The 287,034-nt window shown below is 51.5% G+C and overlaps 2 protein-coding genes, 1 long non-coding RNA gene and 1 pseudogene across 6 annotated transcripts; 2 read left to right on the top strand and 2 right to left on the bottom strand.

Moving 5' to 3' along the window:
• Nucleotides 1-103,989: 103,989 nt before the first annotated feature.
• LOC141994481 (uncharacterized) lies at nt 103,990-105,607 on the bottom strand (annotated as a pseudogene).
• Nucleotides 105,608-109,256: 3,649 nt separating this feature from the next.
• Nucleotides 109,257-138,051, top strand: OAZ2 (ornithine decarboxylase antizyme 2). The gene is given in 6 exon segments (XM_074964889.1): nt 109,257-109,600; nt 119,583-119,658; nt 119,660-119,731; nt 130,643-130,818; nt 133,063-133,148; nt 136,356-138,051. Coding segments are annotated over 6 exon segments (888 nt in total). The 3' UTR covers nt 136,490-138,051.
• Nucleotides 138,052-147,950: 9,899 nt separating this feature from the next.
• LOC141995101 (uncharacterized) lies at nt 147,951-153,019 on the top strand. Its single transcript, XR_012641260.1, has 3 exons — nt 147,951-148,086; nt 150,267-150,433; nt 152,884-153,019. It is a non-coding gene; the product is annotated as an uncharacterized LOC141995101 (long non-coding RNA).
• Nucleotides 153,020-155,687: 2,668 nt separating this feature from the next.
• Nucleotides 155,688-274,395, bottom strand: ZNF609 (zinc finger protein 609). 4 transcript variants are annotated; one of them, XM_074965947.1, is made up of 10 exons: nt 274,267-274,395; nt 253,389-254,270; nt 188,988-189,213; nt 168,015-168,102; nt 164,337-166,686; nt 159,862-160,228; nt 158,889-159,064; nt 157,507-157,723; nt 156,852-156,930; nt 155,688-156,390 (listed from the first exon to the last, which is right to left on the bottom strand). In XM_074965947.1, the coding sequence occupies exons 2-9, from the start codon at nt 254,133-254,135 to the stop codon at nt 156,857-156,859; spliced, it is 4,245 nt and encodes a 1,414-aa protein (XP_074822048.1). In that variant the 5' UTR covers nt 254,136-254,270; nt 274,267-274,395; the 3' UTR covers nt 155,688-156,390; nt 156,852-156,856. The 4 variants fall into 4 exon arrangements, with proteins under 4 accessions (XP_074822048.1, XP_074822049.1, XP_074822050.1 ...); XM_074965948.1 differs by lacking the exon at nt 274,267-274,395 and adding an exon at nt 259,763-259,921; XM_074965949.1 differs by lacking the exon at nt 274,267-274,395 and adding an exon at nt 256,526-256,542.
• Nucleotides 274,396-287,034: the final 12,639 nt, after the last annotated feature.

The raw sequence follows: 287,034 nt of genomic DNA, 5'->3' as shown, positions 1-287,034 counted from the left end.
AGTGCTGATCAAAGGGGAGAGCCTGGCTGAAGAGCAACCAGCCAGCCTGTGGTGAGAAGCATCTAAGTTTGTAAGGGCATTGAAAGTGTTAAGATCAGCTTAGAATGCGTTTTGCTTTTATTTCATTTGAGCAAATCTGACTTGTTATGCTTTGACTTATAATCACTTAAAATCTATCTTTATAGTTAATATATCTGTTTGTTTATTCTACCTGAAGCAGTGCGTTTGGTTTGAAGCGTGTCAGAGACTCTCCTTGGGATAATAAGCCTGGTACATATCAATTTCTTTGATAAATTGATGAACTCATATAAGCTTGCTGCATCCAGCGGGCATAACTGGACACTGCAAGATGGAGGTTCCTAGGGTTGTGTCTGGGGCCAGAGGTATTGGTTAGCATCATGTGGTTGCAAGTAGCTGACAGCAGCTTACATGCCAGAGGCTGTGCGTGAACAGCCCAAGAGTGAGGGTTTTCACAGCAGAGCAGGGTAAGGCTGGCTCCCAGAGTCAAGGATTGGAGTGACCTAGCAGATCATCAGGCCAGATAACACCAGAGGGGAACGTCACAGAGCTACAGCAGTAAAGCATTGTGAGGCACCCAAGGTTGCAGTGCAGGGATGACACAGCCCCTCACTGGTCTGGATTGTACCCCAGAATGTCATACTCCCACTGTTTTTCTCCATTCATCCCTCTGTAAATAAATGTCTGTCTTTCCTGTCTCCACTGTACTATTCTAGGGTGTGTTAACTCTGGGGGGAGGGGGTTGGAAATGTAAGATTTTGCTTGTTCATCTGATGGGGTATATGTGGCTTGTGCTTCTCCCCAGTGAAACAGAGCCACCCAGGCTGTCCAAGACAGTCCAGCCCAACCTGTTATAACAATACGCACACTGGTTCTGGTCACCCAATTCCACAGTTCAGAACTGAATTCTAACTGTCTGGGGTAATCCTGACATTCATTTTATTGCATTTTTTTAAATCACTAATTTCTTTAATGTTTTGCACTTGCAAAACCTGTGACAGTCACAGTTGAAGGTAAACAGCTATGACTGAAATGCCAATCTCTAAAGTGAGAACAGCTTGCATAATTTTCACCATAGCATTGTAAGTATGCTTGTAGTACACAGAACCATGGTTTAGTTTCAGTATAATAAGTTCCAGGCTGTTTGCATGCTTGAACATTTTAAAAAAAATAAAACAGTGTGTTCAATTAAAAATTTGATGCCCCTCATTTCTAGGTGTGTTGTCCCTTATTTCAGAATCTGGCTATTCAGAGGCATGGCCAGGCCACACTAACAGTCTACGCTGAGCTGATGGCAAAATGACTGCCTGCCTCTGGGGAGATGAGAACAGTGTTCTCAGCAATTTCAAGGACCAGTACACGGGAAACAGCTACAATACACCACACCTCCTGTCCAGAACACTTTCACTAAGGAGTTAAACCATATTCCCTCCCGCTCTCTTCCCTCCACCCCCTACTTCCACCTTGTCCCCCGGCTTACAAATAAAGATGCAACTGAGCAAAAATGCCAGGGGACAGATTATTTTCCAAACCTGTTTGCTCCCCCACGGGGGGCACCAGCCTCTGAAACGAGGGCAAGGCTCACAGACAGCCCTGTATCTCAAAAGCACCTCAAGTTGTGTGCATGTCAGTGACTGGGTGCCCAACGGGAGATTCAGGGAACCTTCAGCCTGAGCTTGGGCTGCTCAGTGCCCCTGATTCAGACACCAGGTGTCTGAAGTTGGACCCTCCCATAAGCGAGCACTTTGGGAACAGTGGGGTGGGGTAATTCTGGGGGGAGGCAGCATGTTTTCCATTCCCCACAGGAGGTATCTTACAGAATGCTGAGCCTGGCAGAACCTGTCCATCTCCATGATCATAGTGATTGATCCTAACGACCCAGCTTCCATACAAACAGCACCACCCCCACTGGAGACAGCACCACTCCTAGCATGGCTAAAAGATGCATCATTGCCACGGACACAGCACGGACAGACAAATGCACTGCAGGCAACACGCACAGCAACACCCCACAGATAACACTGTAGAACACAACCAGCCATTAGACACACGGCATGGCACAGGAAACCCCAGCCTTCCCCACGTGTTTAACTGCATTAAACCTAGTTGGATTGCACTAAACAAACAACTGGCCCATCAGAGCCCAGACTTTTCACTCTGCAGTACCGGCGACACTCTCCCCTGTGCAGAGGGCCTCGGCAGCTCTTTGTCAGGGTCCTAACAAGGGCAGTCAGGACCAAGGGTCAGAGCAGAGTCAAACCGGAGTAGCCAAGGAGTTCATAGTGAGGTTCCAGACCAGGGTTGATAGCCAGGGTCAGAGTCTGAGTTGCTTTTAGGGTCCAGGTCAGGAGGCAAAGTCCAAATCAAGGTGAGGTTGATGCCAGGAGTAAAAATGGTCACGGCAGCTACAAGCAAGCCACACTATTGCCTGGACATTTCCTGGAACACCCCTTGGGTTTATATAGGGCAGGAAGCCAATCAGGAGCCACGAGGCTGCTGCCTGTCAGACCCCCTGAGGCAGGACTTCCCATGGTCTGTGTCCACAATGGAGCACAACCTGGGTACAGCTGCTGCTGGGTGGGTTCTAGACCTGCAGGGCCTTATACTCTTCTACCCTCAAAACAGAGCTTCAGTTAGACCCTCCCTTGGCCTTGGGCTGGCTCTTTGCACAGAGGTGAATGCCACCTCTAATCCAGACTGGATCCCTAGATGGCTCTTCTGTGCTGCTAAATGGGCCGTGGTTCCAATCCAAACACTATGAAAGTTGCATCTGAAGAAGTGGGTTTTTTACCCACGAAAGGTTAATGCCCACATAAATCTGTCAGTCTTTAAGGTGCCACTGGACTCCTTGTTGGTTTTGTGCATACAGACTAATACGGCTACCCCCTGATATATGAAAGACTGGCTGTTAAGACAAGAATCTGAGTAACATTCAGAGATTGTCTTAGTCCTTCCTGGACTCCTCTAGCATGTGCAAAGTGATGTATCCGCAATATGCCCCTGGTAACTGAATGCTGACCCATGTACAGCTTTGTCAAATGGTATCTGCCCTCGGAACATGTTGCCCCCTGCAAGGGAACCAAGCCTCAGGGGAGAAGCGTCTAGGAGTCCAGGAAAGACCTAATGTCAGGATGTTTCCCACTTAGGAAGCACACTCCCGGGCTCTGCTCAGAGCAGCGTGGCCAGGGCCCTGGTGGGTCTCTTGAAAGGCTCTCAGTTTGCAACTGGGTTAAATAAATTAAAAATTAAAAAACAAAGAATCCAGCAAGCCAGGACTGGCACTCCTGCCCGTTCTCCCCCACACAAAGCCGTCCAGTCTGCTTCCCAGATGGGAGGAGGATGAGGAATGGAAGATGCTTGTGGCAGTGCCAAGGGGCCCCTTTGCACTAGGTGCTGTACACAGTACAGGAATGCTGATAAGCACGCACCGGATCCCATAGCAAGGGGCATGGGGCTCTAGGCCAGTGGTTCTCAAACTTTTCGGCTGGTGAACCCTTTCACATAGCAAGCCTCTGAGTGTGCCCCCCACCCTTATAAATTAAAAACATTTTTAATATATATTTAACAGCATTATAAATGCTGGAGGCAAAGCAGGGTTTGGGGTGGAGGCTGACAGATCACGACCCCCATTTAATAACCTCGCAACCCTCTGAGGGGTCCCAACCCCCAGTTTGAGAACCCCTGCTCTAGGCACTCACTGTGTCCAGGTAGCTGTGTGGGATTTGGGAGCCTCCTGGCCCTTTAAGGCCTGGTGACTGATTCAATGGCCGTTGCTAAACTTTTACCAACAGGTTTTTATTAATCCTGCCACAAGTGACTGAAGGTCAGAGCAGCTGCCTTGTCCTCCCCTCCCCCCAACAGAGCCCCTTGTCACGCCCCATTCCAGAGACACATGTGAAGCCCACCCAGCTATTAAGTCTTCTTGGCTCCTTTTCCTGCACTGACTCAGGTGGGAGCCGAAAGTCAGACGATCCCTGGCTGCGCAGGCCCGGCCTCAGTCAGACCGTACATGGCCCAGCCTTACACTCAGGCGTCCAGTTTTTGACTGGAACGCCCGGTTGAAAAGGGATCCTGGCAGCTCCGGTCAGCACCACTGACTGGGCCATTAAAAATCCAGTTGGCGCTGCAGGCAGGCTCCCACCTAGCTCCAAGCTCCTGGGAAGCAGCAACGTGTCCCTGCGGCTCCTAAGCATCGGGGTGGCCACAGTGGCGCCGCGCACTGCCCACACCCCAAACACCGACTCTGCAGCTCTCATTGGCTGGGAACCACGGCCAATGGGAGCTATGGGGGCGGCGCCTGCAGACGGGGGAAGTGTGCAGAGACCCCATGGTTCCCCTCCCCATAGAAGCCAGAGGGACATATCGCCGATTCCTGGAAGCCGCCCGAGGTAAGTGCCCACCCCCTAATCAAAGCCCTCACCATCCCCCACCCCCCAACCCCCTGCCCCAGCCCAGAGCCCCCTCCTGCACCCCAAAACCCTCATCCCCAGCCCCACCCCAGAGCCCACACGCTCAGCCAGAGCCCTCACCCTCCCACACTTCGAACCCCTCGGCCCTAGCCCGGAGCCCCCTCCTGCACCCAAACCCTTCATCCTGGCCCTACTCCAATGCCTGCACACCCAGCTGGAGCCCTCACCCCCTCCCGCACCCCGATTCCCTGCCCCAGCCCAGTGAAAATGAGTGAGAGAAGGAGGGTGGGGAGAGTGAGTGACGGGGGGCGGGGGGATGGAGTGAGCAGGGGCGGAGCCTTGGAGAAGGGGCGGAAATGGGGCGTGGCCTCCGGGAAGGGGCAGGGCGGGGGCGGGGCAAAGGTGTTCGGTTTTCTGCTATTAGAAAGTTGGCGACCCTTCTCACAGTCAGCCTGTCCATGTCTGTGCAGGCCCAGCCTCCCAGTAAGACCATCCTTGGCCACTCAGGCCCAGCCTCAGTCGGACCATCCATGGCTGTGCAGGCCCTGCCTCATGTGCTACACAGGAGCCATCCCCGGCATCACAGAGATGGCAGCAAAGGTTGCGAGATCGAGCCCCAGCCAAGGCCAACTATTTCCAGAGCCACGGACAGAAAGAAGGAGATGCAGGGCAAGGAGGAACACAGAACGGGGTGTGGGGCCAGGGGCTCAGAGTGACAGAGAACAGGGTATGGGGCCAGGGGACTCAGGGTGACAGAGAATGGCATGTGGGGCCAGGGGGCTCAGGGCACCAGAGAACAGGGTGTGGTGCCAGAGAGCTCAGGGTGACAGAGAATGTCATTGGGGCCAGGGGCTCAGGGTGTCAGAGAAGAGGGTGTGGGGCTGGAGGCTCAGGTAGACAGAGAACAGGGTGTGGGGCTGGGGGGCTCAGGGTGACAGATGGTTTGGGGCCTAGGCAGGGTCCCCGGGTATTCTGGGTAACACATCATACAGCACTGGGGCTGAGGAGGGGCCTGGAGAAATCTGGGCAATAGAGGATGTGACACTGTGGCTCGACAGGGCTGTGGAACGTCAGGGCTTGTCTAACATTCCCAGCATAGATATTCCGAGAACATCAGTGTATGTTTTCAATCTTTAATTGCCCGTCTGCACATCACTGCCCGTTTTCCCCGGCTCTGCCCTCCTCCCCTGGGAGGATGATCTGAAGCTAACAGAGAAAGACAAGAGCCTTGGAGGTGTATGGAAATGTTTGTTCCAGATGCATCAGATCACTGCAAATCTTCTTTTATGGGCATTTCAGAGCAGCTCTTGGCAGCACTGCTTGCAGCCCAGCGTCTGAGGACGTTCCTCGCCTGCCATTTATGAGGACATTTCAAATCCGATACTAAATTTGCTTCCAGCCAATAGCAGCAGCCAGGTTTTCCCAATCCCACGGGCTGTGAGGGGGCTAGATTTGCAAAAGTGAAATTCATAGTGTCCCAAACTTAAGTTTTGTGAAATGATTGTTTAGAGGTCAACAGCAACAGGAACAGCCAGCGTAAGTGCCCCTCTCTGATGGGTTGCAGTTGTGGTTTGTCTTGTGTTCCTCTGGCTCAGGGACACTCCTGATCAGGAGAGATGCTCTGCAGCTTGTTAGTCTGTGTGATGATGCAGTTGCTTTGGTCTCCACTTCAGCTCTTTGGCTTTTGCCTGGAGAGCTCCTTTAGGAGATGAGATAGGTAGGACGTTATTTAGAACAAATGGAAATACCCCTCATTTCTAATCCTCTGAAAATAGCGGGAAGAGTTGGGGAGGCGTGGGGCCTGGGGGTAAAGGTGAAGTGGGGGCAAGGGCGAGGGCGGAGCGAGGACAGGAAGAGGCAAGGCAGGGGTGGGGGCTTGGAGGAAGGGGTGGAGTGGGGGCGGGGCCTAAGTCGGAGAGGGAGTCAAGCAGAGGAAGTCGGCACCTATGTTAGTAACTCCACCTCCACCAGAGGCGTAGAGTCAATGTCAATGTAGTTAGGTTGATGCAGTACTCTCAGTGTAGACACTGTGTTGCTTGCAAAATAGACTGTTGCTGGCTTTCAGAAGCCGCCCCACAATGCCCCACACTGACAGTTCAATCGGTGCAAGCGCTCCTGGTGCTGACGTGCACCGCCGACACAAGGAGCACAGCATAGACGTGCACAAGCAATGTAATTACTTTGGTGGCTATATGCTGATGATGTAAGTTAGGTCGACTTCATTTTGTAGTGTAGATATGTCCTGAGATCATAGCAATGTCAGCTCCACATCTTTGTGCTCTGATACAGCTCGCTCCTTGGAGTTCTTCTTGGTCATTCCAAACAGGGCCCACCTAAGCAGCATCTTTCACAGGGGAGCACCTCATGCTGCCATCCTCCTCCCTAAACACGCAGTTGTGAATAGTGCAAACAAGAAGCATGGCCAGCAAGTGACCAGTTATGAACAACAGGTGCTGCAGTTGGTGGAGAGGAACAAATGACAGGTGTTACACCAAACCCCCAGGGCTGTTGCGTGATTATGGGTGGAAGGATTAGTGTTTCACAATCAGAAAAGAATGGGAATACCCAACCTTGCTCCTGTTGCCTTTGATTTAGCTCACCATGTGAAACACAGACCTAATGATCAATAGGGATGAGCTGCGATTCTTTAGAAAAAGCTGCATGTCAAGTGGAAGTTGCAGCTAGCAAAGGCTCTTGAGAAGCACAGCGAGTTCAATCCATAGGTGTTTTCATTGCATCTCCCTCCCCGACTACAGCGGGAGCCAGGTACTGGCACAGAACATGCTGATGCCATCGAAGCTCCCTTCCTCGGAGCAGGAATACCAGGCTGCCAATATGCATTTACACAGGCTTCCCAGCCCAGCACCCTCTGAAGAACACTCCCCTCTCCACCCAGAGATGTGCCGCTCACAGCATGCAGCAATAACCATGGAGACTTATTTCATACCATAGCTGGTGAGCCTCACTCAACACTCCACCTCCTCATCAGTCCCCCAGGAGGTCCCCTGCCCGCCACCACTCAGCACCTGCTGAGATGATAGCAGAAGCCACCTGGTTCCTATCTGGATATTACCAAGGAACCAGGGGCAGGTTGGATTCCCCCGAGACACGGCAGCAATAGTAACCCGTTCCTTTCTCTAGGGGGAGGCAGGGAAAGCTGCCCCCTCCCCAGGAATTCTGACCAATTCTCTGTGTTAGTATCAATGAACCAGCAGTGGGGACCTACTGGAGCCTGCACCACTCCAGAGGAAAAGCATTTGGGGTTCCAGCTTTATGAGATGTGGAGACACGTATGTGCCGTCCGTGGTATCCCCAGGTGTCAATAAAACGGCATTCACGCTCACTCCCCTCTATTACCTCAAGGACATTGTGAATGGCTGCCTCATGTGGCCGGAAACTGGGCATGCTTCCAACACAATAACATCCCCCCCACCAGCCATACCATTCTTTGTACCGCACAAATGTGCCAGGGACCACTGGCAGTCAATTTCCACAAAGCAACACCCATTTCCTTGCCCACCAGCTGCATCTTGTCCACAGGCCTCACTCATTGAGAAGTTGGCCAGCTGTTCCCAGTTGGTCCATTTTCCTACTGCCATTCTCTCCCAGCCACAGGGAGTGCGCAGCCTAGGTGTTCATCTCCTTATGGCACTGATCAGAAATGCAGATGTCCCGGGACAGAGTCCTGCAACAGAGTCCTGCTGCCTCCCTGATTTGCAGCAGTCTCTCTCCTGCCAAAGGTTTAGACCAACACACTTGCAAAGCCAGAGAATACAACACCCTGAATTGGCTTCCAGGTTGGAACCGCCCACCAACTCATCGCCAATGGATTCTGGGACTGGCATTGCTTGGTGACAATGCCTTGCTCCTAGCACCAGTTGCTTAAACATTGTGGGATAATTGCCTAAAGTTCCCACAATGCACACCCCTGTTCACGTGTCTGTATTTTCAAACTGCCATGCAGAGCGCTGTAGGTGGAGAGAGGCCTCCACGGCCGACACACACGTGTGCTCCAAGACCAGTGTTGGGGTCTGGATGCTAGTACACCCAATCTAGCTACAGCCATTCCAGACAATGGCTTCAAAGCACTGAGCCTGACTCCTGTGAAATTGCTGTGTAGATGGGGCCACAGATATTCACAGAGGATTTAACAAAGACCAGTCAGTGACTGAAGGCTAGTGAAGAGGGCTCCTTCCAGGGAAGAGACGTAAACATCTGGCCCATGCAGGACCAGGAAAAGTTCCATGTTTCATTTAGAGCCTGGGCACTTTAATTGTTCTGCTTTAAATGTTTCTGCAGATGTCTAGTGTTCGTGGAACTATGGGTGATGGCTAGAGCATGAGGCAGTGCTTTGCAATGCTTCCCTTCCACACATCTCTGCTGATGCCCCTCAGCTGACCTGCACCCCCTGCTATCGGGGACAGGGGCTCCCCACACACCGCTGTGCCAATGTGCCTCACAAGCCCCCTTCCAATGATCTAGCCCAGGAGCCCCCTAATAATCTCCCACTGGAAAGTCGTAGCCTTTGTGATCGCTTCTCTAATCACTCAGGAGAGATGTTCAGACCTGGTGCTGGGCTGGGAATTTGGATCTCCCCCACTCACTCCCTGCTAGCCTCCAGCCAGGTGAGCGGCTGTCTGGATGTTCCCGTGGGAGATTACTGGGGGGCTCCCGACCTAGATCATGGGGAGGGGACTCAGACCCTCCCATTCCCAAACACTCAATCCTTCCATCACACCAGTGAGAAGTAAACTGCCTCCCCCGCATTGCAGAACACACATCAGGCTCCATTCTCTCCTCAGTGGGAGTAGGGGCTATGGGTTAAAATAGGAGCTGCGGTGTCAGGACTCCTGGTTCAAGCCCCAGCAATGCCCTTAGCTCTCTATATGTCCTTGGTCAAGTCACTTGCCTTCTGTCCCCTTAACTCCCTCATCTGTGAAATGGGGATGATGGCACCAAGTCGCCCCTTGGGAACAATGGGCGTGTTCTCTGTGGGTGACAGCACCAGAGCTCTGCTCCAGCCACTGGAGTGGGTCCCACGTGTATTTCAAGGCCTGGCAGTTGTAAAGCATGTCTACATGCACGGGTCCCTCCCCCCAACGCAGCCTTTTTACCAGTCTTTCGAAGAGCACTGAAAAGAGCCCCAAGGGAGGGACCTGAGGACTGACCCTTTCTGCCTTTCTCCGGCAGCCAATGGGGAGCCCTAAGAGCCTGCAGGGGAGGATCTGGAGACCATCAGCCCCACTCTGTCACTGCAAAGTGCCATAAGCTGAAGTGGAGCTTGTGTTATCAGATGGAAGCTGCTAATAACCAGGCTGCCGGAGCAGGAATGCAGCAGAGGATGGCTGGGTGGTCTGAACCACAAGCACCATAGCTGTAGTAACACTTTTCAGCTCGGCTTCAAAGCAGCATTTAAAGGAACAGGCACCTTCAGTTACAACAAGTGACTTGCACCACTCAAGACCTGAAATGTGTCTGGGGCACAGGAGAAGAGTTTGGTGGTTTCAGTTTGCTACAATTGGCAGCCCCAGCTCAAGAGGATACACCTCTTCGGGGCTGAACTGATTTATTATTTTCCCTGCTTGCCCTTCGTACCCACCAAACATTTGTGATCCAATCCCTTTTTAGAGTTGGAAAAGTGAAATTAACAAAGGTGTTAGAAATTGAAAATTGTTAGAAATGACCCATCTGTAATCACAATGACGGGGAAAAAAAACTTGTAGGAATATTACTAAAAAAACAGCTACCAACAAAAATGATGCTGGGAAACTGTCATGCTAAAATCAGCCCCTAGCAGCACTGCCATCTCTTGTATTTTTAGCAGGAGCCTTGCAGTATTCTGGGTTTTCCTTCAAACTCCAGCTCCTGGAGGCACGTGATTTTATAAGAATCAGCTTTCCTTTTTTAAAGAAGTATCTTTTTAGCCCTCATGGTTGGAGAAAAGCCTGGAAATGTGATCTGAGCATGACCCAAAGGCTCAGTAGGGGGGAAAAAACCCTCCACAATTTTTAAACCAATCTCGTGATTTTGGGAATCTGACTCATGATTTCTGAACACTTGGTGCTGGCAATGCTGCACTAGACCAAGCAGCATCAGTTCCATGAGCAGAAAAGAAATGGTTTGGTTTACAAAGGTAGATTGACGTGTCAAAGCAGCTGCTAGTGAGAGACAGAGACGTGCAGCATGAAATTGGTCTGTCCTCATAGTCTGGCCACATTGGTATAAAAGCCTTCTGCTTTGCAGTCCCCACCACCCTGCAACAGCCTCCAGCACCTCGTCAGCTCCTTTCTTTTCTTATCTGCCTCCCTGTGACTCTTAACTGCTCCATCCTTCTGCTGTTGATAGTTTATAAAGGCAGGACCTGAGCCCCATTGGCTAGCTCCTTGTGCAACCTTTTACAGAGTGGAGAGTGGGGGGAGTTTTGCACCCAGGTGCACAGGTATCAAGGATGACCCAAGCAGTGGAGAAACAGGCCCCACTGACAGGTTCAAGATCATCCTTCAGATGCTCGGTCTCTGGGGATAGCAAAGGAGCCCTAAGTGACTTCTCAGTCCAAGGACCCGGCATCCTAATCCCTCCAAACAGCTGGATGCCTATTGGCACCGTGGGAGTTCTTTGCTGGTCACGCAGCGCGGCACCCTGCAGCTGTCATTCCACACCCGTTGGCTTCTTGCGCACTCTTGTGCCCCAGCTCCTGCTTTTCCCCACCCCCGTCTTTCCCACTGTCTCTGCTCTGAAGGTGTGAGCGATCTCCGAGCACACCACCCCCAGCTCTAGTGCTGGTGGAGCTAATGCTCCCCTTCCAAGGATGCAATATGATCTGTAACCGACACCACACTGTATCCTTTTGAACTTAGAATATGGCCCCTCAGTCATGTGGATAACAAGAGGGATTAGCAAATCGCGGGGGATGAGAGCTAAATGAAGCATCGTCCTGGAAGAGGCTGCTCGATCCATCACGTGTTTGCCTTTGAAAGGAAAAAGGAGGGAGGCAAAATGGACTGAGACATTCTGAGAGGAACAGAGAAGGGGGGGAGTAGAAGATGGGCCCAAGGTGAATGCATTACAGCAAAGGAAGTTAGCACTGGCGATGGCTGAGGCCAACACCCCCACCCCCAGCGTGGCACTAGCCAGCACAGCTCCCTGGGGGCAACGGTGATGTGAGAGCTAGTGAAGACAGGGATCAGGAGTTTGTACCAGTGTGTCAGCTGGGCCTGCTCTGAGCAAGGCTGGACACCAGGGTGAGGGGAGGGAGGAATGCCAGTGACTGACCCACACTGGCCCCTCCATCACTGCTACCAGCATTGGGACTGTGCTGCTGGGAGGGCATTCCCCACAGACGAGAGAGGAAGGGTGCTGAGAGAGAGGGAATGAGTCAGAGACAGGGCGAGCTGGATAAGTCAGGGGAACCAGCCTAGGACCCAGTGTGTCAGAGAAGGGGCCAGGAGACACCACAGCCTGAGGAGATGCCAAGAGAGGAGAAGGGGAGAGGTGAAGAGAAGAGTGAGGTCCAGGGAAGAGATGAGAGGGTGGAGGAGCAAGCCAGTGGGTGGCAGAGGTGTGAATGGTTCTGATCTACAGCAACCAGATGGGAAGGAGCTCACCTCCCCTGGGACGCCACCACTGCTCATGCAAGGCACAAAGACAGGGCAGAGGGTTCCCAGCCCCATCTGTGCACAGCCCCTGTGCTGTCCCTGCTGCACTGCCTCCTGGCAGCCTCGTCGGCTGATTGGACTGGCTGTGGTGTCCATTCCCTAATGGGGCAGGGGGCATTCTCCTCAGATCAGACCATCAGCACCACCATGGAGTCCAGCCCAGAATTACCGCAAAGAGGAGAATCAGTCTCTTCTCTCTGGAGTCAATGCTGAGTGCCTCTGATTCCACGGTCCTGTAGACTCCGGACACTAGCAATGCACTGCATTTTCAAAGGGCTGGAAGGGAGTGAGAGACCTGGCTCCTCTCGACTTCTCATTTCATCCCCTTTCCCAGTGCCACACACACCCCAGCCCTTTCCAGTCCAAACTCCCGCAGGGAAGCAGCAACGTCCCCATGCCCAGAAGGGCAGCAAGAGGCCCAGGGAAGAGGGGAGGGACTCACCCAAGGCCACACAGCAACTCAATAGCTGATCTCAGGAGCTCTGCTGGCTCCTGGCTGGGGCTTGATCCATAGGCCCTGCTGCCTCTGCTTGCCATGGCTCCCCCTCCTCCCCCCACACACATTTGGATCGTGCTCCTAGAGGCACCCTGTCAGGTTCATCACTGGGTCAGACCAATGGTCCATCTAGCCCAGTATCCTGTAGTTGGAGATTTGGGAACCATTTTGGCTAATAGCCATTGTTGAACTTATCTAATTCTTTTCTGAGCTCAGTTATACTTTTGGCCATCACAACACCCCATAGCAATGAATTCCACAGATTAACTGTGCATTGGGTGAAGAGGTATTTCCCTGTATTTCTTGTAAACTTGCTGCCTATTACCTTCCTCAGGTGACCCCTAGTTCTTGTCTTATGTGAAGGGGTAAATAACTTCCCTATTCACTTTCTCCACACCAGTCATGTCCTGTGCTGTATCCCCCCTTCCTCCCTCTCTTTTCTAAGCTGAACTGTCCCGGCCTTTTTCTCTCTCCTCACACGGAAGCTGTTCCAGCCCCCTCATCATTTTTGTTGCCCTTCTCTGCTCCTTTTCGAGTGCTAATAGATCTTTTTGTAAGATGCGGTGACCGGAACTGCACGCAGTATTCAAGATGTGGGCGTATCATGGATCTATATAGTAGCATTATGATATTTGCTGTTTTATTATCTATCCCCTTCCTAATGATCCCTAGCACTCTGTTAGCTTTTTTGACTGACGCCGTGCATTGAGTGGATGTTTTCAGAGAACTATCCATGACTCAAAGATCTTTCTTGAGTCGTAAAGGTTAATTTAGAAGCCATCATTTTGTATGTATAGTTGGAATTATTTTTTCCAATGTGCATTACTTTGCACTTATCAACACTGAATTTCATTTGCCATTTTGTTTCCCTGAAGAAGAGCTCTGTGTGACTTGGAAGCTTGTCTCTCTCACCAACAGAAGTTGGCCCAATAAAAAATATTACCTCACCCATGTTGTCTCTCTAAGTTTGTTTCCCAGGCACCCAGTTTGGTGAGAGCCCTTTGTAATTCTTTGCAGTCAGATTTGGTCTTAACTATCTTGAGTAATTTTGTATCATTGTACATTTTACCACCTCGTTCTTCACCCCCTTTTTCAGATCATTTATGAGTATGTTAAACAGCACAGGTCCCAGTACAGATCTTTGGGGGACCCAGTTATTTACGCCTCTCCATGGTAAAAACTGACCATTTGTTCCGACCCGTTGTTTCCTTTTAACCAGTTACTGATCCACAAGAGGATCTTCCCTCTTCACATGACTGCTTATTTGCTTAAGATAGTAAGGGACCTTGACAAAGGCTTTCTGAAAGTCCAAGTACACTATCAAACGGATCACCCTTGTGCACATGCTTGTTGACACACTCACAGAATTGTAATAGATTGGTGAGGCATGATTTCCCTTTACAGAAACTGAGCTGACTCTTCCCCAACAAATCATGTTCATCTATGTGTCTGATAATTCTGTTCTTTACTATAGTTTCAACCAATTTGCCAGGTACTGAATTTAGACTTAGCAGCCTGTAGTTACCAGGATCAACTTTCAAGCCTTTTTTAAAAATTGGTGTTGTATTAGCTATCCTCTAGTTATCTGGTACGGAGGCTAATTTAAGAGATTGGTTACATATCAAAGGTAGTTCTGCAATGTCATATTTGAGTTCCTTCAGAACTTTTGGGTGAATACCATCTGGTCCTTATTTATCAGCTTGTTCCAAAAACCTCCTCTATTGACACTTCAATCTGGGACAGATCCTCTCATTTGTCACCTAAATAATTCATTTATTTTCTCTACAACAGTCTTGTCTTCCTTTAGCACCTTGATCATCCAGTGGCCCCACTGATTGTTTGGCAGACTTCCTGCTTCTGATGGACTTAAAAAAAACTGATGATAGTTTTTGTGTCATTAGCTAGTTGATCTTCAAATTCTTTTTTGGCTTACCTAATTAGACTTTTACACTTGACTTGCCAGAGTTTATGTTCCTATCTATTTTCCTAGTAGGATTTGACTTCCAATTTTTAAAGGATGCCTTTTTGTCTCTAACCACCTCTTTTACTCTGCTGTTTAGACCATGTGGCATTTTTTGTCCTCTTACTGTTCGTTTTTTTTAATTTTGAGTATACATTTAGTTTAAGCCTTTATTATGGGGTTTTTTAATAGTCTCCATGCAGTTTGCAGGCATGTCATCCTTCTTATTATTCCTTTTAACTTCCATTTAACTAGCTTCCTCCTTTCTGTGTAGTTCCCTTTTTGAAGTTAAATGCTATTGTGGTGGCTTTCTTTGGCGTTTTTCCCCCTGCAAGATTCTGCTCACAGACTCCTGCTTCCCATCTCTTAACAGATGCTGTATATAATTGTATGTGTTCTTTGACTTACCCATTTGTAGAGAAAGAGATTATATAGCTAGAGAGGAATAGGAGTTGCAAATAAAAGATGCAGTGAGGCTGCACAGTTACCATAACTACACACAGGTCAAGGAATGATTGAAAGTATAACCTTAACTCTGCCCCCTTTTGTGTCTGCATTGCACAAGTCTTTAATTACATTGCACACTATTTCTCATCGCATCCAATATTACATTAAAAAAAACATGAAAAGAAGATTAAGGTTGCAAAGTCAAGCAACGGTATGAGATGCCACAATTCAGGTAGCCTGTGCAACATTAATTTGCCTCCCTTGCATGTATGCATTATGATAGTCTGTAATTACATGCTCACAATTTTTTTCCACAGAACCCCTGCCTCATTCAGTGCCCATTTTCCCCTGCCAACTCTGCCAGTCCCAGTCTCTCTCTGACCCAGACCCCAGTCTTCCCCCACAAGCTCCTTGTCTGACTCTACAGTCTCCCTCTCCCACCCCCATCCAAATCTTATCTCGTCAGCATTCCATGAGGGCTGCTTCCTCCTCCACATCAGCTGCGCACCAGTAGTGGAGGCACTGGGCAGTCTGCCGGCTCTCAGTTCTGGTGCCCTGCACTACAGTGGCCTGCAGCAGCCAGGAAGAGCAATTGCAGGGAAAGTCCTGCTTAGCCCTGGCAAGCTCAGTACTGATGGAATCTTTAGAGAATTTAGTTGTCCAGCTCAAAAAGTCTCTACTGAGCATGTGAGAAATGGGATTTTTCAAAGGATATTACTGAGCCAGATTTAGGTGTTTTTTCACAGAAACAGCAAAAGGCACATCCCTGGCACCAGGGTGACCCCTCCTGCCAAATTTCACATCCCCTCTTTAAGCCAAAACGTGTTTTTTTCCTAATCTCATTCTTGAAAATGCCTAAACTGTTTAAACGGAAACTTTCCAAAGATATTCAGCCTGAGTCAGACACCTGGCATGGAAACATTCATCCTAAATTGTTTAACAAAGTTATAAGTAGACCTGGGCAAAAATTTTGTCTGAAACTTTTTGGGCAAGAAATGCAGATTCGGTGGCACCAAAACATTTTGCAAATTGTTTCAATAAAAAAAAATCTTTAAAAAAAAATACCAAAAATTAAAACTTTTTTCCCGTATTTTCAAAAAAAATAATTTTTGGTTCAAAATGACTTTTTGCTTCAAAATTTCCTGTAATTATATGTTAAAAAACAATCAGAAACATATTTAAATAGTCAAAATTGAAACAAAACATTTCATTCAACCTGAAATCAATTTTTTTTTACTTTTGGATTCACTGAAATTTTTGAAAAAATTCATTTTCAGTTTGACCTGAATTTTGTTTTTTTTTAATTTTTCAGGATTGCTAAGCAAACTGACAAATTTGTTATTTGCACAGCTCTGGCTATAAGCAAATGAAAATAGGGTCTTACAATGGGAACTGTTGGGGAACTTTAACTGTAGATGGTGCTGCGAGTTCTGAATTAATATAAATATCATATCATATCATATAAAAGTTATTTATGACCACAGCGTATAAACACCACATTTAAAAATCGGTAAACTCCAGATTTTCAAATCCCTGTTCCCTGAATTTCAGATGATGTGCAATTCAGATATGTATCTCAAATCCAAAATATCATATAGAGGAATCTTCAATTCTCTCAATGTTTTAGATATTTTCAGGGTTGAGTATTTCTCTGTAAGAGTTTGCGCTAAGCCAACATGTAACTGTTACTATAAATCCTGTATTTTCACACAATTCAACGAAGCAACTGAGTGGAAGTTGAGTGAACATCTTTAATTCTAATGCCCACATTTTTGTGCAGCCTTGACATTGCATTGGTGTCAATTTTAGCCTTTCATTTCCTAGGGTTTCTTTTCAAAGGAAGCGAAGCGGAGAAGAGGCTCCACTCTCCAAGGTGTGGAAGCTGATGCAGCAAATCCCAAATCTCCCAGCTTCTGCTAGTGGAACCTGTATGTAAGGGGACTGTTGGCCCCTTACTAAAACTCAGTGGGGGGTTTTTGGTTGGCTAGTTCCCAGTACCAAAAGAAAGGGGAAGGGTTGATGGGAAATCAGGACCCTGAGACTGATAGACCCCAAGAACAACGGGGAGAGGCCAATGCTCCAGGTCAGCCTGATTGTTAGGGCAGGCAGGCTAATGAGGGACTCAGGAGGCCAGGGGGATCCTGTCTTCCATGTGAGCTGGAGCTGCTGCCTGACCAGAGCTGGGCCGAGCTAAGGAGAGAGTAGGGGCCCATAAGCGCCGACTCCGTGGGTGCTGGGGGGTTGCAGCACCCACGGGGAAAAATTAGCAGGTGCTCCGCACACACTTGGAGCCAAGCTCCCCCCGCCCCCACCCCATCCCCCTCGCCTCCTCCTCCCCTGAGCGCGCCATGTCCCCACTCCTCCCCCTCCCAGCACTTCCCACCCGCCACCTAACAGCTGTTTGGCAGCTCTTAGGGCTTTCCGGGAGGGAGGGGGACAAGTGGGGACACGGCGCATTCAGGGGAGGAGGCGGTAAAGAGGCGAGGCAGGGGCAGAGAACCAAAGAAGCAGCCCAGGGAGAAGGTCAGTGCTGGGAGCAGAGCCACAGAAGCAGCCCAGACAGCAGACCTGCGCTGGGAGGAGAGCTGCAGCAACCAGAGCCAGAGGGATCAGAGAAGCCGCCCAGGGATCCGGAGGCAGAGCAGCAGCAGTGCTGGGGCTGGAGCTGGAGCAGTCCGGAGCTGGGTGTAGTGAGCAGCTGGGGAGCACGAGGTGGGACCCTGGGCAGCGGGCCCAGCTCAAGGAGATCCCACCAGCCAAGAGGCCTTGGAGGGGGATTATTACCTGGAATGTGTGAGGCCTGGGATGTGTGAGGAACAGGCTGTGAACTGCCTGACATTCCAGCCAGGGCTGGTTGTGATGTCCCCGTGCCACAGAGTGGGGTGATGGGTTTTCCTTTCACCTTTCTTTATTTTTTTAATTAGCTGCTGTTTAAGAAATTGTATTTGCTCAAACTATAGGCAATGATCAGTGGGTCAGGGAAGCGTCCAGTGCGGAGAGAGCCCCCCGGACTGGGGACACCCTAGCCCCTGTCTTAAGTGACCACGACAAGGTTGAGGGTCAAGCCGCCCAGGAATCCTGGGCCCAGCCTTGTTGGGGTTACGAGGACTCTGCCATACAGGAGAGTGGAAGGGGAGACCTCGAGGTCAGGCAGGCCTCTGGGTAAAGGGAGTGGAAGCGAGGACTCAGATCCTTTTGCTAGCCCATTTCATCGGTGTAGTGTATAAGCCAGGAAAGTTCTGCACAGTAGGGGGACCATTCCCCATGCTTACGTGTAGGTTGGTAACGCTCCCAGCCCAGCTAGCTGTGTGTGCAAACCAACAGCCGTTTTTGCTGGGTATGTTCAGTGACATTGCTTTGCTGTATGAACCTCCTCCCCAGGGCACCCCTCCATGCTGACGGTACCATTTCATAGGGCAACCATCTTGGAATTATCCCTGTCAGGGAACAAAAGGCATCGCAATTATTTTTGAAGCAGGCCAGTGTTGACTTTCTCCAAATCCCAAACTGGCTGGAGAGCTTGTGCCCAGGGGAATAATTCATCATCAGGCAGGGACCGTGGCTAGAAACTTCCAGTCCCAGCAGGGAATGTCAAGAGAAAGCATGGACTGTAATGGAAACTGCTTTGCAGCCTAATTCTAGCAGTTACTTCTACCCCAATGCCTACCACACACCCAGCACCTCTGTCCCATTAAGCCGTCAGCAGCTCTACCTTCCATAGGAACTCATTCCCTTCCCCCCACCCCAGCAGGCCCTGTCATCCCTTCCGGAAAGTGCGCGAGAGCTGCTGAGTGTGCTGGAGCCCAGGAGGCCTGGGCTGCCCTCCTGCTCACACGCCCCGCTGGGCAGGTCCTGGGAATGCCTGATTTATAGGCTTGTGCCTTGTAATGTTTACTCCAGGCGAGTTATTTAAAACCAGGAGAGCAAGAGGAGCTGGGCTTTGTTTAAAATCAGGCAAGGAGGTTTGCCTTAAATAGTCAACAGCAGAGAGCCAAAGGGAGGCCACGTGGCAGCCGGGCCTCCAGAGTGGGAGCCAGAGTCTGGCACATGCAAGGGGAACTGGCTCTGTGTAGCACAGGGGGCAGGCATTCCTCAGGATTAACCCTTTGGGGGCCTCCTGCCCTCCAAGACATGGCTGCCAAGGGCAACCCCCAGCTGGTGCTATATGGCATATAGAGCCCCCAGAGCCAAACAAACCATCACGTAAATCTGAACCACAGACAGATTGTCACCAGCCAGTGAGATTCCATCAGTAGGGAAAGAGACCAGAGTGCTCAAACCGCCACACAGCAAACCCACAACTCAGCTGACAGTCACTGCTGGTGCTGTCTCACGGCAAGCGTCGTGCATGGCGAGCACACAGGGAGGCCAGTGGAACCACCCTGCCACCCCACAGACTGCTGAGCCTCATTCCCTGCCGACCATGTATCTGGTAAGTGAATCTCTGCTTAGTGCATATGATACATACAGAGCTGCAACTACATCCCGCACACAATCCTGCTGTGACTCCACATTTACCTCTGCACGATGCACACAACATCTCTGCTTACCTCAGACAATACTGCCTTAGCTGGCTTCGTCAGCCCTCCCCGTGCCCACTGGAGGACTCAGACATGTGGGAGCCATGCCACAATCCTCTTCCCCTCGGATGTCCGTGGGGAGCGCCAATAGTGCGGGATCAGGCCCCATGCTCCCAGCAGACAGAAGGAGGCCAGAATATTCCGCATGTCCTCCTGATCCTGCACTTTTAATGAGGATAATTGCTCACATGGAAAACATGGGCAAGAAATGTTCCTTTCACAAGGCGTTAGCAAGATGGGAAGCATGGCAAGGCCAGGCGGAGGGGGGCGGAGGAGAAACACCAGTGAACAGCTAGCTCAGAGGAAAGGGAACATGTGAGAGACAGGGAGAGGAGGTGGAAGCAAGGGAGGGCCGAGGGGGAGGGAGGCCAGGAGCATGTGAGAGAGACAATGACAGCTGTACAACTGGGCCTGGGTCTTTCGCGTCCCAGCGTCTGCTCTTTGAAGCCATCGAGTGAACCTAGAACTGTCCCACCCCTGCCCTGTGGCTGGGCCAGCCTGGCTGCCTCACCAGCCTGTGAGCAGCAGAGCAGGCAGCCTCACCATCCCCACTGCCTCACCCCAGTAGGCCCGCGTGGTGGGAGGCTGCTCCAGCCCACAGGATGAAATATTTAGAGGCATTTAGAGCGATTTCATGTCCCAAGCAGAGCGAGCCGATGAATATTTCACAGCACTGCATGACTGCAGGCGCTGCCAGCGCCCAAAGCATGCTGGGAAAAGACCGAGCGTATGGAAGAGGGAACTTTCCAGAGCCATCTCTCCTCATTCCATCTCTCCTCCCCCCGTCTCTGGGTCTCTCCCACCTCAGCACCGTACCCCGAGGAGATGAAGCCCTGCTGGTCTCCAGGGGGCTGTGGAGGCAGGATGTTCCCCTCATCCAACAGAAACAGCCCATCATTTCCAAACCAGGAGCTCCTGCATATCTATCTATCTATCTATCTACCTATCTATCGATCGATCTATCCCCATACACCCCCTCTATCTATCTATTCTCTTAGGGTTTTATACTGCTGTCCACTGCTGTAGTATCTGAGCATCTTTCACATAAAATCAACAGCAATAGCAAAGCCCTTAGTGGACTTCATGGAGTCTCTGGCACCTCCCTCTTTTTGGGTCAGAACTCTGCCGGGGGCAGGGTGTTTTTATTTGTGGGTGAGGCTGGTAGAGGACTGGGGACAAAAGGAGTTTTTGAATAGTGAGCGTTACTTACGGTTACAGCTACGAGTCTGTCGAGGAGGTGACAGATTCCGTGACTTTACGAGACCTCCGCAACTTCCTGAAAATTCCAATAATTCAGCCCCTGTGCAGCAGAGCTGGGGCTGTGGCTTCAGCCCCGTGTGGTGGGGCTGTGGCTTCAGCCCTGCATGGCGTGGCGGGGCTTCAGCTTCAGCTCCATGTGGCAGGGCTCCAGCTTCCGTGATTTATTGTTTATTGCCCGTGTCCTGTCCGTGACTTTTACTAAAAATACCTGTACCTTACGTATGGTGGAAAGGCTTTCTCAAAGGGGAAGGCCTTGCCATGTCTCCTAAAGACAGCCAGGCTCTGGACTTGCCTGATCTCCTCTAGAAGATTGTTCCAGAGCCAGATCCTCTGGACAGAGAATCTTTCGTCCCCAGCTCTCACATGCTTCATCCTGAGCTGTCATCTGCACTGTCCCAGAGGAGTGCAGCTATCATGGGGTTTCAAAGATGTTCAGTCTTTGATGTAGCTGGGGCTGGAGCCATTAATTGCTTTGAAAATTAGGACCAAAGGCCTGAAACTGGGATGAGAAGCTGACCAGGAGCCAATGGAGGGATGAGAATACAGGCCTGATATTCTCACAGCAGCCTTAATCATGGACAAGTGGACAGCTGCAGTCTGTACCAGCTGGAATCTGGGCATCATCAGAGCATTCAGCTTCAGACACAATGAGTTACAGTGGTCCAGCCCAGTGCCTGGATCGCAGGGGCCAGGGCCTCATCAGGGAGGAAGGGGAAAAGATTCCTAGTAAGCTGGAGGGGAAAGAAGCCATTTGGGGAAACTGATGCCACCTGGTCAGCCAGACTTATTGAGGAGTCAGGATCCCGAGGCTTCACCCCACTCTGAGAAATGGGGGCTGTGCAACTGGGATGGAAAATGAGACAGACAACGTCTTGGCCAGCTCTTCGAAGCATTCCCCTTTCCAACTAACGTCACTTGGTTTTGCCTGGGTTCAGCTGGAGCCAGCTGCTCTTTGTCCAAGAGCCGATTTCCTGTAGGCATTCTGACATTCAGCGGTGGTTGCTCCAGCTGCCAGTGAGATCTCTAGCTGAGTCCATGGCATCTCACTGTCGCTCCCAGCAGGCTCATGCACATGTTGAAGAGAAGTGGAAATAGTAAAGGATCCCACAAGTGAGAGCCTTCAGAGATGAGGAGCGGTTACCCATCACCCAGTGGCCACTGAGTCAAAAGCTGCAGAGGAGCCCAGCATTGTGACCTGGGAGATCTTCCCTGTGTCCATAACCACAACAGGCTGTCTTCTAGTGTCTCTCCCCCACCCTCCAGCCTTGCCATGCTCCCCGGTACATCCCTGACTGTCTTGGCTAATAGTCATTGATGGACCTATCCTCCAGGAACTGATCTAGCTCATTTTTGAAACCTGTTATACTTTTGGCCTTCACAACTTCCCCTGGCAATGAGTTCCACAGGTTGACTGTACGTTGTGTGAAGAAGTACTTCCTTCTGTTAGTTTTAAACCTGCTGCCTATTAATTTCATTGGGTGATTCCAGTGTAGAGGGCAGGCGTAGGTTCCCTACCGGCCACTGGGGGTATGGCATGGACAGGGCAGTGGACTTTGAAGACTGCCTGAGGCGGTTTGTTTACAGAGACTTTGATACCCCAAGAGGGGGGAAACTATCGTGAGCTGGCTGGGGGGGCCAAGCCACGGAGAGGAAGCACAGCAGCTCGTGGAGCATGAGAGATGCTGCCGAGTGAAAGATTGAGACAAGGGGCCTGAGAAAGCGCAAGAGGGGTCGTCAAACCAGTGGTGAGCTAATCCCCAAATAAGCCAGAAGGAGGCCACAGTGGTGAGTGGAGTGAATCTCATGACACCCCCTTAGTCATTTCTTTTCCAAGCTGAAGAGTCCCCGTCTTTTTTCTCTCGCCTAATATGGAAGCTGTAAGGGATGACGTTTTCCAATGGGCATTACTTTGCATTTATCAACACTGAATTTCATCTGCCAGTTTGTTGCCCAGTCACCCAGTTTTGTGAGATCCCTTTGTAACTCTTCGCAGTCTGCTTAACTATCTTGAGTAATTTTGTATCATCTGAAAACTTTGCCACCTCACTGTTTACCCTTTTCCCAGATCATTTATGAATATGTTGAACTGCACTAGTCTCAGAACTCACCCCTGGGGACACAACTATTTATATCTCCCCACTGTGAAAACTGACCATTTATTCCTACCCTTTGTTTCCTGTCTTTTAACCAGTTACTGATCCATGAGAGGACCTTTCCTCTTATCCCATGACAGCTTACTTTGCTTAAGAGCCTTTGGTGATAGACCTTGTCAAAGGCTTTCTGAAAGTCCAACTATACTGTATCCACTGGATCCCCCTTGTCCACATGCTTATTGACCGCCTCTAAGAATTCTAGTAGATTGGTGAGGCATGATTTCCCTTTACAAAAGCCGTGTTGACTCTTCACCAAATTCTGTTTATCTATGTGTCTGATAATTCTGTTCTTTACTATAGTTTCAACCAATTTGCCTGGTATGGAAGTTAGGCTTACCAGCCTGTAATTGCCAGGATCACCTCTGGAGACTTTTTTAAAAATCGGCATCACATTAGCTATCCGCCAGTCATTTGGTAGAGAGGTGATTTAAATGGTAGGTTATATACCACAGTTAGTAGTTTTGCAATTTCATATTTGAGTTCCTTCAGAACTCTTGGGTGAATACCAGCTGGTCCTGGTGACTTATTACTATTTCATTTATCTATTTGTTCCAAAATCTCCCCTATCGATTCCTCAGTCTGGGACAGTTCCTCAGATTTGTCACCTAAAAAGAATGGTGCAGGTGTGGGAATCTGCAGTGAAGACTGATACAAAGAATTCATTTAGCTTCTCTGCAATGGCTTTGTCTTCCTTAAGTGTTCCTTTAGCACCTGGCTTGTCCGGTGGCCCACTGACTGTCTGGACGGCTTCCTGCTTCTGATGTACTATTGCTGTTAGTTTTTGTCTTTTACTAGTTGCTCTTCAAATCCGTTTTGGGCCTGCCTAATTATACTTTTACACTTGACTTGCCAGAGTTTGTGTTCCTTTCTATTTTCCTCAGTAGGATTTGACTTCCAATTTTTAAAGGATGCCTTTTTGCCTCGAACTGCCTCTTTTACTCTGTTGTTTAGCCATGATTTCATTTTTTTGGGTCTTCTTACTGTTTTTTGTTTTTGTTTTTAATTTGAGGTATACACTTAATTTGAGACTCTATTATGGGTTGTTTTTTTAAAATTCCATGCAGTTTGCCGGCATAATGCTCGTGAAATTGCACAAGTAGTTGTTAAATGGGAACTACAGGCCCAGAAAGAAGGTTCGTATCATTTCCAAGACTATCTATCACTAGTGAAAGCCAGGAGCTGCATGAGGAGGAGTTTGAAGTAAAAATGACTCAAGTGTTACTCGTTTCCAAAACACAGTTTGAGAAGCTCAGCCAAGAAACACAAAATAATCCAACCTTACCACAGCTTGAGAGAGTGACTCTAGATGGACAGACAACAGAAAAAGCCCAGGCACCTCCAAGCATAAGAAAGTATTGGGACTGTGGAGACGGAATTACTGCAGTTCCGTACCAAGGACCTTGTGTCATGATACCACATGGCCCGAGGTCAGAAATGCTAAGTATAAAGCACCCTGCCCAGCTGAGTATTGAGAAATGTGAGACAAGAGCCTGAGATGCCATCGAAGGAAAGGATCCACAGGTGAAATCTGAGGCCAATAAAGGTATCAGAATGAAAAAGATCCACGGAAGTCACCAGAAATTGCTAATTGCCCTTGGTCCAAGCTTGGCATAGATTTATTTGAATTAAACAGGAAAGATCACCTCTTATGAAGGGACTGCTTCTCAATTGTTTTTTTAACACAGAGCTATTGCACAACACATCAAGTAGCACAGTCATAGCGTAGTGTAAAGCAGCGTTTGCTCCCCAAGCGAACACACGTGAGTTAATAATAGATAATGGCCCACAATTGCTGAGTGGTTCATTTCAGCAATACTCTTTGCAATCCCATTTCAAGAGCAATGTGTCAGGCCCTTACCGTGTGCAGGTGAGTGGGTAGGCAGAAAAGTCAGTGAAAAGGGCAAAGAACTAGATAAAATAATAGCCCTGGCGGATTCATGGGCTCCCTACTTAGAAATGTTAGAATACGGCAGCATGGCCCACGCGGCTTTATTAGACTCTCAGTTCAGAGAGTCATGGACAGCTGGACAAAAACCTTCATGTCAACTTCTTCTTGAGCCAAAGAAAGCTCCCTCCTAGCCCAGGCAGTTTACAAAAGCGTTAGTCACCAGGAAACTAGAACAGGAGAAATCCTGTGAGGAGAATGGTAAACAGGAGCCCCCCGGCTGGGGCAGAGAATGCTAGATCCAAATAGAAAGTGGGTGCAGCTGGCCAAGGGAATGGCAAGGCCCTCCATTCCAAGGCCAGGCATCCGGGAGGAACAGAGGCAGCTAAGCAAAGCCAAGGAGGACGATGGCTCTGTTTCTAGAGGACACCCAGAGCACTGCTGACAGGGCCCTGTGCTGGCACAGGCCCACCAACTCACCCAGCTCCTTCAGCTGAGCTCCTCTCACCTAACCCCAGCTGTACCTCAGCGCTAAACAAACCACTGCAGCCGGAGCAGGACTGAGCACAGGAACTGGCCAGATGGGCAGAGGGCCTTTGAGACTCGCAGAGAGCAGGTCTTGGTAGGTGTCCAATGAGAAGCAAGACGATCCTCTGATGTTTAAGGTGGGGTCGGGCACTGGCCTCCCTGTAGCCATCTCTGGCTGGGTTTGGTGTCTGGGGCTCTGTTCGTCTGGGGCTGTCATTCAGGGCTGACAAACTATTTTATTTGCATTTCATCTGCCAAAAACAAAAGTAGCCGCTGGAGCCACGGGAGACTGATGCTGGTCCTGTGACCCTGCCCCAGCTCAGGTGACTGAGGCCAGGAACTAAAGAACCCTAAGCATTCCTGTGCGCCCTGAAGAACTTACCAGTGGATATAGAACAACCAGACGCTGCAAAGGGGTAGCAGACGCGGGGAGGGGAGGGAGGCAGCGGTGATGAGAGCATGCGGTTACCATAGGAAGCGTGAAGTCATTGAAAATGTGAAATAAATAAACCTACCTGAGCTCCCTGCTGAGCCGCTATCCTCGGGCCTTGCTGGGGATTCGGAGCAGGGCAGTAGTGGCTTTATTGGCCGAGTGGGGGGAGAGAGTTCCATGCATAAGGCAGAAGATGTGAAGGCCCTGGTGGGATGAACAAGTGATGGCACTGCTGGCTCAGCGGAGGGGGTGCAGAGTTGAGAAGGGACTCACAGGGGAGGACAAGACGCGCTGGAGAAGGGGGAGCCAGTCGAGGGGCCCAAGGAGGAGGGTGAGCAACAGACCAGGAAGCTGATCTGCGCAGTGGTGTCCTGAGTGGGCCGGGGTAGGTGGCAGGGTGGCGGAGGAAGAAGAAGATGAGACCTGGAGGAGAGTGTTGGCAGATCTGGGAAATGTGAGGAAGAAGAAGGAGAAGTAGTGGACCTGGCCGGGGTAGGGGGGGCTAGTGAGGCCTGCGTTCAGAGCGAGGCCCCTCGTCCAAGCTGGGTAAGCGGTGGTTGTGGCTTGGCTGCATTACAATTCAGCAGCAAACCCTGTGCAAGCTGGAGGGCCCAGCCTGGAGCAATGAAGGGAGCCTGGAAAACATGGCTCTAGAGGCTGGACTGCACTATCAGCAGGGCAGCTGAGGCAGGAAGGAGGGAGAGCACATGGCGGGAGGGAGAGCACATGGTGTGGGCCTGGCCCTGTCTCCTAGCAGAACGCCCGCTGGCTTGCCCAGGAACAGGGGTTAGTGATGTTACAGAGTGTGGAAGAGGTGCCCAGAGGGAGGACAAGGGTTGGGAGTCTCCCTGGGATGAGCCTTTGAGAGGAAGAGGAGGGAGAGAGGATGGTCTGGGAGGGGGCGATTTGGGGATGAGTGATGTGAGGGGGGAGGGGAAGTGAGAATGAGGAACATGGTGGGCTCTGTCCTTTGTGCTCCTTGAGAGCCCGAGAGGACAGTGGTCTGGGTGGCTGCGGCACAGGCTGGCACAGGGGGTCTCCATCCTGCCACTCCCAGGGGCTCGCCCACTTTGGTCTCTGTGCACCATGCACCCTGCCCTGGCCCCTACTCTCAGGGAGACTCGCCATTCTGCTGGTGGTGTGTGGAGGAGCTGTCAGAAGGAATCACGTCAGCGCATGGTGCAAACCACCAGGGACAGCCTAGCTCCTTCAGCTGAGCTCATCTGCTCTAGCAGAAGTGCCCTCCCTGACCATGCACACACCCAGGCACACACAGCATGCGTGCATGCACGGAGTGCACACACACACGGTGCACTCACAGCGCACAGTATACACACACAGAGAGCATGGAGTTCCGCAGCACGGGCGAAATTCTGCGGTGAAGGGGAATTGGTGTCTGGGCTGGCTGGGTTCAACAGAGGACGGAATTCTGCACTGGGGCAAGAATCTTGCAGCAGGGGAATGTCACAGTGGGGCGGATTTGGTGGCAGGTGGGGAAGTTCCGCAGTCGGAGGGTTTGGGAGGGGATTCTGCAGCAGTGTTACACAATCATTCAGGAGCCTTTGGCTTATTGAAGAAATTCTTCAAATGTACCACGAGGTGAAATGCCCCAGCACGGTACAGGAGCTCTCTGCACTTTGACAGCGAGGTGACTCCTGCATACAGCAGGGAGAGCTTTGCACTGCAGCTGGCTGGGGGAGTGCAGCCATGCCAGGTCAGGAGGGCCAAAAAGGAGGGAAAGAGGACGTAATTGCCATACCTAGCTCCCCTCCTACATAGTATCAAGACTCCACATGACAGCTGCTTTTCCCTGTTGTGCAACTCCTACACTAAGGTGAAACACACAGGTGTGGGAAGGAAGGCAAAGTGGTGTGAGGGGGAGATGGTGGGAAATGACCATTTCTATGGCCTTACGTGGCACAGACCAAGAATCTAGTAAGTCTGTGGGACGGATCCTGGCCATACTGCAGCAGGTTTGCCTGGATGGTGATGTAACTTCTGGCAGAGGCCATCCCCAGGAACAGGCTGGCTTAAAGCCTGCCCTTCCCCACCTGCAGAGCCTGCAAAAGTGCACCTTACCCAGACTGAAGAATGGATCCAATATTTTCTCTAGGTCTCCCAGTTTGTAGTAAGTCTCTCTCTGTTCAGGGCCACCAACTCTGAGTCACTGCTCCTCATTCTGCACGGAGCAGCTAATGCTCCCCATTGTAGCTACAGCATCTCCTGGGTCACGTAGAGCCTGGGTTTCCGTGATTCAGAGAACTAAACAGAGCAGGTGTAAATAGAAGATTGGCAGATTAACTGTAGCATGTAGATCGTCGCAGAGCCCGTCAGTGACCAGATGCTCCGCAGCTCATGGACCAAGTCCAACATCTCCCAGCCCTTCACACCAGTCATGCCTCAAGGTCCATCCTACACTTTGCTGTCTGAATCTGGGGCAAAGGTTTAATGAGGATCTTTACCTTAGGGCCAGTCTAAGACCATTAACTAGCTGATACGTTAACCCTGAGGTCTTAGCCCCATAGCTCTCAGTGCGTCTCATCTGGTCTCCATGGAGAGGATAAGGAAGGTGCATAAATCTCTCAACAGAGGTGCTTGAAGTTTTTCCCATGAAATATTTCTCCCCAGGAGAATGTGAATTTTGATGAAATTTTCAATTTTCCAATCAGGAAATTGGAAACAAAAAATTCTGCCTCAAGCCACCATGTTGAAGTAAAATGGATCTACGCTATATAATAAGATAAAAGCCTGAATCTGCCTTTAGCCCACAACTGGTGTTTCCTGAGTCCATGCCTTGGTACAATTTGCTTTTGCCTGTTCCCTAGATTCCTAGCCCCTTGTCCTTTAGGCTGTCCCCCTCTTTAGCCCAAGAGAAGCTCCTTAGGAACGAGGCCTGGCTTTGTGCAATGTGTGCTCTGAAGCGATGTTCACTTGGGCCTCAGTGTCAAATTTTGATTTAATAGCACAAGAGCCAGGACCCAGTGAGATATCAGTGGCCAGTTGGCTTGCGCAGGGCAGATCTGTTGGTGCCGATTGCTCATGCCAGAAGCACTGTTTTCTCTCACTGTGCATGGCTTTGTTTGGCTCAGATCTGCATGCCGCTGCAAAGGGAGTTCATTTATCCCTGATATACAAGGATGATCTTTTAAAGGACACGTTTCTGCTCTGGGGTCCTTGAAGTGGTGAGCAGCCACACCCACACGTTGGTCTTCTCAACAAGTTGCAGTTGATGGGGAAACCTGAGAGAAGTCCTGCACCGGGGCAGAGATTTTCAACTGTGTACCATCTGTGCGCTCATTACAACCTGCCCCGTGTTTGCAAATATCATACCAAGAGGCCTTATACATGCACTGAGTCACAAGAGAGATGGTACAGAGCTTGGAGGGGTGGAGGGGCACTTCACTGCGAACCCCTTGGTGCTGACTCCTATCCTTTAGTTATGACTTGAACCAATGTAGGGTAACTCCAGACTCACCAGCAACCACTCTTAATCACCATGGACACAACCAACACCAGCAGATCCAACGCTGCTGAGGGATGCCCATGAACCTAATGGCCAACAGGCCCCAGTCTGAAACCAGCCAGAGATTGATCGCACATGGCCTGACAATGGGACCTGGCGGGAATGGCGGGACCTAAAAGGGACCTGGCGGGAATGTGACATGTGGCCTAGTGATCCCGGAACTGAGACACCCTCGCTGCCCCGAGGAGGGGATGGTTTGGGAGCCCGCAGGTGTATGCTCCAGCCAGCCCACAGGCCGTAGGCAACAGGATCAGAGCCACAAGTGGTGGCTCTCAGAGAACCCCGACGTGAGGTGAGGAGTCGTCCCTGACCTAGAGCTGAGTAAGCCGCATGCGGGGATGAGTCACTCCTGTGCGGGATTCCAGCCCATCCACAAGCCAGGAGCCGGTCTGGTGGCTCTCAGGGCAGGTATCTAAGCCTCAGAGGAAGAGCCTCTGATCAGTTTGCCCAACATCATGGCATTGCATGGAACTCGCCCTTCCCGATAGTGGTGATAGACTCCACAGGCCTCAGCCTGCTCCAGCCCTGCTTGGATTCCAACCCTCCTCCTGCTCCAGCCCAGCTCCCAGCCCTACTCTTGCTTTGTTCCCAACCTGCTCTTGACTCCTGACTCTGGCTCCAGTTCCTGGCCTGGCTGCCACTGCAGCCACTAGGTCTGACTCTCCATGTCTTGGTTTCTGCCATCGACGCCCTCACCAGACACTAACTCCAGGAGGCCAGGGGCACTCTTCCTTCAGGCACTCGTGTTTCCTGCTCTCCAAAGCCCCAGAAGCCTTAGCAGCTTATCTGTGAAGAATGTAAGAAACTCCTCACCATTCTAAACTAGTAATTACTGACCAGGCCTTTCCACTGGGGCTAGCCAGCTGGGACATGACTCCCTGGGGTAAGGAGGCCTACAGCTGGGAATCAGTGATGGCTGGTTGACATGTTGGCTAGAAGGGGAAGCCAGTTATGAACCGACATCTGTAACAAAGTCCAAAACTCCACAGAGCTCCTAGCTCCCCCAGCCAGGAGGAAACAGACCAGCCGTGGCACTGATATAGGGTAGGATAACAACACTGAAACTGAACTGAAACACACAAGGCACTGAGGAGATGAATATCCACCCTAGAGCAGGGGTGAGGCTGAGCCCAGGGAATGCTCTCCTCAGCCCTCTGGGCAGAGCCAAGAGAGCCCAGAGCCTGCCGGAAAACCCTGTTCTGAGCTGGGGTTGGTAACCTGAGAGATACCGTCTGCAGAGGTGTTCTTGGTCTGAGAGCCCCTAGTTCCCTTCCTGCGGGCCCAAGGAAGCCGGTGATGCCCTGTTCTTCAGATGTCTCCCTGCAGGAGACCGAATGCATCCACAGGTACAGATGTGCATTCCCAGTGCATCCCTGCATGCTCCTAGGTTCCCAGGGCCCGAGAAGAAATTCTCAGTGACAATGGAGCACCCACGTTTCCCAGGGTCCATTCTGGGCAGTAGTACCAGGCTCAAAGCACTGACTCACTCTGAGCTGCATGTGTCAACAGTGACACATGGGTCTGTGGGGGAGAGCCTGGGTCCTCAAACATCTATTGGTGGCCCGGCAGAGCCCGTGTGGCTGAGGGTCCAGGCTGTTGGCAAAGCCTGTGGTGCGAATAACCTTCCCATCTGGCAGACCAGGCCCTCCTCCAAGATCACGGGGAGGTGAAGTATGTATGCTGAAATCAGAGACACCAGCTCTGCCGGTCTCCCTCGAAGGCACCTGGGGTAGCCCAGCCCCTACAGGGGTTCCCAGAGTGGTGGGATGAGATGTGGGTTACAAGCAATGAAATGGTTAACAGGAGCCTGAGCCTGAGTTTAGGTCACTGGATGGCAACTGGAGGGGTGTTAGGCACAACTGGTGATCAAACCCAATTCATGGAGCTGGGTCTGCATAAAGGAAGGAGCAGAGGGCAATAGAGAAGTGGTCAGGGAGGATCACCAAGTAAGAGGTAGCTGGGAGTTTCCTCTCTTGGGCTGAAGGCTGAGAGACACCTGGGAGGCCAGGCAACCTGGGCCACAGGCAGGTTATCCTGAGCCAGGAGGAAGCTGGAGGCAGTGATGGAAAAGCCTCAGGGGTGTTTGAGACTGAAGAAGGGCGCTGAAGAGAGAGAAGAAGGAACTCTGCAGCGTCTCTCAGGGAACAGAGTATGGAGAGGCCTGCAGGGTCAAGAGAAACCTAGGGGACGTTTGGTCCTTGGATCCTCTCCTAAGTAGAGACATCTGGCAAGAGGCCAGGAGAGAGGCAGAGCAGCCCCCCAGGTGCTGAGCCATGAGACAGGGCAGGAGCTGGACTTCCAGGGAAGGAGCCCAGGGAAGTGTTTGGCTGCGGAACAGAGCAGGGGAAAAGATCCAGCATGATGTGGCAGAGTGAGCTGATGTTTTACTCTTTGTTTTGGATTTTGCTGGGGGATTCCCAGGGACAGCCCTGTGAGACATGGCCCTGAGGAAACGGTGAACCTAGAGAGCTTGTGGGGAGAAGGACTGAGCAAGAGACTACTGTAAATGCAAGGCGACAGCAGTCAGCAAGCAGTCTGACAAAGCAGACCTGGGTCCCCGGGCTGGAACCCAGTGTAGACGGTGGGCCTGGGTTCTCCGGTCGGCCATGGGGGAAGGAATGAGGCCCCTGAGAAGGGGACAAGGACAACAGAGAGCCCTGAGAGAAGGGTTTGGGGACCATGGGTCCCAAAGGTGGAGCCAAAGCCTTTTGTAAAGACATTGGACTATTGTGTGTTGGATGTTGTTAACCCAGAAGGGCTGGGTCCAAAATGTGACCTGGCTGGAAGGCCAAGTCAGGAGAGGAGGCAGACCGCAGCAGGGCCAAAGCAACCCTCAGCAGGGGGTGCTAGCAGGAGAGCCTGCTACCCCACACCCAGCCACAAGGGGGCACACTGCTGGTGAGTCAGATCTTCCACAGTGGGGCCAACAGCAAAGACTGCAGAGTGGGGTAGGGTTGCCACCCGTCTGGTATTCACCCGGGCAGTCTGGGTTTCGGCTTGTGTGCCCAGATGCCATTTAACAAGCCCTGATGTCCGTTGGTTTTTTTCATCTGTGGAAAAGGGGAACCCTGAGCAGAAGAGAGGAGCAGGAGCTGCTGCCTCTGGGGCCAGGCTGCGTGGCCCTGTGCAGCCCCCAGGTGGCAGAGAAGGTGGCCTTGGCCATGCTGCTGAAGACCGTGCAAGTGATGGGGGCAGGGCCTTGGGGGGAAGAGAGGAGCAGGGATGGGGCCTGGGGGAAAGGGCAGGGGTGGGGCCTTGAGGGCAAGGGCGGGACCTTGCGGGGAAGAGGCGGCGTTGAGAGTGGGGCCTTGGAGGTCTGATTGCCAGCTAAAGGCAGTAACCCTAGAGCTGGGCCATGTGTGGAAATGAAACGTTCACAGTGCTGCAGAGGAAATCTCCAGCGCTATGTGAGTTCAGTACAAGTAAGTGATGTGTGAACCTCACCAGGCTGGGGGTCAGTTTGGACAAGCACCTAAACATTATCCACATTTTGTAAGCCTGTGCGTTTGGCTTGAAATCACCCACCCAGCTATCTCATCTGGCTGGCTGTGTTTTTACACCATGCCCATCATCGTACTGTCTGGGTGCAAGCATGGCAGGAGCACACTGGAGAGCAGGAGGAAAGAGGCTTGCACTGTCCTCACCCAGCCTGTCCCTATTCTGGGGCTCACCTGGGCGTCAGGTTCCAGGGCCATCAATCCACCAACTTTCACTAGCAAGAAATTCACTTTAAACGCGAGCAGAGCCTTCCTCAGGCCTCTTGAACACAGAGATGAATCCCTTCCCTTCTGCTGCATCAGCAGCCCCCAGGCCTCCTCGCAGCTGCCCTGTCATGAGGGAGACCCCAGTTTCCCCGGGGTGGCACACAGTGCTGGGGGTAGGCACCGGAAGGGTGTGAAGAGAGTACGGAGGCCCCCTTCTGCAGTGACAACAGCTCTGCCTTTGGAGGAGAGCAGACTGCATTCCCGGTGTGACAGAGAAAAGCTCCTGCCTGGGTCCTCGCTTCCTTAAAAGGGGAAGCCCATCACTCCTGCCCCATCTGGCTTGTCTCAGCACTTGGGGCAGTGGGTGGAAGGAACTCGGAATCACTAAGCATTGGCAGCGGGGTGGGCATGCCATTCTCCCCTCCCCCGTCTCCACTTTCTCTGCTGGGGGCTTAGAGAAGCAGAGGTCACCTTATCTGCACCACCATATGGCCTTGGATAACTGAGTGCTAAGTGCCTCGCAGAGCAACACATACCAGGGCAAAGACTCGGAGTCGGGGCCGGCTCTTCCAGGGCATGGCGAGTGCCGCCAAGCATCCAGCCGCTGTTTGCTGGAGTGCCTGCAGAGTGCTAGACATGGACACTTGCCAGTTTGCTTAGGGCAGCCAAAGCTTAGAGGGGTGAACAAAGCACTCGCAGAGCCATGACCCTGGGCCTGTATTGCCCTTCACACCTGCACAGAGAGCGGTGCCCCGCTGTTTGTGCCAGGGAGGCAGTGAGCATGGAGAGGAGGATGCTCTCCCCTTCGCTCTTCTGGGGCTGTGCAGGGAGCAAGATGCCCACACTCAGCTGGGTGAGCAGCTGGGGAGCAGGCTCCGCTCCCCAGAAACCAGCCAACGGCATGTCTACCCTCCAGCTGGAAGGGGTCATGTCCAGCACAGCTGGCCATACCGGCACTCGCTGGGATCCAGCTAGTGTACTAATGCAACAGAGCCGCAGCAGCTGAGCAGCAGGATGGGCTAGCAACCCAAGTACCAGCCTAGGGCCTCGCACAGGATCAGACCTGGGTGGCTGGTCCCTCCTGTCGCTCACACCACTGCGGCTGCACTTCTGGTTTTCAGGCACTGGCAGGGGTACGTCTGCTCGTGGGGGGAATCACAGCTCCAGCTCCAGGGCTGACATCCTCAGAGCAGGGATAGTTTGTATCTCCACAAGCCCTAGTCCCTCTGCAGTGCCTTAGCCACAAGACCATTTTGACGTTCTGTACCTCGTTGGAACACTATAACACAAACTGCCTTCAAGATAGTCAGTGACTAACCCTCTTGCAGTAAACTAAGGGGGGAGGTGTGACATTCTGTACCTCATGGGAACACCCTACATCCCCATGTTCATCCTTATAATATGATTGTGTAGTATCTAATGCAATGTTTTCCATGCCGGGTGTCTTCAGAAGGCTCATGATGTACTGAACACTGTTGTTATGGTAATGTTATAGTAATCGTTGTTATAGGTTGTAATTTCATGTATATAGTTATGAGGCTGAAAATGTGTCATCATGGCTTAAAGCAAGCCCAGGCAAAAACTCTCCAGAAGCAGAAGGGCAGTTCATACCTCATCAGGGCATGTATGGGACAAACCCAGCCCAGCCTCACAGGACCAAAGGACACTGGCCAAGGCAACAACAAAGGGCCTGTTGGACTCTCGAGTCACTCTTCCTTTGGTCAGTTTGGGACTGCGATGAGGTAATGCTCACCTGACTCTGAAGGGGGGCCCAAAGCCAAGAGGGAAGAAAGGACATTGGTGAGGCCTCATCTGGAGTACTGTGTCCAGTTTTGGGACCCACACTACAAGAAGGATGTGGAAAAATTGGAAAGAGTCCAGCGGAGGGCAACAAAAATTCTTAGGGGACTGGAACACATGACTTATGAGGAGACACTGAGGGAACTGGGATTGTTTAGTCTGCGGAAGAGAAGAATGAGGGGGGATTTGATAGCTGCTTTCAACTACCTGAAAGGGAGTTCCAAAGAGGATAGATCTAGACTGTTCTCAGTGGTAGCAGATGACAGAACAAGGAGTAATGGTCTCAAGTTGCAGTGGGGGAGGTTTAGGTTGGATATTAGGAAAAACTTTTTCACTAGGAGGGTGGTGAAACACTGGAATGCGTTACCTAGGGAGGTGGTGGAATCTCCTTCCTTAGATTTTTTAAGGTCAGGCTTGACAAAGCCCTGGCTGAGATGATTTAGTTGGGGATTGGTCCTGCTTTGAGCAGGGGGTTGGACTAGATGACCTCCTGAGGTCCCTTCCAACCCTGATAGTCTATGATTCTATGATTCTATAACATGATACAAGGGAGAGACATTTGCCATGCTCTTCCTCTCTCTTCCACCTTCATCTACAGACATCACCACCAAGTGACTGAAGCGCTGATCAAAGGGGAGAGCCTGGCTGAAGGGCAACCAGCCAGCCTGTGGTAAGAGGCATCTAAGTTTGTAAGGGCATTCACAGTGTTAAGATCAGTTTAGAATGCATTTTGCTTTTATTTCATTTGACCAAATACAACTTGCTATGCTTTGACTTATAAACACTTAAAAGTTATAGTTAGTTATATATATATATATATATATATTTATAGTTAATAAATCTGTTTGTTTATTCTACCTGAAGCAGTGCATTTGGTTTGAAGCGTGTCAGAGATAACAAGCTTGGTACATATCAATTTCTTTGTTAAATTGTTGAACTCATATAAGCTTGCCGCGTCCAGCGGGCATAACTGGACACTGCAGGATGGAGGTTCCTAGGGCTGTGTCTGGGACCGGAGATATTGGCTAGTGTCATTCGTTTGCACAATCCAAGGAGCATCTCATATGCCAGAGGCTGTGTGTGAACAGCCCAGGAGTGTGGATTCTCACAGCAGAGTAGGATAAGGCTGGCTCCCAGAGGCAAGGATTGGAGTGACCTAGCAGATCAGGGGAACACCAGGGGAACGTCACAATCATCCTTTCTCTTCCTGCAGTCCCCTGCTTCACTCACTGCACATCTTCCAGACCAGGCAGGGCTCCTACACACAGCAGCCCTCTTCCCTATACACTCCTGGGCCTTTCCCAGAGCACCGATTCTTTTCCCCTGGGTTCTCCCATCCAAGCCCACCCGTCTTAGCCCCCAAGAACTGGTGGAATCCCAGCCACTGCGGCAACTCCTGCATATTTTGTTTTGTTGGTGTGGGGCAATAATTTTGGGAGTAACCCGAGCTGTACACAGCTATCAGTCTGGGCCCCAGCCTGTCCCCCAGGGAACCCTTCTGAACTCATAGGGGCTACTGCAGAACGACTGTAAGGCTGATGTTGATTAAAAAACAAACCAATAGGAAAGGTCCACGCCCCTGGGCCCAGCAGGGCAGTAATGGCTTTCGGGATGGGAGCGTGGCTAATGGAGGGAACGGGGTGTCTGCCAATTGCGATGGGGAGAGCACCAACTGAAGGGCCCTGCCCAGGAACAAGGCTGTGGGAAGTGCCCAGCGCCTGTTCCTGATGGTTTTCTCCGAGAGCTGAGCCCCCACCTTCCCTGTGGCTGTTCCTGGTGCATTAGCAGGGTCAAGTGCAGCAAACTGGGAGGGCAGCTCTTATTGGGAGGAGGCAGGGCTTTCTTCTGACACCACCCCTCATTTGGCCAGAGTCTCCTCTGATAGACGGAACCTCACCCTTGGCCATGGGCATGGACCGAGCCCTGCACCTCACCGCCCCAGTGGTGGGATGCTCAGCTCCTCCTGGGGAGGTCACAGTGGCACAGCCATTGGCTAGGTGCTGCCGAAGGGATGGGAAAGGCGCACGTGTGTGAACATGGATGGGAAGTAGGAGAGGGCCTGGCTATGGTTCTGGCTGTGCTCCTGTGCGTTACTGCAAAGACTCACCTCTCTCCTCCCCCTCCTCCACCCCAAAGACAGCATCAGAGTGCAATCTTCTTCCTGCACGCCTGGCTGCAGCCATCACATCCCATAACCGTTAGGCGGCTGTGAAGCACTTAGCCTCTACTCCCAGTGCCCTCACTTCACGAGGGAGAGCTGCGTTTCCAGCTCACATGAAACTTCCTTGGGCTGGTGCAATTAAAGGGACATGCATCTCTCTCTAGGAACCACGCTCCCCCACCCCCAGCCCTCCTCCCACCCTCTTTGCAAACCTGGACAGCCTTAGCACCAGAGCCAGATGCACCTGGCTCAGCTCCTCCTGCTAATGAGCAGGGGAAGTGCGGACACATGGCTCGGCCTGGCCCCTCCCTGCGCCACGCTCTGGGCGCAGTAATTGATGGACCTCCAGGTTTGTTGATATCCCCAAGTACCCCTGCTTGCCCGTGGTTTGTGCTCTTCACGGTAAGTGGCACAATGCGCTAATCGGGCATTAGTAACTCGGCTGGTCTCCAGGGCCTCCTTGCAGCGATGCTGCAGACTGGCATCACTTAAGAGGAGACGCCCACCAGCCTCCTCTTCCTGGGCTCTCAAGGATTCTCAGTCAGCACAAAGGACAGCAGGGGGTGATGCTGGCTGCTAACACCTGATGGGAGCCTTCCCAGGAGACACACCAGCTCTCTGAGCCCGTGGGATCATCCAGGAAAGGCACAGAGAGAGAGCGACATGGAGACACAGACACAGAGCGAAGAGCTGCTCCCTATAACAGGGAAGGACCTTACCTCAACTTGGAGAGGGAGTGAGCCCCCAGGAGAGGGGCACAAGCCAGTGAGTAAGCACTGAGTCAGCCAGGAATACAGGCTCCATGGACAGAGCTCTCCTGCCCCCCTGCATCCCAGTAAATAGGGGCCAGGGTTCCAGGGACAGCTCTGGGGACGGCCTGGTAGGCGACCGTCAAATCTGATCAATTCACGCCCTGTGCAAACATTGGCAAGATGAGTCCTTGGCAGGTGGCTGCTTCCTTCAGAATCAGTGTTGATCCTGCAGGACGCTCGGGGGTGCTGTGCTGATGTAGGTGCAAACCAATGTGTTAAGCCCAGGCCCCAAGCACTCTTGAAACATTGCCCAGCACAAGAGAAAGGAAGGATGGCTATTAGCCATGGAGTCCTGGCCAGATCCCAACATTGCGAACATAGTCCACTGATCCAAATTCCCCCCGCAATCTCAGGAGCTAAAGTACTCACATCCTTGCAACCTAAACAGCCACGCACCATTGCTGGGAGCTGTTAAGCAGCTGCTATGTTCTGCCCCAGAAGTGGCTGCATTTTGGTGGTTGGAGAAGTGATTCTGGTGTATAGTCTGTAAATTGCTTTGGGTTCATTAGCAGGAAGACGCTCCACACAGCAACTGTAAAATATTATTGATACTCAGCTAAGGAGAAATGCCGAGTGCTTTGACCTCTCAGCATTTCTGCTGGGTACAGATATGGAAAAACCTTCTCCCTCCACCAGCAGCCAGTTAGCTGGCTGAGGTCATAGGATCAAGGGGCTTCTGCAGTTCAAGGCACTAATGGCCCAGTTTCAAGGGCCCTGCCTCAGGCAACCACCTGAGGAACTAGAAGCCAGCCCCATTTGTGATGATCCACTTCGAGGAGCGGGAAGGGCTTTTGTTGCTGGCCTGGGAGGGATAAGAACTTAGCATGAGAACTTAGAGGGAGCTCAGTGCAAACTCTGTCTTCTGTATGACCACAGAAAGAGTGAGATCCTGATGCTTTGTGCAGCACAGCCAAGATTTTCTGGGTGTCTCATTTTTTGGGGGGTCCCAACTTGAGGCAAGGTCCAAGGGCCTGGCTCCCAGGGGGACGGGTGCTGGGTGCCGCCCGTGGGCCTGGCTCCCAGCGGGGACGGGTGCTGGGCACCGCCCATGGGCCTGGCTCCCAGGGGGATGGATGCTGGGTGCCACCTGGGCCTGGCTCCCAGGGGAGGTGAGTGCTCAGCACTTTCTGTAAGTGAAGCCCTTTTAAGGGATCTCAGGTTGGGCCCCCAAAATCTCTCCTCACTGTTGAGAGCCTTGGCCAGTTGCCTGACTGGAGAGCACAAGAACTGGAAATCACCCCTCACTCCCGACAGCTGGGGCCGGTACTGCACAGCACAGCAAGTCTAACAACTTGCCCTAAACCTCGGGGCTGCCCTGCCATCCTATCAACTAACGAGCCCGTCTGGTGGGTGGGTGTGGCACCCCAAGACACCCGCCATGGCAGTATGGGAGCCACAGTGGCAGGAAATGGCTGGGGTGCGGCATGCACTCCCACCCCCACTCAGCACTTGGGCCCTCAGCCAAAGGCCCTACCAGCATGGGTTGGGCCAGGGTTTACTTCTCCCATGCCCTGGCTGCTTACTCCTCCCTGGCTGCTTTCAGCAGGTGCTTCCATCCAGCCCGTGAGATACACTTGGCCTCCAAGGGACAGTTCTTTATGTGTTCTTGCCCTCAGGACGGTGGCTCTGCCTGCCCCATCATGCCTAGTGCAGCCAGACACCCTCCTGTCCTCAGAGCAGGTTACTCACCCACTGCCCCACGACACCCTCTTGCTCCTCACACCAACTAGGGGGGGAGCTTTTCTTGACCTCCTGCTCACAAACAGGGAAGAATTAGTGGGGGAAGCAAAAGCGGATGGGAATCTGGGAGGCAGTGACCATGAGATGGTCGAGTTCAGGATCCTGACACAGGGAAGAAAGGTAAACAGCAGGATACGGACCCTGGACTTCAGGAAAGCAGACTTTGACTCCCTCAGGGAGCGGATGGGTAAGATCCCCTGGGGGACTAACATGAAGGGGAAAGGAGTCCAGGAGAGCTGGCTGTATTTCAAGGAATCCCTGTTGAGGTTACAGGGACAAACCATCCCGATGAGTCGAAAGAATAGTAAATATGGCAGGCGACCAGCTTGGCTTAATGGTGAAATCCTAGCGGATCTTAAACATAAAAAAGAAGCTTACAAGAAGTGGAAGGTTGGACATATGACCAGGGAAGAGTATAAAAATATTGCTCGGGCATGTAGGAATGAAATCAGGAGGGCCAAATCGCACCTGGAGCTGCAGCTAGCAAGAGATGTCAAGAGTAACAAGAAGGGTTTCTTCAGGTATGTTGGCAACAAGAAGAAAGCCAAGGAAAGTGTGGGCCCCTTACTGAATGAGGGAGGCAACCTAGTGACAGAGGATGTGGAAAAAGCTAATGTGCTCAATGCTTTTTTTGCCTCTGTCTTCACTAACAAGGACAGCTCCCAGACTGCTGCGCTGGGCATCGCAACATGGGGAGTAGATGGCCAGCCCTCTGTGGAGAAAGAGGTGGTTAGGGACTATTTAGAAAAGCTGGACGTGCACAAGTCCATGGGGCCGGACGAGTTGCATCCGAGAGTGCTAAAGGAATTGGCGGATGTGATTGCAGAGCCATTGGCCATTATCTTTGAAAACTCGTGGCGAACGGGGGAAGTCCCAGATGACTGGAAAAAGGCTAATGTAGTGCCAATCTTTAAAAAAGGGAAGAAGGAGGATCCTGGGAACTACAGGCCGGTCAGCCTCACCTCAGTACCCAGAAAAATCATGGAGCAGGTCCTCAAGGAATCAATCCTGAAGCACTTACACGAGAGGAAAGTGATCAGGAACAGTCAGCATGGATTCACCAAGGGAAGGTCATGCCTGACTAATCTAATCGCCTTCTATGACGAGATTACTGATTCTGTGGATGAAGGGAAAGCAGTGGATGTATTGTTTCTTGACTTTAGCAAAGCTTTTGACACTGTCTCCCACAGTATTCTTGTCAGCAAGTTAAAGAAGTATGGGCTGGATGAATGTACTATAAGGTGGGTAGAAAGTTGGCTAGATTGTCGGGCTCAACGGGTAGTGATCAATGGCTCCATGTCTAGTTGGCGGCCGGTGTCAAGTGGAGTGCCCCAGGGGTCGGTCCTGGGGCCGGTTTTGTTCAATATCTTCATAAATGATCTGGAGGATGGTGTGGATTGCACTCTTAGCAAATTTGCGGATGATACTAAACTGGGAGGAGTGGTAGATACGTTGGAGGGCAGAGATAGGATACAGAGGGACCTGGACAAATTGGAGGATTGGGCCAAAAGAAACCTGATGAGGTTCAATAAGGATAAATGCAGGGTCCTGCACTTAGGACGGAAGAACCCAATGCACAGCTACAGACTAGGGACCGAATGGCTAGGCAGCAGTTCTGCGGAAAAGGACCTAGGGGTTACAGTGGACGAGAAGCTGGATATGAGCCAGCAGTGTGCCCTTGTTGCCAAGAAGGCCAATGGCATTTTGGGATGTATAAGTAGGGGCATAGCCAGCAGATCGAGGGACGTGATCGTTCCCCTCTATTCGACATTGGTGAGGCCTCATCTGGAGTACTGTGTCCAGTTTTGGGCCCCACACTACAAGAAGGATGTGGATAAATTGGAGAGAGTCCAGCGAAGGGCAACAAAAATGATTAGGGGTCTGGAACACATGAGTTATGAGGAGAGGCTGAGGGAACTGGGATTGTTTAGTCTGCGGAAGAGAAGAATGAGGGAGGATTTGATAGCTGCTTTCAACTACCTGAGAGGTGGTTCCAAAGAGGATGGTTCTAGACTATTCTCAGTGGTAGAAGATGACAGGACAAGGAGTAATGGTCTCAAGTTGCAGTGGGGGAGATTTCGGTTGGATATTAGGAAAAACTTTTTCACTAGGAGGGTGGTGAAACACTGGAATGCGTTACCTAGGGAGGTGGTAGAATCTCCTTCCTTAGAAGTTTTTAAGGTCAGGCTTGACAAAGCCCTGGCTGGGATGATTTAATTGGGGATTGGTCCTGCTTTGAGCAGGGGGTTGGACTAGATGACCTCCTGAGGTCCCTTCCAACCCTGATATTCTATGATTCTATGATTCTATGATTCCTCCTCCAGTCCCATCACTGGCTCCCTGCCTATGTTCTCCTCTCAGGCTGTCGGTTAGGCCCTGTCTCTCTGTAGCTATTTCATCCACTGCCTAATTTTGGCAGCAGAAGCCTCCCATGGCAGATGCCCCTGCTCAGTGGGTACTGGTTTCATAGAGCCGGCCTGGCTGCAGAGGCATGCCCACAGCACAGCGCGCTGGCACAGCTGGCCCACCAGCCAGTAGCAGCAGAGGACTCTCCTTCACCCCAGAGTGCTGGTGCATCAGGCCGGTGGCCACCATCAAACATTCATGGCTTGCGTGGGAAACAATCATTATGAATTCATGACTCGCAGAATGAACCAGGCCAGCTCCTCTGCCTGCCCGTGCAGGCCTGGGCTGGGGACTCCCGCCACGTGCTTGGCGAGGTGGAAGAGACTCTGCAGCACATCTGGGGACGCGCCAAGATGTGGGGCTGGTGGATCTGGCTCCTTTAGTCTGAATCCCTCCTGCCCTGACGCCCTGCTGGCTGTAACAGGGTCAGCTTAGGGATCTGGCCCATCGAGACACATGGCTGCACTTTCCAGCGATGCTGCTGCTGCAGATCTGCCCCAGGAGGGGGCAGAAAGGGCTGGGAGGAGGAATGGCTGGAGAGCAGAGCAGAATCAAAATGCTGGCAGGAGGCCAGCACGGCCGGGGTTCCTGCTGGCCCCAGTGGAACAGGCAGGGACAGGTGCAGCTCTGCCCAGCATGTACCCAGGGCAGCCTGGTGAGTAGCCCCAGCCCAGGGGGTCCTTCCAGGCTGCTGATGTGTGCTGTCCTGTCCAGCACGTGGCTGGGAAGGAACCCGGCCCAGAGGAGACTGAAAGCGGAGAGCCTGGGGGAGGCTCCTCCTACTCTCATCTGACTGGCCAGGACGGGACCCACGGCCCCCGTTAGCCGTTTTACTCCCCAGGGCACCCAAGGGAAGCCAGAGCATTGCCAGCACCAGCGCGAATAGCGGCCTGGACAAGAACTCGCCCCAGGAACGTCCCACCGGCTCCAGGGACTGACTCCTATGCTCACATGACGGGATCTCCACCGATCTTCCATAAAGCAGAAAGAGCAATTCCTCCTCCTGTCTGGGAAGTGTCAATATGCCAGTCAGCCCGGGCACCAGCTCACGCATCTGGCCGATTACATGGCACGACTGCTTGTGACATCCCATTCCCGCATGGCCCATTGACTAGAATGTGTTTGCATAAAGCGCTGGCTGAGCCTTTGTGATCAAGGACCAAGCTGGTAGGAAGCACAATCTGCTGGCAGATCATCTGCCAGACAGACCAACGACGGGACGGAGTCCACATTAAAGAACAAGCCAGCCCAAGTCCCGGGAACTAATCCGGCGACTCCAGCCACTGATCCGCCAGAGCTGGGGCCGCCTTTCCTCTGGGCTGAAAAGCCTTTGCTAATCTCAGCAATTAGAGCTCTCTCTCTTTTGCAGCTGGAATGGTGCTAACTCGCCTGTCATTCACACCCCTGCTAAGAGCATAACTTCTGCGCAGCGAGCAGAAATCAGTCAGGCCTGGGCCTCCATGAAGCCAAATAATATTTAGTCCAATGCTATGGTTACGTGACTGCCTGAGTTAATGAATAATATGGCAACTATTTGCCTGGCAGTGGAAATGAGTGACAGTAACTATTCAGCACAGAGACCATGATGGAGAGCTACATAACTAACCAGCACAAAGATGCACAATAGAGCAATCCCTTTCTTAAAGTGCCCCCCCCAGTGCAGAGGTTCAAGAGGCAGGAGGTGTTAGGAAAGGGTCTAGATCCGTCCTCTCAGCATCAGCTCAATGAGCAGGGAGCGGAGAGCACACATCAGCTGTGAGCACCTCAGTCCCGGAAGGATGTTGGCAAACTGGGAGCAGGCTCAGAGAAAAGCAGCAGAGCTGCCGGGGCGGGGGGCTGAGGGCAGGCCTATGCGAGCAGGTTACATCACTGGGCCAAGTGGGACATGCCAGTGGCCTGCAGATCATAAATGCCAAGCAGAGAGAACTGATCAAGCAGAGCAAGGGGTGTACTGCGCAGGAGAGGGATGGAATTAAGCAAAGGGAAATGTAGGCTGAATACTGAGAGATCTTCTCTGCTGGTGCAATCGCCCAGCCCACGGAACAGTGTCCCAAGGGATAGACAGGCTGGGAACTCCATTGCTCGAGTCATTGAAAACTAGGCCGTGGAGAATACAGCACAGAATAGATAACTACCCTGCCCCAGCCCCCAGGAAAGGATTATGAGCTAATGCAGCCAGTCTCTCCGATTCCCACCCCTGCTTTCTATTAAGCCTATGATGCAAAGGCAAAACACCAGCTCTCGTCACTGCCGGGTTCCCTTAATCGTGCTGTGGGGAGTATCATGTCTGTTTCCCCTGCATTTGTAACAGCTGATGCACTCCAACTCCAGGATGAGCAAAGTCAGCAAACAATATGCCCCCACAGCAGGCTCAGGGCTGCACCGCTCAGAGGGTGCAGATAGCCTGCAGGGGCCGAGACAGCTGCCTGAACTCATCTCCCCTGGCTGCACTGGGACAGTGGAAGGTGCCCTCTGTGGCTGCCATTAGTATCAGTGTTCGCCTCCCCACTTGGTCTCCTTCACTTTTCTGACTTGGGCTTTGCCTCACGCTCTAAGCACTGGGAATCTCCACTTTGAAATGAGCACTACTGAATGGGCAGCCCCCCAGGGGGGCTACTGGGTCCAACTGCTCATTCCTGGAGGTCCCAAAGCCATGCTCCGAGGACCCACAGCGCACAGTGGTGGGCTGATCCCAGAAGCTGATGCCCAGACACACCCCAAACCTTGCAAATGCAAAAGTCTGATCTGCTGCCCAAGCCTTGTGAGTCTGTGGCCCTGCCAGCCTGAGGAACCCCTGCTGCAGGGTCCCTGCCTGTTTGGCGCCTGCTATCCCAGCCATGGACCAATAGCTCTGCCTGTGCCCCTCAATCCCAACCCACAGCCCCCTGCTATCCCAGAGCTGGGCCTCTCCTAAGCCAACCCTGCCATTCCCTCTGGACGCTGGCGTGTGACTCCATTGCAGATTCACACCTAGCGCAGGTAAAGAGCCCAAATCACTCGCAACTGTGCTCAAAATGTGGAATCTGAGCCAGCTCCTCAGTGGGAGCAACTCCCTGGGGTGCCTGGCTCTGCTGCCATTGAGTCCTGCCCCCAGCCACCCTGACTTTGGGGTGGTCAAAGGCACCCCGGGTTGCTCTCCACACTGCCACCAGGGACACTGTGTTTGTTCAGCCGTCTTCTCCTGCTCTCCATTGTGGCGGCAGCCAGGCTCTTTAGCTGTTACTAAATTTAGGTCACCCCCCTCCCCCCAGCCCTGTTATTGATTCACATCATCGGTCCCTCACTCCCACCCCCTCGTTTCTCTCCCTTCCTGCCACCCCCTGCCTACGGGCCAGGAAGTTCCCAGAGTGTCTCCCTTTGCTCAGTCCGGCTGGGAGTGAACGATTTCACACGTGACGTCAGGACGACCAGAGCCCCTTGAGGAGCCTGTGGGGCTAGAGCCAAAATCCCAGCGTGCCCTAGGCCTTCCTCGAAACTGGAGCCTCGTCCTTCCCCGTCCGGCTGCCCCTCCTGATCCCATGCAGTCTAAAATCCAGCTGTGTGTGTAGGCAGGCATGTGAGCAAGCGATTACACCCCGATTCTCCCTGGTGCCCCGGGCTCCTGCCTGGCACGCCTCCCAGCAGACCCTCACACCCTGCCACATTTTCCTCCACAGCATCTCCCAAACCAGCCTCTCCTCTGCCACCACCTCAGGTAGGTGCTGCTTGGCCCGGCTTTAAGGGCCCTCACAAATTCGCCTGCCCACGTTGCTGACCTTTACCCTCCAGCCCACCTGGGCAGTGCCAGCCTTTGCCACCTGCCAGGCTTCTTCCGCCACAGGCCTCTCCGCGGCTTCCAAACACTCCTGCACAAGCTCTCCTGACGTGCTCCCGCCGGCTGCAGCACCAGCCCCTGCGTGTGGGAGCTGCTCCGTGGCCATGTTCCCCCACCACCACCGCTCCCCGCAGCCATCGCATCCACTCCCTAGGGGGCTTCGGGGCAGGGGCTGTTTCTGTGCGACAGGCTTGCACAGTGCACCATGAGCCAGGAGGAGCAGAGCCGGAACCTGTGATGGGGCACACCGGGCCCTTTGACGCCCCCCACTGAAGGCCTTGCAGTCCTACTGCACCCTGCCCCAGGAAGGGGGCAGTGCAGGTGGGTCCTCCAGGCCTGCCTAGAGAGGCTGCATGGAAGCAGCCAATCAGAGCTCAGCAGGCTCAGTTAAAAGGAGCTGCCGGGACACAGAGGGTCAGTGGCTGGCTGGGAGTAGAAGGGCAAGGAAGGGTGGGAAGGTTGTGAGGCTCCCCTGGCAGAGAGGCCAGGGCAAGACCCTGCGCAAACAGGGAACAGACAGAAAAACAAGAGGGTGATGGGGCCAGTGGGATGCGGACCAGGGAATGCAGGAGTGACTATTAAAGGGAAGCAGCACGTGGCTTCTATTTATAGGGACCCTGGGTGTGGACCGGAGTAATGCGTAGGTCCCCCAAAAGCTGCTGCAGAAGTGGCCTAAGTCCCAAGAAGGGGATAACACTCAGCACTAAAAGCCCAAGAGAGGGGGCTGAAGACGCCGGAGAAGACTGACCATGTGTTGGACTGTTATCCCGGAAGGATTCCTTCATGTGTGTGACTTGGCCAGAGACCTGCCTGAAAACAGGGTGCTGGGAGCAGAGAAAGGACAGAATGTAGGATCGCCCCCAGCCAAGAGGAGGTGCTCACAAGAAGCAAGTCCCCTCTGTCACAGAGCCCCACACCTTAGATGTTAGAGGCCTTCCCCCCCTACACACACACACACACATGCCCCCTGACCTACTCACATCCACCACACACACCCTACCCCTGGTGTGCATGAGAGCCAGGCCATGTGTCCCCAGCCTCACACCTGCTGCCCTGCCCCATGTGCATCCCACCCCCTAACATGCCACAAACGGCACACTTGCTCCACTCCGTCCCCTCACTCCCCTGAACAACCCCCTCCAATTATGGGAAGTTAGAGGGCCCCACACGCACTCCTGGGGGCACAGGAGCTCGGAGCATGGTACTCTTAGCTGGGAGGTTAGTGCAGGAGCCAGGGCAGAGGCTGCCGGCCCGGGGAACTTTCCCAGGCCATATAAGGCAGATCCAACAGGCCACTGTCTTCTTGGAAACTCAGCTCCCCAGGGGCCTCTAGCAGCATCCTTGCAGCAGGGAGCAGAGAGGCTGCGGGCCAGACCCCAGCTAGCTCTGGGTTGTGTGAGGACGGGCAGTGAGGGGTATTGAGGAGGGAGCGGGGAAGCTGGCGGGAGGCAGGAGTGTGGGATCACACCCTGGCCCAGCTGCTCAGTGGCCTGGGTCAGAGGAAGCCTCCCCCAATGCCCCTGGCCCAGAGCCACTGTGGCTGGGTGGCATGCCCATGGGGGATGGTGGGCCCTCGTGGCTGTGAGAGATGCCCCAAGAGAGCCAGGCTGACGGCCCCAAGTGGGATCAGCCCCAGGTCTCCTGCCAGGGCCCTCTCCAGGCCTATGGCTTTCCCTCCGCCCAGCCTGGGGGCCGGGCACTGACCGGGGGGAGGCGGGGGGTTGTCTGCTAGCTCAGCAACCTTACAGCAGCCTGCGCCATTTCAGACAGATCAGACCACCTGGAGGGATGTGACCTGACCCTGCGAGGCCAGATCATTTCAGTCCTGACCCACAGCCCTGCTCCCCCCACCCGGGCTTCCCCCCGGCTCTGCTGGGGCCCCTCAATCCTGACCCGCACCCCTTGCTCTGCCCACCCAGGCTCCCCCCAAGCTCTGCCAATGCCCCTCAATCCTGACCCACAGCCCCTGCTACTCCTGTCCTGGGCTCCCACCCCCATAGATCTATCAATGCCCCTCAAACCAACCCACAGTCCCCAATTATTCCAGCCCTGGTCTCCCCCTAGTTCTGCCGATGCTCCTCAATCCCAACCTGCAGCCCCCAGGCTATCCCAACCCTGGGTTCCTTGGGACCACACAGCTCAGCCAATGCACCTCGACAGGAATTCACAGGCCACTGCTACCCCAGTCCTGTAACTCACAGCAGCCTGGCTGCTCAGGGGCTGTCACTCGCGTGCTCTCTGTCTCACACCCACACTTCTGCAAGTCACAGCACACCACTCTTGCAATCTGGGGATCCCCCGGCTGTGCTGTGCCCATGGGGACATGCTGACAGACCCACCAAGCCGATTTGTGCTTTTGATTTAAAGCCCAGGTCTCCACAGGTGAAAGGTGGGTACATTAACACCTTGTGTGCCCTGCCCAGCGGAGGGGCCTGCAGTGTGCCTGGTGCAGCTTGTGGAAGGATGGGGCTCAGTTTCTCTAGCATCAGCACTTGGTTAAAGGGTCCCAAGGTCTGCGCTCGCCCTCAGTGCCCCAGCATCACACGCCCACTCACTCCACACCCGATGGTTCCCAGCCCTGCTGAGCACTGACTGTCGCACGTCCTGCCAGGGACTCGGCCCAGAGGGCAGCAGCCCCCCAGGTTAGATAAACACCTCACTCCTGTTTATCCATCTGGCGGTTTTTAATTAAAGAACAACATGGGCTCTAGCACAGTCCCACCCGCTGGCCCCAGCCAGCCGGGCTAGAGACAGGCCTGCGTGGCTGGACTGAGTTGTCAGCCCTCCCTGGCCTGCCCAGTTACAGGAAGCTCCCAGGAGGATTCAGAGACAAGGCACAAGAATGACGGAGGCCAGGAAAATTTGCCTTCTGATGGGAGAATGACAGCAGCCCAGCGTATGTGGAGAAGTTTATCCCAGACAGGGGTCTTGATCTGTACGTATGTGGGGACCTGAATCTTGCACGGCCCCTCCTGCTCCGGGATCAGGAGCTGAACTGGGGTTACTTTGCTCGCCATGTCCTGTTAAATGAACACCCAGCTCTGTGTGGCTGGGTGCCCTGCTCTGGCGCTCTCTGCTTCTCTCTCCTCCCCCATCTCCCAGCGCCTCAGCATTCCAGGCAGGGCACAGCCACGACCTTCATCTTGCTGGTTTCTAATTGTATTTTCCACCAGCCCTTTAGGGGGAAGTTACGAGCCTGGAAATAAAACCTGTTGAGAACAAGAAGAGTTGGGTGCCAGGACTCGCAGGCTCTGTGCTGTGTTGGCAGCCAGGCAAGCCACCTCCAGCACCCCTGTCCCTCCCTTTGGAATGTGGCAGCTCTGGAATGCCAGGGAAGGGGCAGTGGTGACCATGCCAAGCCCCCAGGCCATCACAGTGGGTGCAGATAGCACTCTCCCTTCCCCCCAGAAGATAACTGCCTGAAGTGGCCAGAAAATAAACCACAGCCAAGCTGTCATGAGCCCAAAGTGTTTGTCCCAGCCCAGCCCCCCTGCCAGCCCCCAACTCACTTCCCCCTTCTCCCACACCAGATCCCTCCCCTGCAAACTGTCCGGAGGAGGACATGGAGCAGGACAGAACAACACAGAACCTGTGGGGGCAGCCAGGCAACCTCAGGCAGAGGGGAACGCCCACAGAGTCCATGCGGGGTGAGCAGCCCTGCAGCCTGCAAGCTCCTGCAAGGGGGTCCATGCACCCACCCAGCCTGCAGAGACTACAGGGACCACTGGCAATGTGCCACCATGGCATTCAGGCAAAGGAGGATGCAGCTTGGATCCAGACCCAGATGGAGCATTGCATGCTGGGACCTGTCGCCTGTGCAGACCACAGCTCTGTGTTAGAGGTGATGAGCCCACACCCCAGCCCACACCCGCTCACATAGTGCCGAGTGGGTGCCATGCTGTGCAGTCCAAATGGGAGTGTTCTACAGCCACTTTTCACGGGAACCAATGACCACAGCAGGGCCATGGCAATGGTGAAGCAGCCCCCAAGCCTGAGTGTCAGCACTCCGCCAAGGGGGAGCAGATCTCAGGGCCTGGCAGGTTGGCTTCCCCTGGGAAGAATCCATGACGTGGAGTCTGGGCATGTTCTCAGCCTGACTGGTTTATTTACACTAGCTACACCAGTTCTGGTAGACAGGGGGTCACAGGCAGGGCAAGTGGCAGCCCCCTTGTCCAGGGCTCTGAGTCCAAACCCAATGCCCAGTTCCCAGCTGATAAATCTGCCTCAAAAATTGACTCTAGTTAGAGAGCTCAAGGCAGAGAGCAAACTCCCTGATTGTTTGCAATAGCTCCTCCCAAAAGAAATTGCACCAGAAAACTAATATCCCAAGGCTGAGGAGCGCGCATGTGATAAGAAAAAGACCTTGTCAACCTGCTCAGAGATCCTTTGTTTTTGGGGTGCTCTGCCCTCTGCTATGTCCCACCCTAGAGTCCTGGAGCAGGAATGGGATTGGAAAGGCTGGGGCCGGTTGTTGCAGGCCAGCCCTTATGGGACAGGCCGTGCACTCACACCGGTTACACCGAGTAAGGTGCTCTTGTGCCCTCTGCTGTTGCATGCTGGCTGTGATGGTGATGGGGTATGACATTGACAGGGTTTGGCCTGTAGCCACCAGCTGTGCCCATTGGTGCTCATAAGCTAAAACAGGGCCAGGCCTGGCCAGTGCTGGGATAGAGCCCTCCAAGGAAACCCACTGACTCCCAGAACGAATGCTGGGGAATCAGTAGGTTGTGCTCACCTCCCTGGGTCAGTATTAAGCCCAGGCTGTAGGCTGGTGCCAGCAAGAGGGCTGTGCTGGGGAGCAGGTAACTTTGGGATCAAAGATCAAAGAGAGACCTGAACTATTTGTGGTCCTGGAAGATCCCAATACACAGACTGCCAGGCTAGGAGCGTTAGCTCCCCAGCCCAGCCAAATCTGGACTCGTGGTTACACTCCACCCCCTAAAATCCTCCCTAGATTGATCTGGCACAGGTGTGTTGCTGGCTGTGGTACATAGCTACCACGCCCTCCCCCACCGCCACCCCACAGAGAGAGCTGAACTGGACATAGAAGCAGGCTCTGGCCTTCTAATCCTGGCTTGGCCACCTGTCCTCTGTGCTCTTGGGCAATCCACTTCTCTGCCTCAACTTCCCAGTCAGTGACATGGGGATAATGACATGTGCTTACCTGCCTCACAGGAGGATTGAGGGTTAATTCATTAATCTAAGCACATGGCTTTGAGCTGGCGTGTGTGTGTGTGTGTGTGTGTGTGTATCATGTGTGTGTTTTCACTGAAGAGTTAGCCCAGATTCTTCCCCAGGTGTTGCCCTGAGCCCCACTCCTGTCCTCTCACCCGAGTTTTGTGGTGTTATCAGCCTGGGCTAGCTGGCCTGGCTGGAGGGGCGCAGTGGTTAGAGCATGGGTGCAGCCTCAGTTGGGCTGGAATCCACCCACTTTGCAGCGAGGCCAGAGGTGAATCACCTAAGTGCTGACAGTCCTCCTCTGCCTTCCCACAATCCCCCCTTGTGCCCAGAAGGACAGACAAATTCTCCCACTATTCACTGGGAAGGAATCATAGCGCTGCTCAGCTCCCTGCATCACCAAGGACCATGGGATGTGCCCCCCAGATGTCCTAGCGACACACATGGGAGAGCACAGCACCTGTGAGGAGGCAATAAATGGGATAGGACTCTGTAGTGTGGCTGCTCACGCCCGGTGATGAGACCCAGTGCTGACCACCAGGGCAAACTGCTGTGAAGACACAGTGCACACGTGTGTGTGTGTGAGAGAGAGAGAGAGACAGAGAGAGAGAGAGAACACTGGGGTGGTTAACTGCTGTGAAGACGCTGTGTGTGTGTATGTTTGTGTGTGTGTGAGATCACCCAGATTATCAGCTGTGAAGACACCCATTGGGGTTATGGGGGGTCAGCCTGTCAGTCAGTGTGGCTGGGCACCACTGCTCTCTGCGGTATGAAAGCAGAACTGCGCACACATATTACGATTCGGAGTCTCTGGTAGCCTGCATGGCAGGGCCGGTCCCTTGGGGCACTGCATTGCAGGGTGTGCACAATGGTGAAGTTCCTCTGTGTGGCTCCCATACAGAGCGCCATGGCAGGGCTGAGTGCTATTGTCCTGAGGATGGGCAGGGTGCTTGCCGTTTGCAGAGAGGAGTTTGCCAGGGGCACTGTATAGCTCAATGGGGCAGCAATACTAAGGATAAGAACGAGTCATACGGCTGCGTCTCCACACATCCCGCTGTGGGACTGTGCGCTAGGGAGTGGCCATTGGCCATCAGTGTTTGGCTGGTGGGCATTCAGCAGAATGGGGGAGGTGGGGCATGTGCAGGGGTGCTGGGTGCTCGGCTGAGAGGCAGCAGCATAAGCCAGATAGCCGCAGGCCGGGCAGGAGTCAGGCCATGAAATATTGAGCAGGCTGAGAGGCCTCAGCGCGAGCGAGGCTGATTGGATGTGACCGGTGACTGTAATGTGCCGTGCCAGGGAAGGAGGGGGCACCTTCACTGCGCTTTTCCCTCCCAGCTCTGCCCCTGCCTCCCAACTGGGCTCCTCATGGCAGCCAGCCAACTGCCATGCCACGGGGCTGGCAAAGCCAGAGCCCTCCCACTGGCCTGGAGGCTGCTCAGCAGCACCCAGGCAGGAGCCAAATCAAGCTCTGAAACTGCCCTGCCGGATGGGGAACTCGTCCCCAGAGGCTCCAAGGGGTCAGGAACAGCCCAGGCCGCATAGCGGTGCCGGAGGCCAGGGCGTGACCAGGAGGAGCAGCCTTTGGCACAGAGCATCCCTTTGTGCATCAGCCATGGTCAGCCACAAACAGCAGGGTCTGCTTGGTATGCTGAGCTCCAGTGTTGAGCTGGGGGGTGGGGGTCCTGGGGTCTGCTTTACCCCATATTGCCCAGCATGGCACTAGGGGGCTCTGGGTTCTCCTTAGCCCCATAGAGCCCAGCGTGACACAGGGGGGCGATGGGTTTTCCTTAATCCCATAAAGCCCAGCATGGGGGGGCAGGGAGCTGGAGTTTCCTTAGTCCCAAAGAGCCCAGTGCGGGGCAGAGGGGAGCTGGGTTTCCTGAGCCCCATAGAGCCCGGCTCTAGGCTGGAGGCAGTGGTGAGCTGGAGCCGGTTCGCACCGGTTTGCGCGAACCGGTTGTTAAATTTTTCAGCTGCTTTAGAACCGGTTGTTAAATTTTGCAGCCAGTTGAGAACCGGTTGTTAAAGGGATGGGCAAACTCCTGTCCTGCCCATCCTGCCCGAGCTCTCGGCTCCCCTGACTCCTGTCCTCCTGTCCCCCCAAGCTCTCGGCTCCCCCTGTGAATTTGTACTCACCCGGCGGCACTGCACACCTTCGGCAGCATTTCGGAGACGGGCCCTTCACTCGTGCCAGGTCTTCGGCGGCACTTTGGCGGCAGGTCCTTCGGTGCCGTCGAAGACCTGGAGCGAGTGAAGAACCTGCCGCCGAAGTGCCGCCGCAGACCCGGAGCGACTGAAGGAACCGGATCTTCAGTTTCTGGCAGCTCATCACTGGCTGGAGGGGGCAGCTTTTTTCCAATTCTCTCATCAGCAACGTCACTGGTGACTAGCTGTCACTTGTGGCGAGTTGTTCTGATGTGGGCAGCTTCATCACTGCCCTCTGGGTGCCCTGTCTCCCCCACTGGGGTGGGGGTTCTGGGGGTAGGACCCCAGCCTGGCTGTCAGGCCCCAGAGGGAACCAAACAGCTGGAGCCAAACAGCTTCTGCTGGGCATAGGAGATGTCGAGTCCTCACACGACACCAGCTGTATCCTGCCAGGAGGGTCCTGCCCCACTCAGGGCCCCTTTAACACGCAGGCAGCGCACCCAGAAGATCTGGGTTCTGTTCCCACTTCTGGTGCTGCGGTCCTGGGCAGGGATCCTTGCCTCAGGGCATCTACACTGGCACTGGAGGTGCAGTGTCCAGCTCAGGGAGGGGCTGTCGAGCCCCCAGACTGAACGTGGCACGGTAGCTGTGGTGGTGAGCAGGGGACAGCCTGACCACCCAGCTACCGCCCTACGATTTGGGCCAGGATTGTCCTTGGGGTGGCCGGCCCCTCCTGCCGCCACAGCTCCAGTGTATGACTAGCTGCGTAGTGGGGCCTTTTTGGAAATCCTAAAGGGCCCTCCCTCAGCTGCAGTCTGCGGGCAGATCGACGAACCCAGGGACGTCCCAAGGTAGAGAGCGGCAGCCTGGGGCAAAGGGGAAAGAGGAGGAGGGGGCGGCATGACCAAGCCCCTGCCCAGATTGAAGCCCGCTGGCAAAGGTCGTCCTCCCCCTGGGTGATTGGGGTCAGACCCAGGGCCTCGATCTCCTCGAAGATGGAGGTGAAGTCACCCCCAAACCGCCCCAGTGTCCTCCCCGCCAGCAACCAAGGCAGCAATTCCCTCGGCGCCGACAGGGGGCACAGGTGACAAAGGGGCCGTGGGGTCCCCATCCAAGGCCTCCTGGGGGAGAAACTCCGAGAGAGAGGCAGTTCTGCCCCTCTCTGCTGCCATGGCGTCCGTGGCCAGCTCCACCCGCTGGGCTCCATCGAGGGACACAGCAGAAGGCTCGGCAGCAGCAGCCCCCCTCATTGTCTTGCGGGGGGCTTCCCCCCTGCGTTGAGGGGGAGGTTCTGAACCCGAGCCTTCCTTTTGCCGCGCTTCCCCTGCATGAGTACCCAGCCCTCCAAGGTGGAGGTAGAGGGCTGGCCAGCAGGGGCGGGGCTAGGGGGCAAGGGCGATGGGGCCATGGGTCAGGGTGGCAAGGGGGGGATACAGTGGGGGGAAGGGAAACCTCCCCCTGTGGTGGGCCCCCTCCCTCGCCCGGCAATGGCCCCGCCGGACTACACATGACAGAGGCGGGGCCCACCCACTCATCTGGGCATGACGGGGGGCTGCTGCCTGAGCAGGGGTGATGGCCAAAGGAGGAGGGGCAGCTACGGGAGCTGGGCCACCAGGGTCACCGGCGATTGCAGGGCCGACGCCCTCCCAGGTCTCGGGAGTCCCAGGCGCTCCTCTGTGCAGGGTCAGGAGGCAGTCCCTCCAGACGTGCCCCATTGCCCAGCAGAGGTAACAACTGGCTTCCCCTGAGGAGTAGTGCCCCCGGTAGTGGGCCCCCGGTAGGGCACCAAAAAGGACCCCTCAAGCCCCGTCCCGCGCCGCTGGCGGAAGTTGAAGCTGGACATGCTGGCGGAAGGACAGGATGTGACGGAGGGTGGGATCCTTACAACCCAGTGGGAGAGGGCTGATAACGGAAATGGGCTTCCCCAGGATGGAGAGGAAGGGTAAAAGGGCAGTGTTGGGCAGGAAGGGTGGGATGGAGGTGAAAACCACCCATAGACCCAGGTCCAGGGGATCAATGGGAACATTAATGCCTCCCACCACCAGGCCCTTCTCCACCACCTCCTGGGCAGCAGTCTCCGATGCCAGGAAGAAGACAATCTTCCCGTACATCTTGGAGGCCCCCGCCATGGCCATGGGCCCCACCATCCGTGCCAACGTCTCCACGTAGGTCTCCACATGGGGCGAGGTGGGCACCAGGAGGCAACGGATGCGATGCTTCCTGGTCAGGGTGGGGAAGGGACCCCGGCCGCCAGGGATGGGGCTGGAGGCAGCGGTCAGGGCAGATGACGTGCTGGCACGTGGAGGGGCTGTGGCCACCTGGGTGTACATCCTGGGGACCAAGGGTGAAACGCCCCCAGAGCTGGTGAAGGGAACAGCAGGGGAAGGGGGGAGCCGCGGCAGATTAAGGTGGCCGCAATGGGGCGCCAGGCCCCAACCACAGGGATCTGCACCTTCTGGGCAGGGCCCTTGCCCTTTTTAGTCCCGTGGCCCTTTTTCCCTGACGAGGGGGCTCTCCCCAAAGTGGAAGGGGTAGTGGCCATGGCAGCGGCAGAGTCCAGACGCGGACGAGAGGTGCGCCGCTGGGAGAGATGGGGGAGTTGGCGGTGGGGGGGCCACAGAGTCATCAGGAGGGGTTCGACCCACAGTTACCCCTGCCATACTATCAAGGGGCAAGGGACAACACCGGAGGGAGGTGGGAAGGGAAACAGAGGAGAAAGGCCTAGCACTCCTCCCCACTAGACTGTGAGAAGGGGAAGAGGGTGCCAATGGAAGAGGTGAAGGGGAAGGGAAAAGGTCAACCACTCCTCCCTGCTAGGCTGCAGGCAGGGGAGGAGGGCGTCAGTGGGGTGGAGGGACGGGGGGGCCGAGTGAGGAAGGGAAAGGGGGCCCAAATATTGGCGCAGTGTAGGGATACCTGCTCCTCCGACTGCACTGGGAAGAGAAGGGACTACAATATCATCAGGAAGGTTGTGAACAGTTGGGGGCACAACTGAAAGGGGGCACAAGCACTTAGGAAGGGGGCATGGGTGCACAGGTGAGATGGGCTGAGCTGGGGGGAGCAAGGGAAGGTAGGGGAAAAAGGGGTGCAGGCTGAGAATGGGGCAGGGGCAGGGCAGGAAAATCACGGGAGGGAAATGCAACAGTGAGGTCAAGGCAGGCAACTAAATTGACACCCAGAGTTTGGGGCGGGGCAGGCGAGGTAGCAAACACTGAAGGGCTGGGGCAGGTAAATTTACAAAGGCTGGAGCAGGGCAGGCAAATTTAACAAAGGCTGAGTTTGGGCAGGCAAACCAACAGAAAGGAAGGCTCCCTGAGGGTCAAAGGCGGGCAGGCTGCAAGGGGGAAGGGGCAAACTACCACAGGGAGGCTGGGGGGTACAACGCGGGGGGGGGCCCACCAGCCGAATGCAGCTGGGGAAGGGAGGGTAAGTCCAAGGGGGAGAGGGGCACATGTGCCCTTGTGGGCCTGTGGAACTCAGACCTTTTTTGCTCGCTGCTGTAAACAGTCCCAGATGGATACAGGGGTGAAGCAGACAGCCATGTTGAGGGGCAAAAAGCAGATCCGGATGGTAAGTGGAGTGGTGGAGGGGGCAGCGATGGTGGTAGGGGGGGAGCAGATTGGGGAGGGCTCCATGCCCCTCCCGCTTGCTCCCCACAACAGCAGCAGGAGTGACCACCACCCCAGGAGCAAAGATGTTAAAAAGTCACTCAGTCCATGAACAAACCCCCTCCACAATGTTCCACAGCAGGAGTCCTCCTCTTCCTTCTCCTGGACGGTAGCAGCAGGCTCCGACACAGCAGCAGCAAGCAGCGGTCAGCCAGGGGAGAGCCAGGGATGGAGGTAGTGGGGTCAGGTGCTCCTCGCTGGAGGGTGGGCAGGCCAGCAGGGTCCCCTGCACAGCAGCAGCAGCAGCCCAGGGGGAGAGGATGGGAGAGGCAATGCTCCTCCTCTCTAGGCCAATGACCCAGCAAGAGTCCAAAAGGACTGAACGTCTTGGAAAATATAGAAGATACACTGGGACTGAAGTTCAAATTAGTCCAATCTGGGAAAACCCACTGGCTTTCTCCTGAGCGATCCTTGGCTGTTGTCTTAAAATTACTGCACCCATTATTATTGGCTTTGAAAACTATCGACCGTGATGGGATGGATTTAAGTAATGAGGCCAGTGGACTACTTTTGCTGCTAAATTCAGGGAAGACAATCGCCATTCTCTCTCTCTCTCTTTTTTTTTTTTACCCATGAAAGCTTATGCCCAAATAAATCTGTTAGTCTTTAAGGTGCCACCAGACTCCTTGTTATTTTTGTGGCTACAGAGTAACACGGCTACCCCTCTGATACTTGACATTCTCTCTCATAAGTCTATCGTTGAAACCACTTGGGTCATTAAACGATGCCATCCAGGCATCTGCTACAACAGTAGTAGATCTCTGTCCAGCAATAGAAGCTACATTTGGATCAATCAGAGATATCCATTGAAAATGTACTTCAGTTCAGAAGTTGACTAATGAGGGTGCTTATATTGACTCCTTAATGAAGAGGACAAAAAGTGTTTCTTAAGCCAGCTGAAAAAGTTAAGTACACAGACTTGATTCTTACATCTCTACAACACCAATTTCTGGATTCTATCAACCTTTGCAGATGCCTGTCTTATAAAACACCGACAGCTGAGCGGAGTGAGGCACTACCTGCAATGGGGCTACCATGGGATCAAGACAGAATAGAGAATTTGAACACAGAGTGGAATATCATATGATGAGCACATGAAGATTTGACTTCAACTTCTTCTTTGTCATCACTAGTGGTTCGACCCAATTTTTGTGCTATGTTTCCTGAGATGAAAGAAGTAGGAATTCATCTCTTTCTAGCCCCAGTCACAACAGCTACAGATGAGCGTTCTTTTTCCTCATTCAATAGGATTTTTTGTTCTGAAAGAAGGCGCCTTCTGCGTGATCATGAGCAGATCATGAAGGACTGGAAGTACCAGACTCATCAGAAACAACCAAAAATGAATGCAGTACATTTAAGAAGTTCATTAACAGAATTGTGCAAAATTACAAGAAACCAAGAAGGCTGTAGATATAGTGCTTTATAGTAGGCTTGTGTAGCCAACTTTAATTTGTGTGATGATTTTAAAACATGAGTTAAATCTAATACAATGGTTGTGAATCATTTTTCAGTTTTTACTGTGGTGTTATACAGTCCACCTTCACCCTACCAGTCTCACCCCTTATCGGTCCTTGCCCACCCTCTCCCCCGTACTTTTGAACACACACCCCCATTTAAATTCCTGGGGGAAACACTGGCATAGATGTACTCGTGGGGTCCTGGCCCAGGGCTGGGGCTCCCAGGCAAAACTGCAATGCAAACAATAAATAATAATCACTCCTTGCTGCAGAGCTGTTCAGAGCCAGCGTTGCCTCCTCAGCTCTCCCATTGCCTACCTGTCCTGTTCTTCCTGCTCCTTCCCCCAGTTTCTGCTCCTGTGGCACTGGGGGTGATGCCACCCTACACAGAGAAGGGAAGAGAGGCCGCATAGGCCCTATGATGATTGCTGGACTGGGGTTGAAGTGCTAGGGGCCAATCCCCCCCTGGTATTAGGGCAGGAGTGGGTTTATTACCGGAGCTGAGGGATGCATGAAGCAGGGCCATTGGTGCTACGTGACCTGGGAGGAGCAGGGAATGGGAATCCCAGGTTCTTCTTTCCATAACACCCAGAATCAGACAGCCTCTCCTCTGCATACACAGAGACTTCTGTAATACGGCCCCTGTGCCTTGTCTGCATAAGGGGCCGGCGGCTCTACAGGGAAGGGAGGACTGTGTGTTTCTACAGGGGCCTGCCAGGAACATTTCTTGGCCCTACGCTATTTAGCATTTTTATCACTGACCTGGATGAAAACCTGAAATCAGCACTGATAAAGTTGGCAGAAGACCCAAAAATTGAGGGAGTGGTAAATACTGAAGAGGACAGGTCAGTGATACAGAGTGATCTAAATCACTTGGTAAGGTGGATGCAGGCAAACCATATGCGTTTTAATATGGTTAAACACAAAGGTATACATGTAGGAACAAAGTATGTAGGCCATACTTACATGATGGGGGACTCTATCCTAGGAAGCAAGCAGTGACTCTGAAAAGGACTAGGGGGTCATGGTGAGTAATCAGCAGGACATGAGCTCCCAGTGCGATGCTGTGGCCAAAAGAGGTAATGCGATCCTGGGATGCATAAACAGAGGAAGCTCGAGTAGGAGTAAAGTTATTTTTCTCCTGTATTTGGCACTGGTGCACCCACTGCTGGAATCCTGTGTCCAGCTGTGATGCACGCAATTCAAGAACGATGTTGATAAATTGGAGAGGATTCAGAGAAGAGGCATGAGAGTGACTAAGGGAATAGAAACCCTGCCTTACAGTGCTAGACTCAAGGAGCTCAGTCTGTGTAGTTTAACACAGAGAAGGTGAAGGGGTGACTTGGTCACAGTCTATATGTACCTCAATGGGGAACGAATATGTGATCAGGGCTCTTCAATCTAGCACAGAAAGGTCTAACACCATCCAATGGCTGGAAGTTGAAGCTAGACAAATTTAGACTGGAAACAGTGTACATTTTTAACAGTGAGAACAACTTACTAAGGGTCATGGTGGATTCTCCATCACTGGCAATTTTTAAGTCAAGACTAGCTGTTTTTCTAAAAGATCTGCTTGGGGTTATTTTGAGGAATTTCTCTGGCCTGAGCTGTGCAGGAGGTTAGACTAGATGATCACAGTAGACCCTTCTGGCCTTGGAATCTATAGAATCATAGAAATGTAGGGCTGGAAGGGACATCAAGAGATCATCAAGTCCAGCCCCTGCACTGAGGCAGGACCAAGTAAACCTAGACGAGTCTTGACAGGTGTTTGTCCAACCTGTTCCTAAAAACTTCCAATGTTAAGGATTCCACAATCTCCCTGGGAAGCCTGTTCCAGAGCTTTATTACCTTAGAGTTAGAAAGTTTTTCCTAATATCTCACCCAAAATTTCCTTGCTGCAGATTGAGCCTTTTGCTTCTTGTCCTATCTTCAGGGGACGTGGAGAACAATCTATCATTATCCTCTTTATAGCGGCCCTTTGAAAACTGTTGTCAGGTCCCCCCTCACTCTTCTTTTCACAAGACTAAACATGCCCAGTTTTTATAACTTTTTCTCATACGTTAGGTTTTCTAAACCTTTTATCATTTTTGTTGCTCTCCTCTGAACTCTCTCCAGTTTGTCCACATCTTTCCTAAAGTGTGGCACCCAGAATTGGACACAGGAATCCATCTGAGGCCCCACCAGCGCCGAGTAGAGTGGAAAAATTCCCTCCTGTGTCTTACATCCAACACTCCTGTTAATATTCCCCAGAATATTAGCCTTTTTTGCAACTTCATCATGTTACTGGCTCATATTCAACTTGTGATCCACTATAACCCCCAGATCCTTTTCAGCAGTACTACCACTACCACTATCAGCAGTAGCCCAGGGGTTCTCCAACTTCATTGCACCGCGACCCCCTTCTGACAACAAAAATTACTACATGATCCCAGGAGGGGGGACCGAAACCTAAGCCTGCTTGAGCCCCGCTGCCCCTGGTGGGTGGGTGGGGGTGGGGGAAGGAAGCCGAAGTCCAAGGGCTTCAACCCCAGGCTGGGGGGTCTGTAACCTGAGCCCCATCACCCAGGACTGAAGCCCTTGTTCTCGGGCTTCGGCCCCAGGCCCGAGCATGTCTAACTCCGGCCTTGGTGACCCCATTAAAATGGGGTCATGACCCACTGTTTGAGAACTGCTGACCTAGCCAATTATCCCCTATTTTGTAGTGGTGCATTTGATTTTTCCTTCCTAAGTGAAGTACTTTGCACTTGCCTTTATTGAAGTTCATCTTGTTGATTTCAGACCAATTCCCCAATTTGTTACAGTCATTTTGAATTCTAATCCTACCTTCCAAAGTGCTAGCAACCCCTCCCAGCCTGTTGTCATCTGCAAATTTTATAAGCTCACACTCCATTCCATTATCCAGCTCATTAATGAAAATATTGACTAGTACTGTACCCAGGACTAACCTCTGTGGGACCCCAGTAGTTTGACAGTGAACCATTGATAATTACTCTTTGAATGTGGTCTTCCAACTATTTATGTAACCACCTTATAGTAATTTCATATCGACCACATTTCTCTAGTTTGCTGATGAGACTGTCATGTGGGCCTATCAGAAACCTCACTCAAATCAAGATATATTATGTCTACTGGTTCCTCCTTATCCACAAGGCCAATAACCCCGTCAAAGAAGGAAATTAAGTTGCTTTGACATGAATTGTTTTTGACAAATATGTTCTGACTGTTCCTTACAAACCTATTATCCGCCAGGTGCTTACAAATTCATTTGTTCCAATATTTGACCAGGTATTGAAGTTAGACTGAATGGTCTATAATTCCCCAGGTCCTGTTGGTTCCCCTTTTTTAAAGATTGGTAGTATGTTTGCCCTTCTCCGCTCCTCTGGGACCTTGCCTGTTCTGCATGCGAGTGCTCTGGCCCCCAGTGCCAGGATCTGGAACCTGAGCTAAGACTCTGTTTTCATAGACACGGCATCTAGGCAGATCTTTCCCTTTGTGTCACTCCTCAGTTCAATTCTCTTCCCTGCTTTTTGGTGGAGCAGGTTTCTCAGGGTGAGGCGGGTCTTTTGGGGGTGGGGTGGGGAATGACCCTCAGGGGCGGGGCAGGTTTCTCAGGGGCAGGGCAGGTTTCTTGGGGGCAGGTCTCTCAGGGGTGGAGCAGGTCTCTTGGGGATGGGGCAGGTCTCTCAGGTGTGGGGTGGGCGGAGAAGGTCACACAGGTCTCTTTCTCCAGTGAAATATCCAGCCCCTCCCTAAACTCTCCCTGAGTTGGGAGCTGGGGGCTGACAAGGTCCCAAGAAGGAGAGCAGGCTCCCCCCAGGCAGCCCATCCCTGACACACTCCCAGATGCCTTATGGCTTGAGGCAAATCACTGGCTGTGGCCTCCAAGGGACGGGCAGGTCCAGCTGGGGGTGGGGGGAGGGAGCCCCCAGCTTCCCCTAAGGCAGAAATCCTCCCTGGCTGGGCCATGTGGCCAGATTCACCCTAGGGCTGGGCTCTCCAAGGGGCTGAGATCCACTGCCTGAGCCTCAGCTATGGGGACAGACCAGGGGGCAAGGCCCAGAACCTCCTTTCCCCACATGTGCAAGAGAACAAGGTGCCTGTAGCCAGCTTCAGCAGCTGGGCTGCTGGCTCCCTGGGTCTTGGCTGCTGTGCTGTCCCCCGGCAGGCCTCCGCTCCTGGGCTGCCAGCTGGGCTTTGCTCTGGCCCCCTGGCGCAGCACAGGGAGTATGCACTGGAATACAGCTAGCGCCCCCATGTGGGGAAAGGTGCACAGCAAGAGGCAGCTGCAGGTAGATCCCAGCAGGGCAGGGAGACACAAAACCCAAACGCCAGGTGCAGCCAACAGGCAAATTCCACAGAAAAAATGCTGAATTCTGGGGCATCTTGAGAAAGTGTCAAATTTGATGGCCACAGAATTGCCATGTCCGCAGCCCCTGACTGAGACAGGCCGGGAAGGTCAAGCATCTCAGAACTACTGATTCAGGCTCTCTGCAGACTCAGGCAAACCTCACTGCATGAGTTCTGCCCAGATACTTCCAGCCACCCTCCCCTGAAGGGGCTGGATCCCATCTCGCTCTGGGTTGCTGTCACTCAACCCTCCTCAAGGAGGCCACTGATTCTCTGATGGCCATTCACACCTTGTTGGAAAGTTACAGAGTGACTGTCACCCTGACCTTTGTCCACCACCCCTTTGCTCCCTGCTGCCTGAGTCCGGCCCTTCATGTTGTCCCTTGGTGGATGCCTACACCAGCCACACGCAAAGGAAAGAGGCAAAGTTACTGACATGTTTGTTCTGGAGTCTAGGACCCAGCACTGCTCCCTTTGAGCTCAGTGGATGCACAGAGCGCCCCCTGCCATTAATGGCAGGGGAGCCCTCTGGCACTGTGGGAGCAGGAGTCTGCACTACATGTGTGTCACCACGGTGCCCACTAGTGGCAGATTGGAGCTAAAACCAGAAAGTCCCTTCGGCCGCACACAGGGGATCTGGGGACAAAAAACCAAATTGGATATTTGCAAAACATTTTGGCAGCGGGAATTTAAATATAGTTTCATTCAAAATCTTTCATTAAAATTGTTGATTTTTTTGGTGACAATTTTGTAAGAAAATGTAAGCAAAATTTCTCCTATTGTTTTGAATTCAAAATGTTTGTTCAACAAGGTCCTTTGGCTCTAGAACCCAGATTTACAGTGCTGCCAGGGAACAGACATTGCCAGGGTGCCACCCAGCACCAGCTGTACTTTGGGCGCACTCCTCTGCCCATGACTCACTGTGGACACAGACCATGGGAAGTCCCACCTCAGAGGGTTTGACATGCAGCAGCCTCCTGGCTCCTGCTTGGCTCCCCACCTTATATAAACCCAAGGGGCAGCCCAGGAAATGTCCTGTAGCTACCATGACTATCCCTGTTCCTGGCTTTGATCTTGGTTTGATTTGGACTTCACCTCCCAAAGTGGAACCTGAAATCTCATTCGGACTCTGACCCTGGCCTGAAACCTAACTACCAATTCATCTGCAACTCCCAGCATCTGGTTTGATCCTGCTCTGACCCTTGGGCATGACTGCTCTTGTTGGGATCCTGACAGTTTGTGAAAATGTTAAGGGTTTGAGGGGGGTTTCCTTGCCTTTGGTCACTTGGTTTCCTTTTTCTCCCCATTTTCTGGTGGGAGGTGGGGAGAGAAAATCCCTGAAATCAAAACCTGATGCTTGGCTTTTTGAAAAATGAAGGGAAACCTTTAGTTTCAAAACAAAGAGGAACATGGGCATTTTGTTTTGAAGTCTTTTATAAAAAATTGAAAAATATCAATCAATTTCTTTGTAGAAAAATTTTTGATTAGGCCAAAAAGGCATTTTTTGTTTTAAAAAAAATTGATCAAAACTTTTCAACCAGCATTACTCAGCGATTTCAAGACGGAACGGGACTGTTCTGATCCTCTTTTCTAATGACTTGCATAACAAAGACCAGAAAACCTCACCCAGTGATTCCTGCCTTGAACTCACAGCTTCAGGCTGAGCTAAAGGAGATCTCTTAGAAAGATGTAGCCGGGATTTAAAGACTGCACCCCAGGGCAGAGAATTAACCACGACCCTTGGGAAATTGTTCCAATTGTTAATTCCCTTTAAAAATCTGCACTTTATTTCCAGTCTGAATTTGTCAAGTTTCAGCTTCCTGCCACTGGATGGTGTTAGTCCTGGGCTAGATTGAAGATTAAATATTTGTTCCCCATGCACATAGCCCTGGAGCACCCATAGAAAAAAAGAGTAGGTGCTCAGCACCCACCAGCCACCCACTGAGCAGCTGCTCAGCGGGTCTTGCGAATCAGCTGTTCAGCAGAAGGCTGGAGGTGCTGTGGGGAGAGGCCAGAATGGGGGCAGGAAGAGGTGGAGCAGGGACCCCGGGGTGCGCTGGGGGGGTGGAGCAGGGGCCAGAAGAGGTGGGGTGAAGGTGGGACCTTGGGAGAAGGGACGGAGTGGGGGTGGGGCCTCGGGGCCGGAGTGACGCACCCAGCCGGCCAGAAGAAAGTCGGCGCCTGTGCCCATGTAGGTACCTATAGACTGTTCTCAAGTTACCCCTTAACCTTCTCTTTAAAGCTAAGCATTTCCCAGGGCCCCTGCCTGCTCCCCACAGATCCAGCTTCTCTGGGGCTCACTGGACCGCTTGTCTGTTGCTGTGGTGTTCTCATTTCCAGGCAGGGCAAGGCTGACACACACGCACACACACATGCATATACACACACCCTCCACACTCTGGGAATCACCTGGCCACACGCTTCGGCCCTGGCAAATCTTGCCAAACTTCTCATTGGTCACTAGGCGGCAGAGGTGAACTGGCTCTCCCCTCCCCGCCAGAGATGGGGCGCTCGGGAAAGGCAGTGACAAGATGAGCTGTCAGGGCAGCTCCTCAAATGAGGATCTCCGCTGCAGCCTGATCCTCCGCCACCTCGGCCATGAGCTGCAGAGTCCCCATTGAGGCCTGGCCCATGGTTTGCCCACATGACAAGGCTGCCATCAGCACAGCTGTGTCTGGAGGGAGCTAAGAGTTGAAATAATGGGGCTGCAGGCTGGGATTGAGGGGCACTGGCAGAGCTCCTGGGCCATGCGTATGGGCCCTGTGCTGGGTGTGTAGCACAGAGCAGGTGACATGGAGCTCCCTGAAATGCAGCTGGCTCCAAATTGGAATCCTGTGTCTTTTCCTTCAGTGCCAGGCGCTGCTCTAAAAACAGCCAGGCATCGCACAGCTGGGAGCCCCATGCTCTGAAACCCTCCCTGCTTGGCTGTCTGTCTCTGCCATGCATCTGTGCCCCCCCCCATGCCTCCGAGCAGAGACAGTCCAGCTGGTCGGCCTGCAGGGCCCTGCACCAGCCTGGCCAGCTGCCCATGTGCAGCTGTGTGCTCTTGGCTGGCAAGTGCGCAGAGCTGGCAAAGCTGGGGAAATATGATTGACAACAATGCCACCTGCTGCTGAGAGAGGGAAGCTGCAGTGTCCTGCCCACGTTCCGTTCCACTGCCAGGTTCCTGATTCCAGCCTTTGGTGCCTTCACCTCCCGGGCACAGATTGGGGGGAACCGGCCGAGGGGGCAAGCTGGGTCCCTAGGGCCTAATGACTCAGGGCTGCTGAGCTCTTCCCCAGGGGATGCCAGTCAATATGACACGCTGCCAGGGGCGGTTACTGTGTGCAGCTGGCACACGGAGGCCTGGGGAGGAATTACGTGCCCACATGGACATGCCCAGGCCTCGCTGCAGTTCCCACAGCTCAGACTTTGGCAGCACCCACAGAGCCCTGGCCAGGAACCACCCCAGGGAAAGATCAATGGGGGTGCCCCCACCCGCTTGTTAAATATTCAAACATGCCCCTTGGTGCCACCTCCCTGGCTGCCCCCAACGCTTGAGACTATAAACCTCCATAAAGCCACCTCATTATTTTCCTCCAAACCCCTCCTGAAAACTCTCCTTTCACATGATCCCTGCTAAACAATGGATGAGGGCTGGTGTGCAGAGACCACAGCCTGTCGGGCTGCCCAGTAGCGGGTCCTAGGGCTCCCATCTGTCCGCAGCTGTTGTCTCTAGTTGTACGGGATACTTTGCTTGCAAGTGCCTTGGGGCAGGGACTGTCTTTTTGGTCTGTGTTTGTACAGCACCTGGCACACTTGGGCCTTGGTCCGTGACTGGGGTTTCCAGGCACTTTGACTATATAAATAATCATCAGCAGCTGGGAAGAGGATATATGTCAGAATGCTACATGGTCTCCTGTAGAACGAAGGGGCGCGGGCCAGCTCTGCTCAGGAGAATCCAGGACTGGAATGGTAGTAATAGAAGGGCTATGGGTCAAGACTGATGGGCATCAGCAGATGGTGAGGGGAAGCCCAGGGCTGGGATAGTGTGGGGGTGAAGCCTCAGGTCATGAATAAGAGACTTCGGCAGAGCTGTACAGAGGGAACCCAAGGCTGGGATACCACGGCTGCAGATAGGTTTCAGCTGGCAATGGCTGGATACTGGAACATCAGCCTGGGCCTCGGTGTGAGGGTTGGGGCGTCAGTGCCCTGAGCAGCAGACTCGCGCAATAATGCTGAGCTCTGAGATTTCCCCATGTCGGATTGGGATCAGGGGATCTCTGGCTAGAGCTGGGCACACGGCCCAGTGTCAGGTAGTCAATACCACTCTGTTTCAGTAGCACCTGTCCCATAGCCCAGACCCGCGCTGCAGAGGGAATGTGAATGACCATGAGGAGGATGGAGCCTGGGGGAGGGAGCGGATGGGAAGGGGGCGGGGACAGAGCCTTTCACCTCTTCCTCTCCAGCACGAGTAGCTCTGACCATTCCATGCAATGGGCTTGGGATTCACAGCCGGGCTCTGTGTGTGTGAATTGCTACGGCAGGCGTCACCAGGTGGCACTGTTACACATACACTTCAAGTGCTTTTTATTAGCATGCGAACAAGTTTTGACTGTTGGGGAGATGTGGGGTTGCTGTTAGTTTTGAATCATGCCAGGCTTTGCTATAGAGGCAGCTTTGGGAGCAGGGTGATTAGCAGGGGAGCTTGCTCGCTGCCTGGGGCTCTGATTGGAGACAATGCTTGGCAGCTGTTCCCTGGAAACAGGCACTGGGGCTGGGCTGAGATTCCCAGGAAATGGGTTGCCCCACAGGCTGCGTGAGACCATCTCACTGCAGGACTAGAGCATGTGTCTAAATAAAACACTTTACACACAGACTAGAGCCAGACTCCACATCACTGATTCATGCTTGGCTGAGACGCTGCCCTGCAAGGCCTGGACATCTGCTCCTGCTCGGTGGGAGGGTGACACCAGGGTCAGAACAGGGCAGTAGCGTCAGCAGTGCCAACGCTGTAAACTCGAGGCCAAGGCAGTCGAATGGGCCTGAGAGCTGAAACATACACACGCTCTGTAGGGCTCAGAAAAGTCTGGTGCAGTATCTGTGTCAGCATGTCGGGAGTCCCAGAGACAAGGACCCTTCTCTGGCTCTGAGCTAGGGAGTGAGTCCCCTGCTCACAAGCACATACTCGCGGTAGTTCTCATCAAGCTAGTGGCAAGTGTAACTAGCAGTGTGGCAGCGCCAGCATGGGTAGCAGCAGTGGAGATATGGCTACCCTGCTACTGATGCTCTCCCTGCCTCCTGCCCCCTTGTGCTTCAACCACAGAGGCTGCTGGCCCCAGCGCTGCAGCCTGTGGATCACATGAGGAGAGGAAGCCCAGAATCCAAACCATTTAGGGCTTCCTAGGTTAACAATGGAATTGCCCCGGGTTGTGGCCTGGGAGCCGGTGCTGTGTGACACGCTGGAGTCTCCATGTGGTGCAGCCCCAGCTAGTGACCCGGCTGGAAGGCCCGAGGTGGGATCTCTCTGCAGAGCTCCCACAGCCAGTGGGATAAAAGCCCGGTGCCCCCTGGCCGTTGCAATGCCCTGCCCTGCCCAAGCAGTGGGGGATCCCACAGGACTCGAGGAGCAATAGTGAAGGGCAGGTGCCTGCCTCAGCTGCGAACCACTGACCTTGCCCCCAGCCCAGCTCCCCCGTGGCTCGCTTCCGTCCATGCCCCTCTGCTGCACCACGTGGCCTCAGGGAGGTGGGGAGACAGCTGGGTGTCACGTGCATGTGGTAGCACCAGCGCCCACAGCATCTCCCACCCCCCTCACAGACATCCAGGCAGGGAGCACCGTGAGCCCTGGGATGCCCACATGCGGGCATGTGCCTTCTAGGTCCTCTCGGCAAGAGCACAGCAGAGATCCATGAGCTGCTGGACTCATCAGTCCCCGCATCCCCAGAGATGGGCCAATGACCCTGCAGAGTAAAAGCATGGGACAGTGCAAGAATTAGCGTGGGCGCCTGCCCCCAGCCCATGGCTGGCAGGGGACAGCATAGCCTCTGTGCCAGGTCTGGAGCAATGTGGGCAAAAGGATCTCAGGAGTCTGGGTAGCGGCAGAACTGCAGCCCTGGAAAAGGGAGACTGGAGCCAGGATCAATTCCCTTCCCCCCCCCCCCAGTCATCCCACACACACACACACACACTTGGTCTAAGGAAGAGGCTGGCATAGAGTCAGCCCCAATTCCACAGCTGCTTCCCCACCTAGGGCAGCTCTGCTGGCTGCAGCCTTGTCAATGCCAAGGGACAGGCTCAGAAACCGCCCCAGCACAAAGGTTCAGAGTCCTCAGATTTCCTTGACACCTGTGCCACAGGGGGAGCAGACAGACACACACACAGTAATGCAGAAAAGGCTGAAGTGTTCAATCAATATTTCTGTCCTGAATCTGGGAAAAACTTGATGGTGCCATCTCATCATATGGAGATGAGAACATGCTTTCCATTCCACTAGTATCTCTGGAGGATATTAAACAGCAGCTGCTAAATTAGACATTTTTATATCAGAGGAGCCAAATCAGAATTTTATATATATGTTTAATTCAAGAGTTTTAAAAGAGCTGGCTGACAAGCTCTCCGGACTTGATTTTCAATAAGTCTTGGAACACTGTGGGAGTTCTAGAAGTTATAGGTCTGTCAGCCTGACCTCAATCCCAGGCGAGATAATGGAGTGGCTGATATGGGACTCGATTAATCAAGAATTAAAAGAGGGTAATGTAATTAATGCAAATCAACATGAGTTTATGGAAAATAGATCCTGTCAAACTAACTTGATATCTTTTTTTGATGAGATTACAATATTGGTTGATATAGGTAATAGTGTTGATGTAATATACTGAGACTTCTGCAAGGAGTTTCACTTTGTACTACATGACATTTTGATTAAAAAACTATAACAATACAAAATTAACATGGCACACATTAACCGGATTAAAAGCTGACTGATTGATAGGTCTCAAAATATCATTCCAAACAGGGAATCATCATTGAGTGAGGCTGTTTCTAGTGGGTTCCCACAGGGATCAGTTCTTGGCCCTATGCTATTTAATATTTTTATCAATGACCTGGAAAAAAACCTAAAATCATCACTGATAAAGTTTACAGATGACCCAAAGGTTGGGGGTGTGGTAAATACTGAAGAGGACAGGTCAGTGACAGAATGATATGGATCTCTTGGTAATTTAGGCACAAGCAAACAGTAAGTATTTTAATATGGCTAATGGTAAATGCATACAGCTGGAAACAAAGAATGTAGGCCACACTTACATGATGGGGGAAGCAGGGACTGAAAAAGATGTGAGGGTCATGGCAATTGTAGGCATTTGCTCGTGAGCTTTTTTGAGTGCTTTGTTTAACTAGCTTGGGTCTCTGCAAATGCACACCTTGCCTGGTTTCTCAATGGCTGCCCTCCATCTTAGCCAACTTGTGGACTCAGTGACTTTAGCGATTATGTCTTCTTTTTCGTTTGCTTATTGCTCCCATTGTTTTTTCTCTTACTGCAATGCGAGGAAGAGGCTATCCTGACTCAATGTTTTCTAAGGTATGTTTGTAACATACCTGGAAAACATCCCAGTCCTTCAAAGACATCCTGGTAATCTTTGCTGCAAGGAAGTCATAGTGCATTGTCTGCTCTGGGTATGTTTGCTGCTTTGCTTGTATGGCTATTGCAAGAATTGTTTGTCCCAGGTTTAGTGTTACAGGGCTCATGACTACACTTGTTTTAGCTGAAGGGAGTGGCTTCTGGGTTGTTTGAACTACCTGACTTTTCAGCCTGTATCCTTTTCCTTGATATTCTGCTTGTAATTTACATGGTATGGTCATATACCACTTTGACAATCATATAATTTTCATGTGGCTTTGCTTGGTTGCAATTTCATGATCTTCTCTTGCATAATGCAGAGGAATTCTTTGTAGCCTCGCACATTCACTGATGCCCCACTGCCTATCTGGTATTCAGTTTCCTGCTTGTTTGTGTGCTGCTGCCTTGTCTTTGCATCTGGTGCTAGTCAGAGCTTTACAAATCATTTATTTGTGCTGTTTTACACTGTATTGATCACAGGCGCTCCCTTTTGTTTTTGCCAGTGGGTGCTCCTCTCCGCCCCTTCTCCCGTGTGCGACCAGTGAGCCAGGCCTCGCAGGGCTGTCCCTAGCTATTTTGGTGCCCTACACAGCCCCCCTGGGGTGGCTGTGTGGGGCCCCAGGCCTCCGCGGGTGGGAGCGGGGCAGGCCTCCGCAGGCGGGAGGCTGGCCCCAGGCCTCGGGGGGGGGAGGGGTGCTCTGTGGGGCCCCAGGCCCCTGTGGGGGATGAGGGCTGGCCACTTCCTGCGGGAAGCTTGCTCCGCTCCCCTGGCTCCCAGCCATGCCCCCTATTTCTTTTTCGGTAGGTGCTTGAGCCCCAGAGCACCACAGAGTCGGTGCCTATGGTATTAATATCCTACACATGTAAAATTTCATCCTCTTGACTCATTGCTTGCTTCCTCGATATGGTGCATTTTTCCTTTGCTTTTCTTCTCTGCAAGCTTTGTTATTATTTCTCTTGCCCCGGTTTATAGATTCACAAATTCCAAGGCCAGAAGGGACCGTTGTGATCGTCTAGTCTGACCTCCTCCACAGCACAGGCCAGAGACCTGCCCCAAAATAATCCCTAGAGCAGAGCTTTTAGTGAAACATCCAATCATGATTTTAAAATGGTCAGTGATGGAGAATCCACCATGACCCTTGGTAAGTTGTTCCAGTGGTTAATTTATGCTAAAAATTTGCACCTTATTTCTAGTCTGAATTTGTCTTGCTTCAACTTCCAGCCACTGGATCATGTTATAACTTTCTCTGGTAGGCTGAAGATCCCATTATCAAATATTTGTTCCCCAGGTAGGTACAAAGGCAAAATATTCTCAAGACTTGATGCCAAAGACAGAGATTGCAAGAAGAGCAGCTAGCTAACCACATCCAGGACACCAGCAGGTAGACACAGATGCTGCAAATGCCACCGGGGATCAAACCTGCAGCAGAAGAATATCAAAGCTACCAGCCAGACATAGTAACAGAACTCACAGGGACTGGCGTCACAGCTGATGACATTCTGGTGGACAGCCGCAGAAACCGCATGGCAGAAGCTGGGGCAGATCACAACCAAAGCCTCCTCTGTCGGCAAGAAAGAGCCAAGGGAGATAAATCTAAAACTGCATCAAAACAAGATTAAATTACGATTGACTTCAGACCTTCACTGACCCTCCACGGGCTACGACCTGACCCCCGCAAAGATAAAAGCCATACAGCAGATGCCCAAACCTAAAGCTAATGAATCAGTTCAGTCTAAACTCTCTGACACAATCTTTTCCAAGCCTCTCAGATGTGCGCCAACCCCTGAGGCGTCTTCTGGACCAAGATGCATTTTGGTCGTGGTCACGTGACCAAGAAGCAGCCATCACACACCTTGAGGAACTGGTGACCAACCATCTCATCCTGAAATACAACAGCGTGAATAAAGAGGAAGCTAGACAAGGTGATGCCAGTGGGATGGGGTGTGGACATTACTTCTCCAAAAGGGACAGCTGGTAGCTTTGGCAGCAAGTCACTCTCACCAATGGAACAAAGATACGCCCAAAGTGAAAGATGTCTGGCACTAGTCTTTGCATGTGAAAAGTTTGACCAGTATTGACTGTTCAAGGACAGGAAACCGTTTGAGTAGAAAATGACCATAAACCACGAGAGAGCATTTGGAAAAAGCTACTGCTAGCAGCCCCAAAACCTCTTCAGCACATGCTATTGAAACTGCAGTGTTTCAGCCCAGATGTACACGTCAAGAAAGGGAGTGAGGTGTACCCAGCTGACTGCTTCTCCGGAGCAACCTTGCAGTATGAAAATACGGCAACTGGACAAGAACAGGGGCTCTTCAACCTGATAGAAAGCATCAACCAAGCCAGTCATGTGCCAGCTTCAAGGCAGTGGCTGGAAAGACTCCAAGAACAAACCTACAAGACAAAGACTTATCAGTGCTCGCCTCCGTCATTCTGTCAGGATGGCCAGACCCTGGGAGAGAGGCCCCCTCTACCTCCCAAGAATACCGGCACTGTGGAGGGGAGCTGAGGGTCCAAGATAGCCGTGTCTATAAAGGCAGTCAGATCACAATACCCTGGTCACTGAGAACGGACATCAGAGCCATTCTGGAATAGAAGTCTATATCTGTGTAACCCTTCTGCCTGTCAGAGTTGGCAGCAACAATGGCCAGGTTCAGTATCTAGGGATTCCATTCCAATAACACAATGCAAAACCGGCTCGAGCCCCCACCCAGTGACCTGGGACAAATATATACCACCCCCGCTGAGCGCCTCCAAGAGGCAATACTTCCCCACTCGCAAGCACTTAGTCTGAGTGTAGCAAAACGCCTTTTAATAACAGAGCGAAACAATGTGGCATTATGTTGGGGAAACACTACCAACAGGACTCATAACACAACCCATGAGCAAAAAACCCACTCCAAGCAAATTGGGGCATGTCCTTTTCCTTTGGTTCTTGAGTCCAGCAACTCAAAATCACCCAAAGTCCCAAAAGTCCAATGACCCAAAAGTCTCTGTCCCTGGTCAGGGCAATCCCAGAGTTTGAAAGTTTATCTGCAGAGTTTTACCTCCCAACTTGGGTGGAGATGGGGGGGTATTACGGGGCACCTTACGTGGTCCAAAGCTGATGGCCCCACCTCTCCATGGGGCTCCGCTCTGCCAGCCACCCCATGAGCTGCTCTAGGCATCCGACAAACTGCTCTGCTCCACCAGCTGCTCTGCTCGCCGTCCCGCAAACTGCAATGCTCTGCTCTGCTAACCGTCCCGCAAACTGCTCCACCATATATCTTCAGGCTCCCCCTGAACTTGTACTTGAACTTGTGTTGTACTTAACACAACACTCAGTGATTTCAGCTCTTAGTAAGTTTAGCTCTTTTGTGATTTCAGCTTGTAGTAAGGGAGCCTCAGTGCTGGTGCACCATTAGCCCAAAGTGAATTCAGCTCAGCATCTGTAATTAGATTCCTAATGGAATCAAAATTAGCTCTGATATTCCACAGTGGAGAGAGGAAGAAGTACAATTAGCTCATAAGGCCCTCACCAGGGGGCCCATGCCACCAAGTATTAATACCTGTCCCCAACCTCTCTCCATTCACAGAGTTTTGGAACCCATGTCCCTTGCCTAGCGAGTGCTACTTAGTTGATGGAGAGTCCCTCCATCATAACAAAAGGCCAAGTACAGTTCCACTGTCCTTGATTCCCATAATCAGAGTAACAACAATTTATTCTTCCTGCCCCAATAACAGAGACACTGGGGATCCCACAGCAGCCAAAGTGACCATTTGGGCAGCTATGGCCTCATTCTAGGTGGGGTGGGTGTGCCTTTGCAAATGAGATCAGCCCCTGAAGTTCTTTTCCACAACTTGCCACACCTCACCACCAGATGTCAGGGTGGAGCTCATCCTGACTCTGCTTACATCTGGAAAGCCAGAGATGCCGTATACTGGCCCAACATGACTGAGGACAGCCAAGACCTGAGGAGCAGATGTGGTACCTGTGGGGCAACACAGGCCAGGCAGCAAAAAGAGACCATGAAATACAGACCACTCCCAACAAACCTTGGAGCAAAATAGGAATGAACCTTTTTCACTGCAAATCACACAGACTCCCCCATGTTGTAGATGACTATTCAGACTTCTGGGAACTAGACAAACAGTCAGATGCTACTGCAGCGGCTACTGAAGACAAAGCAATGCAGCATTTCAGCCGGCGTGGTAACCCAAACAGTGCCATTTCAGACAATGGACCCCAGTTTACTTACAGTGACTTTGTGCAATTTACCTGCCAATGAGAATTCGGTCATGTCATATCACCACCATATCACATCAAATGATCATGCCAAATGGATAGTTAAAATCATTAAGGGTATATCTGCACAGCATCTTGGGGGAGGGAGGGGTAGTTTCCAGCTTGGGTAGACATACCCACACTAGCTCTGCGCGAGCTAGCACCTAAAAATAGCAGTGTGGTCGCGGCAGCATGGGTGGTGGCTCAATCTAGCTGTTGAGTACAATCCCACTCAACCCCCTGGGTACATACTTGGGTGGCTAATCTATCCCGCTGCGACCACACTGCTATTTTTAGATCCTAGCTTAAGCAGACTGAGCATGTGTATGTCTTCCTGAGCAGGGAATTACACCTCCAGCTGCTGCATAGACGTACCCTAAGCCTCAAAGCTGCAAAAAGCAAAGAAAATATATGGCAAGCCACGCTGGAATGGACAAAGCCTCCCACAGAAGGCCTTAATAGCAGCCTTGATGTCGAGGCACACGCATGGTGTGGTGCCTACAGCCCCAGTGTTGCTACAGCCAGCTGTGATGGAAGTTGTAGCAGACAAAAAGGAAGAAAGATGTGCAAAGTCCAAGGCTTACTATGGCCAACAAGCTAAAGACCTCCCAGCCCTACAACCTGGAGACGCTGTCAGCGTCTAACTGTTTCCTCAGGACAAATCACGCACTTGGAAGCAAACTACATGAACAGATAAGCCCTCATTCTTCTAATGTAGCAATGGGTGGGGTTATGTTTCATTGAAACTGCAAATGCACTTGCTCACTATGAACACAAGACAAAAAGACCTTTGGAAAGTACATGGGCCAAACAGATACTGATATAGATGGGAACAGACTCTCAAAACACCACCCCATCACCAGAACCAAGGGCCAGGTGGTCTTCTGTGGTCACGAGAGTCTCTCTCGCTACTACGTCAAACTGCCTGCCAGGGATACACGATATTAGCTAAAACATGAAAGTGGGGAAAAAACAAAACCCAGAGGAAAAGATCTCAGTTGCCAAGCAAGTTAAGAAAAAAGTCAATTTAAAAAAAGAGTTGGTGTTAAGTTACATCTATGATGAGATGGACCCTAAGGGAGTGTAACAGAATGTTAATGATGGCAGCCGTTGAGGGGATTCATGTTTAATTTTGCTTTCTCAAATAAATGTGTGAAAAGGGATTGGCAGATGACAGAACAAGGAGCAATGGTCTCAAGTCGCAGTGGGGAAGGTCTAGGTTGGATATTAGGAAACACTGTTTCACTAGGAGGATGGTGAAGCACTGGAATGGGTTACCTAGGGAGGTGGTGGAATCTCCATCTGTAGAGGTTTTTAAGGACAGGCTTGACAAAGCCCTGGCTGGGATGATTTAGTTGGGATTGCTCCTGCTTTGAGCAGGGGGTTGGACTAGATGACCGCCTGAGGTCTCTTCCAACTCTAATCTTCTATGATTCTATATGATTCTATGTTACAATAGATCAGTGGTTCTCAAAGTGTGGGGAGCGGGGAGGGAACACCACACTTCCAGCCCTGCTCTGCCCCCAGCCCAGCTCTGCCTTTATTCCCTCTCCACTTCCAAAACCAGCTCCGCCTCTAGCCCTAGCTCCTCCCCCCATCCCCAGTTCCGCCCCCGGCTCTGCCTTCAGCCCAAGCTCGGGTGCTGAGGAAGCCTTGGCTGTGCAGTAATGGGGGAGGTGGAGTTGGACAGATTCTGTTACTGGTAAGCCGGGGGCACGACTGGAAAAGTGTGAGCACCACTGCAATAGGTAACAACTTCCAGGGGGTGCTGTAGTATGATGGTTTGCTTATGTCTAGGGCATTTCAAACTGTTCAGACTGCATCCCCCTTTTCAAATAACATAGACTACAGCATACCCCCATCTGAGATAGGGTCACAACATACCTATGAAAAGAGGGAGAAAAGGTCTGTAAGGGATAATGCAATGCGTTATCCACCATTGCAAGCTGTCATAAATATAAAGGGAAGGGTAAACACCTTTAAAATCCCTCCTGGCCAGAGGAAAAACCCTTTCACCTGTAAAGGGTTAAGAAGCTAGGATAAGCTCGCTGGCACCTGACCAAAATGACCAATGAAGAGACAAGATACTTTCAAAGCTGGAGGGGGGGAAGAAACAAAGGCTCTGTGGGTATGTGTGTGATGCTTTTACTGGGAACAGAAAAGGAATGGAGTCTTAGAACTTAGTAAGTAATCTAGCTAGATATGCGTTAGACTCTGTTTTCTTTAAATGGCTGAGAAAATAAGCTGTGCTGAATGGAATGTAGATTCCTGTTTTTGTGTTTTTTTGTAACTTAAGGTTTTGCCTAGAGGGATTGTCTATGTTTTGAATCTAATTACCCTGTAAGGTATTTACCATCCTGATTTTACAGAGGTGATTCTTTTACTTTTTCTTCTATTAAAATTCTTCTTTTAAGAACCTGATTGCTTTTTCATTGTTCTTAAGATCCAAGGGTTTGGGTCTGTGTTCACCTATGCAAATTGGTGAGGATTTTTATCAAGCCTTCCCCAGGAAAGGGGGTATAAGGTTTGGGGAGGATTTTAGAGGGAAAGACGTTTCCACGCGGGCTCTTTCCTGGTTATATATCTGTTAGATGTTTGGTGGTGGCAGCGATAAAGTCCAAGGGCAAAAAGGTAAAATAGTTTCTACCTTGGGGAAGTTTTAACCTAAGCTGGTAAAACCTTAGGGGGTTTTCATGCAGGTCCCCACCTCTGTACCCTAGAGTTCAGAGTGGGGAAGGAACCTTGACACAAGCGTTTTCCCCCATACCCCTGACGAGAGCTCAGTCTGAAAACCATTGGCCTAGGGTAACAGCTAGGAACTGAGGCCCAGCTAGTCACAGGTATTTGGGCACCAACTTCCGCCGATTTCACTGGCACTCACTCCATTTCAACTGGAGTTGGTGCCTAAACACCTCTGAGACCCCTCGAGAACTCTGCCTTTGGGAAGTGTCTGAGTGCAGTCGGCACACGTGGGGGAAGGACTCATGCCTGAATGTCGCGCTGCCTTGGCTTTCTCTCTGGCTGGGCTCGAGCGCTGAAGCCCAGAGGCTAAGCAGTTCTCACTGTGCTGTCTGCTGTGCACTGAGCCTCTAGCACACAGCCCTGCCACTCCGAAGGCGGCACACACTGTAGGTTAGGAAGCAAAGGTCTCTCACATCTGTGCCACTCTGCCCAGTGTAGTCCCGGTCTGTGTCTCCCCCTGGGGACCTCTGATCCAGCCTGTACTACATTTCACCTCTGCTCACTCGCTCCAGAGGGTTGTCTCTCCAGCTGGAGATGGTGTTGTGATCAGAGGGTTTAAGCTTGAGGAGGGAAGGGGGGGTATTTATTTATTTGAGCCGTTTGGCCCTGGTGTCCATCGTGGCAAATAATCATACGGTTCTGACCCCTGGACAGGCTTCCAAACAGGGTGTGAACTGGGGAACTGACCTCAGAGCGATGGCATCCTAGTGGGGGGGGGGAATGCTCCTCTTGCCATTCTTTAAATGAAATGTGCGCATGTGGCTATGTGAGCTCTGTGTGTGTGGCGGTGTGTGTGTGTGTGCGTGGTGTGTGTGTGCCATGTGTGGCACTGTGTGTGTGCATTCACGCAGTAGCTCTCTGTGTGTGTGCACGCGCGGCAGCTCTGTGTGTGTGTATGGTGGGGGGGTGTATGCACATTGGGGGGGTTTGTATGTATGTGGTGGTTCTGTGTGTGTGCACGCGGTGGGGGTGCGCATGTGTCTACGCAGTGGGTGGGGGTGTGTGTGTGTACGTGTGGTGGCTATGTGTGCATGGTGGTTCTGTGTGTGTGTGTGCAGTAGCTGTATGTGCGGCGGGGGGTGTGCATGCATGCGGGGGGGTGCACATGTGTGTCTCTGCGTATGTGCATGGTGGCTGTGTGTGTGTGTGTGTGTGTGTGTGTGCACGCATGCGGTGGCTTTGTGTGTGTGTGTGTTCATCCTGGGCTCCCAGCATTGTTTCTCACTTCCTTGCCCTCCCAGTGCTGGGGTGGGCGGAAGGCAAATGTGATGGGGAGGGAGCGGGAAGGGACAGCTCTGTGCTGACTTTGCTCATGCTGCTGCAGAGAGCTCCTTGTTCAGCGTTGGTTCCCACGACCTGCTGCACTTCCTGTCGCTCACTGGCCTTGCCAGGCCTTTGGCGAAGGCTTCCGGAAGTGCTGGGGGTGTGGAGGGGGCAGCGTTTCAATCCTTTTGGAACAAGCAACAACCCCGTTCAAGAGCCGGCTCTGCAGTGGGAAAAGCCTGTGTACGGAGTTCTCTCCGGCGAGCTGCCCGCGCCACTTGCCGAGCCGTGGCAGCTGGGATGAGCGCCAAGACATCTGGAGGCAGGTTCCGCTTCAGCCACTCTGATTGTTCTGCTCCACCCCTTCTGCTAACTTAGAGCAAGAGCAGCCCAGGCAGCGCGTGGCCAGAGCTGCAGGCCCTGCAGAGGATCTCAGAGCCCTGTGCCCCTTGGCAGTCTCTGTATTACAGGAGCCAAGGGGAGTCTTCGAAGGAGTCTCAGAGAGAATCTCGCTGCAGGTCTTCTGCCCCTGCCGGCTAATGCACAGGCAGGGCGTACGCACAGGAATATGCCCTGGTGACAGCAGGTGCTGCAGCATCTTCCCCAGCCTTGCGCTGTTAGCAGCACTCATCCGAAGGAGGAGAGCAGGGCCCCATCAAATTGCTTGTGGGGAAAACAGGAGGGAGGTGTTGCATCTCCAAGCATCCTGGGGATGGGTGAGTTTGTTGCCGGCTAGTGGCTGGCTGCAGCCTACCCTGAAGATAGAAGTGGAGATCACCCTGCAGCAGACAGAGGAGAGGCCTGTGTTTCCATGGGCACGTGAGTGTGTTCTTGGTGTCTATAGCACGACACCAGCATCAGCAGCAGACAGTGCCTCTGCTGAGCAGCCGAGGAGGCTTAGGGCTGGTCAGAGCACAGGCAATACATGCAACCCCTGGGCCCCACACTGACTCCGCAACACACACCCTCCTGCAGCAATGCCTGGCCTGATTACCTGCTCCATTCACTCCAGTCTCCTCCTGCATCCCTCCACACTACCACCCCATTCCTCCTCATGCATCACATACCTCAGGCCTCCCTCTCCCACAGCTGATCGCTCTTGTTGCTGCGCTGCCCGTGGTACCTGAGGGCTGCGCGCACACACCGGGCTCTGGTTCCCTGGACAGACGAGCGGTGTGTTTAGTACTGTGGGAATGCTCTGGCAAGGCCATGGGGCCTGATCTTCTGTTCCATTGTGCTCTGTAGGCCTGGGGAGAGCACAGTGCCCTGCTCCAACCCATCCCTTTCTTGAGGCGGCTCCCTGTTCCCCACCAGGAGCACAGTTCTGGCAGATGGAGAGCATTCTCAAGACAGCCCAGGTCCAGCACACTGAGCACAAGGATTCTGGTAGCCATGGGGGCCAGGGCCATGGCTGGAACACTGGGCAGATGTGCTCACAATGGCTCTTGTTGCTCAGCAGGTGCCTGGGAGACCACGTTCTGAGCTAGCCGGGGTATTCGCCAGGCCTGTGTTTGCACCCAGGTACAGTGTGTCCATTCAGCCTGGAAGGCAGGAATACATGTGTGACATTGCACTCCATATGCTTTATGGAAATATGCTTATGAATATGACATAACTGGAATATGCTTTATGCTAAATACCCCTTGTATGGTATCATTACAAAGCTTGTAATCTACTGAGTGTGGTCATCCTATTTGTTTGCATGTATTATTTCTATATCTGGAGTTAGGAGAATAAGATATAAACTTGTATCACTGGTATAAACATATTAAGTGGAAGCCATTAAGGTGCTCCAGAAACAATCAGTTGTAAATGGCCTTAGTTACTTGAAAGCCTTCCTGTATACCTGTGGGCCAGCCCATGGGGCATGGAAACTAGGGGTCTGACAGTGACATGTGGCCATGTCACCTGATAATGAAATCCATCTTAAATCTGGTACTTTTCCATTTAGATGGAGGGGTGGGGACCCAGAGAGACAAAAGATTCCCACCTTGTGCCAAAGCTATGAAAGCAGGTGGAACAGGACAAAAGGGGCTGCCAGTCATGAGAAAAGCCCGGCTTACCACCTGAGATGTCTGCTGGAACTAACAAGGACTGTACCAGGGGAAAGGACTGGGCCCAGACTAGGAAGGCGTCTAGTCTGTGAAAGAAGCTCATTGGAACATCTTTGAGGGTGAGATATTAACTGTAATCAGTTTCTTAATGTGTTAGGCTTAGACTTGAGTGTTTTTGCTGTATGTTGGTTAGTGACTTACTTTGTTCTGTCTGTTATTACTTGAAACCACTTAAATCCTACTTTTTATACTTAATAAACCCAGAGAAAGGATTAATACCTGGGGGAACAAACAGCTGTACATATCTCTCTATCAGTGTTATAGAGGGTGGACAATTTATGAATTTACCCTGTATAAACTTTATACAGAGTAAAATGGATTTCTTTGGGGTTTGGATTCCATTGGCAGATGGGTGTCTGGGTGCTGCAGACAGGTAACCTGCTGAGCTGTTTTTGGTTAAGTCTTCAGCTTGGGGGTGTGGCCCAGACCTGGGTCTGTGTTGCAGCAGACTAGCGTGTCTTGCTCAACATGGCAGGGTTCTGGAGTCCTAAGCTGGCAGGGAAAATGGGCTCAGAGGTAATTTCAGCACATCAGGTGACAGTCCCAAGAGGGTCTCTGTGACCGAACCTATCACAACATGCATCACTGAGGCCAAACCCAGACCAAATTCTCTTTGGGCCGCCTGAGTGGTGCAAAGAAGCCAAACTCCATTTTAGACTCCAGCACTATATGTATATTTCCAATAGCAAGGCACTCATGCTAAATAACAGCCCCTGAGCACTGGCTCTAGGCTTAGTCCAAGAATAACACCTCTGTTCAGCTCAGAAATTTGCCCCTGCAGTCTGTCTGCTCATTCTGCAGGACCGGAAAGGTTACTGGAAGGAGAGGGAGGTTACTAGTGGGACCATGGTGAGTACATTAGAAATAGAGCATGCCATGACAGCTAAGGATCTCACCAAGCCCTACAGACCTTGTTGAATTAAGCTTCCTCGCAACCCTGTGAGTTAGAGGAGAGGTCTGTAGGAAGTGAGGTTGAAAAGTCAGGAACTGTTTCATTTAGAGAGGAGGCAAATAAGAGGAAGCATGCTAGAGGAAATAAGGACGGGGCAGAGAAGGTAGATTGGGGACATCTCCGCACCCTGTCTCATAACACAACAGTGAAACTGAAAGGCAGTGCACCTAACACTACTAACAGAAAATCCTTTTTACACAAGGCATGATTAGCCGGTGGAACTCACTGCCACAAGACAGCACTGAGGCCAAGAGCTAAGTCCAGTTCCAAAAAGGATTGGACATTGATATGGGTAATGAGAATAAGACTAAGAAGGGAGGAGGGATGTAAACCATCCCCCATTAGAGCCTCAGCTTAGTGAGAAAGTGTCCCCGTGGGCAGGTTATGCTATGATTATCCAGTGCAGGGTCCTCCCACCTTCCTTGGGGGCATCTAGTGCTGGACCCTATCAGAGACAGAAGACTGGCCCAGAGGGACCCTGCTCTGATCCAGTCCAGCAGTGGTATGGTTCTGTCTCCCAGCTGTTTGGAACAACTTACCCAGGGTCATGATGGATTCTCCATCACTGACAATTTTTTAAATCAGGATTCGATGTTTTTCTAAAAGATAGTCCTTCCGAATTACTGTGGGGCAGGTCTCTGGCCTGTGCTGTACAGGACATCAGACTAGGTAAGCGCAATGGTCCCTTCTGCCCTTAGGATCTACGGATCTATCACCCCATCTTACAGATGGAGAAATCAAGCCAGTGGTTAAGTGACTCAGCGGAGGGGCCCAGGACTGAGTGAACCCAGGGATTTGAATTCACCTCTCCTGTGCCCTCTTGTGGCCCCAGCCGGCAGGGCCATCCCTAGGGGGTGCAGGGCCCAGGACATAGGCACCAAGTTTCTAAGCTACTGGGGAGTGCTCCCCCCCGGCTCTGCCCAGGCCCTGCCCCCATTCCACCCATTCCCCCAAGGATCCCCGCTTCTTCCCACTCCCCCCCCACCCAGTTCCACCCCCTTTCCTGAGTGCGCTGCACCCTCGCTCCTTTTTCTCCTGCCAGCACCTCCTGACACCGCAAAACATCTGATCCGTGGTAGGCAGTAGACGCTGAGAGGGAGGGGGAGGCGCTGATCAGCGGGGCCTGCCAGCAGGCAGGAGACACTGGGAGGCAGGGGGAGGTTCTGATAGGTGGGCTCCTTGCCCCCACCTCCCCACCTGCTGCTTGCCTCCCCATTTGCCTCCTTGCCCTGTTTGCCTCCTCACCCTGCTCACCTCCCCATGATTTTATCGCAGGGCCCCCAAAGCATGGGGGCCCCCCAAAGAGCAGGGCCTGGAGTGGTTGCCCCGATTCGCCTTACCCAAGGGACGGCTCTTCCGGCCAGTATCCAGCAGGCAGGGTACACTGACACTGCAGCAAGGCTGCAGGGAGGCTCCCCAGAGATGGCCATTCAGCATCTTTGGCCAGTGTAGAATCCGCTGGGAATGGGGAAAGCAAGCTCTTCCGGATGCAGGCCCAGCCGCAGCCCCAACCAATGGGTTAGGTCAGTGTCCCTGACACAGCCTTCTGCTCCTTGCACTGGTGTGTGCCTGTCCTTGCCCCTCACTCCATGCTCGCTCCTGCTTGAGCAGCACCCAGAGTTCATGGCTGTCACACACGATACACAAGCTGCAGTGACAGCTACATGCTGACAAAAGCTTGTCGGGCAAAACACCTCCCCGAGGCGGCACTTCCAGAGCTGGCAAGCCTGCTGACGCAGGGACCATGTAACACCCTCTGCTTGCCTTGCAGCCTCCGCTGCGATTGGCTGTGGGGGTGTCAGTTGCTAGGAGACAGGCTTGGTTGTATCTCTCCAGAACTGGTGGACAGTGTCAGTGACATGTTCAGCTATTATAAATAAGCTGTGGGAAGGCTGGGGAGAGATGCTCTCAGGTTGATTCTCTTTGGAGTTGCTCTGTCCAAAGCTGGGCTGACCACTCACTGGCTCTAAACCGCTGTTATAACAATTTCTTTGCAAAGCACCTCCCAGGCCAGGATCCCAAAGTATTTTTTACAGATCCTAACTTAGCTTCATAGCATGCTGGGATGGGGTAAGTATCACAACAAAAGCCCTTGGCCACCAAGGAGCTTCACCACAACATGCTTGTGATGGGGTGTTTACCCCACATGTGCCCGGAAAGGGTTAAAGCAGAGTGAGGGGGGCTAATGAACCCAACAAGCCACAGCTGAGGGGAATCAGGTGGCCAAGCAATCCCCTGAGGGGAGCCAAGCTGAGGAGGAACCATCTGGGCTGAGACTAAAAAGACAGGAAATTAGCAGCAGAAGGGGCTGCTGGGAAAGGCTGCAATCACTGCTTGGGAGAAGGGAGGTGCATTTGGGCTGGCAAACCCCGAGGAGGATTGGGAGCCAAGAAGGTAGGACAGGGCTCAGGGGAAGGCAATGAAGTCTAGGAGGGAACAGACCTTGACTGCTGGCTGGAGGGTCCCTGAGCAAGAACCTGGAACAGAGGGTGGGCCTGGGTTCCCCTGCCAGCCACTGAGGGAGTGGCACCAGAAGGGTAGTGAAAAGGAAGACTGCCTAGGACTGCTGGCGAGGAAAGACTTTGATACCCCAAAAGGGGAACACACAAGCGCTGCCCCCACAGCTCCCATTGGCCAGCAAACAGGGCCAATGAGAGGTGAAGGGGTGGTGCCTGCAGAAGGGGCGGTGTGCAGAGCCACCTGGCTGCACCTCTGTGTAGAAGCCAGAGGGGGGACATGCCACTGCTTCTGGGAGCTGCTTGAGGTAAGTGCCGCCCAGAGCCTGAACCCCGACCCCATCCCACGCCACAACCCCCTACCCCAGCCCTGATCCCTCTCCCACCCTCTGAACCCCTCAGTCCCACCCTCCTGCACCCCAGAGCCCTCACCCCTCCACCCACACCCCAACCCCCTGCCCCAGCCCGGAGCCCCCTCCTGCACCCTGAATTCCTAATTTCTGGCCCCATCCCAGAGCCAGTACCCCCAGCCAGAGCCCTCACTCCCTTCCGCACCCCAACCCCCAATTTTTTGCGCATTCATGGCCCACCATACAATTTCCATACCCATATGTGGCCCTTGGGCCAAAAAGTTTGCCCACCCCTGCAATAGATAGCCTTTTTTGTTTTGTTAAGTGACCACTACAGCTGAAATCACTGATAATCAGGTCTAAGTGTTTCTGTGGAAGAGACAGCCCAGTCCGCACTAGCAGCGAGGTTCCCTCACTGAGAGCTCAGCTGAAATCACTGAAAGCTGGGTGGAACCTCAAGAGACCAACTCGCAGAGGTCACAGTGGCAGGTGGCAGCAGAAGGTGATGGCCCAGGGCCATTGGCAACAGAGCGATAGAGTGAAGGGTGGCACAACGAACAACAGTGGCCAGAGCAAACAGTGAACAGCTGGAGGAACGAGCAAGGTGCCTTCTTGCCCCCTACCTGGGGGATGAACTCATGTGAAAGCACCTCTGAACTCTGAGTCTCCACTGACCCAGGACAAAACCGGTGAGTGTTAATGAGGCTGTTAATGCTGGAGACACAACACAGTTCATGCGAACAAACATGGCTGTGGCATGATACTTTCTATTTAAGCAAGAGATACCACACACGACAAACTGGAGACCAATGTTAAGTGCATTGTCACTTGTTCATCCTGAAGTTGAACACTGGTTCCGAACAAGACCAGCAAATGCTCACTATCTTTCTGCAAGAAACTCAACTGACTGGCTAGACGCATGTGGTGCAACAGTGAAAGACTTAGTTGAAAAAGTGAAGAACTCTCCCACCACATTCAAAAAATTTGCATTCATGCTTGATGAATGCACCGATGCCCATTTGCATTGGTGCATTCATCAACCAAGTATTAAGTCATTGAGTATGTTATCTTGATGTCAGTGGTAGGCCAGTAGATGCATTTCTATGTTCAAGTTACAGAAGACACATTGGCTGAATCTGTGACAACCCACATCTTAAGAGTTAAATGCTTGTCAGTTGGCTGCTTGTGCATTTGATGGGGCGGCAAGCTTCTCTGGAAGACATGGTGGAGCACAAGCTTTGCTCAGAGAAAAGTGTAACCCTAATCTCTCCTATACACACTGCAGAGGCCATCTACTCCAACTAGCGCTAGTACGAGCCGCAGACTCTTCAAAAATATTTTAAAAGCTATAAATTTAATGTCTTCATTATATTTTTTCAGCAAGAGTCCAAAAAGACTGAATATCTTGGAAAATATAGAAGATACACTGGGACTGAAGTTCAAATTAGACCAACCTGGGAAAACCCTCTGGCTTTATCATGAGCTATCCTTGGCTGTTGTCTTAAAATTACTCCAGCCATTATTACTGGCTTTGGAAAATATCTACCAAGATGGGATGGATCTAAGTAGTGAGGCTGGTGGATTACTTTTGCTACTACGTTCAGAGAAGGCTATTGCCATTCTCTCTCTTGTAAGTCTACTGTTGAAACCACTTGGGTCATTAAACGATGCCATCCAGGCATCTGCTACAACAGTAGTAGATCTTTGTCCAGCAATAGAAGCTACATTTGGATCAGAGAGCTATCCATTGAAAAAGTACTGGAAGAAGCAAAGACTTCAGTCCAGAAGTTGACTAATGAAGGCATTTATATTGAATCCTTAAGTGAAGAAGACAAGAAGTGTGTGTTAAGACAACTGAAAAAGTACAGACTTGATTCTTAAAAATCTACAACAGCAATTTCTAGATTCTACTCAACCTCTATGTAGCTTTTACAGATCCCTGTCCTATAAAACACCGACGGCTGAGCGGAGTGAGGCACTACCAGCAATGGGGCTGCCATGTACTCAGGACAGAACAGAGAATTTGAACACAGAGTAGAATATCCTACGACGAATGAAGATTTGACTTCAACTTCTTTTTTTACCGTCACTAGTGGCTTGAACGGATCTTTGTGTTTGTTTCCTGGGATAAAAGATGTAGGAATTCATCTCTTGCTACTCGCAGTCACAACAGCTACAGCTGAGCGTTCTTTTTCATCATTGAATAGAATTGTGTGTTCTGAAAGAAGTCGCCTTCTGCCTGATCATGTGAATGAACTAATGAGCATATCAATTGAAGGAATGGAAGTACCGGACACACGAGAAGCCACCGAAGATGAATGCATTGCATTCAAGAAGTTCATTAACAGAGTTGTGCAAAATTTTAACAAGAAACCAAGAAGGATGTAGATGCAGTGCTTCATAGAAGGCTTGAGTAGCCAACTTTAATTGGTGTGATGATTTTAAAACCTGAGTTAATCTCATAAAATAGTCAAACATTTTTCAGTTTTTACTATTGTGCCATACAGCCAACCATCACCCTCACGGTCTCACCCCTCATCGGACCTAACCCCCCCCCCATTTCAATTCCTGGTGAGAACACTGGTTCCCCTACAATCCACTGGGGAAGTGGCACAGTCAGGGCAGTGGATTTGGAAGCCACCTGGGATGGTTCATTCTGTGGGACTTTGTGGAAAGCACACAGTGACCTGGCCTGAGGGCCAAGCCATGAAGAGAGAGCGCCCTGAGTCGTGCAGGGGGAGGGGCGGAAGGGTGCACAAACAAGTGACAGAAGTGGGTGTCCGACATGGAAGGAGCTAATCTGTAGAGAAGACAGGAGGAAGTGCTGTGGCAGTGAGAGTACCCCATGACAAACGACCATACTGGGTCAGACCAATTGTCCATCTAGCCCAGTGGACAGTGCCAGAGGCTTCAGAGGGAATGAACAGAACAGAGCAATTTCAAGTGATCCATCCCCTGTTGTCCAATCCCAGCTTCTGACAGTCAGAGACCTAGCCCTGGTCTACACTAGGACTTTAGGTTGAATTCAGCAGCGTTAAATCGATGTAAACCTGCACCTGTCCATACGATGAAACCCTTTATTTCGACTTAAAGGGCTCTTAATCGATTTCCTTACTCCACCCGTGACGAGTGGATTAGCACTTAAATCGGCCTTGCCGGGTCGAATTTGGGGTACTGTGGACACAATTCGACGGTATTGGCCTCCGGGAGCTATCCCAGAGTGTTCCATTGTGACTGCTCTGGACAGCACTCTCAACTCAGATGCACGATTGTTTGCCGTTGCTCTGACGCAGGGAGGAGCGACTGATAACACGGCTTATAGGGTTGGCTTACAGGGAGCTAAAATCAACAAAGGGGGTGGCTTTACATCAAGGAGTATTTCAGGCAGGACTTCACGGAGGGTTCCAATAAGAAATGGTACACCTAAGTTATTGTTCTTATTGGAACAAGGAGGTTAGTCTGGCCTCTGATTGATACATGGCTAGATTTACCTCGCTGCACCTTCTCTGTGAGTGACTGCAGTGTGACCTAGAGGAATGAGTCCCCTAGATGGAGGGGGTGGGGGTTTGCAAAAAGTACAAAACAAATCTGGTCTATTTCTTGTTTTGATACACTCCATCTATCTTTTAGATCTTTGGCTGGCAGCAAACGGTGCAGAAGGACTGCATGCCATCCACATCTCATGGCTGCTCGGCAGAAGATGGTACAATAGGACTGCTAGCCATCCTCATCTCTTGCCTGCCTGGCAGAAGATGATGCAATAGGACTGCTAGCAATCCATATCACCTGCCTGCTCACCATAAGATGGTTCAATAGGACTGACTGCAGAACTAAAGAGAATGACTTGATCAAGTCACTCCAAATTTAGTCCCTGTGCCCATGTCTGCCCAGGCGCTCCTGATCGACCTCACACAGGCTCCCAGGAGCACCTCGGACATGACGATGACGGCTACCAGTCCTATTGCACCGTCTGCTGCCATAAGGCAATGGGTTGCTGCTGCTGTGTAGCAATGCAGTACCGCGTCTGCCAGCACCCAGGAGACATACGGTGACGGTTACCTGAGCGGGCTCCATGCTTGCGGTGGTATGGCGTCTGCACAGGTAACTCAGGAAAAAAGGCGCGGAACGATTGTCTGCCCTTCCTTTCACGGAGGGAGGGAGGGAGGGAGGGAACGGGGGCCTGACGATATGTACCCAGAACCACTCGCAACAATGTTTTAGCCCCATCAGGCATTGGGATCTCAACCCAGAATTCCAATGGGCAGCGGAGACTGTGGGATAGCTACTCACAGTGCAACACTCTGGAAGTCGACTCTAGCCTCGGTACTGTGGAAGCACTCCGCCGAGTTAATGCACTTAGAGCATTTTCTGTGGGAACACACACTCGAATATAGAAAACCGATTTCTAAAAACCGACTTCTATAAACTCGACCTAATTTCATAGTGTAGACATACCCTTAGAGACGCCCAGAGCCTGGGGTTACATCCCTGACTGTCTTGGCTAATAGCTGTTAATGGACCTATCCTCCAGGAACTTATCTACCTCTTCTTTGAAACCCAGTTATACTTTTGACCTTCACAACCACCCCTGGCAACTAGTTCCACAGGTTGACTGTGTGTTGTGAGAGGTACATCCTTAAACCTGCTGCCTATTAATTTCATGGGTGATTCCTAGTTGTTGTGTTACGTGAAGGGGTAAAGAACACATCCTTAGTCACTTTCTCCGCACCAGTCAGGATTGTATAGACCTCTGTCATATCCCCTCTTCCTCCTCCCTTTTCTAAGCTGAACAGTCCCAGTCTTTTTAATTGCTCCTTCTATGGAAGCTGTTCCATCCCCCTCATCATTTTTGTTGCCCTTCTCTGCACCTTTTCCAGTGCTGTCATAAATATAAAGGGAAGGGTAAACCCCTTTAAAATCCCTCCTGGCCAGAGGAAAAATCCTCTCACCTGTAAAGGGTTAAGAAGCTAGCATAACCTCGCTGGCACCTGACCAAAATGACCAATGAGGGGACAAGATACTTTCAAAAGCTGGGAGGAAGGAGAAAAACAAAGGGTCTGCGTCTGTCTGTGTGATGCTTTTGCGGGGACAGAACAGGAATGGAGTCTTAGAACTTAGTAAGTAATCTAGCTAGGTATGTGTTAGATTATGATTTCTTTAAATGGCTGAGAAAATAGCTGTGCTGAATAGAATGAATATTCCTGTCTGTGTGTCTTTTTTGTAACTTAAGGTTTTGCCTAGAGGGATTCTCTATGTTTTGAATCTAATTACTCTAAGGTATTTACCATCCTGATTTTACAGAGGTGATTCTTTTTACTGTTTCTTCTATTAAAATGTTTCTTTTCAAGAACTGAATGCTTTTTCATTGTTCTAAGATCCAAGGGTTTGGGTCTGTGGTCACCTATGCAAATTGGTGAGGATTTTTACCAAACCTTCCCCAGGAAGTGGGGTGCAAGGGTTGGGAGGATTTTGGGGGGAAAGACGTTTCCAAACAACGTTTTCCCAATACACCCAGATAAATGTTTGGTGGTGGCAATGGAAGTCCAAGGGTAAAATAGTTTGTACCTTGGGGAAGTTTTAACCTAAGCTGGTAAAAGTAAGTTTAGGAGGTTTTCATGCAGGTCCCTACATCTGTACCCTAGAGTTCAGAGTGGGGAAGGAACCTTGACAAGTGCTATTATCTTTTTCAAGATGTGGTGACTAGAACTGCACTCAGTATTCAATGTGTGAGCGTACCACGGATTTATATAGTAGCGTTATAAAATTTTCTGTTTTATTATCTATCACTTTCCTAATGGTTCCTAACATTGTTAGTTTTTTTTTAACTGCTGCTGCACATTGAGCAGATGTTTTCAGAGAACTATCCACAATGACTGAGAGTTTTCATGAATGGTAACAGATAATTTAGAGCCCATCATTTTGTATGTATAGCTGGGATTAATTTTTTCCAATGTGAATTACTTTGCACTTAATGAATTTCATCTGCCATTTTGTTGTCCAGTCACCTAGTTTTGTGAGATCCCTTTGTAACTCTTTGCAGTCAGCTTTGGACTTAATTATCTTGAGTAATTTTGTACTGTCTCCAAATTTGCCACCTCACCTTTTCCAGATCATGAATGATTATGTTGAAGAGCATTCGTCCTAGTACTGACCCTTGTGGGACACCACTATTTATCTCTGTCCACTGTGATAACTGACTACTTATTCCTACCCTTAAAAAGAAAAGGAGTACTTGTGGCACCTTAGAGACTAACCAATTTATTTGAGCATGAGCTTTCGTGAGCTACAGCTCACTTCATCGGATGCATACTGTGGAAACTGCAGAAGACATTATATACACAGAGACCATGAAACAATACCTCCTCCCACCCCACTCTCCTGCTGGTAATAGCTTATCTAAAGTGATCATCAAGTTGGGCCATTTCCAGCACAAATCCAGGTTCTCACCCCCCCACACACAAACTCACTCTCCTGCTGGTAATAGCCCATCCAAAGTGACCACTCTCCTTGGTCACTTTGGATAGGCTATTACCAGCAGGAGAGTGAGTTTGTGTGTGTATGGGGGCGGGGGGGTGAGAGAACCTGGATTTGTGCTGGAAATGGCCCAACTTGATGATCACTTTAGATAAGCTATTACCAGCAGGAGAGTGGGGTGGGAGGAGGTATTGTTTCATGGTCTCTGTGTATATAATGTCTTCTGCAGTTTCCACAGTATGCATCCGATGAAGTGAGCTGTAGCTCACGCTCAAATAAATTGGTTAGTCTCTAAGGTGCCACAAGTCCTCCTTTTCTTTTTGCGAATACAGACTAACACGGCTGTTACTCAGGAAACCAAGGGTAGGAATAGGTTTCAATCTTTGAACCAGTTAGTGATCCATGAGAGGACCTTCCCTCTTATCCCATGACTCCTTACTTTGCTTAAGAGCCTTTGGTGAAGAACTTTCTGAAAGTCCAAGTACACTATAGCCACTGGAGCACTCTTGTCCACACACACTCAAAGAATTCTAATAGATTGAGACATGATTTCCCTTTAGAAAAGCCAAGTTGACTCTTCTCCTACAAATCGTGTTATTCTCTGTGTCAGACAATTCTGTTCTTTACTATAGTTTCACCCAATTTGCCTAGTACTGAAGTTAGGCTTGAATCACTAAGGGCCAAATCCAAGCTCCTCTTGCTCACATTCAGTCATATCTTACTCCCCAGGCGGTCCTACTGACTCCAGTGAAGTAAAGTGCTACTCAAGGGTGTCGGCATCCAGCTCATGGTGTCTTCAAGGAAATTTCATTGGGGATACATGGAATCCTGAAGCAAAATGAATTGGCTTATCGAATCAATTTGCCATGGAATCAAGTCCTGTGCTTCCATGTACGTCCACCGTATAACAGTGGATGAAACATTCTGACTCCCTGCTCTCCCTCCCAGCGTACCCCTGGGCTTGAATGACACTGCAGATCTCTGCCTTTTTTTTTTTTTAACTAAGATTAAGTACCACTCATACAGAAGAGTGAAATAATGTCCCTTCTCTACACTGCAGAACGAAGAAGCTATTCCATATCTCTTGCCATCCTTCCTGTATTCCTTCTCTACATGCCTCCTGATTCTAGGCTTCTAAAGCATTTTTTTTTAACAACTCTTAGCTCAGAGCTCGATATATATTGAAACAAAACTTTTGTTACTCAGTTTTCCTCTGACTATTCATTCAAATACAGCAGGCTTTTGACTTAGTGCATTCATTAGATATGTGCTTGCAGGGCTTAATGTCTGATTCACAAATCCTGAAAAATCTCTAATTTTCTTTAAATATGGGTGAATTAAAGCTCATGAAAGTTCGATATTTGATTCCTAGCTTCATGTAGTTCTGCCAGTGAACCTTCAGAGCCATACATATAACCAACATGAGTGATGATACACAGCTCTACTGAAATCCTCAGAGCTAATTGAGGTTGTTAATCTAATGCTGATTAATTGGAAATACTGAATTTGTGCACCATCCGCAGTGTAGTAATACTTTGCAGTTCCTTAGCACTTTTCATTTTCAAGGGCCTGTATGGACAGTAACTAATTACCCTCATGAGACAGATAAGCATCATTATCCTGTTTTTTCCATATGGGGAAACTGAGGCACACAGGTTACGTGACCTGTTGAGCACCACACAGTGATGCAGGAACAAAGCTGGTATACGATCTCTGGAGCTCCCAGTGATGAGTGCTATAGATCAGACCATGCCTTCCTCTGTGTACAGTTAGTCCACCCTCAATTAGGTGCCTCTTGTCTTGTATATCTGTGACAAAGACATACCCAGGCAGGTATATTATCCTTATGTCTGACCAACTTCTCAATAGCTCACTGAAATGGATCATCTGTGGTCTCTGCCCAAAGCTAAGAACTAGATGACTGTTGTGATTATTGCAAGATGTTTGTAGGTATAAGGGCACTGTTGGCCCCTTACTGAAATTTAGTGGAGTTTTTTGGTTGGCTAGCTCCCAGTACCAAAAGAAAGGGGAAGGGTCAATGGGAAATCAGGACCCTGAGACTGACAGTCCCCAGTAGCAATGGGGAGAGGCCAATGCTCCAGGTCAGCCGGATTGACAGGGCAGGTAGGCTAATGAGGGAGTCGGGAGGCCAGGATGGGTCCCGTCCTCCTTGTGAGCTGGAATTGCCTGGAACAGAGTGCCAAGCACAGGAGAGAGCAGGGGTCTGCGCTAAGCTGGGGAGCCGGGCCATGCTGGCCAGAGAGAACCACAGAAGCAGCCCAGGGAGAAGGTCAGTGCTGGGAGCAGTCCAGGGAGCAGACCTGTGCTGGGAGCAGAGCTGCAGCAACCAGAGCCAGAGGAGCAGCCCGGGGGCTGGAGGCAGAGCAGCAGCAGTGCCGAGGCAGAGTGGAGCTGGGGCAGGAGCAGTTTGGAGCTAGGTGTGGTGAGCAGCTGGGGAGAGCGAGAGGGACCTTGAGTGGTGGGCCGAGTGCAGGGAGACTCCCCCAGCCAAGATGCCCCTTGCCTTGCAGGCTGAACTGGGAGAGGGATTGTAACCCGACGGAGGCTGCAGGGGCGATGCTGGGAAGAAGGGTCCTGCCACCTAGAGCCTGAAGGCGTGTGGCCTCCGCCAGAGCAAGTATCCTACCTGCAGCATCTCTGCAGCACAGCCAGGGCCTGAGCAGGAGGCCTGGGACATGTGGGGGACAGACTGTGAACTGCCCTGACATTCCAGTGATGGCTGGTTGTGATGTCCCAATGCCACAGAGCGGGGTGACGGGTTTTCCTTTAACCTTTCCCATTCTTTTCCTTATTTTTTTTCAAATTGATTGGTCTTTAATAAATTGTATTTGCTTTGAACTCTAGGCAATGATCAGTGGGTCAGGAACATGTCCAGAGCGGAGAGAGTACCCCAGAGTGGGGATACCCTAGCCCCTGCCCTAATTGACCACAATAAGGTTGGGGGTCGAGCACCCCAGGAATCCTGGGCCAAGCCTTGTTGGGGTTACGAGGACTCCGCCACACAGGAGAGTGGAAGGGGAGTCCTTGAGGTCAGGCAGGTCTCCGGGTAAAGGGAGTGGCAACGAGGATTCAGATCCTTTCACTAGCCAATTCCACTGGGTAATTTATAAGCCAGAAAAGTTCCCCATTCTCCCGCTTACATAAGGGAAATGATTTAAGAGCTATGTGAAATGTAGAGTATTAGGCAGGAAACCTGTTGAAGTGACACTGGTCACCTGAGGCTAGGCAGGATCTTGGGGCTAACTCAATCAACACAGAACAATATACACCGGTGGAGACAGCACTTGGTTTACCGTCTGGACCAGGTGGAGCCTTGAGCATTTACACAGACAACCGAAGCCCACAAGAGCTCGCTGAAGGACTTGTTAATAAGTGTCAGAGTAGCAGCCGTGTTCGTCTGTTTCCGCAAAAAGAAAAGGAGTACTTGATCCGATGAAGTGAGCTGTAGCTCACGAAAGCTTAAGCTCAAATAAATTTGTTAGTCTCTAAGATGCCACAAGTCCTCCTGTTCTTTTTGTTAATAAGTGTAGGCTCTAGCTTATGGTGGTTGTTTTTTTCTTTTACCTGTAACCTGACATAAGCAGGGTCTGAATGTGCTCTCCCTTGACATCTAGAGATGTGTTTACCCTGGCATAGACATGCCCACTTTGCCTAGGTGCACAGCATGATGGAGTAGCTTTGCCCAAATGATCACTTTTGGCTGGGGTTGGATTGTTAGTCCTTTCATTACTGGGTGCAGAGTAGTAAAGTGTCACCCTTGTGTGACTAAAGAAAGGGCAGCAGAACTGTGCTTGGCATTCCCTGATTGAGGGGTTCACTCTCAGCTGAACTGCACTTGCTAAGCAGAGGGTAGGGGTGTCAAAGCTCAGTGGAGATGAGGGTGGGAACAGGTGTTTTTTGCCCAGCGGCATGGGCTCTGCCTAAGGGCCCTAGGCACCACTGACACCCCTCCCTCCTCCGTTTAAGGACAGACCTGATTAAGACTCACTGAAGAGTCTTTTGTTGTGGGCGCGTGTAAGAGGCTGGGGGAGGCTAAGCCTCCCCCAAAAAAGGCTGGCCATGCAGGAGGGCAAATGCCCCAGAAGCAGCACAGGTCACCTTCTTTTGGCGGCGCACTGACCCGCTGTCTTTGGAGCGCCAGAAGCGAACCTTAGAAATGGGGGGCTTCGGTCTCTTCCCACGAGGCCCTGCCCTTCCTGCCACGGAGAGGAGTTGTCAGGCCTCAGGGGAAGAGGTGGAGAAAGATGTCAAGGGCAGGGCCTCGGGGGGTGGAGAGGGGGAACCACGGTCCAAGCACCGGTGGCCCCTCACCCCTGGAGGGCTTCTGAGGCTCATGCGTAAGCCTCCGAAACTGAAGACTTATGCTCCGCCTATGGTTGTGGATCAGTAGAGCTGAAATCACCGATTCAGTGCTAAACCATAGGCCTGTTTATGGGACAGTGTCTCTGGTGAACGAGACTGCCCACCCTGCACTAGCTGTGAGGCTCCCCCTCAACCGCTGAAATCACCGAGAACTGAGATTGCTGAGAACTGTGATGCGTGGTGGGATCTCAAGACCTCCTAGAGGCTGCAGTAGAGAGACTGGTGGTGGAGTGAGCGGCCAGCAGCGGAGCGAACAGTGTGGCAGCAGCAGCTGAGGCATTGCTCGGGGCCTTTCCTCACCCACCCGGGGTGGGAGGTGAACTCACGCAAACGCATCTCTGACCTCTGGGTCATTGCTGAACAAGGACAGCAACTGTGCGTGGGGTGCGGTGGAAAGAGAGGGGAGCGGCGTCCTTATTTGTTGGACTTTCACACCACAAGGGGTGAGAGTGAGCAAAGGACACTGCCCAGAATACTCTGGGCTGGGTGTTTTGCTCATGGTCATGTTTTCAAATCATGCTTCTGTTTTCCCAAATTAATGTCGTGTTCCTTTCCTCTTTTATTAAAAGTTCTCTTTTCCACACACAGACTCAGTGTTTGCGAGTGAGGAAGTGTTGCCTCTTAAAGGCGCTCGGGGTGGTGTGTAATTTTCCCAGATAACTGGATGGCAGCTCGAGCTGGTTCTGTGTTGTGCTGACAAAAGGGAACCGAGATATTGAACCCAGCCCTCGTTGCTGCCGACTCCACTTGGCAAAAGGGTTACGCTTATGTTTCCAAATGCTTTTACTTGCTTTTCTTTGAATCTTTCTCAAGCGCTGTTTAAAAATCCTTCAGTTTGGTTTTACTATAGCCCTGGCTAAGTGCCTTGTGCTCAGGAGAGTTAAAGTAAAACCAGTGGGGTGTTTTTATGGAGGCAGCAGATTGATGCAGGCTGCGGATGTTTCGGAGATCAGGGCCTGATTACCGGAGTGTACTGAAATGGGGTATGGAAATTGCTAGCCTACAGGCTCGTGGAGCCCAGAGCAGAGCACTTGTGTTGCCAGCAGCTGGTAGTTGGGGAAGGTTTCCCCTGGAGGACACAGACAAGGCTCTGTCCAGGCAAGAGGGCCCAGAGCAAATGCATTCAGAATAGCCAGTAGCTAGCCCTACTACATCAATGGCAGGGAAAGGCATGACAGACATATCCAGGAAGTATATTACCCTGCGTCCTACCATCTTCTACATATTGCATCAAAGGGGATCTCTGCCAAAAGCTAAGAACTAGCTGCTTGTCATGGTTATCGTGAGATGTTTATACAAGAAAGAGTTTGAGACATGGAAAATGTTGAGTATTGGCTGCAGAACTGTTGAAGTGAAACTCTTCACCTGAGGCAAGGCGGGCTCTGCTTGGGTGTATATATACTCCGCACCAGCAAGGAAGGGGTTAAAGAGCAGCTGTGGGTGGGAGGTGCCTCACCCCTCCACATCTGCAAAACATGCCAGGACTGGAGGAGGAGTTAAATGGCAGAAACTCAGCTCAGATGGGAGCAGCCCTGGGAAGGGAGCAGGCTGTTGTGCTTCCTAGTGAGAGATGCTGACAGCTAGCCAAGCACAGCCCCTCCCCTCACAGACCAGGAACACAGAGCCCCAGGCTAAGAAGGTGTGACTCTTTCTCAGGACACCCAGGATTTTGAGTCACTTTATAACCCCTCCCCTTCTTCAGCGAGAGAAGGGCCTGCTTGTGCTAAACTGGGTGTCAGCTCCCAGGAACACCACTCTGTTAGCCACCCAGACAATCAACCTGCGAAGCAAAGTAAAGGTTAACTTTAGATGCACCCCAAACCCCATTGAAGAGTGTTGCCCTGTAGAATCCAGCCCCTATCACAGGACACTCACCAAAACTACCACGTTTGCTTCTTCCAAAGAGACAGTGCACACACAAGCCTGCTTGGTTCAGCTGAGGAGTCACAATTTACTTCCTATAACACCAGTGAGATTAATTTATAATAAAATTGAGAATAAGTTAATTAACAAGGAACAGAGATGGAAGTGATACCAAGTAAGGATAGTGGAAACAAAATTGATTACAAATACAGCCAAAGTATAACATGTGTGACAAAGCTCTGTCCTTGCCTCCCTGGGTCCCATGTTTCCTGGCAGATTTCACTAGCCTCAGAGTGACCCTGCACGTAACCCTTCTCTCTCTAGAGACAAGGGTCACAGTCTACTGAGCCATTTTCATCATAAGCCAGTGAGGGAGGTGAGGAGAGGTTATCCTTCCTTTCACAGTCTCTGTTGTCTCCCAGTCTCCAGGATTAATCAGGGGGCAAGGATGGGGGGGGGGAGCCCAGGCCCACCCTCTACTCTGGGCTCCAGCCCAGGGACCCTAATAGTATCAGCTATGGTAGCTGACCTTTTAGAAACATGACATGTACAATTCCTTGGGCTACTTCCCCCACAGCAGCCCTCACTTCCTCAAGCTCCACTTCACCCTTAGCTCAGGGCCTCCTTCCTTGTGCCTGATATGTTGTGTATTACTCAGCCCCTCCAACAGCACAACTTCCTCCCACAGCTCCTGACATGCACACCCTCCTGACTGACTGGGAGGCTTTTAACTAGTTTCAGCCAGCCCCTGATTGGCTTCAGGTGTCCCAATCAACCTAGCATTCTCCCTGCTTTCTGGAAAGTTCTTAATTGGACCCAGGTGTCTTAATTGACCCGGAGCAGCTGCCATTTCACTTATCCTGGTACCAGGGATTTGTTTAGCCTGGAGCTAATATATCTATCTCCCACTACTTTTCCATAGCCATCTGGCCTTGCCCCGTCACACATGCTTCTAAGAGCAGGTCAGAGGCCTTGGCTAAAGCAGTTCCTCACCCCCAAAGTCTATCTGCAGAACTTGCTTGTTTTCAGTTACAACCAGGATACATAATGGCCACGAATCACTCCCCTCCGCCAAGAGTGCTCCTCAGTGACATCAATAACAAAATATCTTCTTGCTTCTCCTTATATTCCCCCAAACTGATTGCTTTGACCTCAGAGACAAGACAACCCCCTTGTGGTTTTAGTCTTCGATGTCTTCCCATGCCGATTTCACATCCCGCCCGCTCCTGTCAACCTGGCTTTTCCTACTGACTTGCGTACAAATGCAGCTCCCATTATGGTTTGGCTTTTACGATGCTAGATTTACATTGGAGACCTACGCAGACAGGTAAATCAACATTCCTTTGTCTAGAACAAACTTGTTATCATCCCTGCCTGGTCACATGCTTTCAATATATTTTTAGTAAATACATTTAACTTCTTAATGATCACCCGTACATACATCACCCAACACTTACAGTGACCATGTGATATAAACTTCTATTTGATTCTTCACATGACCTTCTGACAGGCAAATACCATGACTGCAATGCGTTAGATTTAATGAGTTTGTCAGGCCTGATGGGCCTTGCTGACACAGAGTAGTGACCCGCCAATGGGTCTCTGTGCCGTAGAAGGGGAATGAGATTGAGACTTGTACTGGAAACTAGTGAACTCTGAAGGGGACTGTGATACGTCCAAGGCCCTCGGAAGTAAGAGAGGCACCATCGTGACTGAACCTGTCTATGGGTTTTTTCATGCTTTTATTTAACCTTGGTTTGCTGGCTGTGTGGACTGTTTTGTTTTCTTCACCTGGGACCTTGAGAGGGGAAGAAACAGTCAGGAGGCCATGACTGGAGAGCTGAGTGTCAATTTGCTAGGATGCATAGGCACCGACTTTCTAATTTCCCCAGGGGTGCTCCACCCCACCTCTGCCCCAGGCCCCGCCTCTTCCTGCCCCGTTCCTCCCCCAAGTTCACACTGCCCTTCTCTGGCTATTTCTGCCCCCACTTCTCCCCTCCTTCCCCCCCCCCCCCCCCGTGCCTCCTGCACATCCCTGAATAGCTGACCACCAGCAGGCTGGAGGTGCTGGGGGGAAGGGGGAGGAGCTGATCTGGGGGGCCCGCTGGGGGGGAGCGGGAGAGCTGATTGGTGGGGCCCGCTGGCGGGTGGGAGGTGCTGGGGGGGGAGGAGCTGATCAGTGGGGCCCGCTGGGGGGGAGCGGGAGAGCTGATCGGTGGGGCCACCGGTGGGTTCTGAGCACCCACTATTTTTTTCCAATGGGTACTCCAGCCCTGGCACACCCACGGAATCAGTATCTATGCTAGGATGGAGATAATTGAACCCACATGTTTGCACTCCACACATCTCCTAAAGGGGGCACACTGCCAAGGACAGATTTGTGACATGGTGTCTCAGGGACAGCTCCATCAATGTTGAGAACAATGGACATCCGTGGAGACAGCACTTGATTTACTATCTGGACCAGGTGGAGACCGGGGCATTTACAAAGACAAACCCCAGAAGAGCTCTTTGAAGAGTGGGGCTCCCTGCGCTAAGAAACAATAAACTGTAGCTGTATAAGAGCAGAAGAAATGGCCCAAGAGAAGAAACTCTGCCAGCGGTGGGGTGGGGTGTCATAAAAGGTGGATCCTAGCTCTTTAAACTGGACCCTCACTGCAAAGACTGAACTGTGGATGAGAGAGACCTTATTAGACAGGAAAGGAACTTGTTAATAAATGTAGGTTATAGTTTGTGTTTTATGTTTTTCCTTTACCTGTAACCTTATGTTTCCAAATGCTTTTACTTGAATCTTTCTCTCAAGCTCTGTAAAATAAACTTCAATTTGGTTTTACAATAGCCCTGTCTAAGTGCCTTGTGCTCAGGAGAATGTTAAACTAAGTTAAAACCAGTGGGGTGTTTTTAGGGAGGCAGCAGATTGGTGCCCGCTGTGGATGTCCAGGAGATAAGGGCACCCAAGTGTAACTAAGTGGAGTGTGGAAATTGCTAACAGGAAACAATGGGGCTCACAGATGGCTTGTGTTGCTAGCACCGGGTAGTTGGGAAAGGCCACAGACAAAGCTCTCGCCCACTGTAAGCAGGTGGCAGCAATTCATCCCGGACACCTCAAATAACCCCCCAAAGTGTCACAATATCACCATCACAGACACAGCGAGGGGATTGCTGCTGGGTGGGACTATTAGAGACTGCACCACTGTGGGACATGGTGCTAATGACTGGATTACTACTGGGCAGAGCACCAGGGGCCCAGGCCACTCCTTGGCGGGAGGCCAAGGCCCCGGGCCACTGCTTGGTGGGATGTGTGATGTGGAGAAATCCAAACCTACAAGTTTTACCTCCTAAAACCCAATTTATAAATAAGCTTTACCTTTCACTACTAAGCAGTTAACAGCAGCAACCCTCGTTTTTCCCTGCTCAGCCAGGGAACATGGGACTTTCCATATGAAAGGGAACATACCCAGACTCCTACCTCTCAACACACACACACGAGGACTTGCTGCTGCGGCTGTGTCTCTAGATGCATTCCCTACTTGTCTCTCTCTAAGGGACTGATCCAAAGCCCTGGAAATCAACAGACAGCCCCCCCTGATTTCAGCAGGCTGTGGGGCTAGCCCTGAGAGCCCTGGTACTAACAGCTCTTCTCAGCAGACCAGAACCAGCCAGCAGCTCCCAGTCAGCACAGCCCATGACTTCCACCACCAACAGCCCTGACTGCTGCTCCCAGCTGCCACAGCTCCTACTACTTCCAGTACACCTTCCCTTCCCCTGCTAATGGGGCATTAGTCCAGTCATTCCCTTGCAGTCTGAACACATGCTCAAAGGGAAAGACTGTTGCTTTTCCCATTTTGTCCTTTATGTCTCTGGAGCCACCTAGCTCCAGCGTGAACATTTGTCCAGAAGGAACTAGCCTGGAGAGTGTTTCACCACTGCGCCAAATCTGTCCCCACTCTGGAGTCTCGAAAAGATGCTCCCCCTGACCATGTTGGGTGGCTGATGAGAAATGAGTTGACTACCCCAGCCCCCTAAACAGTGTCAGATGAGAACATCTTGTCGATATGCCCCTTCCCAGTCCCCTGAACCAGCCAGCCTCTCTCATGCTCTCATCATCCCATACATCTCCCCATCTAAGGTATGTCTACACTACGGAATAAGGTCGAATTTATAGAAGTCGGTTTTTTAGAAATCGGTTTTATATATTCGAGTGTGTGTGTCCCCACAGAAAATGCTCTAAGTGCATTAAGTGCATTAACTCGGCGGAGTGCTTCCACAATACCGAGGCTAGAGTCGACTTCCGGAGCGTTGCACTGTGGGTAGCTATCCCACAGTTCCCGCAGTCTCCGCTGCCCATTGGAATTCTGGGTTGAGATCCCAATGCCTGATGGGGCTAAAACATTGTTGCGGATGGTTCTGGGTACATATCGTCAGTCCCCCCTTCCCTCCCTCCCTCCGTGAAAGCAAGGGCAGACAATCGTTTCGCGCCTTTTTTCCTGAGTTACCTGTGCGGACGCCATACCACCGCAAGCATGGAGCCCGCTCAGGTAACCGTCACCGTATGTCTCCTGGGTGCTGGCAGACGCAGTACTGCATTGCTACACAGTAGCAGCAACCCATTGCCTTGTGGCAGCAGATGGTACAATACGACTGGTAGCCGTCATCGTCATGTCCAAGGTGCTCCTGGCCGCATCGGCTGGGAGCGCCTGGGCAGACATGGGCGCAGGGACTAAATTTGGAGTGACTTGACCAGGTCATTGTCTTTAGTCCTGCAGTCAGTCCTATTGAACCGTCTTATGGTGAGCAGACAGGCAATATGGATTGCTAGCAGTCCTATTATACGTCTTCTGCCGAGCAGCCATGAGATGTGGATGGCATGCAGTCCTTCTGCACCGCCTGCTGCCAGCCAAAGATGTAAAAGATAGATGGAGTGGATCAAAACAAGAAATAGACCAGATTTGTTTTGTACTCATTTGCCTCCTCCCCTGTCTAGGGGACTCATTCCTCTAGGTCACACTGCAGTCACTCACAGAGAAGGTGCAGCGAGGTAAATCTAGCCATGTATCAATCAGAGGCCAGGCTAACCTCCTTGTTCCAATAAGAATAATAACTTAGGTGCACCATTTCTTATTGGAACCCTCCGTGAAGTCCTGCCTGAAATACTCCTTGATGTAAAGCCACCCCCTTTGCTGATTTTAGCTCCCTGAAGCCAACCCTGTAAGCCGTGTCGTCAGTCGCCCCTCCCTCCATCAGAGCAACGGCAGACAATCATTCCGCGCCTTTTTTCTGTGCGGACGCCATACCAAGGCAAGCATGGAGGCCGCTCAGCTCACTTCGGCAATTAGGAGCACATTAAACACCACACGCATTATCCAGCAGTATATGCAGCACCAGAACCTGGCAAAGCGCTACCGGGCGAGGAGGCGACATCAGCGCGGCCACGTGAGTGATCAGGACATGGACACAGATTTCTCTGAAAGCATGGGCCCTGCCAATGCATGCATCATGGTGCTAATGGGGCAGGTTCATGCTGTGGAACGCCGATTCTGGGCTCGGGAAACAAGCACAGACTGGTGGGACCGCATAGTGTTGCAGGTCTGGGACGATTCCCAGTGGCTGCGAAACTTTTGCATGCGTAAGGGCACTTTCATGGAACTTTGTGACTTGCTTTCCCCTGCCCTGAAGCGCATGAATACCAAGATGAGAGCAGCCCTCACAGTTGAGAAGCGAGTGGCGATAGCCCTGTGGAAGCTTGCAACGCCAGACAGCTACCGGTCAGTTGGGAATCAATTTGGAGTGAGCAAATCTACTGTTGGGGCTGCTGTGATGCAAGTAGCCCACGCAATCAAAGATCTGCTGATATCAAGGGTAGTGACCCTGGGAAATGTGCAGGTCATAGTGGATGGCTTTGCTGCAATGGGATTCCCTAACTGTGGTGAGGCCACAGACGGAACCCATATCCCTATCTTGGCACCGGAGCACCAAGCCGCCGAGTACATAAACCGCAAGGGGTACTTTTCAATAGTGCTGCAAGCTCTGGTGGATCACAAGGGACGTTTCACCAACATCAACGTGGGATGGCCGGGAAAGGTACATGACGCTCGCATCTTCGGGAACTCTGGTCTGTTTCAAAAGCTGCAAGAAGGGACTTTATTCCCAGACCAGAAAATAACTGTTGGGGATGTTGAAATGCCTATATGTATCCTTGGGGACCCAGCCTACCCCTTAATGCCATGGCTCATGAAGCCGTACACAGGCAGCCTGGACAGTAGTCAGGAGCTGTTCAACTACAGGCTGAGCAAGTGCAGAATGGTGGTAGAATGTGCATTTGGACGTTTAAAGGCGCGCTGGCACAGTTTACTGACTCGCTTAGACCTCAGCGAAACCAATATTCCCACTGTTATTACTGCTTGCTGTGTGCTCCACAATATCTGTGAGAGTAAGGGGGAGACGTTTATGGCGGGGTGGGAGGTTGAGGCAAATCGCCTGGCTGCTGGTTACGCGCAGCCAGACACCAGGGCGGTTAGAAGAGTACAGGAGGGCGCGGTACGCATCAGAGAAGCTTTGAAAACCAGTTTCATGACTAGCCAGGCTACGGTGTGAAAGTTCTGTTTGTTTCTCCTTGATGAAACCCCCCGCCCCTTGGTTCGCTCTACTTCCCTGTAAGCTAACCACCCTCTCCTCCTCCCTTCGATCACCGCTTGCAGAGGCAATAAAGTCATTGTTGCTTCACATTCATGCATTCTTTATTCATTCATCACACAAATAGGGGGATGACTACCAAGGTAGCCCGGAGGGGTGGTGGAGGAGGGAAGGAAAATGCCACACAGCACTTTAAAAGTTTACAACTTTAAAATTTATTGAATGACAGCCTTCTTTTTTTTGGGCAATCCTCTGTGGCGGAGTGGCTGGTTGGCCGGTGGCCCCCCCACCGCGTTCTTGGGCGTCTGGGTGTGGAGGCTATGGAACTTGGGGAGGAGGGCGGTTGGTTACACAGGAGCTGTAGTGGCAGTCTGTGCTCCAGCTGCCTTTGCTGCAGCTCAACCATACACTGGAGCATACTGGTTTGATCCTCCAGCAGCCTCAGCATTGAATCCTGCCTCCTCTCATCACGCTGCCGCCACCTTTCAGCTTCAGCCCTCTCTTCAGCCCGCCACTTACTCTCTTCAGCCCGCCACTTACTCTCTTCAGCCCGCCACCTCTCCTCCCGGTCATTTTGTGCTTTCCTGCACTCTGACATTATTTGCCTCCACGCATTCGTCTGTGCTCTGTCAGTGTGGGAGGACAGCATGAGCTCGGAGAACATTTCATCTCGAGTGCGTTTTTTTTTCTTTCTAATCTTCACTAGCCTCTGGGAAGGAGAAGATCCTGTGATCATTGAAACACATGCAGCTGGTGGAGAAAAAAAAAGGGACAGCGGTATTTAAAAAGACACATTTTATAAAACACTGGCTACACTCTTTCAGGGTAAACCTTGCTGTTAACATTACATACATAGCACATGTGCTTTCGTTACAAGGTCGCATTTTGCCTCCCCCCACCGCGTGGCTACCCCCTCAACCCTTACCCCTCCCTGTGGCTAACAGCGGGGAACATTTCTGTTCAGCCGCAGGCAAACAGCCCAGCAGGAATGGGCTCCTCTGAGTGTCCCCTGAAGAAAAGCACCCTATTTCAACCAGGTGACCATGGATTATATCTCACTCTCCTGAGGATAACACAGAGAGATAAAGAACGGATGTTGCTTGAACGCCAGCAAACATACACTGCAATGCTTTGTTGTACAATGATTCCCGAGTACGTGTTACTGGCCTGGAGTGGTAAAGTGTCCTACCATGAAGGACGCAATAAGTCTGCCCTCCCCAGAAACCTTTTGCAAAGGCTTTGGGAGTATATCCAGGAGAGCCGCGAATGCCAGGGCAAATTAATCCTTTCACATGCTTGCTTTTAAACCATGTATAGTATTTTAAAAGGTACACTCACCGGAGGTCCCTTCTCCGCCTGCTGGGTCCAGGAGGCAGCCTTGGGTGGGTTCGGGGGGTACTGGCTCCAGGTCCAGGGTGAGAAACAGTTCCTGGCTGTCGGGAAAACCGGTTTCTCCGCTTGCTTGCTGTGAGCTATCTACAACCTCATCATCATCATCATCTTCTTCGTCCCCAAAACCTGCTTCCGTATTGCCTCCATCTCCATTGAAGGAGTCAAACAACACGGCTGGGGTAGTGGTGGCTGAACCCCCTAAAATGGCATGCAGCTCATCATAGAAGCGGCATGTTTGGGGCTCTGACCCGGAGCGGCCGTTCACCTCTCTGGTTTTCTGGTAGGCTTGCCTCAGCTCCTTCAGTTTCAGGCGGCACTGCTTCGGGTCCCTGTTATGGCCTCTGTCCTTCATGCCCTGGGAGATTTTGACAAAGGTTTTGGCATTTCGAAAACTGGAACGGAGTTCTGATAGCACGGATTCCTCTCCCCATACAGTGATCAGATCCCGTACCTCCCGTTCGGTCCATGCTGGAGCTCTTTTGCGATTCTGGGACTCCATCATGGTCACCTCTGCTGATGAGCTCTGCATGGTCACCTGCAGCTTGCCACGCTGGCCAAACAGGAAATGAGATTCAAAAGTTCGCGGTTCTTTTCCTGTCTACCTGGCCAGTGCATCTGAGTTGAGAGTGCTGTCCAGAGCGGTCAAAATGGAGCACTCTGGGATAGCTCCCGGAGGCCAATACCGTCGAATTGTGTCCACAGTACCCCAAATTCGACCTGGCAAGGCCGATTTAAGCGCTAATCCACTTGTCAGGGGTGGAGTAAGGAAATCGATTTTAAGAGCCCTTTAAGTCGAAATAAAGGGCTTCATCGTGTGGACGGGTGCAGGTTTACATCGATTTAATGCTGCTAAATTTGACCTAAAGTCCTAGTGTAGACCAGGGCTAAGGGTTTTATACTGCTGCTCATCCCTGCAGCATCTGGGCACCTTCCATGTAAAATCAGTAGCAAAGTCCCTTGTGAACTTCATGGAGTCTCCTGTCCTGCTCAGTATGCTGAACCAGTCTGAGCTGGTGCATCGCCCTGTGGATGCTACATGCCCAGCACCTGGGTGCACAGCAGATTTCCTGTGCTGTTTAGTTGGGTTTGTTTTTCTAGGTTCGTTTACATGGTTTCTTTTGTTGTCCTTTTTGGCCCTTGTTTCTCGGACGGGGATAGGCTCCTCTGATGGGAAAGGGGAGCACAGATCTAAAGCAGAGAGTCCAAGCCTCTCTCAGGAATTGCTTGGCACATCTGCCTTTTGGGCTGACCCCTCCCATCGCTGCCCTTCTCTAGCACCTCCCAGCTGAGGATCTTAAAGCACTAATGAATCCTCCCAACTGCCACCTGTGAGGGAGAGGCATGTCATCCCTTTTTTACTTATAGGGAAGCTGAAGCCCAGAGAAATGAAGTAACCTCAAGGTCAGAAATATCAAATCAATGGCAAAGATAGTAATAGAACCTTGGCATACCTGGTCCCAGTCCCTTTCTCTAAACAGAGCACCCAGGAAGCCTGAGTCTCATTCTTCTGCTCTACTCCCTGGAACACACTCCTGTCCGGAGCACGGAACAGCCCAAAAGGCCTGACTCCCATGTTTCTGCTCTAACAACTAGACAATGTGCTCCCTCTCCCCCTCTTTCAAAGCAACCATGCACATGTCCTTCTAAGCCAGTTTCTGAGAGGCAGCTGGTAAAACCCACTGAGAACTACAACTAGAAAAGAGACAGCATGCCTAGTGTGCTTCCCTTGGCCTGGATAGGAACACGGAGTGACATGCAGTAAAGCCCTTTTCTCATGGGGATACAAAAATAATACCCAGTACATTCCAGCTTCCCCAATAACAATCAGCGTGAGAAGCAGGCGCCGTGGGAAAGGCTCAGTTTGTTTTTCCTGAGTATTATAAATAGCATTCCGGCTGCAGACATGACATTAAATGAGGAGGAAGCGGGGAGGGCCATAATGGGCTCTGTTTGAAGTAGGACTCTGATTAGATTTCAACTTCCTGCACAGTTGCTGGTCACTTCCTGCTGGGTGAATGCAAAAGTGCTGCTGGGGAGGAGCCAGCAGGCCCCAGGCCCAGCAGTCAGCTATGGGAACCTGGAGTCCTTTGGGAGCAGTACAGTAGATATTGTCTGAGTTGTCACGTGCTCTGAGCACTTGGGAGTCTATTTGATTCCCAGCTCTGCTACTGCCTTGCTTTGTGATTTTGGGATAGCAACAGGGTTGGATACTTTCCATCTTCTGAAGGTGGACCACTTCAATACTCATGAAGGCATCTCTGCTTCTACCGCATCATAGTTCTACTGTCAAGGTCTGTATCTCTGACTTCAGCACCACCTCTGCACCAAGAACCTTTCTCTCAAATCCCACAAGATTCAGTTTAGGCCTTTTCCAGTTTGCTCGTTACCTTCTGTCTGGGTCACCATTAACTTTATAATTATTACCCAGGTTACATTAATAGTCCTCAGTTGTACATAACCCCATTCCTACAGCTTATGTATATATATTAACACCCCCACACACACACACACACACGCACACAAATTTAAAAGAACATTATGGTTGCAAAGTCAAGCACTCCTAAATTAGGAAATGCCAGAATGAAGGCTGCTCATGCAACATTATTTCAGTCCCGTTGCATTATGATAGTCATTAATTACATGATCACATATTGTTTTCCACAGACCTCTACATCACTAGCACACAGGATGTTTGGTGCTCACTCAATGAGTAGCTGTTCAATATTTTATTTTCGCCTCATAATCCAATACGTGGCCCAATGTATCATTTACTGCACTCTACTCAAACCCTGCACTGAATGCAAAAGTAGTGATTTATCCTGGGCTTTTCTGTGGCATGCATGACTATAGCATATGAGTGCTTTGCAAACATTAGTGAATTTATTTTCACACGAAGGCTAGAAAGCTTACTCTTGATTTTAAACAAAAGCTGTGATTTGCACCCAATCTCTTCTTTCCAGCATCTGGGATTTGAAGAAAAGATGCAAATATGGTGAGAGTCTTGGGACTTGGTAACACTCAAGTCTTATTGCTTTAGGTCCTATACCTGCAATTGAATCCCCATAAACTGCATGGGTCTGCTGGGGTAGAGCAGCTTGCAGGTTACAAAATACTCCAACTCAACCAGAAGTTCTATGCTTGATGCAGGAGTCTGGGTGAGGTTCTCTGGACCGTGTTATGCTAGGGGCCAGACTAGAAGATGATCACTATACTCACTTCTGGGCTGAAAATTGATGAATCAGTTTCTTAGCTCGTGTGAAAGCCTAGCTCACAGTTGCGCTGGCAGCCCAAATTCTGTCATCGATTAGAGTAAAAAAACGGGATAGGAAGCAGACAGGTTCACCAGAGCTCAGCACAAAGCATTAAGGGCTGAACACCTGTCAGAGAGGCCCCAAGTGCTATCTGTGGGGCACATACCAGCCTTAACAGCTACAAATAGAAACTATGTGGTCTATAACTTTTACTCATCTCTTCAAATACTAGAAAGCTGAAACAAAGCAGAGAAAAGGTGCTCCAACAGCTAGGATGTTCGTCTGGCCGTCAGAAGTCCTGGGTCAGCTTCTTTGCTCTACAACAGGCTTCTTGTGTGACCTAGGGCAAGTCACTTGCTGTCTCTCGAGCTCAGTTCTCCATCTGTACAAGGGGGATAGGAGCAGTGCCCTACCTCACAGGTGTTGAGAAGTGCTCAAAACCCATAGTAATGGGGGCAGACAGTTGGTCATATAGGTAGGTCACCTCTGCAAGCCTGGCCCTGGACTGCAGCATTGCCTATGCTTTAGATATTTGGTGTTCTTAAGCCCCAGCTCCTGGAGTCACGTTATCACATGAGCATCTCTCAGCTGCCATTGGTTACAAAGTGCCTAGCCCTGGTGATTCTGCAGAAACATGTGAAGCCACAAACCCTGAGGGCTCGTATCCCCGCAGGCAGCTCAGGGCACCCCGCAAACATTGGTTTTGCAGCCTCACTGGGAAAGCCAGCCTGGGGGTTCGGGCCTGCGTTGGGCGCGCTGGGTGCTCACGCATCACAGCTACACCCGCAGGCGGGCACGGTCGCGCAGGGCGCGCACACCCCGACTCTGCCCCTTGCCCTCGCTGCTGACGCTGGCTGAAGTCCCCCACAGCGCGCAGCAGCCTGGGCAGTTCGGCGCGTGCGCAGCACACGGAAGAGGCGGATGAGGGGGCGGAGCGCAGCGATGCCTTTGTTTAGGCCGCGGTTTCCCAGGCGCCTCGGCGGCGGGGGCGGGGCTAGGCGGCGGGGAGGCGTGGTCGCGGCGCCGCGCGCCTCAGTCGGAGCTCGGCGCTCGGAGCGGGAGGAGCTGGCGTGCGGCCTGTGCGCGGAGCGGCCCGAGACCCAGCGCGAGCCCACAGCAGCCCGGCACGTCGGCCGGCCCCACAGGAGGAGGAGGAGCCGCCGCACAGAGCCCGCGCCGCGCGGAGCCGCCGAGGATGATAAACACGCAGGACAGGTACCGGCCGCGGGCGCCCTGCGGGACAGGCCCGGGCCCTCCGCGCCAGCTCGGGGGGTTCCCGGGCTCTGGTAACCCCAGTGGGGCCTGCGCCGGGGAGCGCCGGGCCGGTGGAGGAAGCAGCGGGCCCCGGGAGCTCGTCTGTGCAGCGTGACACCTCCTCGGGGTGCGGGCTCGCAAGGGGGGCCGGACTGGGCCTGCTAGAGCTGAGGGGCCGTAGCCCGGGCTTGCCATTGGGCCACGGTGCGAAGGGCCGCCTTTCCGAGCCCTGACATCGAGGGGGTGTTTTAGGGGTGGGTTTGTTCGCGAGGTGGATCTGGCTTGGGGGAGCCCAGGTTGGGAAGGGTACCCGGCGCTCGGCCTCTCGGTGGGGCTTGGAATTGGTGCCATCAAACTGAATCGTGCCCCGGTTTTGAAAGAGGCGTTAGAGAGACTCGCCTTTCCCCCAAGCAAAACGTGCACTCTTTCGGGTTGAGGTTTAGGAAGGGGCTAGCAGGAACGCCGCTCGAATGGCCTGTCTGCGGGGGCCGGCTTATCGCTTTCACTGGAAACCAAACGTCACAGGCGCTTTTAAACAGATACTGGATGTTTGGCAAAACAGGAAGGCTTTTTGTTTATGAACGTTCCCCTCAAGTAATTCTTAGCTGTTACCTAAGCTGAATGCTGAGTCGGCAGTATTAAGGGGGTCTCACCTTTTTGCTGCCTCTGGCTGCAAACTGATAATAAAGTGTCACTAATTTACATCTTGGGAAAATGATTTTGACTACAACTCAATACCCTGCTTTCTGGTAAAATCAGGGTAGACTCTCGGAAGCAGCTGAGCATTCAAATAAAAAAGGACAACTCCTTGTTTTTGCTGATACAGACTAACACAGCTACCACTCTGAAACCTATCACCATACTAAACTAAAGTGTTCTGCAGTATTAATTCTGCCATTACATGGGGGGGGGGGGGTTGGATAAGTGGTTTCTAAACATAAAGTGTAATAAAACCAAAATGACTTTGTATATGAGACTTCTCATCACAGGGCTTTTGGAAAAAACCCTGAAGGCCTTTAAGTGTTACGTAAACAATAAAGTAATTCCATCCAGGGACCTAGAAATCAGGTCAGCAGTGAGGTGGTGATCTTTGCTTGCATCCACTAGAATTAGACATGAACAATTAGTCTAGCTTTCGAGTGTTCACAAAGTGAAATAATTAATTGTAAGTCTTTTATTTTCAGTCATATGTAAGGCATAAGAAATGTCATGTTCACACATTTTTAAAGGCTTTTTCCTTAGTGTTTCTTAATGTCTCGCATTCCTTTTAAACTTAACTCAAAAAATTTAACACAGTAATTTGCCTATATATTCATCCTGCTTATACGTTATCTGTCCTGAAGATAAAACCCAGTTCAAGGGATTATAAAAACTATATCTAGAAAAGATTTATAGGGCCATATTTTCAAAGTCATGCCCAGCCGATTTTACTGCATATGTTTGTGTGCCAGGCTAATGTGCCCATGCACGTCAGGTTACTTGTGTATGCAGTGTTACTGTAGTCGTGTTGGTCCCAGGATATTAGAGACAAGGTGAGTGAGGTAATGTCTTTTATTGGACCAACTTCTGTTGGTGAGAGACAAGATTTGGAGCTGACAAAGAGCTCGTCTCTCTCACCAACAGAAGTTGGTCCAATAAAAGACATTACCTCACCCAATTTGTGTGTCTGAGATATTTGTGTGCAAGTTAATATGCCTAAATTTGAAATTCTGATCTGGTAGGTGATCCTGTCCACTCCTTACAGAAGCAGAATTTACCCTTCAGTAATTTTCTTATGAGAGCTGTTTCTTACAGCTGAATGACTTAATCTGTGTAATATCTAGAAGCAGGTGTTTACTAATGTGAAATTGATAGTGATAAGTGGAAAACAAAATGATGTATCCACTATTTAACACTTTCCCTTAGTCTTTCCTGTTTTTCAAAAATTGATCTTCCATTAGGTGAACATCCCTTATAAAACTACCCTATAGTATTCTTTTTGTATCCTGAGACTTGAATCTCTGGATTTCTTGTTAAACCTCAGTCACCTTAAAATGCTTTTGTGGTATTGTCTGTCATGGGGTAGGCATTGTTGATCACCAGAGAGGGTATTCCTGTTTCCTGGGAGCATCTTATGTGTATGAGGAAAAAAGGGAAGTGTTCAAACCTTTCACTAATGGTGATTGCTTATGTTGACGTGGGAAAAGTGGAGGCTTCCCACAAAGGCATTAATGTGACACAGGAATGAGTTTTACTTCTGCCCAACACAGTATGTACAGTGAGTTGACTGTCATATGACTCTCCCCTGGCAAGTAATGGAAACTAGAGAGTATTAAGCCTTTGGTAGTCTTAAAAAAAGAGCTGATGTTAAAAAAAAAAAAAAAAAAAAAACTTTACAAAACAGAATCAGGGCTGCTTCAGAGTAGGCGATTCTTTCCTCTGCAAATTTGGGATAAACTTATTTTATGCATGGATTATTCCTGCATGTTAGTTGAGAACATACGGAGAATACAGTATATGTATATTTCAACGAGTGGTTTTAGTGAGATGATGCAATTAACTTTCACACTTGAATGATATACAGGGTACTGCATGTCCCTAGAAAAGGCTATCATTTTTCTGGTCATGTTGCATTCTAAACTAGATATGAAATTGTGTTTTGTTGTTTTGTTTTTTAAACTAATTCTCTTCCCTTTATGCAGTTTTTTTCCACTTCTGGTACCAAGATTATAATGCAGATCTAGGAGTTATCTTTTAGTTAGCAATTCTTGTTGGCCTAGTTAAATTTTACTTGTTAGTTGGTGAATAAAGCTGAAAGTCAGAGCAATTCTTAACTTCTGAAGGAGCTTCTAAAGAGAAGCAATTTTCAAGCCTCATTTGTAGAGCCCTGTGCCACAGATTTGCAGGGCTCTGCTCATCCAGTGAATAAAGATTGATCGTATTGTCAGCTGACAAGTTCATAATCAGTAGTGATACATTTGCCCAACCATATCTTCAAGTGTAGTGGTTTCTTTTTCAGCAAGGATATTTTATTACTTGTATCGGTTGATAGTTTTGAGTCCTGAATAAACTGTGTATTGGTTCTTAAGATTATCAGAATTGTGCAGACAATAACAGGGACTGGAGGATGCATCTGACTTTTATTTTCTGTCATGTGTTTTGAAGAGACATTCTATGAACATGTTTGTCTCTAAATATTAAAAAGATATACCAAGACACTTTATAAACTGACTTAAGTTAGTCCGTTACTCAACCCTGTCGTCTTTGTTAGGAGCGTGTTCAAAAATGAACACTCCCATATTTACTCAGAACCTGTTATGTGCAGTTTAAAAGAAATCTCCATGGTTAATTCTACCATAGTGATGTGGGAATTGAAATGGAATCTTTTCCATTTTGAAATCCATGTGATATATATATATTATACATTCCAGAGCCAAACAGATATCTTGGTGATGGCCATGGATTAGAAAGCAACTTAGCCCTGGTCTACACTACGAGTTTAGGTCGAATTTAGCAGTGTTAGATCGATTTAACCCTGCATCCATCCACATGACAAAGCCATTTTTGTTGACTTAAAGGGATCTTAAAATCGATTTCTGTACTCCTCCCTGACAAGGGGATTAGCGCTGAAATTGACGTCCCTGGGTCGAATTTGGGGTAGAGTGGATGCAATTCGACAGTATTGGCCATTGTGACCACTCTGTACAGCAGTGTCAACTCAGATGCATTAGCCAGGTACACAGGAAAAGCCCCAGGAACTTTTGAATTTCATTTCCTGTTTGTCCAGCATGGCGAGCTCATCAGCACAGGTGACCATACAGTTCCAGAATCGCAAAAGAGCTCCAGCATGGACCGAATGGGAGGTACTGAATCTGATCGCTGTATGGGGAGACGAATCCATGCTGTCAGAACTCCGTTCCAAAAGATGAAATGCCAGTATATTTGCCAAAATCTCCAAGGGCATGATGGACAGAGGCTACAACAGGGACCGCAGCAGTGCTGTGTGAAAATTAAGGAGCTCAGGCAAGCCTACCAAAGAGGCAAATAGCTGCTCCGGATCACAGCCCCAGACATGCTGCCTGTATAACTGCCCGCCCTCCTCCCCAAGTTCTATAGCCTCCTCACCCAGATGTCCAAGAACGTGGGGTGGGGGGCCTCTGGGCACCCAACCACTCCACCCCAGAGGACTCCCCAAGCAACAGAAGGCTGGCATTCAATAAGTTTTGAAGTGTACTGTGGCCTTGTCCTTCCCTCCTCCCCTCATCCACCACCCCACCCGTTGCTTCCCTCCTCCCCCACCCCTCCTGGGCTACCTTGGCAGTTATTCCCCTATTTGTGTGATTGAATTAATAAACAATGCATGATTTTGAAACAACAATGACTTTATTGCCTCTGCAAGTGGTGATCAAAGGGGGGAGGGCAGTTGGCTTACAGGGAAGTAGCGTGAACGAAGTGGGTGGGTTTTCATCAAGGAGAAACAAACAGAACTGTCACATGGTAGCCTGGCCAGTCATGAAACTGGTTTTCAAAGCTTCTCTGGTGCGCAGCGTGCCCTGCTGTGCTCTTCTAATCACCCTGGTGTCTGGCTGCATGTAATCAGCGGCCAGGCAATTTGCCTCAACCTCCCACCCCACCATAAACGTCTCCCCCTTATTCCCTCAGATATTGTGGAGCACACAGCAAGCAGCAATAACAATGGGAATATTGGTTTCGCTGAGGTCTAACCGAGTCAGTAAACTGCGCCAGCATGCTTTTAAACATACAAATGCACATTCTACCACCATTCTGCTCTTGTGCGGCCTATAGTTGAACAGCTCCTGACTACTGTCCAGGGTGCCTTTGTATGGCTTCATGAGCCACGGCATTAAGGGGTAGGCTGGGTCCCCAAGGATAACTGTAGGCATTTCAAAATCCCCAACAGTTATTTTCTGGTCTGAGAAGTAAGTCCCTTCCTGCAGCTGTTCAAACAGACCAGAGTTCCTGAAGATGCGAGCGTCATGTACCTTTCCCAGTCATCCCACGATGATGTCAGTGGAACATCCCTTGTGATCCACCAGTGCTTGCAGCACCATTGAAAAGTACCCCTTGCTGCCAAGGTGGTCTGGTCCCAAGGTAGGGATATGCATTCCGTCTATCACCCCACCACAGTTAGGGAATCCCATTGCAGCAAGGCCATCCACTATGACCTGCACATTTCCCAGAGTCACTACCCTTGATAGCAGCAGCTCAGTGATTACGTTGGCTACTTGGATCACAGCAGCCCCCACAGTCAATTTGCCCACTCCAAATTGATTCCAGAGGGCTATCGCCACTTGCTTCTGAACTGTGAGGGCTGCTTTCATCTTGGTGGTATTGCACTTCAGGGCAGGGAAAAGCAAGTCACGAAGTTTCATGAAAGTGCCCTTACGCATGCAAAAGTTTCACAGCCACTGGGAGTCATCCCAGACCCGCAACACTATGTGGTCCCACCAGTCTGTGCTTGTTTCCCAGGCCCGGAATCGGCGTTCCACGGCATGAGCCTGCCCCATTGCCACCAGGATGTCCAAATTGTCGGGGCCCGTGCTTTGAGAGAAGTCTGTGTCCATGTTCTCATCACTCTCGTCACTGCGCTGCCGTCACCTCCTTTTGTAGGTTCTGGTTCTGCATACACTGCAGGGTAATGCATGTGGTGTTTACAATGCTCATAACTGCCGTGGTGATCTGAGTGGGCTCCATGCTTGCCGTGGTATGGCATCTGCAGGAGAGCAGAGTTGCCGCGGAAGCGGTGGCTAAAGACGGGTGCCCCAAGAATAGATATTTATAGAGAGCGACGAGGATCTGCGAAGTGGATTCAGGAGAGCAGAGTTGCAGTGGAAGCTGTGTATGACGACGGTTAGCAGCACCCAGGAGGACCAGAACGGATCCCCCGAGCTGCAGGAGAGCAGAGTTGCAGCGGAAGCGGTGGGTGACGATGGTTAGCAGACCTACTGCACCATCTACTGCCAGCAGCACCCAGGACGCAACAGCGGCAGCATTGCTGAGTTGAGCGGGCTGCACGCTCGCCGTGGTATGGCGTCTGCGCGGAAAGAAGGCGCGAAACGATTGTCTGCCGTTGCTTTCATGGGGGGTGGGGGGGGGCTGATGTACCCAAAACCACGCGCGACGATGTTTTTGCTGCATCAGGCATTGGGAGCTTAACTCAGAATTCCAGTGGGCAGTGGAGACTGTGAGAACTGTGGGATAGCTACCCACAGTGCACTGCTCCGTAAGTCGATGCTAGCCCCAGTAGTGAGGACACACTCTGCTGCCTTAATGCACTTAGTGTGGACATATGCAATTGATTGTATAAAATAGATTTCTAAAAATCGACTTCCATAATATCGACGTAATTTCGTAGTGTAGACATACCCTTAGGCATGTATGCTTCTGGTGCAATGGATCCCTAGACACACTGTGGAGTTGGGGTCTGGGATCAGGAGTTGATGAACTCTCACGCCAAATGCCTCCCTGTTGTCCAGGCCAAAGAAGCTTGGGGAAGACTGGTAGCCAAAATGCCAGTGGGACAGTAATTTGGGATATCTAAAGGTTTAGCAGGATAAAATAATGTCCACTACACACAGATGCATGCTTGAAAATAGCTCGTATTTGGCATGGGACTTAACACAAGGAAGTTTATACTTAGGAGTTAGAGAATACATGATGTATGCTTTTTAGACAATCTAGTGTCTTTATTTATTGACCTAAAGCCTTTTAACTAAAAAACAACTGTATGTTGTAACTGAAGGAGTGCAGCTTTTTACTAAAAAAAGAGCCGGCAGAAGCAATAGAGAAGAGGATAATCTTCATAGTGTACAGTAAATGAATGCAAAGGGGAAATGTGAGAGGTTTAAGAAGTATATAAAAACATTGTTGATCATAATTGCCAGGAGCAAGACTGTATGTTTCTCAGATGGTTTGAGGCTAAGACTTATATACCGTTCCTTCCAAGGCTGCCATTGGTACAGATTTGTGAAAGTGGGCAGATGCTTCTTAATCTGCTCCTTCCACATCTACTTCCCCTACAAGGAGAGCTGAGTTGCCCCATAGTACTAACTCTGCATGTAGCATGAGGTACAGCTTTTGGACCCTGGCTAGATTGGTTTGGGTCTTTTTCTGGGGGCATAGATAGAGAGGGTGGAGGATGGGGGGTGGCAGTAGTATGCAGGTCCAAGAAAACATAGCAGTGGAAGAGGTCTAATAAACTGCTGTTCTGTAAACACTTTGGCTGAGCTTTCTGGGTCCAAGCTGTGGATGCTAGTGAAGGGCCTGGCATAGCATAAAGGATTCATAATACAGCTTACGGTTAGGAAGTATGACTATCCCCTGTATAATAAATTCCACACTTACCAAGAAAAATGAAATTAGGAAATGTTTCATGTGAGCTACTTTAGGTGAAAATATTTGGTTTTCATCACTTCACTTCATTATTCAGCTTTTTGAAGCAATGATCATGACTTGAATGGGGAGTTATCAGTGCTGCGCTGTTCACTGATGTGTGTGTTTGGGGGGGGGGGTAACAAAGCTGTCAACAGCTTTCTTTGTGGGAGGGAATGGGTGATGCACTGCAAAGCGTCTTGTCATGCAGCTCTATGCCAGTAGCCACTAGAGAGGGGTGACAACCAATCGATTGTTCTGGTGATGAGGAAGGACCAGGTTAATACAAAACGCAACTGAGCATGTGTGTAGAGGAGCCTGCCATACGTCACTGCTTTTTATCTAGTACCAGACAGTCTGTTGAAAAAAGAGTTCATTTCTGCAAGGAGTAGTGCCCCTTCAGAATAGTGCCAAAGCATGTTGTATGTTAGAATATTTGAAATTGCAGAGGGGAAGAAGATTTAAATTCTGCAGTATTGTAGTAGTACTGTAGCTAGAATTTTTCAGTCTGTATTTTGCCAGAGTGTTTACAGTTGCCTTCACAAGTTAAAATTTGGCTCTTTTGTAAACGTTTCATCAGTCACTTGGTATTCAAACAATCCCCTTTCATGCAAACAAACTGGTTTGGGCAGCCCTGATGTAGAGGATCATTCAGGACTCAGTCCTTGGAAATTTAAATGATTCTTGCATAGCACAGAGGGGGAAAAAAATTCTGGAAAACATTACTTTACAACTAGATTAATCTATACAAAAAGTGTACAAAAGGTGCAGGAGTACCTACTGCAAACTTAGGATTTTTAATGTGGATGCTGCTTTTTCCATTTTTAATGTGTTGTGTTCCTTACTGACTATCCCTCTCTGAGAGCTACTCAGAACACCATTGTTTTCAGTGGAACTATGAAGGTGGTATTTATATAACCTCATACTGAGGTTTTTCATAACAGGAATCGTAAACAATGAGCACCTGCTTCTTTGCATGGTTTCTGCAGGTTTTGTTAGTGTAATGTTGCTAAGCAGTGTCCCAGTAAAAGGAGCTATTACAATGCTAGTGAAAGAACCAACGCTCCAGAAGTAAAATAGTTTCCCTCATTGACTTGCTAGAGGTCTTGGAATATCAAGTGGAGTGTAAAAGAGACTTAAGCTGTAATACACAGACATAGCCTATGTCGTTCAGGGGTGTGACTGAACCACCCCTCTGAGTGACATAAGTTACAGTGACATAAGTGCTGGTGTGGATAGCGCTATGTTGGCGGTAGCAAGGGCTGGAGTAGTTAAGCTGATGGGAAAGTGCTCTCCTGTCGGTTTAGGCCAGGGATCTCAAACTCAGATCACCAGGAGGGCCACATGAGGACTAGTACGTTGGCCCAAGGGCAGCATCACTGACCTCCGCTGCCCCCACTCCACCCGTTCCATGAGGCTCCGCCCCTTCCCCAAATCACCACCTCTTCTCCGCCTCCTTCCCTGAGCGTGCGGCTCCCTGCTCCTCCCCCATCCTTCCTGGAAAGTCCTAAGTGGCAGGAAGCACCAGGAGGTAGGCAGAGGAGCGCAGACGCGGCGCGCTGTGGGGGGAGGGGGGGTGGCGGGGGAGGGGAGCCTGGCGGCTGCCGGAAATAACTCGGACGACGCGGGGAGCTTGGCAGGCCGCAGCAAATAACTCCGCGGGCCGTGTGTGTGAGACCCCTGGCTTAGGCCATGCATATACATGCTGTGATGATGATGTAGCGCGTCCGGTGAAGACGCTCTATGGCGACAGGAAGAGAGCTCTCCCGTTGGAATAATAAAACCACCTCCACAAATGGCAGTAGCTAAGTTGACAGGAGACGCTCTCCCACTAATATTCACGCTCCGAAAGGCGACATAAGTTATGCCAATATAACCTTTAGTGTAAACATAGCCTTAGAGCAGCTACATAGAGTTTACAGCAGCACAGCTGCATTGGTGCAGGTGCACCGTTGTAAACTTCGTAGTATAGCCATGCCCTTAGTCTTTGCTTCAGTGACCCTCTAGCTATGTATTAAAGCATGAACTGTAAGGGAAGCTTTCTTAACCCAAGTAAGCTTCTGAACTCCCTACTCTCTCTTGTGCTCGCCCCATAAGAAATCAACATTTAGGGCACAAGTGCATGTGGAAAACTTTGTAAGTATCCTTCAGCCTGACATTGGATCTCACATGAGGCTTTATTAGAATATGAAAATGTCAACATCTTAAACATTTTATAGTGCACTTACGCTGTTTTGAGAATTAGCGCCCTCGTTCCTCCTTTGAAAATGTGAAATTTAAACCTCCCTGTTCTAGATCCTATCTATTTGTAGGTGTTTGTTTATAGAAAATGTGTACTCATGTGGTCCTGCCTTTCCAGCCATCTGCTATTGGCAGTTTTCCAAACCTCTCTTATTGGTGGGAGGTTGCTCAGCACACTCCCAACTTTTCACAAGAAGCCCCTCCTCCGTTTCAAATAACACTACAGTTTTTCTGATAAAACAGAGCTCAGGTATCTTTGATTTACACATCCAAGTGCTAAAAACATGAAATTTGTCAGTGACGTTCTATCACGAGTGTTCTCGAATTGTCATTTGGGGTCTTGACAGCTGAACCACTAGACATTTGCTAATATAACTTTGTGCTGTTCTTTCTCTTTTGCAGTAGTATTTTACCTTTGAGTAACAGTCCCCAGCTACCATGCTCCAGGCACATTGTTCCAGGGCCTCTGTGGTGCTCCTGATGCCCCTCACCCACTGTCGAAGATCCCCGGTGGGCGAGGGTGTGGCAGGGATCCTTCTCTGATATATAAGGTGAGCCTGATTCAATATGTAGAGAACGAATTGCCTGGTTTTTTGTAACTGAGAGCTCTGGGTTCTCCTGTACACTTAAAGAAATGCTACTGTTTTGTTATAAGCAATGCTCAGACTGGGGGGCTGGGGCTGCCTTACTACTTCTAGGGGCCACCCTACTTCCAATTTAATCAAAGGTGCGGGGTGGGGAGAGTACTGTTTTGGCCCTTCACCCTGTGCAGCCAGGAGCAGGGCGTGGTGCTGCAGAGAGATCAGCAGGTGCCCCTGCCTCATGGCAGCGGGAGCTGGGGCACCACAAGGGGATGGTCTGCAAAGAGTTTGGGAGGCTTTCCTGAGTGATCAGGGCCCCGGTGCCACCACTCTGTTTGCGGGAGATCCCCCGCACACAAAGCAGGTCCTGCTGCCCAGGCTCAGTGCTTCACTGGAGTCTCTTGGGCTCCGACGCTCTCCTCTAGAGAAGCCCCTTCGTCCTGGCAGGAAGCGAGAGGTGCGGCCCAGCACCCTGGCCAGCTGCTTGGCAGAAATCAGAGTAAGCCTGCCGAGTCCTGTCCCAACCACTCCTCCGGCCATGGGCTGTGAAGAGATGGGAAAGGGGGATGGGTGCAATTGCACAAACCAGGAACCCTACAAGAGGGAAAGAGCAGAAAATGGGAGCTGCTACCACAGCAGATGAGGGGAGCAAAGGTCAAATCCTGTCCCTTTTAGGAGCTACACATTGGGAGAAGTATGGGTGGAGTGGGGAATCGAAGTGGGATGGAGAACCCATAGACAGAGCTTGGGGAGCTAGGAGCAGTTGGGTGGGTGCAGAGTCTTGGGAAGTCAAGGGCAGTAGGTGAGGTCAAAAGTCAGATGGGATGTAAGTGGTAGTGGCAGGTAGAAGGGATTTTGGTTGGCGCAGAAGAGGGAGTTATGACTGGGAAGAGGCGGGGCAGAAGGTTGGCAGTAACAGGTAGGGGTGATGGTGGAGTTAGGGGTAGGGCAGTTTGGGGTAGAGGAAGGGCAGTTGAGGTTAGGAGAAGAGGCAGGGCAGAAAGCAGGGGATGGTGAGGGCAGAGGGGGAAAGGCAGTCTTGTGCAGCTGAGTTTGGCTTGGCAGTGCAGAGGATGCCAGCACAGGAGCAGGCCAAGGAATACCCTGGCATCTCACTTGCTGTGGCATCCAGCACCATCCCTATTCATTAATGACTACCCTACTTCTTTCCATTATAATTCAAGCACTGGTTATAAGGTAACTAAACTAGATAAATAAGGTAAGACCCTTAAACTTAAGTGACACTGCCAGGTTAGTCAGGTAGAAACACTGGCCTGAATGCAGTTTTGTTTAAAGAAAAAAATACCACCTACTAATTGAGAAATAAGTGAGTTCTCCCTGCTGGTCTGCTTTGAGTAATTAACTCACCAATACTATTCCCAGAGCTCTGTGTTCCTTGGGGTATCCATGAGGCTGGTGTGTAAACACATGAAGTAACTTTCTAAACATCTTCTGAACAATAGGAAGTAGGGACCAAAAAGATAAAATGCTAAACCGGAGTGGCTGACAGTCTTACAGGTTAGACAGGAATGCTGTGTCCTAGAGATTACTGATGATAGCAGTATGGAAGGGTGCGGGCTGCTTCCCCACTTTCAACCCCTACCGTAGGTATTGTTTGAAATGTATATAGGAGGAGAACGCATAGTAAAATGCCTTCAGCTGGAGCTTTTGTTTTAAAGCAACTTCGGAACCATTAGTGATTCTCTCCAAGAACTCATGGAGGACGGTCTAGGTCCCAGAATACTAGAGAAGGATGCACATAGTTCCTTTTTTAAAAATGGGAACAAGGAAGACCTGGGGAATTATAAATCAGTCAGCCTAACTTCAGTACCTGGAAAAAGTTATTAATCAATTTGTAACATTTAGAGGATAATAGGGTTATAAGGAATAGCCAACATGGATTTGTCAAGAGTAAATCATGCCAAACCAACCTAATTTCCTTCTTTGACAGGGTTACTGGCCTAGTGGATGGGGGGAAGCAGTAGATGTGATATATCTTGATTTTAGTTAGGCTTTTGACCCAGTCCCACATGACATTCTCATAAGCAAACTAAGGAATTGTGGTCTAGATTTAATTACTATAAGGTAGGTGCACTACTGCTTGGAAAGACCATACTCACAGTAGTTATCAATTGTTTGCTACCAAATTGGGGGATAATATCTAGTGGGGTCCCTCAGGGGGCAGTCGTGGGTCTGGTACTAGTCAGCGGTTTCATTATTGCCTTAGATAATGAAGTGGAGAGTGTGCTTAGAAAGTCTGCAGATGACAGTGAGCTGGGAGGAGTTACAGGCACTTTGGAGGACAGGATTAGAATTCAAAAAGACCCTGATGAATTGGTCTGAAATCAGCAAGATGGAAATTCAGTAAAAACAAGTGCAAAGTACAGTACTTGGAAACAAAGAATCAAATGCGCAACTACAAATTGGGGAATAACTCACTAGGTTGTAGTACTGCTGAAAAGGACGTGGGCATTATAGTGGGCCACAAATTGAATGGGTCAGCAATGTGATACAGTTGTGAAAAAGGCTAATATCATTCTGGCATGTATTAACAAGTGTTCAATGCAAGACATAGGAGGCAGCTGTCCCACTGTACTCAGCACTGGTGAGGCCTCAAATGAAGTACTGTGTCCAGTGGAAAGATGTGGACTAATTGGAGATAGGTCAGGTTTTCTAAACTTTTTATCATTTTTGTTGCTCTCTTCTGGACTATCAAGAAAGGCTGAAAAAACTGGGCATGTTTAGTCTTGAGAAAAGCGTACCGAGGTGGGACCCAATAAGCCTTTAAATATGTTAAGGACTGTTATAAAGAGGAGTGTAAACAATTATTCTCCATGTCCACTGAAAGTAGGACAGGAAGTAATGGGCTTAATCTGCAGCAAGCAAGATTTTTTAGGTTAGATACTAGGGAAAATTTTTGAATAATAAGTATAGTTAAATTCTGGATTAGGCTCCCAAAGGGGATTGTGGAATCCCCTTCACTGGAAGTTTCTAAACAGGATAGACAAAAACCAGTCAAGGATGGTCTAGGTTTACAATACATGGTCCTGCCTCAGTATGGGGACTGAACTTTATGACCTCTCAAGGTCCCGTCCAGCCATAAAGCCGTCTGTATCTTTCTTTGTTTTTTGCCCTCAGTTCTGTTTTTTTCCCTTCAGCTTCCAGCCATTGAGAATTGTCTGTCTCTCTTCCTACCAAGTCCATCAGTAGCACACTCCTTAATAGTTTTATGGGGTTATCTTTGATTGACAAATGTTTCTCCTTCATGGGATAACCTGCCACTCCCATCAGCCCAAGGAGTAAGGATCTGTTAGTGATTGGAACCCTGATGGCATGCTGTGCCTACCAATTCAGAAATGTTTGATTTGTCCTTTGTGCTAGACAGATATTTAACTGTGCACTCTTTAGGCAACATCTGCTTTGACTGGGGGGGGAAATAGGCCCTGTAGTGTCACAGTCACAAAAATATCCTGCTGGAATCTTTGAGAGTATAAGACACTTCAGTCATTTTATCTGACCTATTTTGGGGATGACTTTTCTTTTAATTTGAGCACAGTGAACTTTTTAGTTTTCTTTTTTGTTCTGGCAGGAGGAGCTTTTTGTGGTTAAACATTGTGCTGTGCTATAAATGTCAGCTTTGGTACGCTATATAGCCCTTTGGTACTTGCAGAGAAAGCAACGTAATCCTTGCTAGGATTATTAATCCAGTGGTATGAGTGATTCCTATGGGCCATGTCTATTGCAGCTACCTTTAAATAGTTAACATAAGAGTAACAGTTGATATCAGTTTGGAGAGAGGAAGAGAAAAATGGTAGGGCATCAGTAGTGGACTTTGGAGGAATTCTTGAGTCACCTAGAAAACAATGGGTAGGAGGAGATCGGGGGCTCTGAAGAGCGTTCACTTCGCCAACCTCATTGTCATTCATTCACTAATCTGACTCAAGTTTTTTTGTGTATTCCACTGACACAATCACTTGCAACGAAGTCCCCTCTGGAGAAGACACTTTTGAAAAATATAATGGCTTTGGGGGGCCTCTCATTTAGAATTGCTCTCGCCTACCACTGACACTGAAAAGATTTCCAGCAGGGGTGTTGGCATTAATTGCTGTCTAAGAATACAGTATCCCAAATAACATAAAAACGGGCATACTGGGTCAGACCAAAGGGCCATCTAGCCCAGGATCCTGTCTTCCAACAGTGGCCAATGCCAGGTGCCCAGAGGGAATGAACAGAACAGATAATCATCAAGTGATCCATCATCCCCTGTTGCCCAATCCCAGCTTCTAGCGAACAGAGGCTAGGGACACCATTCCTGCCCATCCTGGCTAATAGCCATCAATGGACCTATCCTCCATGAACTTACCTAGTTCTTTTTTGAACTGTGTTATGGTCTTGGCCTTCACAACATCCTCTGGCAAAGAGTTCCACAGGTTGACTGCATTGTGTGGAAAAAATACTTCCTTTTGTTTGTTTTAAACTTGCTCCCTATTAATTTCATTTGGTGACCCCTAGTTCTTGTACCTGTATTAAGTTTAATTCCTTGGGTGCTGTTGGCAAAAATCCATTTAATCTTTGCCCCTATGGGTTGTCACAGGGCCTCCATTGAAAGCAAGTAATTCCTTATTAACATAATTTATTCCAGTATGGCACTTGGGTTGGTGCAAAGCAGCTGTAAATGAAATGTTAACTTCTGACCCTGGGCATCTGTTCCTTAGAATCTGCCTCCTCCTCCCCCCCCCCCCCCCCCCCAATTTGAGACTAGAATATTAAACACATGGTATTTGTTTCCAGCAGTATTATAAATTGAACGGGTTGGGCTGCCTTTCTTTATTGCCATTTTTTATGTTAAGAAACTTAAAAGATTCAGCTCTTTAATCAAGAGAGCTTTACTGCACAACATAGTCAGCAGTCAGAGCTGGTATTGTATTGCAGACAGGGACTTGTGCTGAAGTACGTGCTCTGGGTGGGTAAACTTGGCAGGAGGATGCAGGTGCTGTACATGCCAAGAGGAAACTGCACACATGGGGTTCTCAAGTCATTTGGCTCTGGTGGATCATAACATCCTTTTTCCCCAATAAACTGTCAGTACACATAGTCCTTCCTGCTGTTCCTCTTGGATTAATTAAGAAATATAACCAGATTAGATGTCTCGTGCACAGTAAATTTTCACTAAAATGGAAATTTGTCCTTGAGCGTCTAATCTGAGAGATTTAGTTCAAGGCTGTAATAACATGAGGTAAAGGTTTTGTCTTAAAAACGTCACTATCTTGACACATTCTCCTCTAACGCTCATTTGCATGTATCCTGCTGAGTTGACCTGAAACCAAACTTTAGGTCATAAATAGAACTTCTTTGAGCAGATTTCAGAAGTCTCCTGATCTGCTTCCCGTTCCTGGAAACCGACTTTTCTTCCTGACTCTGTTTTTGAGCTGGGGAGATAGTGGTTTAATTGTATTTCAATATACATGGATAAAGAAACAGCCACCTGAGAGAGGGCTTGTATAAAACTTGTTTTCCCCAGTTGTTTGGGAATTAGGCCCAAGGTTAATCCATGTAGTTATGCTGCTCTATTGTCATAACCTGGCCCAGTGTATTCCAATAGAGTGTGGGGATGGGGGTGGGGGTTGTTTGGCAGGAAAGAAACTTAAGTAGCTGTGATGAGGTTTGGCGGGAGGGAGAACCCTCACTCTGCTCGGAGTAGATATGCATGTAAGGACAGGACAGATACGGGCAGCTTTTTCCCCTATCCTGTAACACTCTGCCATCCTTTCTGTGTAGATGCATATATAGACCTCCCTTTTCAATCTGTCAGTCCCAGCCTGCTGCTTTCTCCCTTCCTGGTCCTAGTTTTTTGCCTTCTGAAACCTTCTGTGTCCTTCTTTTTTTTAATCTCACCCTCAAGCATAACAGTGGAAACAGCAGATCTTCCTGAAACTAAGGCCCATTCTGCGCTACAGAAACAAGAGCACCATGAAAGTATTGTGTAAACCTCCTATTGAGGAATCTGATTGGCTAGTGTGCATAGAGCCAAACAGTTTTAATGATCTCTTTTTAAAAATACACTTTTGTAGCTCAGGATTGTCCTTGGGCTAAGGCATGACTTTTAAAACTGACTCTGTCCCAGCTGTTATAACCTGGCTTGGCCACAACAGCTGTTACCCCCAGTAGTTTTGTTAAGGTTGATGGTTTGAAGCTATAGTAAATACAGTGAGTGTGCGGAACCATGCAAGCTCCCTTCACACCTAATGAATAAACCTGTTCCCCACAGGAAAAGTGAACCCATTTTTCAGCACTGCTATTCTGTGTTTTGTGCATTCAGAACAGATGGCAACTTCTTTTGCTCAAGTTAGCAAACCCAAAACAGTCTGATTAGATGTGAGAGGCTACCTAATCCAGCATTGGACACTATAAACAAGTACAATCCTCTGAGTTTTAATAGAATCAAACACCGGTGATCTGATCTTAATACCACCTTAGAACAGAAGCTGACTAGTCAGGATGTAAACTTGAGGCTGACACTCCTCAAATCCATCTGTAAACAAAGGCTCAGTGCAGTTGAGTTATAGCTGTAGCATCCACCTTACTGTAACACTTAGGCCTGGGCCATTCTTTGGTTGAAACTGTGCTAGCAAGACATCTGAACAGTGGCTAGCACAGTCATGCTGAGGAATGCAGACAGCTTTTTTTCTGGCAACTGTTAAAACTTGGCTACCTGGGAGATTAGTCTGTACCGTAGTTTGGCTTCTGTAGTTATGTGGAGGTGGAAAAATCCCAGTCCTCATTGGTTCTAAACTATACTAGCACTTAAAATTGGTTGTCAACAGCATAGTTGCCACTGTAATGTGGGCTTATTGGCTAGAATAGATGCGTGCTACTCACCATACATTTTTTTTATAATGGCTGTTTTCACAAGATGGTGTTCGTCTGTGGTAATGTTCCTGTTTCATTGCCGCGTGCGCTGTATTAGGTCTGGCTAATAGAATAAAATGAATCAGCAGCAGGTGGGAGTTCTAGTACTGATTTGGTGAAGTAATCTGACATTTTTAAAATAAGCTTCCAGCATAAATTATGATATTGGCAGTGGGCTTTTTCACTTCAAGTTACATCCTCTTCAGAGAACTATGCACTTTGTTGGTTGTCTGAATGGTCTCGAAGTTTGCTTGTCTAACTCTACACTATCATCCATTGATACCATCAGGGAGCGAGGGGGCATAAGTCTGTCTGGGAGTCTTTTTTTTTCTTTTTTTTTTCCCTTCCCCTTCCCCTCCTCCTTCTGTGATTCAGTAGCAGATTTGTCCCTAGAGTCTGCCCCCTAAATTAGAAGTTGGCTGCAGATTCTAAATGCTTTTCCAGATGAGATTTTAGCCATTGGGGGTTGCACAGATAATACCTATCAGTCACATTTGCAATGTTTTTGTCTTCCTGAGCCTGTAACTGGACAAACTGAAGCAATAATCCTGAGAGCTGTGAGTGGCACTATTTGTCTCCAAGGATTGTTGACTCAGAAACCTAATGATGACTTCAGTGCCATCCTTAACTATTTTAAAGCTGATTATTTAGCAGAAAAATGTGGCTACAGTGGTTATCTATGACAGTTGGGGTGAAGAAGTGATTAGGGTTGGGGACCATGGAGCAGCTGGTTGCCATTGAGAGTTGCTGGGTGAGAACTGAGTTGAATTCCCATTTAAAAAACAAACTGACTATCCGATCTTCTCCTGTGCGCAAGGGAGATGAGAAAGATACCTTCCCCAGTTCCACAATATTCCTCTGTCTCCTGGGTGCTTAAAATAGCTTCGCTAGCTGAGAATGCTTTTTACCTTCTACTCTTGGCCAGGACCATTCCTTGTGGTTGTGGGACCCCTCCAGGGTAATCCATGCCTTGTCACTGCCAGACTGGATCACTATCATGTGCTCCAGATGGTGCTGTGCACTAACATTACCAGGAATCCACCAGCTGCTTGCTTTCTTGATGGTGCTTGAAAACCGCATGTGACACCTGTATTCCATAATCAACACAGCTTCCCGTTAATGTTTGGGTACCATACAGTGTTGGTTTTAACCTGTATAACCCTAAATGGCTTAAGTCCCTCAGAGACCATCTCTTATGTGAGGAGAATCAGTTGAGAGCAGCTGAGACACTTGAGTGGAGTCAGCTGGCTTAGTTGGAAGGGTTCTTGAGACAGTTTGGAGAGGAGGGTCTTTCAGAACCCAAATTTGCTGACCATTCGATCATGTTGCAAAACTAGCGCTTTCTCTGAGTCTTTTGCTAGGAAAGTATTAGGTGGGGTGACAGGTTGGGAGGATTTCCTATTTTGCAGACTGCTTCCAATTTTTTTTATTAAATGTTGTTCATGTGTACATGCTTCAGGTGGGAACACTTTCAAAATAAATTTCATTAAATAAAAACCCAAACTGATGCCCATCTCTTCCCAGTGGCCAAAGCCTCAACTGCCCCTCTGCTCACTTGTCAAAACTCCAGCTTCCCCACTGATTTCTAGCATACCTGCATTGTCCACACGAAGCAACTGTTTGAAGCTGAGAATGCAAGGCAGAGTAAAACCGAAGACTCAAAGCGAGTTTTTGAAGTTAGTATCAAAATAACCTGAGGACTAGTGGAAGTGATTAATATAATCATTACATATGTAACTCAGTAAAAAATCCACTTTTGACCCACTACCACCAGGAGTTTCAGTGTGCTGTAGAAAGCAGCACTGCTGTATTGTAGAACCTCACTGATGAACGTAAGTCCAACGTGCTGTAGAGTGAACAGAACCCTGCCATTGAAACATTCCTCTTAATAAAAGCCTCTCTTCCTTGTAAGTGGTGGTATCACACATGTTCTTCCCAGGCATGCTACCTTCTGGCTGAGGAGTGCTGGATGCTGTTTCCTTCTAGCCAGTCAATTCTCCTGGATCAGCTAGCAGGAGTCTTTTAGCAATGCAGTGTTCCCAGGCCTTGCCATAGCCTCACTTTCAAAACTGATGCTGTCTTTCTACTTGTTGGCATCTCTGACTTCATTAGTCTTGGATGACTTAAGCTGTTCTTGGTGTTTCCCCAGAGATTTTTCTTAGGCAAAATCCAAAGAAAGCAATACTGTCATCTCTTTCATGCTACGGTAACTATAACTGTAATAGAGAGGAACCGTGAATGTCAATTTTCAGCCACAGGAAAGTCCTTAAGACAAATAGGCCATTAATAATTAAAATTCTGTTATTCATTTTGTTTACAACTGTAACTGGCAGCTGATATATTTGAAATGGCATCTTTTTGGACATACATTAGAAATGTAGAATGCATCCAAATAGTGTTTCTGACCTGACGTCTTTGTCAGTGAGACGTCACTAAACATGAGTTCTGATAGCCTGCCTTTCATTACCACTTCAGTTCAATTTGACCGCTAAAGACTTCTGTCTGCTGTTTAATACTCATTTGATGCCCCCCGCTTTGGCAGTAAGTTCTGGGAAATGCTCTTGAGTTCATTCACTCATGTTTTATGCAAGAACATGAATTCAGAGAACCCCAACAAAGATAGACCACCAGATGCATGTGCACTGGAATTGGCTAGTGGCTGCAATAGCTTCAGATTTAGGAGCTGTAAATCTGACTTTGGGCAAATGCTTTGGAATGCCATTGGGCACAGAACTGGTCAGACCTTAGTGGATACTCTGTACTACTAAGTGAGTATTGGAACCGAAGACAGCTGTGTTCTCTGGGACATAATTAATTATACAGATTGGTCAGTGTAACCTGTTGTGGAATGAAACGGCATTACTGCTGTTCACACGTGTAATTCTGAACACGTGGTATCAGCAAAACAAGTTATAATTGAACTGGAGGGAATTTGAATGAGGAAACTTGAGTTCTCTTTACGGTGATCATTATGGTATGACAACACACTGTCTACTCTAGGATCAGACAATGTTTTTAAAAAAAAAACACTCTAAAAATAGAGTGGATTTTTAGTTACATGTTCTTTACCTATTTATAGGCGTCAGTTGCCAAAGTGACTGTTTTGTGTTTGAGTTTTTAATTATTCTTTCCTAGTTAAAATGTCACGTTTTACTTCGCATTTCTTAGGTAGTAGAAAAAACCCTTTATTAAATGTTCATCTTTCTGAAGTTCATATTTTAGGCTAGATTGAAAATAGAATATTCTACAAAAGCATTGGATAGGTGTTTTTAGGCTTTAAAGTGTCTAGGAGAGCTTTAAACCTAGCTAAAGTATTGATCTCTCGTATGTTTCTGATTGGACTGGCCATGGTCTGGGCACATGCAATCATAGCTAATACAACTTTTCAGTGGAAGATTCGAATCTTCTAGTAAATTCTCTGTAGTTAGGACTAAGCACATATTTACCAAGGAATTTGGCAAATTCATTCACTTACTTACACTGTGCTAGATGAATGTAGATCCTTAGAACTCTTTGGCCTTAATTTCTCAATGTGACTAGTAATCCTGGGTGTCTGTTCTCACAGGTGGGTACTAGCATGTCAGGTCTTTATTTTTAGAGTTAAAGGGAGTGGTGAAGTCTTGGAGGGGGGGAATCCTTTCTGGAAAGAATTTGGAGCCAAACAGTTTTAGTATTTTGTTCTTTGTTCTGTAGCAATTTGTAAAATTCAAGCAAGACCCATTCAGTCAGTTCTAAAAAAGCATTTCTATTTTAGTTCATTATAAATGTTAATTTAAAATTGCACTAACACAAATTTTCAAATCAGGCTACGGCTTGTAAAACTGTTCTAAATCATAGGTATTTTTTCCTAAATGGAACCCCACAGGTGGCACCGACATTACCTAGTGTTGAAGGACATTGAAATAACTGAATTTATTTTAGTAGCTCAGACTGTGTTTCTCTTCCCTTTTTTCCCCACATCAAAACCTGAAGGACGAGAAGCTCACTGTTAACCAAGATGTCCCAGTGCATGAAGGGAAACCTCACATTGTCCACTTCCAGTACAAGATTACGGAAGTGAAGATCTCCTCCTGGGATGCAGTGCTTTCCAATCAGAGCCTTTTTGTGGAAATCCCTGATGGCTTATTAGCTGACGGGAGCAAAGAAGGGTAAGATCCTAAAGCTGTGTGAGTGCCATATGCAGGGTTAACTGCCTATGGAAGAAGGTATGGCTTGTAGCCAATGTGGCACGGGGGATTGCTTTGACAGGATAAAGGGGGAAGGGATTTATTCTATACCTCCATTCTTAAATTGTAAATATAAATATTCCATTATTCCCTTCTACACCAAAGCTTCCTTATTTTTGTAGTTCTGTGTGTATTTTTTCTTCCCCCCTAGGGTCAAGAGAGATTTGCCCTTCTCCTTTTTAGCATAAGAATTCAAATAGTATAAAGGGTCAACATGATTATTTGGTACATAGTATTTCCCATTCTAGGTCAGACAGTAGTGATCTTGCTCTGGTAATCTGCCTCTAGCAAGGGCTGGTGACTAGATGCTTATGGAGAAGGGGTTATCTCCCCAAATTTTTGTCTCTTGACCAGTTAGACAAGCTTTTGGGGGTGAGCATTTTTATTTCCCTACAGATAATTACATTGTTCCAAAGCATAGTTTTCCTTTGTCATCAGTTTGAGTTAGCCTGCTCTTAGTGGAGCTGTCTGTTCTCCTGTAGCCATCCCAGAACCCTTTAAAGTATCTCTGAACTCTGAGATCCCATAACTTCATGTTGAAGTGGACAAAACAGATTAATTATAAATGTTGTGTGTAAATTTCATTGGGCCCTTATCAGGCAACATGTCAGGATCTCCCTTTCACCTCTATATCCTTCCATAGTCATTTGCCTTTCCACTTCTTTTGTTTGATCCCAAATGTAGGTTTGTGTGCCTTTAAAAATTTGATCCAACTTCATATGGTACCTAAATATGTTGGTACACACTCTAACAGGATATTCAGTGTACACCTGCACTGTACTTCATACTGCACAAACAGGATCTGGAGAAATCCTTGTATTTTCTGTAGTTCATAAATATTCCAGCTCTCCCAACTCCCCCAGGCACTGATTCTTCTGTGAGGGTATTTGTCTGCCCAAGTCACCACAATTTTGTAACAGATTATTTTTAGTTAGGTAAAATAAGCCTGGGAAGTTATAATTAAAATCGATGATTATCATATTAACAAAATCCCTTCCAATCCCTAGGTGTTCTCCAATCTTGCTGGCTGCTGTTTAATTAGGTCTTGAAATTCCTATTAATAAATGTTCTTGTGGTACTGTACTCAAGTCTCAGGTCAGTGACTGATGGTAGAGCCCAGACTAAACTGATCAGTGGGGCTGTGGTACTTGGGATCAGTGCAATTTGTTTTACTAGTTGGTAGAAAATATTTCAGAAGTTTTCTGCCACCTCACCATGATGGCACTGATGGAAAATTGCATCATGAGTAGGAGACCTGTTCTGTGAAACAATATGCAAAAATTCTCACTGGCTCACCTAGGCAATTTTTCTTCTTTGCCTCCTTCCCTTCCTCCCCCTTCTTTTTTATAAGGGAAACGTCACAAATCATTTAAAGGTTAAGTGGGGCGCAGGTTGGGTCAATAGCAGCTTATGAACTGTTGCTTCTGAAATATGGAGCTCTTGGTTACCAACCATTTCTCTGCCAGCTCAGACTAAAGGTATGTCTGAACCATGTCAGCATGTCTGTGCTGGCAAACCCTCGTAGCATAGAGGCAGCCTACACCGGACAGAAGGCTTTTCCTGTTGGCGTAGAAACACCAGTTCCATGAATGAAGTTAGCTGTGTCCACCGAGGATGGGCAGGGCGGGATTGGCATAGCTGCATCAGTCGGGGGCTGGCTTTTTTTCACCCCTCTGACTGAGGTACCTTTGCTGATGCAACTTTTCAATGTAGATCAGGCCTACCTCCCAGACTTCAGCAGTTGTTATGGTGGGACAGATATCCGTGCCCAGTGCACTGGCATGAATGTGGGAGAGCTCACCCTGTCTAGTGCCAAGGAAATTCTTGAACACTTTCCTCGTGCAATGAAAGGGCTGGAAGCCTCACTCAGTGACTCAATTATTAACTTGTGTTACTGTGGTGACTAGTTCTGGCTCAGGACCCCATTAAGCTAGGGGCAATAAAACAACAAAAAGACAGGCCCTGCCTCGACGGGGCTTTGTTGCAAGATTTCTTCCTCCAGTGTTAACCAAAGTGCATAATTCCCACGTGTCAGTGTGGATGCATCTCTTGTGCCTCAGTACACCTTAGCAATTCCTCCTCATACGTCAGGCTGACCGCGCCCAGCCACTTCCTTGGGACTGATCGCTTGGTGTGACTAATGTGCCCTTTCCTCCTCCCTGACAGATTGCTAGCGCTGTTGGAATTTGCTGAAGAGAAAATGAAAGCAAACTACGTCTTTATTTGCTTCAGAAAAAGTAGAGAAGATAGAGGTGAGAACTTTCGCCTCTGTGTGGTTTTTTCCTCCCTCAGAATAGAGTGAAGCAGCTGTTGCTCTGCAGAGTACTGTCCTCTGCAGGGCTTCACCAGGCCACTTCCGCTGGTAGGAAGTTTCCTGTTGTGATCTCTGCACAACAAGCACTGTCATAATTAGCTTTCTTGCAAATTACTTGCCCAGTCAGAAATTATTTCGGTTGACTTACATGAATGCCTGATTATTGCTTGTAAAGAAGGGATATTGGACGTCTCTGTGGCTGGATGTCCAAAGTAACTTGCATCAGTAGGAATTGAGCTGTTGGACAGTAAGGCTGCCACGCAGAGAAGTGTCCTTTCCCTACTACTTCAGTAGCAATGCAGGATCTCTATCTTTAGTCAGGACTCATTTAATGTTTCCTCTCAGCAAGAAATGAAACTACAAGGTTCACATGATTTGTAGTGGGGTGGCTGTCCTACCCCACGGGGGAACTAAAACACTTTTAGTGATGGTTGCGCCTGGCTCTGTGCCCTGGTGTTGATCCCTTTCATAGTTTCTGAGCAGATGTTTGACCAGTTGATCTCCCAGCACTTCTGTTCTCTTCCAGACCTGTGGGTAATACTTATCCTGCCTGTAGGTGCTCATGACTTAAGAGGGATATGCTAGTATCTAAAGATAGATGTATCGGATAGGTGATTAGAACAAGGAAGCCTGAGGGAATTTACGGCAAAGCACAAGGTTATGAATAAGCCAGTATTAAATTTGACAAGATGTGAGTGAATATCTAGTAATCAAACAGCCTTGTGATGGTAGAAGTGATGCAACAAAATTCTTCTTACGAATCTAATGTTAATCCTCGGGTTCTCAAAAAAAGGATTATTCTATGTCTTCATGCATCACTGTTTATCTTCAGATCGGTAGGAGCTCCTCACTTGCACTAAACACAGGAAAATATTTTTAAAAATCGGTTAGCTGGACAGTGTCTTTCTGGAAGTGAGAAATTTTTGTTCTCATGAATAGAAAGCTGGCAGCACACTTGAGTTACCCACTGTGGCAGCCAGTAATAGCTGGTTTCTGGGAGATGTGTACAAAGGCAACTAAAATTACTTTACCTTGCAGTGAAATTTCTTACCTGCTCCTGAAACAATTGACTGTCAGTGTTCAAACCCTTTCTTCCTTGTGATCTGGAGCTCACATTCCAGTTGCTAAATACTTCAGTACACAGAACAAATCTGCCACAATGAGTCTTCCTCTTTTAAAAGTTATGTGGCACAGTTGAGTGAGAACACAGAGGTTTTAGAGTGTCTAATTTTTAGTGGTATGTTAGTGAAGGAGTACTTGGAGTCACCCCCGTGTAGATACCAGAGGTAACACTGCTGTGGTTCCTTAGTAACAAATGTATCTATTGTATCCAATTATCTGCCTTTGTTTGTCCATAACTTGTCAAAGTGTGGGTTTCTGGGCTAACCCCACTCTGCCTGAGTTGTATGAATGATGCCTTGGTGGTAAAATCTGTACAGTGTGGTAACACAGCAAGCTGCTTGACTTAAAGAATGTCCCAAACCATGGTAAATAATCCCTGTATTTGTGGCATTGCCAGTGAGTTCCAGTTGGCAGCCATCAGTGCTTCAAGTGACCTAAAAAAAGTGGGGTCTGTTATAACCCCCTCATCTGCCTGTCCCCCTGCCCAGCAATTAATTCCTCCCCTAAAATCAATCCTGTTCCCCCACTCTCCACATCAGTTCTGCCTCCTCCAGCCTCACTTTTGCTCCAGTTGCAGCTCCAGGGGGTCATCACTTTCTTTCCCAGGCCTGGGACAGCTGCAGCAGGGTCCTCTCTTCCCCTTCCCAGCTCCTTGCTTGCGCATGAGGGAGCGGAGCTGCACTGGGATGCTGGGCACTTCCCTCCTCCCTTCTAGCACTGGCTGCCATCATTAGTCAGTCCCTAACTGCTACTGAGTGAGTGTGACCTTCATCTGGGCCCAAAGGCTTTCACCATGGTCAAGCCCACCAAGTGTGTGTCAAGTGCCCACATCCCCGCAAGAATGCTGTTGGCTGGTTAAGCTTATTTGTATGTAATCCTTTGGCACTGACAGTTCATGCCATTGCTCCCCAGCTCAAATTTGCATCTGCCAGGGAAGATGTATTCAGACTCCCAATTAACAGTCTAGTCTACAAATAATATTGTACCTAGTGGTGTGGAGTGAGTCCACAATAGTGTCTTACAGGCAGCTGGAAGAAGCAAGTTAGACACAAGTTGGGTGGGGTAACAGAAGCTGATCCAATAAAATATATTACCTCACCACCTTGTCTCTTTGTTACCCTGGGAACAACATGGCGACAACAACACTGCACACCTGAATTTGTTAGCATTAAATGTGTGGCTTACAAGGTCCACAACGGATGTTGGGAGGCTTGTCCTTGTTACATATTAAGTATGTGAGATAAAATGAGCAGGGACTGACCCAATGCCCCTTCTGCAGAGGTTAAAAGGACTTCTTGTACGACACCCACTGCTTTCATAGGTGATGTAGGAAGGTCACACTTTGTTAGGGTGTATACTACACTTTACGGATTCTACCAATAGATGTAGGATGGTCTTGTGTCTAAGAGCACTGGACTTGGAGCTCTGGGGAATTTGTGACTGCCATAGACTCTGTGTAACCTTGAGCAAGTCACTTAATCTTCCTGGGCCTCACTTGCCCATCTGTAAATAATATTTCTCACAGCCTCCCTGGGAAATAGGGGCTAGTTCATTGTGAGGTGCTTAGGTGCTGCTGTGATTTTTACCAATCTTCCTATTTGGTGTCCACGTTTTCTGCAACTGTGTATTGCATTGGCATCTAGAGGCCCCAGTCAGGATCCTGGCCTTGTTGTGCTAGGCACTGTACACTCAGACAGTCCCTGCCTCAATGAGCTCTAGACAAGATACCCAAAGGAGTGGAGGAAGCAGGGGGAGGGAAATGGAGATACAGCATAAAGAACAGACAAGATACAGGTGAAGAAAAAGAGACATAGGGGTAGGACAAGGTAACCATGAATCTTTGAGTTTAAAAGGTCAGCCCACCTAAAAATTCCTTTTTTGATGTCCAGTGCAGCCCTGAAAATGTGGAGTTTGCCCATGTGCATATTGATTCCCCACCTGGACTTTGTGCTGGGGAATGCAGCTAACAAGGCATTTCATTCCTGAGGTTAACAGTATCTCTCTCTTCCCTCCCCTTGGGTAGCTCCACTTCTGAAGACATTCAGTTTCTTGGGCTTTGAGATTGTGAGGCCTGGCCACCCCTGCGTTCCATCGCGACCCGACGTGATGTTCATGGTGTACTCTCTGGATCAGAACTCTTCCTCTGATGAAGAATAGCCCCTGTGGAGTACGACAGCGTGACCTGAAGATGCTTTTGAGAGGAGAAGGGGTTAAATCTCTCCTTTCATGCGGAAAGGGAAAACAAGTTTCTGTTGGACTGAAACTGCATTTCTCATTGTTAGATTGGCCTGTATATCCTCTGAGTTGACTTTTCATTGAAATGTGTTACATAGAGAACTATATATCTATATCTATATATATATATATATACACACACACACACGTAATCTCCAAATAGTAAATGGAAGATGTTTATGAACTGGCATAGAAGCTCTTTAAATACAGCTGTGTGGTATACTTGTTAGCCTAGCAGTGCCTCATGCTTGGGCTGTGAATGGAAGCCTGGCATGCCAGGGGGAACACCGTGGCTAGAAGCAGTATCAATTTCTTGACTCTTTCAATCAGTGTTTTTTTCCTGATCACCGGATGTGTGGCACACATTTTAAAGACTTGTCTATTTTTATGTTCACTCAGACTCTTAAATGTAAGGCATGTTTTGGGTGTAGACACACAGAAGGGATGTGCTTGAGTTACCTCTTAATGACACTACATTTAAAACCTTATGTTTCTGCACTGGGGTAACCAATGCTATATACAGCTTACCCCAGCTTGCTCTTCCAGCTTTGGTTTAAGCAGTCTTACTCTGTTCAAGGTCAGCACTGCGCTGTGGCAGCATTCAACAAAGGAGCATTCAGGTTACCTTTACCCAGCTGGTGCTTTATTTTAGAAGAAGAGCCTTTGCCTAGGCCTCTGGCAGTGCTGCAGTGGTACTCCCCTTTAAATTGAATAAAAGGAGCATTGGAGCACTACCTCTGGTTCAGGTGAGCTCTTTGGCTGCTCGTGTGTTAGTTGTGTGGAACGGTTGGGAGTCCTTAGGAAAGGTGTGAGCTATCCTGGTCTGAATGTGGGTCACTGGCTTTAAAGTCTCTGAGACTGGTTAAGGAGGCTTTAGTTTAATTCATCACTTCCTTCATGATCTTCCTCATCCCAAAGCAGAGGTCCATGCCTCTGTTACGAGCTCCACAGAGAGGCCCTTGGAGACTTCAGACGCTGCTGAGACAGGCTCTGTATCAAACCCCAAAGGGAGCGGAATGCAGCACAGCGGGACCAGGATGGTGAAGGAGACTCCATCTGTACTGCCTTCCTCCTCAGATCAATTCCGCAGTTCTCCCTCCCTGTGACTGTCAGTGGGGATGGGACAGGATGGGAGGAGGGTGGAACTGCTGGCTGTCGTTTGTCTCTTTCTCCATCACTTTTAATGTTGGAGAAAAGGGTTAAGCTCTTCTGTTGATGCCATTTGGTTTTAATCTTTCTTTGACTGCTACATGAGAAATATATATTTATAATTCCTCCATTGGGGATGCATTGTGAGCTCTCTTGCTGACCTGGCTGCCTTATCCATTGCATTGTCCTTGTATGCTTTGTTCTGCTTTCATGTTTATGTGGAGGATGTTGTCTGAAAGCTGAAGCCATTCCATAGACTTTCATAGTCACTGTTTATTTTGGGGAGGGGTTGGGTCACATGTTGTTAGTGTGTGAATAAATGATTTTAAAGTTGGCGTCTGTCTCCCTCATTCCCCTCCCTCCAAGATGGAAGTGTTTGGTTGCTGGCTTGGATGTCCAAGCCTCCCATGGCAAGGTGTGGATTGGCTGAGTTTCGGTATTGACAAGGGATAGGGGATACTTCCACATATCTCTATAATGTAGCCAGGGCTGAGCTGAGTGTGAGACTTTTGAAAGGTATTTAAACCATCATCCTCTAATCTATATTTTACAGTAAAATGGTTCTATTTAGTCTGTTCTTATGAGACTGCCTTCCAGGGCAGCTTACAAAGCTGTGAAATAGTCCCATCAAGACAGTGGTATGAGCTGCAAAACTAAACTCACTGAAATATACTGAAGGGACTAACCCTGCACTGTCCCTGTTAAGACTGACTGGCTGATCTCCTGGATGAGCAGGCAGAGCAGTTTAATATGTAGTGGAATTCCCTGCTGTATGTATTGGCACACCAACAATGTATTTGTCTTGCAGATTTTCTTGAGTAATGAGATTGGAGAGAAATCTGCAACACCTAAAATTCTCCACTGTTAAAAGTATCTTACATTTATTCATATAGCGTGAGATGTGGCAGCTTTTTAAATGTTGTTTTCCTGCTACTTAGATGGTTTTCTCTAAATCTTGATAACATTGCTTGGTAACTTCCTATGCAAAGTTATATTGTGATGGATGGGTGTCACCCAACAAATAGATGTGACTAGTGTAGCATCCGAGTTTGGAGCAGTTAGCAGTGATGATGTTTGGCCATGTGTGATTGTTCTAATATCACCTTCAAAGAGCTGGCAGATAAACTGCACTTTAAGGCCTTGTCTCCTCTGAGTTTTGTTGACGAAAGTTAAGCTGACAATCAAAAAACGGTATAATTATGTTGCTTGTGCATGTTCACACAACCCTCCTTTTGTCAGCAGAGTGCGTTCACAGTTGGTGCTCTAGCATTGACAGTGAGAGCAGTGCACTGTGGGTAGCTATCCCACTGTGCTACTCACCCCCTTCTGAAGCTAGGAAGGTGGAGTGGATCACAGTCCATCATGGGTTTGGACTCTGTCCCATGATGCAGTTCTTTCCATCCCAGCATTCCATGGACTTCCCGACTGTTTTGCAACATTTTTCAACGTGCCCCTATTTACTGTGCACACTCCATCTCTGTCTGAAAGGATGGATCCCACATTGCTTCTACTGTTGTGGTCACTGTTATCAGCACATTGCAGTTGGTCATGCAGTCTATAATGAGCTCTGAATCTGAATAGAAATCAGAGTTGCCTGACCTGCTGTGTGCCATGGAAAGAAACAATGCTAGATTACTTTTAGCATTCACTGAGCAGTTGCATACAGTAGACCATCGCTTTTGGGCTTGGGAAACTAACAATGAGTGGTGGGATTGGATCATTATGCAGGTCTGGGATAATGAGCAGTGGCTGCAGAAGTTTGGGATATAGAAAGCCACCTTCCAGGAACTGTGCACAGCGCAAGGACACCAAAATGAGAGCTGCCTTCTCGGTGGAGAAGTGTGTGGCGATTGCTGTGTGGAAGCTGTCGACTCCAGACCGCTACTGGTCAGTTGCGAATCAGTTTGGAGTTGGGAAGTTGGCCATTGGGGCTGCATTAACGTAAGTGTGCAGAGCCATTGATCGCATCCTGCTATGAAGGACTGTGACTCTTGGCTAGGTGCATGAGATAGTGAATGGCTTTGCAGCAGTGGGATTCCCTAAGTGCGGAGGGGTGATAGATTGCATGTGTATTCCAATTTTGGCCCTGGACCATCTTGTGATGGAGTACATCAATAGAAGGGAGTACTTCTCTATGGTATTGCAAGTGCTTGTGGATCACTGTAGCCATTTCACTGATCTCAGTGTGGGATGATCCGGAAAGGTGCACGACGCACGCATCTTCAGGAGCACTGAGCTGTACAGAAAGCTCCAAGCAGGGACTTTCTTTCCAGACCAGAAGATTCCAGTGGGGGATGTTGAAATGCCCATAGTGATCCTGGGAGATCCAGCATATCCCTTAATCCCATGGCTCATGAAGCCTTACACAGGAAACCTGGATAGCAGCAAGGAGCGATTCAACAACAGGCTGAGCAGGTGCAGAATGACCAGAGAATGTGCCTTTGGCAGATTAAAAACAAACTGGTGCTGTCTTTATGGCAAGTTAGACCTAAACGAGGAAAATATTCCTATGGTCATAGCAGCCTGGTGCGTGCTCCATAATATTTGTGAGGCTAAAGGTGAAAAGTTTTCCCCAGGGTGCATCGCCTGGCTGCCGAATTTGAGCAGCCAGATGAGAGGGCTATTTGAGGGGGGCACAGTTTGGGGGAGGGGGGTCTATTCAAATCAGGGAGGCTTTGAGGCAGCATTTTGACAACGAGCATCAGTCATGTGTCTACCTGTACAGCACTCTGCCATGCTTCGTTAACTTCCATGCCTTGCATGGAAATTGTGGTGATTCCTGATCGGGATTTGAAGTCAGCAAATGATCCACTATGTATGTACCATGGAGCTGAGCAGCTGCATAGGTAAGTTGACTGGGAAGGAGGACTCAGAGTAGAATCCAGGGGAGGAGGGGTAGAGTTGTGGAGACCTCCCATTCTCACAGCAGCCTGGAGATGTGTGGGGCAGTGAGGAAGACGGCCGCCTTCCTTCCAGTAATTGGTAGGTGTTTGACCCTTACCATACCTCCTAGCCAGAGGCTGAGGTAAAACATGGAGCTGCTAAGCAGGGTCTTGAAGAACTCCTTTCACACAATGGTGGCAGAAGACTTGATTTGAGGGTTGCTCCTGGACAGTCCCACGGACCAAACCTCTTTTATCCGTCTTCTGCTTGCTCCTTTGGAAAAGGTGTCTGATAAAATGCCCACATCCTAGGGGAAATGGGTGTGTGTAATGGGCTCAACTAGAAAAGTCCAGTAGAAATTAGGGAATGTAGATGGGGAGAAATCAGTGTGTTCTATACCTCCTCTCATGTAGGGAGAGAGAAGAGAGTGAAGACAACGTTAAGCAAGATCTATTAGAGAAGAAAAAATAGAAAAACAGCAGGGAGGGAAAGCTGGAGTCTGTTCTCTCTTCCCCTCCCCCACCCCCCCATGCAAAGGAATAAATCTGCAGGCATTCACCCTGATCAGTAGGCTTTAATCCTCAGGCTAGTGGTGATTCAGTACTTTCTTTTTCCAGCTTTCAGGCCAAGAGAAATAATGGTTCTCTGCAGCTTGGGCTCAATGTGCCTTATTTCTAAGCTGCTATCAAAACATGATCTGGGTGGTAGAGGCTGCAGCGTGGTTTCCCCAACCTTTGTATTGTGACAGTTCAATAGTAACTGGCTCTAAACCAAGAGCTTTAACGGCTGGACTGCTCAGCTGAAAGCCATGGACTGAGGGTACCTCTCATGCAGGGAATATTGGGGTAGTGGTTGCGGTGTGCTGTTTTAGAGGTGTGCCTAAGCCCACTGGGCTTTGGGAAAATTCAGTTCTGTGGGAAAATTCGGTGGCTCAGGTCCATCAGACTTCCCTGGCCTGGGTTGTTAGGCAAGGCAAAACATGCTTTTGTATCTGGCAGCTTTGAAGCACCTTGTGACAAACAAGACCAGAAACTGGGGTTGCTTGTAAAATCACACAGAGCTGGAAGGATGGGCTGCTAGATTCCGCCATGGGCTTCCTCAGGGTCAAGCTGCTTGACTTCCCTGCAAGTAAAGTTCTGGCTGTTGATTGACTGGCACATGCCACCTGAGGCTGAAATAAGAACTAGCTTCTGCTACCTGGCAAACACTACTGCATGGTGGTGATGCCTGGGGGTGCCCTGCCTGCAGTATCCCTGCCCAGTGGCAGCCAGTGGGAACATCTAGCAGCATCACTAGACAGAGATTTCACCTCGTCTGTTTACTGTGGAGGGAAGTGTAAGGAGGCAGTTTAATGTTCAGTGAAGTCCTGTGGCCTGTATCATACTGGGGGCAGGGGGCTGGTCAGACTCCATGATTGCAGTGGTCCTTTTTGACCTTGGAATCTATGAATACTCTGCATCTTTGCACAGCAGTAGCTTGCCCAGTGAGCAGTCAGTAACTTGAGCAGGCATGCAACAGCCTGCTGGAGCTCAGGTTGTAAAGCTGTCTGGGGTTCAGTATTCATAACTTGCTGAAAGTGTCCCTAGTTCCCCCGCACTGTCAGAATTTGACTGACTTTAAAATGTAGCGTAAATAAAGCTTTTGGAGGGGGGTGGGGTTGGTTGGTTGAGCATTTAGTGGGGGGAAATTTTCCCCCTCATTTAAAAAAAAAAATTTTGATTTTGGCCTGGAACTAGTCTTCAGAGGATCAGTGCATGGCCCTTGTTGGGAGGAAATGAGTGAGGACAGCACATTAGAGGGTTTGCAGAAATTGCACCACTGTGTTTTTGGAGCTTAGCAAAGTAAAGGAGTCTTTCTAAGGAATGATGCTGTGCAAAGGGGAGCTCATTTACCTTCGCATTTAGCTGCCCCATCCTCTGAATAGTTACAAACTAGCCGTGGGGAGCATTTCAGCTCATGCAGCTAAACTCCAGCTTAAACCCCTGCAGTAGGAGGAAAATGAAGTTCTGTCTACAGGAGCTTGGCCCCTCTGCACTGACCTGTGTAGGCAGAATATGTGCAGGTTTCATAACTCCTACTCCAGTCCTACATCCTTGCTAGCACTTGGTGTGGTTGTATCAAGCCTGGAAACAGCTGCTGTGGCTTTATTCCTCCATGCCACAGCCCTGGATGAAACAAGGGACATAGAATTCATACACTATTTAAGAACCTTACACCTAAAGCAGGATTTTTGGAAAAATTAAGGAGCAACTTTGTCCCCTTGTGCATATGCATTACCATGTTGCATGTAAGGAAAGGGTTATATACTAGCTCCTCAATATAGTACTTCATAGTCTTTCTGAAAGCTGAAGCTAAATACAAAGCAGCTTGTAACTCATTACGCTTACTGAATCAGCATGACCGTGACAATAGGTCATGGTTAACAGCTGCTTTCAGGGGTAAGGAGCCCTACCCCTGCTGGCTGCTATTGGAATGGGGTGTTGGAACATAAATGGCAAGAAGTTCTCCCCTGAGTGAGTGTCAGGCACTTGGTCTGTATCCAGCAATGCAGCCCTTCCAAAGGTGCATTTCATGGTAGGAGGTGCTTCATGAAGCTAGTTTAGCTGTTCACATAGGCTATGCACTGCACAGCACAGCCTTGGGCTACAATGCAGGCCCACTAACGAGGCCAGTAACCTAGCTGTGAATTTAGATGACCTGTATGAAAGGGAGTTTAGCGCTGCTGCTTTTCAAAAACTGACAGTAGGGTGGCACTATAGATAACTTGTACCCTGGGACTGGCCTGTCTTACGCATTACTGGAAGACTGCACCAGGAGCCCCCTCTCCTGTAAAGGGTAGAAGTTTCCTGCCTTCACCTTTCCAATTTAAATTGAAGCTAAATTTGGCCAAATCCTAATTGCATTTACAGTAACACTCTGTGGAGCAGCTACAGCCAAGCTAAAGGGTCTGTGCTTGGTGTCGTCTCCCATGGTGCACGCCATCTTTGGCTGCTGAATAACTCTATAAAGTGCTTGTGACTAACAGTGAGGTGTCTTCCACTGTCCACCAGGCTATGGAGTTGTCTGGAGCTTCTCCCCTCCTTGGCCCATGTGCGCTGATGCTAGACTCTGTGGAATACAGCTACAGGTGTTCAGCCCTCAAAACTACTCCAAACCCGTCAGCTCTCTGAGAGCAAAACACGTAAAGAGACTGTTGCTGCAGTACACAACGGTTCATGGCTCACCCCGGTCCAGTCAAAACAGGCTTTCAACAGAACCGGCTCTTGCCCTTCTAACCCTGGGTAGTTCCATAGCTGCAGGGCTGTTTAAAGAGGTCCCAGGTATCGTGTTACAATGCAGAAACACATCTCTCCATGCTCCCATTGTCCTATTCAAAAATAGCAGGACTGTGAGCACTCCAGCTTCCAACACCCAGAAATCTCATGCTCAGGGAGGGCGAGGGCTTGGCTGGAGTAAGGGGGTTGGTGCTGATATAACTGACTACAGTGAGAGCTGTCCCAAAGGGAGAGAGACTGCAAGAGGGTGATTGCTCTGGTGACTTACAGGGGGGAGCGTAACCAGGTCAGGGGTTGTACATTGGTGCAAAACCCCCAAAGCAAAGCCAAGCCCCAGGCTGAGTGTAAATGGGAAGGGAGTGGAGGGGCAAGCTGGAGAATCTGAGCCTGAAAGGTGAAAGCTTTGGGATGTTGTTAGCAAATACAAACAAGATTGCATAAAACTGTCTACTTTACCTCTCGGTGTGACTTCTCACCTTAAAGGGGACCTGCACAGGCAAAGGAAGCTATGTCTACACTAAGAAAGAAGAAAAGGAGGACTTGTGGCACCTTAGAGACTAACAAATTTATTTGAGCATGAGCTTTCATGAGCTACAGCTCACTTCATCGGATGCTGTAGCTCACGAAAGGGCTCAAATTTATGCTCAAATCAATTTGTTAGTCTCTAAGGTGCCCCAAGTCGTCATCCTCTTTTTGCGGATACAGACTAACACAGCTGTTACTCTGAAACTGTTATGTCTACACTGCGCTCCTTACCTCGGCAGAGCTGAGCTGCTGCAGCCGTGCTATTGCAGGGGGCGTTGAGTGGCTGCTCTTTCCTGGGGAGAGAGCTCTCCTGGGGACAAAATAAAACCACTTCCACCCAGGGGCGGTAGCTTTGTCGCCAGGCGAGCCGGCTTCTCGTCTCCCACCAGTTGACAAGTGATTGGGTGAAAAGGGGGTCAGCAAAAAAAAAAAAAAAAAACCCTCAAGTGTTAAATGGTTGAACTAACCAGCCTTTCCTTAGTGCATCAAGGAGGGGGAGTTGGGGGTGGGGACTAGGAGAATTAGACACCCACTTCCTGCTCAGTGGTGATAGGGTTTGGAGACCTAACTCCAGTGAGCCCCTTGAAAATTCCAGTCTACAGCTGTTTTTTCTAGGGAGTATAAAATTCACACTATGCTTGTTAAAGTGACAAGGCAGCATGAATGACAGGGGACCAGCACAGGGGAGAAAAGTATTTTCCTTCCCTATCTCTGCTGGTTTCGGGCGGTGGAGGAGTTTTTTTTCTCCCCTTACCACGCATTGCTTGTGCACTGGTCATGCTGGTAGCCAAAGTCCTGGCAAAACTCTGCGGTGGCAGGTCTGCTGAGCCTCCTGGGCCCATATTGGCCCCCATCGTATCAGGGGGAGTCTGGTCTCCAGCTCATCTCCCAGCACCACCACACTCCACGGCGGGCCTGTGAGGGTGGTCCCTCTGCTATCTCCCAAAAGGCTCTATGCCTCCAAGCGAAAAAGACTGCGTATGGATTCGAGCCGGCCTGAGTTACCTTTCCCCTGAGTGTCTCGCTGCAGCCAGCAGCTAGTCTAGGGGATCAGAGACAGGTGAAAGGCAGACCAGGGCCACAGCAGCCCCTGGGTGGGGCTTGAAATGTATTCAAGTCCCCCCTGTGCCTTGGGCTATTTGGGCTCCTTGTGAAGCATGCAGTGCAAGGGAGTCTCGGTCCTTCCAGGGAAGACTGTTTTTCTAGCGAGGGTGATTTTCGCTCACAGAGCAAGTGAGTGTCAGGCTATAGTGACTGATCCACCGTGCACCTGGCTCTGTGAGGCCTCCGCTGAGAAGCCTGGGAGCCTGTTGGCATCCTGACAGCACTGCCCCTGCCCGTGCCCCAGGGGCTATTTGGGCCACTAGTTAAAGCCCTCAGAACAGCCCTCACACGCTGGCCTGTGCTGACACCAATCTGTGGGGCAGCGCTGCTCCTAAGTGGGTGTTGGCATGGATTGAGCTAGCATGGGGGAAACTAGACTGGGGCCAGGAGGATGTCTCACTTGGCCTTAGCGTCCTCCAGCGTCTGGCAGTGGAAGAGCTACGGGAGTTGTGCCTGATTAGCACTGAGGGACATCAGGCACCAGACTCAGACTCCTGCAAGGTGGGACCTTCAGAGAAATGGCCTGTCCACTGGGTAATCTCCCCTTGCAGAGTCCTTCACCTCATCAGCACATCACGGGGCGGTAGACTGGGCCAGGAGTGTCAGGGCCTGAAGCTGCAGGGAAGGCAGTCCTGTGCAGAAGTTGAGGGCTGAGTGGCTGCCGTTAGTGTGTGTGCAGGAACAGGACTGCTTGTCCTAGCCAGTAACAACGGCCGGGAAAACAGGAGCTCATTGATCCCCAGTGTGGCTTTAATCCGCCTCCCACTGCTCAAACCAAGGTGCTTATTGCAACAGTACTTCATCTTCTACTGCCTCTTCCTCTGCTGCAGCTTGGGTCCTTCTCCTCATGCCCCAGGCTCGCTCAGGATTGCTGAGCTTCCCTCTGGTTGGGTCCTGGTGGGGTTCTGGGGTAGGCAGTACACGAGCTGCTAGGGTGAACTAGTAGGAAAAACAGCAGCCAAACTTTGGTCACCTAAAGCTCCATGATGAAATCCCAGGTCCACGATCACTCCAGACCGTCCTGGCTATAGGACCTGTGGCATGGAGTCCTGAATCCAGCTGCTCCTCGCCCACCTGGTGCAGTGGCTCCTGAGGGTCTGTGAAAAGTGCCGACGGGGTTCAGTTGTGAGAGTTCCCAGCTGGGAAGTGGTGTCGTGCGTGAGGGGCTTGCTTTCTGCATGTATTCCTCTGTGTCTGAGCCTAACCTCTCGGAAGCGTGGGGTGGGTGCTTCTCTTTAATGGCACTAGCTCTACCATGGCACTGGGCGTTAGTGTTAGATGTGCACCAGGTCCAGCGAGATATTAGCATCTATCTGTCTGCACCCCTAGCTGTGACCAGGCGCTCTGGCGGGGAGAGTGCTGGCACACCCCTGCTGCCCCCACGGGGGCGTGAGCAGCAAAGATACAGGAATAAAGGGCAGTGGCAGAGTTAAGTCGCAATAACCCTGCCCGTCCTCCTCCCCCAGCACCCCTGGGGAGCGGCTACCGCTTGGAGGCAGCACGGCTAGAGCCATGCTGCCAGCCCGCCAGGTGAGCCCCTCCCGTACCCCAGGGAGTGACACTTCCAGCTCGCCAGCAAGGGGCAAGGGCAGGGTGCCCAGCCTACAGCACACATGGGCGAGGGGGGTGCAGAGGCTCAGAGATGCTGCCAAAGGGGCGCTGTGGGGGAGCCCTGAGGGCACAGCGAGGAGAACATGCAGAGTGAAGCCTCTAGTCCTCTGGCACAGACTCTGCCCTCACCCTCTGTGTGGGCTGTGACAAAACTGTTCTCGGGTGCCCTTCTCCCTGCCCGCTGGCTTGGCACACTGGATGGGGGCTGGGCAGGAACACCCCAGGACTGTTCTGACCAGGCCGGTGCTTCCACGGCTGCCCAGAGTGGCCAACTGGCCGGTTTTTCCACTGTCTTGCTGGCTGCAACGTTCCCTTTGTCCCCATCTGTAAGCCATGTGCATGCATTGAGGGGGAGGGGGCGTAAGGGGGCACCCAGCAATCATGTCAGGACCATGCACAGGTCACATGGCTGGGAGCCCTGCCCTGCAGCACCCTGGTCTTGCCCCTCAATATGCTGAAACCGTTCTCCAGCCTTCTCCGTGGTTCCCTTCAGCGGGAGCACCCAGGGTGCTGCCTGCTGGGAGCTGACCCCCAACTCCAGCAGGGCAGGGCTTGGATGCCCCTGTGAAGTATGGCATAAGCACTGGCCCTCCCTCCCAGTGCTGCAAGGGCACCAGCTGAACCGGAGTGAGAAGCACAGAGGGCGTCCGGGGCTGTGCGCCATGGACAGACGTAGGCGGGTGGGCGAGCAGCTGGCCTCAGCCCATTACGCAATTCTGGGTAAGCGCCTTAATTACTCCATGTCCTCCTCCATGGATGAGCCACAGCCAGCGCTGTCCCTTTAACGGGATTGCCAGCCCACTAAGCCTTGCTGCAGACGTCACCAAACCCTCTTAACCTTTGCACTCCTGCGTGGCGGAGTCCTGCCTGTGCTCCGGGTCAGCGGGGGCTGGACGGCACGTTGGGCCATGGGCCGGCCAGTCACTGAGCAGAGCCACAAGGCCCTGGATGGCACCTGGCGTCGCTGACTGGGTAGGAGGCAGAGCCCATGTGCATTACAGGTCCATGCACCACTCACCCTACAGCATGGTGGGGGAGGGAGCCTAGAGACGCAGGGAAAATAGTGGCACCAGGGGTGGGCATCTGAACTGGGGCACAAACCAAGCGGCCCAGGGCGGGTCTGTGCATCCTCCACCTCCCCACAGTGTGTTAGTGCCCAACACCTGGCAAAGCATGAGGGTGGAGGATGGGCCAGAGGGGCGCTCAGACCAGGGCCGCAATGGGACCTGGGCACACGAGCACTGCGACATGCCTGGGGCAGGTGCTCAACTTCCATCACACCTATGGTTTGTCTCCCAGCCTGCCCTGCCAATGCCCCCCGTGCTCAGCCCTGCCGGGAGCGGCCTCACTAGCAGAAAAGGGCTGCAACGGCATGGCTGTCGTCCGCCCCACCAGCCCTAGGTCTTCAGCGGACTTGGCAAGGGGGCCCAGTGGCCTGACCCCGGACCACAGGGAGCAACTCTACCTGGCTCCCAGCACCCGGGATTTATTTGTGTCCCAAAAGCCCCCGGGGACTGACTGAGGGACCTGAGGGCAGATGGTGGCAGGGACCATTTTGCCAGGCCCTTTCCAGCCCAGCCCCAGGGCACGGTGCCCGCACTGGAGTGCACCGGGCTGGGCCACAGGCCGTGTGGCAGCAGTGGGAGGCGGCCAGAGTGGGGACACAGTGTCCACAAAGCAGCACAGTGCTAATAGCAACCCCCAGCCCTGCGGCAAAGCAGGACATGGCCCCCCTCCCTGATCCATGGCACAGTTCATGTGTGGCTCCCCCGCCCCCGCGGGCTCACAGCTGAAACTACGCCCTGACGTACCGTTCTAGGAGGCTTATGGGTGAAAAGGGATTTTTTTCTTTAGCTGCGTGCACCCGTTCCAGGGGCCCCAGCCATTGCAACGCTGGCCCATCAGCCCAGCGCCAGCCCACACGCCTCCCACCCCCCGGCGTGCCAAGTAATTGTGGGCAGCTTCAGCAGGTCAGCTTCACCGGGCCCTATGGAGCACCTGCTGCTCCAACTGCCCACATGCCCCACCTGCACTTCTGGTGCCCCCCACCCCAGTCCTGACTGCTTGGGCCCTTAGCCCCATGGAGCAGGGCAAAGGGCCTGCACTGGGATCCACGGAGCTCTGCCTTGTGGGGAAAGGTGCAGAGGAAGAGAGACCTGCAGGCAGGGCCTGGCCCTGGTGGTACACTTCATGCTAGGTGCAGGGACATAATGGACTCGGAGCGAACACTGGGAAATGCCACAGTTCACAGCTGCACAATTACCACATGTGGCCCCTTGCACGAGCTGGCGGGCCGGTCACACTGCTCAGCCAGCGTTTCGCTGCAGGCCGTTACACGGGCCTCGCGTACACTTAGGTCGCGGTTAGTGACGGTTTTTTCTTTACAGACCGGCTAGACCTGATGTTTTGTTTGGTTTTTTTTAAATTAAAGCTGAGATTCTGATGCAAATGCCATGATCAGACCAGCTGGGTGAGGTCAGAGCCTTTACTGGCCCAACGCCTGCTGGTGACAGGGCCTAGCCTTCGAGGGACACAGCTCATGCTCGGGTAGCCGTGGCACGCGAAAGCTTGGCGATGTCCCCAGCAGAAGCTGGGCCAATAAAGGCTGTTACCGCCCCCACCCACCCAGCCCTAGGCTGTCTGGGACTCCAGGGCTCCAGCACCAGCACCCCCATGCTTGCGGCATGGCAGAACGCGCAGGGGTACACACAGACCAGGGCATGTAGCTCTCATACCTCTAGCACCATGGTGCTGACCTCCCGTGGTCCCAGCCCCAATGACACTGGCCCCTCTGGGCCCCAACCGCTGCCTTGGTTTCTGTGAGCTGAAAGCCCTCCCAGCGTTACGCAGGGACATGGGCCCCTGGAGCGATTTAATGCTGGAGAAATGAAATGCCAAGCTAAGGGATCTGGGCAGCTATTAGGGCAAGAATGCCATGTGTTTGCCAAACTACGCTCAATAAACCCTTGAACCTGGGCCAGACCAGTTGCTTCCAGTCCTACAATTTCAGCTGGGCTTCCAGTCTAAATCTCTGCAAAATTACCAGCGGGTAGGGGTTGGAGGGATGAGTAGCCGAACCTCTCACCTGCTTCAGTGGGAGGCCCAGCTGTGCAGCAGGCTCATTGCAGTCAGATACCCAATTCCCGTCACAGGTAGCTGTTAAAAAGAAGCTGGTCGAACCCAGAGGTGGCTGCATTTTGTGGTGCAGGGAGCACTTCCTGCGTACAAGCGTGCGGTTTATTGAGAGGCCTTGCTACCGCAGTCGCCACCACGCGAGCTAGCTTTAGGCAAGCTATGCTCTATCATCTCCTTGACTAAGGTAAGAGAAGGGCATGACTTGTCCCAACTGACAGACCTAAGATCTCCTGCCTCCCAGCTCTGTGCCTGTCTGTCAGCCCGTCCCTGGGGATTGCTGGCTGGAGGGGCCACCAGCATTTATCTGCAGGGAGATAGCTTGCATAATCTGCAAACACACCTTTGTACATCCCCCAACCCCTTCCCCCCTTCACCTGAAAACCCCTCTAACAGGACATTTGCAGCACTTGCCACAAGTTCCTCTCCTCCTACTCCATCCTGGAGCCCCTCACCCTGGCCTCTAGCCTCTCCACTGTGTGGAAAGAGCTCTCCCTGAGGCCACTGATGGCTCTAGTCCAGCCTCTTGCTCCTTGCCCTCTGTGGCAGGGGAGAGACTCGCTCATACCCACCCCCACCCCCACGAGACACTGCCCTCCCTGGCTCCTGTCACTCCTGGTTCTCCTTGCTCTGCAAACTCTCCCCCCCCCCAGCCCCGCCCCCAGTTGCAGGCTCCTCATCTGCTCTCCTGCGGGGTCCTCTTCTCGCTGCAGCCTCTTCCCCCATCCAGTCCTACATCCCAACTCGGCCCCATGTCCCCTCCTGGCTGCCTCACCATCAGCATGGCCCAAGCCCATCTGCAGGTCTCACTTACTCCCCATCCCACTCTGTCATTGCCAGAGCCCTCATCTGCCTTGTGCTCAGGCCCATATCAGGTGGGTGGCCTGCAGCACCCTCCCTTACCCCATGCGACAGTCAAATTCAGCTCCTTTTGCCACAAGGGTCCAGTGTGCAGCTTCCAGATGGCAAATACTCCAGCCTGTGTTACTGCAGCCTCCCCAGCAGCCCCAGAGCCTGTGCTTGGTACAAGGCACGGCAGTCGCCTCCCTGCCCCATTGATCTGATCACTTCACCCCCGTCCCTGGCTCCCTGCTCACACTTCATCATGCTCAGCTCCACAGCTCTATGTACGCCCCCAGGCCCCTGTTCTGCCAGCACTACCAGCCCTTCCCCGTTTCAGCTGCTTCATTCTGCCCACAGTGACCCGGGCATCTCCGTCCAGGCCCCCCCAGTCCATGGACCCTCCTCCCTAGTCATGCACGGCCACTCCCCTCTGCTCCTGAGCCCTCCTGGAGCCCCTCGAGCCACCAGAGACAATGTGGATATGTTCCCCACCCCCTCCCCTTACTGATAGTGATGGAGTGAAAGGAAGGGGAAGCACAGGAACCTATGGTGCTAAAAGCAGAGGGGAGCTGTCCCTGGCTCGGCTACACTGTGCCCCCTCCATGAGGGCAGAGGTTTAGCACTGGGCAGGTTCTGGGGCAGCTTTCGGACTTCTCAGATCCCCCAGCCCTGCTTTCTGCTTCTCTTGCTCCAGCCACATTCCCAGCCAACACCCCTTCCACGCCCCAAGCCAAGGACACAGAACTAACACCTCAGCACATGGAGCTGTAGCAGATGGGTCAATTCAAGCTGTACCCAGGGCCCTCCAGGCTTGGACAGGGGAGTGGGATCAAAACCTGTCCATGTTCCAAACCTGCTGTAAGACCACTTCCCTTTAGGCATCTCTGTCCCCACTCAGATCCAGCCCTGCTCTGCCTCTGCCTGGAAGGGCCGGCCATGGCCTCCTCAGGGAGCCGTTGAATCCCTTGAGAATCCAGCTGTTCTTCTGGACTCGCATGGCCCAGCCCTTCTCTTCCACACAGGCCCCCTTCCAGCTAGGCAGAAGGGTGCTCAAATGGAAGTTACAAGAGCAGCACGTTCTGCACCCATTCCCCCCGTCTCCTCCTGTTTCACACCTCTGCGTGGCCAGGACTGACTGAGAGCGGAGTCCCAGCTGGGGTCTGCAGGTCAAGGGCTCTCAGGATCCTTTGCTGTTGCCTGAGAGCCTGCCATGCTTGTCCTAGGCAGGTGGGCAAGAGTCCTTGGAAATGAGTGGTGCCTCTGGAATCCGCCAGGCACATTCTGCTCGTGCCGTGCTGGACGTGGGGCCAGGCACGTTTTCTTAAGAGCAGCCCGGCTCTGCCGCCGTGCAGGGGTGATTAGCTTGGTCACACGACCCCTTTGGAACGTGGGGATCCTGCCAGGAACGTCCAGCTGAGGCAAGCTCCCTGCCCGCCTCGCAAGCACAAAGCCATGGGGCTCCTGGTTTCAGCCTTGCCTATGGTCACCTGCAGGAGGCGCACCGCTGGCAGGTCTGGTTGTGAGCATGGGGCAACAGCCAGGCGATGAGGGGCAGGTTTTGCTACAGACAGCAAATGTCACCCAAGCTCTGTGGGAGTGTGGTGGACGGGAGGAGAGCGGGGATGGGCAGAAAGAAAAAGCAACCCTCGTATATTTGTGATTGTCTCTTAAAAAGATTTATTCTCTCTCCTTGCCTGACTGGCCCCGGGCAGGGAGAGCGCAGGTTGTGTATATATATATTTATATATATATATATAAAAAACAAGGAGCTTGGTAATAATGTACACTTTACAGAAGGGCAGAATCAGGAAGACTGAAATTAAACCCAACACAGCAACTCCAACGGAAACAAGAGCTAGAACATCAACGCTTCCACGCCCTGCTGGGACCCCTGCTCACAGTGCTCCGGCGTGGGGGAGTATCTCTGAACAGACACTGCTACAAGGGACAGGACTGCAGCGTGCTACCCAGCCGACCACCCCCCTCCCCAGCAGGGGGCGCTGCTGCTGCAGCAGGAGCCCACCAGGAACATTGAAAATGTCAAACCTCAAACTACGGGTTACCCCGCGGCTTTAATTACCACCTATGGGCAGGCGGAAGCCAAGTGGCACTTCCGCAAGGGGGGCTGGGAAACCCTTTGCCCACAATGGTTGGCAGCAGCTGGGCACAGGGCGCTGAATTGTCCCCGCAGCCCAAACCCTCCCATTTTCAACATGCCAGAGCCCTCTCTGCCAGCCCCCTGCCAACCCCACCGCCAAGCAGCTGGGCCAGGAGCTGGCTCTGCCCAGCCCCAGGAGTTCCCTGGCCCGGCAAGGCTGCCTGATGGTCTCCCAGCTGCCAGAGACAAGGTACCAGGCAGCTGGGGAGCAGGCTGGCGATCCCACCCCAAGGTACCAGGAACAGACCAATCCCCAGCCCCACCATAAGGAACCCGAAGCCATCTGACCCCCTCGTTGGTACCAACACACACAAATGGGTCCCCGCCCCCCGCTGGGAATTGGGCTCCATGGGGCCCAGGTGGCTCTGCATGTCACTTCATGCCAGCAGCTTGGGAGACCCTTGCCCAGCCACAGGCAGAGCGAAAGGCTAGGCCCAAGACTCCCCGAGGGATGGGGCTCTGCCTCCTAAGTCCCCCAGGCAGGCAGTTCCCACCCTCGAAGCCAATCCGACCCTCCCTACCCTACCAGGCCCTAGGAAACCCACCTAGGCCCCATGCCATTACACCAGACAGGTGACCAGAGGGCAGCTGCTCTGGATGGTGGCAGGTGGATTCTCTGCTCTGGCCACAGCTGAGCTGCGGGTGTCCTGGAGGTGCTGGGGGGCACCGCAGCATTTCCCAGCCTCCTGCTCCCGAGAACCCTGGGAAAGACCACCCCACCCTCGGCCCTTTGGCTGAGCCCTGCGGGAGATGGGGGAGGCTGGGCTGGCCCCTCCCATGCAGCAGACAGAGCCTGGCTGTAAGCGGAGCAAGCACCCGGGTTCCTTTGACAGACAAAATGAAAAGGTTAAAAGAATCAGACCAATGAAGGGCGGCTGCGGGAGGGGGCAGGGCTGCGCGGACACACTGCCTTCATTGGACACCAGGGCCGACACACTCAACAGTGGCTCCTCTTTGATTGCACACAGGGGGAGGGGGGGCTCCTCCCACAGGGAAAGAAACAAAAACCAAAACAACAGCTTTCAAACAATTCCTTTTTACAGTATGTACAGCGCCCACGGGCGGCGCACAGCCCGGGACAACAGCGACACGGGCACCACGCACACAGCTCGCCAGACACTGCACAGCGCAGAGCCAGAACGCCCAGCGGCTCTGGGCCAGGCTGGGGGTGAGCCAACAGCGGGGAGCGAGCCAGCCCCTGCTCTGCTGGGGGACCTCCCACGCCTCAAGGGGTGGAATAGGCCAGCTGGGATCAGCTTCGAGTGGCTGCTAACTCCTGGAGATCAGCCCCTCGCGGCAGCACCTGGGCTGTGCAGCAGCACCATGCTGCCCGTAGGCCAGGGAGCGGTCCTTACAGCACATCAGCAAGGCCAGCTGAGGGGGGAGGGCAAGGACCAGTTCGGCTAATGGAGCCTGGCAAAGCACGAACAGTCCTACAGCCACTGCCTACGTCCATGGGGTGGGGGGGTTCACAGCACACACACCCCGGCTCCCTCCCGCCCAGAGGCAGGGGGATGCGCCCAGCCGTGTCAGACCCACTGCTCCATGCTCTCACCTCCCACGCCCCTCACAGCTCAGAAATCCAAAATTAAAAACCCACCAAACGAACTGGAGTTTGGCGCGCCCAAGGCAGAGGCCCCTGCAGCAGCCGGGCAGAGATGCAGGTGCCGCCACCAGCTGCTTCCCTAGCCCAGAGCAGACCCGTCCCCCATCTGCACAGACTGGCCAGCCTCCGGAGGAGACAACTCCATCCAGCGTTGGAAGAGTTTCCAGACCCCCCAGCCCCACGTGCGGTGCCAAGAGCAGGCCTAGCACGCCCCCGCCAGTGCTCGCACGCATGCACTGCCACCTATGCAAACGTGGGGGGCCCTAGGTCTGTGCAGGGAGGAATGGCCACGCAGCCGGTCAACCCTGCAGGTGGAGCAGGGGGCAGAACGCTCACAGGACGCAGAGGGAGAGCCCACCCAAGGGCCTTGTTTGTGACAAACTGGGGTTAGCCTGAGCCATGGCAACCCATGCCCCCTGCCAGCAGGGAAGGCGGGGCGGGGGGATGGCAGCTGCCAGTGCAGCGGGTCTGAGGAAGATGAGTGGAAAGGAGGCAGAAGAGACAGGGCTGGCAGGGCCACAGGGAGCCTGAGGGGAAAACCCCTAGCAGCAGAGCACCCGGAGGGGGCAGAACAGATTCTTAGCCGGTGACTCCTGTTCACCCCACAGCTGGACTAGTCTGGGCACCCAGCACCTCTCTGCGCTGCCTGAACACTGGCAAACCTGCTTAACACAGGGCATGGCACTCTGGGCACCGGCCGAGTACACAGCTGAAGTGTGAACGCGCCACCCGCTGCACTGATAACCCCCCTCCTCCCCTGTGCTGCACTGACGCCCCCCCAGGCTGCACTGACGCGCGCTCACCCCCCGCCGCACTGACACGTGCTCTCTTCCCCATGCTGCAGATGCCCACTTGTCCCCCACTGTGCACCGAGCCCACCCCCACACTGCACTGACACGTCCATGGGCATGTGCGCTCGCTCGCTCACCAGAGACGCACCCACCCCTCTGCACTGAACCATCCACCCATGCTCCTCGCTGGTACCTGAACAGCACTACTACAAATGAAAAGAGCCCTAAACTTTCTTCCCTGGGACTGCGACTCTGGGTCCAGGCAACTCGACTGTAGCGATCTGGGCTGCACTCCCGTGGAGCCAAGTGCAGCTGGCGGGAGGGCTGTGTGCTGAGCAGGCCCGGCTGGCGCTCCCTCCCCACCCCGTGTCCTGTGCTGCTCAGACCCTGGCGAAGCAGTGACCTCCAGAGGGACACTCAATCAAATCCACCGGAAACCCTCGGTGCTTCCATTGCCTCTTCATATGCACCAGGCAGGCAGGTCGCTTCCCTTCCCAGGGACGGTGGGCAGTAGAATAAATATTCCTGTAGGTTCCAGCTCCCCGGCTCACAAGGAAAGGGGTGTGGAGGGGGCGGGGACCCGCGTGTCCCATCGGGAAGAGGAAAGTCTGCCTCAGATTAGGGCAGGAACGTCAAACAGAACAATTAACACCATTCAACTGATGTCTAATGGAATTTCCAGCGCTTCCTCATGTGAGCCAGTCACATGACTTGGTACAGACCCCTTTATCCAATCACAGCGCGTCCTGCCAGAAAAATCAAAGCAGAAATCACTCTGGTGCCCACGCTGCTACATCCACCAAGGGGCGCCCCAGCCGCAGGAACCAGGACACGGTTCTTCCTCCTTCCCTTCTCTTGTGGCAGCTGCAGTGTCCCAGGACCCAGAGGGGTGGGCAAAGCAAACAGCCGCTGCTCACACAGGCCCTGTAACAGTGTTTACTAAGCAGTCGGAACGGCTGTCCAGGGAACTCTCAGGCGGGGCTAGCAGGGGCCGCGGTTCGGGCGTGAGGGGCACCGGCAGAGCAAGGGACCTAGGACAGCCCCTGCCCACACTTTGCCTGGTTCTACCCCCTACCCCGCCCCTCTGATTTGGAGGCCCCACTGCAATGTTATGTTTGTCCAGAGGCTGGAGGCTCTCCCCCCGCTCCCATGCCCTGGGCCTTTCTCTCCCCGCACCCCCTTTGCGGGCGTGGCGCAGCAGCCTTACCATTCTCACCTCCTGGGAGGCGGGTACAAGGAGGGAGCGGAGCCCTGCTGGCTGGCCACGATGGCTGTCGAAGAGAGACCTGCAGCAAGAAGCAGAGCCAGAAGGTGACCTGGTGCCTACAGCGGTGCCATGGGAAGGTGACAGCTCTGGGACGGTGCCAGGGGAGAGCTGGCAGCTCAGCCACCCTCCCGTCATCGCCACTTGCTCTGAACTGTGCTCGAGGACGGGGACGGCTCTGGGGTGGAGCAGAGAGCAGCCCCCTGCCTGCTTCAGCCCTGGGCTGGCAGGGCCCCGCACTAGGAGCTATTCACCATGTGCATCGAGGGGAGGTCTGTGCTACTACATTCCCCAGCTCAATTTCAGCCCCATGCGCTGCTTCACGGAGATCAACCAGGCGGGGGCGCTCTCCCACTGCTTCTATCTGCATACCCCACTGCCCTAGCTGCAGCCCCACTCAGCCATGCCCACTAACACCCACTGCCCCACCCCGGTATTCCCAGCCTTCCATCCTCCCTCCAGCCCATCTCGTCTCCGGGCTCCACACCCCGGGGCAGACATGCCGGCTTGCCTCCCCGTCCCGCTGGGAGCCGTGCCGCAACTCTAGTCCAGCAGGGGCTGCCCGTGCCACCGCACGAGACGGACAGGCTGCTCTCACCTGTTGCATAGGGCAGGTTGTACTGGGCTGGCAGCAGAGAGTACCCCAGGTGGTGGTGGTGGTGGTGTGTTGACATCAGGCGTTGGGAAGGGGAGGTCCGGGGCCGATCTACGCTCCTCTCTCCGCCTGCTGCTCCCCCAACGCTGCTGCAGCCTCCACCTCCCGCTACCACCCCGCAGCCGCCACGCTCCCTCTCTTGAGACGCCTTCTCGCTGATCTGGAGAGGAGAGCACAGACCCCGGTGAGGAGGGCAGGGGAGCCCAGCCCGGGGAAGCTGGCAGCGGCAGGACTCCCGGCCAGTGAGATCAGAAGGGCCAGCACAGCGGACAGGGCACCCTGGGGGAGACGATTCCAACCAGCCATGCTGGAGCAGCCAATGCTGAGTCCAGGGCCCAAAGCACGGCCAAGCCGGCAGCCAAACCCCTCTCCAGGGCTCTCCCCGACAATGTGGCCAGGCTCAGCCAGCTCACTCAACCCGGGGCACGGCCTGGGCCAAGCCACGCCAGGGAGGCCCCCACACGAGGACTCATTTGGGGCACTTCTCTCAAAGGTCCCCCTGTGCTGCCAGGGGGCGCTGGGGGCTGCCAGTCCACTGGGGCCTTGTCTCAGCAGAGCCCAGTGTTTTGGCCCAACAGAGACAATTCTACTCTTCCCCAAAAGAACCCCCTGCTCAGGCACAGTATTCTCCACTTCCTGTCCGACAGGCTCATGCCACGGGCTGTGCAGTGAGGTGGGTGGCTCCCCCCAGTGGCAGGGGAAGGGGTTGCAGGTGGGCCATATAGCGCCATGGCAAAGGCACATTTGGCAGGCTGCACTAATGCAGCTCCCGCCTGCCCTCTGTTCACCGGTCGGCTTGTAGGCCCCAGCAAGCCCGTCCCTAGGACTCCAACCTGCAGCCCCTGTGGGACAAGTCGCAGGAAAAGCCTCTGGCATGCGCTGCACCAAAGGAACGTTTCCCCATGTCTTCCAGGAGGAATCCACAAACCTGGGCATTCCCAGGGACTCCCAGCCCCAAGCCAGGCCCAGCCTCCTCCAGGGCCAGAGGGGAAGCCATGCCTGGTGGTTAGTGCACGGGACGAAGTAGCCCCATCACTGACTCACTAGGTGAGCTGGGCCTTGGTTTCCGCCCTGCAGGCTGGGGTTACTGCCCAGGGTGCCAGAGGCCAGCACATGCAGCGCTGGGGTCCTGGGCTTTCCAGGGGTCCCCCGTGGCGTGTCTGGGACAGGCTGTGCCAGAGTAACTCCCCATAAGCACCCCCCACAGCCAGGCCAGGAGGAAGCACTGAATGGGGGTCTCACTCTCAGGGCAGCTGCAGGCAGAAGGGCTTGGACCCCTGTTCCCATCAGGCCCCCAGCCCAGGGAAGCCCCATCCCACCCTCACCGTGGGAGACTTGCTCTTGTAGTGGCTGGCATGCTGCTGCAGGATGTCCAGGGCCTTGGACTCTGAGCTGGGTTTGCAGCTCACGCTGGGGCTGGCTCGCGCCTTGTCACCGTCCTCACTCCCAGAGGCCTTGCTGCCATATGGGGAGAAGGAATAGCTGGAGGGCAGGTAGGATCCTGTGGGGGAGAGGCCAGTCAGAGCCTGGGGGAGGGAACGCCAGCACCAGCCCCCCCACAGGCGTCCCACCCCCAGGCTGTCTGCTGGGCAGGGCGCTCCTGCCATCTGAGCTCAGGCTGACAGCAGCACGCGGCACTGCGCCAAGGCAGAGAATCAGGCACACGGGCTCAGCAGAGATGCTCCCCCAGGCCACCCGTAACTGGGACCATGAGCCAGCATGGCCCTCCTGCGCCCAGGGATGTCTGCCCACCCAGCTAGCCGGCTGGCTGACAGCTGGAGGACCAGCCTGCAGCCCCTGCCCTGCAGCACATGCGGTGCTACCGAAAGCTGCTGCACCATCACTCTGCCACCCTGCTATTGGGGCTGGGCCAAGGGCTCCCTGGAGAAGGGCCGAAGCCCTTCCTGCGCCAGCATTCACTTCTGCAGCCATTCCAGCCAGATGCAATCCGCCTCTTCCCGCCTCTTCTCTGCCCTGAGCTGCCGGTCTGTTCCTGCGCACGGGGAGCAGCAGCTGTCGGGACCCCTGCCAAGCTCAGCCGTTGGGGACCTCCCAGAGGCACCAGTCTGAGGCTGTGGTGGCTGGTTTATTGTGGTGGGACTGCACTACAAGCAGCACTCAGCTCGCTGCACCCAGCCCCTCAATGGTTGACTCAGGTCCCGAGACACACGCCCAGGGCAGGGGAGGAGACGCAAGCCTCCCCCATGGGTGAGCTCTCCCCAGCCTGCTGCCTAATCTACTCCTCTGGCTGGGCCTGGGGCCAGCCGGTAGCCCCCAGCACAGCGGCTGCGCCCATACCTGGGTAGTTCTGCATCATGACGGTTGGCATGCCCCGGTAGCTGGGGTGGTTGGGGTCGTACGACTGGCTGTAGGCGTAGCCGTGCATGTAGGGGATGTAGGACTGATGCTGGGTGAGGGGCGAAGACACGGGGACGTGGACGCTGGGTCTGGGGTCTTTCCCCACCATGCGGGACTCCTCGGGGGACGTCAGTTTGCATTCAGAGCTTGTGCTCTCCTTCCCATCCTCCTTAGGGCCGGCCTCTTTGCTTCGGCTCCTTTCTTCCTTCAACTTCCTGTCCCTCTCCTCTTTCCACCTCTCATCCTCGCTCTTGAGCTCCGAGTACTTGGCAGGATAAACATAGGTCCACATCCTGGGCTCCGCTTCCTGCGTCAACCAAAGAGCTCGTCAGAGTCACTGCATCCCAGCGCTGCACCGTGAGGCCGTGGCCCCAGCATTCGCCACCATGCTGCTCCCCCGGGTGAGCCAGACGGCAACGGGCACCGCAGGCTGCGGGCCAGACGGTGACTAGGGAAGGTGGCTGTGGCCTCTCTGAGCCAGCAACTCCCCCCACTCCCAACAAAGCGCTTTGCCACTCACACTACCATCAGCAAAATGACAGGCCTGGCACCAAGGGCACGCACAGCTCCCTCTCACTTCAAGAGCCACTGACCCACCATGCAGGGTGGGCAGCCAATGCTCTCCCCCCACAACATGTCCGGTGCCTGCTGGCCTAAAAAGTGATAGGAGCCTTAAAGGGCAAGGGAGCAGAAGGTGAGGCAGAAGAGGGGAACGGAGAGTGGGCGTGGAAGGAGAATGCCGCACCAGCCTTGTCCGTCTCCCCCAGAGGGCAGATGACTCTGACGGCTTCTCTCCAGTTCCATGTCCCAATTCCGACCTCACCAGCCCTTTGGGGCTCAGGTGGCCAGCGTAGCATGCAGCCCCGCAGGGGACGCGGCCGTTCCAGCCCCGGCACTAGTCTGTTGGCACCCGTGGCCCCCAGCCCATCCTCAGGGACCGCACAGGTTTGCTTTGCTGACCCAGCTAGCAGTTCCCATGCTCCTTGGCCAGCTGCTTTTCTGTTGTAAATCCAGCTGGGACCAAGCTTGTGGCAACAATTCAAATCAGAGGGGAGTGAACGTAAGAACGGCCATACAGGGTCAGATGAAAGTCCATCTAGCCCAGTATCCTGTCTTCTGACAGTGGCCAATGCCAGGTGCTCCAGAAGGAGTGAACAGAACAGGTAAATCATCCAGTGATCCATCCCATCGCCAATTCCCAGCTTCTGGCAAACAGAGGCTAGGGACACCATCCCTGCCCATCCTGGCTAATAGCCATTGATGGACCTATCCTCCATGAACTTATCTAGTTCTTTTTTGAGAACTGTTATAGTCTTGGCCTTTACAACATCCTCTGGCAAAGAGTTCCACGGGTTGACTGTGTGTTGTGTGAAGAAATACTTCCTTTAGTTTGTTTTAAACCTACTGCCCATTAATTTCATTTGGTGACCCCTAATTCTTGTGTTATGAGGAGGAGTAAATAACACTTCCTTATTTACTTTCTCCACACCAGTCATGATATTATAAACCTATATTATATTCCCCTTTAGTCGTCTCTTTTCCAAGCTGAAGAGTTCCAGTCTTATTAATCTCTCCTCATATGGAAGCTGTTCTATGCCCCTAATCATTTTTGTTGCCCCTTTCTGAACCTTTTCCAATTCCAATATATCTTTTTTGAGATGGGGTGACCACATCTGCATGCAATATTCAAGGTGTGGGTGTACCATGGATTTATATAGAAGCAATATGATATTTTCTGTCTTATTATCTACCCCTTTTTCCTAATGATTCGCAACATTCTGTTTGCTTTTTTGACTGCTGCTGCACACTGAGTGGATGTTTTCAGAGAACTATCCACAATGACTCCAAGATCTCTTTCTTGAGTGGTAACAGCTAATTTAGACCCCATCATTTTATATGTAGAGTTGGGATTATGTTTTCCAATGTGCATTACTTTGAATTTATCAACATTGAATTTCATGTGTCATTTTCTTGCCCAGTACCTAGTTTTGTGAGATCCCTTTGTAACTCTTTGCAATCTGTTTTGGACTTAACTATCTTGAGTAGTTTTGTATCATCTCCAAATTTTGCCACCTCACTATTTACCCCTTTTTCCAGATCATTTATGAATATGTTGACAGCCCTTGCCCCAGTACAGAGCCCTGTGGGACACCCCTATTTAACTCTCTCTATTGTGAAAACTAACCAGGTATTCCTACCCTTCGTTTCCTGTCTTTTAACCAGTTACTGATCGGTGAGAGGACCTTCCCTCTTATCCCATGACAGCTTATTTTGCTTAAGAGCCGTTGGTGAGGGACCTTGCCAAAAGTTTCTGAAAATATAAGTACACTATTTCTCCTGGATCACCCTTGTCCACAGGCTTGTTGACCCCCTCAAAGAATTTTAGTAGATTGGTGAGGTATGATTTCCCTTTACAAAAACCATGTTGTTCTTTACTGTAGTTTCAATCAATTTGCCTGGTACTGAAGTTAGGCTTACTGGCCTGTAACTGCCGGGGTCACCTCTGGAGCCCTTTTCTAAAAATTACTGTCACATTAGCTATCCTCCAATCATCTGGTACAGATACTGATTTAAGTGATAGGGGTATATACCAAAGTTAGCAGTTCGGTAATTTCACATTTGAGCTCCTTTAGAACTCTTGGGTGAATACCATCTGGTCCTGGTGACTTATCACTGTTTAATTTATCAATTTGTTCCAAAACCTCCTCTACTGGCACTTCAATCTGGGACAGTTCCTCAGTTTTGTTACCTAAAAAGAAAGGCTCAGGCGTGGTAATCTCCTTCACAGCCTCAGCTGTGAAGACCAATGCAAAGAGAATTCATTTAGTTTCTCTGCAATGCCCTTAACGTCCTTGAGTGCTCCTTTAGATCTTGATCGTTCAGTGGCCTCACTAGTTGTTTAGCAGGCTTCCTGCTTCTGATATACTTAAAAACATTTTTGCTGTTACTTTTTGGGTCTTTGGCTAGCTCTTCTTCAAATTCTTTTTGGCCTTCCTAATTATATTTTTACACTTCATTTGCCAGAGTTTATGCTCCTTTCTATTTTCCTCACTAGGATTTACCTTCCACTTTTTAAAGGATGCCTTTTTGCCTCTCACTGCTTCTTTTACTTTGTAGCTTAGCCACAATGGCACTTTTCTGGTTCTTTTACTATGCTTTTTAATTTGGAGTATACATTTAAGTTGAGCCTCTATTATGGGGTCTTTAAAAAGTTTCCATGCAGCTTGCAAGGATTTCACATTTGGCACTGTACCTTTTAATTTCTGTTTCACTAACTTCCTCATTTTTGTGTAGTTCCCGTTTCTGAAATTAAATGCTACAGTGCTGGGCCACTGTGGTGTTTTCCCCGCCACAGGGATGTTAAATTTAATTATTTTATGGTCACTATTACCAAGCGGTCCAGCTATATTCACCTCTTGGACCGGATCCTGTGCTTCACTTATGACTAAATCAAGAACTGCCTCTCCTCTTGTGGGTTCAAGGACTAGCTGCTCCAAGAAGCAGTCATTTAAGGTGTCAAGAAATTTTATCTCTGTATCCCGTCCTGAGGTGACATGTACCCAGTCAATATGAGGATAGTTGAAATCCCCCATGATTATTGAGTTTTTTGATTTTATAGCCTCTCTAATCTCCCTGAGCATTTCATAGTCACTATCACCATCCTGGTCAGGTGGTCGGTAACATATCCCTTCTGCTATATTCTTATTATTCAAGCATGAAATTACTATCCATAGAGATTCTATGGTACAGTTTGGTTCATTTCAGATTTTTACTTCATTTGACTCTGCGCTTTCTTTCATGTATAGTGCCACTCCCCCGCCAGCACGACCTGTTCTGTCCTTCCAATATATTTTGTACCCTGGTATTACTGTGTCCCATTGATTATCCTCAATCCACCAAGTTTATGCGATGCCTATTATATCAATATCCCCATTTAATATGAGGCACTCTAGTTCACCCATCTTATAGTTTAGACTTTTAGCAGCTGTATATAAGCACATTTGTATATAAGCACAACTTACTTTTTAGCTGCCTGCCATTACGTGATGTAATTGAATGGGACTTTCATTTGACTGGTTCTCATCAGATCCTACCCTTTCCGGGAGGGGAGGCAAGTGGCAGGGGAGGTTCAACCCCACCAAACAGCCTGAAAGCCAGGGAGAGAGGAAGATACGGGGAGGGGAGGGGCCCCAGTCAGGCAGCTGCCCCCCACTGCATTGTGACAAGCTCCCTTCCTTCCTCGCCTGACCAGACAAGGGGGACATGCTCCAGCTGCTGCAGGGAGGGGCCGTGGTATGGAGGATATGGAAGGGAAGCACTGCCCTGGCCATCCGTGCCCGAACTCCTCTGCCCATCACTCCACCCCCTGCCAGCATCTTGCTGCCCTCAGTGTGTCCCCAGGTGGCAGCGTTTACCTGTCTGTACCACAGGACGGGGTCCACCTCTGCCTGCCTGCCGCACTCCGCGCCCACTTTCGACTCCGCCGTCTCCTTCCCCAGGTGGCTGGCCTCGGCCAGCTTCACCTTGAGTCCCTCGGCCACCTGGCTGGGGACCTTGGAGGAGTCCTCCAGCTTGGGGATGATCACTGACTTGGCCATGTCAGCAGCCCCCGGCTCCTTGGCCTTGCTCAGCCCCGATTTCACCAGGTCCGTAAGGCTAGGGGCTTTTGTGAGCGTGGGAGGGACGGACGGCTTCTGCTTCCAGTCCTCCTTGAGGGCTGCCTCCCTCTCCTTCAGGCCCAGCTCTGCTTTCTTCTCCAGCCCGCGGGGCTGCTGCTGCTCCAGGCTCTGCCTTTGCTTCTGCTGCTCCTCGTACTGTTGCCGGTAGGCCGGGCTGGTGCTCAGCAGGTGGGCATGGTAGCCCTGCTCGCTGTAGCCGTAGGGGGGCACGTAGGCGTACTGGTTGTAGTAGAGGGACTGCATGTACATGTTGGGGCGCTGCTGGATGACCGAGGGCTGCTGGCTGGAGCTGCTGAGCTCCACCTTCTTCTCCTCGCAGCCTTCGCTCTTCACCTTCACCTCCGGGCTCTCTTGCTCCTCGTCCTTCTTCATCTTCAAGGGCTGGCTCTCCACGGCAGCTTGGCTGCTGGGGTTCATGGGCCCAGGGCTCGACTGGGGGTAGCCCGGGGAATAGTACGCTTCAAAGCCTTGGTAGTAGGGGGAGTCCTTGCTCTGTGCCTGGGGAGGGAAAAGCGCTTTCTTTGCGCCTTCCTTGCCCAGCTGCTCAGGGTCCTTGGCTTTCATGCTCTCTAGCTTGCCCTCCCCATCCTCCCCCGCATCCGAGATGTCCGAATAGGCCGGGCTGTTGGTTTTCACTGAGCCCGCCTCCGCCCCATTCTGGGTAACCACGTGCAGCGGGGTCATGGGCTGAGCTGGGGCAGTGGCAGCAGCATTCTCCAGCCTGCTGGCGCCCCCAATGGACGGGCTCGGCGCGTTGTCCGTGAAACTGTAGATCTTATCTGCCTCAGCCTTGATGCTGGCGAGCCGGCTCTGGTGCGGGTCAGACGAACCATTCAGGAGGCCCTCCCCTTTGGTCCCGAGCTCCCCAGATTCCCCTCGGAAGGGACTTTTGCCCTCCTCCACTCGGCAGACTTTTCCAGGAGTCAGGGGGTTTTCGACCTCTTTGGACTCCTTCTTCTTCTTGTCCTTCTTCTTCTTGTCCTTGGAAGGGGTCAGGGCGGGGTTGACCGTGAAGGGCTCCCCCATGACTGTGGGCTTTGGCTGGATGGGCTTGAGCTGGGGGCTGCTGGGCATGGCCTGGACTACGGTGGCAGTCAAGGCGGCAGTAGAGCCGGGGCTGGCTGCGGTGAAGGTGGCCGTCTGGAAGGTGTAGATCTGCTGTGGGGGAATAGCAGGAGCAATGGGTCTGGCGGACTTTAAGCTTTTGGAAGGGAGCTTGTCTGGCTTAGCACCAGCTGGCTTCTTGCACTTCTCCTTGTCAAGGCATCTCTTCTCTAGCGACTCAAAGCCATCGTTGCTTGTCTCATCTGCCATCGAGGGGCCATCTTCGGAGCCATCGTTGGACAGGGCTCCGGGGTCCACGTCACCTTCTCCGCCCAGCTTCTTCTTGCAGGGGGCCTTGGAGCTGAACTTGCTGGATGGGGAGGGGCTGTGGGGCTCCAGCAGCCGCACCTTGGGCGTGGCCGATCGGGCCGGCGAGAGGGAGCCCTTTTGGGAGCCGTTGCAGCTGCCGACGTCGGTGTGAAGGGGTGGCTCCTCGCCGCACTCGCTGTCCCCATCCGCCTCCGGCTTGCTGTCATCGTCCGTGTGTGCGTGGGCCTGGTGGTACTTCAGCCCGTTAATGTGCTTGTACTTCTTGTTACAATTGGGGTGAGGGCAGTCGATGAGGATGGGGGAGGGGCAGTTCCTGTCCAGGCCCACAGGCTCTACCTTGACCCCGGCTGGGGGCGCGGCCGCCGAGCCCATTGAGTTGGTGCGGATGCGCTTGCTGCCCTTGGAGTCCTCCGAGCTCGAGTTGAGCTCCATGTCGGAAAGGGGCTTGCTTTTCCGCTTGGTCACCGACGAGGGGCTGGCTTTCACATCCTCGGCAGTGCCACCGGGTGGGGGGCGGTGATCCGAGGAGGTCTGGCTCCCTCGGCGCCCTTTGCTGCTGGCCCCCGCCCGTGTCTTGCTACTGTTGCTGGTCCCTTTGCTGTCCGAGGCAGTGGCCGTCTCGTTCACCGGCGTGTTGCTATTCGGCCGCATGCGCTTGCCTCTGCCCCGGCCGTTCCGCATCTCCAGGTCACTGGTGGGAGAGTCGCAGAACCTGGGGAGGAAACAACACACGGTCAGGACCAGCCGGAGCTGGGCATGCAGGACAGCACACAGGAACACACCAGTGCCATGACCAGAGCGGGGGGCATCCTGCGTAAGGAGCTCGGTCTCTGCTCAGCGCAGTCACCCTGGAGGCTCCCCCCGTACCCCACAATGCCCCGTGCTCCCTGCAAAGGAGGCTTACAGTACATGGGCGGGGGGAGCTGAGATGGGGGCAACAGCCACACACAGGTCAACGGGCTGCCGGCTCCCACCCTTGGGGTCTGCAGTGAAACCAGCACCAGCAAGGAGAGCTTGGGAGCCAGCCCCGGGGGAGTGGAGATACCTGGCCCATGTGACACCAGACAATCACTTGGCTCAGAAAGGGAGCAATGGAACAGGAAGGAAACCAGGTGGGGGAATGGAAGGGCTCCCCCATTTACTGACCCCCATCGAGGACAGTCAGACACAGCTGACTCTGAGGCCCACCCCCAAGCCCAAGGCAACATGGGCACTGGTGAGTGACAGGAGATGCTCTAAGAATAATGCCTGGCTTAGCACTGCCTGTCCCAGCCAGGCCAGGAGGGGAGGGACACACTCCTGGCCTTGTATAGCTGAGCCAGGGACCCCTCTACTGACAGATGGTCCCCGGCCCTCACACACAGGGCTGTCTATCCCCAGCTCCTCCACTCAGGCCATCAAGGCTGAAAGTCCAGGGCAGGGAGGCCAGGCAGTGAGTGAGGGCCCGGGCACTTGGGGAAACCCTTGGTTCCCAGCCTCCCTGCTGAGAAACGTTGGGCATGTATGTCACTTACCTACCACCCTGTCTCCCCCTGAAACTCAGCGGGACTACAGGGGGAAAAGCAACTCTCAGAGCGGGCCTCTGAGCCTTCCCCAAAATGGCTAGCAGAGCTGTGCTGCTGCTACTCACAGAGCACTTCCAAGGGGGGGGGTCAGACCACCCCACGTGCGTGATGGAGGGGCCTCCCCAGTGCCCAGCTCTGCCTGCCGAGGGACAAGGCCCCTCAGGAACAGGATGAATGGCTTGAGCCAACCCTAGCTTCAGTGGTCCAGAGACAGAAGAGGAAGCCTCTGTTCTTGTCCCCGAAATGGTGGCAGAGGTGGGGCCAGCTGAAAGGAGAAGTCCTGGCCCACGCTCACTGTCTGTCTGCTCGGAGGGGCCTGAGGACCTGCAGACAGGCTGGGATGGAGACCCAGACAGCGAGGGCCCTGCCCATGCACACTGCAGCTCCAGAGCCCTTCTGGGGAGCCCAGAGAGATGCGAGGACACTCTACAGTCGAGAGGCCCTGGACCGGCCTCTGAGCCTCCCGCATGCTTACCTGGGGGGCGCCCAGTCGTGCTGCGTGCAATCCAGCAGCGTACCCACATATGTCTTGTTCCTCCAGGTCACGTTAACCACCAACATACCTGTAAGGCAAGGAGACAGGGTCACCCTCAGCACCACTGGGAACCGGGGTTACACGCTGCAGGGTCCGGGGCAAACAGCTCCACAACCACCACGGGCCTGGCTGCGCTTTGGGTGGGAGCTGGGATCAACACCGAGCCAGGGCCCAGCTCTGTCCCGCCCAGAGCCATGACCAGTGCCCTGCTGCTCCGAGGCTGCTTGGCAGCAGTGCAGTGGGCAAGGCACCCAACGGGGCACTCACCTTGGTGCTTGGGCCCACCCCAGGCTTTTCAACAGCAGAGAGCAGGGAGGGGAGCAGGTGGCCTGCTGGAGAGGGGCCTCAGCTGCACCACCAGTGAAGTTAGCTCAAGGGCCCACCCACTTCCCGCCCTGCCCTGGAGCTGTGATGGCAAAGCCTAGGGGCCGCAGGTGTCTGAGAGCAGAGCTGACGACTCAGGGAGGAGGCGACCCCACCAAAGGGGTGAGACCCCATAGGGAGGTGGGGCAGGGGATATACACAAAAGGAGCAGGGTCTCATCCTGGGGAGGGAGCAGAGCCCAGAGAAGCAATTGGCTCAGCATGAGTGTGGGGGTGACACAGGAGTGCAGTGCAGCTCCTGAGCCTATTGGCCCCCCCTCAGGGCCCCGCAACTAGGAACACACTGACTCCTCCTCCCCATACCCGACAAACCACACCAGAGCCCTCAGCAGGTTGGTGCCACCATTGTGCAGCCCAAGGGGTACAGCGCTAGACAGGCACACACCATCTTAGCACAACTCCCACTATATACATGGTGCTTCTGAAAGTCCCAGCTCCCGGAGACATGGGAATACACAAGAATCTCAGCAGACTAGCCCTGTGGCAGGGGAGCAAAGATAGGAAGTGACCCCCTAATAGCTTAGACACCAGAAGGCAAAGAGGAAGACCCAATGTTTGTTATTTTTAAACGTCTCCTGGTTGTTGCTCTCTCGGGGCTGGCGCCACCGTGTGAATAGTTGAGGGAGTGAAAGGAAGAGGGATATTGTGAACAGCTGGTGAAAGCAGTCTTCTGGCCACTAGGTATCATGCTCTGCCACCAAATTCAGCGGAGGGTCAGCTTCCCATCCTTAGCTGCAGTTCGTTGTGTGCCATGGGCTGCCCCTAAACCAGGCCAGGTCAGCAGTGCTGGCTGGACCGAGCCCATCACATGGGCAGAGTGTGACCACACTGGCCACAGAAGATTTTCATGAGCCCTTCTGTTCCAAAGGCAGCCAAGGCAGGGAGGTCCCCACTGGGTGACAGTCCTGCACCCCTGGGCTGCCTCGCCCCAGCTCCAGAGGGACTCTCCAGCTATAAAATGGAGATACCTACTTCAGAGGGTGACGGGGAGGCTTAAGCACTGGAAAGTGCTCAGCCCCCCTTGGCTAAAAGGGGCTGTACAAGGTAGGGTGACCAGATAGCAAGTGTGAAAAATCAGGATGGGCGGAGGGGAGGAGGTAATTGGTGCCTATATGAGACAAAGCCCCGAATATTGGGACTTTCCGTATAAAATCGGGACATCTGGTCACCCTAATAGAAGGCAGTGCAGAGCCAGCAGGAGAAGGAAATACTGTGGGATGCAGGAGCTGCCCAGCCTTTGCTGCAGATTGCCAGCACTCCGCTCAGTCACCTTCCAATCTCTCCCCGCATGCTGCATTAGGGCAGCTAGCTTCACTCCCAGCCTGGAGTCCACTCCAGCTATCCCACCTTCTCAGGTCTCTTGTGGTCAGCGGGCTGCAAGTCCCTCTATAAGAAAGCAATTACACTACATAATCTGGGGCCATTAGCAGAGAGAACTCAAGTGGATATTTCCTCCCAGCAATGGCCTGCTCCGATTACTGCATAACTAATTTGAACAGGAGCAGAGTCCATTGAACGGAGCGCATTTATCTGCGCAAGATAGAACTTGGGAGATAGAAATCTCATTTACAAGGGCACATGAATGCAGCTAGATATATAGCCACACAGTATCAGAAGATGAATGGAGCTTGGCGAGTCCTGAACAGCTGTGCCTGGAGCACATTTATAAATCTTGGTCCGTATTTCCCTTGCTGTAATGTGCCGGTAGACAGCTGAGAAATACTATGTGAATCAAGGGACATTCACATAGCTGAGACCCAAAATACAGGCTTTATTTTAGCTGGGAAAGGAAAGAGCTAAAGTCCAAGCCCAGGAACAGAAAGGACTCCAGGGTTGGAGGTGCAATAGGAAAAGCCATTTTTTAGTTTTCTTTCAAACCTTTCCTGCATCACGCTGGCAATGCAAGCAGCAGCAGGTGGAGGAAAAATCTGTATAAGGGATTCAACTTCTGAGTTCAGTGACCAGTTCTGCCATCAATTCCTGCGTGACACCTCTGACCGTCGCCCAGCAAACGGAATAGGGACCTCCCCACCTCCCAGGAGAACTGCCAGGGTGTGCTGGTTAGCCAGTGAGGCACTCTGATACTAGAAGGACGTGAGCCAAAGAAAAGCCTATAAACTAGACAACGAACAGCACAGCGCTAACACAGGGGTTCTCCACATGAGGCCTAAAACCACTCTGCCTTGCCCATCCTGCTCAATGGAAGGGGGATCTATACTCGATGGAAAAGGAGGGGTATTAGGGGGTCCCTCAATGTTCAAAGCCACCCTGATGAGGTCTGAGAGTCATGCAGTGAAACTGATTAGAAAGAGGGAGTGAAACTGCCCAGCTGAGTTTCCCAGCCCCACGGCCAAACGCAAGAGTAAAGTGTGTAAGTGGGGAACTGCACATGGGAAGCCCATGTTCATTATCAAAGTCTTGGGCTAGTAGCCCAAGGACGGAGATTAGAACCACCATTTTCAGCTGCTCACTGGCCCCGAACCTGTTCATGGTTACAGGGTTACGCCAAGAAACACTTCAGTGTCCCTGCCTTATATGCATGATTTCAACCCCTGGCCCCTCTGTGGGCAGAGAGCCTCAGCATGGCTGCCTGGATCTGTGACCCCTAAGCACAGGAGGAAGGACAGAGCCCGGGCACAGAGCTTGGGGCCTAAATCCCATAGGCATCCCCTTTACCACAATCAGCATGTGGAGACTCAGAGGGAGTCCTGCTTTCAGCCCCCTCGGGGCCCGCGTGACAAAGCTCCCGATGCCATGTTAACAAGCCCTTCGTGACACCGGAAGTGTCTTTAGAGAAGTGGAGGCAGCTGGAGGTAGGGCTGCGGGGGAATGACCTCTAGCACTGTCACAGTTACAGGGATCTCCTTTTGCTGGTCTGGAATTCAACGGTGTGCTCACTACAGCCTTCCAGCTCTCCTCTCATCAGCCAGGGAACTGAACGCCCCTCTGAGCCAGGATCAGCTACTCTCTGCCTCCCACCCCAACAGGTCCCTAAGGAGGAGCCGGCATTCAGCACACGCCAGCTCAAGAGCTCTTTGAAGAAAACATGCCCCTTACGGCCTAAGCACTGGCTTCCTGCTCCGCTCTCCTGTGGAACGTCAGAAGTTAATTGTGTGACAAGACGCCAGGGGCTCCTCACATCCCTGCGCTGGCTGGCGTGTGGATTAGGAAGGACATTCTGGCAGCTTTCCCGCTGCCATGATCACAGGGGAGAGATGAGAGCTGAAGCAAGCCAGAGCCCTCAGCAGCAGCTGCAACCGCCCCCTTTCCCTCCACAAAGGCACTCTCAGAGGGCTACCATTAACCCTTCTCACACACACTGCCCTACATTTAATCCACTGCACCCAGCTGCACAAAACTCACCCTACTCCTCCAGTGGCAACCAGCTGGGACAGTGTAAACCCCAGGGATGGCTCATTAGCAGCATCCAACCCATAGGCCCCATGGCACGAGAGCTCAGCGTGCATGCTGAACCAGTGCCATCAATCCCGCGCTGCCTTCCACACTAACTCACAGCACAGCGCCATGGCAAAGCGTCACTGAGGTTACTTCGTTAGGTTCCCTCGAGCCAGCAGATAACGAGGGCAGCGTCCCCGGGGCCCCATGGGGCAGTCTGATTGCAGTTGGCAGTTTGGGACTCGTGTGCCCCCAGCCATCACAGCTCTCAATTGCCCTCTCCTGGGCGTTAACGTCTCCAGCATAATCCTCCACGAAGACGGGCTACTCAGGCAAAGCAAGGCTCAGCAAAGGCAGAATGCAGCCCCACATGCCACCATCCACCATGGGATGAGGGCAAGAGCAGCCGGGGAGCCATTCCCAGGCAGCCCAGCCCAGGGGGATGCTGGGGCTCACAGGAGCTCTGAGGTGTTTGTGGGTGTTTCTAGGGGAGACAGGAGTGGGAACATGCCAGTGGGGTGTGGGAATTCCAGACCACCTCCTGTCCCCTCCAGAGTGCCTGGAGTGGGCTTAGTTGAGGGGGAGGGAGGGACGGGAGAATCAGCCCCATAAGAGCAGCTCAGGGGGAAGCCAATGCAGGGGCCAGGCCACAAGTGCCAGAACAGTGCTCCCTGCACACTGGTGCAGGAGGAACGGTGCTTGAGAGGGGGTTACAGAACTGAGACCTCCCCCCATTGGCTCCTGGACATGGAGGGTAGGTTCAGGGCAATGTCCCAGGAAAGGAGCAGAACGAGGCCAGCCCAGCACTGCAGTCCCTACTCGGGGAGTAAGTGCTCCTTCCACTGATCAGACTCTGGGCTCAGAGTCCCCCTCCTCCTGAATGGGGTGGGAAGGAGCAGAGGAAGGTCAGCTGGGGCCCCACAGCACAGGCCTTGTGGAGTAGAGACTGAGTGGCAATTCCCTCCCGCAGCCTGCAGAAAGCAGCAAGTCCCCTCCCCCAGCACACATCCTGACTTGGGCAGGGGGTGTCAGGACATTGCCTTGCCCTGACAACAGGAGGAACTGGCTACAGGCCTCCAGCTTGTTCCTCTGCTCCAAGGGCGGGTGGCCAGGGCCAGCTGTGGAGCCAGCATGGCCACTCCAAAGGTAGTGCGTGCAGGGGGTGGGAACGCCCTCTAGGGCCCCCCAGAGACCAGCACAGTTCCCTGCTCTTGCACCGATGGCACAGTGGAGCCGTGTCCATGCAATGGAGAGAGACAGTGACGCACACGACCATGCAGGCAGGAGGTGTGGATCTGCCCTGGACATGACACTGGCCTTGGGGAATGGAGCTATTCTGCTCTGGGTGGCTCACGCAGGCCTCTCCCCCTCCACCCCATGGGCTCCAATTTCACCCTGCCCTGGGGCCCTGCCTGGCTCTCCCCTTTGATTTGTCCACCCCGTTCTCAGAATCTCGCTGCCTGTCTGGTCCTCATGGCGTCATCTCGCCCTACTCCAGTCACACAGGGCTGCTGCTCCTCCCACCCACCCCCCCGCCCGCTATGCTGCCCTCTCTCTTTGTCCTGTCTGCCCCGCTCCTCAGAGTCGTTCCACACCCTGGACCACACCCTCTTTAGTGTGAACTAGAGCCATCTGTAGCGCTGCTCCAGGCTGAGGCCAGAGTCATCGGAAAGCCTCATGACATTCAAGTGGCTCTCCCTGGGGATGACTGGGCCAGAGGAGCAGAGCTGCCTCCTCATAGCCCTGAAGGTGCCCCGCCCATGCAGTGGGAGAGCTGCCGGCCCCTTGTGAACAGGAGCAGCAGTGAGCCCTAGGAGCCTTCATTGATGATCAAGCGGGCAAGGGCTCAGTCTCTGCAGGAGACGGGGACAGTCTCACACTGCGTTTCAGGGAAGCCATTTGTTCACCCATACAGATGGAGGCCTGGCCACAGCTGCAAGGAAAATGAACCCACAGAGATGTTGCTTTGGTTTCCTAGGCCCTCCCCTACATAGGGGGTACAAGCTACACCTGAGCTGATTTGTGAGTGGAATAAGGCCAGCCACAGCATTCCCTGCCCCAATCCCACTGTAGACAAGGACATAGGGCAGGTCATAGGAACAGCGAACCTGGCTGCTGACTAGTCTGTACGTGCTCGCCTCCTGCTCAGCGGTTGGGGAGCGCAGGTGAAAAGGCGTCTGTGGTAACCCAAAGCCCTCCCAGCTGTTTGCCAGAGAACGGCAACAGAGAGAGAGGAAGTGTCACACTGCTCTCCTTTCCCCCACGGCACGCCCGTCACTGCACCCCCCGTCTCCGCACAAGAGGCTCCCCGGGCCTTGGCTGGGTGCAGAGCAGTCACTGCACATGCTTCTGCAGTCAACGCCTCCCCGCCACGCACCTGGGCACGGCCCCTTGGCTCCCTGCCCTCGGAAGCGGCTGCATCCCCTTCCCCACTTCGACCCAGCCTCCCTCATGCTCCAGGAGGCAGAGAACTCAAATGTCAAGTCAGGCTGACGGCACCTCAAGTGGGTTCCAATTCATGACTCTGCCTCCTCTTTACTCCAGATCAGTGCTTTTCTGTGGACTCCAGGACAAGAAGCCCATGAGGCCAGGCAGGGAACAGAAGGTAAAGGCTGTGTGGTCACTGAGTCGGAGTCTACATTCAGTGGCAGCTGTCCTCCAGGCTGCTCTTCTTTAGCATCACAGGGATGGCTGCATCACGCTTGAATTACAGGGGATGCTCCTGCTTTCGCAGGCATCTATTTGAGACCTGTTCGCCTCTTCCTGAGATCACAGAACCACTCCCTGGAATGAACACCACCAGCCAAAGCCATCTTGCTTAAAGTGTTCAGAGCTTACAGAGCTGGGGTTCCCAGATGCTAAGTGCTAATGCTGGTGCCAGGAGAGGGGAGGGGAGGGGAAGGTTGTGTCTGTCAGGAGAATGAAATGCCAGAACAAAGGGAAATGGACAGACCCCTGTCTAGGATCTGCTTAGAAAATAAGGCATTGATTCTAGGGCAAGCTTCTCCCTGGTGGGAGACAAAAGCAGCAGAACAAGGCCAGTCTGCAAGAAAAAGTGTAAATGGCAGCTCCGAGTGGTGTAACAACACTGGGCATTTCTCCTGCATCTTCCTCAGACCTCAAAACAGCAAGTTATCTCCAATCTGCCGCTGGGAAACGGAGGTACTGAGAGGGGCAGTGAAATGCTGACGCTCACCCAATGAGGCACTGGCAGAGCTAGGAGATTTACAGTCTCTTCCTGACTCCCAGTCCTGTGCTCGGACCCCGAGGCCCAATCTGCCCCTGTGGGGGGGGGGGGGGGGTGTACTTCTGAGAAGCATCTCATGACTACTTTTGGTTCGCGACCTGATAAAGAGGGGCTGTCGGCAGTTTGCATCCTTCCACCCATGCAAACCTGCAGCACAGGAGAAACAACCTGCACAAAAGAAATCACCATGCTGCGGGGCTGGGTGCTGCGTACCCAGGCCCCGCTCCAGCCCAAAGGCAGGCTACATTTCAGCCCTGGAGGAAGTGCCTCATGTTTTCTGCTGAGCTGTGTTTTGCATCCACCTTCTCCGACACAAGTGCCTGTGTACCATGACATCATGCTCCCCGGGGCCAGGCGGCAGCTCCAGTGGCACCTGCTCCCCAGGGAGGGAGATAGCGCGGGGCTGCCAAACCCAGCAAACTGGACCTCCTGGAACTTCCATTAAGTTATGGAACAAAAATAGAGCACTCCTGCGATTCGTCTGTTACATTCCCAACCTGCACCGGCTGGGATTTATTAGCAATGACGTCAGAGGTTTCCCAGGCAACCCGCACATACACTCAAGAGAGCCTCTGGCCATCGAAACAGCAGAACTCGTGTTCCACGGGGCATGGTGCCCGCATGGCAGGAAAAGCCAAGTACTCACACTGCGGGCCCCCCCCAGCACTGGTACGTCTCAGGCAAGGCTGGTTTAAGGCCAGTGCTGGCAGCATGACAGACACAGGGCTGGGCTCTCACCCTCCACCCAGGGTGCCCAGAGCATGGCCTGATGAGGCCTGTACTTGTGCCAAGGATCAGAGTGCAGATCCAGGAGTGCTGCCTGCAGAGCTCACCCTTTGCTCTCTCTTGGCCCTGTTTTAGCTTCACTGCCCTGAACTCAGCCAACAAGCAGCCGCTAGGCAGCTAGCAGGGAAGATACCGACCAATGCAGTTAGTGCCATTTACACAAAGGGGCTGGAGGTGCAAAAGTGTGCTTGGGCTTCAGGCCAGCTGCCAACGTGGTCCCGGCATCGGAGCCTGAGCAACCTGCTCTGGAGGGTACCTCAGTGCAGCCTCCTGCCCAGCTAGGGGCAGCTATGCCGCCAGCTCCACAGCTGCCAACAGCCCCTTGTCACACCCTGTGCAGGAGGCAGGACACCCACTAGCTCGAAGCATACAGAGCAGCTGTGACAAGGCGGGTGCTCTCTGGTAATGAATGAATGTTGCCCCTGGATCGGTCGGCAGCACGGGGCGGGGGGGAGGGGTCTGTCTGTATCACATGGGAACGGTTCTGTCACCCGAGGGGGCTGACAGGAGCAAAGCCTGCCCACCCAAGGAAAGGGAGAGGAGGCCCGTACTCGCTGAGACTGACCGGGCGCGTAGCCATCATGGCTCGAGCCTGGTTGGCCCCCAAATTTTGAGCGAGGTGGGCCAGAGAGAGAACCAGGCAGAGACCCAAAAAGCCAGGGGATGTGGACTTGTGACAGCAATGCACACTGGCTCGATTCTGTTCCTGTAGCCAATCTCCCATATCTTGTGGGGAAAGCAGATTAGACATGGTTAAATATGCAGGTTGGCTGGCAGTTGTTTTAAAATCCTTGGGTGTTTTCTCTCTCTCTCTCTCTGATGCTTTGCTACAACCTAGCAAATAAAACTCCTTTGTTTTCAGCAGGTTGTCGGCCACCATCACTAGTCACAGGTGCCCGAACTCCACTGGGCCTGCAGGGTGTGCAGTCAGGTCCTGGTGTGAGCGGCAGAACCAGAGACTCAGACAGGTCTGGGATAGAGGCCAAACGCCCAAGGGTGCGTTCAGGCAGACCACAACAGAGCAGAGACACAGCTATTCCTGTAACCATGACAGCAGCTCAGAGAGATCAAGGCAATGCCCGTGTCCTTGTTGAGCACAGAGGGGCAGGGAGTTTACAGGGCAGAATTAAGCAATTGAAGGGCCTTAGAGCGAGTGACATCCTGTGTGCAGTAGAGATGGGCCTGACTCAAGCAACTGGAGAGGAGACAGGAGACAGAGACGGGGCAGAAGGTGTGGGGGCAGGGCCTGGTTCGAAGTGAGGGCAGAGGACGGGGTGAGATGGTAGGTGAGTGGAGGAGGCCGGGGGTGAGTCAGGGAGAGAGGAGAGATGGAGAGAACACCTACAGCACACAGCTGCTGCCCATTTGGCAAGTTGGAAGCTGGCACCACTTGCCTTTTCCTCCTGGGATCTATATGCAGGGGCCCCACCAGCATGGCCTGCATTTAACAAGCCCGGTGCAGAGCCCACTCCCCGCTTGGTTGGTCAGGGGAGGCAGTGTAGATTAAGAGAGGCAGCAGCTTAGTTTATAATCCTAGAAGAAAGCTTGCTAATTAGAGCTGGACTCCAGCACCCAGCGAGACGAGCACTGACAGTTGAATTTGCCTCAATGCCCGCCTGGAAAATTGTTCCATTTGCCTGCAATGATCTTCAAGAGCAGAATTAATCTCTGGTCACCTGAGTCTGGGCCTGGGGTTGCAGATTTCTGGGTGTGAGATGACAGTGATGGATCAGCCCTTGGGGGACAGCTCTCACTTAGCACAGCCATCATTTTACAACTTGCAAACAGTAACTGTCTGAATGGGCCCATGGCTTTGATAGCTTGCTGGACCAGGACCAGAGGGAGTGGGCCCTGGGTTCATGTTCATTCAGGGGCTAGCAGCTTGGCTTCTCTTATTTCCAGTTTTGCTCCATGTCTCAGGCCATGGAAGTGTCTGAATGGGAAGTGAAAAGGAGAAACCAACAGCATCAGTCCTGCCTGCTTGTAGGAGCCTCCACCCCCAGGACTTCCCCTGAACTCCAGGACCAAGGGATATGCAGGTACACAGGCTAAAGACACCCTCCCGAGGAATCTGGTCTGAGGCAGCGTGACTTAGGGGCCAGGCCAGCTTGATTCTAGTCACCATGACACTCCCCTTCTCTGTGTCAGAGGATGGAGGGGGATTTCTAAGTAAGATCAATACAGAGTGAAGCAAGTACTCGATTTGTCACCAGTTGACCCAAAAAAGACCAATCTCGTGATTCTCCGGAAAGCCACGTAACCCAAACCAACCCTCACTATTTCACACACGCAAACACAGATGACCCTGGCCCCACAGTACAGTCACCGCAAGCTTAGGAAGGGCTGTAAAACCTTCCAGAGAAAGCTGTCCAGGCATCCTGTGCTACTGCATCCATTAGCCTCTCTAGAGAGCTCCTGCTGCCAGCTGAGAGCATCTGGCAGCCCAGGCTGGCATCTGGGTATGAGATCTAGGACCTAGGAAATAGCAGAGCACCCTACAATAAATGTGTGAAGACGTACACCCCACCTAAGAAAGAGCCCTCGCACTGGGGCACTGAATTCCAACTCAAGAGCCTTGGGTTCTGTGCCAGCTCTGCCATGGCCGACTGGGTGAGCTGCTGAACGTCCCTTCCTCTCTGCACCTCCATCCCCTCCTCCCAGCTGCACCGTGTCTATTTAGGGTGTTCGCTCTTTAGGGAGCCCTGTCTCTTACTCTAGGTTTGCACAGCACCCAGCACAATGGGCCTGGAGCTCAGCTGGGGCCTTGGTGCCACTGTACCACCACTAACAAACAGGAGAGTCTCCTGGGCTAACCACTAGCCCGGGAAAGGAAAGAGGTGGCTGCTCGCCCCACCTCGGTCACAGGCTGGTGTGCTCTGTCCATCCCAAAGAACATGAGACACACCCAGGTGGCCATAACCTCAGCAGTAACCAGAACCAGAAGGAAAGAGCAATCAAGGCCAGCACTCAGGACCTGTGAGCGCCCAGAGAGGAGAGCCAGAGACCCCACAACAGCAGTAACCCGGCACAGCCAGCCGCTTCTCAAGCCCACTGAGGGGAGGGGCTCTGCGGTTATTTCTTCAGTGGGTCTCAAGAAAACCCAAGTTCAAATCCACCCCTCTAGAGCCCTTCTAACCCCTCACCTGCCTGGAGAGACAGCTTAGACCAGGTCCTCACTGGGCCCCTTTGCTGGGACATCAACGCTGGTCACATTGGGAGCTCATGTTCAGTGGGATCTTTTTCCCCGAGACCTTTTTCAGAGTCCCTGCTTCCCAGGACAGAGTCCCCATCCAGTCAGTCTGTGTCCCAGATGTTGTATTGAGATGCATATGGTTTGCCTGCACCCTGCTTAGCAAACGATCCAGGTCACTCAGTGACCAGTCACTTCATTATTTACCACTCCCCCAATGTATAGGTCACACACAAACTTTATCAGTGATGATCTCCGGGTTTTTTCCAGGTCACTGATAAAGATGTTAAACAGCACTGGGCCAAGCTCTGATCCCCGTGGGATCTCCTGGAAAGGAGTCCCTTTCTCCACACATGCCTGCCCAGGCAAGAGGTCTCCCATGTCCCTCTGCCATTCTTCAAGCCCACAAATCAGGCCTTTAATACCAGGCAGATCTGAAAGGTTGCAAGAGCCTCCCTTCTGCAGGGAAACCCCTTACCGACCCCTGCAGCTAGTCGTCATGGGGCCAGGGGGCTCAGAAGTCAGCTTCCCTGCTGAGGAGCCACCTGCACAGGCTGTTCTCTGGTGCCCAACCCTTGGGAGCTCCATCTCACCACTGCTGGCGAAGGGCATGTGTGCCCTGCGCAGCTGAGCCAGTGCTGGAATCCGGTCACTGCATGCCAAGCACCAGTTCAGAAGCTGGGATTGAACCTCACTTCAAGGAGGGCTCAGCTCAGCCACACACCTGCCTAGTGCAGACAGCCACGGTGAGGACAAGTCAGGACTAGAGGAGGGCTCGGGGAAGGACAAACAAGCCACTCATCCCTGCCAGGGGCGAGGCTGAACTGCTCCATCCTGGGGAAGGGATCTACCCATTCAGAACACTGTGCCCAAAGCCACCTCCACTGCCACCCACAGCGAGAACCTTCTGCTTCTCGCGGCCCTGCAGGCAGGGCAGAGAGCAGCAGCATGATGCGGCCCAGCAGGCTCCAAATGGCTGTGTCAGCTCCCGTCCCACAGCAGCCGACCCAATCTAGGTGGGAGCAGAGAGGAACCCAGCGTGGCTTAGCTGAGTCCCCAGCCTGGCAAGCTCACTGGAAAAGCAGGGGACAACAGCTTAAGGAGCACGGGGCAACAGTTTAGGGCCACGAATCTCCCTGTAAGATACCCAGTAAATGTAATCCAATGCTTAGCAGTTAACGGAGGGGACCTGGACACCTGGGTTCTGTTCCTCACTGGCTGGGTGACTCTCGAGAAGTCCCTCCCCCAGCTCTGTGCTTCATTTCCCCTGCCTTGATCCATCTCCCCTTCAGACAGCACAGCTCCTCAGAAAGCAAGTGCTGCATCTCTGCTGGACCGCGGGATTAGAATGGGGATGCCATGCTGGGCCTCAAATGCAGCAGCTCCTCCAAACACAGAGGGAGATGCTCCCAGCCCCTGCAAAGCTCCCAAACCCAAAAAACAGAGCAAGGCTGAGGGTAGGCCCACCACACAGATGGTGTGATACGGGGGAAGGCGAGGACAGGCACATAGCTAATTTGTGTTCACAATTTACCAAGCCTTGCTGCACAACTCTCAGCTCATTCTCCCTCTCCTCGGTCTCCCACACCAGTTGTGTGTCCCTCTTCGCCCCTCTCTCCACAGACAGGAGCTGGCCAGGTGAGACATGTGATGGAGCCAGCTGGTACCTTGTAGGCACTGCAGAAGCAGGTCTCCCAGGGGGATCTAAGTGAGGGGAAGGGAATCCAGGCCAGCTCAGGCAGGTGTGCCATGCATAGGATGCAGCGGGCAAGACAGCACAGAGACAGACAACTGGGGGGAGGGGATAAGTTGAGGCTGCCATCACTAGCAGAATGGGTGGGTAGGAGGCAATACTAGGAGATGCGGGGCAGCAGTACGCTGAGCCTGGAAGGCTCCAAGACACTAGTTTGATGCAGTGGAGAAAGGGAAGCCAGTGGGTCTGGACAGCCATGTCAGACCAAGGAGTGGGAAGGTGCTCGGAGGAGCCGTGTTCTGTACTGAGGGGGAAGGGTGCGTGTCTGGGCAGAGAGGAGGTGGGGGTACAGAAGAACAACACATGTTTTTACACATCCTTGCAATTTGCTCCGAGCAAGCGTTCCGCAGCTTTTCACAGCTCCCTGCAAGCAGCTGTGTTCCTGACTGCACCTGTCTGCGCTGCTGGTCCCTAAAGCTCTCTGCCCTGCCATCAGAGCCCCCGGAAGAGCAGCAGCACGGATTCAAATCTGGGTCCCAGGTGTACTGCTGGAGCCACTGCCGTTCTAATATCAACAGAACTGCGACCTACAATAAATGGGGGGCCAAGGGAGAAGGCAACCCCTCTACATCCCTCCCTGAGCAGCCCCCACCCTGCCCCTCAGAACAAACAGATCAGGGGAGAGAGCTCTGAAGTCTCCTTTGTGCAGCAGCTGCTGTTGCCATGCGGTGAGCCTCGTTGCTATGAAGGTTTGCATGTCAGACAATGGCTTGTTTTGGCTCAAAATGAAGCTGCTATTGGCTGAGGTGTTTCCACGGCAAGTCGCCATGGCACTGGGATGGGGAATTGCAGGAGTTGGCTTGGTCATGCCCATCACATCCAGGTAAGTGGGGCCAGGAGGCTCTGCCCAGCTGGCGCACTCCACTCCAGGTGAAGTTAATTAAAGTGAGAGGGAAAGGAAACCCAGCAGCTAACGAGGCAGCAAGCAGAGCACTGCTTTCCAGTATAATTAGATCTGTTAATAGCTCCAGCAAATCGGAATCACACCTAACAGAATTAGGGAAACTGCCAAGACAGCTGCTCCCATGAAAGGCATTTAACACAACACATTCCCGGGGCGGGCGAGAGAGGCAGGGAGGGGCAGCAGCCACTCAAAGAGGGGTCGCCCAGACTTGAGTGGCCCGGGAAGTACAACCACTGCCATACAGCAGGGAGCAGAGTGCTGCATCACACAAAGCTAAAATCACAGGGATGAAACGAAGCCAAAAGTTTCCAAGTTTCCAGTAAACTAGGGCCATTCAGTAAGGCCTGATCTAGGCCCTAGTTTGCTTTGCCAGGCATTTGTTTCCTTCCAGCTCTTTCAGAGGGCTCCTAGGGCCTGCTCTCCTACAGCATGATGGCTGTGTCTGCCAGTGCTGGTTGGAGGGGAAGGCTGAATGTCTAAACATCAAGTTGTAAAACCTTCTGAGCCCCTTGAACCTCAGGGTCACCTCCTAGCAGGGACTGACACCAACTTTTACCCTTCTGGGCTGATACAGGAGTTCCATAAGTGCTTAAAAGCAGCCTCCTGACTTCACAGGACAGGGAGAGGCAATGCCCTCCCTTGGAAGGGGAGGTTGCTCTAGCCAAAACATCCCCTCCTCCTTCCATTGTTGTGTGCCTGCTGTTGTCCTTCCCAGAAGTGGCCAAGGCAGGCGGGTATCATCTGCCCAGTGCCAGTGATCCTTTGGGCTGCGTGGTGCTACAGAAAGTCTATTCCACCCACGAGTTCACGCACACAGCCCCCAGACAGTTCGGTGGCAGGCTGCAGACACAATCCCCAGGAAAGGAAGGAGGAAGTTATGTGACTGGATGAGCCCCAATTACCTCTGCCTGGTTGGCACAATAGGATGTCAAGCAGCTCGGACTGGGAGGGATGAACATGTGGATGGGAGCTTTGAGCGTGCAGGAAGACCTACGTTGGAGTGATTACTGAGGGGCATGTCTGACGCAAAGCCAGTTGGCCAGGGACACCAGGTCACACACCAGGTCAGGGCCTTCCACCCATCTCTCATTCCACGGGAGCACAGCATGGCCCTGTCTCACACTGGGGCCTGGACTAAGGCAGAGTCTACACTCCAAACTGCATCGACCTAATCCCTGGGGTAGACGGTGCTATGCAGATGGGAGGACTCTCCCGTCAGCGTAGGTAGCATCTTCACGAAGTGCTACAGCAACCCAGCTGCAGCGCTGCAAGTGTAGACAAGCCCTGAGACTCCTTTGAGAAAGGCGTGGGTCAGAATCCACAAGCGTACGGTGCTGGGAACTCACGACAGCTTCTTCGGGAAGACTGGAGTGAACTCAGAGCAAACGACGTCTGTAGCTGCTGTGGGGAGAAGACATCTGACTGCGTCCCCCCAAGTACAGAAGCAGCCTGCAGTGATCCTGCTAGGAGCTTCTCTCCACCTCTGTCTCGGGTTTAAGTGCCTGAAAGAGCCTGAGTATCACTCACTGGACGTCAGCAGAGGCCATCTCTCCCCAGACTAACTGCTTAGCTTTCTGTCCTGTGCCTAGTTAGACTAGTCTTTATCCAGGCATAAAACAGCCCACACACATACAAATCTATCAACCCCACTCAGGGAACAGCGCAAGGAAGCTGGAAACACCAGTTCATATGTTGCAACAAACCCCTCTCCCTGCAACTGAGCCATGTAGCTGACATCACACACTTCCTGCAATCAGCTTACTGTGGGGCTGATATTTTAAGCCATGAACTGTAGCTTCAGACATACAGTAAAAGCACCGCCCCCATGCTGTGGCTACTGGGAGTTAAGCACAGGTACCACCGGTGCTACTGCAGCCCAGAGCACTTCCCAAGCAGTGAAGTGAAACTGTCAACGAGGGAGAGTCCTGCTTGGGCAGGGCTAGGGGCAGCATCAGCGAAGATGGACTAAAGAGGAGAAACCAAACACAGAGCAGGGGAGGGAGGTGGAGAAAAATTCATCAAGCAAATAAAAAGGGGAAGAGAGAGAGAGGTGCTGCCCAATCCACCAGCAGGGAGCAAGAGCTCCCTCTACCCATTGGGGACATCTAGGATCACGGAACAGTCACTTGAGAGGCATCCGATGCATTTTGCAAGCCCTGGCCTCACACATCACGTAAGCAAGGTGTGTGCCGTAATCCTACAGCAGTACTGTAAGCAGTGCCCCTATACCAGAGGTAGGCAAACTATGGCCCGTGGGACCGTCCTACCCGGCCCTTGAGCTCCTGGCCAGGGAGGTTAGCCCCCAGCCCCTCCCCTGCTGTCCCCATCCACCACAGCCTCAGCTCGCCCTGCTGCTCTGAGAGGCATGGTAAAGGGGCGGGGAGGGGGTTGGATAAGGCGCAGGGAGTCCCGGGGGGCAGTCATGGGACAGTGAGCAGGGGGAGGTTGGATAGGTGTGGGAGTCCCAAGGGGCCTGTCAGGGGGCGGGGGTATGGATAGGGGTCAGTGTCCCGGAGGTAGGGGGTGATTAGGGGTGTGGGGGGTCCTGGGAGGGGACGGTCAGGGGACAATGAAGGGGGGGGGGGGTTGGATGGATCGGCGGTTCTGGGAGGGGGGTAGTCAGGGGGCAGGAAGTGGGAGGGGGTGGATAGGATGTGGGGGCCAGGCTGTTTGGGGAGGCACAACCTTCCCTACCCAGCCCTCCATACAGTTTCGGAACCCCGATGTGGCCCTCAGGCCAAAGAGTTTGCCCACCCCTGCCCTACACCCTTTCACTGTGGGCAGGGGCAAGGAGACAGAAGTGGAGTGGGTGTGTGTTCTTAGGGAGAGCTTCATCCAAAGAGGTTTGAGTCAGCTCTTCCCCATACTAAGTCTGCTAGCTACACACAGGACAGGAGCACTGCACTGAAGACTGGGACTGGCCAGCAGAGACAACAGGACTTGAGCCCTGAATACGGGGTACACAGTCCTCACAGCAAAGCCATCGCTCCTGACGGCAGGAGCCAGGCTGAGAAAGATCTTTGCACGAGTTCATTGAATTACTGCAGACTAAAAATAGCCAAGCAGCAGGAATCGCAGAATGCCTCCAAGGCAAGATCTGAAACAATACTTGCCAAAAAAGGGATAATGTGGAAGGACAGGCAGACAGGCTGCAGAACTGCACAGACTGGAGAGGCATGGAAGAGAGGGGGGGTGAAAAAGAAATACCAGGCACTGAGGCTAACGGAGTTGTTTAATCCTGAATCAGAGAGGACTAGAAATTAGTGCAGTGGAAAGTGGCCGCCATGCCTCAACTAATTCCTGTACGGAGCAGGCGGCCTGCTGCAGCAGCTTTCTCTGAGAGCTGTGTAGCAATCAGGCTTAAACATTTTTACCAGACACCAGGTAAATTCCTACCAGGCTGCTGCCCTTGGATCCTGCTCAAGGAGTCCATCTTGCTAACAGATGTCTGATAAATTTCCGCTCCTCTGATTCCTGGAAGAATTCAGGAGCTTTCATCTGTCCCTTCTCCACCCCAGAGCCTCTTGACTATTCATGGGGCAGGGTGGTTTAATCTCGCTCAACCTCCTGGCTGCTGCTGTGAAGCTGGTGGTCTCCCTACTTATCCCTGCTTCCAGACCCTTTTTATATTCCCCTCCCCTGTGAATAGCTCCAGTGCTGCCTCTGCTCACAGCTTTCCTGACACAAGACTGGGAGATCCAATTTGTCAGTTTCATGGTTCCTCACAGGACTCTCAACAGCAGCAGCGGATTAACCAGTCTTGTCAGCTTCATGCTGCTGTAGCCTGGGGAAAGCTTTGAGAAGCAGCAGAGATGCTGTCTGCAGACTCAGGAACTCTCTCCCATCAGGACACACTAGAATGGTTTTCTTTACTAGTATCCCTAATTTCTCTCTTTTCTATGAAAGCTTACACTTGGCAGAAATCGATGGCCTTTGGCTTCCCACTTGCCACTGGTGAGTGAGTTTTTCAAGCCCTGCTTGGCCCTGATCTGAATGAAGAGTCCATCTCGAGTGAGGGGCTGACAATAGGGCTGGCACAGATGCCTGCTCCTCTATAGGAACTAGGAATGTAAATATTGGTAAAAAAAGTTAACTGGTTAAATTATTAAAATTATATTGTTTAGCTGGTTAACCGTAAACCAAGGTCCCTGCAACCAGCCCAGTGCGGCAGGGGCTGGGGCTGAGGTCCCTCTGGCTGGCCGGCCTGGTGCAGTCAGGGCTGCTCCAGCTGGCCAGCCCTGCACAGCCAGGGCTGGGGTCCCTCCAGCTGGCGTGGGGCTGCTGGGATCAACGGTTAAGGTTGGTTAACGGTAAACCTAATGCTTACTAGTTAACCGGACAACCATTTCACCTTTTGCATCTCTAATAGGAACCAGGAGCTTGACTTTGGGAGTCTAGGGGGAGGGTCACAATCCTACAGGCAGACAGGAAATAAGTTTGGGGCAGTTGAGGGGGAAGAGATCTTACACACAGTTCAGCCAAGCTGCTTTTCTTCCAGCCCTTGCAGGCACAGGCGGCTTGTCTGAAATGTGAGGCACTGACTGCAGCATAGATACTTGGGACCAAAGCAACAGAGTCCATGCGTGGGGACCAGGCAGTGGCTCACAGACTCCTGGAGTAGACTGGAGGGAAGCAAAGGCTGTTTGCTAAGTCTGCGTCACAGAGCAAGACCTTGGCAGGCAGCTGATTGGACACGCAACAGAGACTAGTACTTAAAAACTACCCCAAGAGCAGGGCTCATCAGCATAAAGCCCTATGTTTTCCTCCAGTTCTCCCCAATCCAATCCTAGGAGCACAGAGTGGAAAGGGCAGCCAGCAGCACGGCTGGCTCACACACCCTCAGTGAGTTTAAGCTATGCCACAGGCTGACAGCTGCAAGCACAGACTTCCACCAGCACACGCTGACTTCCACAATCCAGGCCCCGATACCTGCTTCCTCCTCCCCACCGGCAACGCTAGCTGTGAAAGGAGGAATCCCCCAGGGTTTTTGCAACATACTTGTTCCCTCCTTCCTCAGGTACACCAGGGGAAGCCACTTCCAATTCCTTGCTGGCCACGAATCTGATGAAACTTTCCAACCACACAACTGAGCAGAGAGCAATGGAGGGGATGGAGCGGCATGGAACAACCGGTTTCCTGCCTTACCGCTCTGGCCAGACCCCACTGGGACACAGGCTCTAAGGTGACACCCCAGAAAGCTCCCCCTCTCCCAACTGCTTCAGGTCTCGCTCTCATCCCAGTGGGAATATGCTCCATTCTAACAGCTGCACAGTTGTCGCTGCACCGTTTGGCCACGGGCCAATCACATATTTAAAAAATGGTAGGGGAGTTGGGCCCAACCCATGATCTTTACACGGTACTGACGGCTGCACAGAACTGGTTTTGCCCATGTATCATTTTACGTACTGGAGACCTACACAAAGCAACAAACTCCAGCAAAATTACACACAAGCTGTAGATATGGTTTGTAACCTCTGCTTGCAACACTGCAACAAGCAACCTCTGGCTGAATGACAGCAGCGTACCCCTGCCTATGGAGATTTAAGTTGAAGTTGAGCTGTAATGATCATCTGAGCCAATAAAGGGAGTTTCTGTACTAGCAATCACAAGAGCACTGCGTGTGCCCCCGGCACTTCTCCCCATCCCCAACACACATTAGTGAGGGAGCAGACGACGCAGGGGTGTCCATTTCTAGGAATGAGCTTCTCTGAGGCGTCTGATTGTCACCAAGTGCTCCCACCACCCCTCTGGGTTCTGTTCCCACGTCCCAGTTCCAGCTGGGACCAGACGTGCCACATGAAAGGGTATTCTCCTGGTACCTCCAGCCTCCCGGGAAGCAGGAGACAGTTGGAGTCTCATAGGGAAGGATGGTCTTCTGTACTCTCCAACCCAATTTTGAAGCCTGAGGAGTTTCTGACCAGGAGCCACATTCTGGTGCTTCCTTCAGTAACTAGCTGTGTGACATTCACCCAACGTTCATTTTGTGGGTGTTCACACGAATGGCCCCTGTATTTCATGAACTACAACGCCACTTTCAAAAAGGCAAATCCAGAATGTCCCGAGCCAAGCAAATACGAGGGAAACACAGCAGTGGGCTATCTGCTTCCAGATCTTTTCAATACACTGACCTTGGAAAAGTAATCCCCAGCACTGCAGTTCAGAGGGAGTCAGGAAAAGGGCAGGTACCTTAGGACTGGCTCCTGTGCACACAGGCAGTAATTCTAGACTAGGAATAGATCACAACGAGAAGGTGGTGCCAATCCCATCACTCAGCCAGCCTGGCACCCGGCCTGGGGAGAATGCACACCCTGGTCTCGCAAGGTCTGCTTGCCCAAACCCGCTCCCTTGACTTGCCAATGGCTCTCCTCCCTAAGCACTTCTGCATTGCCTTTAGAGCACCCTCCTTGCCCCATTAAATAATGGCAGCTGCGGGGAAGCTGAACTTACCCACAGCACTGCCAGGATGCCGTGCACACACTGCTCTGGCCCATGCTCACCACGCAGCCTCCAGATTTACGAACTCCTACAGAGGCAGTTAAAGGGGCACACAGCGCTGTGGAGAGAGCTCAGGACGATGACTGGTCTCAACTTCAGGGACGAGCACAGGTTTGTGCCTCTCATACCTGGAGAGATCTGTGCTCTGAGCTCTCTAAATAACCTGGGACAGAGGTGCTGGCAGGGGTCCAATGGCAGCTAAACCTCATCAACCCTCACAAACTCCGAACACAAAGCCAGGCCTTGTGCACAAGACCAGATCAGCACCCATCAGAAAAAGGCTCCTTTGGCCTGGAACCCTGATCTCCTCTAGGGCCTGCTGTGAGAGCGCGACTGGATCAGTTACTTAGCAAGAGCCTCCTGCTACCTCGCTGGTTACATGTGCCCTTGGGAGAGATTCACAAACATGAACAAACCTCAGTTTGGAAGAGGGGGAGAGCCTAGTGCGCTCCCTTCTTTATCTGCTTTAATTCATGTGACAACAGCGTTACTGGATGCTGGGTGTTTCCATCCCGTCTGGGCTATGGGCTAACTTGTTACTGGATTTGCTGTATAGATTCACACTTTGAAGTGACCCTTGAGACATGCCCTCTGAACCCCTCCCATCCCAGCTACAGTCCTCCAAGAATACCCCACCCCTCTTAGGCCTGGAAGGGTAATGCTGGGGATGGGGCAGCGTGCACACCTGGCAATGAATACAACGGTATGACAAACAACAATCCAACTGTGGAAGAGGACAAACTCTCCAAAGGCACTTACCATCTTCCGTCTCCTGCCAGACGATGCCCTCCAGGTTGACGCTGGTGCCGGGTTCACAAGGGCCCAGACACTCCGGCTCGGTAGCCAATGCCACATCGCAGGTGTTCACCCCCACAGAGCGAGTGCGTACCATGATCTGCTCGCATGGTGATGAGATGTCATTATTGACAACGGGGACCAGGAGATGCAAGGGCAATACTGCAGGCGTGGAGACTGGAGACTCCATCTGCGGGGAAGGAGAAATACACCAGTGACCACTGGGGAGAGCACCGAGGAGAAAGCGGAGAAAGCAAACACCAGCAAGGCCCTCCCACTTTCCTGGAGAACACAAATCAGGGCACCCCCCTCCTGCCACTGTCCCATTTGGCCTATTTGCTCAGAGCAGGTTTACAGCCCATCCATCCTCCATCAGAGAAGTAGGATTTAATAAGTCTTTTCCAGCCCTGATATGCCTATAAACTACGGCTCACTGCAAGAACAGCATTTTACAAACAGAGTCTAGGCCTCACCCTTATTCCTCAGCTGGAGACCTGCTGGACCTCAGCCCTGCCAGAGAGGCTCTGGCTGGGCTGCTTTCAACAACAAAAAGTCTTTCCAGAACAGGATCCCCAGTCTCCCGTAGCCAGTCAGTCAATCTACCTGGAGACGGATCTGGTTTGGCTATTGCCTGAACATCAACACCCGGAAAAGCAGCCCTGGATCTGATGGAAGGAATCACAGAATTCTGCCAGACTGGCTGGGGCAGGGCAGGAGAGGCAGCTGGCACCCTTCAGATACCTGTTCCATCCCAATGGCCTCTCCCCAGCTTTACCCCAGACCAGATCGACCCCCAGCAACCTCCCTGCCTGTTTAGAGACACCTCTGCTTTCCATGCACCAGAGCCCTGGGATGACGCAGGGGGTCTCTCATGGTGAAGAGGAAACCCAGCCATCTTGCTTTTCTTGCACATGAAAGTCACTTCCTCAGTGCCAGAGCTGGAGTAGGTCTGCATGGAAAGCAGAGAACTCAGCTGAACTGGGTGGAGCACAGACAAACCCTGTGGCCATCGCCACCCCCATCCCCAGCTCAGTAAACCAGGCTCACAGCCACTCGGCTATGCAAGCAGCCTGCTCAGATGGCTGAGCAGATTAGAAAGTCACCCCAGCTGATGCTCTGTGGTCCAGCACCGTGTGACAGAGGAGAAAAGCCAAAGGGCTGGTTCATTTCAGAGCCCTGTCCAGACTGCCAGTCAATGGAATGCTTTGGTATACAGTCTGTGTCTCCAGTGCCCAGACAGCGTAGCTCATTTTCTCACCCTCCACCAGCTAAAGCAGCCTTCCCACCCACACTGAATCAGCCCCCCAACCGTACCCTTGCAATGGGGATTTGCAGCACTACTCATGCTGGCTGGTCGGGCTGTGCTCTGACCTCCTCCCCAGGAGTAGGGTTTCTGATCTTGATAAGATGCTTAGCAGCTCAAAGCAGCAGCAGACACTAAGAAAACCACCCCCATGTAAGTCACCAGCAAGCTCACAAACTGCAACACAAGTCATTCTGGGAGTCGGGACAGACCTCCGCAGCATCCAGCAGTGAGCTAGCCAGGACATGCCTCTGCAAGCCTGCTGCTTGGCACAGCCCTGGAGCTAGAACTATGGGAAGCTTGGCGGCCTGCTGTCCTCAGCCCCAGAGAGGCAGGAAGCAGAGGTCTCCAAGCTGCTTGCCAGGAGGTGCCCTGCCTGCTGGGGATGGCCCTACTGGCATTTCCAACTGTAAAGTCATCGCTATTTGTGGCACTCAACTGTCAACAGCCACAAAATGTTCAGACTCCCATTGAGACAAATTCTGGTCCCTGAACAGCTGCCAAAACATTATCCTTAGCTGCCTGTTGCGACAGCGACCTCTGCTAAGCCTGCCTTTTTACGAAACCGTTAGCTGGAGTACAAGACCACACACTGAACCTCGGCTGCCACATCAGGCCCAGCCTCACTCCACACAACCTCTGCTGTGGGGCCTGAGTTCCCCCATCTTCCCACACCCAAGCCCCACGTCAGGGACATTTGCAACTCCATTAGCAACCAGCACGCTGAACAGGGGAGGGGGCCAAGCTTCCTGCCACCGATGCTGGAGAAGCAGGAGGCAAAGGGGTGTTCTAAGGCAGTGGGAAGCACCATGGTAAAATGTAGTAGTTTGCCACATGCTGGCAGAAGCTGGGTGGATGGATTTGCCATTGCCCGTGTTACCAAAGCAGACAGGGCAAAGTGCTGCTGGCCTGCAGTTAGCTCCTTGTCCTCCTCTCCTCTGGACAGCCCATCGAAGCGAATCCAGTGTGATAAGCATTAAAGACAGCCCCAAGATTTCCTCCGCAGTGACTGAGTTACAGTCTCTCCCCACTCAGCGGCAGAGCCTGCATGCTGCTTCTTCTGTGGGCTTTTCCTGACAGCAGGCCTGGCTTTCTGCTGACAGCACCAAATCCCTCAGGATCCAGATCCTTGGCCTTCATTTCTGAGGCAACCCTTTGGAGAGACTGCCACACCTTGCACTTGTGCTGTCCAAGCACCTTTTGGAGCTGCCCATGGCCTGTTCTCCCTGAAGGATCAGAGAAGAAAGAATTTTGCCTTCCACATACTTCCTCTGCCCAAGACGGGGCGCGGATCCTCACCAGGGCAGATAGGAGCCACATGTGCAGAAGGGGGCCTCACTGGGCACCTCAGCAAATCCCATGTAAACAATGAGTCCCTGGGAACCGCTAGGGCCCAAGAAAGCAAACAGCTCCAGAAAACCCCTCTCCCTGAGCAAACCCCTAGCACAAGCAAAGAGACTGCCTTCAACTCCCATCCATTTACAAATTAACGCCAGTCCCCTGCAGTGAAATAGCTGGAGAGGAACCATGTGCAATTGACAAAACTTGGCTGATGGCAGCAGGACTAGCAGAAATGGAGCGTCAGGTGGGGAAGCATTCAGCCCCGAGTATCATTTGCTAGTCAGCGCTGGGAGCAGTGGCTGATCGCTTGTTTGTGTGGCAGAGGAAAGGAAGGGCACCTGTGGGTTTTGAAACCGTTCAGCTTCCTTCCACTTTGCAACAGAAACCACAGTGCAGCAGAGGCGTGTTTAATTACAGTTCCAGCTCTGCTAATTATCGTTTGGGCACATTTGTAATCTGCGTTATGCCACAGTGCATAATAAGCAGTTCACTGAGACCCATCTAATAAGCAAGGCGGCTTTATGGGATTTCATATTTCACTCTGCACTGGAACCAATGAAGCCTTATTTATCAGCTGTCTGTCCAGAGAAAAGGGAAACCAGGAGGAGCAACAGCTTTAGATTAGGGGGGAGAGAGAGAGAGAGAAAGAGAAAAAACCACAAAGGCAAAGGAGAGAGAGTACAACACCTCCCTCCAGCAGACAGATTGGCAGACAGGTAGCCAGGTCCTGGGAAGACTTGGAACGGAGCTGAGAAGTGGGCCAGTGGTCGAGACAGATCAATCCCTGAATTCACCTAACACCTGTGTTTTATCTCCCAGTGACAGGGCTTTTCATCCTGCTTCTTTTATCGAGCCCAACACAAGGTGAGAGGCTTGGCCTGCTGGTCACTGCACAAGCTGCAGGTGGACAGCCTGTGAACAGAGACTGATCTGCAAAAGGAAAGAGCCAGGGACTCATTAGTCTCACCATGGGAAGTAATTACAGTGTCCTCCTCCTAAGCACAGCGATGCCACTGGCCATGAATCTCCTCCCAGGCTCAGAGCCACATACAGCTGGAGCCAGCCCCACTGTGAGCAGCAAGCAGCAGTCCGTGTAAAGCCAGGGCTGAGAGCTTCTCTCCCCTTCAGCTAGTCACATCAAACCCCCACCACAGGGCCAGCACTTCAGCACCAGCCAGTCTGGTTCTAGAAGCAGATGTCGAGGCAGGGAGACTTGCAGCAGGAAGTATGCTCATTAGGTAGCGCTCCAACACGCACACCCCTTAAGCAACCACTTTAAAGCCCCCTCCAGACACCTGGCAGTTTTGAGTGAGGATGCAGACAACAGACCTTGCAGGTCCTTTAACGCAGGCTTCACGGCATGTGACTCACATCCGGCTTCAGTTCCTAGCTCAGCCACAGATTCCCCGTGTGACCTCAGGCAAACCATGTAACATTGCCTGTCTCAGTTCCCCTTTGTACAGTGAGGCTACTACTACCTTGCCTGCTGGGGGTCCTGAGGCTAAAGCTATTAACGCCTGTGGGCGGAATGACTGCTCTCCCGGGGCCAAGGCACTAGACAGCCCCTGGGTAATAGCTGTGCAGCATACGTTTCACTCCCCAGTGCATGTCAGAGAGTGGTAGAGTCTGTATCTGTCCAGCAGCTGCAATGAAGAACCCGCTTTGTGTTTACCACACCAGAGCCCTGTCTCTTCTCCAACATCAGGGACGCACACTCTGGTGACTAAGATAAGGATCTAACACAGCTAACCCAGAAAACCACACAAAGGCTGCTGGATGGGGAAAACAAGAAAGAAAATGCAGCCCCAAGAAGCTGCAAGGATCACAGAGAGATCTTAGAACAGGACTGGGGGATTACGGAGTGATCTTGAAACCTTTCTCTGGCAGCAGGCTTAGAGCTCAGAGCTGACATGCTGCTGGAAACATGCTACCAGTGCAAAGTGGTGGTGTTTCTGGTGCCTTGCTCACCCCACACAGACAACACGCCAAACCCCTCTGCAAGAGGAACTCCCAGCCAGGTGCTGACATGGGGAGGGCCAGACACCTCTGGACTTGCACAGAAGTCAGCTGTCTGACATCCTGAGCCCATGCCAAGATGCCTCCAGCAGCCATGCTACCATGTGGTGTCTTGAAGATAATTCACATTAAAGGGCCAGCACATCTTAATCAGTACACAGAGCAGCAGTTAGTTAAACCTAGAGAAACAGAGATACATGGTACAAAAATCAAATAGAATTGGCATCAAGGCTGGATTATAACCCCTGACCCCAACATCACGTGGACCCAGACAGAAACCACCAAGCCAATTTTGGAAATTTCTTGATAGCATCAGACATTAAAGGTAACTCCAGAAAGTGAGCTGTGTGACTGCACTTTTCAGGGCAACAGGTCTGAGACATCTGACGTTGGAGATGATTAAGCAGTGGCAGTGAAGAAATTTGGGCCATGTCTACACTAGAAACATAGGTAGTGTTAACAGATGTGTTAACACACTAGCATACCCAGAGTTTAGCACATTTTCAAATGAGATAGCTGGTTGTGGTCAGCACTACACCAACTAACATGTTAACCCCCTGGCTACACTAGTGTGTCAAACCTGTTAGGTAAAAGGAGCTAGCTAACACATTTCTAAACATGATCTACCTTCCTCATCGACAGAGAGCCTCAGAGAATCCTCCAACTTCAAGAAGAGCACTGAACATGGCAAGAGCCAAGTGAGACACTACACACTAACCACTACTAGCTAGCCAACATCTGCAAGTCTCCTAACACGGACAGAGCCAGAACGAAGATCAGAGATTGTCCTAAACTGTACAGGATTACTTAGTATTTGTATTTAGCACCCAGGAGCCCCAGGCATGGACAAGGACTTCACTGTGCTAGATGCTGTACAAACACAGAACAAAGAGACAGTCCCTGCTACAAAGAGCTTACGGACTAAGTATTAGAAAAGAGACAACAGCTGGATATAGACAGACGGACCAGGGAGTCCAAGGAAACAATGGGACAGTGTGGTCTAAACAGACCAGACAGACACAGGGGAGGGGAGGGTGGAACACACAAGCACAGTGAACAATGGGATGGTGGCAAACCTCACTGTACCTCCACAATCTTTGTTTTGGGTGGGTGTAGTAAGGAGGGGATCAGCCACATGCAAAGAAAAGATCAGGGGGCTACGGAGCCAAGGAAAAGGAGAGGAGTAGTAGGTGTGCAGTGACACTCAGGTGAAGAGTCTGGAAGTGGGAGGTTTGGGGCAAGCAGCCTGTCAGCACAGAGAACACAGTACGGCTTTGAGACACCCGCTGCCCGTGCTGCTGGAGTGTCAGACCCACAAGCATGAGGCATCGATAACATGCCACAATCCATCAACACAATGCAAGCTGCAATTCAAAAGGCAGTAAGTCAGGCTACAGATGCAGGCTCTCTCCAGGCAGGAGGCTGGAACTGCCATCATCCCACCCATCACCAGGAGGGACAGCCATCCGGTCCTGCCGGAGCAGCAATCTGCAGCAAGGCCAGCTACTTGCACACCGCTGCCTCTCACAGCATAGAGAACCCCCCGCCCCCCGAACCCTGAGGTTCCAGATAACACGATGCTCTAGGGAGAACACAGTCTCTCCAGACCACATTCCTGAACAACTGGACTGCTTCAGATACACAATCTGGGAGACTGAACTCACCATATGACCCATTCCAGGCCCGGCAGCCCATGCGTATATAATGCACAGCGCCATATGCTCCAACCCATAGAAGCTTGGAATTATATTTGCCACTTCCCCACCAGGTGCTGATTCAGGAGTCAGTGTCAGTGTTCAGGATGACAATGCCTAGAAGCAGCTTAAACCATAGCTCAGCAAGACAGCCTCTCTACGGATTCCCAACATCATCACATGTAATGGCCCAGACTGAATGAGCATCACTAAAACAGTGTTTTTACTGTGCATGGCACTCCTGCATCTTGGCTCAGAGATGAGAGGGCCTCAGCGCTCGCATCCCTTCACACTGTCAGAGGAGTTTCAAACATCTCCAGACATGTGGCAATTACCACTGACCAACTGCTCCAGTGATACCCAAACCGAGGCACTCTGAGGCTTCCACTCTGAGTTCACATGCCATCAGGCACGTGGACTCCTCCACAGACCCCATGGATATCGCCAACCATGAGAACTTCAGAGCCCAGAGAGTCACACTGTGTGGCAATATGCATCTCCCACACACTGCTGTCTTCTGGGAGGTTGTAGCTCCACCCACTGTGGATGGCATCATCAGTAACCTCAAATGGGAACCAGAGCCTACTCCAAGCCTGAACTCCACATTGCTTATCAACAACATGAAGATATCTCATGATATTGTCAATGCACGTTGGTCTTCAGGACTCAGAAGATCCAATGCTGGCACCTGTTCCGCTGCCTATGTGCTCCAGAGCACACTCTAGCAGGTTCTGCCAGGCAGCCCTGGAATCAGACCCCAGGGACGACATCTGACACACTTGGGAGGCACATGACAGATCATTCAAAGCAGTATTTAAAAGACTCCAGGAGAAGAACCTCACCCTACATGGAGCTAAATGTGAATGCCATAAATCCTCATTACTGTTTTCTGGCTACATCTTTTCTGCAGCTTGAATAGCACCAGATCCTAACAAGAAAGCAGCCAACCAAAGCTTGTCAGCACCACAGAATGCCAGTGAAGTACAGAGTCTTCTGGGAGTGCTCATGCACACTTCACTCCTGACTATACAGCAGTGGTGCAATCACTGCAGAACTCACCGCGGAGGCAGGCTAACCTGTGGCCCTGGGAAGCCGTGCATACAGAGGCTGTTAAACCTCACAGACTGATTGACAAGTGTAATGTTCTATTTTGACCCACCCAAAAACAGCAATGTCATCACTGATGCTAATCCTGTTGGGGCACCATGGCACAGAAGAATGCAGTGACTTGTCCCACCTGCAGAGGTGCTTAGTGCCAGCAGAGTTCTGACACATGGATATTTAGAGAGAAAAGAGCTCTCACTATTAGCCAGAGCTGTGAACACTTTCACCTGTGCCTTCATGGAGCCCTATGCACCATGAGCACAGATCACAAGCCTCCTGCACATATATTTTACATCCCCAAATCTATACCATCTGCACACACTGAATGCTGGGACTTCAGCCACACAAGTTCTGCATGATCCACAAGGACAGGAAACCCTGCTGACTACATGATGGTGGAGGTGATAACTGGAAAGCCCAGTCCTCTTGGCATTTCATACACTGCTCCTGATGGTCTCCCATTCCTCGCAGGGGTGGGGCGGAGAGATTCACAAGTGAAAAGTGACAAATTTGTCACCCTGGTGTAAACTATTGTTTTAGAATTACAAGTTTCTCCTCACTCCCCAAATGAAAGATCTTCTCAGTAAATTCCAGCTTAAGTATAAAGCCAGAAACCTTAAATATAATTATCACAACCAAAAGAGTTTATCATTTACTTGCTATAAGAATGGAGACACTTCAGTGCTGTGAATTTTGTAAATTACTATCATCATTTTCTGAGTAGTAGAGACCTAGAGGGACTGCCCTTCGAGGAGAGACCAAAGAGGTAGATCTGCTTAGTTCAGAGAGAAGATATAAGAAGGAACATAGAAGTTATACAAGATAATGAAGGGCACAGAAAAGGTAGAGCCAGTGTTTCTGTTTACCGTCTCTCAATACACAAGCAATGGGACATTCAATGAAAAGGAAAGGAAGTGTTTTTAAAAATTCCTCTTATTTTAAACACACCTAAAACACATCATTAACCTGTGGAACTCACTGCCACAAGACAACCATGAGCCTAGAACTTAGCAAGATTCCAAAAAGGATCAGACATTCCTATGGACCCCAAAAGCATGCATAGTTCTGATGTTAGGCAGGAGTTTTTAAATGTTCCAAGTATGCAAGGCATATCCTTACTGTGCTACATCTGTAACGAGCAATGCTGAGCTCCAATGCAGTTTTTAAAAACTGGACTGAACAGCAACAACGCCTGTTAACAGAGAGTCTGTAATGGCTGCAGATTTCACTGTGGCTGCTCCGAAATAGAATCATAGTTTCTGTAGTAAGAAGCAGTAAACACCAGAGCAAGGAAGAGTCAGAGAAAAAGTGCCATTTTTATGCCAATACCTCCACAAATGGAGCAAAGTTCAATACTGCTCTCCAGATGAATACGATAGACATAAGAACACAACATCTGATCCAATCCGCTCAATGCGTGCCGGTAGCTAGCTCCAGCACCGCAACCACAGAACCCAGGGCTCTTGCTCCAGCTCCTGCCATGTTCTGCTCCGAGTGCATTGAGCAGGGAGAAGAAGTGAACACAGGAAGGGGGAGCAGTCAGGATTTCTTTCCCAGCAGGTAGAGCATAAGCAGTGTTCGTGCCAGCTCTAAATTCCTTAGCGTGCTGTAATGGAGAAGCTAAGCTCACCAATCCAGATGGTTACGATTTGCACTGCACCTGGGAACCTGGCTGTTTCCCTTACAAACAGAGGGAGGGAGAAAGAAAAACCTTATCACAGAACCTAGGCTCAGCCTCTGCCTCCCTGCTCCTGCGTCTGTTCTTGTGGCACAGGCTTTGCTGGATGAAGTCTGCCCACTGTGCTTGTCACTGCCTGTTCTCACCCCAGAATCCCTCAGACTGCTTAAGATTCACAGCATCTCCCATCAACAAGGCCATTAACTCTGCAGCTGATGGATGATGATAGGGCCCTGCCTGCAAGAGGCAGCTTGTATTTCCCATCCCCCACGGGGCTGACAACTCCTCATATCCTCTGCCTGTTTCAGAGGGAAGCTCAAGAATTAGCTCACCAGCTTTTGAAGAGTTTGGGAAAGGTCTTTCCCCCGCTGCATTCATTTCCCCAGCTCTACCCCTTAGCCCCACCCGCTGCTGAGCTCACTCTGCTGTGCCCTGGGTCCTTCTTTCTACAACCCCCTGCCCTTGTTTACTCTGCATAAGGGAGTCATAACCCTCCACTTCACCCAGCTAGTACTGGTGCGAGCCCAGACAGCACTGCCTGCTGGCTGTAGCTACACACACCACTACCCATACCCAGACAGGCCACCTGCAGAGGAGGGGTCAGTCTCCAAGATGTCTCTACAGAGACAGCCCACAAGAAGGGCCATTAGTGCTGTGCCTATGGTCCTGGTGAATTTGGTGACTTGCACATCTATTCACTGGGAGCTCATCTGAGAGCCCCAGCTCACCTCTGGAGACAAGATCTCTAAGTGATCAGCTGCAACGGACAGTTATCGCACACCTGGAGCCCTGTTCTGCCAACCTGTGCAGAGCAACCCCTTCCAAGCATGTCAGGAGCAGCAGGAGTGGATGAGATCTTAGGACAGACTTAGCTTTTCACACGAACAACCTTAGTAACAAAAAGAAACAGCTTGCAATTAACATGTAGCATTCTGGTCCTAGGATCTCAAAGGACTTTAGAAGAGGGAATGGGATTATCCCCATTATACAGATGGGAGAACTGAGGCAAAGAGGAAGTTGCCACAGGTCACACAGTAAGACAGAGGCAGTCAGGAATAGAACACAGGACTCCCGACTCTCAGGTCTCTACGATAACCGTTACACAACACAGCCACCCATTCTACAGACAGAATTCTCTCTGTGCATGTCCCAGGAAAAGGCAGCTGCTTGACTGTACTGTGCAGATGCAGCTGGCCAAAGCTGCTTCACACACACGGGAAGTTACTCTCAAAGAAACCTACTCTTACTCCACGAGGAAACAGCTCCACTTTCCCAAGGGAAAGCAGAGCCCCTCCACCACCCCAAGATACACTAGCGAAGACAATCCAAGCCCATCTTACAAGCTCTATACCATGGGCAGCGCAACACAAGACCAGGGGAAAATAGGCTCACCAGAACCCAGTGTACTTAGCCATCAGAAGCAGCAAGACATTTCAGGAGGAGGCTGGGATCAGACCTTGGAAAACCTGCCCTAGCAGCAACAGCAGGAAATGAGGCAACCACAAAAGCCAAAGCCTTCCCTAGCAATTCCACAACATGCCATCTCACTTGTGTGCGTGAGCATCACATTGTCCTGGCCAGGGATCACGCCACAGGACGGCTGTGCTGGTTGGTTGCAACTGGGAACAGCGCCATGGTCACACTGGGGGACACATCTGTTAACTACAACCCAACCAGTGCGCAACTGGCAGGAGCGGGTGTTTGAACTTCCTGTGGGCAGCAGTGCTGAATGGCTGCTGCCAAGGGTCCAATCCTGGAGTCAGTGGAAAGACTTTTTGACTGGATCAGGCATCAAATGCTTCTAAATTAGTGACAGCTACATCCCTGCTTCAGCTCAGACAGCACTCAGCAGCCTGGCAAGGTGACCCCTTACTGCCCAGCAGGGAAGCTGCTTCAACAGCTTCACAGCATTTCTCCATCTTGCCAGCCAAGTCTCACAGAAGCCCTGGCCATGACCATAACCACATGGACTTGGAAGCTCTTCTTCAAGCGCATGTGCCGGGTCCGAGTTTCACTGGAGCTTTCCCTTGAGGGTGTGGAGCAGATGTGAACAGCGGATGTGAACAGCCACCCCCGCCACCAATGATTCCTCTGAATTTGGGATCTAACAATTATCCTTTGCCAGAATCAACTCCAGGAGCTGAAGACAGGGAAGACCTACCCAATCCTCCAGGTATCAGCCCCTGTCCAGTGCTGGATTGTGCCTGCAGCCCTACACTGCCTGTCTCTCTCGCTTTGTTCCAAGCCCCCCTGGGGAGGGGCTCCAGCTCCTTCCGTGGGGAGACCATCCCCCCAGCAGGCAGATTTGCCTGATATAGAGTCTACATTTCTCCATTGTATCCTGTTGCTCCTCGTTCCAGCCCCTTTGTACCACCGAGTGATTTCTCTTGCCCCTAGCTGAAGAACACCCGAGCCCTTCAAACCTGCAAGAAGGGGAGGGGGGAAGGGCCATCCCCTACCTACGAGCAGCCTCTGAAAGATCACAGGAAATAGCCTGGCAAAGGCAGTAGGACCCCCTGAGCAGCTCAGTATTTAACACAAGCAGTGAATTCTACTCTAGCTGCTGGTCTGTGATTGGTCAGTGAGGTGGCAATATGACAGATCCCACCCCGTACTACACTATCTGTCCTTGGACACAGTGTCTAGGACACACCAACGTGAAAGTGCCCATCCTCTGGGGTGGTTTCCAGCATGCAGACACACCTTCTAATGGATGGGGGTAGGGGTGTGAGCAGAGAGGTTCAGAGACTTCCTAGAAGTTACACATTCCATTAAAGAGACAGGCTAGGATTAAGGTAAGAGCACAGGGCTGGGGACCAGAAGATCTGGGTTCTATCCCTGCCTCTGACACTGACTCACTATCCCAGGCTAGACTAGGAAGTTCACAAATGTGTTTAAACATAACAATGTTTTCAAACAACAAAACCTTTATATCTTGTGCAGACAGGGCTTAATACTCCTAAAAATGCTGGTTGGTCCTGGTTGACTATGCTCCCCTAGGGACCAGCTAACATGTTTTTAAATGGTGCTAAACCCTGTCTACACTAAGGGCAAAGCGAATCTCCTATATCCCTAGTTTAGTTGCTGTTACCTTCAGAAAGTCACTTCCCCTTTCTGGGCTGGAAAGTCGAGACCAGTTCCTCCCCTGCATTGTAGACAGGCTCAACTCACTGCCTGCAATGCTTTGAGAACACCAGATGACAGACTCTGTCGAGGCACAAACTCTTCCCTAGAGTAAGGGCCTGCAATAAAGCCAGGGACAGAACCCATGGTAGCAATGCTCATGCCATGTCACCAGCTCTAGCCATCAGGCCACCATCACCCTAAAAATAGAAGGGATCTCCTGCCAGGTGAGAGAGGAAGCTGAGAATAGCAGCAGGAGTGGGGAAGTAAGAGCAGGTCTTCACTACCCACGCAGGTAGTGATCGATCTCTCAGGGTTCAATTTATCACGTCTCATCTATACGCGATAAATCGATCCCTGAACATGCTCCCTGTTGACTCTGGAACTCCAGCTTGCAAGAGGCGGAAGTGGAGTCGATGGGGGAGCGGCAGCAGTTGACTTGCCACTGTCCTCATGGCCAGGTAAGTCGACCTAAAATACGCCGACTTCAGCTACACTATTCGCATAGCTGAAGTTGCATATCTTAGGTTGATTCCCCCCCCCGCAGTGTAGACCAGGGCTAAGAGCGTCCACCCAAGGAGTTAATCAGGAAGAACTCCCCATGCAGACACACCCTCAGTGAAGCAGACAGTCAGTTGATGGGCTGGTGAAGAACTCACGTTGCTCTGAGGAGAGTTTTAACAAGGGACTGTTTCTGATGGGAGACAGGAGCACCTCTCCCTGGTGCTCCTCTCCCTGGTGTGTGGCCATCAAGACTCTGATCTGCTGCCGGAGGTTTCCCTTGCTTATCAAATTAAAATGCGAAGGATTCTGCTCCACTGTAGCCACGAACTGCAATGGAAAGATACCTCCTGCCATCCCAGCAAGGAGGCTGTGCCCTGGTGCTTTGGCCACGTGGGGACACTGGAGGCAGAGCAGGCCTATTAGTGGACACAGGGCACCGCTGCTGGTTACTGTGGTTACCTGCTCCATTGCGTATTCTGGGAGCTCTCTGACTTTCCCTTACTACTGTGTGGCTGCAGCAGCAAGGGGGCAAAGTAGACTCAACCCAGCACTGCTGCTCCTAGAGTCACTCAGGTTTGGCAATGGGGGAGGAGTCCCACGCAGGCACACGCACTGCACACTACTAAAGGAAGAAGCTCTTGAAACAAAGGTCTCGACTCCATGCCATCTACGATGCAGTGCTGCGAGCATCAATGCAGGGCTACCCAACATGTAGACTCCAAGACCCGGGCTCCCTTGGACCCATCCTTCACGGTGCTGAGCACCTCCCATTGACAAGGGAGCAAGCACATACCCTTGAAGTGCAAAGAGACACTGTAAAACTGTTCCCTCCTTCTCAGCCCTGCACAGCCAGTCTGCTATCAGTTCTGCTGGAGCCTACTTCCGCTTGTGTAGCCACAGCAGGACCTCTTGGTAAACTCTGATCAGTTACACTCATGCAAGCCCCTGCCGGCTCTCTAGTCTCCCCAACACCCACCCTGCCCCCTCTGATCTCCTCAGCCATCCAACACGCAGCTTAGATCATCCCCATCGCCTGCTGCTCCGACCACACCTCTCCACTTCTTACATGCCTCCACTGGCTCCCCATTCAAATCTACCACACTGAAATTTCTCTCCTCAGCTTCAAGGTCCCCCTCAACATGCCAACTGCTTGCCCTGGTTGTGTAACCAGCCCATACTTCCTCCACACACACCATGCGCCAGCCTCACTTGCTCCTTCGTCAGTGTCTCACACCATCACCTGCACTTTCATTCCCGCTGCTCTGGTGTGTGGCTGAGCCCTCATGGGCTGAACCCCTGCTCTGATTGTGGTAACAGATTCTGTCTCCTCCCTCTACCCTCCCCATCTCTCCCCAGCTGGAGGGGGCACTCCCCCACCTGCTTCAGGAGTACCGGGCCATGCAGGCTGAGCTGGAGCTGTGGGAGTCCCAGGGCAGAGTGGAATGCGCCATGCCTGCCACTGGTGACAGGCAACACCAAGGGACTTCAGCCACCCCCTACCAGCATCCCCAGGGGTTGGAGGCCAGGGGGACCTAGCTTATGGTAAGAGGGGAACATGGAGCTTTGGCTTGATTTGGGGGGGTATGAGGTCAGGGCTTTTGTCCCTGGCTCTGCAAGGGAAGGGGTGCTGGGCATCAATGGGGTACACTGCTTTGTGGGAGGCGGGGTGGAACCTGCCCTCAGGCCACAGCCCGGAAGGGGAAAGACACACCTGTGAGTACTGGCCCCCTGCTGGTATGTATTGTTCATATGTCTGTAATAATTAAATTAATAACATTCCTCCAGAAGCATTAATAGTGGGCCACAGGGCCTAGCGCAGCTGCATGGGGGGCCTCTGGAAAAAACGTCTGGAACTCCCTGCTTTAGATAATTTTATAAGCACCTTCTAGCCTATGTCTCCAGCTCCAAACTGACTGCTCCTGAAATGGCTTCGGTAGTTTTGGGATCTTACAGAAAGTTAGGGGTGGGTTTCCAGAGGGTGTTTGATCCTTCCACTTGTACTGATCCAGCCTCTCTCATCTACAACATGCTGGATGGGTGCTAATGCCCTGTGGTCGCCAACGGAAATGGCTAAGAATTCAAAGCTTGTTACCAGCCAAATTAGAGATAAACCCAAACCTCAAGATCAGGCATCCAGATGGCCCAGACAGTCCCTGCATTGCTGAAACCTTGCAAGGTCACTAGAACTGTAAGCTCTTCATGGACACTCTCTTATTCCATGTTTGTACCATGCTTAGCACCAACCCCTAGCAACTGCTCTAACACAAAGGGTGAACAACAATTTTGGTCATCAAGCTAACTCCAGAAGCAGCAGGCACTGACTGTCACCAGGAACTGGGGTCCCTCTGACCTGGAGGGACAAGCTGCATTTCCCGACAGGGCTCACTATCTCCTTTAGGCAGATCAACTGGTCAGCAAGTGAAAAAATGCTGGTAATCCTGTAACTCCCGGGAGGCTGGGAGGAAAGCAGTTAATCTCTGTTTTAAGGAGGAGGATAATACGCTTGAATAGAAAGTTAAAACCCGATCCCCTTACACTCTGTAAGTGCTTCCACGATGACCTCAGTTAAAGAGCTAACAGGCAAACACACAGAGCTGCTCTTCCCCAGGAGCAGGCTTCCTGCCATGATTAAAGCATCCTGCACAAATCCCCTCCTAAGCCCTGCTCAGAAAGCACCGCCTCTCTGGCAGATACCTTGCTCTGGGCTCTGCTCACCTTCCAGCAGTCAGTGAGAGCACAGCACCCTTCTAAGTATAGGCAGGATTATAAAAGGCTATAGGCTGGCTCTTTGGAGATGAAGAGTCCAAAATTGAACTGCAAATCTCCATCAGGATTAACAGGGTATAAAGGACACACAGGCAAACGTATATAACTCCTAGACCAGGGGAGGGCTTGCTGGAAGTTCTGTTCTCACAGACAGCTCTGGGTCCCATTATGGTACAGAGAACATGGCACAACCCTCTCTCTCTGCCCTGATCCGCCTGCCCCAACACACACAGGCTGCTCAGCCACAGCTGGTTCATCCTAGCATTGGTCGGCTAGTGGGAGAAGAGGGCATTAACTGGGGGCTTTACAAGTTCTGAGCATTTACAGCTACAAGGCACCAAACAAAGGAGGGTCCCTTCTGCTGCAGGACACTCCATTCCCTAGGCCTCAGAGTCCGAGCCACAACTGCAAAGCGCCGTCTGTACAGCTATTTCTAGAGCACGAGCATGAGCCTCACTAGCCCGAGTCTGTCGACCTAAGTTCCCTGTAAGCTGCACAGCCGTGCAGAAGCCTAATTAGTACCACGCAGGCGCTCAGGGAACCCACCTGAAGCCAGACCCGGCCATATCTGCCACGGCGGCGGGGGGAGGGGTGGGCCAAACGCAATCCCGCCAGACCTGCCATGGCAGCTGGGGGAGGGGCGACCCGAACGGGGGTGCTGCTGCAGGGGTAGAGAGAGCTGAGGGAGTCCTCTCTTCCCGTTGTAGCTCCAGAGCACCCTCCTGCACCCCAAGCCCCTCATCCCCGGCCCCACCTTAGAGCCCGCACCCTGAGCCAGAGCCCTTACCCCCTGCACCCAACCCTCTGCCCCAGCCCAGACAGGAGACGGGATTAAGGCGAATGTTGAGCAGCAGCACATTGAACCGGCATGCATGGGGAGAGGTATCACATGGGGCACCACAGGAGTTGGGGCTAGGGACAATCGTACTTATTGTTTGCATTCCTGATCTGAAAGGGGGAGTAAACTGTACATCAATGACACCTGCAGGTGATGCTACACCCCAGCCCTGGGCTGTACACCGACTCCTTTGTGCAGCACCACAAGTGCAAAGCAGCCCCCAAGCATCTCCCTTGCCAAGGGGGATCCTCAGCTGGCACAGAGCTGCTGGCAATAGCTCTAACGCCAGGGAAGAGACTATGGGCTTGAATTTACAGCGCTGCAACTTTCTCCCTCAGGGGTGTGAAAAAACACACCCCGAGCGCAGCAAGTTTCAGCGCTGTAAAGCACCAGTGTAGACAGTGCTCCAGCGCTGGAAGCTACGCCCCTCGTGGAGGTGGGTTTTTTTAAGATCACTGGGAGAGCTCTCTCCCAGCGCTCTGCCGCGACCACACAAGCTACGTTAAAGCGCTCCTGCTTTAGCGTTGCCAGTGTAGACTAGCCCTATGCCTAGCACTTCCCCGTGCCTTAACCCTCCTCTCTGCCAGCCCACGACAAACCACTGAGGCTGCAGGCAGCTGGCCTGAGTTAGAGCAGTCTGCACCAGGCAACTGGACCAGAGCAGAGGCGCCCCAGGATCAGGGATGACAAAGAGTACCACTGTGTGCTTCACCCAGCCTCAGCCAAGCCAATCACTCCTCAACCGCAATTTGATCGTCGAAGATTTGCCAACAGTGACAGAGTTTATTGAAACCTAGAGTGACCGGGAAAAAGGCCAGGAAATAACAGGATGTTCTGTCTAAACCACTCACTAACATCTGGGGGGAAAGAGACAGAATGGGTGGGAATAACCTAGAAAGCAACACTGTCGGGACAGACCGGGGAGGAGGCCAATGTAATCTGAGCAGCACAGCACAGAACAAGCAGTCTTGCTCCGGAAGGTTCTCAGGAGATCACACTTGCATTCAGTTCTGGACCCATTACATAAAATATTGACAAATTCGAAGGAGCTCAGAGAAGAGGAACAAAGATAATGAGGATGCTGAAGAGATTGACTTAGAAGCGAAGATGAAAGGAGATAAATATGGATAACTTTGGTTAAGCAACAGCTAAGTGGGGATGTGATCCTAATCTATACCACAGGAAGGACGTAAATACCAGAGGGGAGAGGGAATTATTTAGGATGATGCGAGCAGGATCCAAAATAGGAGAAATGGGGTGGAATTAAGAAAGGGAGCATTTCAGAAGGAAGTTAGGCAAAACTTCATGGCCGTGCAATCTGCTGGGCCAAGGAATAGCCCCCGTCACCTGATCATTTATAGAGAACAATGCACAAATCCTAAAATACACCAGCGGAATGGTCTTACTTGTATCTTGGGGCTTCTCTGCCCCTCCAGCCCCCACCACAGCAGCTGAGCATCTCACAGGCACTAATGAATTTGTCCTCACCCTCCCTGTGAGACAGGGAAAGATTATTACTGGAGGGAGAACTGAGTGATCATGTGATTTACCCAAACTCATGCACAGGGCTCGGAATTGATCCTGGAATCCCAAGTCTCTGCCTGCCAGCTTTTCTGCAAGACCATTCTCTGCTGGAACGCTCTGAGAGTTTCAGTGTTACATCATAACCATGATCCAGAACCCCATCGAAAATGCTTTTGTGTATCACAGTAAAGCAATATGCCTTTGTGGTTGGACATGGGGAGCATAAACCCCAAGCAGAGGAGGACAAAAGAAAATCCCTCACCTGACGTAGTATTTTACTTTACAAAGCAGGGCTGTTTAGCAGGGTATTTTAAATATGGCTTCCCCACTGAAGAAATCTGATAGCCCTTGGCTAAAACAATCTGTATTTAAGGGTTTGTAGACTGGTGGCTTTAGGGCATCAGGTGCCAAGTACCGGTGCTTATCACTGATGCCTCTTAGAATGGCTAGAAAAACATTAATAAAAAAACATTTAAAATAAATCCTCATGAACAAAGCTGTGTCTCCCGGGTCACCTGGCAGAGACCCTATGACATGACAACCACGAGGGGAAACTTGGCTTTAATGGGCAACAGAAGATCCCCTGATATCCGCGTTCAGCCTGACAGCTTAGACAGCGAAGCATCCTCCCCACACAGACACCGTGTGTGAACCCCACACTACAGATCTATAAGCAGATTAGAGAAATTTCCTCTGGGTCCTGTGCACAAAGAATTCTTAATACACTGTGCAGGTGCAGCATGAACATACCGAAAGGTATTTTACACACACACACACACACCATATACATATATGGTTAGGAACGAGGAGATAGATAATTTCTGAGCTGCAGGGAGACGTGTGTATTTCAGATATGATAAGCGGTGAAGTCTAGAAGGCATTTCAGATCTATTTATCCCTCAGGCGAGAGAAGACATCTTCCTTCCATCTATTAAATATTAAAGAGCCCAATTTTGGTATGATATGCACGTTCCAGTCCTTGCAGACTGCGTATTTGGAGGCTGCCCGCTTGCTCTCTTATCTCTTCCTCTCTGTAGGTTCTGCTCAAGTTACCAAGCGAGATTCTATTGGTTTCCAGTCACAAAGCCAGCTCTGTCTGATTGACTGGGAGATTAGGGAAGGAGGGTGAGCAAGAAATAAATTGAATCACATGATGTACTGGGGAGTCCTGTGCATACCCCACACAAGTGTGGCTTCCAGATACGGTGCACACACACAGCTAAGGGCAGCTGTGTTCTAAGCGCAAGCAGAGGGCTGGGATTCAAGAGAGCTGTGTTCTTCTCCAACCAACTCACTACTTCTCTCAGGCAGTCTCTCATATCCCTTGAGACACGCCTTCCAGCCAGCACTCCAGCAGCTCCGTCCCTCATCCAGACTCTGCTCAGGAATGTATGTTTTTTTAAAAAGGAACATGATTTTTACATACCAATTAGCACATCTTGGGATCACACTTCATCCACCCCCACCATGCCTGAGCTAATACACTGATCTCCTCAGGCAGACATGTGTCCACAGGAGTCAGGTGGAGGGTGTGAGGTGCATACATTTTCAAATAAAATGACCAGAGACAAAGGGAGAAGGGGGCCATACAGCTGTAGATTGCTGCACTCACAGCAGCATTCGGACAGCAAGCCAGCTGGTTTGGCGTTCTGCTTTGGCTGCTGTCTGCCAAAGGTGGAAGGTTTGCAGCGCTGCAGGATGAGCGATTTGGGTAGGAAGTTCTCTTCAGGGTGGAGGGTTGGATGGTTTTTTTTTACTTGAATCAGATCAATGTGCCTCTGTCCCCCATGCTCACAGGACAGCACCTCCTACCTCCTGTTACAAGACACGTGCTCACACACTGCACATACTCCCTGCCTACAACTGCAGCTGGCTGCTGCCTGCATTCAGCATTTTCATTCTTTTGTGTACATGAACTAGGACAGGGGTGGCAAACTTTTTGGCCCGAGGGCCACGTCGGGGTTGTGAAACAGTATGGAGGGCCAGGTAGGGAAGGCTGTGCCTCCCCAAACAGCCTGGTCCCTGCCCCCTTTCCGCCCCCTCCCACTTCCTGCCCCCCTCAGAAACCGCCCCCATCCATCCCTCCCCCCCCCGCTCCTTGTGCCCTGACCTCCCCCTCCTGGGACCCCTGCCCCTAACCGCCCCCCAGAATCCCACCCCTTATACAACCCCCCCTGCCCCCTGTTTCCTCACTTCCCCCTCCCCAGAACCTCCGCCCCATCCAACCGCCCCCTATCCCCTGACTACTCCCCCCCCCCCCCGCCCCGGGATCTCCTGTTCCTTATCCAACCCCTCCCTCCCCCCGCCCCCTTACCAGGCCACTCAGAGCAGCAGGACAGCTTACTGGAAAGCCTGGGAGGTGGGCAGGCGCAAGCTGGGCTGCCTTAGCAGTGGCGTGGCTGCGGGGGAGGGAGGACAGTAGGGGAGGGACCAGGGGCTAGCCTCCCTGGCAGGGAGCTCAGGGGCCGGGCAGGACGGTCCCGCAGCCATAGTTTGCCCACCTCTGAACTAGGAGGCTCTTCCCCCACAGCAACAGAACATCACCTTGTGGAAGATAGTGTCCTCTTTGCCTTTAACTCCAGCCCAGGTGCTCAGAGCTTGGGGGGAGTCTCAAGGCCTGCATCCTACACATGTTGCCATACCTCTGGCCCCAGAGCCCCAGACTACCTTTAAATCAACAGACAGGAGTCACAAGAGACTTGACCACCAGAGCCTAAGCTGAGACCAGCAAACTCATATCATGTAACATCAGTTTGGCTTTAAATCTTAGACTCGGGAGGTGAGAGCCAAGTGTCTGGCCCAGGCTCTCCATTTTTTCTTTCAGATCAAATCCCTCTTGGTGCCTCCAGAGTAGCTGACAGGGCAGGCGAGCCATGATATGTTCAGCAGGACTCCACAGGTTTCACTTAGCTGGCCTGGCTGAAGAGCTCTGTGCAGGCAAAGGTTACAAACAGGAACACAGGTTTTGCCAGGCCCCAGCACTAAGGGAGGTGGGGTTTGATATGCTGCTTTGCAATGAACACTCCTACGGTACCAATCTATTTAGCAAACCCCCAATCAATAATTATAGCTTTGCCTGGAGCTGTGGTATTAAACACAGCCAATCTGTAACACACAGAACACAAATTATAATGCAGGGCAAGACACCTTCCCTCACACTTGGACTTTTGCAGATCCAAGAGTCAGGCCCCCAGTGTTCCTCCTGGCAAGGGGCTCTCCTTTACCTGCCCTGCCAGCAATACTGGGCACAAAAATATCACCAAGCATGGTGCTTGTGCCTAGGCACTGCAGAGAGATCCCAGGAGCAGGGAACTAAACACTGCTCAGCACTCGAGGAGGTCTCACTAGTCCAGCCAACTCAGTGGGTTAATGCTAACAATTGACAGCCACCAACAGTCCAACTAGCCCAACTGTGCAGAATCAATTGCTAATAGGGAAGCTGAATGTCAGTGTGGAAATAAATTAGCTAGAGCAAAGGCAGGCTGTAGCTCTCACCCTATCAAGGGCCTGTTATCTGCAGACTGCCTACTCAACCAGACTGCGGGGAAGAGCGGAGATCAGGGGGATGCATTTCTAGCAGGTCTAAGGGGAGAGAACAGACTTGAGATTAAAAGCACAGGCCTTTTAAGCAGGCACAGTGCCTTGCTGTCTGCGCGCTGTAAATCAATGGATTAAATCCTAGAGTAGTTGCTTTGCAAAATTCTCCAGGCTGCTCTTTTCAAGGGACCCAGTTTAAGTCGCTTGTCTAGATGGACTAGCCACAAATAAAGGTGGGCAATTGAACAGCTTCCATTAATACCTACACAACTAGAAGTTTGAGTTTGGTTCCAGCCAAATCAAAGTTTCCTACAGCTTTTCACCCCCTAATCCAGGGTTTCTCCACCTGTATATTGGGACACCCAAAGGACAGTCATGGGTCACAGAATGTAAACAAACATTTCAAAATGAGAGCTCTTCCACTTTCACACTGAGCTGAAGCCTAACCCTTAACACCCAATTTTAACGAGACAGGAAGTAGTTGCCATCAAAGAATCAGTATTTACCAGTCATTACACAGAGATCTCTGACACGCTGAACAGGAAATACCACGCAGTGGTACCCACAATAGTACAGTTACTTCCTATTTTAACTAGAGGGAAACAGTGTGGATACCTCCGCAGACAAGAAGAGCTGCTACATGCCGTCCTGAACAGCAGCCACAGTACCTTGGAAGACAAGCACAGGGGCTATACATACGCATTCAGACAGCACGTGTAATGGATGTGGAAGAGGGTGCACCAACAGTGATGCTGCTGACAGTCAAACCAAAAAGGGAATGTGGCTGTGTTCTAAGGAACTTCACCAAGCGAGTTTCTAACTATCACCCCCTAAAATAAGACAAGGACTCTGCTACATTAATAACCAATAAGTCTGACACTTCCCCCAGCACCCCATTGAGCTGTTTTTCAATGTTAATTTTTCCCAGTTGAAACCTGAATATTCATTTCACGTTTAACTAAGCACCTTTACACCAAAAATATCATCTCTTTTCCAACGTAGCAGGAAGCAGCAGTCCCATTGTTAGACAAGACGGCCAGACAAAGATACACAGATAGTCTTTTGAGTGCAAGGGAACAGACCACTAGACAAACAGCCCTGCAGAGGGTGAGCCTCCCCTCAAGTGCAATAGGTTTCACTGGCTGAGCTGATTTGAATGAATGTGGCCCGAGGGGAAAACGTACGAGACCCTACCCTACCAAACATTGCTCTGCATGTAAAATCAGCTGCAATTCATCTATCCCTGGCCAGTTATAAACCCAGCTCCAAGGTGTCAAACGGAAGCCTGACAAGCCCTCCCACTATTAGTATAAAACACGTTCCCTGCTGCACACACTGATCGGCCAGGTGCTGTTCTCCTTACCAGAGACCTACTGCATTCAGCTCACACTGCTTAATTCAGGTTAAGCCCAAAGGTACACAGAGACGCCAGGAGGCTGCACCGAGTATGTCCACGTAGCATGTCTGTGAGCATCTAGCCCTGAATCTGGGCACGTCTGCTCTTGGAGCACTCTGCTCCAAATCCAATTCTGTGGGGTAAACACAGGGGCTCTTGGCACAGCCAGGAAGTACCAGGAGGATGCACTGTAAGTACCCCACACAGGCTGGCAGAACAATCTCAGTGCCAGAGAGGTGAGAGCAACTTGCTGGATTGCTGAAGCACCCCACTGCAGACAGAAGCAGCCCCCTGCAGAGACTGCCAGCTCTGCACACAGCTGCTCTCCACTGACACAAGAAGCTTTTCAGAGAGAGAAAATCAACAAGGAGCAAATGCTTGGTTTAATTACCTGCTGGTTGTGTGTTTTCTCCTGCAGCTTCCCTCCTGCCACATGCGCACTCCAGATACCTGTGCTCAGTTCAGTTTGGCTTTCCTCCCTTAATGAGAGGTGTGGAGGGAAGGGTCAGAGAGACAGTACTGGCTCTCCAGGGCTTTCCAAGCTAATTGTCCCTCCACAGATAATTAAACCTGTAGACTCACCCTGAAACACTGAGGGCTCAGAGCTAGCAACAGAGGCTGCAGCGAGGAATCCAGTCCTGCCTGAATGATGGACTAGCCCTTACAATTCAGGCAAAGCCTAATTGCCCTGCATTTCCATGTGCCCTGCAAGGGAGTAAGCACCTGGAATCTGTTTAATGCACATGCTCTGACCCAGCACCTGCCTTCCTGAGGTGAGCTGCAGAGTTCACTGCTGGGTTAATCTCTTCCTTTCTCTTATTAATAGGCAGCAGATTTAAAACAAACAGAAGGCAGTACTTCTTCACACAACACACAGTCAACCTGTGGAACTCCTTGCCAGAGGATGTTGTGAAGGCAAAGACTATAACAGGGTTCAAAAAAGAACTAGGTAAGTTCATGGAGGATAGGTCCATCAATGGCTATTAGTGTCTATAGCCTCTGTCTGGCAGAAGCCGGGAATGGGCAACCGGGGATGGATCACCTGATGATTACCTGTTCCGTTCATTCGCTCTGGGGCACTTTCGGAAGACAGGATACTGGGCTAGATGGACCTTTGGCCTGACCCAGTATGGCCGTTCTTATGTTTGCCAGGTGGCCCATTCCCAACTGGCACACTGGGGTTTAGAGCCATCCTTCCTTGGAGGTGGGAAAGGCTCCATGCCCCTGCCAGGGACCCCCTATTTCCTCATTTCGTACCCCTCGTACATAAGACCCTAGCCCTATGACTGCCACCAGCAGACAAAGCTGTATATTGAAACCTCCCAGCCCAGAGCATCTCCATCCCCAGGAAGGCCAGGGAATTTATTCCCAAGAACAGAATCAGTTTTACAGAACTTGTCCAAGAGGCTATGTGGAAGATTAGGCCTTGTCTACACAGGCCTCACAGCGGAGTGCTGCAACTCTGCTTCAGTGTGGCTCTGGACTAGATCAGGGGACTAGGCTAGAACCAGGCTGAGTCACCATCTTCCAGCACCACACTCACCAGTCCACCTGGATCCAAAGTCTCAACCCAGTTTAAAACACACCTAAGCAGAGCTGGAAAGTTCTGGTCCCTTCTCACAAGTAGCACAGCAGTGCTCTCCAGGAACCAACCACCTCAAGCCTCCAGAACCCCAGTCTCAGAGCAAGTGCTCTGAACCAACACTCCGGCCTGCCTTTTAGGCAATGGGTTACAGCCTGAGTAGTTAGTCTGTAAGCTTTTCTATGGGACTCGAGATTGCAGCACCAGAGTATGTAGAGGGTGCCTGTAAAGTGATTTGGCTGGGAGATTTTCTATTGTTGCTCAATGGCATAATCCCCCTGTCCCATCTATAAACCTCTGGAGTAACAGCATGGGACACTCCATCCACAGATAAACTCACTGCCCTAGAACTAAACAAGCAGTTATATTACCTTGCTTCGTGGGCAACTCTGAGTCCCACATACATGTTTATTGTCCTTTGATCCCTACTGAGGGCCTGTCTTGGTCCATTGCGGTTTCTGTGACTGGTCTTCTTTGGACTCCAGTCTTAATACTTTTGACTGGCTCTGGGATAATTCCATCATTGAATACTTCCCTCTGTGAGCTTCCTCCAAACAATGTCATTTACAAAAGCTTTTTCAAGCCTAGAGATCTCAGAATACCCCAGACAACTGGCACAGGCCAGTGGTTGCAGAACCCTACCAGCAACCCGCCCCCCTCCCCATGTTTAGTCGGAGCTAGGGCTCCTCTGTGCTAGGCACAGGCCAGTGTCACACCCTGTCGGGGAGGACAGCCCACTGCAATCTGGGCAGTGCCCCTCCCCAGTCAGAATCAAGCACTGAAGATCCCCTTTTACCCCCGGCAGATGCCCTGACAGAGCACTCCGAGCCCTCTGGGCAAAGGCACCAAGGACCAAATCCAGCTCTTCAGTTTGGCACTGCAGATCACTGACCACTAAGCCAGCCAGAAAACATATTCTTTTAACTGGGTAGCTCTACCAGGCACACGCATAAGACTGTGCAGCACCCCGGTGTAGAAAGGCCTTTGGCTAACGCTCCTGGAGGTGGCTGGCACTGATAAAGGTGTAACATTTCTGCCTCGTAGCCCTGGTGCAAACATACTACCCCTCCACCCCCAGCCCTACACAGCTGACCAAATCAGAGGTTGCATTTCTCTAGCCCCTTCAGAGGATCACCTGCTTGCAGCACACTAATGAAGTCATCTCTGGGTAGACGACAGCAGCCAGCCCACACCATAGCAGGATGTTTCGGACAGGAAACCTTCCCCCAGAAGTGCTCTGGGATCTTTAATACCCCTACAAATCAGACAGGACCTTTATTACCAAGGTCTCCTCTCCAAGGCCCACACTGTAAGCTTAATGGGTATGATTCTCTATCCAGAAGCGTGAAGGGCAAGGACCCTGCCAGGAGCTGAAACTGTGGTTCCAGGCACTTGAACTTTAAACCTCTCTCGGACCATAAAGCAATCACCTTTGGCTAAAGGTCACCAGGGTGCCAGCAGCATACCTGGCTCTACAGGACACAGGATGGCATGAGCCCTGCCCTAGGGAGTTTAGAATCTGAAAGGCACTTATCATATGAGCCACAGACACTGAACACAAGAGGCTGACGACGCTCATGAGCGTGCTCAGTGCCTGCATCCTGGGGGCAAGCTCCAGTGGGCTCACCCGGGCTCACTGTTGGACCCGGGGTGAAGATGGTCTAAGCTCAAACCCTGCCCTCCACTGGCTTCCCTGGCCTCGCTTCACAAGGGAGGAAACTGGAGCACAGGATAGGTCTGGAGTAGGGAGTTCAACAGCCAAACCTTTCAATGGAAGAGGCAGCAGGGTTTGTTTAACTGAAAATCCACAGGAGGCACAGAGTCTGGATTAAGATAGAAAGGCACAAAGACTGCCAAGAGGTAGTTCCATCCCACCAGGCAGCTTGCTGGGATGAGAGCCAGTTTGCACCAGGCGGTGCTTGGCTACACAAAGGACTTGAGCCTGCACCGACAATGGTTGCCAGCAATGAACTGCCTTGCCCCCAGCCCACGTGGAGTTGAAGACCATTCAGAGTGGGGTTTTCAAAAGTGCTCAGCACTGGTCTAACCCTGAAGCCAACGGGAGCGGAATGCTTTTGAAAAACTCACCCCTCGCTGCTAGTGCAAACAAGACAAACCCGCTCTCGGCACTGGCACGGAAGAGTCCCAAGGCTTCAGTCAGGCTCTCTGGAACAGCACTGAGAACACCTTCAACTGGTAGATGGTTTGCAGCACCTCACGGCTGGGGGCTGATGGTGATTGTCAGGGATGGGTCATTGCCCTGCTGTAGACACGGACTAAGGGTTGGTCTACACTAGAAAATTAGGTCAGTTTAGTGACATCAGTCAAGGGTGTGAAAATTCCACACACCTGAATGACGTAGTTAAACTGAACCAAGTCCCCCGTAGGCTGAATTCTTCCAGCGACCTAGCCACTGCCTCTCCACGCTGATAGGAGAACCCCTTCCATCAACCTAGGTAGGGGCCACACGGAAGTGCTGCAGTGTTTTAAGTGTAGACATACCCTAAGTCAGAGGTCCCCAAACTGTGGGGCACTCCCGCGTAGGGGGCAGGGAGGGGACATTCAAGGGAGGGCACAGCAAGTGCCACCAAGCCCTGCTCTGCTGCCAGCTCTTCTCCAGTCCCCGCCGCCGCCACGGCCTACAACCGTGGCCCAGCCACAGCTTCCGCCTCCCACCCCAGCTCTGGCCCCAGCCCAGCCCTCTGACCACAGATCCACTCCTGGCCCCGGCCCTTCCCCCCAGCCTTGGCCCCATTACCATTACTTCTGTCCGTGCCTCACCCACACTAGGGAGCCACAATCCCACTCCTGGTTCCCAACCAAGGCTCTGGGAGGGGCGCGGACAGAGGCAAATGGGGGCATGAAATGAAAAGTTTGGGGACCACTGCCCTAAGAGAAAGCAGCTCTATCCAGCCCACAAGGGAAGGGATATTCTGTGGTGGGGTATTCCCACTTTCCTACTGCACCCTCCCTGCCCCTCATCCATCATGGCTTCAGAGACAGGCTTAGTGGCTAAGAGTACTGTTCTGCTGATTAAAAAGGACCCATCGACACTAGATAGTAACAAATGCATGTATAGATTTACTAATGGGCTGCTTTGTCTGTATTGCTGTGGCTGTATTGGATATAGGTTCTGAAGCAGATTTAGCAGGCTTCTTGTCTGTCATTACTCACAAGCAGGATGGATGAAAAGTCATGACTTTTAAAAAAATCATTTGTATTTAAATCAGATTTAAATTCAATTAAATACATTTCTTTTTTTAAATAAACCTATTTACAATTAAACTTAAAATAATGATGACCTATGTTAAGCCCTAAATTTAATATCTATTAACATAATTTAAATTAAATTTAATTTAATATTCAAGTAGTAAATGTTTGCTGCTGAAGTTTTAAGTAACATCAAGCCACAGAACTGGTTGAAGTTACTGGTTAAGCACCTAGAACCAGAGTTTGTTGAAAGGCTAAACCAGCTTTTGACAGCAGTAGCCTCTTCTGCAGGTCCAGAGAGAACATTTTCTTCATCTCAGTCACTATATTCACCTAGCTCAGTTCAATGACTAGCTCATTCAAAGTTAAGAAACCAGTTGGAAGTTGAAAAAGCAGAAACGCTTTTCTTCCTCTTCTAATCTGTGACTAAAAACTAGGTGAGAGAGGATGAGATCTACCAGTTCTAAAATCTTGAAGGACATGACGACCAGAAACAATCAGTTCAATTCACTAACTACAAATAATACTTGCTTAGTTTTTAACTGCAAAGCATATTTTGATATTTTTTCCTCTTATAAAAAGAAAAGGAGTACTTGTGGCACCTTAGAGACTAACAAATTTATTTGGGCATAAGCTTTCGTGAGCTACAGCTCACTTCATCGGATGTAGCTCACAAAAGCTTATGCTCAAGTAAATTGGTTAGTCTCTAAGGTGCCACAAGTACTCCTTTTCTTTTTGCAAATACAGACTAACACGGCTGCTACTCTGAAACTTTTCCTCTTATGTATCTGACATATTTAAGGTAATTTTATTTAACAATTTTAAAATGCTGGTTCCAATTTCCAACCAAATGCAACATGACACACATCATGGGTAAAAAATTTGTCATCCTCATCTAATATATAAGAAGTGCATCATTCAGTATTTTCTAACATAACAAAGTAAAGATTAAGAATCTGAAAAAAAAATTTGTTCAGCTATATAATTGCTTAAATATATTTATATAGATACAGAACATCGTCCTGACTAGCAGAGAGTCCCAGATCACACCAGCTAATGAGAAACACTCTCTCTTTAGAAAAATAAAGTCCAAAAGTAAAACAGGATTAAAATTGATTATTTAATTCAAGGTTTCCTGCTTGTTGATTTAAATTACTAATTTAAATCAATCCACCCTGCTCATAACTATTTCGAAGCTAGTGCGAAGCACACACACAAAAACCTGTCAATGCATTGTTCTGGGGAGAGATCTGAACATTACGGGCATTTCCTACGTTTGACAGGACATGTGGTCTAGTGGTTAGAGCACAGGGAGTCGGGCAACCTGAGTTCTGTTCTCAGCTCTGACAGTGACTGTGTGATCTCAGAGTAGTCATTTCACTGCAGTGTCCAACCTCCCATGGTAGCTACAAGCTTCAGTCACCTGTCTGAAAAGCATGCCAAGATCCTTCTGTGAGTGGGGCCAAAGCAATTATTTATCCCAGGCCCTTGAAGCCTGCCAAGCACTTCACAACACTTGTAGAGCCTGCCCCAACAAGCATACAGTCTAAATCCCACATGGTCCAACAAGGCCACTCAGTAACCCTTGGGCACATCTTCATGGGTCAGTCCTTCTGTGTCCACTTCCGCCCTTCCTGTAGGTCAGAGGGCAGAAGTGGGCTTGAGGAGACGTTTAAGGATAGTGAGGGAGAAGACACGGTGCACAGGGTTTGAGAGGGCATTCCAGGCCTGGGGGCAGCACAGAAGAAGATGCAGAGACACCTGTGATAGAGGGTGTCAAGGCAGTGGTCATTAAGAGCGAATGGGTGAACAAGCATGACAGGACACCAGATCCAAGATGCAGGCAAAGGCTGTGATGCAGGGCCTCTGAGGCAGAGACAAGACACCTGCACCTGAAGTGCCTGACTCAAGGGGGGAGGCTGACATGGCTGAAGTGATGGGCAAGATCAATGAGTTTGGACTGGGAGTGGGGGAGTTAGAGTAAACCTGAGAGGAGATGGCTGCAGCATCATGGCAGTGATAATTGGGGGCCACAGGATGAGGGGCTAGAGGGGAGTGGAGGATATTGAGGGGTAAGTGTCATTCTGCACATGCTCAGCCTGTAGTTGAAGCACTCCTTGGTGCTGTCCAGGTGGCTGGTGTACAGCTTCACAAGTAATGGGGGCAAGCGGGAGGCTGGGTCTCCCACGATCACGACTGGCATTTCAGCATTCCCAGTGGTAATCCGCCGGTCGGGAAAGAAAGTCCCTGCTTGCAACTTTCTGAACAGTCCTGTGTTTTTAAAGATGAGCACATCATGCACCGTCGCTGACCAGCCCACGCTGATGTCAGTAAAGCGTCTCCAGTGATCTACCAGCACTTGCTCTGTGGCAAGATGGTTTGGTGCTAAAGTTGGGATATGAGTGCCATCTATGATCCCACCACAGTTCAGGAACCCCATCGCTGCAAAGCCATCCACCATGTCCTGCACATTGCCCAGAGTTACAGTCCTGCGTAGCAGCAGGCGATTAATGGCCCTGCACACTTGCATCCCAACAGCCCCGGCGGTGGCCTTCCCAACTCCAAGTTGATGCTGACTGACTGGTACCAATCTGGCATTCGCAAGTTTCCACAGTGCGATTGCCACTCACTTCTCCACTGTCAGTGTGGCTCTCGGGGCTGGGCTGAGCTCAGCACACAGATCCAGGGATGTGGCCTTCCGCATCCAAAAGTTCTGCCACTACTCGTCATCCCAAGCCTGCATTATGATGCGACCCCACCAGTTAGTGCTTGTTTCTCAGGCCCAGAACCAGTCCTCCACAGCCTGCAGCTGCTCTGTGAATGCCACCAACAACTTTGAATTGTTTTTTTCTACGTCCCACAATCTATCCTCCAAGGAATCACCATGTTCCCAGCAGCTCCTCTTCCGGCTCTGCAACTACTGCAGGATCAGGCACTCTGGGCTCGCAACGCTCATCACAATGGTGAAGAGCAGTGCAGGATCCAGGCTTCTGTCACAGATGGCAGACAGCAAGGAGGGACGTGTGGGTTTGCAGAGATTTTGAAAAGAGGCGTGAAATATGATGGGATGCAGATGAAATTATGGGATGCAGAACAGTGCATTGTGAGAAGTTGAACCCATGCTCCCAGTCACTCCTGCACGACTCATTTTGGCTCCACGAGGCATTGCAAAAACTTCCCAAAACACCCAGCACTGGATGGGGGTGAGTTGCAGTGGGATAGCTACCCACAGTGCACTGCTCTCAGCATTGATACAAGCTCGCCTGGTGAAGACGTGCACTGCCAACACAAGAAACATACTGTGCACACAGAAGCGATGCAATAAATGCGGCAACTGTATGCCGATGTAATTTAGGTTGACAATTTGGTAGTGTAGACATGGCTTAAGTTTCCCAGACCTAAGGAAGAGCTATGAATAGCTCAAAAGCTTGTCTCTCTCACCAACAGAAGTTGGTCCAATAAAAAATATTATCTCTCCCACCCTCTGTCTCTGTATCCTGGGACCCACGTGGCTACAACCACCACAGTGGACAGGAGCCAATGGGGCGTTGGATGACAGTGACATGAAGAGGGAGGGGAATTCAGAAGGGGAGAGGTGAGATGCAATAACCTAATGCTGCCAACTCACTACCTCTGCTGACCACCTCTAAACACAGGGTGGGAGGAGGTACTTCCCTGAGATCGAGGCTATGGAGGGGGAGAGCCAGGCTTCCAGCAGGGGGAGGAGCAAGAGAGGAAGTCTGAACTGTGGTAAGCTTGCTAGAGATAGAGCAGGTACTGCAGGGGGAGTAGGGCAGGAGAAGAAGGGGCGAAAGGTTGCAAGGTGTGGGGTGTGTGGCCAGATCAGGGTGGGGGAGATGTGCAGAGGCAGGGATATAATGCAGTGATGGGATGTAGACTGGAAGGGGGAAGAGAAAAGTCTACTTCGCCAGGCAGGAGCAGCTTCCCTATTCCCATATAGAAAGGGGAAATAAAACTGGCTACCTGACACCTGCACTGGCCTCTGCACAGCCACAGCCTGTGCTGGCCTTTGTGCCAGCAGCCTCCGCAGTTGCCTTTCTGGGAGCTTAATAAGATGGGGTGCTCTTCTTGTAGACTGGAGTATCCTATGGTTCCTGCCTTTCACTCTCCTTTCTTGGAAAGGCAGACCAAGACTCACCAGGTGTCCAGCTTGGGCTGCTATCCGAATGATACCAAGCCTCGCAAGATCTCCTATCAGCTATCAAGTGATCCCGCTCAAAGTGGCTGCAAGACACACTCCGCTGAAGCACAAGGGAAAAGCCCCAGGCCTCAGTTCTGTTGGAGAGGCAGTGACCCATGCAAGGCCGTGACACAAATGAAACAGGGAGGTTAAAGGAAGCCATGTAGCAGCCTGCAATACAAAATCCACAATGCAGTCACTGCCACTCCAGGCCTGGAAAGCTTTACTCCCTGCCCTTCCAGCAGTCAGAGCAACTGGCCTCAAGCGTCTCTCCCTCTGGCCAAAAGCTCACCCAGCCCTGGCAGGCACTCACTTCCCTCGGGGACGGGAGACCAGCAACCGCCCTGTTCACAGCCCTTGAACTCCCCAGCCTACGCAGCATTGAACCCAATTTGCAGCTGCGCCAGCACGAGCAGCATTTCCAGCACTGTGGTTTCATAGTAGCACTGAAGACACCAGAGCCTCATCTACACTAGTGCAGATGCCACTTCTAGCACCAGGGCTGGAAGACAGGAAGGAGGTTGGTAGCACAGACATGTACCTAATGGACACGCTGGGGCTGTCCTACCTGGCTACAGGCCTACTCTTCCCCGGGGCAAAGTGGAGTCTGAGAGCCTCTTGCATCGCCACAGGCCTTCCTCCATCTGGGCCCCTCCACCCAGGGCGACAGGATGAATCACGCCCAGGCTTATGTCCACTTCGCACTCGGCGCTTGTTACATGTACACATCCCACTCTGGAAGCTCAGTCCGGTCTGGGTCTCTCCCAGGAGCTGTGTTAGAACACAGACACCACCTGTGCCGGCGCACTGAGATCCCACCCTCCCCCTTGCCTCCAGACGCAGGAGGGGCACAAAACTAGCACGCCCTTGGACACTGGCTGGAGTCCAGCTAGACACTCCCACTGCTGCCTGCTTTGGGGGTGGGGTAAGGACCACCCTTCCTCTGGCCAGGAGAAAGCCTCATGATTCAGGAGCTGCAGGCCAGATACTCCACCTTCCCGCTCCTCCCCACTGCATCGCAGATCACTAACACGCACCGTGCCACAGGCTCGGTCCTGCGGCCTGTACTGCTGAAGCTCAAGAGGGATCAGGACACAGCACGTTCAACCCAGGCACACAAGGAGCAGGGCTCAGCCACAAGTTTCCCCACCCCCTCCAGAGAATAAGCTGCTCAGCCATTCCTCACAGGAAGATGAAAAGCCTAGAGGGGGGACGTGACAGCAGAGCTCAGAGGCTGCAGACACAGCTTGTTTTAATTGCATCAGCAATCACGAAGCAATTAATGGAAGAGAGAGGGAGGAGGGACAGGGCACCAGGGCAGAGAGAAAGGGACACAAGCAAGGCAGGAGAAACAATTTACTCTCTCCCCAAGGACAGCAGCATTATTTACAGCAGCAGTAGCTGCTGCTGCTGCTGCTGCTGCTGGACAGAGCAACACCCGCTGCACCTGAACTCCCAGAGCATTTCCAGCGCAACATCAAGAGCACCAGGAGTGGCTCCTCCTCCTACTTAGAGCCATCAACCCCCAACCCTCCTCCCACAGAAACCTATCGAGTGGGACTCTCAGAAGCACCGGAGGCAAGTGGGGCACAACCCCCAGCAGCGAGGCACAGCAAGTCTGCTCAGACTGACCCTTCCGCTCACAGGAAACAGCATCTTCACACACACTCACACTCACCAAACAATTAGCAATGCCCAGGTCAGGCAGGGACAGCCTGCGGAGAAAGCTGGGAACAAAGCCTCCTGCTGCTGTGCAACCAAGAATGAGCCTGGCCTGCCTCTTTCACAAACAATCACAGGCCAAACACAGCAGCTACCTTTACCCTGGACTCCCAAAGGTCTTCAGCACAACAGTTCCACCCCCAGCGCCAGGATTTCAGGCATTCGCCCCGGGCCCAGGTGCACCGCCTCCCCTTCAGCTGTGCAGGCTCGAGCATGCCACGCAGCTGGGGCCACTCCAAACCCCAGCCTCTCAATGGCTCTAGAGAATGGGGGACCTGGATGACTAACTTCTGTCCAGGGGGCTTGGCCCAGAGCCCCTCTGCTATGTCTCACAGTGGAGCTGCAGGCACTCAACAAGACATGCACTTGAGGCCGCCAGTTTTGAAGGCTCTGGCCTGCGTCTGGAATGCCCTTGGAGGAAAGAAAAGAGTACTAGTGGCACCTTAGAGACTAACCAATTTATTTGAGCATAAGCTTTCGTGAGCTACAGCATCCGATGAAGTGAGCTGTAGCTCACGAAAGCTTATGCTCAAATAAATTGGTTAGTCTCTAAGGTGCCACTAGTACTCCTTTTCTTTTTGCGAATACAGACTAACACGGCTGCTACTCTGAAACTTGGAGGAAAGGTGCTGCAATCCTAGTGATTAAAGCCCAGCATGTTACTCTGTATAAGAGCTGACAGATCTCGGTGAGGGGCTGCAATTTCCACGGCTGAACTCACACCACAAGGAGCTGCATGGCCAGAGCTCACTCTGGAAGCTGTTGTGAGAGGAGAAGATGGAATGCAGTACCAGTTTCTGATTGGATACAGCCTCTGTGGGGGCCAAACCATCCAATAGGTTCCTGGCATTGCTAACCACAAAGGAAAAGCCTCCTCACAGCAGCAGTGACAGCTGGAGAGAAAATCTTAAAAGAAGGGAAATCACACAGTAACTGCATGTCAGATTCCCAGCAGGAAGAGCCAGGCGGAAGGAAGTCAGACACAGATGAGGGAAGCATTTGTGGTAATTGTCCAACAGCTGGCTTGCTGTGTCCTCAGCTAACCTTCCCCCTCATGGCTAAGTGACTCCTCACTCCAGCACTACACAGCTTCCCTCCCCAGCAAAGCCAAGTCTCTCTGCAGTGGTGTTCCCATGCCCCAGCCTAGCGCAGGCAGCCTCACTTCCTGACCTTCAGGGTGACTCTGGTACAAAAGCACTGACAGTCCTTGCTCTGACCTCTGTTGGTGAGAGACAGGCTTTGGAGCTACACAGAGAAGAGCTCCATGGTCCAATAAAAGGCAGACCCTCACTCGCCTTCTCTCACTTATGCCCTGGAACTGGCATGGCTACACTTGCTCTGTTTAGGTTGTGTGGGTGCCTGGGACGCTCAGGGCCTGACTGCACCCCCTCCCCACAAATCCCACTGGAGTGCAATCAGCAACATAAACTGGCTTTCAACTCATTCACAGGCCTGTCAAGATGAAGGGGACGTCAAAGCTGCTACATCTCCATTCGATTTAGGTATTGCAAGCATGTATGCTCCTACATTAACACTGGGAGACGGCACATGCCACATTTATACCACTCCACCTGCTCAGCCTGGCTCACTGATTATTTCCACGCTGCCCTCAGTGGTATGCACAGAAAGCTAAGGTACCCAAGTGTTACGCTGGACTCTCCTTAATTCCTTCAGACCTAGCAGTTCACAGCAACGGTGCACACAGCATTGGATGGTACATGGAGCCTCGTGGGGCCCGCTAAACATTGGGCCCCAGCCCATTCCTGCTGGAGTCAATGGCGAAGCTTGCACTGACCTCAGAGGAAGTAGGCTCAAGACCACTGAAAGCAGCTAGGCACTAGGCCCACGGCAAGCTTCTGAGAAGTGCCCCAATCTGTCTGGATCAGGAAGTGGCCTGTTAAAAGCCCGAGCTCAGCTATGCTGCAGGTGAGGGTTGTTTCCCTAGAAGCCTGCAGGGACAGCCTGACTGGCAACTGTAAAGGAGCTGCCAGATCATTTTACTCCCTTGATTTCCCTGTTTCAGTAGTGGGAAAACACACTCAGCTTGTAGTGTTCCCAATCATCCCACCTCCTGCCTTCCAGATCCGTCCCAGCTGGGTCACTGCCTACCACTGCAGAATCAACCCAGTCCTGAGGCGGTAGTTCAGGGAGCTCAGATTTCCCAAAGCTAAGCACTAGGGAAGAGCTACCACCACCAGCATAGCTACACTGAAACCGCCACCAAACATCCTCAGCAGCCCCCTCCCCTCTCATTTATGGAGCATCATACGGTTTGTTTAACCGATCACGATTCACCTCTACTAAGCTATTGATTCTGGTTGGGTCACTGGCCCTGTTGAGCTCTGGAGGCGTTCCCCAATTCTTCTCGGTGGTGCCATCAAGCAAGACACTTGTACTCTCCCAGGGAGACAGGGCAGCCAGGCCAGGGGGATGAGCGTTTATTACAGTCCCCACTTTCTAACGTTCTAGAAACCCACTGACAATCTGTGCCTCCTTCCAACCAGTCAAGAGTCTCCAAGGTCCTGTCCAATGCAGAAAGTCGGAGGACCCCAGACAGCCTCCAGATGGGTGGGGATTTATCCAGGACATTTCCAACAGGCTACAAACAATCCTAACATAAGCATGTAGGCCCTGGCTACGCTGGAGCGACCCTCCCTTCTCCACCTCATGGGTACCCATGTTCACTTACCACCTGCTTTTTCCCCACTCTCCCCCTTTGCTGTACCAAATTCTAGGGTATGAACCTTCATCTCCTCACATCCACCTCAGTCCACTGCTCCTCACTTCTACAAAGCCCCTCCAGAAGCTCTCCCCTCTATTCACCCCACTGCCCCCTCAAAGACAGACCAGGCTTCAGAAGGACCTCAATGGCCCCTCAGTTCTTACCCTCCTGCTCAGTCTCTCTTGGGGGTGGGTTTCACTTCAATGAGGTGGGCTCCTTCCATGAGGCTGGGTATTTTACTGCTCCGTACAGGGCCCTGAGCGCCTTGGCAGGCCCCCTACAAACTGTGGCTTTACACCCCCAGGAAGCAGCAGGCTCTATGGCTGGAGCAGAGACTAGAAGTCAGCGCTGTCATGACACACCTTGGTAAATAACTCCAGCTTCCTGTGGTTCAGTGTCCAGTAGGGACAATAATGCTCCAGCACCTTTGCAAAGGGCGCTGAAATCCTTGGATGAGAGGCCCCAGGAGATCACAGTGTTATTATTACACTGAGAGCAGCAGGGTGATGATTTGTGAGGAAGACGTGCCAGCCCAGGTCACATATTGATAGGTGGGCTGCGAGCCAGGCTGATTATCTGTCACACGCCACGAGATCCATGCCAACGGCAGAGCTGCACCAACGAGCCAAGATCAGCCAGCTCTTTTGCGGAAGAGCAGCGATGCACAAAGTTAGCTTTATTCAGCCTTTGCCTGCCGTGGCAGGTGAGCAAGCCTGACATTCTGCATTAACAAAGTCACCCAGGGAGGCTACTCCACATTCGCCCTCCTTGCCAGGAGAGAGGATGTCTAATGGGAATTCCAGAGCCACTCCTCGGCCCCACCTGGCCTCCATGCAGGCAGAGAGTGCTTACAGAGCCCAGAGCAGTCACCTCAAGCCTGAGCGATGCCTGGCTCACCACTAACAGCAGCACTGCCCTCGCAGCCTAAGCAGGCTGCTCTAGGGACTGCTCCATTGGATGCCACCTCACCCTGCCCTCAGCTGAACGACTGGCACCAGGAAAGCTGCCTTATGGGCACTGCTGTCACGCAGCCAGGCAAGGAACCAAGCAGCAGCATACCTGGTGTGAAGAGCAGACACTCAGCTCAACCCTCGAAGGGGGGCATGGGACACGCATTACTAAGGTGCCCAGCATGCAGGGGACAGTAACAGGCATAATAAAAATCCACCTTCCAACTACTAACAGAGTCAGCAGGGCAGTATTTACACTTCTGCAGCACTTTTAGTCAACAAATCGGTAGTGTGCAAAAAAAACCGGTCAGCTGCTTTCCCAAACTTCCCCCTCTTGATCCCTCTTCACATGCCCTCTCCCTAGCTCTCATGAACAGCTGGAGCGGGGAGGGACTGGGGCTTAGAGCGTTTCCTTTCAAATCTTGTTTGATCTGTTGGACAAGATTGACAACTGCCAAGGAAAGATGACAAACTATCCACCCATCTCAGTCAATGGCTACTGAACAAAGCAATCTTGGTTTAGAGAGCACTGGCTTGCAGAGTTGGGCTCCACTAATGGTGCTGGTAACATCTAAAGGGTGGGGGAGGCATCCATGAAGGCCACTCCAGGAGCTTCCTAGCCAGCATACGATGCCAGTAGCTTCTTCACATGTCAAGTGTGCTGTACATCTGGCTACTCTCACAGCTGGATGTAGGGAGCAGTCATCCAGGTGATGCCTCTGCTGAGTGGATCATGCGGCCTTGCTGGGCAGAACAGACACACCATTAGCAGCAGCAATGCGAGCTTATCCCTTCAATCTCTGCAATAGTGAGCTCTGAGGCTTCCAGAAAGGGTGGGACTTCAGCCCCATTTAACCATTGTAAGGAATCTCTCTCATAGAATCGTAGAATATCAGGGTTGGAAGGGACCTCAGGAGGTCATCTAGTCCAATCCCCTGCTCAAAGCAGGACCAATCCCTGATTTTTGCCCCAGATCCCTAAATGGCCCCCTCAAGGATTGAACTCACAACCCTGGGTTTAGCAGGCCAATGCTCAAACCACTGAGCTATCCTTTCCCTTCTACTTGGAAGAGTGAGGTGCTCAGGTAACTTGTCCTTAGGGAATAAGGAGCCTGCATCTCTCTTCATGTGGCACATTGCCCTGGGCCATGCTGCAACGGACCAGCCCTTCACACCCGGCTCTGCAAAGATGGCCTGGAGCAAGGCTCAAGTGCTGGCAGGAAGGGGGACCAAGAGCTGAACAAAACCTGGGTCTTGTGAGCCAGGCTCCCTCCCGGCAGAGGGCTTGCCGTGCCAGAAGTTTAAGAAAGGGTTTGTTTGCTGACAGCTTAAAGGATTTAAGGGAGGGATTAGCTTTGGCTTTGCTGATGAGAAAACTGTGGGCGAACCCTGACAGTGACCCATGCACTTGGGGAGAAGCTGTGGGGGATGGGAGAGAACCAAAAACAACAAGAACCTAAATGCACTGCATGCTATGCACATGGAAAGTACATGGCCAGTAACTCAACCAGAGGGGCAACTCTCTGAGGTGCTAACAGCCTTCATTTACTGGCCAGCGACTGCCACAGCAGCCTGCTGGGCAGAGTCCCCACCCTGCTGGGCAGTGCTGGGGATACGACTGTAGCGGGTTGTATACAGAGTGACACAGATGTGTCAGGGCACTGGACAGGCAAGAGAAACAAGGTCCTTGCCCTGGGGAGCTTAGAACTGAGCTTGTAAACACCAACAAAACCAGCAACAGAGCAGAGCGCAGGCAGGGGGGTTGGGCTGGGGGGCGATCCTGGTTTGCAGGGGCGGATAGCTTTAGGTTTATTTCTTGTTAGTTACGTTTTATAGTTCTCCCTTCTGGCAGTTTCCTCTGATCAAAGAGGGCATTACATTTGTCCCCCCTTGCCCAGGGCCAGGCTACCAAGAACTAGGCTGCCCAAAGTGTTAGTAAACGCACCAAGATCCAGGTCACAACATTTGCAGCAATGTCAGCTAAACCACGGACACGGGCTCCAGCCTCCAGCTCACATTCTGAAGCAGATCTCCTGACAGCGAGGATGTCCCCCACTCAGTCCCACGGAGAGGAGCATGCAATTGGCCTGGTGTATTTTGGGGGGTCACCTTCCTCAGAAGCACAAGATACTGGCCACTGCCAGAAGCAGGGGACTGGGCTGGGTGATCCGTCTGACCCAGCACATGGGGGGCCAGGGCCAACATAAAACCAGATGGACCAATAGTCTAATTGGGCATGGCAGAGTCTATGGACTGGGAGGGGATGCCATCTCCAGAGTCAGTGGCTGATCCATCTGCTGGTGGCAGAGACCTAACCATTCTCCAGGTGTTGGGGCAGACCAGCATAGCCCCTCAGAAGATGGCACAGCCACACTGCTTGTTTTGGAGAGCATGGGGACACTGCTGGGTATGAAGCTCTGAGTTTTATCTGTTGCTTTAATACCTATCCGTGCTGATACAGATTAACGGTTTACTGGGGATTACTGAACACAAACCCATAGGCAGCAGGGGCCGGGGGCAGGCAGGGAAAGGGTGCATGTCGGAATCTTTCTATTGCACTGCAGGGGTCCCAAGAGAGAACAGCTGGGAAGGCAGCTCTTCACACCAAACTGCATCCTTGAAACCCACAGCCCCTGCTCCTGTTCCCATTACAACCAGTTTGGGCTTCCCAGTAGTAAAATGAAATGGATCAACTGCCAGAGGCCCCCGTGGAATTCCCTGGGTCACAGCCCAGAAACACCAGGGGCAGCCCAGAAACACCACAGTGGTCCTGGGCATGCAGAGAGGGTGCTCTGGGACCCCAGGCAGGGAGAGAGCTCACCAAACCCTTCCACTGACACTGGAAGAAAGTTTTCCAGCTCCCAGGAGGGCAAAATCAAATACTGACCAATGCCCAGGGGGCTGTTACAAGAGAATCCCTAGTGCCTGGGGCAGGGCTGCGGGGCAGAATGGAGCTCCTCTACACTGGGCTTCTAGCTGCTGATGGGCAAGGGTGGGTCACATACAAGGCTGGGCAAGCTCCTTGCGCCTTCCCTCTTCTAGGCCCAACCACTCCGTCCAGGCCTGTGCTTTCCCAACTAGCCAAGAGCCACCAGGCAGAGGAGACTCTGTGGAGGTGGAATTCCTGCAGTGGGGAAGAACAGCTCCCCTTTGGGAGGGGTGCTGAAGAGGAGAAAGGAACCCTGATCAATTCAGTCTGGAAACAGGAAGTGAGAGAGAAGATTGGAATTACTCCAAGACAAAACGACCCACTTCACAGTTATTCACCCAGTGACAATCGGGCTCTCAAATGTAGCTAACAAGAGAACAGGGTTATCACAAGCCCCTCTGTAGCTGTGCTTAGTTCACCACATGCAGCCTTCCCACAGAGCAGCATCTGGTGAGCAGAGCCTGGGAAGGAATCTACCAACATGGCGGCTGGTGGCAAAGCATCCCGTTTGTCTGCTCTCCGGTGGCATTTGCAGGGAGACAGAGCTCTCCTTGTGGGTCTCAGGTGACGTGCTCTGGTCAACAGCGCAACCAAGATTTTAATCCATCCTCACTAGTCAGGAGAAATAGGATTTGGTCTCCCAGTGCTGCCAATTTGCATCTAATAGAAGCAATTTTCCCTAGTCCTTCCTCACTGATGTGTGTGGGAATGGCTGCCCGTCCTGCATTTCTCTGAGATACCAAGAGGTGACAGTAACTGGCACTGAGGGCCATGTAATCTGGAGACCTGCTGCTGGATGACTCACTTCCAGTCAGCAGGCATTTAGAAGGTAACCCACATTGTTGCAGATGGGGCTGGGGGAGAGCAACCTACGGGCTACACGCAGCCTGTAAAACTCTGCCTAGCCCAAGACTATCCTCATCTTTACAGTGTCATTCTAACCTGCAAGTCGCCAGTATTTATTGTCACAGTCACCTACACATCCAATCTGTTCACTTGACAAGGAAAAATATGCATACTACCTCTGGGCTTTGAGAGCCGCATGGGGTTCTCTCTGTCTGGTAGAGTATCTCCAGTAACAGAGGTGCTGCACACTACAACAGATCCCCAGTGAGACCTGTGCAACCCCTGAGTCATCACTGGGCTTGCAAAAACACACCCATTGGCACTTGATGCAAAAGAGGGAATCAAATCCAGCTGCTCCAGTCTCAGCTGTGCTAGCTCTGCAGGGCTAACAGGAACAACAAGCAATAAACATTTCATTTTTGGCCACTAAAGGGCAACCAGAAAAGACAGACATGGGGAGCAGATCTACAGAATAAGATGGAACCATTCTGACAACCATCCTTCAAAGTCAAGCTGAAGGTGGAGAGAGGCAGCATACAGACTACAAGGTCCAGCATGCAGTGCTCCACAGTGACTTTAACAGTTTGCCCCTCAGATCAAGATGGAGCACAGCATGTTGGGACTTGTAGTTCCCATGGGGTGCATCTCAAAAACAGGGGTACAAGTTGAAGGCAGTCTCACTCTTGCCTGGCAAGGTGAAAATGGAGTCCCTCTGGTAGGCAAATGCTGGGCACCTCTGCTTTAGAAGCTACCTCCTTCAGGGCAAATTAACTTTACGAAGTCCCAGCCTGTAAACTGTCCAGTAGCTACCAAACAATGGGCACAAAAGCCTGCCTGTCTGGGCTCATGAACAGTGTACATATACAAGAGACTTCTCCCCCAGTTGGGAGACACAGTGTCTGTCTCTGAGGGAGGCAGGAGAGGGGAGCAGAACTTTGTACAGCTGATACAGATACTTTGTACACAGTATAGTCATATACGCCTGTGTAACAGAAATATAAGATGAAGCAGTGTCTCAAAAGCTGAAATATTTTAATCTAAAAACTGCAAAAAGCTCTAATGAGCATGCTAAACAGGTATCTGAATTTCACTCCAGGAAAAATAAACAGCATTTACCTCATTAGTCAGGGCCGTCCCTAGACATTGTGGTGCCCTACGCAGCCCTCACACTGGAGGGAGCGGGGCGGGGGTGGGGGACACCTGCACCCAAGGTCTGTGGGGGGCAGGAGCAGGCTTGGGGGGCAGGGGGAAAAACCGCCCCACAGCAGGAGCCAGCAGAGCAGAGCGGGTTGGAGCCGGATCGCTCCACTTCCCACTGCCCAGTGAGCGCAGGGCGCGCCCGACCCCTGCTGCAGTACCCCGGAACGTAGCTCTGGGGAAAGGGTGAAGTGGAGGCGGGGTGGGGGCGCAGCAGGGGCGGGGGTTTGGGGAAGAGGCGGGGTGGGGGCAGCTTTCCTGGCCAGCTCAATCAGCCGGGGGATCAGGCTGACCGCTGAAGCAGCACGCAACTGCGTAGGGCACCAGGACATTTGGGGCAATTTGGTGCCCCAAATTTCCTCATGCTATACGCAGCTGCGTAGTTTACATATGGGTAAGGATGGCCCTGCCATCAGTAACAAGCCAACTATGGAAAGCTCCACTGGGCACTGGAACAGCTTTCTTTCCAGTGGTAATAAATTTTACATTAAAGCTGCATCACTTCCCAATTCCAGTACAGATCAATTTGCTTCTGGAAACTCCTGCCCCAAAACAAACAGATCAGATAGGGGCTCCCCTTTAACCTGTTCTATGATCCAGCTGGAAACCCCAGACAATCCATATGGTGAGGCTACCCATTCTGCTCCCCACCTCTTCCAAACCTCCTTCCCCAGTGCAGGGCATACAGGACCCTCTCCTTGTGAGGGCTGCGTTTCAGCCTGCAGCTATCCCATAAGGGAGCACTGTCAGCTTCTCTAGCTCGCTGGCGCCCATGTCGGATGTGTTCCACTGCTGGGGCGCACACCGGGGCTTTTCAGATGCATCGTTTAACAAGCCAGTCTAAAGGCCTTTCCCAGAATTAACACTTCTGAAGTGAGGAGTGAATACCCTGGGCTAGGGCTGGAAACTCCACTTGCCCACTACAGGCAAGAAGTATCCCTGGGTGAGCACCAACCCGCTCCACAGAAGCTAAGCTTTCAATCCTTACGGAAAAATTCCATTCCTAGTCCTTATGGCTGCAAAGAAATCCTCCCAAAAGGGAACCTTCAGTGCTGCCTTCACTGATGACCAAGGTGTTTTTTTCAATGGGATAACTAATACGTGTTAGCTGTCCCACTGTCAAAATGGAGTGGAGACAAGGTACTGCAGTTTTACTGCAAGGTAAGCTAGGCGACGGTCAACACAGGTGGGGGAGAGCAGAGCAAACCTCCCCTTTCTACCCTGCAGTGAACACTACAAGGGTCCGGTCTCTGCTTCAGATGTTAATGTATATCAATTCTCATGCTGCAAACACGCACCCGTGGGGCAGCGAAGACAAAGCCTGAGCCTGCAAGCTTGCAGATCTACTGTCCTTGCTGCTGCTCATAGGCTTCCCCCCAAGCTGCAGCAGAGTGAAAACTCACAGTCTTATTAGTTTTCTCTTCTTCCACTAGCCACCCAGGGGACAGCCATGAAACTGACAAGAATCAGTTCAATTTCACTCTGCCACAGCTTGGGAAATCTCTGCATAGGCCCAGAGGCAGGTGCTGAGCCTCTAATCTCAGGAAGTGGACCCAAAAATCAGAGGCTGGGAGAGGGAGAAAACGAACACAGAAGACCACACACATCCCCATCACTAGCACCCTCGCCCAGGAGGCTCTGGGGTGGGACCACTCTACTGACATTGTTTAGGAGGGGGAGCCTGTCCTGCAAAATGAAACTTACAAGAATCTCCTCACTTCTGCAGGTCCCAATACTGAGGCGCATCAAGAGTGAAAGAGGCCACACATTCCTGTAAGCTCAACAGGACTGCTGCTGTAGAATTAGGAACATGAGCCAGGGAGAAGGACCACAAAAGTCACAGCATGAGAAAGAGTGGGAATAAGGAAAAGCCAGGTGGGAGAGATGAGAGCTTCCACTCTGCGCAATCAGAGGGACAGACAGCTCCCTTCCCTAGCTCCAGAAGACAGAATCGGGGCAGGATTCAGTGAAGCTCCTCCCCCTGGCAGCTGAGAGTGAATGAGAGAGGAAAGGCAGACGCTTCCCCTGACAGCAGTTGGGGGGAGGAAGAGAAGATTCCTTGCAGCAACAGGGCAGGGGTTCTACAGTCAGCAGCCAAAGAAGGCAGAGAGGTACCTCAGCCATCTGGCAGACACGGCACACTCACAAAACAGAGACGCAGATTAGGGTCCAGGCATAGTGTCCTTGTGGGGAGCTTCATGCACCCCATGCAAGAGCCCCTGTGTGTGTGTGGTGGCATGCAGCAGCATGGGTGGGTAGAAAGCTGGCTAGATTGTCGGGCTCAACGGGTAGTGATCAATGGCTCCATGTCTAGTTGGCAGCCGGTGTCAAGTGGTGTGCCCCAGGGGTCGGTCCTGGGGCCGGTTTTGTTCAATATCTTCATAAATGATCTGGAGGATGGTGTGGATTGCACTCTCAGCAAATTTGCGGATGATACTAAACTGGGAGGAGTGGTAGATACGCTGGAGGGGAGGGATAGGATACAGAAGGACCTAGACAAATTGGAGGATTGGGCCAAAAGAAATCTGATGAGGTTCAATAAGGATAAGTGCAGGGTCCTGCACTTAGGATGGAAGAATCCAATGCACCGCTACAGACTAGGGACCGAATGGCTAGGCAGCAGTTCTGCAGAAAAGGACCTAGGGGTGACAGTGGACGAGAAGCTGGATATGAGTCAACAGTGTGCCCTTGTTGCCAAGAAGGCCAATGGCATTTTGGGATGTATAAGTAGGGGCATAGCCAGCAGATCGAGGGACGTGATCGTTCCCCTCTATTCGACATTGGTGAGGCCTCATCTGGAGTACTGTGTCCAGTTTTGGGCCCCACACTACAAGAAGAATGTGGATAAATTGGAGAGAGTCCAGCGAAGGGCAACAAAAATGATTAGGGGTCTAGAGCACATGACTTATGAAGAGAGGCTGAGGGAGCTGGGATTGTTTAGTCTGTGGAAGAGAAGAATGAGGGGGGATTTGATAGCTGCTTTCAACTACCTGAAAGGGGGTTCCAAAGAGGATGGCTCTAGACTGTTCTCAATGGTAGCAGATGACAGAACGAGGAGTAATGGTCTCAAGTTGCAATGGGGGAGGTTTAGATTGGATATTAGGAAAAACTTTTTCACTAAGAGGGTGGTGAAACACTGGAATGCGTTACCTAGGGAGGTGGTAGAATCTCCTTCCTTAGAGGTTTTTAAGGTCAGGCTTGACAAAGCCCTGGCTGGGATGATTTAACTGGGAATTGGTCCTGCTTCGAGCAGGGGGTTGGACTAGATGACCTTCTGGGGTCCCTTCCAACCCTGATATTCTATGATTCTATGATTAATGGCCTTCTCACTAGGGCCCTGCTATAGACCCCACACGTTCTCCTGGCTAGTCCTGTGTTTACTAGTTCAAGCCCTGCCCCATATTGCACTAGGGCTTTGCTAGGGAAGAGACATTTCCATGTTAGAACTGTTAACACACTAGGGATCCCCTGGGTGCCAGTGCCACCTGACTACGCTTGCTGGCCCTGCCTCATGTTGCCCAGCTGTACGGGGCTGGCTGTGAATCTCACCCAGGTTCCATCTCCTCCCATCTGATCACGCTGCCAACTCCCATTGCGGTAGGCTGCTCTCCCACACCTCTCTCCACACTTCCTACAGTTCCCTTCACACAGTGCCTCACACCAGACTTGCACTGGATTCTCTAGCTCAGAGTAGGCCCCGCACGTGCGAGATTATCCCCGAGTTTGTAACCAGCTAGTGACTCTGCGCTCTTCTCACCCGATGCTCGGTAACCATAGCAGCTAGCAGCACTTGCCCTGGAACCAGACTAACACTTCTGTGCAGCACAGATGGACCCCCTACTGGTGCCTGTGTGCCCAGCTTGGCTGGTCCTTTCTCCCAGGCCTCTGTGCAGCGGGATAATCCGCAGTGCTGCTGCACAAGGTGCCCTCACAGTGCTCTGTTTGCTCCTAAGGCTCTAGAACATAGCTGTCCAGATTTTCCCACCATGCACTGATCCATGCAGCTGGGCAGCATGAGGGCGTGGGCACACAAATGCTACTCATCCACAGTTGTGTTATGATTAAAGCTGCTGCAGACACAGTTTATCAGAGTCTCATTCCCGGTCTGCATGCTGCACAATAGCTCCATGTGATACGGCAATCACTCTTAGTTTCCCGCCCTGATGATTTTACAATGAGGTACCACGCTGTATCCATTTTCTGCTCGCAGCCACCTGAAAGAGCCACACGCTGTGTCATCTGCTCGCACCATCCCCAATGATCTAAGAAAGGGGTAACTACAGCACTGTGCACAGATTTCTACAATAGGACCTGGCCCCTCACCTTTACTATGGAGGTGTAGTTTCCTAAGCATATAGGTCCTAAGGTCCCAGCATATAATGTTCCTCCTTGTTCTGAGCAGGACCCTGCATGGTAATGAGGCCAGAAACAGGGAACAACTGAGGACTGGATTCTCTTCCCACGTACTCACCAGATATCACTGAGTGCAGGATTCTGAAGTCAAGTTGGACACCTGCTGTGCCTATCTGCATCTCCTTACCAAGAGTGCTCCTGCAGCTTTGTGTCTGAGCACTAGGGAAGAAACTACAGGCCTTACCTTAGATATCCCATGCACTGGTTTGCATTTTAGTTAGCAGGATTACATAAAGGATTAGATTTATGAACACTCACATTAGATAAGTATAAGGGGCATGAACCCTCAGCCTCTAGGCCATATCTCAACCACTATACAAATAGAGAATTCCAGGTAATTCCTTAAATGTCCAGCATTAGCACTGCCCTCTGAAGCTCGGTTCTGATCACTATTATGGAAGACAAATTCTGGACTAGACAGGCCCTCGGGTGACTTGATGTGGCAATTTCCCTGCCTCTATGTAAAGGAACTACTGTATATAGCGCAAGGCTGAAGAGGCCAGGAAAGAGAATCAAGCTCCCCATAGCAGTTCTAAGTCTGCCCCCTTGGCATACGGCATGGAGAAAGTACTTGACTTCATGAGCACAAAACATGTGGGAAGAACGCATGCTACACACCTACGTGTCTAGTTCAGGAAAAAGTGCAGGTCCTTTCTGTTGCACTGTACTTGCCAAGCGCAGTCAAGCCTAAAGCTGTGAGATCTTGTAGTGAAAATCCTGCTGAAAGGCACACAAGGAAGGGATCAGAGAAATTAAGGCTGATTGTGGTCAGCTTAACTCTGCATTTCCCGACTTCAGAGAGGCTGAAAGCAAAACCTTACTGCTGGTTTTTTTGCATACAATTTACTTTAAAGATAAGTAAGGGAAACACCATTGCAGCCATCACTATACCCTCATCACTGCCCCAGAACTATGCCAGTTACACATTGTGTCAGCTACTCCGTGTTTTAACTCATCATGGAACCCAAGTCTCATTGTCCTCATTCAGCAAAAAGCAACTCATTGCATGTAGATGGTAAGATGAACATCAAGGTATATTACCAGGCTGCAGCCTGCTGACCTCTTTTAAAATCAGATCAAGCCTACTGAAGCTTGGTCTACACAAAGAAGTTAGGTGGACCCAGCTACATTGCTCAGGAGTGTGAAAAATCCACACCCCTGAGAGACACAGTTAAGCCAACCCCTGGAGTAGACCACACTAGATCACCAGACGAATTCTTCTGTTAACCTAGCTACCAGTTCTCAGGGAGGTAGATTACCTACGCCAACAGGAGAATCCCTTCTGTTGGTGTAGGTAGAGTCTGCACTGAAGCGCTGACGCTCTAGCATTTCAAGCCCTGAGCCACCTTCTTTCAAATATTCAGCCACTGCCCTTTCAATAGTAACTTACTGAGACTTCTTTGACTAGCATACGGTCACCTAACTAAGCATTTTTTACATGCAAGAGTCTTTGCATATGTTATACAGCTTGCTTTATATTTTCATAAGCCCCAGCGCAGATGCCAAGTTGGAAAGTTAAGGACAGTTGCTATCTTCGGGGTTTATACTTCTGCCCATCATTATAGTAGCTGAGCACCTTACAGGAAAAGGTACTGAGCAGAGATCACTTAGCAAAGGTTTCTTTGGCATATAGGAGCAGTCCCCACTCCCTTACCCCTCTCCTGGGTGAAGAGGCATTTAGAAAAGCAATCCCATTTTGGTATATCAATAAGAGACTGTACAGGCAGACTCAGAAGGCTATTAGCAAATGCCCACAACTTATCCTCCCCTACCCTGCCTCCCAAACAGTGCAAAGCCCACACTCCTGAACTAGGCTTCTGTCTCTGATTTCTAGCTGGCAGCCAGTCTCCACTGCTCTGGAAAAAGGCTTGTTTTCTTGTTTCTATCACATGACGAGCAGGGGCAGGAACACTAACTTAATCAGATTAACATGCCAGAAGCTGAAATCCCACCCATCCAATCACTTAAAGCCCAGGCCCTGACACCGCTTTCTGAACTTCCTTTCATCCGCAATCTAAGTCAGTCATGTGAAGTCTGCCTGTCAGAGGCTTTCTTGGATTTCCTCAAATTCTTCTGCCAAGTTTTGATTAAAATCCTCCTAAGTAGTTTTTCCTTTATTTGATTTCCTAGAAACTGAGAAACGCTGCATTTCAGAGATCAGATATCGGCACTGAGTGGGAGATTTAATAACCACACACAGGCTGGGCATCTGTCTCCCCCATGCGCATGCTTATTAGGACAAATGGCAAATGGAAAGAGATTCTCTTTCTGTCTCCCTTAATAGACCATCAATTCCCCAGAGAGACAGTTCTTAATGGCCCCGTTGGTAATGATTCCTCCAATCCCTGGCCTATCAACACACCCTAAGATATCTCCCTGGGCACTGCCTCCTGCCAGACTTAGAATGGGGGTGACGTGTGATAAGGAAGATTACAAGACCCCAGTTCTGATACTGCTGCGTGCATATGTTCAGGAAGCTATCAAGCCCTTTGTGATATTGGAACATGCTGTGTAATGCTCATCACAACCAAAGTGCTCCCCCAGCACACCACATCCTCTGTGCCATGATCAAACAACACCAGGGAAGTGAAGTCTGGGCAGGACTGAGCCTCGTTGAATGATGCAGTCACAAATGCAAGTACAGCCCCAGGATGAGGTGGCAGTTTCCCTGCCTGAGAACACACCCTTGGTTCCCCTTCTAGTAGCTCAGGATCCTAGTTCAATTGGAGCATCTTTGGCAGATCCTCACCATTTTACCAGAGCCTAGAGACGGATCATGCTGAGACACTCTGCTTAGTTCTTGCAGGCCCTTCCTCTCCATTCGGAGACTTCCCAGGCTGTGGAGCACTGGTTTCCCAATGCTCAGCAGCCTAAAGAACATGCTCACGTAATACCTACCCTACACCCCAAAATATCCAGAGGGCCAAAGGGAAGAGGAACTCCACCGCCAAGAAGCAGTGTCCAAGAGGACCAGTACTTCTCGCCAGGCAAACATGCAGGATAGTAGTCCGCTGCAGCCTTAACGGGAGCTTTCACCATGATGCCATGGTAAGCTTGAAAGCCAGACTCCATCTCCAGGCTGCCCTGGATCCTCACCAAGGGACAAATCCTGAAGTGCTTTCTCAGGCAGGAGCACTTTTTCAGGCAGGAGCAGGCATTTCCTGCTAGTGAGTTGGGATGTGGGAACAACTTGATAGAAAGGCTGAATGACAGAACAGTCAGCAGAAGGATCCAGCGGCTCCTCTGTTCCCAGGGTGTTTGGCTGCAGGGATCCGAGCAGCCCAAAGACACTAATGAGACGAGGGTGCTTCCCCTGCAAGTGTTTGACATGTTCCTCTTCTGCTCCAATCTCTCACATGGGCTGGCATCTTCACTACAGAGGCCTCTGCAGAGATTTGCACCCAGACATCGCAGCACTCCAAGGAGATTTATATCCCTCAATGGAAGGAGGGCAATGGGAACCCTGCACGAGCATCACTGTAACTGCGCCAGCCTCTGCAGCTATACAACCACACCCAACCCCAGCTGCACCAGGCAGTCCTTGCCAGAGCAGAGGCAATCCAGGATTCTCAAATCCTTACCAAAAAGACACTACCAGAGCGCAAGCGGTCAGCGACCCTGTCCATCTCACAGAGTGCAGCAAATGGGGCTGGAGATGGGCGGTGCTGAGTTCTGATCCCAGCTTGGCCTTGCACCTCGTGTGCCCAGAGACAAGTCAGCTCACCTCTGTCTCGTCACTTTCCACCGCTGTCCAAGGAGCACCCCAAGAGAGAACTGCTGAGCACGGCTGACAACAGGACTTGCAATCATTAAATGATTATCACAGGCATAGCAACCAGCACAGAGAGGGAAGTGACTTATGCCAGGTCACCCAGTGAGTCCGGGACATAGTCAGGACCCCTGCTGGCCAGAAGCCAAACCTGCAAACACCACAGGTACTGTCAAAAGCAGGATCTCATCCCTGAAGCACAGACACAGAGATGACTGCAGAGAGCAGCCCCTTCGTGCCCCAGAACAGAGCCGACACTCCCCAAGGCCAGGCATTCCAGCTCTCAGTGCTGGCAGTCACAGGCCAGTGATGCTGGTTACAGCAGGGTTACATAGAAAACGCTGGTTTCTTTCAGTGCTCGAGGCCTCCCCACCCCGCCCTGGAGATGCAGCGGCTCAACCCAGCTCCCTGGCCCTGTGGGCAGAGTGGAATATTAACAGCCAGCCCTGGAAAGGCCATGAAACATTACGTACCTCAGCAGTTCCTGGACCTTGAAATGGTAATGCTAAGCAAAGCAGCAGCCTTCCTGTTAGCACACTTCTGGGCCCCAGGATATATATACAGTTCCCTTCCTCCCTCCGAGCCACAGACCAGCCAACAGCCCTTTAAACACTACAACACCCTTCTACTTACAAGGCACCCTATAGATCTGCCTGTCTCCTCGCAGCCAGGACGTGAGAGACATCACTGGCACATGCCAGCTCATTTCTGAGTCAGCTACCACCTCAAAGAGTGCCTTGGCATGCAGCCAGTCCTCTCCCTACAGGAACCTTTCAGACTTCCAAACAGATCTTCCCTATGCCTCCTCACAGGCCGAGCCTGGTCCAGCCTTCCCCCATCTCAAGGCTAGGGCCTGGATCACAGTCTCCAACCTGCTTTCCCCCTTCTCACTCTCTCCCACCCCTCCACCCTCAGTTAGTCAACCAAGTGACAGGAACAGTTACAAAAATAACACCTCCTTCTCCCGTCCTCTTTTACACACACGCTCGGGAACATGCACAGCACAGGCTCTTCCAGCACTGGGTCCACACGGCAGAGGGTGTGGAGACCCCCAAGAGGCTGTTGTGCAGATCAGGACGAGGAGTGGAGTTCACTGCACCTCCCAAAGCTAACATGCTCTGGGCTCTAACTTCCAGCATGTCCCTGGAAGCTCTGATAACGAGTCCTTTCCAGGACCCAGACCCAGGGAGCAAGCGACCCTTTACCAACACAGGGATACAACACAGTTCCTGGCCACTGGAGCTGGGGTGAGAGGGGCAGCTGATAAAGCCGTTCAGCCACAATCCGAGTTCCCCACCACCTCCTCTCATTGAAGAGTCAGCAGGAGAGATCTCCCTGCTCTGCCCCATCTGTGGGCACACTTTACACCCAGACTGTTTTGCTGAGGCAAAGCCAAAAGACACAGCTTCCCAGCCACCCCAGCAGCCAAGGCGCTATGCAGAGGAGGTTAGCCTGAGAAAGGCGACCAGCCACAAACAAGCCACCCAGTTCACTCCAGAGCAAGCCATAGACAAGGGTGCCACAAGGGGGAGCCGCTGCTCCCGAAAGAGGGGAAGGCAGCTCACCGGAGTAAGAATAACTGGAGCAGGCCCTGCACTAGGAGGGAGCAGGGAGATAGGAGAACCCTGCTTGCGATGGGGAAAGGTGGGAGGAAGAACTTTCTGACCAGCCATGCACCAAGGAGAGAACCATGCAGCACTAAGTTCCTACTGGCCTAGAAAGCAGTCACAAACAGCTCCTTGGCCAAGTTCAGCAGGAAGGGGGAGGAAGCGGAGAGCCCTTCTGGTCAGCTCAGCAGTCCCTGGGAACTCTGGGGGGACATGGGAATACAGAAGCCAGCCAAGAACTAAACACACAGGAACCAACTGCACAAGGCAAATCTATCTGCAATGGCAGAGTCAGGCCCTCTCACAGCTCCATGCACCCCACCCACACCCCCAGAGACCACAGAAGCCAATACAAACATCAATCCACCAAAAGCCAAACACAATCCCTTCCAAAGCAAACACTCTTGCAACGGCTTCTGCCTCTTCCTCGACAGGGGCCCTAACAGGCAAGTCCCCGTGGAAGAGGAGAGCTTTTCTAGGCACTAGTTCCCGTGACGGATATTGTGCCGTGCCACCCATGCTGTTATTCCATCTCTTGAGGCAGCTCCACTCCAAGCTCCCCCCATGCAGCAAGGCCATCCCCAGGGTGCTGCTACCACAGAAACGGGCAAGAGGCCCCAACTCAGCACTGCAACCTCCCTACCAGACAGTACCCTCCCCTCCACCCCTTGAGGGACCTGGCACAGCTCTTCTCCCCACCACCACTACAGCCACACCCAGCTGCCACAGGGTCTCCTATACCTCTCCTGCCTCCTTCCCAGCTGTGCTCCACGCACCAACCTTTCTCCAGACATGGAAGGGGCTTGTGGCCTTCTCCTTCCCCTAGTAAAGAGTCCAGGTCCACCTTCCCCTCCCCACCAGGCTCTCCCACAGCACCTCTCCACTGGTGTCTGGGGATGAGAGGCCTGGAGCAAAAGACCCACAGAATTGCATTAGTGCAAGCCTGGCAAACACCTGGAATCAGGGGACATAGTAGGTTTTGTGCTTGCAGTGAGCCTGGAGAAAAAGGAGCCTGGCCCAAAAGGAACCAGCCTCAGAGGATGAAAGGACAGATAAGTATCTCCTGGGTAAGGAAGGGGTTTCTCCTTCCAACATGACCCACTGGAGAGTCCCCTTTCTGTGAAGTGGGATCCAGGTGGCAGCTTCCCCCATCCCCAAAAATGAGCTGGGATCTACTCTAGCATGGCTGCTCTGGTGTTCGAGAATCGGTTCCTCTCACCCACCAAGTCAATGTGGGATGGCCACTTTCTGACACAGTCCCTCAGACCTGCTTGGGTGTTTGGGAGGAGGCACCGTCCTTTCCAAAGCCAGCATCAGAGACCTGCTCTGTCTCAGAGACCTGATCTGTCAGCAAGCATGAGGTAAGCCACCCACTCCCACCAGCAAACATACCACTCCTCTGAACTACCTGGTCTCCAACACCGGAGACGGCAGAGTCCCAAGAGGCATTGTACATTACGCTGCTGTTCCACCCTCCCAGACATACACAGTAAGTCACTCTGTTGAATGGAGAACCCAGGAAAGTAGTATGTTCCCATGGGCCGGTGGCGGGAGTAGCTCTGTGTTATGGCATGGAAAGACAGGAGTCTGTTCCCTGGAATAAGCGAGTGTTTAACAGGAAGCAAAGAAGCCTCCCCCATTCTATACACCTTGTCACAGCCTCACAAACACTCAGGTGCTGTTTGATTATAGGTCATCAGATCACAAGTTCCCCAAACCAGCACCACTCTTTATGTTGCAACCCAGCCTGGCAACAATGGCCCAAACAGAATCACAGCCCTTCCATCGGCTCAGCTGAGAACAAGAAAGGTGAACCAGCATGCTCACTGCACCCAATGATGAGGCTGTCTCTGAAATGACATCAAACCTGCTCCGTTAGTAAGTGTGGGAAGGTCCCTGAGGTCCCTGAGGAGCACGGCTCCAGGAGCAGATTTGGTCACTGGCAGATGAGACCTCGCATACTCCTCCTGCTCCCCCGCAGGACTGTAAGATCAACCTGTCTCATTCTGAAGTCTTTTGGGGTTCCCAGTGCTGGAGGGATGGGAGGGGCTGACTCCATTAGGGAAACAGTCAGATAGATGTGCCCTGCATGGCATGGGGTCCCTAAGCAAACACACAGCCACCACCAGACTGGAAGCAAAGCAAAGAAACTGAGGGGCCATTCAGAAGCCATTCAGCCTCACAATCTGACCCACCTCCAACAGTCCCCACTGGCTGGGAAATCTCCCTTGGAGTGGAGAGTCAGAGGCCGGGTCACACGCGAGGAAGCTGGACCCTTCATTCAAATCTCTAATCACAACTCCTCCAGGGAGCTGCAAAGCACGCAAATGGTGCAGATTTACAGCTGCCCCAAGGAGAGGAAGCAGCTTGGAACCAGAGCGTAAACTTAGTCACAAGGAGCTTTTACGCCTCTTTTATCCTCCTCTCCATTGCATGCATCATTCCACTCTCCCTCTTGGCAAACACTGATCCCTTTTCTCAGCATTGCCAGTTAGCTTTGTTCTCTGCGCCAGCACCCTCAAGGGCGTCCTCAAATCCCTGTTCCCAGAGGGGTGCAGGCTGCTGCTCCAGCAAAGGCAGCCCCATACTGCAGGGGCTGACAACAGTTTAACTGGGTACAGCAGTAAAGAATAAATGCGTATTAAGATGAGCTGGTCCTTTAACTTACCCTTCCCCATGCGCATACTGCCAGCCCATTCCCAATTGCACAACTGGGAAATTAACAGGAGAGAGATGCAATTTTCCCTGCCTTCCTTGCTTATAAAACTCCAGAGGTGGGATCTGCTGAAATCCGCAGCCTGCCACATCTAGCGGTTTAAAAGCAGTACATAGAAATAACCTCTCAGTGGGAGCCAAAAATCAAAGCCTAACCCCATGGTTTTAAGTGAGCAAGTCCAATTTCCTCCTTTGTAGCTCCTGACACATGTTGGCTGCATGCCGCTTTCTTCCCTTGTTCCTGCACCAGAAGGCTCTGCACTGCAGGTCAGGGGATGATAAGGAAATGAACAGTGTAATTTCCAAGGCCTCCAAACACGGCCCTGTCAGCAGCTCTGGAGGTAGCTTACTCAACCGTGGTTAGAAGAGGGAAACCACAGTGAGAGGAGCTGGGACGAGCCAGCAGCTGCTGATACATGTTCCCCAACGCCTCCCGGAAACCTTTGGCCCTGCCTGCCTGGCCAGATTGGCTGGGTTTGTGAAAGCCGTTCCAACCGCCATTCCCTGAGAAGAGAGCAGAGATCTACACAAAGCAGAGAGTGGGAAATGGCTCAGACTGAAAAATCTTGGTCCCCAGTCCCCCAGAAGCACAGCCCCACTCCCCAAGCACAGCTCCAGGGACAAAAACAGCCTGGGGAACTCAAAATAGGGCTTTCACTCCTATCAGGGAGGCCATCACATTTGTCTACATTTTTGGTAGATCAGGCCTATCACTTAATAACCCATCAGCAGGGTGAGCAAGTTCCCCCAACCACCACCAGTAGCTCCAAGCCCACAGGCATAACTAAGAAACCCCAAATGTTTATAAGGCCAATCTCCTCTCCCCCTGGGGACAAAGACGCACTCCGAAGTCACCATGAGAACAGATCTTCTGGGCGCAAGCATGTGCCCTTAAACCACTGTGAACAAGCATCCCGCAGCCAGAGGGGACTGCCCTTCAGCCACAACAAACCCACTGTGACATGCCAGTGCACACGTCCAATGAGGGGAAATATTCAAGAGAGTTGAGGTTCAAGTTTCCAAGGGGCTTGTTAAACTGAGAGCTGCATGTGTCCCCTAACAGAGCAGCCCGTGAGTCACTGCCCATCACGTGACAAGGCTGCTTGTGCCAACAGGTTTCAAAGTCTCAGTCAACATTACGAGCAGGGGGTACCTCATTCAAACTGCTGGTGGATGCTGGCAAGAGAGCATCCCAAACTCAAAGGGCCCACTCCATCCTCCACTCGGGGTTTCTGCAGGAGACTCAGCACACAGCCTGATTCAATGCAGGCCGAGCTACAAATTCCCTAACTTTAATCTGCTTAACCTGGTCCCTCAAAGGTACACCGGACCCTCGCTAGAACGCAGGATTTGGGATCCATGCCAAGTACCGCGTTATAGCAGGGACCGCGTTAAAATGAAATTACTGTATACAGTAAATATCACATCCATAAAGTATAGAAAACCTTAGAAAATAAACTACTTGAAGGAAACAATAAATGAGAAAAAAAGTGCTGCTTTATTAGAGATTTAATGTCGACATTACAATAAATTAGTCTAGTTTTGCTTAAAAAAGTCAGTGAGTTGCTTTTGCTTCTTGCTCCTGCGCCGCTACCGCTTAGCAAACTGCAAAGGGCTACATAGCTGCGTAATTTTTTATAGGCTCAACGTCTTGCGCCTCAAACCATCTCAAAGCAGTCTCTAAGCCAGCTATGGTTGCAGCTGACGTTGGAACGACGTCCACTTCATCTTCCTCTCCTTCTTCCACGGCGAAGGCCGATTCTTCAGCTTATGGAATGTTGTTTGGTTGTACTGCCTGAAGAATTTGGTCATCCGTTACACTTTCAGCAATGGGACAAAATTCTTCTGCTTCATCATCGCCTCTTATCCAGGACTCGGTATTTAGTGGCAGAGCAGTTACCCCGAGCCCGGACAGTTGCTGGCACAGCTCCTGCATCCACTCCATGTCTGTTCTTCCAACTTTCTCCTCTGTAAATCCCAAGAAGTCGAATTCCTCGTCAGACTATGATCTGCTTTCTTCATTTTCTTCCAGGAGCGGGTGGCCAAACTCCCCCCTCAGTCCCACCATCCAACAGCGGTTTATCGTTTCAGCGTGTGATAAATTCCAGGAATCGCCGCCAATGTAAAAGAAGTCTTTTATAGTCAACTTCTTCAGAAAATCGGTGACAGACAACTCGCCTTCTATCACTTGTCGTACCAAGTTCCGTCGATAGCTTGATCAAGCGGCTGGATTTTGGAAGTCGTGTTTTTAGGTAAGTATTCAACCCGTATTTTACCATCACAGGTTCTGAGTCTTTCGGCCGGAGGATGCGCTGGACAGTTGTCTAACAAAAGAATGGCCTTTTCTTCTAAGCGTTTTGCCCACAAATGCTTTCGCACAGAAGGGACAAATTAGGTGAAGAACCATTGTTCAAAAATCTCTCGCCATCCAGGAATTTTTAGAGTTTTTGTACGAAAACGGCAGGCAATTCACATTTATGTGATGAAAGCACCGAGGTATGCAACACTTTCCAAAGCACAATGGTTTTAATTTATGCTTGCCTGTTGCATTCACACAAAACAATAAAGTAAGGCGATCTTTTGCCTGTTTATATCCTTCTTTCTTACGTTCATCTGTTCTGACAGCCAGGGTTTTATCGGGCAACATTTTATAATAAATTCCTGTTTCGTCTGCATTGTAAACCTGTTCCTCCGAGTAACCCTCTGCCTGTAAAATTTCCCTCAGCTTCAAAGGGTACAATTGCGCTGCCGTGGCGTCAGCAGAGCGTTTTTCTCCCGAAACCGCAATCTGAGAGATTCCGTGTCTTTTCTGAAATTGCCATAGCCAACCCGAACTCGCCTTAAAATTGCTGCATTTGCCATTAAGTTCCAGGTCAAATTTTTCCACTTGCATAGCTATAAGCGAATCAGAGATCGGAATGCCTTTCTGCTGTTCTTGCACAAACCACGTGGACACCGCAGAACCAAGATAGGCATCATTCACTAAAGAGGCTCGTTTTCTTTGAAAGCCATGCTTTTCATCCAGGTTATGAATGTAAATTCCGAGCTTGTCAGCATTCTTTAGCCATCCACAAAAGGTGGACTCGTTAATGCCAATATCGCAGCTAATCTTTGCCTGGGTTTCGCCATTTCTAAGTTGTTCGATAGCGTCCAATTTCTCCTGCACCGAGTAAGCCTTCCTTTTGCCCAACATTTTTGACATCTTTCTAAAGATTAATACTGTACCTGTAAATTTGTATTCATTACATCTGTATGGCGTTCTAGGCCTAGAGCAATCGTCTTAGGGCTTGTCTACAGTACCGCAGGGGGTCGATCTAAGATACGCATCTTCAGCTACATGAATAGCTGACGCTCTCCCGTCAACTGCACTTGCGCTCCTCATTCTGGTGGAGTACTAGAGTCGACAGGAGAGCGCTCAGCGGTTGATTTATCTCGTCTATACTCAAAAGAATTGTACTGTCAGTACTTAAATTTGGGATCCATGGCTGCGACTGCGTTATAATTCAAATTTGAATTATATAGACGCGCGTTCTAGCGAGGGTCCGGTGTATATTAACGAGCACGGGGCAGTCATGCTTTGTTCTGTTTTTGTCTTGGTTTTGCATTACATAGGGCAATTTGCAAAGCACATAGAAAAACTCAAGATTCCAAAGCCAAAGGGACCGTTGTGATGACCTAGTCGGACCTCCTGTATAGAACAAGCCAGAGAACGTCCTCTAAATAATTTTTAGGGACCATCTTTTAGCAAAAGAGCCAAGTCTTGATTTAAAAATTGCCAGTGATAGAGAATTCACTATGACCCTTGGTAAATTGTTCCAGTCGTTAATTACTCATTTCCAGTTTGAATTTGAATTCAACTTCCAGCCACTGGATCATGTTAGACCTTTCTCTGCTAGACTAAGAGCCCATTGTAAAATATTTGCTCCCCATGTGGGTACTTACAGACTGTGATTAAGTCACCCCTTCACCTTTCCTTTGCTACACTAAATAGGTTGAACTCTCAGTCTATCACTATCAGGCAGGTTTTCCAATCCTTTAATCATTCTCCTGTCTCTTCTCTGAATCTTCTCCAATTTATCAAAATCCTTCTTGAATTGTGGACACCACAACTGGACACAGGATTCCAGCGGCGGTTGCACCAGTGCCAAATACAGAGGTACAATAACCTCTCTGCTCCTACTCAAGGTTTCCCCATTTATGCATCCCAGGATCACATTAGCCCTTTTGGCCACAGTGTCATGCTGGGAGCTCATGTTCAGCAGCTTATCCACCATGACTCCAAAATCTTTTTCAGAGTCCTTGCTTCTTAGGAGAGAGCTCCCATACTGCAAGTGTGGCCTGCAGTCTCTGTTCCCGGATGTATACATTTGGCTCTATTCAAATGCATATTGTTTGCTTGTGCACAGTTTACCAAACGATCCAGACTGCTCTGTATCAGTGACCTGTCCTCTTTATTATTTACCACTCCTCCAATTTGTGTGTCATTTGCCAACTTTATCAGCGCTGATTTCAGGTTTTCTTCCAGTTCAGTGATAAATGTTCAATAGCATAGGGCCAAGAACTGATCCCTGCAGGACCCCAACAGAAAAACATCCACTCAATGATGATTTCCTGTTTACAGTTACATTTTGAAACCTATCAGCCAGTTTTTAGTCCATTTAACATATGCCATGTTAATTTTATATCAGTGTAATTTTTTAATCAGAATGTCATGAGATACCAGTGAAATGCCTTGGAGAAGTTAAGTATATCACATCAACGCTATACTGCAGCATTGTTACTAAGTAAATTCAGAGCTAGATGGACTGAGCAAGACCAGAGCATGGCTAACAGCCCTTAGAAATGCTCTTTTAATATAAAGATGCCTCAGGAACAAGAAGCTAAACATGAGTGCATTCCGGAGCGCTTTCTGGAATCCACAGGATATGCAACCAGCCCAGCTAGCTACAGAGTACCCACAAAGACACAGCAGCCTCCAGGACTCAGAGCAGAACAGACACAGATGAGGAGCCGCAGCCTAGTACTCGGCAGGATAGAGAACCCATTTGCTTCTTTTGTTACCAGCCTGGTTCTCCGGGGAGCGGTGGGGATTGGAGCAGAGAAGCCATTTGAACCATCCCAAACTCAAGCGCAGTTCAGAGGAATAACTAGCCCACCACACGCAGTGGAACATCAAGTCCTGCCGGTGACATACAGACGGGGAGGGGGAGTTGGCTGGAATAGGGAACCTGGAAACTCTTATTGAGAGGTATTTGACTGTTACGATGCTTTCCTGCCACTGCTGTCAGCTAGTGAAGGAGAGCAGGGCAGGTCTCAAGGGCACCAGGAGACACCCAGAGGATGGTGAGTAGTTGAAGACTGCTGATATATAGCAGCAGAAAGGGCCAAGGCAGGAGTGGCCTTCACCTGCTGATAGGATGAGCTGAGGGACCACCAGACAACTCCACAGCCTTCTGCACTATGCTGCTTCCTTGGAAGTGATTAGCGGTGCTTCTCTTATCTGATCATGGGAGTTAAAGCACCAGCAGTCCACGTTGCTAATAAAACCGGTACCAATGGTGGGAATTTTTAGGGGAGGAAGTCTGGGAAAGAGACTAGGATTTGGGATTCTTGCTCTTTTCCAGTCTCAGTCAGTGCCTGTCCACATTAGAGCTCATGCAATATTTTCAATCGGGTCCAGCAAGCTCAGTAGTGACAGAGCTGCATCTGCATCCACATTTGGCACCTTCTGACAAATGTACGAGACACCATGCTATGGATTTCTGGGGCAAGAGCTTATCTACAGAAACATTTCTGTGAGCACCGCTGCTAATATCTGTGCTACATCCTCCTTTAAAATGGCTACTCCTGGCAGTGTAGACAGGAACAAAGCTTTACAGCTGTGTTCAGGATCCACCTTTTCTGCCTGTGTGTATATTTTAGAAGGAAAAGCTGCCTGTATCAGAGCAGCTGCCTGCGACCGCCAGTTCAACAAACAGAAGTCCTGGTGTAGACTGGGCATGGCTCAAGAAGCCTGCTCCAAGCTAGCTTCTTAACACCACTGCAGCTAACCATCTAATGCTAATATTGCCAGCCCATTCCCAACTGCACAACTGGGAAATTCACCCAACAGAGATACGTCCCCTCCCGTGCACCCCTGCTAGCTGGTCCTGGAACATGGGCACTCAGCTTCCCACCCCAGCCCCTGAACACGGAAAAGCCCCATGCCGGCAAGAGGGAATCGTGTGATGGCACAGCTGAGCCTCAGCCATGTGTTCAAATGGCTGACGTATTATAGGCCTTGCCTACTCCAACTTCTCCCACACTGTAAGATTTCCCCATCCCTTCAGTATCAGCAATGGTGGGAACCCTGGGGGGAGAAGGCTAGTGCAGATGCCACCTGAGCACTGACAGCATGGGGCTCACCTGTGGGGGGGGCACATCCATCTGCAGCCCCCTAACCACAGGCCTTGAAGGGAAGGGTGATGAGCCCCCGCCCCGCGCCTATACACACACCACACACAATACGGAGAGGGGTTTTCTCTAGCGCTGACTTCCCAGTCGCTGATGTTTGCCTTTTCTTAGGTTGCAGCAGCATCACATCTGGCCACTCATCCTGCTCAACAAGCTCTCAATCAAAACAAAGCCGGGGCAGCAGCCCAGAGCTCGGAGGCGCTTTTGTTTAAGGCTCAATATCCCCTCCCTCCCCATCCCCCGTGCCAAGAGGGGAGCAGAAGGAAGGAGGCAGCTCCAGAGGGCTGCGCTGACAATGGCAGCAGGCAGCATCTGCTGGGGTGCGCCTCACCCTCCCACTTGGGCTCCGTGCAGACAGAACAGCGAGCTCTGCACTGGAGCAGCCACCAGCCACGGCAGCAGGGGCAGAGAGAAAGTGGCAAGGGGCTGCCATGGATAGAGCGATGAGCAAAAGGAGGGCAGAGGGAGCAGCGCCACACAGACATCTGTCATTCACTGTCCTTCCCAGCCCCCAGCCCAGCACAGGGAGCCATCCCCAGTGACTGGGGGGGCAGCTCACCCGGCAAACAACCTCTCAGAGCCTGCAGGCCATTTCTCACCGTGCACAGCCATTCTGTAAACCCTCTCCCCAAGAACAACCATGTTTTTCCCAAGCTGCCCAGGCCTCCCCAGGAACTCTGGCTGTTGCCCAGGCAGAGCACACCATAACAGCACACCATACCCCAACCCTGTCTAGGCTGTGCACATTCAGGCCCCTCCTTCACAGGAGAAAAAACAAAGGTCCCACATTGACAGCTCGTAGGGACACACAGGACGCTGGGAGAGCACCCCTGGGCCCATTTGATCTTGCACAGTGGGCAATATAACATTCCCAAGCCTGCCCCTGCCATGCAGGGAGCTGCACAGGGGTCCGGCAGGAACACGTACCCGTTACTGCTACACACCCTCCCCCCTCAGTCGGTTCTGCTCTCCACTCGGTCTCCACAGAGTCTGACACTGATTTGGAACAAGCCCTTTTACTGCAAAACTTTGCAGCTTTTGAGGACACCAGTTCCTGAGGCCCTGCTAATCCATCACAGGCACGCTCCCTTCTCTCAGGAGAAGTCCCCCTCTCATGTTCTTCCCGTACGGCCTGCAGCCCTCTTTTCAAGGCCTTCATCGCTCATAGGACCCCCAGCCCTAGCCTTCCCCCACAGAACATGAGCCTCACCCCTGGGACCATTGCACCTGGTCCACAAGCCATGGCACCACTCCCTGGGGCTGGTGCGTGAAGTGTGTGGTTTATATGATCTATCTGCAACATGTTCAGTTTCTTCCACTGGATGTTCAGTGCCAGCACAAGCCCAGTGGTGGTGCACAGGCTTGACCACCACCACAGCAAGTGCTTGTGTGCGGCCATGTACGGTTTATGGATGTACTAGAGGGTTGCAGCAGTGGTGGTAATGTCCAAATTGTCTAGTGCAGACAAGCATCTAGAGCCAGGTCTTGGAATGGTCTTATGCCTCCAAGGAGCTGTATCAGCTCATCCTGCACTCTGCAGTAGAGATCTTGCAAGGACAAGGCCACTCATGAGCTAAACTACTTGCACATGGCAGCCAAAGGAAGCGGCTTTCCCACTGGTGTCACAGCTATCTAAGATTATACGAGCAGGACCAAGACAGCAGGATCATGGAGCTGCACAGGAAGAAAGCCCGCCATTTTCCACAGCCCCGCTTTGTGGACGGATTAGCTCCAGAGCCAGACGTGCTTGTTGCCAGGAGCAGCAACAGAATCTTAGCACCCAAGGCTGATCTGAAAGAGAAGGGGTAGTTTGTGGGCAATACCCACCCACCCCCAGCACAGCCCTGCCAGCTCACCCATGACAATCTCTACAAGCTGTCACAAGGATAGGACAATATGAAATAGCATTTAACATGGAAAACTGCCCACAGCCACAGACATATTGATGCCCACACGCTGACAATGACAACAGGTACCACTAGGCCAATGTACAAACTGTAGGCCTGGGTAGAGGGAGAACAAGGCCCCATCACCCCACCCGGCGTTGCAGGGACAGGAGCAGGACAGCTCCAGCTTCTCTGCCACACCCTGGAACAGATTCTATACGTATTAACTCTTATATATGGACATTGTCTCCCTTGCTACAACTGATGTAATTATAGAGAAATCAATTTATACATCAGCTGCTGGGACCAGCTCAACACAGGCACAGAGCGAGCCTGCACAGAGCACCCCCGGCCAATCGGGCAGCTTAGAGAGCCAGTCCGTCTGCCCTGCTCAGCTGGGAGCTACAGGAAGAATGGAGAGCGCAGGGCCTGACACCCAAACACCACAAGCCAAAGCCACCACAAGCTGGCATACCTTGTTACCAATTAACCAAGCTCATCCGGGGGAGGAGCAGAGATCAGAGCAGCACAGCACCCACGTGGTACCATCAGCAGCAGAGCTCACTTAGCTCCAGACCTCAACTGCAGCCATTTTCAGAGAACAGCTCTCCAGTATCACAGGCTCTGGTGCGTTCAGGTATGCAGTTCATGGCTGTTGAGGATTGCTGGGGAGCTAGGAGCTCAAGCCACCTTCAGCCCTGCCCACAAAGGGGGAAGCAAAGAGTTGCATCCTCTTCTCATTGACAAAACACAAACTGCGTCCCCTGGCCTCCTCAGCTTGCCGCAAAGTACACCAAACCTTGACTGTCAGGAACAATCCTACACAGGACCAGTGGATGGTAAGATGCTCTTCCCTCATCTCAAACACTCATGACTCAAAGCTGTGGACTGGGGATCTGGAGAGGCCCATCTCCCAGAGGCTAAGGAAGGACAATTCTTTACCGTACAGTCCATTTTAAAGTGGCCAGAACTGGGTTCCACCCCTGGCCCAGGGAGCCATTTCATGGCCCAACGCATCTTGCTGGCAAGCAGCTTGCCCAAGATACAGCCTACATTTTGCTGTTCCCAGGTCCATCCCGTTACAACTCACCAGAACCTAGTGCAGCACACACAGCAAGTCCTATTCATTCTAGAGGCCACTGGAAGCAACTGCCTCCATCTCCTGCTGCTGAAGGGGAGCAGTCCCACTGCAGCCTACTCCTGGCAAAGCATTAGGGGCAGAACGTGTACAGAGCACCGCTCCACTGAAATGGGGAGCAGACATGGGGCTGCATACACCGCCTGCTCTCCACAGCAGTGTCCCTCCACCCCTCCTGACTAGCGACTCGCCTGCCTCTTACCTTCTCTGCTTTGACCTTTTTTGGCTGCCGGCACTCACTTTCCCCATCCTCCATCTCCGATTTAACTCCCAAAGGATTGAGCGCAGCTCCCGTGTCGATAGCTATACTCCCGAGCTGCTCGGCTGCAGCAGGTTCTGGCCCTTGGCCTGCATCGTACTGTCCCACCCTCACAGCCAGGGCGAGAGGCTGGAGCACGCTGGGCTCTTTCTCTGATGGAGCCCCCACACCCTCACTCCTTTCCTTCTTGCTCTTGGATGAGCTACCCTCCTTCTCCTTTTTGGAGCTGGCCACACTGCGAGATGCCTTGGCCGACTTCTCAGTGCCCTTTGGGATGACAGCAGCCACCAGGCCGCCCGAACTGGCGCCATCCCCAGAGCGTCCCTGAACCTCCTTCTTGCCGCTGGCCCCATCGCCGGGAGTGAACAGAGAGGTTCCTTGGGCCGGCTTGCCACTGTCCTTGCCACTCTTGCTCCTCTTGGATTTGGACTTGCCCTCCTTGCCCTGAGGGCCCGGCACCGGAGTCACAAACTTGATGTTATCAGGCAGTGTGGCCACGGCGTTGGGTGCCGGCAGCCCCACCTCTTTGGAGCCTGACATTTCCAGTTTCTGCTGGTCCTTCTCCAAGTCAGCGTCCAGGTCAATGATGAGGTTCCCTACTCCAATGTCCCACTCATCCCCACTGTCGTACGTCTCAACAGGGTTTGCGTCCACTCCCTTCCCTCCGGAAGCTCCGCTGCTCAAGGACATCTTAGAGTTCACAGCCCACCTCAAAGTTCTAGGCTCTTCCCTGCCTCCACGCCTTCTGGATCCCAGGCAGCAGCTGCAGCTATGTCCTCAGGCCTCCAGTGGTCAGGGTCTGTCCAGGTGACGGCATCATCATCGCTGAAAGGGAGAGCAAGAACAGGTGTTACATGGAGCAGCTCGGGGAAGCCTGTTTGAGTGATCTTCCTAGAACAGGTACACGCACCTTCACCACTACAGGGGCCCAACAGGTACCTGTGCCCCACCACAGACACATGGATCCTGAACTCCCCGCAACCTCTCTCTCTCACACACACACAATCACAGACACACTGAGCCTGAACTCTACACACACACACACAGGCTGTCTCTCACTCACACACACCACCACAGAGCCTGAACCCACACACACGCTGTGTCTCTCTCTCACTCACTCACACACACCCCACCACCACCAGTCACGCAAAGTCTGAACCCCCCCACCCTCTCTCTCTCACACTCACGCACGCGCAGTCTCACACAACACGTGCCCCACCACAGATACAGGAAGCCTGAATTTCCTCCCCCCGCACGCGCACACACACACACGCTGTCACTCACTCACACACACACAAACCAGACACAGGGAGCTAAACTCGCCCTCACACACGCTATCCCTCTCTCTTACACACACACACACTCACACCCACAAAATGACAGACGCAGGGGCCTGTGCTCTATTACCAGCCCATGGGAGCCCATAGGCACAGCTGCCCACACCTACCTTGTTTCACCCCAAAGAAACACTCACACGAACATACAAAATTTCTGACACTGAAGTTGACCGGAGCCCACTGCCTTGGTGGGGAACAATCTGCAACACCCCATCCCTCTAGCCCCCACCACAGACACTGCCTGGGAAAAGTGACCTGCTACATGAAACTCACCAGCCTGCCCTCTGGCTGACACAGCCCCATCACGCCATCCTGCTGGCCCCTTGCAGGGTCCAACGCGGGGCTCTTCGGAAGAGGCCCTAGCACCCTGGCTGTCCCTGTGGCAGCCGCCATCTGGCACCGCTCCCTCAATCGATACAGGCCCCGGCAGATCACAGCTCTCAGCTTCAACAAGACATTACTCACTCGCTCCCTGCTTGCCACTTCCCTCTGAATTACTGAGCACTCCCTGCACGCAGCCCTGGGATGGAGGCAGACCCTTCCCCCCTGTTCCCACCAGGGGTAGGGTTTAGGGGCCTTGATCGGAGCAGTGCGCCCCACACACACTGTGCAGCATGAGACCAGAGTCACCTACCAGGGAAGTTTAGTGCCCTGATGGGAATCCAACATCTAGCCTCAGAATGAGCACAGTGTTAAAGCCAGGTGAGAGCCATCGGGATCAGCCAGAGGGCAAACAGCAGGGACTAGCTTTCTGTCCCCAGAGCTCACCTCCAATCTCCAGTGACAGATCACAACCTGTCAGCTCACTTTAGAGCTCCCACACTTGAAAGCCACCACACAATACCCAGCACAACTGATTGATCAGGAGAGACCCAAGGCCGGAAGGGGAGTGAGGGCTTCCAGGTCAGGACTGAAGGGCATTGGCAGAACTGCAGCAGAGGTAGGGGGAGCTCAGAACTGGAATAGCAGGGGGATTGCAGGTCAGGACTGAGGGGCATGGGAAGTGCTGCATAGGAGCCCAGGGCTGAAATCAGGTCTGAGGGGTGCTGGCAGCACTGCATGCAGGAAGCTGTCACTGTACATGCCCACGCTCTGCTGCCCCCCAGTCAGACCTAGCATTCTCTCTCTCATCCTTAGAACTCCCTAAAGCCAGGGCAGACACTCAGACCTCTGGACTGCACATTTCCCTGGAAGCAATTGTGTAGCATGGGGAGAAGAAGCCCCAGAGTCACTCATGGAAAGTAGCTAGTGGCAATTGCATTACCAGACATAATTAACACATGAAACAGCATTCTTCCCAGCAGCCAGGCTCTCAGCCCCAACAAACCCCTCTCCAGGCTCTCCTGAGAAACCCTTGGCCGCCCCTCTCAATGCGGCTGCTCTCAAGTGCCATTGTCCTCCTCCTCCTCCTCCTGCTGAGCACACGGCCCACAGATCCACAGCCTTATTTCTGAGCAACACTCCAAAAGCAGGTGACTTAAAAAAATACATTCTCTTTTAAACCCTAGCAGGCAGGAGCCTGGAAAGTGGCTTCGTGGTGCGTTTTCAGAGACACAAACACTGTAAAAATGCCAAGGATTCTTTCATTAGACGGGCTGCAGCAGCCAGACCATTTTCCATCTGCTCCCCACAGCATCCCTGGCTCTGTACACCTAATAATCCACTCTCTGACAGGTCATTACAGAGATTTTTAACCCCAGGAGCCAGGGGCTAACACGCGAGCTGGAAATGAAAAGCACTGACCTCTTATTTCAATGGCAGAGAAAGTGCAGAATCAGGAGAACGCTGCATGCAGCATTGGAGTCACTAACAGCTTTCAAAAGCCGCCATGTGTGTTCCTCCCTCCCTCTTCCCTTGCCCCAGCGCCCCCACCCCCTCCGGTAATCCACTTCCCAGCTTGGAGCGTGCACAACAGTCAGCATCCTCAGCTCTAATCCACCAGCTGCTCAGGTCTACCTGCCTCTCTAGAGCCACTTTCCGGGTCCATCCCTGCCAGATAGTGCCATTTGTGCTTTGTTCCTCCAGCTGAGATCACAAACAGGCTGCTCCCTGCACAGATCAGCTTGGGGGAGGGACGGAAATGTGCAATGATCAATTCACCTCACTCCCCGCAGCCTCCCTCCAAAACAAGGAGAACCTCTTCACATCCAAAACAGCACAAAACCTCCCTGCCAGCCCCCAGCCCCAGCTCCTGGCCGCTACAGGCGCCACGTGCAGAGAATCGCCTTTGTACTACCACCCCTTGGCAATTTCTTTGTCCAGATGCACAAGGCCAATAATGAGTTTGACTGCCCAAGCTCTTAGGCCACAAAGGCCCCTCGTGGGGGTGGGATCAGCCCAAGGACTGGGGGCACGGTATCCCACGAGGGCACTTCAGAGATAACAAATATAGTAACAGACCTTTGCCCAAAAGCCTCCATTCCTCCCACATGCAGACCGCACATGCAGAGCAAGGTTTTGCTGGGTAACGATGGCTATGGGACACTATTGGTGAAATACAGACCAGCCTCCCCAACGGGGTGCCCAAAATTTACCCTACACCAATGGCCTCTTAAACAGTTTGTCCGGACTCCAAGGGATTGCACCTGATTCATGTCCAACAGACCACATAGTAGCTGTCCCCCACTCCTTTTGATACTAAGGTGCAGCCTGTAAAAACTACTAGTCCCAGCATGCAACACTCCATGTTGATGCGAGGGTAAGGCCATGTAACCAAGAGAGAGCATTGCATGCTGGGACCTATAGTTCACATGGCCATGTTACAATAAGGACAAAGCATACACAATTCCATAGCTTGCGCTTTGCTCTTGGCCACTATGATGGGATCAGAGAACTTCCTGCCTGATTCATTTCTATGCCCTCTCAACTGTATTTTTAAAGGAAAAACAGATGAGATGGAACAGGGCTTTGGCCTAGACCCGAGCAAAGAGGCCCAGCATCCGTAAATAGTCCTCGAACTCCCACCCCACCAAACAGAAAAGGGGTCCTGGAAGTCCACTAAGTCCCCAGAGAAAGCAGCCAGAGGGATGAGAAAAGGTTTGGAAAGTAAGAGATATGGAGAAAATGTTTGGAAAGTAAGAGCCTGTAGAGGAGATGCAAGAGGAGACAGGGGGTTAGAGTGCGCCATGGACAGGACAAGCAGGGACAGGCTGAAACTGCAGCAGGGAATATCGTGGAGGCAAAGTAGGAAAAGCAAAGTAACTCCAAGTGCTATCCAGGCAAGGGCCCCGCTGAAAGGGAGATGGAGACACCTCCCTCACTCGAGAAAATCTCCCCCAGCAGCCATCAGCAGGGATGTTTTAGAGCCACTGCGGGTAGGGGGGTGGGGCCAGCAACTAGACAACCTACTTCCACCCCAGGGGAGCAATTCAGCCTCAGATCCCTTTATGCTATCCTGCACCACCATCTCTTACGTACATAGAATGACTTGACAGCTAAACTAAAGCAGCCCTCTCCATCTCAGCAGGATCATTCAGTCCTAATCACACACACCCCCACAATTTCTACCCTTCAGGTTCCAACTTAACCTTAGCCATCAGATGGTAAGTGATTTGGTCCCACTCCAACAGAGCAACCCACAGATGAAGATCTGCCAGCTCATCCATGTGGCTTCCCAGCCTAAGAAGAGTATCACAGATTCAGCGCAGAGCTGGAATGAACACACATGCAGCCCCCAAAGGGTCAAGCGCTCAGTGAGACTCACAGCAGCCAAGCAACTAGGAGTCATGGGAGATTTTTCTATGGCAGCCTGCAAAAGCTGATGAGCTGGTGCCCAGCAGGGGCAGGTCTGCCCACATGAAAATGCTCTTTTTCAGGCTACACTACTCAACTCACACTGTGCCCTCTGCCTCACCCATGCAACCCAAGGGACGCTGTGAGATTGTACTAGTGTAACTGAAGGCAGGACTTCTCCCCCACCACAGAGAAAGAAGAGAAAACCCCTGAAAACAAGACAAAGCAGAGAATTTCACGGGGCACTGATCATGTCCACCCTTCACACTGTGCTGGCTGACAACTGAACCAGAGGACATAGGGAATTTCCAGCACACACATCAGGAGACACTAACACAGCCTGGCCCTGTGGACACCTTTACAGACATAGAGAATGCACCCTGTGCAGACTACAGGTCCTGGCTACAACACACGCTCTGAGGCAGAGCAAGCAGTGCATGCTGGGACCTATACTCATCACAGGCTGCACCTCCATACTCAGGAAGACTCTCATTATACTTGATTCACTGATGCCCATTATGCACAGCTCTCTGGTTCCTGGCAAGTTTCCCCCTCAGGGTACCCATCAGAAACTCTGCCTCCTCTGGGAGAAGGATAAGAGACATAAGGAAATCACAGAACCACAGAAAGCAGAGAAGAGGCTTATGCAGTTACATCTAGTCTTCCCCTCACCTCCTCCCATTGCAGGCTTGATCCCTACACAACAGAAAAGGCATGCCGTCACCTGTGAGGCTGGAAACCTGCCAACAAGGCATTTTAAGAGAGGGCCTGAAGCAGAGGTTCTTCAGGGAGACAGTTATCCAACGGGGGAATGCTGCACACACACAGTACCAGACATGAATAATTCAGCTCCATTTGGTGCTGGAACCTCCACAATCCACATCTATGCACTGGGAAGGAGCCAATGCATTAGAGACAAACCGGAAAGTTCACTTTCTGAGCTAACAGCCACTGGCAAACACACCTAGAGAAAGCTATTCAAACAGATAGAGAGCATTTCAAACACACCAGCGCCAGACGGAGACCTAGGAAACCACATTAGCCAGGGCTCTTTGTGCTGGAACATACCCCAGCGGATCCTCTGCAAATCCAAGGAGCCTGCATTCCTTCTGAGCTGTTGTAGTGGAGCAAGAGGCAGAAAAGCCTAAACAGGGAATGATTTAACGCCCAAGGGTGACAAAAACCAGGAGCAAGCTATTCCGCTGGCAGCAAGTCAGCCAGCCCACACATAAAGAGACTGTCTCCTACCCATGTGCTCGAATCTGCAGCGCTCCGGGATTAGCCTCTGGTGGCTTCCAGACATGACTGACTGCAATTTTCACCCTGATTAACTTTCAGGAATGCCCGCAACAAGGAACAGTAAAGACGACGGGAAATCTCTTGTGCGAGGTGTTTCCTCTGGTCAGACGGCTGCCACTCTACAGCAGACCAAAGTGGAGGAGGGTTTCAAATAACTGCTCGCCCTCATTGGGCCCAGTCCAAGACAGCAAACACACCCATCTGCTCCAGAGCAGCCCCCAATGATAGGAGTGGGAGGCAATCCCAGCACTGGTGGGAGGGAGGAGTGGAATCAGAAGAGCAAAATCTCAGTCAGAACGAAGTAGGAACTGCTGCTCGCTGCACGGAACAACTACCCACCCCATCCAGCCCCACGGGTGCCCAGTTTTCCAAGCGGGACAATGCAGAAATGTGAGAGGATGCGGTACTGCAGGCCCTTTCTCCCGCCATCTAGTGCTGGCAGCCAGCCTACAGCTTTCCCCATATGCTGCCTCCACACAAGATCCCTTTTTGTTTCCTTTTACGACTAAAGAAACTCAAGAGGGGACTCGCCTTCCTTTCCAGAGCTGCAGTGCTAGCTCTCTGCTCTCGACTCCTAATGCTACCTCTGTAATCCCCCAGCCTGGCTTGTTTGGGTTGGATTTTTTTTTTTTAAGTAACTCCCATGTCGTTTTTGTAGATTTTTTTATGATGTTCTTTTCTCCCCGCCCACTCTCTCCAGCGATGAAAAAAATGTTGAACAAGAGCCAGCTGGCACGCACAAGAGGAGACTGAGAAATCTGCACAAAGGAGCTTCCTCACTCACTTGCTGCTTTCAGATCAAGAACAGTGCAGGGGAGGGAGTTCTGCTCTCCCCCACACATCAGTCTGGCTGGTGCAGACAAAGGAGATTTACCATGACACCCCTGCGAGCTGCCACCCAACTAGGGTAGGTTTCCTGTATCACATTCACACAGTGGGTGTTCAAGATGTTCCAAAACACGCTGAAGTCCAGGTTTCAAAACACGCTGTTAACTCTGGAATTAAGCACGATTTGAAGGGGAAGCTAACAGGTCACTTGCTTTTTCTCATGATGCAGAAGACCAGGGGCCACCAAAGTCTGCCCAACCAAGGGCCATGCTGGCAACCTGCCAGGAGCAAGAAGGCTGAACCCACTTTGAATAAAATGGAGCCACCCTTCTCTTTTAATATGGAGGTTCACCTGCATGAAAACTACAGCTCCCAGCATGCAATGCAGCCGGATCCTTTGGCAAGAAGTACAACAATGCATGCTAGGACCTGTCTTTTCCATAGGCTGCACCTTTGTATTAGAAGAGGAATCTGACCTTGGATGGCATTTGGATCATGAGCCATTCTTGGGTCTGCTTTGTAACACTGGGAGATCCTGAAATGAAAGGCACTACAGAAGTGCAGAATATGGCATTACTGTCTCTCTCCACCTCTGGTTATAAGCAGGCCTTTGACAAGGAACAGCAGATAACTGGAAGCAATTGGAGGTGTGGGGGGAGATAAAGACCAGCACAGTCATTCTGAGAAGACCTTGTCTGCATATGGATCACTAGGCTGCTTTGGGGAGGAAACCACAGCCAAGTCCACACTGATGTCAGCTGGAAGTTTTAACTTACAGCTCCCCTGAAAATCAACTAGTGTTTTACATACACAAACAAAAAAATTAATGCAACTTTCAGCTGAGAAATTCAGCATTAAGTCAGAAAATACAGAGTTAAGGTTAAAAACTCAACCCTGAGTCTGCCTCCCAGGCTTATAACTTTGAAATACAACCTTTCCTGACAGCCCGCGTTCAATTACATCCATACAAAGAGGAATTTCCTACTAAACACCAAATACAGTAACATACAGTCTATACATCCTTCAGACCTGGCCTGATTTCAGAACCAGTCTGCTCTAAGCTTCAGAAAAAGCTTAGTCAGATTATTTTAAAACTCTATGCTTGTTTTTATTACTTTATTTAACGCCAATGTCAAATAGACATTGGGGAGAGAGAGACTTTCTTGCTTAAAGATTGCAACACACATCCCCACCCCCTCATCCCTTCAGTTGAGGTCCAAGAACTCCCAATATATAACCCCAAGAAATCCTCCAGCAAAACAAAGGAAGACCAGTGTTTGACATTGCTGATATTTCTGAGGTAAGAACTAAAGCAGGAGTTAAAAACCCACACATATACCCTACCCCTTCAGGCCTTCTTTATTTATTAGGAAGTAGCAAAAACTGGCACAAAAACTTTTCTTTTAACCCTCAGCAGGTCACTCCACGTTGCCTTTAACCTGAGTTCATGGCAAAGAATTTCCTTTTTTTTAAACAAACAAATAAAAAGTTGCTACTGGGATTTATAGCTCTTTAGATTTGCAATTATTTGGCTTTGATTTCACCTAAGCCCTGGAATTTTTGACCAAAGCCTCCTGTGTACGGAACAAAATACACCTCTCAAGCCTTATCTGGCAATCTGTGTGGCAGAAGACCAGAGTTTTGAATCTCACATGTATTTAACACCTAGCTAAACTTCTTTTAACTACTTGGCACTAACTAATTTCATTCTCCAGCAGAATTTATGCTAATATTGACACAACTGAGCAAGAATCATCCTCATACATGATATTTAGATTTAATCAATTTTACAGCAGATGTTCCAATTAATCAGGCATCAAATATTGAATTAATTATATTATATACTTTATATCTATACAGCACCACCTCAGTAGCCTGGAGGATGGAGGATGAGAGCCAAACAGTATAAAGAACAACAACACTGGGGCAAACATCTGCTCTTAATAAAAGCATCATAAGCTCCAATATCCACAAAGAGGGGCATCCATTTAAAATATCATGTCTGAAAAGTGTTAGTCTTTAAGGTGCCACCGGACTCCTTGTTGTTTAAATGTAACACAGATTACCTGTAGGAGAACAAAGGGGTGAGCCAACCTGGCTAGATTTGACGCTACGGCTCCAAAGAAGTGGAAGGAGAATATTTCAAACCCTGCATTCAGGAGGCCACTATGCTACACCCTTCAGGAGAGCCTAAAAACTCCATCTCTACTCTCGGGAACGTTTCATTTTCTTTCTAAATCAGTTTTTAGCTAAAAGAAGTGCTCCTTCCAAACACTGCCCCCTCTCACCTCTTCCCAAGATTCCCTGCTCCCCTTGTAGTTCTAGTGAAGGCAGCAAAGCACGGAGGGATGTGCCCATTTGCAGAGATGGCTAAGGCCATCTCTCTAGCACTGTCCATTTCCAAAATGCTGTTCAAACTCTAACTGCTTACTGCCCGCAGACCGCTCTGCACTGGTAAATACCATCATGAGTTTACAGCTAGGAAGACATGCAGGCACAGAGGTTAAGTGACATGCCCTCTGTCACATTGCAAGCCAGTGTCAAAACCAGAACAGAAGTCTCTCGGCTGCTGGGACCATGCCTAACCCAACCCAGAGTGCCTCCAAAGCAACCCCGAACTGCATGCAGCTCACTGGCCCTAGTGTCAGGGGAGACACAAGAGACGGTCAACCCCCTCACCTTGTGCAATGCAGGGTGGGATTTGGGGGAACCTCATGCTGGATGCTGCTGCAACATTGACCCTCTCCGCTAACGCTGGCTCACTAGTACCCATTGCAAGACAACTGGTCCTTTCCTGTTGCGATGTGACCTGTGCTTCCCGTGTGCAGATACCCCAAACCACCAGACAAGACACCTAGTGTCAGCTTAGCATTAAACAAGAGAGCCAAGGGTATGCCTGCAACCAAAGTCAGCAGGTACTGTATTAATGGCTCCCTTTTTCAGTGGGAGAGCCACACAGGCTAACTAGCAGTGTGAGCTAGAGGTGGATCCGGCAGACCTAGTACACAGGAGAGCTGTGATCTAACCCCATTCTGACAGTCACTAGCCTGTCACCCTGGAAAAGTCACTTCCCTTCTCAGGCCTCGGTTTTCCTGCCTATCAAACGGAGATGCATGATAGCTCTCAACCTCAGGGTATGGCTACACTGGAAACTTCAAAGTGCTGTTGCAGCAGCACTTTGAGGTGCGAGTGTAGTCACGCGCGAGTGCTGGGAGAGCTCTCTCAGCGCTCCTGGTAATCCACCTCCACGAGGGGATTAGCTCCCAGCGCTCGGAGCCTGTTTACACTCGCGCTTTAAAGCGCTCTGACTTGCTGCGCTCAGGGGGGTCATTTTTCACACCCCTGAGCTAGCAAGTTAGGGTGCTATAAAATGTAAGTGTAGCCAAGCCCTCAGAGGGAGCTGTGAGGATTACTGAGGCCAGTCAGGAGCAAGTGATCATAGACTGCAGGTGACCATACCTCTAGACAACATGGCCTCTGGCAGGGCACTGCCTCCTCATCTGGGAGAAATTATACACTGGCCCCAATGTCCTGCAGTGGATTTTGCCAGACTTTTAAAGACCCTGCCAGTTTATCATGGTAAAGCACTTTAAGAGCAGCCTTGAGGTTCAAAGCCCCAAAGCTGCAATTAAGCTGAAACACAAACTTCCTCTGCCCCCTCGCCCAATCCCCTGCAATGCCTCTAGGCCTTAGGTCAGACAAAGAAACCCCACAGAGAAGCCCAATGACCATGGGTGAAGAGGTTTTCAGGGTGGAGGACTACTGAGCCAGTTTCCTTCCCACAGGGCTTGGTTCTTAAATCCAACACTCAACCCATGCTATGAACTTTTACCATGGCTGTACTCTAAATATTGTGTCTGCACACCTGATGGCTAACACCTTGTGAGCCATCATGGCAACCCTAGCCAGAGGCCTAGGCTTGTATATGGACATCTAGCTGTAACTCTGTTTTTCCATGTAGACCAGTGTCCTCTTGCCATGTCTGTCCTCTGTACCTCATTTGGCTGCTCCTCCTTTATAACTAAGAGAACCAAGAAAATGCCCCCAAGTGCCCTGCCCACATGCTGCCCTGCATGCCCGCCTTCTGAGCACTCTATCCCCACACAAGCACAATGGGGCAGCCCAGAGGTTCTCAACCTTCTTCTCTCTGAGCTCCCCCAACCCCAACATGCTATAAAAATTCCATGGCTCACCTGGGCCACAACAACTGGTTTTCTGCACATCCAGTAGATTAAAAGCCAGGCTCAGTGCTAGGGGGTAGCAAACAGGGCAACTGCCCGGGACCCATGCTACCGGGGGTTCCGCAAAGCTAAGTTGCTCAGGTTTTGGTTTTGGCTTTGGCTTTCTGCCTTGGGTGGCAGGGCTCGGGCTTCAGCTTTCTACTCTGGTCCCCAGTGAGATTAAAGAGGCTATGACTTTTCAGCTTGGAAAAGAGGAGACTAAGGGGGGATATGATAGAGGTATCTAAAATCATGAGTGGTGTGGAGAAAGTGAATAAGGAAAAGTTATTTACTTGTTCCCATATATAAGAACTAGGGGCCACGAAATGAAATTAATGGGCAGCAGGTTTAAAACAAATAAAAGGAAGTTATTCACTCAGCGCAGTGTCAATCTGTGGAACTCCTTGCCAGAGGAAGTTGTGAAGGCTACGACTATAACAGGGTTTAAAAGAGAACTGGATAAATTCATGAAGGTTAAGTCCATTAATGGCTATTAGCCAGGATAGGTAAGAAATGGTGTCCCTAGCCTCTGTTTGTCAGAGGGTGGAGATGGATGGCAGGACAGAGATCACTTGATCATTACCTGTTAGGTTCACTCCCTCTGGAGAACCTGGCATTGGCCACTGTCGGTAGACAGGATACTGGGCTGGATGGACCTTTGGTCTGACCCAGTATGGCCGTTCTTATGTTCTTAACGCCAGCCCTGCTCTCTGGTTTATTTTGGCAGACTCCTTGAAAGCTGCTCGCAGCAAGGGGGCCCCCGACTCCTGGTTGAGAACCACTGGGATAGCCCCCGGGGTACTTTATGTGCGTGCCCTCCAGGCACTCTATCCTCTGCTCAACCACAATGGGATGGATGGCTGCCCAGGTTTTCCCAACACACACTGATACAAGCAGAGTTAGATAGTGTGGTAGGTGCAGACACACAGATACAGCAGTGATGGCACAAAAGCTGCTATGTGAACACAAACTAGACAATGTTAACTTGCAACCTGTTACGGTGACTGACTCTATACTAGAAAAGTTAGTACCCATATTACAGGAACTGCCAGCAATAGTGCAGATGCACTAATGTAAACAGGGTTCAGGCATTGTACTACGGTGTCATGAAAACCTGCTCGCTAAGCTGTCTGTAACATATTTTTAGCTCAAATGCCTTCTACATGGTTACAAAGCCACTGTTAAGAGCTGCATTATGGACTCAGCCTGAACGACACCCAAAAAACAAGCCCCAAATTTGGGCAAGCTCACTCAACTGGGACCAGGCTGTTGTGTATCAGTGAAGTTTTTGATACGCACATATGGGACAAGACTCACTTTTCATTCTCTCTCACACAGACAAAATGTTTGTTAGAAAAACTGAATTGGTGTAAATGCATTGATTTAAAATCAATCTAGTTGCACTGTTTGAAAGAGTCACAAGCCAATGAGAACGGGAAGTGTGATAAATGGGATCAGAGGAGATCCCCAGAATCCCAAGCAAGTGGATGCGGGAAACAAAAGCTCCAGACAGATAATAAAAGACCACATGAAGCCAGTGGGCACAACTGACAGTGCTGAAGCTGGCAATGTTCTGGGAGAAAGAGCTCTCAGTTTTTCCCTGCTCATCTAATGACATCAAGACATCTGGACAAACAAATGCCATAATTTAACGATTCACATACTTTACAGTTCAACTTTGCCCTGGCTGGTATTGGAGCAGGAAGGGGACGAACTGGGTGTAACCGAATGTTCCCACCTTTAATTTATGGGATTCTTCAGGCAAATAGCAAGATTACCATGAAAAACAGCCTTGGCAAGATCTAGGGCTTGCTTCAAGCTGGCTGTGCTCTGAGATTCCAGTTCAGCTCCTGCTGCCTGAGAGAGAGGAGGGGGAAGGAAGACAAAAGGGGTGGGGGAGATGGATCTGGGCAGTGATTATAATAGCTGCAGTAATTAGAGTGTTTCCAAGTGGCTACTGGAGTTGTTCCCCAAGCAGATGACTCCAAAGGAGGTGGGGGAAGGGAGGGCCCAGGATAAAGCAAGCATGCCTCAGTGAGCACTACATTCAGGGAGAAAGCAGCTTGGGGTCAGCACTGGCACTTGCACCACCGCACTGACTGGCGGGAAGGGAAACATGACAGGGGAAGATTATTTCTAACTTCAAAAACTCATCACCAAATTCAGGGAAAATAACTGGACTGATCAAAATGAGTCATGTGACTGGCAAAGTAATGGCTTCCAGCCACGAATCTGCTTTGATCCCAACATCAGGGAGTCAAGTAGCACAGGCCAAGTACAGTGCAGCACAAAAAGCCCCAGACTGCCTTGGGAGTGACCTCTCCACGGCCCTGATGGCCTACCCCTCACAATAGGTCACGGGATTGCCTGTCTGCCTGTCTTGCTCCCAGGCCTTTCAATCTAGCAGACAGGCAGAATTCTAGGCCTCCTTAGGGAGACCACAAATGCGCAGCACTGGCAGCCTCAAATGCTTTAGCAGAAGAGGAAAACGTCTCCAATTCCAAAAATGAAGGGGCTGCCACTTCATCTATTAATGCCCTTAATTCCCCTCATTCAATAACCAATTAGTGCACCTTGGCTAAAGCTAGCAAGGGCTTTATCTGCAGGAGTAGAATGTATATTACCTGCACTCATGATCTCTCTTGTTGTCAAGCATCAGCCCAGGAGCGTTTGGGAGAGGCCAATCAGACTGCAAGGCGAGGTCTACAGACAGGGAGGAACAAATCCGAGTCCAGGGAATACTAGACGACAAAACCCCTTCAGCGATTTTTTTAGGGAGGGATAATAAATAGGTGTATTTTATAGATTAATAAAGCACATTTGAAAAGCCATGATATACATCAGAACCTGGCTAATTCACACTAATGACCCATTAAAAGTGACACAATTTTGTGAATTAGCAAGTACGTAAAGGAATACAATAAAAAGCAAGGATAATGCATCGAAATGTACTTTGCTCATTTATTTTGTTAGCTGTAGTTCCACTTTAATTACTCGTGGTGATACTGCAAATGCTAGGAAAAGTTCTATGTTAGGTTTTGCAAAAATAATGAAATCTTGCTAACAAGAAATTTCACTACAGCATTTGTTACTAAATCTTTGTGGAGAAACCAACAATTCTTGTTCAGATTAGCAAAATTCTACTCTACAGCAGTATTCACAGTAGCACTATGTAATGCCCTATTTTCATTCATTTGAAAGTTTGCAAAGGACTGTTCTTGTAAGACTAAAACTGCCTATTCTTTTTGTCTCATCAGAGAAATAAGATTCTGAGATAGTTTTGCATAAAATCCTTCCATACTCCTAAATTACCCAAGCAGGAAAATATCTCATTTTTAAAAACAAAAAAGATAAACACATTACACACACTCATGCTACACAGGTGGTCAGTTTTCTATAAGAACCACATCGCTGTATGCGCACAAAGACAAAATAACTAAATTACAAAGTTAGAGGTGACAAAAGCACTGTATAAAATGTATTAAAGTTTCCAGCCACTTAACAGCACAGGTGTATTGTCCCAGATAGAAGTAATGTACACCACTGGTTGTACTTAAAATCTGATGTTGCAAAATCGTTCCACATCTCTGCCATGCTGTAGGCAGGGAAGGCACAAAAAGTCCTTTGCGGTTTTTTCCCCCAAATAAAAAAAGGAAATAAAATGCAAAAAACTTAGCAATTTAAAACACAAAAGTCAAGATTCTCAGGAATGAACCTTGACTCATCCACAAATACTATTTTCAAGTATTGCTTAGACCTGGTTGCAGAACATAATATACAGTATATGCATGCAGCTAAGTTAACTTTGCTTTTGGCAACTGAACTTCCTGGCTCCTTTGTGTTCAGATCTGAAACCTTAACGCTGCTTTAGGTTTTTGCAATGTGTACTCCTTTCTGGACATGCAAGCAGCATGATACTTAGATATCTACATTAAATGTGCATAAACATATCAGTAAAACAGGAAGGCCATACATTACAACAGTGGCCTGGTGGTAAAGGAACAAGAGTGGGAATCAGGGCTCCTGATCCTACATGCATCTGTGGGAATAAGAGGAGAGCAGCAGAGGGGAACTTGGCTGCATTTGTAGTAACAAGCTCTTAGGGGCACTAAACATGGGAGTGGAGGAATGGATCAAAGGTTAGGAAAACATCAGTCCGTAACTTCCAGTGAATCCCCAAAGAGATGCCTGAAATCTCCCCTTGACCTGGGAGTTCCCATGTAATCTACAAATTTATAAAGGAAATACTGATCAGCCAAACTAGGGACAACAGCCACACAAAGATTTTCTGTCTAAGGATTTCAGCCGAATACCCTCCACTGCAGCCAAACATTCACCTTGCTCTGCCCCAGGCCTCTGGCACCACCGCTCTGCAGGTCAGCCAAAGCGGGTGCGTCTGTGTGTACAAGCAACTGCTCCCAGCAAAACCCTCACCAGCAGGCCTCACCTCCCTTTGTCACTGAACAGGCATGTGATCTGCGCAGTGTAAACATGTGCCCACAATTTTCTCTGGGCAGGGCTGTTTCTAATGCCAGATAATCCAACCACAATGAGGACAGGGGCATAAAAGCCTTAAAGGAAGCAACTGTGCACACACTCTATGTGTTGCATCCCAGAAACAGTGCACCTGGAACCATAAATACCATCTTATTTACATAACACTCAGTAGCAGAGGGACACAGAGACTTAATACAGTGTATTTAATATTCCTATTACACTAGTGCCCAGAGACGCCAATCAGCATCAGAGACCCATTGTGCTAGGCACTGTGCAAACACACAATGAGACATAGTCCCTGCCCTGAAGAATTTACAGAAATCCTGGCTCAAGTCTGCCAAAGTGCAAGGTCAAAAGAGACATAAATTGGCTCTGCTCCGTCTGGTTCCCTGATTAACATTTGCTCAGAAGCACAGTGGGCAACCCAAAGCCAATGAACACCTGGTGTATCACAGTTACACACAACAACTGAACCCAAAACACACAACTACAGCCCTCATATCACCCCAGGAGACCTGTCTCCGCTCTACACGTAGGGACAGAATCCCATTCTTAGCGGTCACACCTGTATCACTCACCAATGAGTAACACAACGTACAGCTCCACACCAGCCCAACAACAGAGCTCAGTTATTGCAGGGTTGCCCATAAGTAAGTACTTCCTTAGTGGTAGGTTTTCAGGAGGGAGGGGTATTAAAAGGGAAAAGAGCACTGCAGCATACAGAGAATTTGGTCAAAAGCACCTTGGACACTGAAAGCATATTCTTGGGCAAAACTGGACCAAATTAAATTTCATCTATCTCAACAGAGTAACATTAAAATTTCCAGTGTACTGGCTGGACAGCATACTGCAATGTGTTGCTATCACCCCTCGCCCTGAAGAGAGATGCGCATAGAGAGAAGAAATCAGATTCTTAATGAACACTGGCCCTTACCTCTCAAAGTTCATTTATTGCATTCACTTTGTTGCCTGTTTGGGGGCTCTCTCACACAGTGGGATTTCTTAGGCTAGATTACTGGCTGTTTATACTTCACTACTAGGTGTTTCTGCCTAGTCTTTCATAAAAAAATATATTTTTAGGTAGATTAATGATTGAAGAGCAATAAATACATCAAAGACAGAGTGGGTTTCTCCCCGGAGCCAGGAAGTATAGGAAAATGAGTACATCACACACACATATCCAATATTCAGGCTGAGAAGCCTGAGGGGACCTGCTATCTGGTGATCTCACGAGAGGAGTGGTCCCTTTTGCTATATTCACAACTGCTGCTGCCCTTGTCTGGGACATTAATCCACACTGCAGCACAGGCCCCATCTCGCGACACCGCCTGCAAAGAGCAGTGTTTATTTCCTAAATGAATGGAAGAGCAATACGAAGGTGCACATGTGTAAGATAGACATATCTATGCGTGCTCAGATATATATCACGTAAGACTGAATAAAGAGCAGTTCAAATAACAGTCACATAAAGATGTGTATCCAAGATGCAAACAAACAACAGAAAGTATCCAGCTTGGGATATTCCCGACGTGTCCTGGCTAAACTCCAGTCCAGGTCATTACAGCCTGCCTGCTGATTTCCTCTGGTGGTTTTTAACTGATGCAGCATTCTTGTCCTAAACTGTTGGAAAGCAATGTTGTGCAATCCTAAACAGCTGTTTTCCACCCCAGAGGTGGCAGTATTTCAAGGGTGTACATGGGTCACTTCCCACATCTTATACCCAACCACAGAGATTTTGGGAGGCAAATGAATGTCTGAGGATGGAAGAGGGGAGAAAATGGTGAAGCATTACTTTTACAAAAATGCTCTCATTCCGAAGCAGGTAACATTTTGCTTTTAAATCACACTACAAGAAAGCTAATCAATAAATAAGCGGACTGGATTTTCCAAGTACTGTGAGCAAACGAAGAGCTAGAACCATTCAGCATAACCCTGTGCCAGAGTCACTGTACAGAGCATGGAAACAGGTTTACATAAATTCATCCAGATGGGCAAGACTATGGAAGGGAATCTCCTGTTCCCCACAGTGCTCTGTTCCCATTGCAGGGCTGGCCATACAACGGCCAGCTGTGCAGAGCAGATGATTCAGCACAGACACTGTCATCCTTACTCTTCGGGGGGCGGGGAGGAGAAGAAGCATGCCCATGAGATGTTCATTGTCCCTTGCAAAAAAATTGTGTACAATCTCTCAACCCGTGGCAATGGCCTGCCTGGTACAGGGACAAAATGGCCTGCTGGGAGACTCCCCAGAAGGAGCAGAGCCAACTCAAACACAAGACTTGAACCCGTGACCTTCCCTGTGTATACAATGGGCAGGCGAGAGAGCCTGGCTTTATCTCAGGAGCAGCAGTTCTCACCCCTCTGCTTCACTCAGATAAAATCAGACCAATTACTGTGGGCACCCAGCACAGCCAGTTTGTTCCTCACCACAGCCCAAACTGGTGTCACCCAGAGACATGTGCCATTTCTCCTGCAGTCGAGGAATGAAAATAACCCCCACTTGGGAGCCAGCCCCAGAGCAGCCGAGATAAACCCTGCATGGGTTACATTCCAATCCCAACTCTTCCTCTAACCAGGAACCATGCTCCCTTTGGGGCCCTGCCCCATTCCAGAAAAAGAGAGAAGACAACTGAAGTCAAACAGATTCACCCTCTCAGTCCAATTCTAGGCACCTACCACTCACAGCATTCCCCTGCCCACTTCCAGATGGAGGCCATGCAGGGCAAGCTGGTCCTGTGGCCCAGCACGCTCTTGGAGGGGGCTTCAGAACAACAGCACCAGGGCGCCAAGGATAGTTACTAGCACTTCTCTGAACAGCCTAGCAGTGATAGCAGAGGATCAAGGAACGCGATCAAACCTGCCTTTAATTAAAGGTAGTTAAGGTGATCTGAAGTGCCTTGCCTAAGATTGTGACCCATAGATGCCACTGCCTCTGGCGCCCATGAGAGACAGTGTTCGGAGAGGTTTCAGAGTAGCAGCCGTGTATCCGCAAAAAGAAAAGGAGGACTTGTGGCACCTTAGAGACTAATGCATTTATTTGAGCATAAGCTTTTGTGAGCTACAGCTCACTTCATCGGATGCATTCAGTGGAAAATACAGTGGGGAGATTTATGGAAAGATTTCTTCCCACATTGACTGTTTGCATTTCAGTGAAGAGTCTCTTGGAGGATTTAATTCTCTGTGATCTGTGCTGAGAAAATCCCCCAGGAGGGCTTTGTCCTTTTACCCTCTACGAGCCCAACACTGGGGACCTGAAACTGCTGTGGGCTGCTGCCTGTCTCTTTCTCACACACCCCTACAACACACACACACACATATGCGGGTCAGATGTTCTTCCTCCTTGTCAGGCACAAGCCCAAGGGGAGAGAAGGAAATCAGTCATCAGAAAGCACAGTGATCGAACCCACATTGCAAATAAAGGAAATGTAGAAAGCCACGGTGCCAGCACAATGCCCGGAGACTAGGAAGGAGCCTGCCGGGAGACAGCTTGGCATAGGACACCACAAACCTCCCCAAGGGACACTTCACTTGTTTCCCCAAGTTCTTAATTCCTGTCAGCGTGAGGAGAGGGGTGAAGAACATGGGTGAGGAAGGGAACACTAACCCCGCTGCGGCCTGACTGCTGTGATTTGAGATCACTCTCCCAACCAACCTGCCACTTGTGTCTGCCCTCATCCCTTCCCGGTTCCCCTAAGCCACCTGCTCCAGCCTCCTCTCCAGCCCAAGCGACCACATGCCTAACACTTGGTGCTGAAAATCCCATGCCCCATATCCAGCCAGGACACGGCACCCAGCCTCTAGCTAAAGATCTGTCCTTGTGCCTCCTCCCTGTCTGCCCTGGTCCTGCCCCACATCACCCGCCTCTGTGACCCTCAGACCCTAGCACCCCATTACATCCGCAGCACAGCGCACCCCTGTGATCCCGCAGGCCCCGATGCCCCCAGCCCAACCACCAAGACCACACTGAGACCTGCAAGCAACAACAAACACAAGGGGAGAGAGGTCCTAAGCCCCCTCTGCCCCCCCCCGCCCCCAAGGGGGGTATACTCGGGGAGAGGGGGGTCACGGTCCCGGCCCCCCCCCCGCCCGCCGACTCACCGGGGAAGAGGGGGGTCACGCTCCCGGCCCCCCCCCCGCCCGCCGACTCACCGGGGGAGAGGGGGGTCACGCTCCCGGCCCCCCCCCCGCCCGCCGACTCACCGGGGGAGAGGGGGGTCACGCTCCCGGCCCCCCCCCCGCCCGCCCGCCCGCCCGCCCGCCGACTCACCGGGGGAGAGGGGGGTCACGCTCCCGGCCCCCCGCCCGCCCGCCGACTCACCGGGGGAGAGGGGGGTCACGCTCCCGGCCCCCCCCCCGCCCGCCCGCCGACTCACCGGGGGAGAGGGGGGTCACGCTCCCGGCCCCCCCCCCGCCCGCCCGCCGACTCACCGGGGGAGAGGGGGGTCACGCTCCCGGCCCCCCCCCCGCCCGCCCGCCGACTCACCGGGGGAGAGGGGGGTCACGCTCCCGGCCCCCCCCCCCGCCCGCCCGCCCGCCGACTCACCGGGGGAGAGGGGGGTCACGCTCCCGGCCCCCCCCCCCCCGCCCGCCGACTCACCGGGGGAGAGGGGGGTCACGCTCCCCGCCCTCCCCCCCGCCCGCCGACTCACCGGGGGAGAGGGGGGTCACGCTCCCCGCCCCCCCCCCCGCCCGCCGACTCACCGGGGGAGAGGGGGGTCACGCTCCCGGCCCCCCCCCCGCCCGCCGACTCACCGGGGGAGAGGGGGGTCACGCTCCCGGCCCCCCCCCCCGCCCGCCCGCCGACTCACCGGGGGGGAGGGGGTCACGCTCCGCCCCCCCCCGCCGACTCACCGGGGGGGAGGGGGTCACCCTCCGGGCGCCAGGCCCCGCGGCCGATCCCGGACTCACCCGGCTCCGGTCCCGTCCCGGGCGCTCCCCTAAGTCTCCTCCATGGAGCCGCCGGGCTCCCAGCGCCGCTGGCTACGGGCCCGGGGCCGCCGCCATCCCGCCGCGCCGCGCTCAGTGCAGGCCGCTCCGCGCCTCCGGCCGGGGGCTCTCAGCGGCCGCCGCGCTCCGGGCTCTGCTCAGCGCGCACGGGGCGGGGGACCCGGAGCGCGGAGTCCGGATCCGGAGCCGCCGTGACTCACTGAGCCGGGCGGAGCGAAAACCCGGCGCGCGGGATCCCCGCGCAGACAGACCGCCGGAGGCGCGGGCTCCCGCCTTCGGGCGCAGGCGGGGAGCACGGAGGCAGACTAGGACGAGGAGCCCCAGAGGGGCAAACCCAGAACACTGACCCAGACTGGGATCCGCCCCAGAGATCGGGATCCCACAGGACAGGGGAGAGGGAAACCCAGAGCACATGGAGCCAAACCCTGGGAGACAGGTAGAGGTACAAACCCTCTGACAAGCATGAACCTCAGCAAGAAGGGCACCAGAGAGTCCACACAGACATGGGGGACGCCGCTGCTGAGCTGGAAAGGGAAATCCAGACCAGGGGCATAGTCACCGGTGGGCTGGCCCATGCACTTAGCATCCAGGCCCACCCAAATCTGAGCAGGGTGTAGTGCTGCCACAGCAGCCAGGCTGGAGTGTCAGTCGGACACTGAACTCCAGGAGGGAGCTATGCACCCGCCTTTCAGAAAACTGTGCTCCGGCAGCTCTGCCTTGCCATTTTCTGAGCCACCCTATGCACGAGCCCAGCTTGGCAGGTGAAGCCCTGTGTCTGGGGGCACCAGGGCTAGGAAGAGGGCGTGGCATCGGGGGAAAAGCTAAGCTAGCACAGTCTGGCATTGCCCGTCCACCCGAAAGTCATGGCCCACCCAAATTTCCACTCCTAGCTACACCACTGATTCAGACCAAGCCAAGAAAACTATGACAGGGTGGAAAGGCTGGGGTCTGGTGGAAAAGGCGAGCCGAGAGACCCCCCACATTCAAGTCCCAATTTAGCTTCACAGTTCTTGTGTGATCTGGAGCAAGTTACTTAGGGCAGGTCTACACTAGCACTTACTTCAATATAACTTAAGTCAATCAGGAGTGTGGAAAAGCCATCACCCTGAGTTACATAAATTACACCCACCTAAGTGCCTGTGTGGACAGTGCTATAACGGCGGGAGAGCATCAGAGCTACTCAGGGAGGTGGAGTAATCATGCCTACAGGAGAGCTCTCTCTCCCGTTGCCATAGAGCATTTGCATTAGCAGTGCCGCTGTAACGATTCTAGTGTATACCTATCCTTAATCTACACTTAATCTAAATAACAAGAAGTTCTCTGAAGGAAATCAGCATCTCCAGTCCATTAGAATTAGTTGAAGGACTCAACAAAGCAGAGGATACAGAAGAGCTAGTGGATCTTATTTGGACTTCCGAGAAGCTTCTGATAGAGTTCCTCAGAAGAGGCTATTAAGGAAATTAAGTAGTCCTGGGGAAGCAGTGTAGTTCTGTCACAGATTGTAAACTGATTACAAGAGAGAACAAAGAAGAACAAAGCGATCTTTATGCAGGTGATTCACAAATCACTACTCAGGACCTGCCTCCCTTCATCCAAACCAAAATCATGGTCTGTCTCCTTTTCATAACACAAGAACTAGAGATCACCAAATGAAATTAACAGACAGCAGGTTTAAAACAAACAAAAGGAAGTATTTCTTCACACAACAGACAGTCAACCTGTGGAACTCTTTGCCAAAGGATGTTGTAAAGGCCAAGACTATAACAGTTCTCAAAAAAGAACTAGATAAATTCATAGAAAATAGGTCCATCAATAGCTATTAACCAGGATGGGCAGAGATGGTGTCCCTAGCCTCTGTTTGCCAGAAGCTGGGGATGGATGACAGGGAATGGATCACTTGAAGATTACCTGTTCTGTTCATTCCTTCTGGAGCACCTGGCACTGGCCACTGTGCTGAGCTAGATGGACCTTTGGTCTGACCCAGTGTGGCCGCTCTTGTTCTTATGTCTTTTCCACATGAATATCCAGTCACCCACTGAAACTTAATGTGGCCAGAACCAATCTCCTGATCTTCCTCTAAACCCACCCATCCTCTGTGTCATCCACCATCCTCCATGTCACTCAGGATGCTTCATCTTTGACTCATCCATTTCTTTTGACCCACGCATCCAGGCCATGTTTAAACCATGCTGCTTCTTCCAGCGTAACATCACCAAGATCCAACCTTTCCTCTGTGCCCATTCTGCCAAAATCCTTGGCCAAGCTCTGATCATCTTGGGTATTGCAGCTCCTTGTTCCAGACTCATCTAAGTACTCCCAGTTCGCCCCCATAAAGTTCATTCTAAATGCTACCACCAAGATAATCTTTCTAGTCCATTGCCTTGACTGTGTCACTCCCTCTTCATGTTATCTCTCAGTTTGGCCCTTGCTTTTGAAGCCCTTCTCAATTTAGCCCCCAAAAATTCAAACTGAAAATACAATGCAAATTTTTAGCAGTGACTGAGAGTAATTAAGCATTGGAGCAGATTATACATTATCTAGGAATGTAGTGGTGATGTAGTAAATTCTAGGAATATAGTCAATTCTCCATCACTTGAAGTCTTTAAATCAAATAATATATAAGATTTTTCATCCATAGAACTCAAAGCACATAACAAAGGAAGTCAGTATCATTTTACAGATGGGGAAACTGAGGCATGGAGAGTTGAAGTGACTTGTCCAAAGTACCTCAGCAGCAGATCCAGGCATAACACCCAGGTCTCCTATGTCCAACTTCTATTCTCTAGTTACTAGGCAGCATTGTCTCCCTCAAAATTGGGAGTCTTTCTGAAACACATGCTCTAGTTCAACCACAGATTATTTGTCTTGCTGCAGGAATTAGTGGTGACATTCTCTGTGTCAGAAATCATAACAGGGATCATCATGCCTATTTGTCAGAGCCGTGCCAGTTGGTCCTAGTGGTCAGAGCCAGGAGTCCAGAGCAGGGTTGGAGCGAGGTCTGAGTGAGAGCAAGGCTGGAACAGGACTAGGAACCGGGCAAGAGCAAGACCAGAGCAGGCTAAGGCTTGGGGCATCTGTTACCACGATCAGGCTAGAGAGAATTCCAAAAGCTAGAGTTACATTAAGCGGAGTGAGCTACTCCTGTGAGGCTTAAATACCTGCCCTGAAAATCACCAGACCAGTTCCTGGTTTGTGGATTGGCTGTAGCACAGGAGTGACTTATCACTTTACATTCTGGCTGCATAATGCAAGATCAGGAGTGGGCAAACTTTTTGGCCCAAGGGGCACATCTGGGTGGGGAAATTGCATGCAGGGCCATGAATGTAGGGCTGGGGCAGGAGATTGGAGTGTGGGGTATGGGAGGGGGTGCGGTGTGCAGGAAGGGGCTCAGGGCAAGGGGTTGGGGCAGAGGAGGGGTGCAGAGTGCGGGAGGGGGCTTGAGGCAGGGGGTTGGGGTGCAGGAAGGGTGCGGGGTGCAGCAGGGCGCTCAGGGCAGCGCGTTGGGCTGCAGGAGGGGTGCGGGGTGCAGCAGGGGGCTCAGGGCAGGGGTTTGGGGTGCAGGAGGGGTGTGGGGTGTAGCAGGGGGCTCAGGGCAGGGGGTTGGGGTGCAGGAGAGGTGTGGCAGGCAGCTCAGGGCAGGGGGTGGGGTGTGGGGTGCAGGAGGGGTTCAGGGTGCAGACTCCAGCCCAACACCGCTTACCTGGAGCAGCTCCAGGGTGGCAGCGGCACGCACAGGGGCCAGGGCAGGCAGGGAGCCTGCCCTGGCCCCAGTCTGCTCCTGGAAGCAGCCAGCACCACGTCCCTGCGGCCCCTGGGAGACGGGGGGCAGAAGGCTTCCCCACTGCCCTCGCCTGTGGGTACCTCCCCCGAAGCTCCCTTTGGCCGTGGTGGGGAGCTGTGGGGGGCAGTGCCTGCCGGCAAGGGCAGCACACAGAGCTCTCTGTCTCCCCCCACACACACACACACTCCAGGGGCCGCAGGGACATGGTGCCAACTGCTTCTAGGAATGGTGCAGGGCCTGTGGGGCCACAGGGGGCCTGCGGGGCCACAAAGCCCTGATGGGCCGGATCCAGCCCATGGGCTGTAGTTTGCCCACCCCTGTGCAAGATGCCAGATTAGATGGTTATAATGATCCCTTCTGGCCTTAAAACCTCTTAATGTAATTTGATGGCATGTACTCACTTTCACTAGTTTTCAGTTCTGCTCACCCTATCTCAAAATTATAAATATGGCAGAAATGTAAAGAGCTTGGGGTAGGCAACAACACTGATGACACACGAAAAGATGTCCCCTATGTGAAAAAAAACAGAAAGGTTAGGACTATTTTGATGGGAGAAGATAAATAAGAAGTGAAATTATAGTTGCCCATAAAATGATGACTAGAGAAGGCAAACGGGGCACTTCCATTTATCTTTTCTCATAATACAAGAACTAAGATAAATTCAATTAAGTGAAGAGGCAAAAATTTAAGACTGTTAAGGGGAAAGACATTTTTTACACAACACAAATAATCTGTGGAACTTACTGCCACAGTAAGACAAAGAGCTTGGCAAGATCAAAAACAAATTAGACACTTATATGGCTAGTGAGAACATTCAAAGTCAGTTTGGATGGGATCAAATATTATAAGGGATATAAACCTTCCTGTTTAGAGCCTAAGCCAACTAGGGGCTGAAGGGCTTAGTAGCTTTTTCCTTATGAGTGGACTATTCTCCAATTACACATTACAAGGATTTTGACACCTTTCCCAGGAGCAGCTGGTATTGGATGCTGTCAGAGACCAGAACACCAGACTCCATGGACCCTGGTCTGAACTAGTATGGCCATTCCTATTACATTAGCCACATACATAGAGTGAAAACTCCAATCATGGAGCCAGCATGATCAGCACACAGCACATGGAAGAGGTGTGCCCTGTCCATGGATTGGGAATCCTGGCACCAGGAGAGGGGAAGTTCCAGAGCACAAAGTCCAGTGGCAGGCTCCCAAGCCACCTGCTGCATAGGGATACCAGAGTATCTGTGAGGCCCTGCTCAGCAGCATACAACTGCCTCACCCTAGTATGTGCTTCCTCATGGGTTACTATGATGCCATGTGCACCCACACACAAGGCAAAGCAGGTTAAAATCCATCAATTAACCTTATATGGTGCACCTGGAGGAGAGCCAAGGATCAATACAGCCTAATGAAAAAAGAAGTTCAGCTGGGTAGAGCAGGTTGGGCCTGTATAAAGGGATGAAGCTGAGACCAGAAGGGGGCTACCAAAAGGTGGGTAAAAGAGTTGGGTGGAAAGGAAAGTTTGGAAATAATTAAAATCCTTAGTCATGGGAAATGAAATGACACTATAGCTGGATAGTTGTCTCTCCAGTTGTGGATTTGGAATTATACAATAAAACAAAGGGAAGAGCAGGACCATCAAACAGGACAGCTAAGATTTATGAGTTTATAAATGGCAAATCTATAATGACCGCTCTAGCAAGGCTAACACAGGTAGAGTGGGACTGGCCTTTCATCTCTCTATCTGGAATTAAGAGATCTATGAAACTGTCTGGTTTTGTGGCCATTCTGACAGCTGACTTGATGGGTATATTGTTGGCATTGACCTGCATAAGGAAAGTAAGCCCAACTACGACTGCCATCCTATCTGACTCTTTATCAGGTATAATGATGATTAGAAAGGGCACCTCAGAAAGCAGGAATGACTTAGTCAATGAAATATAGTAGTTAACTACAGAGAGAGTACAATTAGGTATACATATAGTAATAGTGTGGATTCTGGTGCATGCCAGGATACCAGGCAATGAAATGGCTGATATAGCAGCAAAAAAATGCCTTAAAAAATGAGGAAGCTGCTATAAAGGTCCTATCAAGTAAACAGGACTTCAAAGGTTTGGTTAAGAGAGAATCTAAGATGGAATGGCAAGAACTATGGACCAAAGAGAAAAAAGGACAAAGTCTACGAAATATGTCTTACACTTGAGCATAGTGGTACACTTAATAGAAGAAGCGAAGTAACTCTATTTAGAGGGCTAACAGGTCACTGTGACCTGAATGGTAACTAGTATTTACTAAACAAACACAAATATGGGTTGTGATATACATGCAAATCCAAGAAGCAGTTGAGCATCTGCTGTTGCAATGCAGGGAGAATTACAACACAGAAAGGACTCTTTATGAAGAACTGAGACTACTCAAGGTGAAAGGACAGTGTCTGAAAGGGTTGGTGAGGGCACCGCGGAAGTGGGGTAGCATTAAGAAAGCATTAGTGCACTTTATTCTCACACCCAGCCTTCAAATAGATTTTTTTTGCTTATGTGAACAGTCTGGCAAGTTTCAGAGTAACAGCCGTGTTAGTCTGTATTCGCAAAAAGAAAAGGAGTACTAGTGGCACCTTAGAGACTAACCAATTTATTTGAGCATAAGCTTTCGTGAGCTACAGCTCACTTCATCGGATGCATACTGTGGAAAGTGTAGAAGATCTTATTATATACACAGACACCATGAAAAAATACCTCCTCCCACCCCACTCTCCTGCTGGTAATAGCTTATCCAAAGTGACCACTCTCCTTACATTGTGTATGATAATCAAGGTGGGCCATTTCCAGCACAAATCCAGGGTTTAACAAGAACGTCTTGGGGGGGGGGGTAGGAAAAAACAAGGGGAAATAGGCTACCTTGCATAATGACTAAGCCACTCCCAGTCTCTATTCAAGCCTAAGTTAATTGTATCCAATTTGCAAATGAATTCCAATTCAGCAGTTTCTCGCTGGAGTCTGGATTTGAAGTTTTTTTGTTGTAAAATGGCGACTTTCATGTCTGTAATCGCGTGACCAGAGAGATTGAAGTGTTCTCCGACTGGTTTATGAATGTTATAATTCTTGACATCTGATTTCTGTCCATTTACTCTTTTACGTAGAGACTGTCCAGTTTGACCAATGTACATGGCAGAGGGGCATTGCTGGCACATGATGGCATATGTCACACTGGTGGATGTGCAGGTGAACGAGCCTCTGATAGTGTGGCTGATGTGATTAGGCCCTGTGATGGTGTCCCCTGAATAGATATGTGGGCACAGTTGGCAACGGGCTTTGTTGCAAGGATAGGTTCCTGGGTTAGTGGTTCTGTTGTGTGGTATGTGGTTGCTGGTGAGTATTTGCTTCAGGTTGGGGGGCTGTCTGTAGGCAAGGACTGGCCTGTCTCCCAAGATTTGTGAGAGTGTTGGGTCATCCTTCAGGATAGGTTGTAGATCCTTAATAATGCGTTGGAGGGGTTTTAGTTGGGGGCTGAAGGTGACAGCTAGTGGCGTTCTGTTATTTTCTTTGTTAGGCCTGTCCTGTAGTAGGTGACTTCTGGGAACTCTTCTGGCTCTATCAATCTGTTTCTTCACTTCCGCAGGTGGGTACTGTAGTTGTAAGAACGCTTGATAGAGATCTTGTAGGTGTCTGTCTCTGTCTGAGGGGTTGGAGCAAATGCGGTTGTATCGCAGAGCTTGGCTGTAGACGATGGATCGTGTGGTGTGGTCAGGGTGAAAGCTGGAGGCATGTAGGTAGGAATAGCGGTCAGTAGGTTTCCGGTATAGGGTGGTGTTTATGTGACCATCGTTTATTAGCACTGTAGTGTCCAGGAAGTGGATCTCTTGTGTGGACTGGACCAGGCTGAGGTTGATGGTGGGATGGAAATTGTTGAAATCATGGTGGAATTCCTCAAGGGCTTCTTTTCCATGGGTCCAGATGATGAAGATGTCATCAATATAGCGCAAGTAGAGTAGGGGCGTTAGGGGACGAGAGCTGAGGAAGCGTTGTTCTAAATCAGCCATAAAAATGTTGGCATACTGTGGGGCCATGCGGGTACCCATAGCAGTGCCGCTGATCTGAAGGTATACATTGTCCCCAAATGTAAAATAGTTATGGGTAAGGACAAAGTCACAAAGTTCAGCCACCAGGTTAGCCGTGACATTATCAGGGATAGTGTTCTTGACGGCTTGTAGTCCATCTTTGTGTGGAATGTTGATGTAGAGGGCTTCTACATCCATAGTGGCCAGGATGGTGTTATCAGGAAGATCACCGATGGATTGTAGTTTCCTCAGGAAGTCAGTGGTGTCTCGAAGATAGCTGGGAGTGCTGGTAGTGTAGGGCCTGAGGAGGGAGTCTACATAGCCAGACAATCCTGCTGTTAGGGTGCCGATGCCTGAGATGATGGGGCGCCCAGGATTTCCAGGTTTATGGATCTTGGGTAATAGATAGAATATCCCAGGTCGGGGTTCCAGGGGTGTGTCTGTGCGGATTTGATCTTGTGCTTTTTCAGGGAGTTTCTTGAGCAAATGCTGTAGTTGCTTTTGGTAACTCTCAGTGGGATCAGAGGGTAATGGCTTGTAGAAAGTGGTGTTGGAGAGCTGCCGAGCAGCCTCTTGTTCGTATTCCGACCTATTCATGATGACAACAGCACCTCCTTTGTCAGCCTTTTTGATTATGATGTCAGAGTTGTTTCTGAGGCTGTGGATGGCATTGTGTTCCGCACGGCTGAGGTTATGGGGCAAGTGATGCTGCTTTTCCACAATTTCAGCCCGTGCACGTCAGCGGAAGCACTCTCTGTAGAAGTCCAGTCTGCTGTTTCCAGTCTCCTCCTTCAGGAGGAGTCCACCTAGAATCCTTCTTTCTGTAGTGATGGTAGGGAGGTCTCTGTGGATTAGTATGTTGTTCAGAGGTATGTTGGAAATATTCCTTGAGTTGGAGACGTCGAAAATAGGATTCCAGGTCACCACAGAACTGTATATCACTCTGGCAAGTGGTGGTCATAGCTTTACATGCTAAGACTGCTGTGCCATAAAATGACTGGCAAAGAAAGGAGGGAGCTACAGGGGAAGTATCCTGCAGTCACTCCCTGGGAGGAGACAGGTTTGTTGGGGGTTACAGAGTTTGGAAGGAGTCAAAGAAGGAAGGTAGGCTACAGTTAGTCCATGGGAGGAAGGCGTTTGGACTGGTAAACCCAGAGTGCAGAAGATAGAGAAAGGAAATAGGAATGAGTCCAGGGAAATAGCGAAGGGTCTGGGAGCAAGCAGTCCACGGTTGCTGGACACAGGGTCCTGGGCTGGAACCCGCAGTAGTGCGCAGACCCAGGTTCCCTACCAGCCACTGGGAAAGTGGCGCAGGACCTGGACTTGGCCCAGAAAACTGCCTGGAAGAGCATGTGGACAACAGATCCAGTGGGACTCTGATACCCCAGAGGAGGAGGATTGTAGAGCAATCTGGCTGGAGCACTGAGAGTCCTGGAGAGTGAAGGGGGACAGCCTGAAAGGGGTGTCAGGCCTGAAAGAAGCTAATCCCAGATATGGCCACTAGCAGGTGCCCTCACAGGGGGTGAAGACCCTTAGAGAAACCTGTTAGACGGAGGTCCCCAGCAGCAGCTACAGGAGGGGTGGGCTAACTATGGCCTGTGGGCCTGATCCAGCCTGCAGGATTACCACCCCATGATGCTGTGGGCCCCATGCTGCTCCCGGAAGCAGCGGGCACTGCGTCCCCTGTGGGAGGGTGGGCAGAGCGCTCTACGCACTGCCCTCGCCTGCAGGCACCGCCCCCCACAGCTCTCATTGGCCAGGAACGGGGAACCGCGGCCAATGAGAGCTCCAGGGGAGGTACCCACAGGCAAGGGCAGCGCACGGAGCACTCTGCCCCCGCGACCCGGGGCGGCAGGGACGTGATGTGTGCCGCTGCCACCCTGGAGCCATTCCAGGTAAGCGGTGTCTGACCAGAGCCCGCACCTTGAACCCCTCCTTCATCCCGCACCCCAAATCCCTGCCCTGAGCTCCCTGCCGTACCCCTCCTGCACCCCAACCTCCTGCCCCGAGCCCCCTCCTGCACTCCTCCCTGCACCCCTGACCTGAGCCCCCTCCCGCACTCTGCACCCCCTTCTGCACTCCAACCCCCTTCCCTGTGCCCCCTCCTACACTCCGCACCCCTGCTCTGCCCCAACCCCTTGTCCTGAGCCTCTTCTTGCACACTGCACCCCCTCCCACACCCCACACTCCCTCCCGCACCTCAATCTCCTACCCAGCCCTACATTCATGGCCCTGCATGCAATTTCCCCACCCAGATGTGACCCTCGGGCCAAAAAGTTTGCCCACCCATGAGCTACAGCATCACCTGCGAGCCTCCTTAACAAGCTAAGGGTGATTGGGCTCCTCCCCTCACTATGGACTGGGGGCTGCTGGAATCCAACCCCCATCCCTGAGGACTATGCAGAGTCGGGGGAGGAGAATCCCAGGGGCTGATTGGTGGAAAGGCCTGAGGAAGGGAAGGGGCCAGCCCAGAGAGTCCCGCCCTGGGGTCTGCCCCCTGAGTGCCCCACTTTGGGCACTGGTTCCACTATGGCTGGCAGAGCTGTGCACCTGGCCTGGCTCCCCAGGTGCTGCGCTTGCATGATCTCGTGCCAGCAGAGAGCTGGTGCAGGGCGTTGCCAGGCCTGGGGGAGAAGGGAGTGTTGCACACAGCCTACCTGTGCGCCCTGGAGCATGGGCACTCATGGCCTGGCACAAAGGTGAAAACCTGGTGAGCGAATCCCTCCCGAAGTCAGCAGGCCTTTGTCCCAGGAAGGGCCTTACTCTGCCCAGGCTGAAGAGCAGTGTATGGAGAGAGAACTGCCGTGCTAGGTTCAGGACTCAGCCGCCCACCCAGGGAGAATCCCTGCAGCTCAGCACACTGGCGGCCTTCGAAGGGCTGCAGTATTCAGAGCCTAGCGCAGTGCAACCTGTGCACAGAAAGAGCCAGACTCGGAGCCTGGAGTTTTACGCTGGGGATCTGGAGCTGCCAGCCTGAAGACAGACAGACAAAATGTGGTGCTGGGGTGGTCATATTAGGGGATCATGCTCTTCCCAGCCTGTATCAGCATAGCTCATTGCATACCCAGGGGCTCCTTGCAGCCCTCCATTCCCCAAAAACTCACTGTAAGCCACACTACTAGCCTCCTCTATTTCAGGGACTCCCTGCAGCTCTCCCCAGTATCCCCACTGCCGGACATTGTGTCTGCCCCATTCTCCACTCTCATACCAGGGTCCTCTGTTCTCCCCCCATACCAGCATCTCTGTGTACACCCTCATTCTTATTTCCCCACGCCCTCCTCCTCTTCAGTGGCCTGGCCCCTCCCTGCCCCATTCTAGTGTCTTCCATTCTGCCCCTCATGGCAGGAGCTCTTTGTCCCCCATTTACCCGCAGCAGGGGCTGTATGCAAATCCTCTTTGCCCCCTTCCCCCCATTCCCACCTCCCCCCAGGCAAGAGGCTCTGTGTGCCCACCTTCCCCCTGTACCAGAGTCCCTCAATCTCTTCCCTCCCCCATACTGGGAATTCTGTGTCCCTACCCCCCACCCCCATACCAGGGTCCTCCATTCTCTCCTCACATTCCAGGGGCTGTGGACGCTCCCCCGTTCCCCTTTCTCCCTCCCTGCCATTGCTCTTCTATCTGTTTGGGAGGAAAGTCAGTCAGGGTGTCAATATGTTAAGCTAGTGGGAGGATAAGCAGAGCTGAGCAAGAGTATTGTTGTGGTGGTGTTAATGGTTCTTTGATCTATAGCCAATTGCAGAGATAGTAAAGTCTGTGGTTGCGCAGTGTCTCCGTTCCTCCTCCATTTCCCCCCTTTCAGTTTTCCGCTTTCCCCCCCAAATCAATTGAGTTCTGACCATTGATGCCTCGAACATTTCCTGAAATTTTGGAATTGATTGGATGCAGTGTTCAAATGTTATTGCATCACAGACAGAGAAATGCTGTCAGGTTGAATGTAAGGACTTTAGAAACTCGGCCAACTAGGATTAGAGTTGCCTCTGCAGGGGAAGGAGGGCAATAATGGGGTCTCGGTTCACTCAGAAATGAGCAAAGCATGCTGAACCCCCAGTTAGCACAGCTCTGCCTGCCAGCAGAGAAGGACATCCCAGCACCTGAACCTAGAACCACTTGCCTGCAGAGAGAGATAGGGAAAGCCAGAAAGAGAAGCAGACAGTAAATTGGGACCCGTTCACCTGCACAGAGAGGCACAAATTCTAGAAATCCAAAGCCTGCATTAGAATCCAGCCACCTGGACAGAGAAGGAAACCCTGGAGCATGATACTGGAATTGGAGCCTCCTGCTTCCATTTAAGAAAAGACAAACCAAATCCAGTCATCATAGCTCAGTGCCAGAATCAGTCTCTGTCAGCCAACGCCTGGGAGAAGATGCTCAGATACCAGGGTGATGGGCTAATCCAGAGATGCCACACGTACAGAGCAGATCCTAACTCAGGACCTGTGTGCCCCTTGGTTGCTGCTGAATTGTTTTCCCTCCCCTGCATGGGGAAACGAGGCTGTTGAACGGGGCTCACAATGCTCGTCATGTTTTACTTCCCTGCAAATGGACACAGACCCTGATCCAGATACTAGACTCCTTTCTCTAGGTTTCACCCCTCTGAGCTGGTGGTGGGCTCCTCTGGATCCTAGGGATCCACACAGAGGATAAAGGACCTGCTGCTACTGCTATCAACTATGTAGTTCAAGGAGTAGAGGCCTGAGGGTGTTGGTACTGCAGGGCTGGGGTTCTTAGCCTAGCTCCCCCTCATGTAGTATTTCCACCATGGCTGAGGCAGGTTTCATGCTAATTTCACTGGCAACAAGAAATCGCTTAAAATACCCACCGCAGTGATGGTGCTGCTGTGATCTAACCTGGCTGCTGTATTCTCTGCCTGCCTGCAACTGCTTCCTGACTCTGTC

Source organism: Natator depressus, chromosome 10 (assembly GCF_965152275.1).
Source record: "Natator depressus isolate rNatDep1 chromosome 10, rNatDep2.hap1, whole genome shotgun sequence".
In the NCBI taxonomy this organism is placed as follows: Eukaryota; Metazoa; Chordata; order Testudines; family Cheloniidae; genus Natator; species Natator depressus.
Note: the sequence above shows the minus strand (reverse complement) of the source record. Positions and strands in the feature narration are given on the sequence as shown.

Excerpts from the sequence above, each read along its gene's own strand:
- ZNF609 (XM_074965947.1), bottom strand. The coding sequence starts at position 254,135 with ATGTCCTTGAGCAGCGGAGCTTCCGGAGGGAAGGGAGTGGACGCAAAC. Across the intron at positions 159,065-159,861 it reads CATGATGCAGAACTACCCAG|GATCCTACCTGCCCTCCAGC; the intron begins GTATGGGCGCAG and ends TCTCCCCCACAG. Across the intron at positions 157,724-158,888 it reads ACAAGAGCAAGTCTCCCACG|ATCAGCGAGAAGGCGTCTCA; the intron begins GTGAGGGTGGGA and ends TCTCCTCTCCAG.